At 42.0% G+C, this 288358-nt stretch overlaps 1 protein-coding gene and 2 long non-coding RNA genes across 3 annotated transcripts in view; 1 reads left to right on the top strand and 2 right to left on the bottom strand.

Annotated features, from left to right (window-relative positions):
- The window catches only part of LOC310758227, an 18301-nt gene extending 16500 nt beyond the window's left edge, over positions 1–1801 (top strand). Inside the window, exon 4 of the long non-coding RNA XR_014545654.1 lies at positions 1389–1801. This is a non-coding gene — a long non-coding RNA (uncharacterized lncRNA). The remainder of the gene's footprint in view (positions 1–1388) is intronic.
- Positions 1802–117490: 115689 nt separating this feature from the next.
- Positions 117491–288016, bottom strand: DISC1 (DISC1 scaffold protein). The gene is given in 14 exon segments (XM_083606010.1): positions 117491–121963; positions 130179–130295; positions 155264–155534; positions 169459–169519; positions 223017–223205; positions 236733–236835; positions 240637–240691; positions 246090–246325; positions 249781–249901; positions 252821–252968; positions 268383–268452; positions 269486–269713; positions 269717–270522; positions 287505–288016. Coding segments are annotated over 14 exon segments (2631 nt in total). The 5' UTR covers positions 287581–288016; the 3' UTR covers positions 117491–121813.
- On the bottom strand, positions 155696–161640 carry LOC310759208. The gene is made up of 2 exons (XR_014546269.1): positions 158624–161640; positions 155696–158552 (listed from the first exon to the last, which is right to left on the bottom strand). It is a non-coding gene; the product is annotated as an uncharacterized lncRNA (long non-coding RNA).
- Positions 288017–288358: the final 342 nt, after the last annotated feature.

The raw sequence follows: 288358 nt of genomic DNA, 5'->3' as shown, positions 1-288358 counted from the left end.
TAACATGGCACAGTGTCTGGTTGCTTAATCAGGGATGTTTCCTTTGGATTGAGTAACTGACTGAATAGACACCCAGTGGGGTGGAAAGTCAGCTACTTTGTGCAATAGGATCTTGCATTATTACTATATGAGACTCACACAGCGAAAAATTCTTGCAGGGAGTGGGTGATGTGTAGGAGAACATCATGTTAAAGAGGAATTCAAGAGCTGTTAGTATCTTTGATCCCCACGTCCACTCTCATTTTCTCAAGCATGCCAAAAAGCCTCCTCCTAACTCAGAAGGTTTACACTGTTTACTACTCAGAAGGTTTACTACTGTTCCTTTGCTGCTGTTGCATCCTCCCCATGCTACAACATGATCAACCCCAGTCATCAATGCAATAGGAAGCAGACACAATTTCATCCATACCTTGGCACACAACACAAATTCCGGTGCCAGCAGTAATGGGGCTGGTGTTACATTTAGCGCATCTGCATATCATGCATAAGACTTTAACTCTGTGCTGAATTGCTGCAGCCAGTGATTTCAATCTGCATGCATTGACAGTCATCCTGTCATAAACATGGACAGGGAGTGTGCCACCACATATGCCCAGATTACTCCCCCCCCCCTGTGTTTTAAAAAACGGGGGATCGAGGGAAGCAGACAGAGAGAGATGCAGGCAGAACAAAAAGGCTGGAATGGATCTCCAGCTTCTGCGTTATTATTTTTTTAAAAGGTCCTCATGAAAATTTATCAACATTTTCGTACAAATTTCTCCTAGTATACACTTTTGCTTAATGTACACATTTTTGCAAAGCAATGTTTCCTGATATAATGCATTTGTGTGTGTTATTTTAAATTGAACTGGATCATGTTTCTCCCCCATCTCTACCACTAAGCTACACAATTTAAACCTAAAAGCAGTGTATGGATCAGAAGGAGGAGAAGGAATCAGAAGTCACTTAGAATGCTACTACATCCTACAAAAACAATTTTCTATCCCTTTGGCCAGTGAGTTATCATAACAGTTTCTGCCACAATTAGATTATTTTGTACATATATACATTTGCAGTCACAACATGGAGTAGATCCATATGTTCCCCAATGACAGGAATGGGTTGATCCTTGATCATCAGAAATTCAGCCCAGGATTTGGCAAATTTGATAAATCTATAGACTTACGCTGAACTGTTCATAAGCTTGGGATTTGCATGATTTTGTTAAGGCCAAAATCCTTAATACAATGAATGCCTAGCTTAATCCCTCCTATCCAAACCTCAGTGGCGTACCAGCTGATTTTCTTGGTAAAAGTGCATATTTGCTTGTTTTAAAAAAGAATACTAAAGATTTAATTTTATAATGTGACCAAAAAAATTGCTACTGAATACAGCCTCTGTTCCAGTAGGAGCTCAAGCTAGTACAAGTCAATCAAAAGGACTTACTGAATGCTGTTCAAGGACAGACTGAAAATTAAGTCACGTTTCCATTATTTGAGGTGCATCAAGCTGTGAAAATTGACAGAGAAAGGAGAGATTATATGCTGAACACTGGGGAAAAAGATTTTCTTACTACAACATTGTTATCCATATGGTAATTGAGTATCCACGCGTAAGCAAATAAAAGATTTCTGAATTAAAAGTCCCTGCTGAACTTTTATGTCCATTGAAAAGGCTTAAATTCTTTGCTAAAAATGAAGGAGTTTAGAAAAGCAATTGCTGGAGGTGAAAATATGCCTGAGGGAGTAACCTTAGATAGATAAAGCTGGCTGTTTTTCTTCATACTATACTTATTTTTTATTGGAAATTTATAAAGGAAGAAGAAGAAGAAAATGGCACAGCACAAAAGGGGAAGAGAAAAAAACAAAATTAAAACTGATCTTTAAATATAAAGTGAGAATATCAAATTAAAGAAGGAGAGAGAAATGTGTATTGACTAAATACCTTAAACTAGGAGTTTAAGGAGTTCATGTTTTGTACTAGTGAACCTCCCCAGTTTCAGAAAGGAATTCTGAGCCTCCTTGAGACTGATTTGTGCTTCACCAAAGCAGCTGGTCTGATAATGTTCACTCTTGCTTTAAAGGCTGGGGAGGGGGCAGGAATGGGAAAAAGAGAGGAGAAGCAACATAGGCCCAGGGTAGGCTTTGAGGAGCCAGGGAAAAGGACACAATAACAAGAAGTCAAAAATAGAAAATAGATTGGCTAGTGCAGTGCTAGAGTTTTACATGCAGAAGATCCCAGTTTCAGTCCCCAACAGCTCCAGGTAGGACTGGAAATGTCCCCTTAACCATCATCATAGGACACACAAACTTAAGTCAAACCCAAGAGCCCTCTGACAGGTAACATCTCCAAGTGACCAGGGCTGCCAACAAGATGGGTCATTTCATTCTAGAAGAGTCTCCAAGTCCCTATTTCCAGGGACAGTCCCAGGTTTACAGAATTCATCTCGGTTTTTTATTTTATCTGCTTTTCCTTAGGATGTCCCTAATATGATTGGAGAAATATTGGAGGGGTAAGCAACTATACAGCCTTTAGAAGACATCTGAAGTCAGCCCTGCATAGAGAAATTTTTAAATGTTTAAAACGGTCTCAGCCCAGTGTACTTGAAAGAGTGTCTCCAGCCCCATTGTTCAGCCTGGACACCGAGGTCCTCCTTCAAGGATCTTCTGCTGGTTTCCTCACTGTGAGAAGTGAGGTTACAGGGAACCAGGCAGAGGGCCTTCTCAGTAGTGGCAGGTCCAATAGCCTTTTGTGGAGCACAGCATCCTCTCTGCTCTCTGTGGAAAGCTATCCCCATGTTCCAGTTCCCCATTATTGCTCCATTTTTGCTGCTGTTACATTTCCATTAGCAGCTTCTGTTGTGAGTTTGCTCCACCTTCCTCGCAACACACTATAAACTGTCTCAAAACAGGCTGGAAGGGTGCCACGAGTCAGCTGAAGACAAGACATCAAGGTGAACTGGAAACCAATGAGGAAGAGGCCTTGCATAATGACAGACAAAGTGGAGCCACCCAGCTATCAAGGCATGCAAAGTTCTACAGTGTGCAACTTTTGCCACTCATCGGTGCAGTCACTCATCAGTGCTCTTCCCATGGACTGTAAATGTTGAGTTGGTGACAGACGGCAAAAGCAGAGGAGCCACAGTTAGTCATGCGCTAAGACAGGCAAAACATGTTTGCATAGGGTGCAGATCCCCTTTGCCCAAGGAGCATGTTTGCACCTGCACTCTGAGTCATCAACACCACCACTGTCATCTGCCACAGGAGCTTGGTCAATATGCATGGGAGATTTTATTAATGCCTTTTGCTGTCATTTGGGCACCATGCAGCAATAATCAGACCAGGTTCCTACTTCATTCATTCATTCATTCATTCAAGATCTTCTTGGTTCCCAAAAAAAGTGCATTCTCTCCCCCCTCCCAAAAAATTGTAAAGTCTTTTTTACATTTGATGTGAGACATTATACAGAGTAAGGTGGGGACAGAAGGAGGAGAGAGAGAAGGGGAGAGGGGATTGCGGTGGTAATATTTAGTATGTATGTGGGGTGTAAGGCCAGTGTCAATTGTGTAGGTTCTCTATTTGTTTATTTTGCATGAATCCATTAATATTTGTAACTACTAGTGTTTGGCACCATCCCAGAGTGAAAACTTCCACTGTTGCTTTATTAATTACCGGAGAGAGAGAGAGAGAGAGAGAGAGAGAGAGAGAGCTGGCTGGCTTGGGTGGGTAGGTGAGGGAAAACTTTTGCCTTCCTTTCCTCCCTCCCGTTATACCCCTCTCCTGCATTCTTAGCCAGCTGCTTCTCTGCACACCCCTCTCGTGCTCCTTGTCCATTCTGTATTTTTCCTTCCTTCCCCACTTAAAATGTGGTTAAAAAGCATGGATCCACATGGATCCTCAGGATCTTTGCATTGGGTCACCCCAAATTCACCATCAGATCACATAGCATGTCCATGGCTACAGCCTGCCCCCCAAAAATCACACACGCACTGTTGCCTGGGGCTGCAATGGTGCAAAAATGTGGTTAAAAAGCATGGATCCACATGGATCCTCAGGATCTTTGCATTGGGTCACCCCAAATTCACCATCAGATCACATAGCATGTCCATGGCTACAGCCTGCCCCCCCCCCAAATCACGCACCCACTGTTGCCTGGGGCTGCAATGGTGCAAAAACGTGGTTACAAAACATGGATCCTCAGGATCTTTGCATTGGGTCGCCCCAAATTCACCATCAGAGCACATAGCATGTCCATGGCTACAGCCTGCCCCCCCCAAAATCACACACCCACTGTTGCCTGGGGCTGCAATGGTGCAAAAACGTGGTTACAAAGCATGGATCCACAGGGATTCTCAGGATTTTTGCATTGGGTCACCCCAAATTCACCATCAGATCACATGTCTGTGGCCACAGCATGAAGCACAAAAATGATACATCCACTGTTTCATTCAGAATGTTTTTTCCCTTGTTTTCCTCCTCTAAAAACGATGTGCGTGTTATGGTCAGGTGCGTGTTATCGAGCGAAAAATACGGTAGAAACACACAGTGCTTTTTTTCTGGGGGGACGCAGGGGTACGCATACCCCTAAGCATTTTGTGAATCTAAGCTTGGCCTCATTGAGGGGCAGTATTTCAATATGAGTGGGAAAATGAGAGGACCCCTAAACATTTGTTTTTTAGAAAAAAAGCACTGGAAACACAAAAGCTAACCAGGAACATTGACACAGAAACAACACCCTTCACAGGCAAAATGATTTCTGTTGCTGCTGATCAAAGTCATCATGAGCCAGTGAATGCACTTGGAATGAAGAGATGTAGGTTCAAATCCTTGTTCCACTGTAAACCTCTGACAGCCTAATTTACCACACAGTGTGTATAAGGGACGCGGGTGGCGCTGTGGGTTAAACCACAGAGCCTAGGACTTGCCAATCAGAAGGTCGGCGGTTCGAATCGCTGCGACGGGGTGAGCTCCCGTTGCTCAGTCCCTGCTCCTGCCAACCTAGCAGTTTGAAAGCACGTCAAAGTGCAAGTAGATAAATAGGTACCGCTCCGGCGGGAAGGTAAAAGGCGTTTCCATGCGCTGCTCTGGTTTGCCAGAAGCAGCTTAGTCATGTTGGCCACATGACCCGGAAGCTGTACGCCGGCTCCCTCGGCCAATAAAGCGAGATGAGCACCGCAACACCAGAGTTGTCCGCGACTGGACCTAATGGTCAGGGGTCCCTTTACCTTTACCTTTTTATGTATACAACACAGGAGAAAATGGGATCACCCTGCGTGTGTGTGTGTCCATGCCCTTGCCTAGCATCATATCCAATCCTGCATTATTGACCAGTTTGCTTGCAGGATCACCTTATCCTATATATATGCCCATTTTACCAATTCGTTCTGCAGAATTGGCAATGTTACAGGTGCCGCATAATACTTCCTGACAACAGGCAGGTTCACTCTTCTTATCAGCACCTCCCTTAAAAACAAACAAACCCAAAAACCTTTTGTTTGAGCAAGCCTCTCTAGAAACATAGAAGTTGATGTGTTTTAATCTCTTTTCAGCCTGCTGTGATTTTAATTATCTTTTAGATGTTTTCAATTATTTGTCTTTAACTATTTCTGTTGGTAATCTTAATACTTCTTGTAAGCAGCTTAGAGATTTTTGAGCAGTAAATACATTTTGCTAAAATATATAAACAAACAAACAAACAAACAAGTAAGTAAGTAAGTAAGTACGTCAGTTTCTGGGTGCTTCAGAGCCTCACTATGCTAGATATCTAAGAGGGCTTTGCATCCATGGCTCTACGGTTTTGCGCCGATTTTACACAGTGTGCAGCTTGCTCTCCCCAGGTCACCCTTCTTATAACAGTTGCCTTGCTGGAGTATACTAAGGTTTCACGTTCTGGAAAAGCAGGTGCCAAAAAATTGCATCCGTCATCGTACATTCTTGGAGAAACAACAGACTCCAGGTTATGGAAATAATCAGGTAGAAATATAACCCAGGAGAGCATTCGCATATACCTTCTGTTCGCTAGCACTCCTTCTTTTCTGGTCTCTGTGTTACCTGACACCCAGCATCCTTGAGCACTTCTGCATGTTCACCAGATGGTGCCAGGCACAGAGAACATTCCATCACAAAGCACGGAGGAGGCTGCTTTGTGTTGAAGTGTTAGCCGCACGCAGCCTCAGGTGACAAGGCATCCAGAAGTGCACCGAAAATGCCTGGTGTGAATTAACCTTCCGGGTTGGGGGTGGGGAGGCAGGCAATAAGCAGATTTGGCATGTGCAAATTGACTTCTAGTTTTGATACAACCCATCTGCAGATGAATCAATAAGCAGGTCAGGCAGGTGCTATTCCTCACATGTCACATCCATTCTCATAATCACAATCTGTCAGGCAAGGAACTTGACGCTCCTCTGTTTGTTTTTGAATTGCTCGAGTGCTATATTACATGCAAAGTCTGGGTGCAAATTCAGGCACGCTTTGCTCCATGGCCAGTTGTATTGCTCAACCTTATTCGCTTTTATAAAGCACGCTTTTGTGTGTGAATCTGTGTCACCATGTGGAAAGAAGGGAGACATTTGACTATTATACAGTTGTCACAGCGGGACTGGGCATTCCCCTCCTCAGCCTGCAAAATAAATTATTACTTTTTGCAGCTGAAATGCTTAGCAGGTTATTGATTCATAATATACCATGTGCCTCTAAACAGTGAGATGAAGCCTTCCTTATGTGCTCAGAACTTCAAGCACATGCAGAGAGCCGTTCTAAACAAAATGTAACAATAATGGGACACAACAGATGCCTCTGACTTTAAACTACACCACACGGCTGGAGTAAGTCCCAGCCTCCCCCAAGCTCCAGAAATAAATCCCAGCCTCTCCCAAGTGATTCTTTGAACTAAACAAATGGCCAGAAAAATCTGGCATGGTGTCAGCTTCTCTTCTGCTTTTCTCCTGGCCCACCATCGTAGTTTCTGCTGCTGAGGAGTGCTTCAGCGATGTGCAAGGCTACCCAGCTTTTGTTTCTTACCAGTGCCTTCATGCCCTGTTAAAAGGAGGAGAATTAAATGGGGTTTGTAAAGATGAGTACCGGACATGATTCACTTAACATGGAACACATGAACGACCTTTAAAGCCCAAAGCAGACTAGGACCACGATGTATTTTATGGGCCGTATCTCATATGCACCTAGACATTCACTCAGGTAATTTGGGGAAATTTACTGTATCTCACCCCCCCACACACACACAGTTGCACAGTTGTTTTCCAAAACCTGTGAACATGCCAAACAACATAAAATATTGGCATATGCTAACTAGGGAGTTCAATAGCTTTATTTATTTGCAAGATTTGATGAGTCTGGGGCTTTGGGACCATCCAGTGGCATTGTGATATGGGTCCAAATTGCCCCAAAGGACCAGGTCTTCCCAGAGAGCCTAATGCACACTAGCATGGTGGGTTGGTGTCAGGCCTCTCCAGATAGCAGTGTTGCTGCAACTTACTGGGATGGGGAGGCTGTGGAGCAGGGTAAGGGCCCACAGCTCAGTTCACTGGCTGGCCAGGTGGGACTCGCTAGCTCTGAGAGGAGGGGTGTGATTTCTCAGCTGGAGTAGGCTTGGAACAGGTGAGGGTCACATGTCTCATCAAGCCCAGCTGCTGCAATTAGCATGCAAAGTACAAAGGGGAGGCAAAGCTGAAGGGCTGCTCAACTGCCTATGTTTGCGGACCTGTGCTTGGATGTTTCTGGACTGTGTGTTGGGTTTGATTCTGGACTGTATCCTGGCTGCTGACCTGGCCTACTTGAACTGACTTTGCACTGTATTTCCTGACCTTTGGATTGACCCCTGGTCTTTGAACTTTGGACTTGAGGTACCGACTTTCCCGCAAGGTAGGCCAGGAGTTCAGGACACCCATCAGGGAGAGTGAAATGGTCAGACAAATTGGCTGATTTGGGGTGTCATGAAAATGGATCTAATAGTTACTTATTTAATTTATTGTTGTAATTTTTTTACCTCCAGAGAGGGTGGGGTGAGATCTTGTGGGTTTTTGTGACTCAAGCACCAAAAGAACTTGACTGGCCTTGGTCATTAAGAAGGGGCATCATTTGCTACTCCACCTCAGGTCACTCCATTGATTTAAAAATAACTAGTTCAGACAAAGTCAATATATTCAGGGTTATACCCTTTTCAGTTCTCTTGGTTTTGTAGTTAACCTTCCAAATGACCTCCATTTACAATCATTAGTAAAGGAAAATCAGACTCTGCCAATCAGGCTGCTTGATACGTATTTGGAAAATAGAGGCTGCCTTCCTTGACACATTGGCTGCATGTTAATTCCCATTTATTGCCATTGAAGTTACACACAGGTAGTGGTATGCAGGAATTCAGTCTTCGTGGGCAATGTATATATTATGAGAGAGGCATGAAAGCTGCATTTGCTGTGGAACTGAAGGAGTGAAATTGGATATTCTAGTGCTCTGATATCAGTAATAAACACATCCTATTCCTCACTATACAGCCTAAGCAATTACACACTCCAATGTCACCCACATATTTAAGTGTATCCAATATTGGGTGGGGGGCACATACCAGGAGAACTGATTTTTTCAGCATGTGAAATGGTTTAAATGATACGATGAAGAAGCCAGTTTTCATATTTTATTATCAAAAATTGCATGGAAATACCATTTTCCATGCATGGTACATCAGGCAGCCTGTAAGGAAATGCAAGTATTTTAAAATTATTTATCTAAAGGCAGAGTGTCAAGGATTCAGTTCAGTGAATTTGGGGATAACTGCTGGCCAGTTGAAGCAATAGAAATTCATTTATTGTAACTGATCCTTTATTATTAAGGTGAAATTGAAAAAGAATGGCTAGGGGAGAAAGACAATTAACTGTTGCGAACACCATTAAAAGTTTTGGGCTTTCTTCAGAGGACTAAAATGAAAGGATGCAAAGCTTTGTTACAAATATATTTCACTCCACAGCTAGCTTTTCATCTGGGCAATCATCACTGCTGTAGTCATTTCAGTCAGATTACACAGAAGGGGTTAGTAATTATTACAGAGAGAGTCAGTGTGGTATAATGGTTAGAGTGTTGGGCTAGAACCTGGGAGACCAGGGTTTGAATCCCCGCTTTGGTTTAGCTGTGAACAGATTTGACTTGTCTTACCTAGGTTTAACTCAACCTGACTGACTTTGACTTGACATACTTAACTAGATCTGCCTTAAACTGACCTGCCTTGTTGTAATTTACAGTAATACCTAATAGGCCTACCTGACTGGCCTCAACGTATTTCTGCTTGAGTTTCCTCTTCCCTTGTGGGTCCCAAACTGACAAAGCAGGGTAGATAGGGCCTCAGAGGCTCTAGATTAGGAAGCAAGCAACTAATCCAATATAGTTTAGCCTTGAATTAGTAGAAAAGTAATAGTAAAGGTGAGGAAAATGACTGAGTGAATGTAGGCCACTGAGTTGGGTAGTAACTAACATTTCACAACTTCTGGATATAAGATGTATATTTTGCCACATTGCTGTGCATTTCATAGGAAGCTGCCTTACCCCCGTCACACCATTGGTCCATTTAGCTCAGTAATGTCAACACTGACTGGCAGGGCTCTCCAGGATTTCAGACAGAGGACATTCCCAGTCCTATATGGACTGCTGGATATTTAACTGGGACCTTCTGTGTGAAAAGCAATTGCTCACCCACTGATCTACACCTTCCTCAACACCTGTGGGTTGACCATGCTAATTACCCAATTATTGAAAGCTAAGCATACTTTGTTGTTTTCAAAATTGCCTGTGAGGAATTCCATGAAACAAGGGATTTCGATAATAGATTGTTTGTGGGCTGCCAGCCCTGTCTTTTTAATACGACGCATCACTGCTTAAAATGCAGATCTTTTGTATTATTGTTTTGATCCAGTGTCTATTTTGATCCAACCAATTTATTGACAAATGCTTTCAGCTGTAATTATAACACAATGGATATGGGTGTCCTTAATTTCCCTATTTAATAATTTTCTGTCTGAAGAGGAATGTTCTCTGAATATAAAGCTAGCTATTGGTCTGTTGCCAGTGCTAGCATTGATCAATAGATGTTGTTAACTCTGGCTACAGAGATTCCTTTATTGGACTGAACCTCTCCTTGCCTCAGACTTAGCAAACAAATAGATGTGGTAGTGCTGAAAAGTTCTACGGAGATGCCCTGGTATACCTATGCAAAATGAATCAATCTCTGGGGTGCCCTGATGGCTTTATGACTAATAATGCTCTTCCATTTTCTTAGACTTGTTTTCTATTTACTAAGAACTTTCCATGTAGCAAAAAGAGGAAGCAGAAATGTTGAGCCTCCAGAGAACTCGGAGCAGAGGGTGGTTAGTGAGTAAAGCGTCCCTAAGCAACAAAAGAAACAAGCTCTTAATTGCTTTGTTTTTGTTTTGTTCTGGTGCTTTCATTAGGAGATCTGCACCTCAATCCTACACATGCAATCCCATGCTTGGGAGTGCTAAGTCTCACTTAGCTCAGTGGCCCTGACTCCTGGGAAAAGCAGAATGGTGTGTGGGCAGTTCAGTGTAAACCGACCACTAATGCACTATAATTGTGTCAATGATAGGTCACAGAATACACTTGGGGGGAAATCCAAGCACACATTTTAGAGGGGGCCACCTTATTGTTCAATGTTTTATTGCATTCTTGGAAATGACAATATTGGTTTATATAACCAGATGGGCACCTTATCTACTGTACTGAATATGACGTGAAATACCAACGGATACCTAGGTGGAAAACTCACAAGAAAAGAGAGCACCTATATATTATTCTGGGTTGCTTCCATTTCCACCCTTACACACACCAACAACATGTTAACCAAATACTAAAATAACTTAATAAAATCACTTTTCATGATTTCTCTAATTGTTGACATCCGTCTCGGAAGGCAATGAGTGTGCCTTTAGGGATGAAGTCAAACTGTTGGAAGGTTGCACCTGCTGTGGGTGTAGAGACAGATATTGGAGAGACATGTTTTGTTGCAGCTGGGGCAGATGAAGGCATCTGGTTGTGCTGCTGCAGATGCACCGTGGCATTTCTTCTCTCTGTGCTCCTCCTAGTGGTCATTCCTCCTCTGGTCACTGCTGTGGATACTGACCTGACTGTCTCCAGGCACTGTGGTTGTCTGCAAGGGATTCCCACAGGGCAGGGTTGATGTTTCCAGCCTTCATGTAACATTTGCAGACATCTTTGAAATAGTTGGTTTGCCAGTGGGCCTGGTGCCTGAAGCCAGCTCCCCACAGATCACATCCTTGGGGATCCTGCTATATTCCATTCTGTGGACATGGAGGCTTGCAACATCAACCCTACTGAGACAGGAATGCAAACCTGCTGGGAATGTGGGCTTGGGAGAGCACATCTTTGTTCAAAACTGTGTCCTGCCATGGGATATCCAAAATTTTCCTGACATAGCACATGTGGAAGGCTTTGAGGCATCACTCCTGGCTGTTGTAAGCTGTGCAAATTTTACTTTGGTATCTGACAATGTCTGGCGCACTTAGGTATAAAGGGAGGTGGGGTTCATGCATGTGAATCTGCCAAAGGAACTGATTATGCTTGAAGCCTCTTCTTCAGGAGTCTACAATTAAATGCTGCTATTGCTTTAAGATTTATGTTTGCATGTTGAGCTGCAAGTACAAATGCAAATACAAAATCAGTCTGGGAGGGGGAGGGACTAGCTTTTGGGGGGTGTTGTTTTCTTTTTCCTGAGAAATGATGCTCATTCACTTTGAAACCCCCACATATTCTTGTTGCTTTCCAAAATAATTGAAAACAGTTAGGCACTGGGCTTATTTTCCCTTTCCTCATTAGTAGAACTTAACAATTAAGGAGCTCTGTGGTATACTGGTAGGTAGCCTAGGGACACAAATGCTCCTCTTCATTGTGTGCATTCATAATTTCACCCGTGACTTAAAAGTTTCTGGAATTAATAAGGAATCCAGTTTGTTCCTTCATTCACACATGACATATTTTTCTACACATGAGGAGTCTTTACCCCCCCTTGGGTACATGTTTTTCTTTTGTGGCCAATAAAATGTTCCCAAGCAATGGTAACTTCTGAAGCAGTAAAAGGAAGAAAATGTTCCAAGCTGACAGGAGAAGCAGATTTAGTATTATCGTTGCTCCCCACCCCGTGTGTTTCATGACATTAAATGGCAAACATCATACTCTTACATGTCAAGCAGACACAATTTGAAAAATGACTCTGTGATGAATAGTAAGGTTTTTAATCACTGTCTCCAGCTAAGTGCTCTGCAAGATCCCAAAGCAGCTGGAAAGCTCCTTTATGTCTTTGGACAAGGAAATAGCCTGCAGTATCTAACTCTGTTATATAATTGCACTCTTGTGTCAAGCTGATATCAGGAAAGCCAAAGAACAGGATGCACCAGTCATGTATACTTTCAAAGACGGATCTGAGTGAGTTCACACAAGACAAGTCTATCACTCAGGATCTACAGTACCATGTAATAATGTGCATGTGTGAAAGTCCTTGGAGATCAAACCCCTGAGATGCACAAACTCATCCCAAGTCACCCAGTGTTGTTCTATCAACATGCATGCGTCAATCTTCTCTCATTGTGTTTGAAATAGTGTTTACTTGCAACAGATTGATCTGTTTTTATCATGAGGATTGCTCTGAATTCCAATGAGACCTTAGATGGGATTTCAGAATGATTCCCACAAGCCCCTCTGACATTTGCAGTCCTCTCTAGGCACAGCTGGCCCACCTATGAGGCAAGGTGAGGAGGCTGCCACAGGTGGCTGGGTCCACTGGGGCAGCAGATCCCAATGTACATTTTAGGCTTGTCAAAAGGTCTGCACTAAAGGCATTGGTGCTGATAATGCCACTAGAACTTGCTAATGGTGCCGTATTGAAGGAAGACAGGCCATTTCTCCATGACTTTAAGTTTCTGGGATTAATACAAAATCAGGCTTTCCCCTTCATTCACACATAACTTATTATTCTTCACATGAGCAGTCTTGACCTCATTCCACATTTGATGTTGGATGTCAAATGTTGAATAGGAAGTACTTGCAAATATATCTGGAGAATATTCATGATGAAAACTGGCAGAGGATGAGGGCAGGGAGTTTATTTCAGTTTTATTTCAAATTTGGGTTGTATTTCAGAAGTTCTTTGCATTGGTAAAAGACGGCACTTCCTACCTCTCCAGATACATGCTTGGTATTTGTTTCTCCTTCTATACAGCAACATTGGATTATTTATGACTTTTTATGCTGTCAGAAAATCATTTCAGTATTCGCTGGGGGGAAAGATACCTCCTTAAAGTCTAGGAAGCTGTTTGGTACAAAGAATACCTTTTTCTGCTGTAGTGTTTAATTTATTGATTAACTACGAGTCATGCCTTTTGTATTCATAAACACAATTTCCCCATGGAGGAGGGAATAGCTAATAAGCCACAATTCTCTTTCTCAGTGTTTTGTTTTCCATACAAGCCCCATATTCATTCATTCCTTGCTCCCCCACCCTCATAAATTTCAAAGGGCTACAGCCTCCCACATTCAATATGTGGGAGAGAAGCAGTGGCAGAGGAATATACTGATCACTGTAGCAAATTCCAACTTCCAAAGAAGTCTGCCTCTTTTATGAGTAGGAGGCAAATGTGTCTCACCAGAAGAGTTAGGTAGTCCAAGCTGGAAGCAAGGACTGTTAGACAGAGTTCAGAAGTAGCCTAATAAGAGCAAGGCAGATGGTTGACAGGTATAGTGGGGGAGGAAGGTAAAAGGTGCAGACAAAAAAGGATGGAGGGAAGCCAAAAGATGAGGTTGAAAACACTTCCTCAGATATTTAAATGCCATCATCACCATCACAGAGGTCTCTGTGGAGGGGATATATTCATTGAAAATGTTTTGTTGTTTTTTTTTTTGTTGTTGTTTTTAAAGGAACCTACCTGTTAAGTTTGGCGCCAGGGGTCATTCTCTAAATATCCCTGCCACTTTGTAGGCTTTCTTAATAAATAATAATAATAAATAATAAATTTTATTTATATCCCGCCCTCCCCAGCCGAAGCCAGGCTCAGGGCGGCTAACAACAATAAAATAGTACAACATTCTAAAATCATTTCATTATAAAATTAATTCAAATCAAATTGATGGCAATCATTAGGCTAAAGTTCTGTGAAGATTGCCAAAATACTTTTATTGATAAGCCACCATATGACTGGGTTGCCATATGACTGAGAGCCACATTTTAGACATTTAAAAAAGAGGATTTCCTAGGATTTTAACTGATTTTATGTCTGTCTTTTTTGAATTTACTGTTGCTACGATAATTGCTTTTGTTTCTGGTGTTTTTGATCTGTTTTATATTTGTTTTATGGTTCTCTTTTGTAGGATAGCTTGAAAATCTAGATTAATAAAATTATGTTTAAAAAAAGAAAAGAAAACATATGCTCACTGGTTGTATTGACAATGATGGGGCATGTGTTGGAAACTGGAGGTGTAATAAGAAAGGGCAAGGGGGAAACGTGGAGGAATAAAGCTTAGCAACACCTTTCTTCTGAAGCATCCTTGATGATCAATCAAACATCTTCTTGCTTCCCAGGCCATCAGGCCCCAGTTCATTCATAGCCAAGCACTACTGGATGAGCCAGACAGGCTAGGTCAGGATGGAAAATTTGTGCTGTCTCTTCTATAATGGATCATGCCCATTTGTTGTTGTTGTTTGTTTGTTTGTTTGTTTGTTTGTTTGTTTTTGTAAATCTAAAATTTTACAGCCAATCACCCATAGCAGGAGTCAAACATCAGCTCCAGTTTAGGGGGAGTGGGGCAGAGAGATTGTTTCTGGTTCTTACATTACTCATTTTCTGCCACTATAATTTATTTGATTTTTTTCACATTTATCAAGCAAATCATGGATGCTTCCTATCAATACCTTGTCTAATTATTTTAAACCAGTAAAGAAGCTCTCTTCAAAAGACCTAACTTGCATTTGTTTTGTCAGTTGTTTATATCAGTTTTATTCACCATTTGGTATTTTGGAGGCCATTTGTTTTAAATCACTTGGTCTGGTATTGATCCCCGTCACGGGGATTCGAACCGCCGACCTTCTGATCGGCAAGCCCAAGAGGCTCTGTGGTTTAACCCACAGCGCCACCCACGTCCCTGTCCTTAATGTAGTCCAGTGGCGTAGCGTGGGGGGTGCAGGGGGGGCGGGCCACACCGGGCGCAACATCTGGGGTTAGGGCAAATCCATGGGTTAGGGGGCGCAAATCCACGGGTTAGGGGGTGCAAATCCACGGGTTAGGGGGCGCAAATTACTTGCCTTGCCCCGGGTGCTGACAACCGACGCTACGCCACTGATGTAGTCACCCTTTTTTAGACTCTTTTGATAGACAGCATGTGTTAGCTAGCCCGTTTGAATGAGCCAGAATTCATTTTTAAACCATTCTTTTATGAGACCTATAGCACTTATTCCTTTGTTCCTCTTTTCCACCTTTAAAGTCCACAAGGTCTTTTTAATGGAGAGAGGAAATGCATAAACATGGATTTTAATACAGCTGTTGATCATATGAGAACCAAGCTTTCCTTTCTCACAGCACTCTTTTTGGCGCTGCACCTTCCAGCTGAGGTTATGGAGTTACTTCCACTAACAACTTCTGTTTCTCATCAGTCGCAACTTGAAAAAACAATTCCCACAGAGTGGAGTCTTCCATGCCTAATTTTCATGCAAAGTTAACACTTCTCTTGGAAATTTGACTGAAATAAAATTCATTCATCCATTTTTGAGCTATGTGAACATTTTTTTAAGTATTTTGTGTGGCGTACACTGATGTGTCACTGTAACTTATTAAGACAACCCCATCCAAATCTTGTAGTCAATTATTCATAGCTCTTTCTCTAGCATGGATGGGGGACATCAGGGTTGCCTCCAGTACATAAGGAAAGTATCTTGTTGGGCAACAAGCTTAACATGAGTCAGCAATGTGATGCAGCAGCAAAAAAAAGTTAATGCTATTCTAGGCTGCATCAAAAAAAAAATTTGTAGTGTCCCGATTATGGGAAGTAATTATCCCGCTCTATTCTACCTTGGTCAGACCACTCCTGGTCTACTGTTTCCAGGGGCACCACAATTTAAGAAGCATATTGACAAGCTGCAATGTGTGAAGAGGAGGGTGACCAAGAGGGTCTGAGGACCTAGCCTTATGAGGAATTGTGTATGTTTAATCAGGGAATTGTGTATGTTTAATCTAGTAAAGAGAAGACTGAGAGGAAATAAGATAGCAATCTTCAAACATCAAAAGGACAAGGGGTGCCATCTCTCCCTCAGGATTGTGGGTGCCTGCAGTTGTAATGAGGACATGCGACATCACACGCACATGTGCAGGCGTGTGCTTGTGCTGTTGGAAGGCCATGTTGTGGTGGTAGCTCTTCTTCCTCCTCTCCAGTCAGCGAGGGCCCCTTTTCCGCAGAGGAGGGGGAAAGGGTGCCACATGCGCTGGCTGTAGAGGATGAAGCTGAACTGCTTCTCTCTGAGGCCGCACCACTGCTGCCCTTCGGATTTGCTCATTGACTTTGTGGGTCCCCTGCAGTTGGCTTCTATGTGAAGGGCTGTCACATGTGTTTTGTTTTTAAATGATATTTATTCAAAGTTTCATGAATACATAAGTATGAAAAAAGTAAAAAAATAAAAGAATTCAGCAAAAAAATAAAAGAAAAAGAAAAAACCAAAAAAGAAGAAAAATACAAATCTCAAATTACATCTTTTCATTTGCTTATTTCTTGAACCTCCTCACACCTCCCTTTTTGTATTCTAATTTAATTCATTATTCCAGCAAATTCTTCCCATATTTCTCAATTTTAATTTAAATAACTTATCTTAACAATCTATCTTATTTATTAATTCAACATATCTTTTCCATCTTTTAATATATTCTGTTATTCAATTTACCTTAATTTCTTTAACCCTATCTTATCTTTAAAACCTTAAAATTTCAAAATTTAAACCATATTCATACATAACTCCTTAAATCTTTTTTACTAAAGCCAATTTAGTTCCTTTCCAACATGTTCCCTGATATTTCATTAATGTTGCACTAATTCCAAAAATAAAAAGAAATTTTTCTTGATATCTCTAATTTTTATCCAACGTCCCTTCTTCCTGGTCTCGGGTTATGTCAGTCCTTTCTGACCATTATATCCAGTCCATCAATCTGGTGATCTTATGTCCGAGGCCCTTAAGTCTCTTCTAGGCCCTTTCTGCAGATTTTCTTGTTCTTGTTTGTGCTTACGCACTTCTTTGTCTTTTGTTGGTTTCTTTCGTAGTTTCTCCCCTTTCTCCTTGGGGAGTGGGTCTCCGGAGGATTCCATCCGGTAATAATTTCCATTTTCCTTCATCAGACTAGCCCATTCCCCACAGTCCCACTCCCCGTCATCATCTTTGTAATCCCAAAAATAGTTATCCAAAAGATAGTTGTCCACCTGTTTCATAGTCCCACTAGAGTTAAGAGCTTCCTTGACTCCAAAAACTTCCAGACACTCTCCAGGTTCAATCTTCCAATGCAGTGGCTTTTGCTCCTGCAGGACTTTGGATCTCTCCATTTGTGTTGTTTGAGGTGTAATCGCAGCCTCTTTCTTCACATGGAGCAAGCTTGTTTTCTCCTGTTTGGGAGCATAGGACCCGAACCAATGGCTTCAAGTTACATGAAAGGAGATTCTGACTAGGAAGAACTTTCTGACAGTAAGAACTGTACAACAGTGGAATAGACTCCCACGAGAGGTGGTGGACTCTCTTAAATATACTCGGAGTTCTGTAGTGATTTCATGCTCTTTATTGCAGCTTGTAAGACAGTGATTGAATTGCCCCCCAAACTTCAGGCTTTTATATACATTATTTACACAATGAGTCCAGTCTGATTGGCTGATTCTGCTTCCCTCCTGGAGCCTGATTGGTCTTTTCCTGCAGGCCAATCAGTTGCATTCTACGATCCTACCAGCCTAATAGGCTGATTAACTTTCTCCTGGAACCTGATTGGTCTTTTCCTGCAAGCAAGTCAGTTGTTGCATTCTAGGATCCTACTTGCCTATTGTTCTAGAATCCAAGCTTAGTACATAACACTTTCCTTCCTTGGAGCTTTTTAAGCAGAGGTTGAACAGCCATCTGCCATGGATGTTCTAGCTGACATTCCTGCACTGCAAGGAGTTAGACTAGATTAGATGACCTTCGGGATCCTTTCCAACTCTACAGTTCAATGATTCCATGATTCTTGCAGCAAAGTCAAAAGTCACTTAAGTTAACCACTTGCACCATAATAATAATAATAATAATAATAATAATAATAATAATAATAATAGTAATAGTAATAATTTATTATTTATACCCCGCCCATCTGGCTGAGTTTCCCCAGCCACTCTGGGCGGCTCCCAATCAAGTATTAAAAACAATACAGCGTTAAATATTAAAAACTTCCCTGAACAGGGCTGCCTTCAGATGTCTTTTAAAGATAGGATAGCTACTTATTTCCTTCACATCTGAAGGGAGGGTGTTCCACAGGGTGGGCGCCACTACCAAGAAGGCCCTCTGTCTGGTTCCCTGTAACCTTAGAGAATGCATATGGAAAAAACAGGGAGGAGTCTTGGGTAGATATCCCATACATTTGCTGTATGGAACCTTAAAAAATTGCAATCTTGTTAAATGGCTACTTTCAGGCCTTCTTGTGAAAGCAGGAGCCATCAGGGGCAGGGACATTGGGCAGGGTCCGTGCACAACTCCACACTGTCCTACACCTCTTGATTTCAACACAGATAATATAACGTCTGAATGGGGATGGGAGGGAAAGAAAGCTCATACTGTGAAATATCCTGAATGGTGTTACATTTTGTTCATTTAATTATTTGATTCTACTTGTGAATCACTTCCCATAAAATATGTTGAAATGGTTTCACTGTGAAAACAATTGCGTATGTAAAGAGTTTCAAATCCTATTGACATGCAGTTCGAATTAATGTGATTAATACATTGCAACAGTGCCATGTGAGCAAATGACGAATGGTTGCTGGTTCTCTGTCAGCTCAGGAAGTTAGAGCAGTGAGGGTCTTCTCCCTTCAAAGTCAAAATGTCACCAGCTGCCACTGATCTGGTCAGTGCCAGGAGGGAAGAGTTCTTGGAAATCACATGTATACCACCTCAGGTTCCATGATGGAGGAAAGGTGGAATAGAAATGAAAGTAAACATGCTGTCATGTTCTTCTTAAACTGAGAGCTGCACTTCCTCATAATTATGCCAGAGTGATGTACTATAAGTTTATCCCAGTCACATCTTTGAGGCACATTCAGGTCAGAAGGTTGCACAAAAAACCTCGCCCAAGAGAAACTTTTTTAAAAGGCTTGATTAAAAGAAATGGGGGGGGCCTTTCACCCAAACAACCACAATCAATTTCTAGAAGTAGTTCAGTTAATACCATCTGAACTTTAGCTAGACCATTGTGAATACAGAATTGATCAAACGGCTCTTTGAAGAGCATAGAAGTCCTCAGGTAATTAAAAAAAAAAAGTGGTGTTGTTCCAAAAGAGTTTCTTTCTGGTTTCTTTTTCTAAAACCTGTTGGGTTGGCATAATTAGTGTCCCTTCGGGACTGGGTTCAAGCTACTGACAAATTCTAATAATGACCAGACCTCACACTCCTCTCCTAGCTGGGCACCAAATTGGAGCTGGAAGCAAAAACATCCTTTTCTTCAGCAGAATTGGTTGGGGGAGCATTCATCTGGTTGGCTTACATAATTTCACATGCATAAACACCAGTGATCCCTTATCTTTCACTCCGTGAACCATTAAAAAGCTTCAGTCCTTGGAATCCAATGACTATTCAAAAGAATATACTTGGAAAACACTAAAATACTGATTTTCTAACTTGGAATCAGAGTGTATTTCCTTTTATCTAAACACAGCAATGGATCTACAGCTGATAGCTTTTCTGCTAAAACTTATGGTATATTTGTTCATGATTAGAACAAGGGCTTAGGACAGCCAGATGCAAAGGAAAGGGCATCCCAAAATGTAACCTCTTTGCAGAAACAGGGCTGGTCCATTAAGGGGTAAAAACAATAATATCTGCTCAGTAGGGATGGGGAAGACATTCCCATTTTAATGCACTTTCCAAAACAAAATGTGAACCAAAACACAATTATCTTTCAAAATTCACACTTCTCCAAATTTTGTGATGCAGTTCTACAACCACATGATATTAAAAGTGTGTATCAGAGGGAAATGTACATAAAGAGGCACACATTGGTTAAAATGACATATAAAAATGCACTATATAAGGGGAAATTTCCTTTGCAAAAAATGTGGGAGAAATTTGCACTAAAATGCTGGTGAATTTTTCATGAGGTCTTTTTTTTTTTTAATGCAAACTGATGCAGAAGCATGGAGAGCTGAACCAAAGACTGGAAAAATGAGAAACTGAAGTAGGCAGATCCCTACTGCTCCAATTTCACTTGCACTAAATTTGAAGCATAGAAGCCCCCTGCCCTCTTCTGAATATGGCCACCCCATTCAGTCTTTTGGAACACTCTTCATCTTGCTGTAAGAATGACTTTGCTTGTCTCTCTGTTCATTCGCACAGTGCATGTTGGCTTTCATGCCCAGTTAAACTGGAAGGCAAGCACTTCACATGCATCTCTGTACAATGCATTTTTAATGTGGAAGAAGTCAAAAGTCGAATCACATTTGTCTTCTTGTTAAGGATGGCCGGTGATCCTGATTTCTCCTGAAATTAGCTCTGTACATGCGTTCATTTGTGTTTGTTACCATGTTCAGCGTTTGCAAGTATCTGCTATCACATATAGTGAGCGACTGGTCTCAGTGGAATGCTCTAATACATATTTCAGCACTGGGGGTGGGATGTTGGCTACCAATTCTTCTACTCCAATAGACTTTTGCATGAGTAGTGGCTTCATTGGTTTCTTGCACGCCTGTTCATTAGTTGCAAATTGAACCTGGGCTATACCTGGTTCAAAAACACATGGCTGAATTGAGTTAGCTGATGGAGCCTCAGAGACCCTTGGAACTGACCACCTGCTCAGCAGTGGAGGAAACTAATAGCTCTTAAATGAAAGCCTGTGCCATTGCCTCTTCCACTCTTAACAGTATATGCCCCTCTGGGAGAGAAGCATCAACCACTTCATCAAGACAGGCATTTTGTTCTGACCTACTGAGGAGCTAAGCCTTGCTCTCACTTCGGACACGTCCGTAGCCTAGTACCTTGACTCTTTACTGCAGATTAGGAAGTGGCTAATTAATTCTATTAACAATATATATTAAAACTGTTTTCTGTTTGGAGGAAGCATGAAAGCAAAGCTTATGCCACCGTGGTTTATATGCAGGGAGGAAATTAATAGAACAGTCCTATACAGTGGTACCTCGGGTTACATACGCTTCAGGCTACAGACTCCTCTAACCCAGAAATATTACCTCGGTTTAAGAACTTTGCTTCAGGATGAGAACAGAAATTGTGCTCCTGTGGTGCGGCGGCCGCAGGAGGCCCCATTAGCTAAAGTGGTGCTTCAGGTTAAGAACAGTTTCAGGTTAAGAACAGACCTCCAGAACAAATTAAGTTCTTAACCTGAGGTACCACTGTACATGTCTATTCAGAAGTATGTCCAGGAAACTTTCAGATTAAGATGGCACCGAATTGCAGTTTGAGCCTCATATTAATTGACTGATAAGCACTGAGCATTGCTTATCAATGCTGGAAGGTATCTAAACATCATCTTACTGGCCTAGCATTTTGTACATCCCAGCTTCTTTATACAAACCTTTCTAAATGTTCAACATGGATAGAAATGGGAAGATTTTGTCAGGAGAGATGCTCTAGGTTAAGAGAAACATTAATTTAAAGTAAGTGATCAGACATCACCCTTGTGTAAGACTATTTTGGTGAGAATTTGGAAAGCCACATCTATGGGAAACAACTTCTGCTCTTTGGGAGAGACAAAATAGGTTCTGCTTATCACAAACTCAGTCATTCTCTCTCTGGGGTCAGCTCTCTGTTTTCATTATGCAGCCTTATTTCTTTCTGCAAAGTACTGTGAAACCTCTTGTGAAACAAATGATTCTAGGGCAGTACATGATTCCTTCACATCTCGTTATTAGCAGTCACTGAACATGCCTTCATTCCTTGCCAGGCCGAACATGAGATGAGAGATTGGCCAGTTTTAACTTGGAAGGAAGAAGGTTAGGGGAGATGTGAAAAGCACACTTGGAAGACAGCAGAACAAGTGACACAGCTGAGGGAGGAGAAAATGGAACAAGGCAAGAGCTGTACAGTGTACCCAGTGTGGAAACCCACTAGCTTAAACTGAAAGCTAGGCCAAAAATTTATTCTGCCCTTCATCAATTAATGAGGAAAGAAATTGCCTTAGAAAATTTGAAGGGGGAAGGAAAAACTCTTGATGAAATTGAGTGGAGTACAGGGGTTTTGATGCGCTTCCATTACATTTGAAGTGATTGAGGGGTGTTTGTGAAGGTCCTTTTTTCGTTCCACAATTCACCACACCCCAGTGATCTGCGCTATGCTGTGCCCCCTGGCGCCTGTGTTTCATTTAAAGCAGTAGGAGAGACAACACGAGGTAACACTTCCCATGGGATTTTTCAGGGCAGTCAGGGAGGTTAGTGAGTGGTGGGGAGATGTTTACTGAAAAGAGAACACATATAACATCTTTGGATACATTGCAATGAAAAAGTAAGCGCAAAACCCTGAGCAGGCTAAAATTCAAAATAAATTCTCCAGTGCCCTAAGAATGAGGCCAAACAATGGAAGCCTCTTTTGCAGAGGAAGGAAACTTTTGAGAAAATGGAGGACACATTTCACCACAGTGCTAATTAAATTAAATCATATGTTTAAGCTGGGGGGGGGGGATAGCTCTGTGCCTTTGAGGGAGAAGTCTGCCATGGATTTTAAGTCTGCTTACAATCCCCAGAGCACTTTTCTACAGTTCAACAGCTTCCTGGTTGCGGCACACTGTACTCCAGATTACGTACATTGAGTGGTATTCAACTAAGTTTTACTCAGACCTATTGAAATCAATGGGTTGGACTTAATCATTTTCCTTAATTTCAGCGGGTCTCTTCTGAGTAAAACGTGGCTGAATTCCACCCATTAATTTGTAAAGTCTGAATAGATAATCCTGTTTATCAAGTAGACAGTGTCTTATTGTTAGCTTCTTAATTTATGACTCTGAAATTTTTGAAGAAACACCTATGCAGGTTGATATAGAAGTCAGACCTCCTGCATCCAGTGTCAATTATTTCCTAGTAAGTGGTAAGAATTTCAGCCTTGGAGAGAGAAAGAGGAGGACCTTCATACAACCACTAAATATTTTGCTCAAGCCAAACTTTAATTTGCATCAGTCAAAATAGAGTGGCTGGCTTGCAACCACTAAGATTCTTTTTGTATTGTGGGTGATGAAATAAAATATACTAGGCAAAGTGGGGTGTTGATCTTAATCAGAGCTAGTGACAATAATAATAATAATAATAATAATAATAATAATAATAATAATAATAATTAATGCCCCACCCATCTGGCTGGGTTTCCGCAGCCACTCTGGGTGGCTTCCAACAAAACATTAAAATACAATAACCTATTAAACATTAAAAGCTTCCCTAAACAGGGCTGCCTTCAGATGTCTTCTAAAAGTTTATTTTTCTCTTTGACATCTGGTATGAGGGCATTCCACAGCGCGGGTGCCACTACCGAGAAGGCCCTCTGTCTGGTTCCCTGTAACTTGGCTTCTTGCAGCGAGGGAACCGCCAGAAGGCCCTCAGCACTGGACCTCAGTGTCCAGGCAGAACGATGGAGGTGGAGATGCTCCTTCAGGTACCGAGGCTCTGTAGGGGATTTTGTGGGGTTGTGTGGCTCTGTAGGGGATTTTGCATTCCAGCAAGTCAGAGGTAACCATTTAGGGCAGGTTGTGTGTAGCGGTGGTTGCTCAGTGGTTGTGACCAGCTTTGAGAACCCAAGAATCCTCAGCCAAGAAAGGAGAGTTCTAATGTTTCCCTAGTCTTTCATGTTGGAATGCACACATATGAGCAACATTCAGAAATAATTGCTCGTAAAGACCTGCATTTGCAAGTTTCTTCAGGCTGGTGTTGAAAATCATAGTTCAAAGTAAAGGAGAGCTGTGCTTCTGGGTGTACTGTGATGGCTTTAAAAGCTTCCAACAAGGCAGTAATGACTCACAGTTGTTAGGGACAGAGCTCTACAATGGCATCCACATGCCAATGTCATAGTGTTTAAACCTCATTCTAGGGATGGATCAGAAGTGGTTAGGAGAGATGTCTAGGAATTTATAGCCCGCAAAGTGCAGGTGAGAACAATGATGTTTTTAAATGAATAAAGCAACAACAGTCTCAACTTGATTCACAGCTTGGTCATGTAATTTCAGACCTCCCCTTCCCATTAAGTAAGGATGCTTGCATTTAAGCTAATTTAGTGCCATCTACTTCAATGAGAGTCCATTAGCTTATAACCAAACACACAGGTTTGGGGGTTGAAGGTCACACTGTTCATTTACTGCAACTTCATAGGCATATACGGTTGCCAGATGACCACCAAAAATAGCTCAATCTGCACTTGGGCCTTTATCAGAGGATTGATTTTCAGGAGTCAGAAGATTAATCTTGTTGCTGCATGGAGAGAAACATTATCAGCAAATCTCTGCAGAGCAAGCAACTATTAAAAGCATGTTGCACAGGGCCCTGTAAAACCCTACAGATGAAAAAACAAAAACCAGCAGCGGGGGTCATGCAGGCTTCAGCAAAGAAAATATTTTAATAATCAGTCTTCGAGAGGAGTGATATGGAAAAGGTAAAGCACAAACAGGAAACTGTCAAAATTAAGAAAAACCTTTATTATGCTAACCAAAAATGTCACAGAATAGTTTACAAGCTTTTGAGTTCTCCTGAACTCTTCATCCAGCTAGAATACTGCAATGCGTTATACATGGGGCTGCATTTTAAGACAGTTCAGCTAGTGCAGAATTATTGACTGGGACCAGGAAGCCTGAACATACTACGTTGATTATGACCCAACTGCACTGGTTACTGGTTGGTTTCTAGGTTCCATTCATAGTGCTGGTTTTGACCTTTAAAGCGCTATGTGCCTCAGTCTGGCTCTCCCATGTGACCCAATAATAAATGTAATAAATAATAATAGACTGTAAACAAAGCAGGGGGCAGAAAGCTGGAGTCTGCATTTAGTCACAGTCCCAACATGAAATGTGGGAGGAGGAGGCAGACTCAAATGAGCCCCTGCTAGATACTATGCAGGTCCACCAAAGGCTCTTCATCCTTAGGTGAAACACACAGGTTCCTTGGTAGGCAGAAAATAAAGAAAAACTAGGCAGTTTTATATTAGCAAAGCTAAAGATTAATTTCAGAATGTGAACTAGATTTTTTTTAAGGCAGTTGAAGTCACCTTGGGTAGCTTTACTGGTCACTGTAAATGACAAGAAACCAAATGTAATTAGAAATCTGATTTCAAAAAGTGAATACTTAGTTACTATAGGTTAGACATTACGGGTCTAGTAGTAGACTGAGAAAAGGAGGAGTTTTACTTCTAAATGGTGGAAGGGGGACTGCCTACCCCATATAAATGTCTCCCTTTCTTTGACTCAACTTTTTGGCTCTGGTCTCTTCATATCTCTACTCCTGACTCACACCACTCCTTAAAAATGACACCAGACCTTTAAGTCTGTTGACCTGATAAACGGGTCACCACTGATATCAATTTTTCCATCCCACTCAATTATTTCAGGGATGAATCATTTACATCTGGCTTCATCAAAGATGGGGAAATCCACTGTTGCTTCATCCACTGCCCGTGTTTTTGGAGTAATCAGCAGCTTTCTAATCATCCTGTGGAACACAAGCACAACAACACCTGTAAAACTGTTCCCAGACTTGGACACAGTTTTGACTAGAGACACATCTGTTCTGTGCTCAGTAAATAGAAATCTGACATAGGAAATTAATCTTTCAGCAGCAGCAAGATGTTACAAAGCTGAGGGAACATTTCTGGCAATCAACCTCATTATGGCTGGGCAATGTCTACTCATCTCGAATCACTGAAACATCTACACCCATAAGCAACCTAGAATTCTGGCTATTGGGAATATTACCATTGCAAACAACCCTACTCTTCTTTGCTGTAGGCAATGATGCTTATACCTCATGTCAAATTCTCTGCTATAAAATATCAATTTTGTTCCAAGACTTTGCAATTACAAATACATAAATAAATAAATAAATAAATAACCATTACTGATTTTGTTGCACAAAGCTGCTCCTCTTCTTGGCGATCACTCGTGGCCGAGTAAGAGCTATATGGTTTGCATGACTTATCCTGAACCTAATGGTTAAACTGTTTGCAAAATTGAGGGTCAAGCTATACACAACACTAAGGCACTAGGAATTTTTGGTTATTTATTTAATGACAGGTATGGGACTGCAAAGTGTGAGGTTAGGGAGGCTTAACTCCTCTCTGTGATCTTGATGAAAATTTCCCCTGTAGCTTAGGCACCAATAGAAACTCTTCCTCCACCCTACACACCAAGCCTTACAGATGTATGCATGTGTTATTTTCATTGGCATATCACCTGGGGATGGAAGGGTTAAATCTCCCCTCCTCATACTTTGTGGTCCCAATGCAAACCATGGCATACCATGCTTTTTCTTTTAAGAAATCTGATGAAGTTCCTGATAATGCATTTAGCATCATACTTAGTTTGACAGTTGTTGTTAGTCTGACACTGTGGGAAATGGCAAGGATTCCTAAAATTACCGTATTTTTTGCTGTATAAGACTCACTTTTTCCCTCCTAAAAAGTAAGGGGAAATGTGTGTGTGTCTTATGGAGCGAATGTAGCTGCGCAGCTATCCCGGAAGCCAGAACAGCAAGAGGGATTGCTGCTTTCATTGCGCAGCGATTCCTCTTGCTGTTCTGGCTTCTGAGATTCAGAATATTTTTTTCTTGTTTTCCTCCTCCAAAAACTAGGTGCGTCTTGTGGTCTTGTGCGTCCTATAGAGCGAAAAATATGGTAAGTACCATGATCTGTTTTTTTACCACTCCCAGCCAGAATCTATGCAACCACCTTGCCTCGTATTCCTGCGTCGCTACTTACCACCCTGTCCAGATAGAATGAACACTCTTTTCCAACTCTATGCTATTCCCTTGAAGATCAGGCCACCAGAACGGCTCACAGTATTCCAAATGTGGTGGCTCCAAAGATTTATGAAGCTGGAATACTGGCTATTTCATTTAATTTAAACAGAGCCATCAGGAAATACTGTGTCAACTTTTTCACTGTGCCTACTAGATTTTAATGCCCTTATTTTAATTTACATTGTCAACCACCTTGGGGATACTAGCAGAAAGGGGTACATAAAATATATTAAACAGAAGTATAAACAAAACCAAGCAAGAGAGCTGCTCCCCTCTCCCACTCCTTCCACAGAAGGGGTTGCACAGCCAGTTCCATTAGCCACTTCTTAGGCCTGCACGTGCTTTGTAGGCCACCTCGTCCAACCTACTGCTTGATGCCAGAAACCCAGAGCTAGAGCGTCCCAGCAGATGGCTAACCAGCCTCTGCATGAGACCTCCAGAAGCGGAGAGCATATTAATAAAATGCATAGCTAAATATACTAATGGTTTTTAGCAGTGTGCTCTCCATATTATTTTTGTTCTTGCTGTTTGTGTTCCTTTTCATTCTCCTCATTTGGGGCAGGAGTAACTCTTCTTTCCTCCTTGATCTTTCCTTACTCATGTTACTGCCTTCAGAGCTGGAAATGTGGGCTATTATATTCAAAGATGATCAATATAAAGCCAAAAGACATTGAGTAGAAGGTAAATAATTGGATCAATGAGCCTTACCATTATGTTCACTGCTTTTCATAGCTACTAATACAGCATAGTTCTGGTTTTATTTTTTAATGTAAGACTTGTTCATGCTGTGCGCTGCCCAGCTGTACCTAACAATATTCCTTAAAAGGAATTTATGAGATCCTTGGCAAATGCTAGACCACAGTGCATGTTGAAAGAAAGCTTAATGAGCAATAATGGGGATATTTGATTTGGTTTTCTGACAGAGGCTACATATAGAGGCTTTGAAAAGCTGGCCGACAAGCCAGAATGCAATAGGTTCAGCTTTGCCAATCGCAGCATCTCTAAACAAGGAAATAATCTGATTTTCTGCCTGTTATTAAAGTTACCAGGCACCTTTTCATAAGACCTTTAATTCAGGGTCATGGATTCAAGCCCCATATTGAGCAAATGATTCTGTATTTCAGGGGGTTGGACTAGATGACCCTTACAGTCCCTTCCAACTCTACAAGTCTATGATTCTCTTGTCCTTTTGACAGTTTTTGGTCAATACAAAAATCTTAAGGAAACAAAGTTTCAATTAATAACTGGTTGTTGTTGTTTAGTCATTTAGTTGTGTCCGACTCTTTGTGACCCCATGGACCAGAGCACACCAGGCACTCCTGTCTTCCACTGCCTCCCGCAGTTTGGTCAAACTCATGCTGGTAGCTTCGAGAACACTGTCCAACCATCTCATCCTCTGTCGTCCCCTTCTCCTTGTTCCCTCAATCTTTATAAAAACACAACATTGTATTCATTTGTTTTTCATTCAGTTGCTGAACTTCAATACTAATTCTGCTAGGTATTTCAGTTCAGGCTTCCATAAGAAAACCTGTTATCCCAGTTTCCTATCTGGTCAAATGTCATAATAATTTATACACTTGGACATGTGCACATTGGCATCTCTGGTTCTTACTCATTACAGGATTAAAACAGATGCAAGACCACAACAAGGCCTAAGCAATCAATATATTCCAGCCCATAGGATGGTGACAGGAGGCAAGTGCATTTAGAAAGTTGTGGGGAAGATGAGTCTCTCAGAATATTATCAAATTTTTATTTCGTTTTTTAAATGTTCTGGAAAGCTGGTGGGGGGAGAGAGAGAGAGGGAGAGAGAGAGAGAGAGAGAGAGAGAGAGAGAGAGAGAGAGAGAGAGAGAAATATGTTCATTGCACATAAACAACAGTGATTGTGCATTCAACACACCTTTATGCAAATATTGCAATCCTGGGATGCTTCAGGAGGAAGGGTGAGATATGAACTGAATAAGTAAATAAATAAAATATGCACAAATGAAAACATGAACAGGAGAATTTGCACATTGCCCACTTGACATGCCTAGTCTCAAAATGGTGTTGGAGAAATGTGTAAACTCTGTAAATAAGGTAGTGTGTACATTAGTCAGCCAATGCATGTATTCCACATTTGGGGAGTAGTATATTGGCTATGCAACGTACAGCTGATATATGGAAGCTGAACATGTTAAGTGAGCAAAGTATAAAAATCTCCATATGAACACTATCAAGTTGGTATTCATTTCAGTGTGGCATCACAGCACAGCTCAGGCAGATTCACCAGTCCACTAACATTCATAGCTGTCAACTTTTCCCTTTTCTTGCGAGGAATCCTATTCGGAATAGGGGAATTTCCCTTTAAAAATGGGAAATGTTGACAGCTATGCTAACGTTAGTCTCAACAGAGTACCAGAATATAGTTTGTTGTCTCTTAAAGTGCACATTTATAAAGGAATCAGTGATATTTGCCTTCTTTTACACATATGATCATATGTATGAATATAAAATTGTAGCATTTGGCTCTTCAACTGATAAAACAACAGTGGGTAAATTAGGCCCTTGGTGGGATGTCTGCAATTCCAAAATTCCTCCAATGCATATATGGTTCTTGTTGTTGTTTTAAAGGATTCTCCTGTCTTTTAGATTTATGTAGAAGTTTGCTTAACTCTTGAATGTCTTCAGGGTAACAAGATGTGAATGAGGCCCCATAACATCCTCCTCCTCCTCCTCCTCCTCTTCTTCTTCTTCTTCTTCTTCTTCTTCTTCTTCTTCTTCTTCTTCTTCCTCTTCGTCGTCATCGCCGTCTTCAAATAGGCTAGAGTTTGGCCAATTTTCTAAATGAAAAATCTGCTTCCAAGGTTTCAGCCCGCAGCTCCAAATACTGTAAATTAATCTGGAACAGCTGTGCACAGCTTTTAAAATCCAGGTCCAGGACATTTTCATAAGAGAAATGTGGTGAAAGTTAAAAGTCCACAATCCCATTAAGAACAAAGGAGTTATTTTTGTAGGAGGAACTTCTGCCTGCAGCTTCCCATTTCACCTCAATGTTCTCAATAATCCCTGAATTTTGGGGCATTTTCGTACACCATCAATAGCAAAAAAATAATAATTATATATATCCCTGTTCTGTCAGCTGTTCGTGTCTGATTGCTATACATAGGCAGGGCAAGCAAGGATAGGTTTACTGAACTCCTCCCTTATAACAGCATCCCCATTGCCCTCCATACATTGTGAAGTTTGAAGCAGAGAGCCTCTTATACTCCTGGAGGCTTCTTGCATGATTTAGTGGCCAGCAGATTTTGAAGTGGGGAGCTTTCTGTATTTGTGGAGGCTTCCTGCGTGTTTTAGACTTGGGGTCCTAAATCATGCAAGAAGCCTCTATGAGCAGAGGAGGCTCCCTGCTTGAGAATTGCCCCCCCCCCCAAGTCATGGCAGGCACAGCAAAGGCAAGCTTAGTGTGCTTGTCCCTGCTTTCATGTAACGTTTATACATGAGAGGATGTCTGATAGGGTTTTTCCTCTATCTTTCTGTGAATACATGTGTGAGTGGGTATCAGTGGCAAGAGTGGGGGAAGAGAGAAGATGCCATATACTGCCCTTCACTTCTAAGGCTCCAGGGTGGTGTACATCAGTAATATATTTAAAAATTAAAACAATACAATAAAATACAGTCAAAATACAATAAAATGATTATATAGCTCTAAGTCATAGGAGGAAAAGGCTGCACTAACTTATTCCTCCCTTCCACACAAATCCAGCTGTGTAAGAGATCAACTAGCAATATAGTTTTTTTTGGGGGGGGGTTGCTTATTATTTTTTATTGATTTTCAAAAAAAATGACAAACTAACAACCAAGTAATTCAAATTTAAAACAAATTTAAAAGTTGACTCCCCCCCCACTTCCATTATGTTTCTTTTTTTTCTCCCTCCTTTGCTGCCCAGTGACATATAATTATAGATAGAGATAGAGAGAAACAAAAAGGTCCAGGTAAAATGGACTTAAACAGCACCTGCTCTTCAACGTGTGTATATGATAGCATGTGCATAGATAGGTATACATATAAACATGTAAGTTCCAGACCAGGCATAGGCAAACTCTGCCTTCCAGATGTTTTGGGACTACAACTCCCATCATCCCTAGCTGACAGGACCAGTGGTCAGAGATGATGGGAGTTGTAGTCCCAAAACATCTGGAGGGTCAAGTTTGCCTATTCCTGTTCCAGACAATCATTACCGTGAGATTGGAGAGGGGCATTAGACAGAGAGGGAGAGGAATATTTCTCTTCTGCTCTCTGAACTCTCAAAATTGTGATTGATACTGACTTTGTTATCTGGTGATACAATAGCCATCCTATGATGTATCACTTAGTAACTTAACTTGTCATATGCATAGTTTTTAACTTGCTGCACCATATTCACCTTCCATGAAAAGCCAAAAGCAACATAGTAACAAATGAGCTTTGACTGTTGGGATAGATCTATCCACTCGCCGCAATGATGTCATTGAGATTTCAGAGCCAAAATGATAAAGAGAAGAGCCAACTCATTATCTCAAGGTATCTTACTAAGGACAGCTATGTGCAAACTACCCCTTACTTTTTAGGAGGAAAAAGGTGTGTCTTACGGAGCGAAGAATATGGTAACTCTTATGGCTGTTCACCATGAATTAATCTTGGTGCATGAATCTTTGGGCTTCCTTGTCAAAAGGCCTATTGTTCTGTAGTAGATTTTCTTTCATCAGTGGAATCAGCCCCATTGCCTTATGCAAAATATTTCATGGGGCATTTTCACATTTCCCTATGGTTTCCACTTAACCTATGTCAACAAAGACTAGGTAAAAGATGCTAATTTCAGAAGAGTAAGCTGTTGGAGCTTCCCAGTTTTCAAAAATCCAATAAAAAGTGAAATGTTGATCCTGACTGATGAACATGTAAGAACGACGAAGGTCAATAAATCCTGATTTAATTATTTTCACTTAATTGGATCTTGTATTAACTTCTGTTCTGCATAATAATATGGAACAGTTACTGGTATCCCTTGCATTGTTTGGCCTCTGGGACTCCCATCTGTTATTATGGTTTGTATATCTACCCATTTAGATGACCACGTCATGCATCTGATGAAGCTGAATTAGTCACACAAATCCATAGGCAACTATACATTTGTTAATAATGTTGCAAGGATCATTGTGATCCATTCTTGTAAAATAGGAACGGGGAAGAAACACATTTGGTTTACATTTAAATGTGAACCTACTTAATTTGCACTTCCTGGACCAATAATATATGGACCAATATATGCAGTTCACACTTCTTTGAATTTAACAACGCAATTTTCCAACCCAACCCCTGCCGCCGCAACCCATGCACAAAATGCATAGTATTGGAAAGTATGCACAAAATGCACACTATATTGGGGACATTGCTGGCAAAAACATGTCTGTTAGGCAAAATTGCTTACAGCAATGCTTTAATATTGAGAATATTTCTAACACATATCCAATCTCAAGGCAGAGTACAATATAATGAAAACCCATCCAAATTAATCAATCACAATTTAAAAATATGTACTTAACTTGAGCCACTAAGGCAAACATGAATCAAACTTAAATCTTTAAAAATACAAGTCTTAAATTGCAGAATGGGATACAACCTCCCTAACAGCTAACTAAATCTAATATTCTGTAATATACTGGGGAAAATGTGTGTGGGTTTCTTGCTTTTAAAAAAATTAGAAAGCAATGCAGAAATGGACAAAAATGAAATAAAATCTGGAAAACTGAAATTGACAGATTCACCCACTCTTGCTGAGAAGTCTCTTTCATCACCAGTAGAAAAGTTAAACTCCAGCATAGCATATTGAAAGCTGAGTTTTGTGCTGCAGTCATTTCAACTTTTATTCTGCCAAGATGGAAAGAAGAGACTCCCAACTTCCTCTGGGTCAGTACATTATGTGAAACCGGAGACAATTATTTATGTACCAGTAGGAAATGCCAAGGACAATATACAAAGGCACTTCCTCTTTTCTTCCACAACAAGTGCACTATTGGCAAAGTCCAGATAAAATACACAAAAAGACTGGTAGGAATGGGAAGCTGTTTTTCTAACTCAGATTCTCTTTTGCCTTGATTTTTGAAAATAAATTGTACACATAATCTTAAGCAAGATTCAACAGAAAATAAAAGCAGTGCAAGACCCAGCCCAGCAGACCTTTCTGCAATCCAGGCAACAAGGAGTGGGGTGGTTAGCAGAGTTGCTGGAAAGAATCCCGATGACACCATAGCAGGTTATACAATGGAGCCATCAATGTTGCATTTTCATAACAGTCCCAATGCACTTTTGAGTCTCTAGGAACACACAGCTGCTCCCACTCCCCTTCAAGCACAACTGTTCCATTTGCAAGTGTTGTGTTGATATGATGTGTGTTTAGGATGGATGGCGGCTAACAGATTGAGGTTGAATCCTGACAAGACAGAAGTACTATTTTTGGGGGACAGGAGGCAGGCAGGTGTGGAGGATTCCCTGGTCCTGAATGGGGTAACTGTGCCCCTGAAGGACCAGGTGCGCAGCCTGGGAGTCATTTTGGACTCACAGCTGTCCATGGAGGCACAGGTCCAATCTGTGTCCAGGGCAGCTGTTTACCAGCTCCATCTGGTACGTAGGCTGAGACCCTATCTGCCCGCGGGCTGTCTCGCCAGAGTGGTGCATGCTCTGGTTATCTCCCGCTTGGACTACTGCAATGTGCTCTACGTGGGGCCAGTGGCGTAGCGTGGGTTGTCAGCACCTGGGGCACGGCAAGTAATTTGCGCCCCCTAATTTGCGCCCCCTTTAGCCTTCTGAAAAAGCATGCAAGGAAAGCAATATGCAGCATTGTTTACAGGAGAAAACACCAACCATGTCCTTAACATAGTCTCACCATTCTCCAAATGTATGTAGAACCAATCCTTGGAAAATGACCTGCCATTACTGTCTCTTGGAAACCATGCATCCTTATTCTGCAGTTCCTCTGTCCCTCGCCTGACAAGTTCAGTTTTCAAGGTTTCATCCATGGTTTCAGGCCGATAGCCAATATCAGTAGAAACTTTTTGGTCAATATTTTCTGGCAGATTTGGCTGAGTATAAACATCCTTAGATGAAACTGTCTCTGCTTCTAATGCAGGAACAGGAATGTCCACTAACACAGGATCAGGATTTTGAGTCTCCTGTGGTGCTGCAGCAGTACTCACCAAAAACCGGTGAAGGCTTCCAGCTAACTTAGCTTGTTGCTCTGTCTCTATCTTTCTCCTTTTCCTGCCTTGTGCACCAGATTCTTTTTTGTATGGCATGATATAGGTGTAGTATTCTGCTAAAATTCTAAAAAAAAGAAAAAAAAGAAAATCACTTTCTTGCCTTGCTGCACTTTTAGCACCCCTTCATTGTATAACCATTTCTTTACTCTTAACATAATGTTTATTCACCTTCATGCCTATTGCCTTACTCTTTCAGCAAAATAAATAAATAAATTAAAGGTTGCTAGACCCACTGGCTTACATCAACTTATGTTGAGCTGGAGCAGCTACATATGGATTGAAATCTGTCTCATCACTGTTGAACCAACCAAACTTCAATCCACCTGGTCAGCTCAACATGCAGAATGACCAGCGTACCAGCGTGCCCCCTTTCAATGCAGAGAGTCTTACCTGCAGCGGTGGCTTCTACTCAGTTCCCCGCGTCTCCTCAAGTCCTCCCGCCTCCTACTCGGCAGCTCAGCCAATTGCATGCATTCGCCTTTCGGCCAATGAGGAAGTGGATCCCACTACCTCATTGGCTAGGAGGAGGATCCGTGTGACAATAGCGAAATTTTTGTGAAATCTGTGACAGCGCTGAGAGAGAGTGAGTGAGCCAGGTAGGGGCAGAGAGCTGCGAGTGCGAGCGCCCCCCCCAGATGTTGCGCCCGGTGCAGCCGGCCCCCCCTGCACCCCCCACACTACGCCACTGCGTGGGGCTACCTTTGAAGGTGACCCAGAAACTACAACTAATCCAGAATGCGGCAGCTAGACTGGTGACTGGGAGCGGCCACTGAGACCATATAACACTGGTCTTGAAAGACCTACATTGGCTCCCAGTACGTTTCCGAGCACAATTCAAAGTGTTGGTGCTGACCTTTAAAGTCCTAAACGGCCTCAGTCCAGTATATCTGAAGGAGCGTCTCCACCCCCATCGTTCTACCCGGACACTGAGGTCCAGCTCCAAAGGCCTCCTGACGGTTCCCTCACTGCGAGAAGCCAAGTTACAGGGAAACAGGCAGAGGGCCTTCTTGGTAATGGCGCCCTCCCTGTGGAATGCCCTCCCACCAGATGTCAAAGCGATAAACAACTACCAGACTTTTAGAAAACATCTGAAGGCGGCCCTGTTTAGGGAGGCTTTTAATGTTTGATGTAGTACAGTATTTTAATGTTTTTTTTGGAAGCCGCCCAGAGTGGCTGGGGAAGCCCAGCCAGATGGGCGGGGTATAAATAACAAATTATTATTATTATTATTATTATTATTATTATTATTATTATTATTATTATAGGTCTAGTGGCAAATGTTGACCGTTCCAGATGATAAGCTTTAATCTGTTGCCTATCCCTTTCCATGCTTGAACCAATTTGTATGGGTATGTGGATTTTTTAAATGTGGGTCTTTTACACTTAAAAATATACCCCATAGATGTGCACACTCCATGTGGAAGCACCCAGACACTAGCAGTCAGTTTACTCGGTGCCTCTACTGACAAGTCTTGGTATTTAAATAATTTGTTGAAATGGACTAGATGGGGGAAACTTTCAGGAAACATTCAAGAATAATGGCAAACATAGCTATCCCCATGAGATTACATGCCCCCTCCACACACACATATGGTGTGGGACTGATTATCTTATTGCTGGTGCACAAAATCTTATTGCAGGTCCACACAAAACCCATGGGAGGTTTCCCCCATAATCTAAGGTCTTTAGTAAAAATCCAAAGAGGAAAAGCAGGTTTCTATTAAACCTTTTATGCCCTGTCTGTGTGCGCACATACACACACACCCTGTCTAGAAATCGTATTGTGTGAGCATATGTGTTTAGCACTGATGGCACAAATGTAATGGTATCACCACAAGAGACTCTGACATAATTATATATAACAGGTATCAAATCTACTTCCCACTGTTCTGGTTTTATTGCTTGGGTCCTGTGGGGGATGCTTTTTTCCCTTTTTTTACTAATTTCACACCTTTGCCTAGCAACCTCAAGTGCAAGCTCTCTGCTACATCTTCCAGGCTAGGCACAATTTAGCACTCTTTGAACCTTTTGTTTTTAACTTAATACCGTCTCCCCCTGCCATTTTTCTGGGTGGTTTTACCCCTAATTATCTCTACAAACAGATTTCAACTGCTGGGGGCACTCTCCTTTTGGAGACACCAACCATGATATAGATGTTATTCAGCCCAGCCCAGCCTAGCTATACGTGCTGTGTCACCATAGTCACATCTGGAGACTTGTTCTGGCCAATGCCATCAGCCTCAGCCAAAATTGGTCAACATTGGGAATCATAGTCAAGCAACCCCTGGAGGTTTGTGGGTTCCCCATTCATGGCCGAGAGGTTGCTTTGCTATGCTTTTGACACATACATGTGGATTTCTATACAGGCTCCAGCCATGTGACCAGATGAGTTAAAAATAATGGCAGAGAAGACTGATACATTGTTGGGCACCTCCCAAGTTGGTTGTTGCTTTGGTACATGTCCAACTTGCCACTCAGGCCACAGCTAGCCAAAATTTTTAGCTGCTTTGTATGAACTAGGAATTCATGTGTAATAGTTCCAACCACTTGTGAACCAAGGACAAATTGTGCTCCAAAAATGAAAAATCATATCAGGAGAAATAGGCCTCCAACATGTGTTGCAAGGAACTGTAATGTATAGCCACAGGGTTATAGAGACTATGGCCTCACCTGCACTGTGCATTTAAAATGGTATCAAACCACTGTAAATAGATCAAAATCCAAGTGGGTGGAGAATTCGTGGCTCACCCATCTTCACTGAGAACCCACATTTCCCAAAGCCACCCCACTATCTCCCACAACAATTTTTCCCCAACTGGAGGTAGCAGGTATTGAACCTGGGACCTTCAGCGGGCAAAGCATGTGCTCTGCCGCTGAGCTATGACCTTGTAACTTCTCCTTGAAACTTTCCACATTGTCACATTTACATCAGTGATCATTGCTTGGCTTGTCAACTTTTGCACCTGCTGGAAAGTGGTTGTCTAAGCTGGGATTTGATAAGCTGCCTGTAAAAATGTGAACTGAGGGACAACTCCCATGCTCAGGGTTAGCATGTGGTAGCTGCAAGCATCACATGATGGTTTGGGGGATATGAAACTGCTACCACAGGTCCACTCACAGAAGCAGCTCTCATACATGTATGAAATGTAGTGTATGCCAATGCCTGGCCTCTCAGTCTCTTGAAAACTATCATAGCAGATAGTACGAAGTGGTAGTCTTGAGCCTTAGAATTAAAATGTCAAAAACAGCAGTTCCTGTTCCTCAAGGGCTGGCTACCACTGTGGCAGGGATTCACCATATGCGTCTCTCTAGGTTAACCTTTGTGCTTGTCTACCTGATCTCACTCATATGTTTGTGTCTTCCTCTTTTTGTTTTAAATTGCCATTTCCTAGGGCACTTGGTATCATCACATCACTGTCAGGAAGCCAGGCAGCATCTATGGTGTATCAGGTTCAGCTGAAAGCCACAGGCAGTCAATTTACAGTTCCGCCAAGTAGGTGCAAAGATCTGCCATTTACAAAACTCACAAAAAAGTTTACGCAGAGAATCCTGGCATGGGCTTCCTGCCAGTGCAGCTAATTTGCTAGCTTCCTAATTGGGCTCGTGCTTTTATTGTCACAATGGTGAGCATATATCACAAGGAGTATTTTCCTGCTGTTAGGGAAACACTGTTTTATTTATTGTTGTTTATCTTGATTTAGCTTTCGTTGCATTTAACTACTCAGGACAAGTGAGGGGGGGGTAGAAGGAGAGTTGAGTGTGATGATGTCCCTCATCAGATGAGGCCCTCTTAGTGGCCTTGATGCAGAACAAAATACATGGCCTGGAGAAGGGGCTTTTCAGTGGTGGCGCCTTGCATGTGAAACTCCCAACCTATTGGTTAAGACTAGAACAACTTTTTCAGTGGGCATTTGGAGGAGAGCCCTGATCAGATTAATGGATTAATGGACTCTGTTGCAGTTTTTATGTATTCCTTTTATCTCATTTGACTCTGTTGTAAACCATCCCATGGCTTGTGCAAAAGGTGGCATATAAATCATCTAAAGGAATAAATAAATGTCTGGCCCTCAGCTGGGTGCACAGGAAACTTGGTACTTACAGATATAAACTTGCTGTTCATAACTATAGTGACCCTCTGGTCTCAACTTAAAAACATCAAGACTTACCAGCACAGTCTTATGGTAAATGGGGGAAGGGGCCACTTCATTTTTCGCAGATCTATTTTGGTCCTGAATAACAAGTAGTGTAGGAAAGACACAGAGCAGTTCTGAAACGGATTGGACTGATTCCACAGATACCAGCTGAATGTTGTGGCTTGTGCATACCCTTGCTAAAAACATCCAGCTCCTTCAACCTTTCCTCATAGGGCTTGGTCTCCAGGCCCCTCACCATCATTGCCACTGTCCTTTTGACATGCTCCAGTTTGTTGATATTCTTCTTAAACTGCAGCACCCAGAGAATCAGTGTGGTGTGGTGGTTATAGCGTTGGACTAGGACTCGAGAGACCCGGGTCCAAATCCCCACCCATCCATAAAGCTCACTGGGTGACCTTGGGTGAATCACTGCTTCTCATCCTAATCTACCTCACAGGGTTGTTGTGGGGACTAAATGAGGAGCGGGAGAACCACCCTGGAGAGAATGGCTGGGTGGAAATGAACTAAATAATAACTTGACCCAGTACTCCAGGTGAGCTCCGACCAAAGCTGAATAAAGAGGCACAATTACAGTGGTACCTCGGGTTACATACGCTTCAGGTTACAGACTCTGCTAACCCAGAAATAGTAGAATCATAGAATCATAGAATCATAGAGTTGGAAGAGACCACAAGGGCCATCGAGTCCAACCCCCTGCCAAGCAGGAAACACCATCAGAGCACTCCTGACATATGGTTGTCAAGCCTCTGCTTAAAGACCTCCAAAGAAGGAGACTCCACCACACTCCTTGGCAGCAAATTCCACTGTCGAACAGCTCTTACTGTCAGGAAGTTCTTCCTAATGTTTAGGTGGAATCTTCTTTCTTGTAGTTTGGATCCATTGCTCCGTGTCCGCTTCTCTGGAGCAGCAGAAAACAACCTTTCTCCCTCCTCTATGTGACATCCTTTTATATATTTGAACATGGCTATCATATCACCCCTTAATCTCCTCTTCTCCAGGCTAAACATGCCCAGCTCCCTTAGCCGTTCCTCATAAGGCATCGTTTCCAGGCCTTTGACCATTTTGGTTGCCCTCCTCTGGACACGTTCCAGTTTGTCAATGTCCTTCTTGAACTGTGGTGCCCAGAACTGGACACAGTACTCCAGGTGAGGTCTGACCAGAGCAGAATACAGTGGCACTATTACTTCCCTTGATCTAGATGCTATACTCCTATTGATGCAGCCCAGAATTGCATTGGCTTTTTTAGCTGCCGCGTCACACTGTTGGCTCATGTCAAGTTTGTGGTCAACCAAGACTCCTAGATCCTTTTCACATGTAGTGCTCTCAAGCCAGGTGTCACCCATCTTGTATTTGTGCCTCTCATTTTTTTTGCCCAAGTGCAATACTTTACATTTCTCCCTGTTAAAATTCATCTTGTTTGTTTTGGCCCAGTTCTCTAATCTGTCAAGGTCGTTTTGAAGTATGATCCTGTCCTCTGGGGTGTTAGCCACCCCTCCCAGTTTGGTGTCATCTGCAAATTTGATCAGGATGCCCTTGAGTCCATCATCCAAGTCGTTGATAAAGATGTTGAATAAGACCGGGCCCAAGACAGAACCCTGTGGCACTCCACTAGTCACTCTTCTCCAGGATGAAGAGGAACCATTGATGAGCACCCTTTGGGTTCGGTCAGTCAGCCAGTTACAAATCCACTGAGTGGTAGCATAGTCAAGACCGCATTTTACCAGCTTCTTTACAAGAATATCATGGGGCACCTTGTCAAATGCCTTGCTGAAATCAAGGTAGGCTACATCCACTGTGTTCCCTTCATCTACCAGGCTTGTAATTCTGTCAAAAAACGAGATCAGGTTAGTCTGACATGACTTATTTTTCAGAAATCCATGCTGACTATTGGTGATCACAGCATTCCTTTCTAGGTGCTCACAGACTGTTTGCTTAATGATCTGCTCCAGAATCTTCCCTGGTATTGATGTCAGACTGACTGGGCGGTAATTATTTGGGTCCTCTCTTTTCCCCTTTTTGAAAATAGGGACAACATTTGCCCTCCTCCAGTCTGCCGGGACTTCGCCTGTTCTCCAGGAATTCTCAAAGATGACTGCCAGTGGTTCTGAGATCACATCTGCCAGTTCTTTTAATACTCTTGGATGCAGTTCATCTGGCCCTGGAGACTTGAATACATCTAGACTAGCCAAGTATTCTTGTACTATCTCCTTAGTTATTCTGGGCTGTGTTTCCTCTGCTGAATCATTTGCTCCAAATTCTTCAGGTCGGGCATTGTTTTCTTTATCGGAGAAGACTGAGTACCTCGGGTTAAGAACTTTGCTTCAGGATGAGAACAGAAATCGTGCTCCGGTGGTGTGGCAGCAGCAGGAGGCCCCATTAGCTAAAGTGGTGCTTCAGCTTAAGAACAGTTTCAGGTTCAGAACGGACCTCCAGAACGAATTAAGTTCTTAACCCAAGGTACCACTGTCCTTCTTGCAACCAAGCCAATAATAATACTTTCAAAATGTTCTAAGTGCATCACATGCATAAACTCTATAATCACATCTGACTAGATATGAACATGGTGGCAGGCCATTTCGACAAGGGGCTGTCAGCTTCTTTCTGGAAGAAAGGCACTCGGCACGTGAACTGTTTCCCATCGCTGCATCTCTCTGTATCAGGAGAGAGAGAAAAGCTGTGACTGCTGAGAGAGTGCTTTACGTGCAGCTGTTAAAAAAGCAAAACTTGTGCCAGAAAAGCAGAGTTGGCAACCCTGTTTGGACAAGACAGCATTACAGCCTTTCCAGCACAAGGCTGATTCATCGACAGCGGTTGCCGTCCCGTCGCCTTTTAAAGAATGATGTGAAAAGCATGACTCGAGGTTTATGAGCCGAGAGTTTCAGTTCTTTGGAGAAAATTTCACAAGAGGACGCAGGCTCTGTTTGTTTATTTGTTGTCCTGTGCATTGGCTTGGTCCAAATGCCATTTGTAATAGAGGGTAAAGCCACTGACACAACACGTCTGCCTTTATCCCAGGCTCTGTTTTGTGTGTTTAATAATAACTTTCTAGCATGTGTTAAGAGCTGCAGCCTTCCTTTTAATAGCTGTAAACAGATCCTGTGCTGAATTGAAACTTACATCTGCGATGGGAGGAACTCCAAAAGGGGATGTGAAAGGGAGAAGTGGGGAGTGGGATTAGCCAAAGGCACAAACAAGCCCTTCACCCCTCCTTCTCCCACTTCTTTTTGGAACAGGTGGATGTGGTTGGAATATTTCTGAGCTTAAGTTAATGCTGACCTTAGCTGGAATAACTTGCCCTCTTGAGCCTCCTCAAATGGAGAGTCAATGGGGAGTTGTCTGGCTGTTACACATGATTGTACACATCTGTCATCTAAATCAGAGCTCCAAATGCAAGACGGAGCACGCAGGAACATCGTGTGGATTTGTGACACTCCCTGAAGGCCTCTAGGTCCATAAACCAGGGAATGGATTAAAAACGAGGCAGAAATAACAGTAAAGGATTATTATTATTATTATTATTATTATTATTATTATTAGTGGCAGATGTAATCCTGAAGCAGCACCATTTGTGTTCTTTAAAGGGGAAGCATATCCATTTTCTCCGCCACAACCACTCTGAAATTTCAGAAGATAATAAGCACTTTTCCACATGAATGACCCAGCAACGACATTTGAAAATGATCCAGAGAGGTTTTGTTTTAAACCTGGGCTAGCCATTATAAAATGAATTTTCTGGTTAACGACCATGGAAACCTATTTCTCCTTACAACGGAACGCAACCAAACTCAGTCTGAGAAGGGATCGGCCTGTATTCTTTTATTCTTTCTGCATTGTCTCAAGAGTTACCAAAGAGAAATGCACTAACTTGGTCACTGGAAACTGTCATTCTCCTTCATGATCTCTGCACAGGAAGATATGTGAGGGAAACTCGGGCTTCTGCAGGGCGTCTTCTGAACAATCCAGATCAGGGACAACCAACATGGCGCCCTTCAGCTGTTTAGATTCCAGCTCCCATCAGGCCCAGCCAGAGCGGTGACTAGTCAGAAGTGATGGGAGTTGTGCTCCACAACGCCTGGAGGGGCACCCCATTGACTGCCTCTGTTCTAAAGCCTAGAGAGTTTGGGCCTCGAGGTCCATTCCCTCAGATTCAGTGTGCACATCCAAAGAGGCAGACTCCACACCTTCCCTTCCCACACTTCACACATTTCTTGTTCAGTCACACCATGTAAAATGTTCTGTTGGTCCATGCAAGAATTGGGGCTAAGCCTCTAGCTCGGAGGCACTAGCTTCTCCAGATGATTGAGGGGGCCATATGCAACATCGCACAACCTCCTGATGTCGCATGATGTCACAAGTAGTCAGGGGGTAGAGCACAACACCCTCTGAAAATTGAGGGGGGCTGGCCCCCTCAAAAATACATTGGGGGCTGAAAGTGCCTTGGCCCCTAGGAGTCGGCACTTATGTTTTAGCTTCCCTCCACCCCAACACACCACCTTCTCTAAATCTTTATGGAAAGGAGTGAGGTGTACTGGCTATGTCAAGCACTTTGTTTTTACTGCTGCTGCCATCTTGCTGCTGCCATCTTGCTTCCAACAAAATATTAAAATACAGTAGTCCGTCAAACATTAAAAGCTTCCCTAAACATGGCTGCCATCAGATGTCTTCTAAAAATCTGGTAGTTGTTCTCTCTGACATCTGGTGGGAGGGCGTTCCACAGGGCATGTGGATTTTACTGTCAATTATACAGTTTTTGTTGTATTGTTTTTCAGTTTTATACTGTTAATTTTTGTTTCCATGTGCATTTTCTGCCCTGGGATGTTTGGGTGAAGGGTAGATTATAAATGCTTTTAATCGGGGGTGGGGAGTGGGAAGACTTTCTCAGCACAAGACCCACATTCCTTTCCAGGGGTCACATGTCAGCGGTGGGCAGGGCCCCAAATGCAAACGTCGCTTCTGTACAGGAGGTTAGTTTCTACCCACACTGTTCTCTATCCTCCATCCCCACCAGCAAGTGACATTATCAGAGTTCAAAGACGCATGGCCGCCAGTCAAAAAATAAAAACCACCCATGAGTGGTGCAAAGCAGGGCTGCTATGGGGCAGAGCCTGGGGCGGAGGTGCAATGTGAAGGGCCATTGCAGGGGGTTGGACTAGATGATCTTCAGGATCCCTTCCAGCTCTATGACTCTATGATTCTTTGATTCTATTTGGACCTTGGGCCTGATGTTCCCCACCCCTGCCTCTTAACAAGAAAAATAATTAAATAAGAAATGACTACTAATCAGTGACACGGACAGAGCAAGATGTCTTGAATCAAAGTTCCAAACAACTTACTGCAGTCCTATGTCCCTTGCTGCACATCAACCATCACAATAATGATATTGACAGAACTGGTAACTATCCAGAGACAGATAATATGTGTACTATGAGCTGAGACAGGAGTAAATACAACATTAAAAATGAAATAACAAAATCCGGTGGGCTTTTACCAAGTTGCTGGAGACAAAGGCTTGTTTTAGGTTGCTGTAGAGTGGTATGTAGAAAGGACCTAGTTAACGTGTTGAAAAGATGAAATGGAAAACTCAGGCTAAATATCAGGGAAAACATGACCTGACAGGAAGATCCATTAAAATGTAAACTAATATCTCAAGGGGGAAGAAGGGATGTTTCATTCCTTGGAGCAGTTGAAGTTCCATCAGACAGAACAACAGAAATTCCATTAAAGTGAACAATGGGGCATTGGCAGGAAGATGAACTGCATAATCGGCAAAGACTTCCCTCTTCTTTAAAAGGAAACACACACTCGCTGTAAGCATTAACACACAGCCACAACATCCCTCTTGGTTGCTATACTGGGAAATGGTTTCTGCGCAAACCAAAACCATTTCTCATGATCTTGCCTCCTTTTACCGTGGGATAATTAGACACTGTTCCTTGAAAACCATGAAGCTCAGAAGCCCTGACCCACTGCCCCTTGTGATCATGAGCCACATCATGTTGCAGCTCTCCACAGAGCCAGTTTTAGGAACACAGGAGTCAGTCCATTGGTCCATCGAGCTCAGTGTTGGCTTTATTGTCTGCTAGCAGTGGCGCTCTAGGCTTTCAGACTTATAGGTTTCTGAAAGCACTATCTGGAGATACCACAGATTGGGGGATGTCTACATGCAATGCAGTTGCTATACCACTTTGCTATGGCCCTTCCCTGCCTCTTTGAAACTTTACGCCCTTCTTGGCTCTACCACCCCAGCTATTGGATATTCCTGGACACACGACATCTAAGAGGGCCTCCTTTGGTCCTAATGACTGGCTTGTCCTGCAGCTCCTGGTTCCTGGCTCACCTCAGAATGCTGCCCTCTGTCTAGTCTGATTGCCCCCTAATTTCTGGTATGTGGTGGGTGGCTGTGACTTCTCAGAGGTGGAGCATAAGAAGCTGCCTTACACTAAGTCAGGCCCATCTAGTTCAGTAACTACATGGACTGGCAGCAACTCCCAGTGTTTCAGACAGGAGTCTCTCCCAGCCTTGCCTAGAGATAGTCAAGAACCGAGTCTAGGACCTTTCAGATTCAATGAATGTGGTGCAACTCTGAGCTATGGGAGTTTTCTGGTGATGGAAAGGCACTTCATGTATGCACTTGGGAGCAATTTTAGTGTATGTCTTTCTCATTCTCTTTTCCTGGGACTTCCAAGCTACATCTGAGGACATTTGTTCTCTCTATGAAGGCTATCTGCCATAGGCAGCAAACCTCTGAATACTGTACTCCACTGTAGATGGACGAGTGTTGCTGTGTTTAGGTCCTCATTGTGGGCTTCCCACAGGCATCTGGTTGGCCACTGTGAGAACAGAATGCTGGACAATATAGGCCTTTGTTGTGATCCAGCCAGATTCTACTGCTGTACCTGTTATGAGGATCACTTGGGTTGAAGACAATGTTTGAACATTGAATTTATGGGCCTTTGCTCTTACTTTCTTGATGCAAAAGTAACTCCCTCTGCAGAGAAATGCCATAAAACTCCAATCTCTACCTTGCAGCCAATAAGTGGTATGAAAGAAGCAGACTGTAAAGAGCAGTGATTACATTTCAATATTGAAGAAAATTTGAACACAGCTATTCTCCATCTCCCGTCTCCTGTTCAGTGACTTTTCTGCTTGCTCTCAGTTGGCGGCTGATGGAATAGGAGAATAGGGTGTGGGATCCTGCTGGGATTACAGCTGAACATCAGTCATGCACCTTGAGTCTGTCTGCTTGCTCTCCCTGCCTGCAAGCAGTGTGTGTGAAGTCACAATCTTGCTAGCACACTTGGCAAATGAAAAGTCCTAACTGTAGCCAAATAATATAATAAATATTGACATAGTGGTGATTCAACATTAGAGTGGGCGTTTAGTGAAGCAGGATTTTGCCATTATAAGACCTTGCATCAAAATCAGGATGATTTACAGGCTGCCTGTGGCATCTGCTCATGCAGCCCAGCAAAATATTTCGAAGGCTTGCTTGCAATATGAAGTTTCCCTCTTCACACCTCTAAGATAGGTTTATGGAACCAAGGAAGAAAATGGCGAAAGAATATAACATCCGGCAGGCCACCTTGTAGGATCACTTGCATTAAACAGATGAATTGTTGTGGCATTGTAAAGATTTGAATCTTCAGCTCCTGTCTTCCTACAGTTGCCATAGGGCTACTCACATATATTACCTTACCCATCTTTTACCTGATGACTCACCGGGGTTTCTACAATTCCCATCATCCCTGACCACTGACCTGCTAGCTAGGGATGATGGGAGTTGTAGTCCCTAACCAGTTGGAGACCAATGTTTGGGAAACCCTGCTCTACACCAAAAACAAAACATGTGGAGCCACTTATCACATGCAGAGCCCCAATGTTTTGAACAATTCCTTCAAAGACTACTCTCGGATTAGTTCCTGGTCCATCTCTTAGGACCTTTATATCAAACCACATTCTTTATTAACCCTCATTCTTATTGTTCTTTCACTGGCCATTGCCTCCCCTGCACAGTACCTTCAGTCTCCCTGCCTTTGGTCTTTGTGTTGTTTATCTTATCCACCTCTTTTGATTTTGGGCTCGCCCGCAAAAGGAATCAGGCCCTCAGTGTGCCATCAGAATGCTCAGAAATCCAGGGCAGGAGCATTTGAAAGAATACTGGAAGGACTCAATTCTCTCTGATGCCTCTGTCCCACCCCATCCCCATCTTCAAGGGGTGGGGATACTCACTGGGAGACAGGGCAAGGAAGCAGGTGGTAGAGGAAGTGGCTTTAAAGATGGAAGGGGCCTGCTTCCTTTCCCAAACTCTTTGTAAACGGAGCACACTGCCAAACATAGTGATGGAACTGACAGCTTATTTTCCAAGAGTCAGTCATGGGAAGAAGGAGAGGCCCAGTCTGAGGGAATTAGTTCTTTACTAACTGTAGGTTCGCAGACAGAAATTTTGGGGGGGTAGCAAAATTGAAGCAGGCAAGCAGGCAATCATGATAGCCGGTACTGTCCTCAATTCTACTTGCGAGTGTTAAATCACCTCTGCTAAAATTCTCATGACTCCCCAACTTTCCAGTTCCCTTTGGACCAACTCTGTGAAGCTTTAATCCCAGCAAAATGAACAACTTTACACTCCCTCAAAGAAGTTGGACGGCAAATTGCTTCCTTCCTTGAGAAACGGAACTTTCTCAGCCACCCCACCTGCTCAGCCAATCAGTGTCAGAGGCTTACAGCCACAAGGTCAATGCAATATGGATTCCGTTTTCCTGGTGGGTGAAATAGCAGAAACTCCAAGAGATTAAGTAACTAGAAAAGTCAAACAATTACGTATCAAAGTTTTTTAGGACCAGATTCTAGCATCGCTCACATTTGAAGTGTTCAGCACCCTAGCAATAGCTGGTATTATATTTGTGGGGAGAATACACTCAGCTCCATTTTGTCCTTTTAGCCTTCAAATACCTCACCAGCTGAAACTGTTCTGGGTAGACCCTTTAGCCTTAAACAGCTGTGCACAGTTGCCACAAATTGCTTTTCAGGATATCCTGGGGAGAGGTAGATGTGCTGCACTAAACTTCAAATCCAATCTTTTAAAGTAAGCTTTTCATACTTTTTTATTTACTAACTTTAAATTGCTTTTCTCCTCCTCCTATTGATTCTCCCCCATAGAGGCATTCAGTCAAATAGTTATGAAGGGGTGGGGGGTGGGGTGGAATATGGGGGAAAATACTTTTTTCTGCAAATCCATAACTAGCCTTTAAATTCACTCTTAACAAGATCAGCAAGGAGTCTTATGGTATCTTAAAAACAAATAAATTTATTGCAGCATACGTTTGTAGACTAGGGTTGGATATGCAATACTGGCTTAAAGTGTAGCTAGGTTATTCTTTTTCTCAATCCAGATTGATGCTAGTTTGGGGAAATACTGCATTTTGATGCCTTTATCATAAGAAACTACAGAATAGATATGTACTGCTAATATCTTGTGCTAATATCACTTCTCTATGCAGTGCATTGGGTGCAGAAAAAACTGGAGTGTGTACACGACCCTAAGCCCATTTTTTTTCAGATGTACAGAGTATTGTCCTCAGCAGATTTATTTATTTATTGCTTGCACACACACACACACACACACACACACACACACATATTTTTGGGGTTTTTTTAACATATCATTTCCAACAATCATATAACATAACTTCTTATCTTATACAATGTTTTAGACTTCCGTCAACACCTCTGATGATTTTTCGTTCTTTATCACTTATTCTGCATTTCTGAATTTCTCTATTACTCTTAACTACCATTAACGAATAACTCTCCTCACAGTCTTTCTTGCAATATTTCAAATAGCCCTCCTTACAAAACTTCTTGCAGTCCTACTAGCGCAATCTGTTCATTACAATTACTTTTCAAATAGTTCATATATTTACTCCAGTCTTCTAAGAATCTCTGGTCCCACAGGTTTCGAATCCTTCCTGTTAATTTATCCAGTTCTGCATAATCCATCCATTTCATCCGCCATTCTTCTTTTGTCGGTATATTGCTTGCATTTCTATACTACCTTTCTGCCAAGGCACTCAAGGCGTATGTGCAGGTATAGTTAAGGAGCTCAAAGTGGCATGCATAGCTCTATTCCTTTCAACATTCTCACAACAACCCTGTGAAGTAGCATTCAGCACAGTTTGGAACCAGGCTAGACTATTTGTCTAAGTATCCCAGCCTGTTCTGACTGGGTATCACCAGACAGAGTGTTTCTCCCATTATCTTCTACTTGATCTTTTAAACTAGGGATTGAACCTGGGGGCTTCCCCATGCAGTGGATGTGCTGCACCACAGATCTAAGGTCTCTTCTCACACACATTTTGAGAATAAGAGGATGTCCTGTTGTTGTTCTCCCAACAGGATCATGTTTCATGCAGTGATGAAGGAACATCCGAGTCACACTGGATCAGACAAGGCAGATCCACACCATACATTTCAAGCACATCAAACACACAGGTGAGGATGGCGATGATTTTATTGGGTTGCTCCAGCTAAAACATAGGACTTCCCCCAGAGAATCCTGGAACTGCAGTTTGTGGAGGGTACTGGGAATCGGAAATCTGTGAAGGGGGAAACTACAGTTCCCAGGATTCTTTCACGGACATCTCAGGCTTTAAATGAGTGTTCCGTTTATGGTGTGGATCTGCCCAAAGGCCTCATTAGTCCAGCATCATATTTCCCATACAGTGGTACCTCAGGTTAATTACTTAATTCGTTCCGGAGGTCCGTTCTTAACCTGAAACACCACTTTAGCAAATGGGGCCTCCTGCTGCTACCGCGCCACCGGAGCACAATTTCTGTTCTCATCCTGAAGCAAAGTTCATAACCTGAAGCACTATTTCTGGGTTAGCGGAGTCTGTAACCTGAAGCGTATGTAACCTGAAGTGTATGTAACCCTAGGTACCACTGTAGTGGCCAACCAGATGCCTATGGGAAACCAACAAGTGGGACATGAGGCACCCCAGAGTTTGTACTTCAGCTTCCGACTCTGGAGAGAGAGGTGTGGGCTTCCTGGCCGTGTTCCCATGTGAGTCACATGTGGAGAACATGGCACCCCAAAAATGGGATGTCCCAATTTAATTGGGGGTAGTTGGGGGTTGTTAGGTCAACATAGGTAAACCAAAGAATGATGTCAGCTACTTAGACAGCAAGTAGGTTAACATGAGCTGGACTCTTCATTGCTACACTAATTCGTAATTAATGTTTTGATGGAACCCTGATCTACAGCTAAAGGGCCTGTGTAATTGCTGTGATATAGAAACCACAGATGTACTGTTAACAGAACTTACAGCAGATTGGAAATAGCTTGTGGAAAACCACAAGTCTTTATCTTTAAGCACACCAGGCTTTCAGGAAGTTTGTGTGTAAGAGAGAGAGAAAAATGGGGGGATGGAGGACGTATTTGCTGAAGTCTGGGGACACTTAGGGGAAAACCACTACTATGATTATTTGATTCATGCACATTTGTATTTCCCCCACCTAATTACAGTTTTTGGACTTTTTATACAAGTGCTGAGGATACTTTAAGTGCCACCTCAACTTCAGACTGCATCTCAGTGCCAGGCAGGCTAACTTTGGTGCCTCCTATATACAGTACTACTTGTGCTAACCCACTGAGTTTAAGATGCATTCTCATTTTACAGGGGCAGAGAAAGGGGGATGATGATGATGATGATGATAATAATAATAATAAATTATTTATATCCCGCCCTCCCCAGCTGAAGCTCAGAGTGGGCTCAGAGTGGCTAACAACAGTAAAAGTAACACAGTTTACATAAAATCACAATCAATTAATAGAAATACATTCTAAAATCAATTCAGAATCAAATTAATGGCAACCATTGGGCTAGAGTTCTATGAAGATTACCAAAGGAGGGGGTCAGACTGTGCCTCGGCCAAAGGGGATGTGGTGGGTGCGGGCCACCCCGGGTGTCACCACTGAGGGGGGTGACAAAATGCCACGGGGCCTGCAGCACGCCCAAGCCACATGTCTCTCCTGGGAGAGACACGGTGGCTTGGGTGTGCACAGGCTCCGCGCTGCCCACCACTGTCATTTTATACTCCTTCTAGTCAGGGCTGAACATTTTGGAGGAAGGGTGGGATTTAAAATAAATTATGGATAGATGGATAGATAGATTTTGGACTAGCCAGGCCCTATTTACTTAAAGCAGTATCATGCCACTTTAAATAGTGGTGACTCCCCACCACCACTGCATTAATCCTGGGAAGTGTAGTTTGTTCAGGGTGCTGCAAGTTCCTAGAAGACTTCTATTTCCCTCCCAGAGCAACGGTTCCCAAAGTTCCCTGGGGAGAGGAATTGATTGTTAAAGCACTCTGGAAGAGGAATCAGTATATAAGGTGATATAGGACTCTGCTTTGGGGAGACCTATCAGATCCAGCCCAGTCCTTTGTTGCTGTTCATAAAAATGAGACTCACTCTCTTTCAGAGCTGCAGAAGCTACCTAGCTGCTAAACTAAGCTACTTTAAATTAATATTCTTCATCATAAGTACTAGTGAGAGAGCAGCTAAGTTTTATATTTTAGTTCTGTTTGGTTTGTTAACTATGAATCATCTGATTTTCTCAGATGCCCCTGAGGTCTAAGCCTTATCTTACCACGCTGAGTTGGTTTCCCTTGGCTGTAGATGTTGATATCTTTCCTGAAGCGCCAACTGCCGTGGTGTTCATCAAGATAGAGGCAATTATAGTATCATGCCACCCTCTGGAAGCAGGTTTTCAAGCCTAAAGTTGGAGAGTCTCTTACCACCTATTTCCTCCCACTAGTAGAATAAATAAACACAAAAGAGGAAGAACAAAGCAAAAAATATGGAAAGGGTGGGGTCTGTAGGAAACATAAGAGAGAATGATAACTATTGTAATAACAGTGGCAACCTTTCAGTTGGGTTAAAATAAAGGTACAATATTATTTTTTCAATGACCATGTCAAAAGGCATGGTTCCCACCCCCCTATAGGCCATACTGATAATAAATGAGTTCATAATTTTAAGGTGTCATTTTTTGCATTGTTGTTTTTTGCAGCCATAGTCTAAAGCATTCTGTTATTCTTTTTGAACTTTCAGTTATAACAAGGTCATCAACACCCAATTAGCTAATAATACTTCAAAGTAGAAAAATTATGATGATGCTGATGACAATGAAAATCATCTGTTTTCTTTGTCACTTCCGTTATATCTTCTTATGCTGACAACACCACATCTACCTCCAAATAAACTTCATCCATGTTCTCAGGTAATCCGACGTCAGTGGTGAACACAGATGTTCCCATAGTGCTCTTGACTGCCAATCACTTAGCACACTTAGTATGCTACACTACTTAACATTTCCAGGGATCACTGATAAAATTAATTGATGTACAGGATGAGTTTCACTGTTTGGTGATGCAAAGCAGCTGAAAAGTTAATTTATTGGACACCTGGAAATAACTTTGGCATGTGCAGAGTTGCTGGATTGTATGGAATTGTTACAGTCACTGTATTTGTTTCTCATTTTAGGGGATGATGCACTTCAGCACCAGTTACTCAGAGGCCCGTATATGCACAGTCATCCCTAAAAATCTACTGCTGTGACACCTAGGAAGTCTGGAACCATACATCTAAGAATCTAGGGCAAGGGTCCCATGCTGGATTATGCTGATTGGAGCTGGAGTCAAAACCATGTGGAAGGCCATACTTTCCCCATCCCTGAAGTAAGACTGGAAGAGGGAGTAGCATGGAAGCTATGTATCTGCGCTGGATATATAAGCTGTTGCTGCACAAGGAAGAATTTGCTTTCCCAATATAGAATTAAGATGGTGCTTCCTCGGAACCAGGCAAAATGGCGAAGTCTTCCATGGCCCAGAGATCACCAGTTCATCCACTCCTCTGCACTCTATGAGAAGCAATAAAGACATAAACTGCATCCTAAGAGTCTTCGGATGACTTCTTTTTCCAGAAAATTGGATGGGTGACATCAGCTTTCAGGTAGGCAAGGTTATGATATGTAGAATATGTCCTGGTAGAATATGTTGCATGTAAGCGTTTAGCCTTTTGAGTGCTCCCTCCTCCCAATTCCTGCCCTTCATTTCCTATGCAGTGACTCTCCTGGGAGCTATACAAGAATGAATAAGGATTGTTGGTGCCTCTATACATCTGCAACAATTCTTGCGGTGTGAAATGTCTAGAAGAGTTCCATAGGCAGGACAATTTATTGAGCATGCATATTTGAGCTGTGACCAACCATAATCCTCTCTTCTGTAAGCAAGCGTTTGAATGAGGCCCCATTACAGCAGCTGCTTTTGAAGTGCCATATCGTTGAGTGTTTTGGAAAACAACTAATATCAGATGATCCTGTCCCTTCATAACCGTTTTTCTTTGTGTATTTTGGACTCATCATTTGCCAACGTTTGTTTTTGATTGACTTCATGTTACATCTAACAAACATACACCAAGTGCAAAAATGCAACTGAAACCACAAGAATGTATTGTTTTAACATCAGTAAGTAGTTGCAGCAGGAAACACTAGGGAAAACTCTATTGAGCACATATTTGACTAGCAAGTGTGCACCACTAAGATAGATGCAAAACTGAGGAAGATCAGTGGAGGTACAAGGAAGGGAGCACAGTGGTGGATAGAGGTGCAAGCCCAGCAACACCCTCCAATAGTATGTTAAAACATCAATAGGAGTTATGGATTAGTCTAGTCTTATTCCAGGCCAGTTTTGAACACATAGAAAAACATAGGTTGGTCCCTTCCTATTTTTTATGGGTTTTTAAAAATAAGAACGAAAACTTCGCATTTAAATTGTATCTAATTTGTGTACACTTTGTGCACATGTTATATGTAACCTACCCTCTCTACAAAAATAAAAATAAAAATTGGATCCTTCGCATTGCGTTTCCCCCAAAACATGGGTTTTGTTTGTGCCTTCACTCATGATATTTCAATTTTTGTTTTTTAAAAGAAACTGCATCACAGCATTTGAAGAATAGCATAATCTGATTGCCTTCTGATCTGCATGCAAGTCCAGAACCATAAATTAGATTGGTTCCCTTTTAAAATGTGGACCAGATGCATCTTTCCTCCATCCTTAAGCATCAGCCCAAGTCAGTTACAACGTCAGTAGAATGCTGTATCTTTTCGGAGGCTTTTCAAGTATGATCCAATGAGCACTGCAGGAGTGTTCTCAAGCTGGTCTCTCTGTATCTGTTGAAATTATATTCACAACTTTGAACATGCATGTAGGGGCTGGTTCTGTATACTCAGCTAATACTTTGTGCACATCCAGGTTGCGATTCTCTGTGACAAAAATAGCAGATAGCTTCTTTGTGTGTCAATGGCAGGGATGAGGGAGAAATTTGGTTGGGTTTGTATTTAGATACAATATTTTGCATTTTATGAGACCATGGGATGTATCCAATGCTCTGCATGCAGAAAATGAATAGTTTAGTTTTTAAAAAGCATCAAAATGCATTGTATATGGGGAAATTGCTTGCAGAGATGTGTACATTAGGGGGAATGTGCACTAAAATAATGATGAATTGTCATGAGGATTTTTATGATAGCAACCTCACCAGTTCCAGTGGACACTGGTCATCGCTGTATGTGGCATATCAGTCTCACTCCTGCCGGAGGCACAAGCCAAAAGGCGAGACCACAGGGGCACTTGTCCTGTGGCTCAAAGCCAGGGGGCAACTTTTGCACTCACAAAGTGGGCAATTGGGACCAGTTACGTCTGCATCACTGAGAGGAAAGCCATTGGTTTGCTGCAGGGACTGAGCTCACAGTATTTACAATGCAGTATCTGAAGCAAGGCTGTTGAAAAATTGTTTTTGCAACTGTGTTATAATTGAATGGAGACATATTAGGACTCTGCCCTCATACCCCCGCCCCCCGTACAAAATGATGTGTCAGCCACCGCTGGGAAATGCACTAGACCTCTCATTACCTGTGCCTGTGTTGTTGAAACAACAGCTTAGCATCAATATGTCTCATACAGTCCCATGTCAATGTAAACTTCTATATACATTACATTCATTCCATCTATTTGTTTATAAAGACATTTTAGCTAATGCACAAACAGTTCACCAAGTGAGGCTGTAAAGTAGTCTAGGAGATGCTCTAGGGGAAGAAAATAGCTTATTTATATTATTTGCCCCCTCATTTTAAGATGATTCTATATTCCTAGATTAGCTTGTCTAGCCATCATCTTCTTCTCACCACATTAGAGTGATTTTGCTCAGATGCTAATAGCAATGGGATGAAGTGTGCCACTGAGTCATCTTGATAGCCTCTAAGTTTGCTTACGGGGGCTGAAATTCTTCATAAAGGTGATATTCAAAAAGGCAATGCAGGTTGTTCTTGGACTGCAATGCCATTAAGACCACCAATCTCTCAAAAGTCACATTAATTATGCCAATAGTTATTGCAGTTATTATATGCACAGCTTTGAGGTTACTTTATATTGTGATACATATGCGAACAAATGATGCATTTAATGGAATTTGAAGTTGCCTTAAAGGTCATCATGTCCGACCTCTTGCTGGTGCAGAATAATAATAATAATAATAATAATAATAATAATAATAATAATAATAATAATAATTTTTATTTATATCCCACCCTCCCCAGCCAAAGCCGGGCTCAGGGCGGCTAACAACAATAAAACAGTACAAAAGTACAGCACAAACAACACTCTAAAACCATTCATTATAAAATTAATTCAAATCAAGCCACTGGCAACCATTGGGCCAGAGCTCCGCGAAGATTGCCGAGGGAGGGGGTCAGGCTGTGCCCTGGCCAAAGGCCTGGTGGAACAGCTCTGTCTTGCAGGCCCTGCGGAAAGATGTCAAGTCCCGCAGGGCCCTAGTCTCTTGTGACAGAGTGTTCCACCAGATCGGAGCCACGGCCGAAAAAGCCCTGGCTCTAGTTGAGGCCAGCCTAACTTCTCTGTGGCCTGGGACCTTCAAGATGTTTTTATTTGAAGACCGTAAGTTTCTGTGTGGGACATACCAGGAGAGGCGGTCCCGTAGGTACGAGGGTCCTAGGCCGTATAGGGCTTTAAAGGTTAAAACCAGCACCTTAAACCTGATCCTGTACTCCACCGGGAGCCAGTGCAGCTGGTATAGCACCGGGTGAATGTGATCTCGCAACGAAGACCCCGTAAGGAGTCTCGCCGCAGCATTCTGCACCCGCTGGAGTTTCTGGGTCAGTCTCAAGGGGAGCCCCACGTAGAGCGAGTTACAATAATCCAGTCTGGAGGTGACCGTCGTGTGGATCACAGTGGCTTGGTCAGGGCGAGAGAGGTAAGGAGCCAACTGCTTAGCTTGGCGGAGATGGAAAAATGCCGCCTTTGTTATAGCTGCAATCTGCGCCTCCATGGAAAGGGAGGTGTCGAAGATTACACCCAAACTCTTAACGGACGGTGCTGGCACTAATTGCGCCCCCGCAAGAGATGGGAGCTGCCCCCCCAATCCCACATCGTCCCGTCCCAGCCACAGGACCTCTGTCTTTGAAGGATTTAGCTTCAACCGGCTCCCACAGCTTCCAAACATCTGGTCAGTGTGTCTGGGGCCGAGTCAGGATGGCCATCCATCAACAGATAGAGTTGGGTGTCATCGGCATACTGATGGCAACCCAGCCCAAAACTCCGGACAAGCTGGGCGAGGGGGCGCATAAAGATGTTGAAAAGCATTGGGGAGAGTATCGCACCCTGAGGTACTCCACACACCTAGGAGTGGCGTGATGACAATTCCCCCCCAAGCGCCACCCTCTGTCCCGACCAGAGAGAAACGAGCGCAGCCATTGAAGGACTGTGCCCTGGATCCCCACGTCGGCAAGGCGGTGGTCCAGGAGTTCGTGATCGACCATGTTGAAAGCTGCTGGCAGATCTAGAAGAATCAGCAGCCCCGACCCGCCTCGATCTAGCTGTCTACGAAGATCATCTGTTAGGTCAACCAGAGCCGTCTCGGTCCCATGACCAGCGCGGAAGCCGGACTGGAATGGATCCAGAGCTGATGTTTCATCCAGAAACCCACCAAGCTGTTCAGCAACCGCTCTCTCAATCACCTTACCCAGGAACAGAAGATTCGAAACCGGGCGGTAATTGGATAGATCTAAAGGATCTAATGATGTTTTCTTTAAGAGCGGGCGCACCACTGCCTCCTTCAGTTCCCCTAGGAATGTCCCCGTGCCAAGGGACAAATTGATGATATCCCCCGGGGGGGGGCGCACCTCGTCTGGATACGCTCTAATCAGCCAAGACGGGCATGGGTCGAGAGGACAGGTGGTGGGCTTTCCAGCTCGGAGGAGTCTGTCCACATCGGCTGGGGATATCCGGTCAAAGTGGTCCATTACTGGACCCGAGGACAGTCGAGGGGCCTCCAGTTCCTTTATTGTATCCAAATTGGCAGGGAGGTCATGGCGGAGCAACAAGACCTTCTCCACAAAAAAGCTCGCAAATGCCTCACAGCTGTGTGTCAAATTGTTATTTAAATTTAGCTGTCCCTCAAGGGACGTTAAAGACCTTATTATACTAAATAATTGCGCTGGGCGAGAGCTAGCGAATGCAATGAAGGCCGAGAAGTAAGACTTCTTAGCAGCCTTCACCACCATCTCGTAGGTTTTCATAAAAGCCCTATAAGATGTTCTTGAGGCTCCGTCACGGGCACCCCGCCATACTCGCTCTAGCCGTCTGAGGTCCCGCTTCATTTTCCGGAGCTCCTCGGTAAACCAGGGAGCCCGGTTTCTGCGGGGTCGCAGAGGGCGCTTAGGTGCGATCTCATCAATGGCTGCCAGGAGCAGGATATTCCAGCCCTCAACAAGCTCAGTCAAGCTCAGGGGGAGTAAGGTCCCGCAAGGCTTGGCGGAATCTATCAGGGTCCATCAGCCTCTGCAGGCGAGCCCAAATCGGCTCGCCACCTAAGCAGGGTGGGGGTGGAAAGTCAATCCTGGCTTTCAGAGCGTAGTGATCAGACCATGGCACCTTCATCGAAGGAGACATGATCACATCTATACCTACGCCAAAGATCAAATCCAGCGTGTGGCCTGCTTGATGTGTGGGGCCCGAAACAAACTGGGAGAGCCCTAGTGTTGCCATGGAAGACACCAGGTCCAGATCCTGTGAGAAGGGAGTGGCATCAGCATGGATGTTGAAGTCCCCCAATACCAATAGGTTAGGGAACTCCAAGGCGCAGCCGGCCACCGCCTCCAATAGGCCTGACAGGGTGGCTGCTGGTGCGCTAGGTGGCCGGTACAAGCTCTCCTCGGAGCCCCACACTAGACCAACACATTCAATGCCGGGGATCGATGGCGATGGTAGAGCCCTGAATTGACAATCTTCCCGGATTAATAATGCCACCCCTCCCCCCTGGCCCACAGTCCGCGACTGGTGAAGGACGGAGAAACCCGGGGGCACCATCTCTCGTAAGGTAGCTGTTGCCCCTTCGTGCACCCAGGTCTCCGTCACACAAGCCAGGTCGACCCCCTGCGAGGTAAAGAAATCTCGCAGGGTGGCGGTTTTGTTGCCTATAGACCTGGCATTGCACAGCACCAGTGACGGAGGTGAGTAATCCTTGCTCACCCTACCCTTGTCCCTCGGGATGAGGTGCAGATTGGAAGGGGTACAAGCATATCCATATCTCGATCCCCTTCGCCTATAACATCTGCCCCCACCGCCATACCTCCCTCGCCCTGCACGGTAGCAATCCCAAGCCTCATAGTAGCCTCCATTGATGGCAATTAATGTTATTCTTTCGCAGCCTAAAACAATAAAACCTTAAAACAATAAAAGCAAAAACAACCCAGAAAACAATAAAACAATACAAATAAAAACTGCAAAAATTACAAATTCATCAAAATCTAACAAATTCCCAAGCCCACCCAAACATCCATCCCACCCCCATATATAAAAAATCTAAAGGGAAAGGAAAATTTTAAAACATGTTAAAATGAACTCTGCACCCCTCTGGGTCCTCCTGGGCAGTAGCAGCATCAGTGGCAACAACCGTCCCTGTGAAGCCCCACCTGGGCCAGATAGTAAGTGGCAGGAGCAGTCCTTGTGGGGCCTGGGCCAGGTGGTAAGTGGCAGGAAGGAGCAGGGCCCTCAGACACTCACACAGGGGAGTCCTCCTGGGCAGCAGAGCAGTCCTTTTGAGGCTTCAGGCCCCGCCCTGGGCCAGGTGGTAAGTGGCAGGAAGGAGCAGGGCCCTCAGACACTCATACAGAATATCCACTATTACTGCAATTTAATTGTTTGTTGGGTTGTTTTGCCCACCTTCCTTATTGTGATACAAAGGAGGAGTGTAAGTAGGTTAAATAGGCTAAATAGATTTCAATAGATTTCTATGTGAATATAGACTGGTGTAATATGGACTCTTGTTGCTGCTTGTTTTCCATTACACGTGAGACGAAAGTTTCTGCAGCCATATCTTTAAGTGTTCTAATTTCTGCACAAACTTCTAAGCTTCACAAAGTTCTCTTTGTCCTAGAAATGAATACTGTTCTCCATTCAGTCCAATGATTTGCATTTTTTATGGTGATGGATGAGATTTAACCCACTTGGCCAAAAGAAAAGAAAAAACTGAGCATCAAAGAAGATGAATGCCTTTTCCGCAACATGCGAAATCTCTCACTTCTCTTTATTAATGTTTGCCGAAGAATATTTATTCATTATATTTGCACCTAAAAAGAAACCCAACCTTCATAAATGTGCTTGTGTCCTTGCTGTTCTAGACTAGATGTCTTAGAAACTTATGTCATCTTTAAATAACCCAAGGCAAAAACAGAACAAAACAGGCGCACACAGAAAGTCAGGCAGGAGATTGCCTCTGCATACTGCTATTGTGTTACTAATTCAATTTTGGAGACTCTTGCCCTACATAGTAACTGTTGCTAGTGAAATAGCTGTGATGCGTTCCTGAGTGGAAAGTGAATGAGCAAAGCTGTATTTGCCTTGTCTGAATTTTCTCTGCTTTTCTTTCCCTGGATCTGTAGATAAAAAGCCACACCATCGAATAGATGCTTTATCTACTCTCTAGGCCTTGTTTGTGTAATCACTGGCTATGTGAGACATACAGGTCCTTGTGTTTACATGCAACCATTTTTCATTCATTACATAATCATGGTCTCATAGCCCTAGTCAAGATTTGGCCTATGTTTGGCTATAATCCAGGAAGTCAGTAATGGAGGCTGGTTTTGGCTTAAAGGGGAAATACTTGATATGGTAAAATAAAAGAATTTGCTGGTTGCATAGATCAAGGTTTAGGACAAGTACTCTTTAGCGAAAAAGCCCCAGCAAAGATTTGAAATATAGAAATATAGGCTGTTTAAAATACCCCCTTCTAAGTTGCTTCCAAAATTCCCCACTTCCCTTAGCATAGAAAGAGGTTTTTGGTAGGTTAAAAATAGTTTACTTACAAACTCTTCAAAGGTCAGGTTCATGTGTTTTTCCATACTGCAGCAAGAAAAACAGGTAGTATAATTAACTGTTGGTAAGCGTTTCTAATTTTTTTGTATAGAAACAGAGATTGCTTGCTTAAGCCACATAGTTTAAGCTTGGAGCATCCAAATTAGAACTCCTTACTGGTAGGGTTCACATGGTGGAAAATGGGAGAGCAAAGAGTTTGGTAGCTCTTTCTCCCAAGGTGCAACCTAACAAAGCCTGTCAGGAGAACTTGTTCTAAGGTCTTAACCCCTTCATGCATTAATTAGAGTTAAACATGTTGGTTATGTGAGGCTGATGTATCCCACAGTAGGATATAAATTGTAGCCCTTCCCAGAGGACCATCAGAGAACAGCCCTTCATTTGAAGACACACTCCGTTTGAAGGACTGCTCAGCAAGTCCAGTTTAAAGATAAACAGCCCCGGGGAGGGGGAGCAAGGGCCCTGCGAGTTGCCTTTCAACAGCTAGCAGCTGGGACAGTGGACTGAGCAGGTAGCATTAGTAGAAGTGGATGAACAGAGCAGATTGACTCCAGGAAGTAAGGAACTTTGCAGACTTCCCTGAGTCGCAAACAGATCAGGTGAATAAAGCAGATTAGGCAAGACCTCTGGCAGCAACAAAGAGCACAGCTGCAACTAACACATGGGACATGCTAGCCTCTTTATATACAAGCAAACCCAGGCCAAAGGATTCTTCTTGCCGTTCTACCCAGTTGCTAAGCAACACCCTCAGAGTGACCCCAGTTTGCAGCCAGGGTTCTCTGGAAGCAACCCAAACTGTTAACTAGCTTTGCACCCGGAGTGACCCTTTTACATTACACCCACTAACTGCCCTGAAAACCCCATGTACAAATTAACCCTTCATTTGCACTCTTTGGTGTGATTCTGCTGCTATTCCAACATATGGGCCCAGTGGCGTAGCGTGGGTTGTCAGCACCCGGGGCAAGGCAAGTAATTTGCGCCCCCTAACCTGTGGATTTGCGCCCCCTAACCCGTGGATTTGCGCCCCCTAACCCATGGATTTGCCCTAACCCCAGATGTTGCGCCCGGTGCGGCCCGCCCCCCCTGCACCCCCCACGCTACGCCACTGTATGGGCCACCTGGCCACAGTTTTTCCCACTATGGGGAGATATATTCTGTTTCTCTTTGAAATTATAGTAATTATTTCTAAAATTGCATCTTTACCTATAAATGTGCATGTGTAAATTTTATGCAAATCTGTCCTCTTTTTGCCGTTCAGTTTCCTCTCTTTTTGGGTGGTGCATGAGCAGCCACCTGGGGAACCTTTCTCCCTCCTCTATGTGACATCCTTTTATATATTTGAACATGGCTATCATATCACCCCTTAACCTCCTGGAGAAGAGGAGGTTAAGGGGTGATATGATAGCCATGTTCAAATATATAAAAAGATGTCACATAGAGGAGGGATAAAGGTTGTTTTCTGCTGCTCCAGAGAAGTGGACACGGAGCAATGGATCCAAACTACAAGAAAGAAGATTCCACCTAAACATTAGGAAGAACTTCCTGACAGTAAGAGCTGTTCGACAGTGGAATTTGCTGCCAAGGAGTGTGGTGGAGTCTCCTTCTTTGGAGGTCTTTAAGCAGAGGCTTGACAACCATATGTCAGGAGTGCTCTGACGGTGTTTCCTGCTTGGCAGGGGGTTGGACTCGATGGCCCTTGTGGTCTCTTCCAACTCTATGATTCTATGATTCTATGATTCTAACCTCAGGATCTGAGACTGGAGCCGAGCTGAGCAAGAAACTACTCCTTGCCTTCGCTAAGGCCTCAGAGTTCTCTTAAGGACCAGCATCTGCCATTGGTAGGTTGTGTGAAGCCTCCACATTGACCCAACCTGACATAACTAGGAAAACTGCTTGTGCTGTGCTGTATCATGGGGCTGCCTACTTTTCTAGCCACAAGATGCCTTGTTTTTGTTGTGCGGTGAATTGTGAACTGCTTTGTCAGAAATTATTCTGCTGCTGCAGCCTTTTATGGTTTGGATAAACCTGAGCAGATATGTTGTTGTTTCAGAGTTCAGCTCAGGAGACTGCCGGAGGCAGCTCTGCAGTGTTTTGCTTTGTTTTTATCCCGGCATACCTTCACAGTCTAATCCCTTTTAGATGGATCCTTAGCACTTTGCTGTTGTCTCCCCTCCTCAAGGTTAGAAAATCATTGTGCCTTTATTCAACACCTCCATCCAAATGTGTTTAACAATAATAAATGTTCTAAAATAGCATTCACATCTAATCCATACGTAAGCACACCACAGCATTATTCTCTGCATTATCTCATCTGTATTTGGGAAAGTTGTTCGTTTGCTATGCATTTGGGCACTAATTAAGATATAGTAAACAAGTTTTGCATGTTGGCTCCTGAAATCAAGGAGGAGATTTTTTGTGTGTGTTTGGATACAGTTGGATGCCATTTTGAATCAAGATGGCAGACTGAACCTTTCCAAATGCTGGTTTTAATTACCAATTTCAAAACTGTGCTGGTTTTGTTTGTTTGTTTGTTTGTTTGTTTGTTTCTTAAATTTCCCAAGCAATTCCAGCTGAAAGGCTTCTAGTTTTAACTCTTACCGAGCTTATATGCCTTGAGTGGGAAGGGAAGTGTCTCCTTCCCTAACCTACATCCATTCAGTAGGACATTTGAACCCCTCATCGAGCCCTATAGCATCTGGAAAGGGTTGTTGTTGTTGTTGTGAATATGAGTTTCCTGTTATATTCCTACGTGGAACAACCTTGACACCCACAACTAAGGGTATTGGATGTACTCTTGAAGCATCTTAAGAATGGTCTAACAGTGTGGCTGTACAAACAGGGTTTGCAAGAAAATTATTGTGGCTTATTCTTCCACCCAAAGGAAGTGCTTTTGTTCAAGATGCCAGCCAGACATTCCTTCCAACAAGCATAGAAGCCAAATCCTAGGGGGTGAGGTCCCTTCAGCTCCCCAATAAAATATCTGAGGGGGGCGGGGGGCAAAGTCAATGGGCACTGTCATTCAAATGGGGTGTGTGCACTGCATCATGTGATTGATTATGTAGGGTGGGGCTTACCTGAGTCCCCCAATATTTTATTCAAGTTGGCACCCCTGCCAACAAGGCACTCCCCACCACAATAATCCTAATCTTCTTGTCCATCAGTCTCTCTACATTCCATCACGCCTGAGCTCAGTCATCACCAAGCTGTTTTTGGGAGTTGCCCCTCATAAGGTTTTTGTTTCATTTTTGTACTTCTGTAAACTTTGGGGTTCCCCCAAGCAAGCTGATACCTCTGTCTTGTTTCATGGTGCTCCCATTTTGGCTACAATTCTCGTGGCACTACCAACTGAGTTTGCTATTAAAAGGAGTGGTAGAGGGTCAACATGTGGTTTACAGAGTCCAAGGTCCACTTTTTGCATTTTCTTTTTCCACTCATTTTGCCAGCAGAAAATCATCGAGAACTCCAAATGAGGGACACTCATCCATCACAGATGCTAAAATGAAAGGCTAGTAATTGTAGGATGAGATGACTAGACAGGTGGTAATATATGAACAAATCTGTGATGCCCTTAATTTTAGACACTAATTTGGGTGGGATAATAATACGTTATTGGAAACTGAAAAAATAGCAGTGTATTATTTAGTGACCAAATGAACTCAGATCATCATCAGCTAGGTACAATAGCTAAAACATTTGGGGACTGGAGAGGACTTTCATTGCATCACTCCTCGCAGATCTCCCAATTGCTTAGAGTGAAACAGGAAGCTGGGCTTTGATCTCAGAGATTTTTGATACAATTGGCCATTATATCCTTCTGGATTAGCTGACAGGATTGAGAACTGGACATATTTATCTGGGTTCCTGATTTCGCAACGTGGTGTTCAGGGACTACTGCTCATCCCCTTAGCATTTATGGTAACATGGAACCACTGAATTAACGTGGGTGTGTAGATGACACTCAGTTCTATTTTGCCAGGTTGGTGGTGCTGGATCAGGCAGGGGTGTTTAGGTGACACACTCTAAAGACCCATTTTAAGTTTTTAGGGAATCTCTGAAGTTGCTGGAATTGAAAGGCATGGACTTAAAAATGTTTCCCCCCATTCCTAGTAATTTTTATAAACTCATTTTGCAAAGTATAAAAGATAGAAATGTGTCTTGATAACATATCTAAAAGAAAATGACCTATAAATAACCAGTTTCAAAGAAGTAATTGCTATTGATTGTTCATATATATGCAAGCAGTAAACAAACAATAGGTTTTCAGACAGATAACAATATTTAATGTCTCATACATTTGACGGTAAGGTTGAATGAAGGTCACCCGCATCTTTCAATCAGAAAGAATGCACTAGATTAGAATATGTTTGTCTCTAGAGTCTGGGCTTAGCACATATGTTTCATCTTGATAGATTAAAATCTGTCCTGTTTGTGTACTCAAGGTGTCTCTGTACACCATGGTATCTGAGAACCTCCATCAAATATTGTGCAGCTATAAATAACATTCTAGCACTTATTTTCCAGCCTGCAAAAAATATCACTAAGGGAGAAAAATCCAGTGAACTGTTAAAGTCTGTTTAACTGTGAATGTACTTGAGAGAGTGGGAATAAGGTGGTGGGTTTTATTGTCTCCTGATATTCTTTTAGTTAGGGTGGGGATTATGGGCTAGGTCCAGTCTCATTTCTGTGAAACACCCATCTGTTGCTTCCTGCACCATTACAGCCTTGACCATGCAGAAAGTTCCCTTATGCCAATTTGTTTGCATGTGTCCTGCATTCAACCATTCCCCAGAACATTTTTCACAACTGCGGAGACTCCTTGCAATAGTTTGAAGTGTTGTTGGGGCTAGTTTACTGGAGAATGTATGAAAACAGACTCCTAATAGACTCTGCTCAGAAAGGTAGCTGTGGTGACAAGGAGTCCATGGTGGCAGCCCCCACAGCCTTTTCCAGTGTGAAAGCAGATGTTCTCAGTGTCCATCACTATCCTAGTCTTCTCTCCAGTGTTAGTATCTTAGATGGGTAGGTAGTCTAAGGCAGAATGAGTACCATTATCCTATGGAGAGAGCACAGTGCCAGATGGTGCTCAGGCTGGGCAAGGAGCTAATCAGGTTGTCACCTCCCCTATAAGGGCCATTAAGGCCCATTGAACTTAATGAGTAAACATGTGTAGAATTGGCATTATTAGTTTGTATAACTGGTAGAGTCATCAACTGTGAATTAATCTGAAGAGGCTGATTTTAATCAGTAGGTCTGATGGCACAGGGCACATTTGTTTATTATTTTGTAGTGACCTTGGTTCTTACATATTACTGAAAATGAATATATTAAATGACCTTTCCTTCTAACAATGGGTCAAAGCCTTTGTTATATTGTAGGTTGAAACTAGGGCAATGTGTAAGTTTTTTAAATTCAACTGACTGGTCACACACTTGGTTACAAAGCAACACTGAGGCTGCCATCCGTCATGTACACATATCTGAGAGAAAGCCCCACTGACCACAATGAGACTTACTTCTGAATAGACATGTATGGCATTGCATTGTAAATGAGTAAAGATTCTTAAATCGGTCACAGCCTTCTCACTATAAATGTATTAAAATATGAATGTATAGTGATCATACCTCCACACATGGGGATCACACTGTCTAACAATGCCATTGTGGAGGGTCCCCCCCTTCCCCTTCAGTATAAAAGTAAAACCATTTTCCCCTTCCTTAAATCGGAACAATTAATTCTTCCATTGTTCACTGAAGCCTACAGAAAGGGTGAGGGCTTATTCAGGGGAAAGAAACTTTTCATTGATATAGAAATGCAGCAAAGTTGTAATGTGCATTGTTTGTACAGAACCCAAATCCCCAGCTGATTTGAAGGAAGCATCTGTAGAGAATGTATGAATATATGTGAATATGAAATCAAAGAACTCATCAAGGACAGCTTTGTGGTTTATTCCTTTTAGAAAGAGATCCTCATTGTTCTGTGAGATTTCACATCAAGCTCTCTGAAATTGAATTAAGACTTTGAAAGTAATGTTTAGCCTCTTCTCGCTGAGCAGCTGAACGTGTGAGGTCACATATGAAAAGAAGTTATACTGTGTGTTAGTAAGCCAGATTAGATTTTCATATTTTACTATTCATGGTTACCTTGGCTATGTATAAGACGACAGCCAGGTGAGATCCCATCAGGGTTTAACTTCTCAAAAAGAAATAGGTTGGAAGAATGCAACCAAACTCCTGATGCCTAAAATATCCCAACAAAGAATGCCCATGCTAAAACAACACAACTCTGCATGACCTTGGGCTAATTGCTTGACCTTGGGATTCTCTGCTGTGGTTAAAGTAATTCTTCCTGACTTTGAAGGGTGCTCCTGTGCCTTTGGCAGAGATATATTCTGCAAGGATATTTTCCCAACCAGAAAAGGGGGAAAGGTATATCTGCTGAATGTGGATAAGTAGACACCAGTGTTTATCATCCTAAAATAGGGGAATTGAAACTGTGGCCCTCCAGATGTTGTTCGGCTACAGCTTCCATCAGACATGACCAGCTTGGCCAGTGGCCAGGAATGATGGGAGAAGACCGATAACATTGGGATACCACATTTCTGGCCTAACTGTTTCTAAGAATTTTTTATCTTAGTTCTAGAGATCTATGAAGGCATACCTTTAGAATAGGGATAGGGAATCCTTCAGTTGTTGTTGAACTGCAACTCAGATTCCCCAACCATTGGCTATGCTGACAGGGACTGGTGGCAGCTGGATTCCAACAACATCTGGAGGGCCACAGCTTCTCCATCTCTTCTCTTCTTCTCAGTATCCAGGAACTGAATCATGCCCGTCCGCTTTATTTCTCTGAAATGCTCTGTGTGAATGGGAAATCCTTCCTTTGCCTCTGATTGCCCAGAGGTTACAAAGATAGAAAGTTACTCCATTCTCTCATAATACTTGAATCCAGGATCAATGAATATATTTATTTGCACAGTGTATATAGTTCAGCCTTTCTCAACCTAGGGTTCCTAGTTAAATGCCATGTCCAAGATCCACTCATTAATGGCATATGAGCCAACTTTGGACAAAACTGATGCTAAGGCTACAATGGTTGAAATAACAGGTGTGAGGTAGAAAGGCATCCATGCCAAATATGAGATTGACCATCAGCGGACTCGAAAAAGAGGCCTTTGCTCTCTTTTTTTCATTGTCATTGGTTACAGATGATGCTGAGGTGCCACCAAACTGACAAAACTAGTTTGGGGCATTTAGAAGAAACTCTGTCTTCAGAATCTTATGGTTGTATCCATTAAAGGTGCAGAGCAGGAAATTGTGAAACAGTCATTTCTGAACCACTTATAAATGACCTCACTAGGGTATTATCAATACCAGCTGTGCATTGGTAACTATTAACAGCCTTGACAAGACTGCTAAGAATATATCAGTTGACAAAAACTCTTCAGTCCCTAATCGAGCTAGAAATGTTGAAAGTCTTAGGTTAAACCCTTCTCTCATCAGCCTTATCTGAAAAATTCAAAATTGCTTGTTTTATCTAGTCATATTTCTTTTCTGTGTGAGGACTGTGAGCCCACCCCCACCCCCGCCTGCTGCTGCTGCACTATGTTTCAGAGAGCACAGATTGTATCAATGCTATTCATTTTTATGCCTCCCTGCTCTCTTGGGCCTGTTCTGCTTTTATGAAAGTCTGCTGATGTTTTGATATTTGTGTTAGCCATGGGGGGGGGGGGAGCCCTAGGGGTCTTGTTTTGTTCTGTTCCTTTCATTTGTCTGTGAGGTCCTTGAGGTGTTATCTTCATTGGTCTCTCTCCCTGATTCCTTGCTCTGAGCCAGCTTCAGTAGCGCCTCTCCTGCCCACTTCCCCCCCCACCCCCAATATGCCTAAACAATTCATAAACCATATGTCTGGACATATGTGGTGTCAGTAAGCACTCTGTGAGTGCAGTGTGATTAATAAAGGCTAAGAATTCTCAGCATATGCATGTTCCTCTGGCAAAAAGCTGTATCTTGTTTTCATTAGGATGTGAAAGAATAACTTCAGCGGCATGATGGACTAATCTCAAGCAGAAGAGTATCACATCACAAAATCCACACAACACTTTGCTAAAGAGCAGATTATTTTGCACCTGCATTTTTAAAAAATAGATAGAAAAGGAGGAGGCACCAGTCTAGGGAGAAGGTTTGTCAGTAGAGCATACAATGCAGGTGTGGGAATTGGGCCATCCAAATGCGGTTGGACTCCAACTCCCAGCAGCCCCAGCTAGGGTAGCCATTGGCAGGAAGGATGGGCACTGTAGTCCGAGAATAGCTGGAAGCCTACAAGTTCCCCATGCAAAAACAGACAGCAGTAGATCCATTACACTCAAAGTATAGTACTATATTTAAGAAGCTGCATTGTTCTGGGACACTGGTCCATATAGTCTTCACTAACTGGCAGCAGCTTTCTGGGATGAATCTTTATTAACCCTACCTGGAAATCATAGGAATTGAACCTGGGGCCTGAGCAAAGAATAGGCCCTATCAAAAATTCCTTCTTCCAGGGTGAAGCATACTATTTTTTTCTGTGAACTGGGGCCTTTAGAAATAATTAGGACTTTTAAAAAGTCAACCATGATGCCATATTAATAATTCTAGTCCGTTGCTGTTGTTATTGTTGTACCAGTTGCTTTAAAAAAAATTTAACTCAAAGTGACTTACAAAATCAAAGATTAAAAACTGATATAAAACAAACTAAAAGACTAAATTCACCACATTAAACAAATGCAGAGAATTAAACTTCCAAGGCCTGGGTGGTTTGGTTTGGTTTGGTTTTTAACCTGGTTCCTTATAAGCACCAGAGCATTTTCCCCACCTGTGGTTTCCAACAACTGGTACTCAGGAGCATTGCTGCCTCCAACAGTGGAGGCAAAGCATAGCCATCATGACTAGTACCTGTAGCCATTGATCTCGAGGTGAATTAGCCTGCAGTTAGTAGACGACCCTGTGGTTTTTTATAGGATCCACAATAATTACTGCATGCAGATATATGGCTTTCCTTTACTTTGGGTTGAGTGCAGTCTACCTCCAAATGCCTCATCATGATCCTGAACACACCCTTTCATATATATGTTGGGTCTGCATATTCTGTGATCAACTTTCATTTAGTACAAGCTGCACAGGAACATAGGAAGCTACCTTATACTAAAGCAGACCACTGGCCCATCTAGCGCAGTACTATTGGCAGCAGTTCTCCAAGATCCCATGTAGTCAGCCTGGGACTCTATGTGTGCAGTACACATGCTCTGATGCTGAGCTATAGACTTTCAATTAATAAGCCTTCTCCTGTTTTTGCTATCTGCTTGTAACTTCAAAAATAATGGGGTTGTCAAACATTTGCCAACCCAGGATGACCACATATGACTGGTTGACTGAGTTTAGCTTGTGGGTAATGAGTTATGCAGGCCTGCTCTATCCTGTCTGCATATTCACCCAGTCTAGTCACTAGAATGTGACTTGTCTTCCTGAGTCTTTTCCTTCCCCTTTGTAAGAGTCATATTTTTTTCATACTAGTGAGGGATGGGAGACAAATTCAATTCAGTTTGCATATACAGGTGAAACTTATCCAGTGCTTTTTCTCTAGAACTCACCGTGAACACCTCCCATGTTCTCTTATAAAAGCAATGCCCACCTGAGAGGTGCAGAAACTGAGTTCCATTGAGATCTGGCTGGGGGGAAAAGCCCTGGGTTTATCTAATTTGCACTTCCTGAAACAAGATATGAACTGGAACATACCCGTCCTTCCAAATTTGTACTCTAAATGTTGCAATGCAGTTATTCAGGCAAGTAATGTGTGCACGAAGGGGTAAAGTATGCATATGAAAGTATATAATGGTGAAAATTGCATTAAAATGCATTAAACTGGGGGATTGTTTTGCAAAAATGTATATATTAAGCAAAATTCATACAGAAATAGTTACAGTAGGAGAAATTCCCACTAAAATTCTGATGAATTTTCATGATGACTTTATAAAACACCATAAACTAATCTGGAAATGTGGAGAACTGGCCTTAAGCCTGGAAAAATGATAAACTGAAATTGGCATATTCTCCCATCGCTCCATATTAGTCAATTTTGGCGGGGGGATCTTGAGTGATGGTTGTAGTAATAATTTTTGGCCCTTTTTGGTCTTTAAATTGGGTCCAAGAGGGACATGTAACTGGGTGGTACTTGAAGTTGGAACTGGTGTGAATTGATCAGGATGCCACTTCTATAAAGGCAAAAGGGTACGGCAGTTTTGAAGAGGTTTAGCTGGTTACCCAGACATTGTGCTAACAGAGCCAGTGCTTCTGGAGGTATAGCCTTTCTAATGAGCTGTAAAACTGAGATTGTCAATTTTATTGCTTGGAGATGTTAAATGTCCCATGCCATTCATTACAAAGAAATGTGCAAGCGCTGGCACCAGTGTCCTGGCTCATCTCCAACTGGGTCATCATCTCCTGCATATTATTTAATATTTCCTCATAGATTAATTGAATCAGATAATCTACATTAAACAGCTGGGGACGGTTGATGATCTCACTCCAGAGGTGACTAGATTAGACGAGAGTGATGGCTCAGCTGCTTCGTATGAATTACACTTAATGGCCCAAGTTAAGCGTTTTACTAAGAAATGCACTAAAGCACATCTGGGTGGTAAGCAGGAAACTGCCATAGGCAATATTATGGTCTCTTGAAACAAGGGAAAACTTTATATTCTCTTATTTTCACTCATTCATAAGGTTGGCCAATAAAAGAAAATTGTGGTTCTTGCTATGGACCTTTCTATGATCTGAAGCTGGAATACACTGGTACCTCTGGTTACGAACTTAATTCATTCTGGAGGTCTGTTCTTAATCTGAAACTGTTCTTAGCCTGAGGTACCACTTTAGCTAATGGGGCCTCCCACCACCACCACCACCACCACCACCGCGCAATTTTTGTTCTCATCCGGGGAAAGTTCTTAACCCGAGGTACTACTTTCAGGTTAGCGGAGTCTGTAACCCAAAGTGTTTGTAACTCGAGGTGTTTGTAACCCGAGGTACCACTGTATATAAGAATTCAGATTGTTCCTAGTGAGGTTTTCACTACACACTGGAGAGAAAGGATAGTAAGCACAGAGTGTGCAGGTGGAAGAATGGGGATGATGACACAACATAATCTTATTTTATAAATAAACAAATGCCTGGTTGTCAGACCTTGCATAGCAGCCCATAAGACCTGACCATCAGGAGGTCATCAAGAGCTTTGCAAGAGTTTCAGGTTTGTACTGGGACTGTTGTGAAATAGCCCCTGTGCCAGCCTAAAACCAGCAGTGGGAAAACTCCAGGAGTGTTGCTCTTAAATTTGGAGTGTGTTTCTCACAGAGGAAACAGAGATTTTTTTCCAGCACTTCTCTTGTTATTTAAGGTCCATCTGGAATTGAGCTGAAGGAAAATCTAAGCTGCAGCTGTCGGCACTGTTGCTGAGTCTTTTTGGGATAATGATGGAAATGGTACTTCTAATAGGATCACTGCTATTCCCATCATAATAAAAGTTGGCTTCTGGTAAATTGATTTGACTTTTGGCAAGTTGGTGGGTTAGTGCCATTGTTAAAAGAACTGCAGGAGGGACATTTCAATGGAAATCCACTGGCTGATGCATTTCTGAACCCTATGCTCCATGGGGCAGTAATTCAGAATTCCCTGACATCAGACTCTGTCATCACCTATTGACTAGTCCATATATGTTAAGCAAATGGGAGGAAATATAGTGTATGTTTTCGTGCAGGACAGAGGGTTGTGGAAAAGGTTATTTGCTGATCAGCCAGGTGTGGAAAAGAAGATTTGGGGATCTAAGTTCTACCCAGTTACTGAAGTCCACCAAGGCTCATATGGATTGAGATTATAACTGAGTCTATAACAGGCATCCCCAACCTTCGACCCTCCAGATGTTTTGGACTACAATTCCCATCATCCCTGACCATTGGTCCTGTTAGCTAGGGATCATGGGAGTTGTAGGCCAAAACATCTGGAGGGCCATGGGTTGGGGATGCCTGGTCTATAACAAAACCACCACATCTTTGTGTGTGTGCCACAATGGTTAAGTCCTCATGTAACTGTAAGCCAGAGTTGTGCAAACCGTGGTTTACTAGGAACAAGCAAGTGTGCTGGGCGTGCTGCTCAAATAGCATCAACCCCCTTTGCAGTACTGAAAGGAAACAAATCAGAGTTTGTTTGCTTCGCATTACACATGAACTCGTGCTCATGCTTCATTTATCTCAAGCAAACCTCAAGACAAAATCACACAAATGATGAGCCAGAGCTCTGGCTTATTTTCTCCTAGAAGGGCAAAAGGAGGGACCTGGGTGTGATTTGAGCAGGTTGCACCAGCATGCTTGCTCATTCTTGGTAAGGCATGGTTTTCTTATCTCTGCCTTATGGTTATGTGAAAACCAGGCCAATGAGATCTGCTAATTTAGGCAAGTCCCTGAACCATTTTTGTACACATGATGTGTCATTTCTCACTATACACTACAGTGGTACCTCAGGTTACAGACGCTTCAGGTTACAGACTCCGCTAACCCAAAAATAGTACCTCAGGTTAAGAACTTTAGTTCAGGATGAGAACAGAAATTGCGTAGTAGTGGTGTGGCGACAGTGGGAGGCCCCATTAGCTAAAGTGGTACCTCAGGTTAACAACAGTTTTAGGTTAAGAACGGACCTCCAGAATGAATTAAGTTCTTAACCCAAGGTACCACTGTATAAGCTAGTTTCCAAGATCTACTTCTAGCTGAGATAATAAACTCAAGTTGGGTATGAACCATTCCAGACTGCTACTACTCTTGTATAGAAACAACATTCCCTCTGGTCACAGAGAAGTGGATGTCAAAGAAAAGGGTTCTTGCCCATCTCCCAGAAATGCTAGTTTTCTCTGTGCAGAAATTTATTTTGATGGAAAAGGGGAAAGGGACAGCAAGAAACCACCAAATGCAAATAAAGATGTGGGGAGAGCTACAGATGCATAGAAGCATGTCTCACAGAGCCCAGTGCCTTTCAAATCTGTACCCTTCTTCAGGGGCAGAAACCCTTTGGGATACAGCTGGTGGAGCAAAGTTCTAAACACAGAGTATATTCCCTCAAACAGCCACTGGGGCCTGTTAGCAGTTGAAGAAAATGCCTCACTGTACCATTTCTGTGCCTTTAAACCTCACCTTTGTAACATAATCTGGTTGGGATTCCTGCTGATCATTGGGTCATATCAGAACTTGATTCTATTATTGTTCCAGGGGAAAATGTCCTTGGCCTTTTCCCTTCAGAACATGTAATGATTCATTGTCCTCTCCCTATAAAGCCTTCACCTTTTCTGGGTCATAAATTTTCTAACCTGACAGCAGTAGTATTGAAAAGAACAAATCTCTGTGCATGTTATCTCCAACTCACCGGGGGCCAGGCAAAAGCAGGCATGCAGCTGAATGGCAAAGGAAATGATACCACACTCAGAGGAGATTGTTATTTAGCCACTCAGGTAGAACATAGGCAGCGAAAATATTTAAAGTCTTAAAACACCAGTTGCTTGAGCTTATGTGAAAGGGGGGTCAACCTAGTTTTACTCAGAGTAGATCCATTGAAATGAATGAACATAACTAAGGTAGGTCCATTAGCTGGTTTACGCTGATTAAAACTTATTTGAATAATACCCGTAGTATAGAGTTATCACATACATTCCAACTGTTCAGCATCTGAAGTCCAACCGTTTCTCTGAGGGAAGAGAGAACTGTCAGTTTGGCAGGAAATAAAAGTAGTGGCTGGGTCTGAGCAAAATATTAAGCCCAGCAATTTTTAGAAGTTTCAGAGAGGTAGGGTGTAAATGCCCCTTCCCACAATTGGAGTTATCTTTGTGGGCCAGTGAAATATACTCAGAGTCCTGCAGTGATTTCATGCTCTTTATTGGAGCTTGTAAAACAGTGATTGAATTGCCCCCCAAACCTCAGGCTTTTATATACATTATTTACACAATAAGTCTCATCTGATTGGCTGATTCTGCTTCCCTCCTGGAGCCTGATTGGTCTTCTCCTGCAAGCCAATCAGTTGTTGCATTCTAGGATCCTACCTGCCTGTTGTTCTAGGATCCAAGCTTAGTACATAACAGGCAGCAAACTAAGACTTTTCAGAGTAATTGTTTTATCTTTAATAGGCGGGGTGCCTGTTTCTTCCCCTCTATCACAGCAAGAAACGGGTTTCCTGCTGCTTCATGTGGCCAGCTGCATTCCTGGGACAAAGTGCTCTATAATAGTGACACTGTCACAACACAGAATCTTTTGGGGAGGTGACCATCTTCTTTCCCTGAGAATGATGGCATTCTCTTCCAGGAATGCAGCTGGATTGCTGAGGGTGGCCAAGCTGCCACTTGAAGCCATTGTAAATTTTTATGGTGAATTTAAAGGTAAGCACCACCAACCTGAAAATTACTGGAATTCCTACACACTTCATATATTCCCTCCTGAACACTTGTGGGAAATGAATGGTCCCACAAAAGGCAGGGGGAGGGTGACATTTGACCCAGTTTTATTAAAACCTTGGGTGGATTTACACACAGGAAAGAAACTCTATAATAAGTCAGAAATTAAATTGTTATAAGAAAAGGAACAAACCCTATGGAAATTTACATAGAAAAGCTTTCTGCTCTCTGGTGCCATCTGGTGTTGTATGCTTATAACTCATTCAAATCGTTGTTTCTTTACTAATGTAGCTGAGTCCCTAGTGTAAACCCAAGGGTCAGTAATAGCTTTGTGGGGAAGACGGGGCTTGGGAAGAAGTTTCAGGGTGTGTGGAAGCTTGGGAAAAATTGCTTAGTTGGAGCATGACTGAAGGAATGATGCAAATATGAAATCTGAGGGAAACACCCAGCCTCAGAAAGCCTGGAAGGAGCTGTAGCTAAACATAATGAACTAGACCTAGGATGAATGTAGTTTTGAAGGCCCCTGATTTCACAACCTTGCTAATGCTAAGAAGACTTGTGGTTGCCCAGTGCTTGGATGGGAGACCTGTGGGGTAGGGAGGGGATTCTTATGCGTGCCACTTTGAGTTCCATCATGGAAAAAGGGCAATATATAAATGTAATATTTGAAATCATAAATGAAATCTATATGAAACTGAGAGCACAGTAATGGCTGTCTCTTCTCTATTAATCCAATGGCCTACCTTTTAATGGGGGAAATCTTAGATGGCTGTGTACTTTTCGCCAAATTCTGGAACATGAAGTTAAGAAACAGATGTGTTGCTTCAAGTTTAAGGCCAACGTAATGGGTCATTCTCATCTTCTATTTCATGCTCTGTCTCTTTTCCCCGACTGATCTAATAATAACCAAGGTTTCCACTCCAAAAAGCCTCTCCATTTATCATTTTCTCTGTCACAATCTCCGGACAATTATTGTCAGCCAGAGACTTGGAAATTGCTTTAAAAGTAAATCTAATATAATGCCAAAGTGCCAAAGCTTTAAAGAAAACGGGTAGCTGGACCACCATGGATGTTCCAGTGCAACAGAGAGTACACCCTGGGATAGCGCTGAACAAGATAGGTTCTCAAAGAAACAATTAACGTAATCAATTTCACTTTGCATTTTCCCTTGTCTCCAAATTGAGTCATTAATCTTTAGGGCTGCTCTGTTGTCATCCATGGAATTCAATTAAGAGAGTTCATTGTAATAAATAAATAGATGTTTAGTGAGCATTCAAAAATGCAGAACAAACAACGACAAAGGAATCTGGCTCCCCCCGCAATAAACTAGTAGAAACCTGAAAAGAACAAGGGGGCAAGAAGGCTTCCAGATGTTTGCTTCATTGTCTGCTTTTTTATCTTTGGGCATAATCTGGGGCCCTGAAATTGCACATGGAGTTTTACAGCTGTTTGTAGAAAGGAGCCAGGTCTGTAGGCTTTTCTTGGTACCTCCATAGCTCCAGGGTTGTGAAATTTATCACATTTCTTAATCCCAGAAATTTTTTATCTCGTTCATGCTGCCAAAACCGAAGTATTGTAGTGGTGTGGTGGCTGGAATTCTGGGCATGGAGTAGCATGAACTAGAACAGGCAAAGGCTGCTTGAACTGTGCTCCTATCTCAGCCTCTGCATCACGAACCCCTTCTTCTCTGCCAAGGCAAAACAGCAAGTGCCCTGGAGACACCCAGGGTCAAGCCAATGGCACCAGCTGGACTTGACTGTCAACAGGCATTCGGTACTGAACTGTGTTTGTGTCACATGGAGTTACCACAGTGCTGATTGCAGTGCTGACTCCCTAGTCAGTCCACACAGTGATTCCCAAAGCTGAGGAGGAGGCAGAAGACAGCAGAGAAATATAGGAGGTGGAGGAAGTGGCGAACAAGTGGGTTAAGCAAGGAAGGGGGCATCAGGAGGGAGGGGGTGAATGGACAAGTGACAGGTTGGGTGGGATGGGGTGCCTCTTCCAAAATATTGGAGGTAAGAGAGTATCTGACCAGATTAGCATATTTCTCTCAAATCCTTTTAATGAGCCTTACTCCATTGTTGCACATGCTGGCTTGCCCCACCCCCTGGTGTCCACATGGATGTATGAACACTTCTGTGCTGCCTTGCCCCCACAATTGAGGGGGTCTAGGCTGCACAACATCAGCATGCCCCTCCGGTGTGCCAAGTGATGTCAGCACGCTGCAGGGCATGTGGGCATGGCCACCACAGAACTTTGAGGGGGCCCAGCTCCTTCATTGAAAATATTTTTGGGGGAGGACTGGCCTCCCGGGCCCCCTTACTTGGTGTGCCTGTGAGCTTCAGATGCTCACACTGTACACAGAGATGTCGGGGGCAAGCTACCATTTGTCATGTTGAAGGCCGGGATAATCAGCCCAGCCCTGCTCCCATGTTGATTCAGTGTGTGAGTAATTCATATGGAAAGGGCATGTGGGAAATAGCTAACCAGTGTCTCATTATTTACAAGCAAGGTTATGAATACCAATGATCTGTATAAGAATCCAAATCATCTCATTTATTAAATGGGCAAGAATTTGCTTTGCTAGTTTGTCCATGACAAGCCACACACTATATTTGTCTCTTCTGGTATACTGATTTTAGCACCGGCCTGCTCTTGTTAGTCTTTCAGCTGCCTTAGGTTTAAGATTTTGAAAAGGAGCATTCGTCTGGCAAACCAGCAACACTTATTTAGGGGGCCCTCCTACTTGCTGTGTGCAACTTCTGCTCTGGTTCTGGGAAATTTTACAAAGGGACTGGAAAAGCCAGCAAAACTATCTGCAGACTTTATAATCATTTTCAGTCTCCTCATTCCCCACATGGCTGTGGTAATTTCATTAGAATTTACAGTTATTTTTGCTGTTAATGGCAGCGGCCTTTGGGAAATAGTCTGCTGTGGTTTTATTGTTACTATTTTAAACTTTGTGAATATACCAGCCCATGCACATAAATTAACAGTTAGGCCCCAAACACCCTTAATTTTTCTTTCAAAGGAGCTTCCATATGCCTCTTGTAGCTGCTAAGAACACGCTCACCTGCCTAGTGAAGCAAGCATGTCTGCTTTCCCAAGTGCCCATGCAAAGTAATGTATGACGAGGAGCTATTTATAGTCTTTTTCAGATGTTAAGACACAGGGAACTTTGAAGTGGGAGGGGGCTCCTTGACTCAGCCAGGCTCCCTGCTCCATTGAGAACCCTGAAAAATTGGCGTTCTCAATCCTGTGGGGAGCCTCCATGAGGAGGAGAAGTTTCCTGCTTCAGGCTTCCCTCTCCAATTCGTGGAGGACATTAAGGATAGCAGGGATGGAAAATTAAACTTAGGGTGCTCATCCCTGCATGCCCTACCCACGTACAAGGTGTCATACATGAGCAGCATATCCAAGTAGGACTGTAATGACTGCTATTTACAGTTCCTAAGGTAAAGGTAAAGGGACCCCTGACCATTAGGTCCAGTCATGGCCGACTCTGGGGTTGGGGTGCTCATCTCGCTTTATTGGCCGAGAGAGCCGGCGTACAGCTTCCGGGTCATGTGGCCAGCAAGCCGCTTCTGGCAAACCAGAGCAGTGCACGGAAACGCCATTTACCTTCCCGCCGGAGCGGTACCTATTTATCTACTTGCACTTTGACGTGCTTTCGAACTGCTAGGTGGGCAGGAACAGGGACCGAGCAACGGGAGCTCACCCCGTCACGGGGATTCGAACCTTCGACCTTCTGATCGGCAAGTCCTAGGCTCTGTGGTTTAACCCACAGCGCCACCCGCGTCCCATGTTACAGTTCCTAGAGGAGGGTAAATGGCTATCCACATGTCCTAGTGTTATGCTTGCCCTCTTCAAATCTCTAAAGGGCTGTCACATGGAAGATGGGGCAAGCTTGTTATCTCCTGCTCTGGAGTGTAGGACCCAAACCAATGGCTTCAAGTTACAAGAAAGGAGATTCCAACTAAACATCAGGAAGAACTTTCTGGTGGTCAGAGCTGTTCAGCAGTGGAACAGACTCCCTCAAAAGGTGGTGGACTGGAGGTTTTTAAGCAGAGACTGGATAGCCATCTGCCATGGATGATCTAGTTGAGATTCCTGCATTGCAGGGGATTGGGTGATGAACCTCAGGATCCCTTCCAGCTCCACAATTCTATGAGCTTATGATTTATCAGTTCTTATGATATAACTATAGGGTTCAATTCATTTTAAATGAATTTTCTTCCAGTTGAAATCAGTAGGAGTTCAGTGATGGATAACTAGCCCTATTGATTTCAACAAGAATTCCAATCAATCACTTGGGGCATCAGTGGCATTTGGGGTATCAGGGATGCAACATTGCCAGTTCTGCCATAATTGGCAATGTTGTGGATCACACAGTTTTGCCATGTGAGACTACAAAATGTTTAGGTTTGCCTAGGTCTGAACCGTTTCTTAAAATGGCCAAGTACTCTATTACAGAGACTGAAATTTGACTTTCTTAATGTCCTTCAGAACCAGATTTAGAATCCACTTGTGGGGGGGGTGGAATTCCTTTGAAGAAAGGGAAAAAATGTAAAATAGACTGAACATGTTTCCTTGACAACTGCTTGGTAAACAAGGTCAACAAGAGTTGAAAGACCACTGCCGGACCATAACAATTTGCCCTGGGTGCTTTGGTTACATCTTGGAATTTTGTGGGGGTGGTGGTTAAAATGACAAATTGGCATAAATAAAACAAATTGTTGTGTAGTAGAAAGAATGGCTTATTATAAAGTTGTTTTCTGGGTGCAGATAATCACACATCCAGGAACACCCAAGTTTTGTACGAGAATAGGTTTATTTCTTAGTGTCTAACTAGAACACAAGCTATTGTAACTGGACTTTCATTGTCATATCTAACTTCTGTTCCAAGCCTGAGGGTTTCACAAAAACAACCGGGGAGATTGTTCCAGCATCAGTTTGTTTTATGTTTGAATCGTCTCAAATTCTAGCTTTCCAGATAATGGGAGAACAAGGAAACCACTGAGCCAAATGTTTTTAAAAAAAGCCTCGATCCCTTCCAGACTGGTGGAAAAATAACTCTCATTGCATTCTGCAAAGAAACAACACTGTTATAATAATTAGATACTGCTTTTGGGTCTGTGATTGAAAATAACAGGTTCTAAAGAAAACTAGGTGGGGGTTGTATATGTTAGGGATGAGAACCTTGTTATTGTAATTAAGGCTCTGTTTCTTCATAGGAAATGTGTGACTAATAAGGGCTGCATGCCAGGAGTCCCCCCCACCCACCAACAATAGAAAATTGTGTACAGAGCCTTTAAATAGGACCATGCAGCACACCAGTGATGCCATCTCTTGTTTACTGCCTGGTAAAGTAGATTAGGCTTTGCAGCTACAAAGCGTTGCAGTGACAAAATGTTGCACTGGGCTACTGGTTTAACTTAAAAACTTCAGTTTAGGAACAGCGAATTGTGTCAAGATTCTGGCAAAACACACACACACACACACAGAGAGAGAGAGAGAGAGAGAGAGAGAGAGAGAGAGAGAGAGAGAGAGAGAGAGTGTACTAATGTCACAGGGCAGACTTTGGAGATGGGGGTTAATTGGGAGAGGGGAGGGGAGTATGGCAAAACTGCCACTGCACCCAAGAGTATCTATGCTGTAATTAGCTGGAATGGAGGTCTGGCAACCCTATCCACTTGGAACCTATGAATTTAAAGGATAAATGGGCAGGAGGAGGGGGGAGCTTTTGGCATCTGTATCAGTGAAGTGTAGGTGCATGGCTGCAATTCTGGGTACAACAGAAACTGGGAAACCAACCATTGTATAGAACTAAGAGCACTGTGCCTGGAAACATCCTAAGTGTGTAGGTGGGAATTAGTAGTAGTAAAAATTCTAAACCACCCTTGACTTGAGGATCACAGGGCAGTTAACACAATATAAAAACATAAATACTCATAACATTAACAAACAAAAACAATAAATCCCCCCATAGTATTTATATGTTTTTTCTATGAAATGCTTATAGGTCCCGCAATATCACATGTTGAACGTAATGCAAAAATTTCCCTGCTGAAATCTTGGTGGAAAGAGCATATGTACAGGCAAGTAATAAATAAATCTGGCAAAGAAAAAAATTAGAAGTGCATTGCACGTCGTATTTAGCTCGTATCTTCACTTTTAAAGAATGTTGTCTCTATTTTTCTGCTTTCTTTTTGCCCCCTTGCTTTTGCCCTCTCCTCTTCCCTGATCTCTTCCCACGAGAGTCCAGCTGTATGAACTCAGAGATTTCTCAAGGTTCATTGATTCTGCTTTGCAGTGCTTGGCTCCTCCACATAAAACAAAGATTGCCAGAAGAGTGCAGAGGCTTACAGGGGGGGGCGGGATGTTAAAGTGACCATGTTGTTATTGTAGACTGTACTGCGATGTTTACAATTTTGCCAGAGATGAATGAAAGGTCTCAGTTGCTCCCAACAGAGGCTTTTGAAAGCATTTCCCATCTCTTACATTCTATAGCATTGACCTGAAACACCTGCCTAAAGAAAAGGGTGCTTCTCTCCACAGAGTGTCACAGCCTCTGTCCTGAATATGGCTAATGATCCGATCTTTAAAAAAACCCCAGTATAATTTACATTATGGGATATATCTGTTGGTATTTGTGTGGTTTAAGATGGATTTGTCCTTCATCTCTCATTAGCTGTTCCTGGCTCCTGCATTACTCTGGCCAGACAAAATAGCATTGCAGGAAAGGTAGTATAACTTTAATGAGCCACAGCTGGCATTTCCAGTACCAAACCCAAAAATGTTGCCCGCGTCATTTAGGGGCAAGATCAGCTGTGTGCTGCAGCAGCTATTCTTCATATTCTCCAAGGCATAGCCTGAAAAACCATTCCCTGTAACTCAAGGTTTGCAGAAAAGGGGAGCGTTTTCACTGGCACACATTCAAAAGCCCAGCAGTTATATCTTTTTAACAGGCCACATTCCATGCTTCAGGTTCTTGAATCTCCCAAGATGGCGTCCAACAAATAAAATCACCTCACTGTTAGAATAATGATTCCAGTAAATGTTCAGTCAGAACCTAATGAAAATATAAAGACCTGGTTCAGACATAAGGTGGGATTCACCTACCCAGCTCCTTCAGTGGAAACCCTGTGGAAGGACTTCTGTGTGCACAATGGGGCTTTTTCCTCCATTGACCACCACCCCCAATTGGCTTGGGGGGCGCATCAGAACTGCCAAAACAGTGCGCAGTGGAAAGAGGGAAAGATGCAAGACTGCATCCATAACAATCTTCATCTTACAAACCATGGTTTTTCAGAGTGAGGGTGAACCTCGTGCCTCCATGCTTCCTCCTCCCCTTCTAACGTACACCATAAATTAAGCACCCTGTTCTCTGCATGTCAGTCTCCTGCGACACCAGCTTACAAGGTTTGCAGCAGCAAATATCATACCTCTGGCTTCATCCGGAGCAAAGCTAGTAAGCCAAGCCATGTTTAATGCACCATTGCAAATATTGGTATAGGGAAATGTGGGTTGTGGTTTTCCTCATTGCGGCGAAGCCCTCCCACAACCCCTTTTGCAGGAGTGGCTTGGGAATGATTTGAACTTGTGGCAGGGCCAGTGGCAAAACATCTCACCTCAAGAATCGGGGGAGCTGAGAAATGGAGCAGTCAGGAGATCAATCGGGCGCATGGCCAGCGGTAAGAGCCCCTGGATTTGCTGGGCATCCAGCTGTAAATTAGTCCTCTGCCTTCCGTTCTTGTAAGTTAGCACACTTTAGGAGAGCCCCGTCCACATCTCGTCTCCAGCTGGTGTGAAATTAGTATTGTGTCCCAATTCCTTTTTCTTTCTGAATGGGAGATTGCCAGCAGAGATGCTTGTCGCTGAACCCTGAAGCTGTTTTTAATAAATTCAATCTGGGCCAGCCTAATCCTTTTGCCTTTGTAGTTCATTTAGATTGCAATGTGGTTTCAGTCAAGATCAAACCGTTTCCCAGCATTAATACCTTTTTAAAAGCTTCTCTTGTGTCTCATTTGAACTTGAGAGAAGCTTGTTTTCTCCCTGCTACTTGCCATGATTTAAATGTTGCCTTTGTGGCGACTGCTGTGGCTGCTGCTTTACTGTTCATTTTTGAAGTTGGCTGCTTCAGGGAAACGAGGGGCCTTCATCTCCATGCACTGATACTGATGTCATGGAAGAAGTATATGAAAATATGGCATGCTGCAAACCAAAACATTGCAGCCATCTGTTTAAAACTGCATCTAATGTAATTATATAATGCTGTGGTTAATAGGTGGCTGGCTTCTCCAAATATTTAGGGTTACGCTCTATGGGAGGAAGGTGACACCTAACCATGTTTCCTGCCTCATTAATTATTGGATCGTTTTTGTGGGATTTATTTCTCAAGTAGACTATAAGGAAACTTATCTCCACCATGCTATTATTTTACTGCAAATCAACTTATCCAGCTGTCTCTTGATCTGTGTATCCCATCCTGAAAGGGCTCACTAGTTGCTGTTTTATCCTGCTAAGGCACATTCACACATGCAGTGCCCCTCACTCAATGGCAGCCAACATTCCCTGATAACTTTTGTGTGTGAATGAAACATGACAGATCAAACTATTACCAGAGCTTTAATGTCTCCTCCAACAAAATGCTTTTAATGGAAATAGGTCACATGATTTGTTGTGAGTTATTGAGTGATGATTTATAGTGGGAAACAAGATTTCGATACTGCTCAACAAAAACAACCTCTAAGTGCTTTACACAGAATCTTAGAATTAAGACATCTATGACAAATGGCTGTTCAACATCTGCTTAAAAACATCTGAGGGAGTCAAACAGCTCTGACCACCAGAAGGTTCTTCTTGATCTTTAGTCAGAATCTCCTTTTTTATAACTTAAAGCCATTGGTTTGGGTCCTACCCTCTGGAGCAGAAAAAAAAGCTTGATCCATCCTCCATGTGACAGACCTTTAGATATTTGAAGATGACTATCATACCTCCATGGAGTTTTCTTGGCAGGGATACTGGAGTGGCTTGCCGGTTCCTGCTCCAGGTGGATCACGTTTGGTCAAAACTCTCCACTATGACCTGTTCATCTTGGGTGCCCTGCACGGCATAGTTCATAGCTTCTCTGAGTTATTCAAGCCCCTTCGCCACGGCAAGGCAGTGATCCATGAAAAGACCCTGATGTTGGGAAAGATGGAGGGCACAAGGAGAAGGGGACGACAGAGGCCGAGATGGCTGGACAGTGTTCTCGAAGCTACCAGCATGAGTTTGGTCAAACTGCTGGAGGCAGTGGAAGACAGGAGTGCCTGGGGTGCTCTGGTCCATGGGGTCACGAAGAGTCGGACACGACTAAATGACTAAACAACAATATCATACCTCCTCGCAGTCTCCTCTAATCCAGGGTAACATACCCAACTCCTTCAACCGCTACTCATAAGGCTTGGTTTCCATACCCTTGATAATTTCTCCTCTGCACACATTCCAGCTTGTCAATGTCCTTCTTAAATTGTGGTGCCCAGAACTGGTGGTAAATAGCAGACAATCAATGATAACATTACATTCATAAAACGAGTACAGAATACAGCACAATGCTCACTAAGACAATACCCCTAGTTTTTCTCCAGAATCCAGCACCTTTACTGATATCTTTGTGAAGCACCATTGATGATGACCCAGCCACTCAGCTGCCTACGTCTTGCCCCTGAAATGTTTAGCTGTTATGTGTGAAGGAAGAACTGACTGTGGGAGAGGAAAGGAAGAATAACTGTTGCATCTATTTGATATATGCTAGAAGAAATAGGTCATCCTTTGAAAAAGAATTCTACTGTCCCAGGAAGTCAAAGGATGCTCAACAGGTGTGTCATATTCATCAGGTGGGACTTGAAGTCTACCTCTGTGAGATAGGAGCTTTCCTGAGGTGATAGGCCTTAAGTGCTCCTGCTCCACGCTGGATCGTGACCTCCTGTGCTTCTCAGATTGATGAACTGGAGGCTTGGCGCTTAGATGAGTATAAATCTGCGTCTTGGTGAGTCAGGCGAGGGCTTGTATTTCTTCATTTGTCTGGTCATGTCTGCCAGGCTTTGCTGAATGATCTCCCGGAAGTTTGAAAGGAAAGGAAGCTTTAATCATGTCGAGGTGAACGAAGAGCAGATGCAATTATAGCTTATTAAAGAAGGTTGGGAGATGTCAGCTGATTGAAGTTGTTTTTGTTTAAATTAACTGTCTCTTTTAACTGATTAGCTAATAGCTGGCTAATTAAATGATCCTTGTGGATATTATAGCATCTCTAGTCAAGTGCTGCTTTTTGGTGGCTGCTGGGAGAGGCGGAACATTTCAGAAAGGATGATCGTGTACGGCATGCCTGTTATACAAAAATGCCTATAGGATGGCCTCTCCTTCTGCCCCAACTCTGGCTGGCCTCTTGTACCTTTAACAACTGCACAGCAGGGCTACACCCAGCAAGTGAAGCTGTTCCCGTGATTGCACATCCTTTTTAGGAACAGTCACACCTGTTGAATGTCTGGCCTTTAAAAGCAGAGGAACCCTGACAGGAGGAAAGAAAAATGCGATCAGCATTGTATACTTTTTCCAGTGGGGACAATTTGCATTAGGATCCTGTAACAATACCCATATTATATATGAGTATTAAATACCCAAAACGTTTGTATGTGTGTGTATCCTCCACTTTGCTGGTAACTCAGTCAAATTAGACAAGACTTTAAGGCATCTGTTTATGGTGTTCTTAAGTGTCTCTTCATTCCAATTTTCTTCCTACCAAGATGAAGACAGACCTGAGCAACCTCTGAATTCTATATTCCCAATAATGGGGAAACAGTGATGTTCCTTTCCCCCAGGAATATTTGGCCCCAACTGAAACCTGCCTAGTACGTGATAGAGCCTAACTAGAATGTCTCCTGCCTCCTGAATCCCATCTGAATGCTGTGATTCACCACTAGCCAACCTGTTTCCTCTCTCTCCTTACTCTTGCTTTGTTTACTGTCAAGAAGAATTGTGAGGGACCTGTAAACTTGCACACTATTTTGTGACATTTTGGACTGAATTCCCATGACTGTGAATTTCCCTAACTGCTAATTTCCATACTGTATTTGAGCTTTCACACAGTGTAAAAACCACTTCTGGAAATCAAGGGGAATATAGTAGGAGTGTAGCACTCAATTCCATGTTAATTGGTTCTAGAAACAATCCATTTGAAACCCCATCACCCCAGAAAATTGCCAGTGTAAGGTGACAAAATCTCGGGCAGTATACTGGTGTACATTGTTTTTCTTTCTGTTTTCACAGATAAATCATGGGGAAACAGAAGCATGCATGTGCGAAAAGGGTGGGAGAATGGTGACAAGGTCCAGTGGTGCTTTGTTGTACCATGCCCCATGGTGTGAATTAAATTTAGCATGACATGCTGGTATACAAACCTAGACAGCATCTTAAAAAGCAGAGACATCACCTTGCCAACAAAGGTCCATATAGTTAAAGCTATGGTTTTCCCAGTAGTGATGTATGGAAGTGAGAGCTGGACCATAAAGAAGGCTGGTCGCCGAAGAATTGATGCTTTTGAATTATGGTGCTGGAGGAGACTCTTGAGAGTCCCATGGACTGCAAGAAGATCAAACCTATCCATTCTTAAGGAAATCAGCCCTGAGTGCTCACTGGAAGGGCAGATCCTGAAGCTAAGGCTCCAATACTTTGGCCACCTCATGAGAAGAGAAGACTCCCTGGAAAAGACCCTGATGTTGGGAAAGATGGAGGGCACAAGGAGAAGGGGACGACAGAGGACGAGATGGTTGGACAGCTACCAGCATGAGCTTGACCAAACTGTGGGAGGCAGTGGAAGACAGGAGTGCCTGGCATGCTCTGGTCCATGAGTTCACGAAGAGTCGGACACAACTAAATGACTAAACAACAACAACACTGGTATACCAAGAAAAAAGCCACAGTTCCGTAATGCAACAGTGTGAAAGCGATGTTAGAAAATGGGATAGAAGCATGAGCATTATAATCAGGGAAACTAACACAATATTCCCCACATCTGAATGTGCCCTAAATTGACCTAATAAAGGTATTGCCCTAATATAGACTTTGGAGTTTTTCTTGTGGCTCAGCAGTTATCTATATACATTTTATATCTTTTGATGACTCCTTCAGAGCAAGGACATTTCCCTGCTTTTGTCATCAAGGCAGGTGAGCCTCAGAGGCAGTTTTAGGCTGGTGCAACTGGTGCAGCTGCACGGGGCACCAGATTTCAGGAGGTAGCATTGCACTGGGTGCCACTGAAATTTGAGAGCCCAAAGTCTGCCACTGTGAGCCTGTGAAGATTCATTGTTTCTGCAGCTATTTGGCTGCTTCCAGGCAGGGGCCTAATTTGCAAATGGTTTGTTGGACCATTGTTGTTGTTACTTATCAGATTTTCCATGGAAGGGGTAAATAGGGATTAAATTGGAGGGAGGGTGTTATGGGCTGGCATTTTGATGGCAGCAACACTGTATGGACACTGCAAAAAGTTTGCATGCATGAGGTTCATCTATCCCACAATAAACACCCATCAGAAAGTACTCTTTGTCCACATGACCATTGCATAGTTGAAGAACATTTGTGATGCAAAGGCATCAAAAGGGAGAAATGAAAGGTGTGAGCACAATCCAAGGAAGAAATAAAAGGCTGGTGTTTGGTCAGGCTCCATGATGCTAAGTGGGGCTTAAATTTAATTCACTTCTCCAGTCACTGGATTTATTGCATTTTCCATTGATGAATGTTGCCTGCAGCTCAGCATCAACACTGTTTCCTCCCATGTCCATGTTGGCTTCATTCGCATCCTGCAGCTTCTGCTGTCAGCAATTCAATATACTGCCAACTTTTGTTGCTGGCTTTAATGAAGCCACAGTATTGGCATAAAACAATAAACCTGGGGAAGGAGGGGGGCAAAGGAGGTGCAGTTTAGTTGCTTACAGAGATTATTACAAGTGACAAAGAGGTGTGCATGGGAAGAATTGTTAGAGAAAACAGGAAGATCAAGAGGAATCAACCTTAAACTCTATTAAACAAACAAGAAACCTATGACTGGAGATGCAATCAGGAAGATAGGAATTTAGAAAAAGGCTGCAAATCAGTCAGTCACGTCACATCCATACCAAACCCTTAAAGCACAGAGAAAGGGAGAGGGAGCTTGTTAGAGGGGAAGCTGCAGTTTGTGAGGGGTGCAATTTTCCCTCCTGTAACATTTTTGTATGTTATTTTTTATGAATATATTCATTCTTAGGCTCACTTTCCCCTAGTATGTGCATTTTTGTAAACAATGGTTGGAGAAGTGCTTCATAAAATTTGGTTAAGTGTAAATTTTGAAGGATGGCTGTGTTTCATTTCTCACATTGTTTCACAAAGCGCCAATTAGATTCGGCTTTGAATGAAAATGGAATCCAATTTCTCCACTTCAGGCGCAACATTTATCAGTGCAGGAAGGCTCTTCATTGAATTGCAGGCCATCCAGTTATATCAAGACAAATATGTTTGAATTGGTCCTCATGAGTGCCATCACAGGAAGACCAGCTTGCCTTAACATTATCATGGCCTGTAACTTAGTAATGGGATAAAAGGGAATTGCAGTTGTGGGTCTGTATAACAATCTATAGGTTAAATTAATTTTAGATGAATGGATATCAGTGTAAACGCATTTCAGGACTGGTACTCATCTAGACAGGATAGCCAAAGGGTAGGAAGCCCTCAGGCCCACATGCAGCCTTCTGGGGTTTTACAAATTGTCCCAGATCGCCCTGACCAGATCATGCCCCTCTCTCTTCTGACCACACTCTTCTCTGCGCACACTGCTCTGCACACCCACCCACCCCAAGTGCTTTTGCCTGGCTGGAATGTATTCTTGAACTATGGTCATTCTTCTTGCCAACCTGGATGGAGAGTTAGGGGTGTGAGTGTGCAGAAACCTCTGGCATTTATGTGACTGGAGAATAGCTGACTGTACAAATGTAAGAATTGTATCAGTTGTCCCGCCCACCCATCCCTTGGTCCACTCACGTTTCCCTCTGGTCCTGCTCTCCACTGGCTTGTGGTCCCCCAACAGGTTTCCTCCAGGGGAATGCAGGCCATGAGCAGAAAAAGATTGTCTACTCCTGATACAGCTAATAATCCATTGGGTTTGGAGCACTGTTTGTGAGGATGATTATATATAGATGGCCATTGTAGTACACCAGGCATTTTATCACCTGCCTGCACTTCCTAGTTAGTATAACTCCTCTTGAGAGGGTTGCCTTTGTCTTGGGTTACCTGACACAGAAGTGGAAACTCTGCTGGGGGAAGGGTGAAATATTCAGAAAATTTCCACACTCAGTCTTTGTGTGTGTGTGTCGTGATAATTAAATGTTTCTCAGCATTGGAGGAAGAGAAAACCCTTCCCCAGTGTGCAATGTTAGTTGCTATGACTTCAGATTTGCAAAATTAACACCCAGGAATAAATGTGCTTTTGTAGTTTTGGAGAAACTATTGCCTACATATCAAGAAAATAATACAAGTATTTACATTAGAGCCGTAACCACATAATCTGTTCTAATGTGCTGTTGAGGTCATGATCTTCTTGGGCTTAAGAATGACCTGAACATTCGGACATTTGAGTAATTTATTTTTTTAAAGCACAGTCTCGGTGATAAGAAGCAGGTGCTGTCGAGTTTGCACACATTTCAGTGAATTGATATGAGAGCGATGAAGCAATAGCTGCTCGTTCTCTTGCTCTGACAGATGTGGTTAATAGTAAGTATAAGGAATCTGATTTTGGCAGGGACATGTATTTTTTCCATGGTTTCTATTGAAAAGCTTATAGGGAACTCTCTCTTGTACAACAGTGACCTTTCCAAGGTCTTATTGCACCAGACAGAAAGGGCTGACGCATACATTCAAAAGGCACAGCATCATTGGTCCCTGTGGCAGTTACATGTGGAAACCACTGCCAGTTTATATGTGATGGCTTGCTCTGTGTGTTCAAAAATTTTAGCCACAGCCACTGGAGGGAGAGGTTGCTATGGAGAAAATCCCCTCAAACACAGAAATGGTTCTTGTGCACAGAGAAAGGTGCCACAAAAAGGCAATTTAGAGATGCTCCATATGGGGGCTGTTTTGTGCACCAAGTAAGCATTCTACTTATTACTAAGCGATAGGCATGTACTTTCTTCACACGAAATGTCCTTCATATTGATGCAGCACCATTGCAGGCATTTTCTAAAAGGAAGCTTTGTCAACGTGCAAGAAAAGGGAAAAGGCATTTGCAAAAGATACTATTGTTTGAGATTTGGCTTCAGGAATGTGAGCTTTTCAGTTCTTTCAATGCTTGCACCTCTGTGCACCAAGATAAATAAAAATGTATCACAGAGTGCCCTTGTGCTAAGTTTAAAAGTATCAGGGGCTGAAATGAGCCCAACAGATAAAATATTTGCTCAGAAATATCTCCCATTTGATGAAATGGAACCGGTTCCCTGCAGTTGCAGCTGTCTCCCATTGTTGGTTTGGAGGCCCATCACAACATAAGGGGTTTGAGGAAGCCTCCTAAATTACCTCCAGACTCAGTATTTTGCGGGAGGGATTCAAGTGCATACTGCAAATTTTAGCTTGTGCAATTAAAATGAGTTAAAGTGCTCTGCTGCCCCTGGTGCACCCCCCCTTTTTTTAGTAAACAGACTTCTTGCAGTTATGAAAGTATGCGTAACAGGGAAATTGAGAGAAACTGAAATTATAAGATTTGCCCATCCCTAGATTCAGGTGTTCATTAACTTTTTTCTACAACTAAAAATTTGACCACCTGTATCCACAAGGTGTTTGCTGTTCCATCTGTGTTCCATTTAATCAAGCTGAAGATTGATATACATCAATTTATGGGTTGGATATGTGTTTATCAGGCATGCAGCCTGACATGTGTTGAGGCCAGAACATCAACTCCAGACACCTTCCAACCCTTTTGGTTATTTGTGTAGCCCACTGAGCACAAGCAAGCAGGTGCAGTCTAGCCCTTCCATCCAACAGACTCTGGACCAGAAGCTGCATCTCCAACCCCCTCCAGTGATCTTGTTGTCCAGAGTAGACCCTTTCCATGCATTTTCCACACAGGAAAAGTATTGCTCTAATTCAAATAGTCAGTTTTATTTATGCTGACTTTGAGTTGCTCGTTTCCCACAGGCTGAGAATTTATGGATGTCAACATTTAACTTGGGGAGGTGTTGTATGTCTCTTCTCAAGCAACAATAATTCAAAAATATCTGGGGTCAAATACCAAGTTGCTTATTCAAGCAAAAGATTTCCTTAAAGTCCATGGGAGTCTCTCCTGAATAAGGAAAAGATCAGAACTGCATAATAGTCAAGGGCTGGCCTTTCAGGTTATGGCATGCCCAATTTTGCTGAAAGAAACGTGACACATGGCTTCTGGGACTTTGCAGAGAAAGTCATGCAATAGTTTCCTCCCCCCCAAAAAAATTGGAAGAGGAGGAATCTATGATTCAGCCTCATTCTTTCCTGCATGTCAATATCAATGTAAAGAGGATAGTCAATGTAGACTGCTCCAGTCATTGGGTAACAAACAGGATTTCTTCCTATTTCCTGATACTTTTGATGGATTCCCAAATCCCTTTTGTGGTTCAGAAGCATGATGAATGGGCCCTGGGTTGCAAATGTGTCAAGGAGTTCCACCCATCAGAGATTTACCATGAGAAATCACCCTTTGTTACTGAATGTGGGAGTCTTCCTTTCATATTCACATGCACACACACAAACAAAACACCCAACACCAATTTGTAAGTACCATTGTATTTCAGACACCACGCTAAGTAGATTACGGTAATTACTAATGGGCACACCTCTTTCCATATTCACTTACATGCCTCTACTTGCTCTTAGGAATTCTTACTCCAATTTTAGCTGGGGTTCGTGCTGTCCTGAAGCACCTTACAAGACCTCTGTTGTCTAGAATTTATTGTCCCAGCTGAAAGTTCACACCTTGGACAAAATGCCTTTGACTTCTTTTGAAACTGCAAGGGGCCAGGAAATGGCTGAAGCCATGGCATACTAAGATGTGGCCTCGTGATGAGAAAAATAGCACCTAAGTGCCTTCTGACATAATTATACTTCACTCTTCCCTGGTGGAACCAGGGACCAGGGACCCAAATGGCAGCCACTCAGCCTGACATTGATTGTGTATCATGGGTGTGAACTGCATATGGGGTCTTTAGGGCCACATGGCTACTCAGTTTGCCAGCATCAGTGGCTTGGTAGTTCTACTACCATTATGATATATCTGTGTTACCCTCAGATGATTCTGTCTAACAAACTCTACCAGAAGAAGCAGTCACAGAGAAATGACAGTTCTATGGCTTTAACAGCATAGGAAACGAGCTTGAGATTACACATTTCCAGCCCAACAAAGGTCCATGAGACCATCCTTTCTCACTGAAAAATTAATAGAGATCAATGAAACTAACACCTATCGGTTCCTTCAGATGGAGGATGAATGACACTTTACTAAGAAACCAAGATATCGCAAGGAAGGCCCAAAAGACTCTGAAAGACTATTTCGAAATTAATATGAGAACTACGGTTGAAAAAAGAACAGTTTGGGACGCAAGTAAAGCGGTCATGAGAGGGTTCCTGATTCAACAGAATGCAATAAAAAAGAGATCTCAAAATGAGAAGAAAGCGAAAATTCTGGAAAAAATAAAACAAGGGGAGAAGAAGTTAAGAGTTAAACCAAACTCAAAAGAGATTTTAAGAGAGATTAAGCTATATCAGGTGCAATATATGAAATTGATTAATGAAGAAATAGAGTGGAAAATTAAACAAATGAGACAAAAGACTTTTGAGTCAGCTAATAAATGCGGGAAATTATTGGCGTGGCAATTGAAAAAAAGACAGAAGTTAAATACGATTACAAATCTTGAGATCGATGGAAAAAGCATACAGAACCCGGAGGAGATTAGAAGGTGCTTTCAGAGATATTTTACACAACTTTATACGCAAGGGCCGCAGAAAGAAACCGAGATAGACCAATTTTTAAGAACCAATGGATTACAAAAAATATCTTCAGAAAATAAATTAGTACTGAATCAGCAAATCACAGAACAAGAAATTGAAGGTGCCATTCAGAATATGCAACTGGGCAAATCTCCAGGACCGGATGGACTAACCTCCAAATACTACAGAACTTTGAAAGATTTCTTAATTCAACCATTAAAGGAGGTGTGCAATGAGATTTTGGAAGGGAAAAAGGCGCCTGAATCGTGGAAAGAAGCATACATCACATTGATACCCAAGACAGAAGCTGAAAAGACACAACTAAAGAACTACCGTCCCATCTCCCTTTTGAATGTGGATTACAAAATCTTCGCAGACATTTTAGCTAGCAGACTTAAAAAAGTATTAATGGAAGTAATACATAAGGACCAGGCAGGCTTTCTCCCAGGCAGACATTTATCTGATAATACAAGGAATATAATTGATATTCTGGAGTTGTTGCAAAGGAATATTAACACGAAAGCTGTTTTAGTTTTTATTGATGCGGAGAAAGCCTTTGATAACATCTCTTGGAGTTTTATGAAGAAAAATTTGAAAGGGATGGGAGTGGGTCAGGGGTTCGAAAATGGTATAGGAGCAATATATTCAGAACAAAAAGCGAAATTGATTGTAAACAATGTGGTGACTGAAGATTTCAGGATAGAAAAAGGAACACGTCAGGGCTGCCCTATCTCTCCATTATTATTTATCTCGGTCCTGGAGGTGCTGCTAAACATGATAAGAGGGGACCGGTTTGTAAAAGGCATTCAGGTCGGAGCCAAACAATACAAATTGAAAGCTTTCGCAGATGACCTGGTTCTAACTTTACAGGAGCCGGAATCCAGTATGAAAAGAGCTTTGGAATTGATTAAAGAATTTGGTCATGTGGCGGGATTTAGATTAAACAGGGTAAAAACTAAAGTATTAGAGAAGAATTTAACTCCAATGGAAAAGGATAGGTTTCAGAATGAAACAGGTTTAACGGTGGTCAAGAAAGTGAAATACCTAGGGATTAATATGACGGCGAAAAATTTGAACTTATTTAAAGAGAACTATGAGAAATGTTGGGCAGAAGTTAAAAAAGATTTAGAAATCTGGTCTAACTTGAAGCTTTCCTTGTTGGGTCGAATTGCAGCTATAAAAATGAATGTATTGCCAAAAATGTTATTTTTGTTTCAATCCCTGCAAATTTTGGACAAGATGGATTGTTTCAAGAAGTGGCAGAGAGACATCTCTAGATTTGTCTGGCAGGGCAAGAAACCTAGAATTAAGTTTAAAATTTTAACTGATGTAAAAGAAAGAGGTGGATTTGCCCTGCCAGACCTTAAATTGTATTATGAATCAGCAGCATTCTGCTGGCTGAAAGACTGGCTGCTTCTTGAGAATACAGACATTTTGGATTTAGAAGGTTTCAATAATGTTTTTGGGTGGCATGCATATCTTTGGTACGACAAGGTTAAAGCTCATAAGGCATTTAAAAACCATATTGTCAGAAAATCTTTGTTCAATGTCTGGATAAGATATAAAGACCTGCTGGAAAGTAAAACCCCAAGGTGGTTGTCACCTATGGAAGCTAAGGCTCAGAAAAAGCTCAATATGGAGGCTAAATGGCCAAAATATTGGGAAATTTTGGAACAAGAAGGTGACAGAATGAAACTGCAGAGTTTTGAAAAATTAAAAGACAAAGTGCGAGATTGGCTTCATTATTATCAAATAAGAGAGGCCTATAACTTGGATAGGAAAATTGGCTTCCAGGTGGATAAATCGAAATTGGAAACAGAACTGTTAGAACCAAAAACTAAGATTTTGTCAAAGATGTATAACTTGCTGTTGAAATGGAACACGCAGGATGAAACGGTCAAATCAGCAATGATTAAATGGGCGCAGGATTTAGGTCATAATATTATGTTTGCTGATTGGGAGCAGTTGTGGACCACCGGTATGAAATTTACGGCATGTATTGCCTTAAAGGAGAACATTATGAAAATGATTTATAGGTGGTACATGACCCCAGTCAAGCTTGCAAAAATTTACCACCTGCCTGACAATAAATGTTGGAAATGTAAAGAAGCTGAGGGAACATTCTTTCACCTTTGGTGGACATGCCCAAGAGTTAAGGCTTACTGGGAAATGATATATAATGAACTCAAGAAAGTATTTAAAAGTACCTTTCCTAAGAAACCAGAGGCCTTTCTCTTGGGCATAGTTGGCCAATGGGTGCCAAAGAAAGATAGAACATTCTTTATGTATGCAACAACAGCAGCAAGAATACTTTTAGCCAAATATTGGAAGACACAAGATCTACCCACCGTGGAGGAATGGCAGACGCAAGTGATAGACTACATGGAGATGGCTGAAATGACTGGCAGAATCCGTGACCAGGGAGAAGAATCGATGGAACAGGACTGGAAAAAGTTTAAGGACTATTTACAAAAATACTGTAAAATCTTTGAGTGTTAATAGGATGTGGGAAGTAAAGGCAACAGGGTTTGTGTGACTTTGGTCAAAGGTGTGTGAAAAGAAGAATCTAAAAAAAGGATAAGGGGTTATGAACAGAACATTATTATGTCATATTTTATAAGATGAGGTACGGACTAAAATAATGGAAAATGGGGACATAATAATTAGAATATAAAATTAAGTATGGTGTAAACAAGGTTTTGAACTTGCTGAATTTGATTGGAATAAAGTGGAACACAAAAAAGGGGGATGTGAGGTCAAGAAAGAGGGGCATGGAACTTTATAAATCTAAGAAAGTGTGTATTTCTTTTTTCTTTTTTTTCTATTTTCTCTTTTTTTCTGTCATATACTTTTGTTTTGTTTTTTTTTGAGCTTTATGTATGGAAATGATAAAATTTGAAATGATGAATTCTTTGTTTTGTAAAACTTTAATAAATATGTATTTAAAAAAAAAAGAAAAATTAATAGAGATCACTTGTCTTTTTTGCCCCTTTTTCTCATATTTGTATCACATCCTTCCTCCAAGAAGCTCAGTGAGCTTCATATATAAACAGAGATTTTAATCTTGAAAAGTCTGCTGCTCTATCACCCTGCACTATGTTGCCCCTTGCACCATTGTATGCCACACACAATCCTCTACACCATACTGGTGATGGAATGACTACACCAGACACCCAATGTCTGAGATTATTATATTTTGGTAATGTTATTTAAATGAAATTGGCATCCCCAGTGAATGCTGGAGACAATTTATGGAGAATGACAGGATCACTGAGTGGACTCAGCAAAAGTTGCAAAACAACTTTTAAGATTGGGGTGTGCATGGAGAAATAGGAAGATAGCATCCACTGTGGAGTTAGTGGGGGAACTAGCTGGGTATCTGTCTGTAGATATGTCAAAACTTTCTTAATACAGTGTTGTAAGTTGTCAGCAGGAATTACGGTAGTGCAAATGCTTGTCAAGAATACATAAGCAAATGCTATGCACACCATGCTTCCTTTAAAAATGCTATTCTTAGGGAGGTTTTTGGTGCAAAAAAAGTGAAGCCAATCAAAAGGGTGACCCTGATGAATCTAATCTTCCCAATCAAGTCTTTTTTGTTCCAGAAATGATGCACATTAAATAAGTGAAAGGCAATGGGGAATTTTCTGAAGAAGCAATATTGAATTAAAAGGTGTGAGGTCAAAGAGTAATGGACAAAAGAACTATGTTACTGATGAATTAATTCCCCTGCCCCATGTTATATTTATTCCTCCAAGCTGCTTCACTGGCAGGAACAGACATTTTTACCAGAGTAGACGTTTACCAGATCCAATGATTTCAGATAATTTTAGGTCTTGAGCCTTTGAGCATGCAGGAAGACTTCTGTAGTGTAGCACATAACATGATGACATTACATTGTGTTGGAGCAGTGACTTGCTGTACAGGTGACTGTCAAATTACACAGGGGTTATGTACCGGGAATAGCGTGTAAAGCCAAAATCATGTATAGTCAAAATGCATTATGTTCAATGGTGGGTGGGATTACCTTAGTCTTTTTTCCTGGATGTCCACCCCCTTTTTTAATCCCCCCCCCCCAGTGCATGAAGGCAAATATGCACAAGTTAAATGTTTGTAAGTTGCGAGTTACCTATGTGGGATGTAATCCATTGGAGCAGTCGAATACAACATTCCTTGTTTCCCTAGAGTGGACACAGGCAGAGGGATGTTACGCCAGCCAGTATAACTTCCTGTTCCACTAGTCTGGAGTGTCCTCCCCCTGCATGTGACCAGGCGGATAGGCGTGACTGGCTGACTCCATAAAAGAGCCGAGTCAGGCAGCCATCTTTCTCTTGATGCCATGCTGCTCTCCTGCAGCCATTTTGCTCTCTTGATGCTGTTCTCTGAATTTGTATTTGCTGTCTGCTGGCTCTCAGCCAGCAGCACATGGGCTCAATCCCAATATGGGATAAACTCACACATTGTTATGTAATTACAAGCTAAAGCTTGCCTTCAGTGATTATACTGTGAACTGAATGTGAGTAAACCTTTTGTTACCTTTAAGGAAAGACTCTTGTGTCTTTGTTCTTTTAGGAAGGATAAAAGGGGACACCAGGAATAATCCATCTGGGCAAGCCAGATTGGATTGCTTAACTAAAGAGATTCAAACGAATCTGCAAACTAGCTTCCTGCTGTGTTGAGGGGGATATGCTCCGGTACATAACTCACTAGCGTGAGTGAAGGAAGGATAATATTTAATCAGTATATCTTCTCCTACTATCCTTAACATCCCCACAACCTATACAAGCAAAGCAAGTCCTAGGACAGCCTTGGGATGGGGGGCTTTGGCATGGCACTGAGTGGTGTCGTGTAGGGTTTTGATTGGACTGGAGGCCAGTGTTGATCTGGATCCATCAAGCATATCTGCAGTTGAACTGGCCTGCTCCACCTATTCCTAGGAGTCTCGAGAATGGACTGTTTTAAATCAAGGCCATTCCATTTTAAATTCCAAGAAACAATTTAAATAATGAGTTTAAATCAAGCTTTCCGCTTTCTAATCTACATAGATCCTGAACAGCATGTACTCATTAGTTGTTATAACAACTGAAATATATGTTTGCAATTAAACAGAGCCATTGTACTATGTAGGAGTATAAATCCAAGCCCACCAACAAGGCCTCGTCCCTGGTTATGTATCCAACACCCTTTTTGTACTGTGGATGCTTTATTTTCTTAGAGGAACAATTGTGAACTGAAGCATTTCTGTTTGGCTCTTGTGAGCGTAAGATCAGTAAGCAAAATGGCTTGCAGCTCAGTCCAAACCTGAGATCTGCCAGGATGAGCAGGTTTGGAAGAGGTGGGCCTTGGGCTGTGCCAGCAGAGTTGGGGCTTAGCCAGAGCTACACTAGCATAACTCCCACACCTCAGCTCCACCGGTGATACACCAGCCCGGTTTCTCAACCCCGCTGAGCTGAGGCTATGCTGGAACTTAAGCTGGCAGAACTTCCACTGCTGTAAGTTCCCCTAAGGCAGTGTTCCAGGGGCATTTGAGGAGAGACACCAAATATATTTCAGCTCAGTCACTTGACCTGCCAGCCTGGTGGAACTAACACTGGCTAAAAAGGTGGTGTGAATCAAATACTCTATTAAAGGCTTCTTTCCCCTCTGCCTGGCTCAGCTGGCAATAGCCCCACTCCCAGACTTTCTGGGATCAAATCAGAAGCCAGGATGGCTGTTGTAATTCTGGGACTGTCCCTGGAAAATTGGGTCATTTGGAGGGTATGCTGTATGTGTCAATTCAAAGGTAAATCCCACTGAGTTCAGTAATGCTTACTCCCAGGAAAGTGGGTACAGGATTGAAGCTGAAGTGCCTGGAATTTGTTAGAATCAAGAACATAACAGTGTTTCTCTTTGACATGGAATGTTAAAAAAGCACTGTTTGTCCAAAAGAGTAGAACTATTACAAACTTGCACACAACGATAAATGAAACACATGGGCTATTGTGTGTGTGTTGTTTCTAATGCTTGACCTCAGCAGTGACGTTTTTGATCCCGATTCATTTTTCTACATTAAAAAAAGCAGGATTTGCCTCAATACATTTGAAAGGAGGTTGTGGATTTGGTCACAGAATTTGATATGTTTATTTATATTACATTCAGGTATTTCAAACCAAGTCATTGTAAAGGGTCCTTAAGTGTAAGCTGGTTTTTTAAAACATGTTTATCCACCCTGAATGTCTTCTGACATATTCAGATGTGTTCCATTCTGAAACTTTATTTGGCTACTTCTTTCTTGTCCTTTGTGTGGAAGATCTTTCAGTTTCAAATGCATACATTTTGATGAGCAAACTCTGGGTCCTTGTTTCCCTGTGCTGCCTTTTGGCATCCCACCATGGATCCAGTGACAAAGGAGAATTAGCTGAGAAGTCCAAACAAAGGCGAGATGACATATTGGTGTACATACAGTGCTTTCAAAGGTGGAATTTTTGAAGATTTAAAGCCTTGCTTGACTTCCCCCTACCTTGTGTCAGTTTGGGACTGATTTGTATTTGTAGTTTATTTTTTCTTGTTTACGTGAGATTGATTTGAGCCATTCACTTTGTAGTTGAAAGGGACTTCACAGGCTGACATCTGCTCTGAAGTTTGGACTTAAAAGCTATTTTTATAGTAGCTTAACATCATGGTGTGCTCCAATGGATTATCTGCCTCCAACTGTGGGCTAACATTTCTAGCAGGCATGTAGTGACGAAAGGTTTACAGGGAGTCCATCTTAATCCAACTTTTTGTGGTTTTCTCATAAGCAAAAGCACACACACAGGAAGAAAAAAGGAACCCCAACCACCAAATACTGTCAATTTCTAAAGCCTTTGTGACTTAGTTATACATGCTGTTTTTCTAAAACAAAGAACACTTGGCATTGAATGTGCTTTGCTTATTAAAAGAGAAGGTTGGTTTAAATATAAGCAATTCGGCTAATAATTGCTTTGAAAATGGGACTTCCTGTAAATTATGTTGCACTTTTAAAAATTTATTTTTAGTCACTTCATGCCCACTTTGATAATTAGAGGCAGGCCCCTACATCTTGTCTGTGTTTTCACAGCACACTAAACCACAATATAGTGTGATGTGAACAAGTAGGAACAAGCTGCAGCAAGTCCTCCCACCCAGCTGGAAGGAAGAGTTTGGAAACTCTTGCTCCCACTCTTGTCTGACCACAACTTTCCAGGCTGTCCAGTGCTAGAACTGTGGTTAATTTTAACAATGCTTAGTTTGACAAGCCAGTTTCAGTAACCATGGTCTGAAGTTGACATGATAGGAACTAAACATAGATAATGTGAAGCAGATTTTCTTAGTCCTTACAACACAATAAACTGGGGCTAAGCAAGAGTGGAAGCTTCCAAAGTCTTCCCAATCATGTCAGAAGAGCATTGTAAAGCCTGCTATCTTACCTTGTGGCTGGTACTCAGGAAAAACTCATGTCAAATGCAGGAAAAAGCTTGTTTGGTTAGGTATTAGCAAGTCCTAACAATGATTCTCTTCATGGGTGTGCATTAGGAATGATTCCTGAAAGAATACACATTTGAAATGTTATACCATAGTCGTGTCTTGCTTGTGAAAGCTCATGCTGCCCTACATTTTGTTAGTCTTCAAGGTGCCACAGGAATCCTTTGCGTTGCAAAAGGAAATCCATGTGGATTTTTTGAAATACCTACCAGTAATCAATAGTCCTGAATCCATACAGCAGCAGAGGCCTCCAAGGATCTCATATGGGTTTGAATGCCAACATTCTACAAAGCTGCAAAAGCAGCTTTTCATATACCTGCCCTAAAAGGAAAATGTCAAATAACACCTCTGATTTATGAAGTATTGTGTGAGTTGTTGTTTTTAAGTGGAGATTCAAGCTGGATTCCGGCAACTAAAAATGGAGTCCATGTGCTGGCTGACTTATCGTGCTGTGACTGGTGAGCTAAATAACCCCACTGTACAAGGGAGAGTGTTTGTAGGCCTACAGCCAGAATGTGGCATTGAGGTATCTGCACTTCTGGAACTTCCAGATATAAGGGTGACTCCTTAGGGCAAAACTGAGATTCCATGGCCTTCATAACAATTATCAGTCTCCCCCAGTTAATAACTGACCCCAATGCAGTAACTGGAGAAGGGCTGCAACACAGTGATAGAGCATCCATTGGGCAGAGGGTACCAGCTTCAATTCCTGGCATCTCCAGGTAAGGCTGGGAGAAACTCCTGCCTGAAACTGTGGAGAACTGCTGCCAGTCAGTGTAGGTAATATACTGTTGCTCTGACTCAGTATAAGGCAGCTTCTTATGCAACACACCATGAATCACTTTCTGCCAGTTTTACATACCTACACAGATGTGTTTGGGAGAATGAGGGCATGAGAATGACCTCTTGGAAGGAGGGCTGATGTCCATCCCACTTGACTGAAGTCTGTCAGGGAAATCTGAATGTACTTTTGGTCAGTTACCAGTTTTGGAGAGGACAGACTTTCAACTTCAAATATGTGGCCATCTGGATCCTGCTTTTTAAAATATATAATTTTCATATTTATCCCCAGGTAGTTGCAACCCCCATTTCACATTTTTACTATATTGCATTCCTTCTGAAATCAGCGAGAGCCTGATATACTCAAAGCTTTTGGAAAAATAATCTGTTTTACCAATTGGGGTCCCTGACCTTAGGCTTGAAACTGATGCCTGGTGCTTTCAGCTGCTGGTCTTAGAAGCACTGTAATGCTACAAAAAGCAGCAGAAAACATTACAGTGCCAGTTCTGCTATCAAATGGAAAGGAAAGAAAACTTCCTTTCTATTCTCTGGGATAAAAGATGAAATTGGCCTTTGCTTAGCTTTTAACCATTTGGTCATGCTGCTATTCTGGCACTTGATGTGGAAAAGACCATCTGTTGGAAGGAGCTGCAAAACACTTTGCCTCTGTCAGAGTGACTTGGAGTGCTGTTGTTGCAGCATTGTTTATACTTGAACAAAGAAAGGTCTCTAGCACTGACAATTTTAGCTTCTGCAATCAGAAGCCTGGGAAAGGATGAGGCCATCAGCTGTTGTTGTTTTTTCTCTGTTTCTTTTCAGGAGATTGAGGACCAAACCAGGAGTAATGCTGAGCACTCTGGGCTCCTTTGGGAGAAAGGATGGTGTAGATATTTAGTGACCATTTTTTTAAATGGAAGTAGCAGCCACAGGAGAGGCAGAGCAGCTTCAAAACTACAGGAAATGGGGAGATAGAATTCAACCATTCCCCCCTCCCTCCACCATGGTCCCCACATTACTTGCCTCTCAGAAAGTGCTGTTTGCATTTCAACGAAAGTGCCCGTTGGCACCAAAGAATGCTTCCTGATGCAAATAGCAGCTCTGGGGAGAGGAGTTATCCTGCCCAACCTGCCACACAGGCGGAGAGAGACAGAGTGGGGGAGAAAGATGAAACACTACCTCCTCACCTGCAGTCCCAGTGTTGTTCTTTCTCCCTTGGAGCTGCTACTTACATTTGGCTCCAAGGATTAGGGTTCACCTATGTAACATTTATGGGACGCAGGTGGTGCTGTGGGTTAAACCACAGAGCCTAGGGCTTGCCGATCAGAAGGTCGGCGGTTCGAATCCCCGCGACAGGGTGAGCTCCCGTTGCTCGGTCCCTGCTCCTGCCAACCTAGCAGTTCGAAAGCACATCAAAGTGCAAGTAGATAAATAGGTACCACTCCAGTGGGAAGGTAAATGGCGTTTCTGTGCGCTGCTCTGGTTCGCCAGAAGCAGCTTAGTCATGCTGGCCACATGACCCGGAAGCTGTACGCCGGCTCCCTCGGCCAATAAAGCGAGATGAGCGCCGCAACCCCAGAGTCGGTCACAACTGGACGTAATGGTCAGGGGTCCCTTTATCTGTTATGTAACATTTACCAAGTGGAGCATCGGGAGATAATGAACCATCCAACACAAACCCAATGGCACACGTACTTGAGCATTGCCACAAATGCAACAGGTTATTTATTTATTTGTATTTCACAACATTTAGATACCCCTTGATTGTAATAAAACCTCAAAGCGGTTTGCAAAGGGCGGCAGGGACTTTGTCACAGAAAACACAAGCTGAGTGGGCTCACAACTGCAGAGCTTTTGTAAAGCATCTGCCTGCTAAGGAGGGGTGGGCCACCTCCATCTGGAATGAGATTCTACGTGGGTCCCCTCTGCCATTGTGCAAGGCAGCGATTCCATTCCCCATGGGCCTAGTAGGCCTGGAGACAGAAGGCCATTCATAATACAAATGGGCTGCTTCCTGTTACTGACTGAAGATAGGAGAAACTGATGTGAATGTGTCATTCACACAGTATAGAATGTAGCTGTTCTTTGGACCCGCAACCACTGGAATTTGTCTTAAACAGCCATTTGATGTATATGGGTACACATTTTCAATGAAATTTATGTATTTATGTATCCTGCCATGAATAAGCATAGAATAAGTTCTGTGTAACAGGCATATGGATATATGAGTGGAATGCAAGCATGCCCTTAAATGCATAATACCTGGAGGAAGGGGGATCTATCCTAGGGGCAGCAGAGACATTTGTCATGTCCACTTTTCACAGTGCACTGATCCAGTGCAACATTCCTGAACTTCCTTGAAGTCTGAAACTTCCCCAGATTTTCCAGTGTAGTCTCAATCCCCAAATCTGTGAGCTCAAATGCATTTCACTTTAAAGATGACAGGGTGGGAGCGGCTAAATGTGTTATAAAATGAGTCAGTTCCACAGGCTGAGTTTGGCTATATCCACACTTGGCCACTCCTATCTATGCCTTGTAAGAAACATGTGAAATAGGCACAGGCAAGAGAGATTCAGAGTGGTACAGTACATAGCCAGACGACTGCTCTCTATGCACTTGCTTTCATCTGCTCTGAATATTCTCCGTTACCCTTTCCCAGCTGTCTCCCTATGGGAACTAAGGGAAAGCAGTGCGCTGACCTTCAAATTCACACCATCAATGAGCTAGAATCAGCTTGAGCCTAAATCCTCTCAGATAAAAAGCATCAAATTTTGTTCTCAGCAAAGCCCCCAGTGATATATTCTCTGCAAAGATCAGAATAATGGGATTAGAAGCGTGATCATACTACTGTGTGGAGCTAATGTGCAGAGATTTCAGGGAACCATAAAGATGTATAATTACATTTATACGGATTAGTATAATCCATGAACTTGTGACCCCCCTGGGACCAGGTCTAACAGGGGAAGGAAACACAGAGCTTCTCCTTCTCTATTTTTTTCTGAAGCATCTAAGGGTTATTTGGAGTCCTGTGGTGAACACTGAAGTATGGCTCCCCAGTTAACTGCTGTGCTTCTCTTCTATAATCAAGCAATTAGTTTCTTTCCTTTGGGGAATATCATTGTAAGTCCTATTCAGACATTTTTCTGATTGCTCCACACATGAGTGAAACTTAAGAGTCTTACTTCAATGGAAAAGATGCTACTGGGACACCATTTATGGTGTCAGAAAATAGCCGTCCTCTGCTTGTGGTTATTCCTCAGGAGCACCCTGATCTCAGCCCGCTTCACTGGTTTTTCACCCTGAGGCAACATCTGTGACATTACTCACCTTGACTGGCATAATGTGGCGGTTGTCTTTTAACAAATAGGCATGAGTAGGCAGAAGCCAGATCTCAGAAATGGTGCTTTGAAATGTTAATTTAAAAAAAAAACAACACAACTTTCATCTGTATCTTCTGGACTTGCCAGTGTTGCTGAAGTGAAGCTAAACTGCATCCCTGCTGAGGAATCAGTGGCCCTCCAGATATTGTTTGACTCCAGCTTCCATCAGCCTTGACCATTGTCCTTGCTGGTCAAGGCTGATGGAAGTTGGAGTCCAACAACATAGGGAGGCCACAGGTTCCCAATTGCTACTCTGGCCATTTCCCCCTCAGTAATCAGCACAAGACTGCCTCTTCACAAACCCCTAACATTTCCTCAAAAATTGCCAAAGGATTTTATTCCTTCCCCAGCGTGAGATGTGCAGGAGGTGTATAACCTCTCCTCTCAGAGAGATACTATTTTGCATAGTGGTTTAACTATCAATCCCTCTTCAGAACTCTGGGAATTGTTGCTCTGTGAGGCCAATAGGGGTTGCCTAACAACTCTCAGCAGCCTTAACTGAAATGATCAAAAGGTAAAATTTGCTTAAATAAATAAATGGTTCCATCCCGTCCAAGGCATGAAGAATAAGCTACAGAGAAGTGGGCAGCAGCGACTGTGAATGTGCTATTATACATTTGGTCCTTTTGATGTTATTTTACAAAGGTACTTTGTTACATATTCTGGGTTTCATACCTGCCCTCTAAAATCTATGATTGACACTATACTTTTAATCTGATTTGCTGTGTCTGGCGAAGTAAACTGTGTTCCACAAAAATGTATGCTATAATAAAAATGTAAGGGGGCGCAATAACTTTGGATTTTCTGCTATAATCTAACAGAGTGGTTCACAAACTTTTCTTCTCACAGACCACTTGAAAATCACTTCTGGTCTTAACGATGGAAACTTAAGGTCTTAATAATAGGGAAAACCTATCAATGTCTCTGTACTTCCTCCAGAATCAGAGACACTATGCCTCTGAATTACTTGTTGCTAGGGAACAGCAATGGGAGAAGGCTATTGGCCTCCTAGCCTGCTTGTGGGCTTTCTAGAGACATCTGATTGGCCACTGAGGGAATCAGAATCCTGGGCTAGATACTAGGCTTTGGGGTCCAATCCAGCAGGGCTCTTCTTTCATTCTGAACTTAAAACGTTTACAACCATCCCCTCCCTCCAACTTCCATCAATTTTTTAAGAACCCCCTTATTAATTCCAAACATGTTTAAGTGAAATAGTTATGTCCTCAATTTCTTGTTCCTTCCCTCTAAAATGTTCCATACACACACCCTTTCTTATTGGGTTCTCCTGTTTTGTGTGAGAAACCCTGTTGGTGAGATTGTTGCTTATGCGGAAGATGTCTCAGTTATTGACTCCACTGAGGGAAGAGTCAGTACCAGTGAGATCTCTGAGAGTGTTCTGCTCTTCCATGCAAAATAGTGGACTAGGCAACAAAGGGCAACAGAAGGCAGCTGGCAGATGGGAGATACAGCAGGGAGTCAACCGCAGGCAATCAGCAAGTGGTCAAGAGAAAAGGGAGGGGGAGCCACCTGCCAAACGACTAATGGATACAAGTTGTACCTGGCGGAATGCTGCACACTTTTTGGATCTGAGTCATGGAAGGTACCCCCTTAGCACTTATGAAATCAAACGTACTGTCTAAAGTGGACAGAAAAAGAAATGCACACAAATATTATCTGCAGCTTGGAGATTTCAGATTCTATATCTCTGTGTTACCACCATGTGATCTAGTAGTAGCATGCTGTTTAGTTTATTCATTTATTTGTAAAACATATATGTTGCTTAACATTTTTTGGCAAAGATCCCTAAGCAGTTTGCAGGAACATCTGTGTGTGTGTGTGTGTGTGTGTGTGTGTGTGTGTGTGTGTGTGTGTGTGTGGCACTCAAAGACTAAGCATCACCTCAGTAGTGGCATGACCATGGCAATGGGGAAATATGATCCACCCCACCCCTGCAGATGATGTGAACTTGAACTTTCTTCTATACATGGATTAGGTGGAGGCAGCTCCCATGATGCCCCTGTGAATGGTGTTGCTGTTGGCATCCGTCTGTCTTGAGAGACAATGGAGAGTGCCTCTGGGGGTGAAGTCAAATGGTTGTATTAGCAGCACTGAAGTGGCCTCCCTGGGGCGCAAGCCTGGACAGTGTGTATGGAGGTCCTGGGCTGCCCTCCCAGCTCGCTGATGTGGTCCAAAGGAAAGCAGAGCAATACTTTTGGCACCAGCTTGGCTGTAGGAGTTTCCAGAAGAATGCATACAAGGCACCATTCAACCTCCACTCTGGATTTATGTAAGGTTTACTCCTTAGCCTTTTCTTCTCCTGAGCAGAGGTTTAGGATCAGAGTTTTCCTTCTCCTAGATGAGCTACCTGCCCCATCTGCCCCTCACTTCCCTCTACAGCATGTGCAGAAACTGCCTTCTAGACTGTTGGACCCACTATTGGTTTTTTCCGCCCAATCTGCCAGAGCCTGTCTTTGCATGTGGGGGATGTCGCTAACTCACTGAGGGTTTGAGACCCGTCAGCTACCCTCACCTGGTTTAGCCGACCACTTTCCCAGCTTCTAGGAGCTGCTGGGTGAAGGGTGAGGACCAAAGGTGGACAAACTACCCCAGAATAGTGTGATGTCCCCCCTACCAGAGGCACTACCCCTGTCCTAACACCCCATACCCCACAATAGTGTAGCACTCAACATGAACTTGGAGGAACATGACAAGCTGCAGAATCCATGTTTATTATTTCAGACAGGAGCCTTTCCCAGTCCTACCTGAAGAGACCAGTAAGTGAACCTGGGAGCTTCATCATGCCTATAGCAGAGTCTGAATACAAGTCACTATTGTTATTTTTCTTTACGCTACTTAGAGATTTTTGTGACTAAGCGGTATACAAATTCTATTAGTTAATTGACTGATGGATTAAATATCATTTTCTGTCACCCTATGTGGCATTCTTGGGGCTTTTCGTTTGCTACATTTCATACTGTTTTCTTTTTTTAAGAGTATGTCATCACTCCGTTTTTCCCACACAGAAAAAGCATAGTGCTTTATGTTTCAGGACACCTGCCTTGGACTATTTTTATGCTTTTAAACTGTGTGTATATTTGAAAAGAGGCCACTGAACTCAGTGGGACTTGCTCTCGAATACAAGTGTGCAGCGTTGTCGTCTCATTGGCCGGAGGCCGCTCTCTCAGTCTGTTTCACAGTATTTTGTAGCCAGAGAGAGATGTGTTCCGGGAAGCCATAAATCTCAGGCATTAGAGTCAGTGAGTGTGCTTCCCAAGCAGGGCTGCTCTGGTAGCTTAAAACACAGTGTGAACGCTCCCATTTCATGTGTGCCACCCACTGTCAATAAACAGTGGCCGAAGGAAGCAAGCCGCTCAGCAAATGTTCTTGCCATTTCCCTAATGGAAGTGGTTGCTGTGTGGGCTGGCCCTGAGGCAGGCGACTTATTTGTTAACCAGCTGCTGGACATATGGCTGAAGGAAGCTGTCCTGCAACTAGTGTGTGTGTGTGTGTTTAGTAAGACCGTGTATTGCAGGAATAAAAATATTAATGATGATATTGGCATTGTGAAAACAGTGCTGCTTCCAAGTCTCAAGGGAGCTTTCAACTCCAGACAAGGTTAAAAGATGTTCCATGTTTCAGTGAATGTTCCATATTTCTTCAAAGCACAAGGCTAGTTGAGATCATTGGCTGTCCCGTGCTCAGGGTTCTGCACATTTTGGCTGGCCCTGGAAGTCAGCCAAAAAGCTATGCTAACAGCCTTTATTTCCATGCTTTACTTTGATGCATATATTGTGATTTTAAATCTCTGCTGGGGTTTCTCACCAAAGAGTACTTGCTCCAAACTTGGATCTTGGCATCTAGGAACTCTCCTTTTATACCTATATTGTTTCCTTGCAACCAGCACACATAGCCTGAGACAAAGGAGGAAGCTGAAAATAGTGCAAGTAAGGAGACATCAGATATTGGCAGAGCTATGCCTAGGTGGTGGCTTAAACATTACCCAGTTGGTATCCCCCGCCACAGATGGCTTTTGTTGTACACTTGCAGAAACCAGTTCCCCCACCATGCTCAACCCTGGAAAAAGAGGGGGGTGAATGGGGGGGAGATTTCCAAACTGCCTTCACACTGTTCTACAAATGTTACTTTAACTCATCCTGTATTAGCAATGGCGGGGTCTAGGTGAGCATTAGTGTCTCACCTCAATATATCTTCTACAGCTTGTTCAAACCCCTGGCTGCCTTGTGCATTAAAACTGCTATCAGAGCAAGGGCTAATTAGAAGTAGTGATTAATCCATCATCCAGCAGGCAATATCAGTCTTCCATTCCTTCCACTACATAAATTCAATTTTATATTTAATGGGGTTATTAAACACTGACATCCGAGCAGAGCCAATCAATATTGCAGTGAAGCTCATGAGAAACAGTCCCAGGCGGCAGCAGCAGCAGCAGCAAGATTCCTTGGTCATGCAATCTTTCCACAGCTTGGCAAAATTGCAATAGTGCTCCTCCCTACTCCCTGTTTTTTTAGGCTTTGCCCTGGGAACACCAGAGATAAATTCCCAAGTAGTGCAATAGATTCAGCACAACTATGAGTCAAACTAGACAATACCTTAGTGCCATATCCGTGCCCTTAAATCCATATATAAATTGCACCATGCCACTGTTTCAAAAGAGGATCCCAACTTTATACTGGCCAGCATGATGGGAAGTCATTAATGTTTCTCAGCATTCCGTCATGGTCTTTGAGCAAATGTTTGCTTATTTGTTTTTCTTCCCTGCAAGTCCCAGCATGGCTCCCCCACCGTAACTCGCTTTTTAAATTTCGCTTTGCCCTTTCATGCCTTGCCTCCCTTCCCTTCTTGTGTTTGTAGCAGTATCTTGCCTAAGTAGCATGTGCTTTCTAGAACGGATCAAATCCAGTCCCACACGAGTTGCTTCTTATCACTTGCACCTCACAGCATGTTGAATAAACAGAAGGCACACTCAGAAGAGCACCTACGTATATCCTTAATTGTGTGTTATGTGTACCAAGACATGGGATGTTTAGGCATTTATAGCAGATTTCTAAAAGAGATGGTTTGGGACTGACTAGCTTGCAAATGGGGGGAAGCATACTTCTAATCCTTTATCTTTTATTCCATATATATCTCCCCTCTTCCTTGACAGTTTAGGGGTTTTGAAATCCCCATCACTCTGCATACATTTTCAGAGCTTCTTTCATCAAATGCTAATCTCCGAGACTAAAAATCTTCAGGTCCCACTCTCACTTTTAATAGGATAGTAAACTAAGAGGATACGCAGGGATTATTCTAATCTTACCCGGTAGCTCCCTCCAAGAACTGTCGTTATGCTTTAGGTAACCATTCTATAGTGGCCTTTTCCATCCTCTCCAGAAAAAGGCATTCTTATCTTGATTTAACAAGCTATTATAGGGAAGCAAAATACTGAATTGCCAAGTCCCAGCAAAACGGGATTAGCTAATTGATTGAGAATAAAAAATATTAGGATGGATCACAAGCATCCTCAGGCAGGTTTATCCTCTCTACCCAAAGCAAACAATTTATTCGGAGTGTTTATAATCTGTTTGATAGGATCCCTTCCCTCCAAGGCTGTTTTGCTTTTCTTTGGAAATGGCAGTTAAAGTGATTAAGAATTTATAATGCAAATCTTTTTGCAATCCCAGCTCTCATACCCTTGAAGACCTGTAGGACTGAGGTGGCAGGCTGAGGAAGGCAGGTGAAGGAGAAGGCAGGCTGGATTTCTCTTCAGCTTCTAGTGGATACCTGGAGTCTGTTTTTCAGGTCAGAGATCTTGCCTGCACTGGAGTTTACGGTGTGTTTGCAACACTTTAATTTACGTAATTCATTACCCACAAACAACATCAATCTTGATATTCCAAGCAGCTCCGCTTGGGGCTGTAGACCATTTGTTTCAGTGGGGGGGGGGAGTGTATCCAGGGCTGACCCACCCATGAGGCAAGTTGAGGCAACTGCCTCAGGCAGGAGGGGCCGCAGGGGCAGCAGATCTGACCTCCAAGGAACACTCATTGGAGGCAAGAACTGCTGCCACCTTGGGGCTCCCATACCACTTCCACCATGACCTCTTGGCGAATAGGAAGCACTGCTGGTCTCCTCCCACCCCTAGGAAGGAAATGGTGGGGGCTTCCCTCTGAAGTCTCCTGGGCTTTGCACCCACCCAGCATGATTCAGGGTGAGCTCCTTTTCCCCTGCAAAGGCCTTTGATTAACAGTTCAACCATTGGATAAGGTTCCCTCCCTTGTTCCTGATGTTGATCTGGTGGATTGGCAGTATTTAATGGAATAAACCCATTAGAAGGCAAGGACAAATGCAAAAGGGAACATGAACTGGTATGAATGGGAAAGACTGAATTTGTGCTCCTCACAAATTCATATCCATGCAAATGTGGACTCTGGTGTAATTGGAATGCATTAAAAGTGGACTAATGGGCTACATCATGCTCAAATGTGGACAAACCACCACAAGAGTAACAGATTTATTATGACATAAACCTTCCTAGACTACAGTCAGTTTCACCAGATGCATCTTCTGCTGGTAGGTCCTTGTATCCATACGAGTATAAATGGTTCAGAGAAATGACTGTGAAATGCAAAAGGTACAGTCTGTGATAATTCCATGGAAAAACCGAAGTACATTTTTTGCTTTTCACAGCCATTTCACCCCACGGTTTACAATTATTTTTTGTATACCTGGTTAATCTGTAGCACTCCAAAGACACACAACCTGTAACACCTGGCAGGTGATACTCAGTTAATATAACTGGCATTAGCCAGTTTCTCTGTCTTCTTATTGTTAATTATTTATCTGAAGAGAACTATTTTTACTTTTTTCTGTTTACTGTGTATTGTCTTTTTATATGACCTTAGTTGTGTAAACTGCCCCGAGGTGTTTTCAGTGAAGGGTGCTGTAGAAATGAATTGCTCAAAGAGTTATTGGCTCAACTCACCTCCTAGGGCCAGACAAGACATTCTACATGTTGTTGTACTTAAAAATATAAATAGCAGCTGTGAGGGAGGAGGGGAACTGAGCAGCAGCAGCAGCAAGGAGTGATCCTCCCCAGAAGCTGCCATTTGCATTGGAAAGGAAGCCACCCTTGGTGTCCCGATGCAAATAGCAACTGAGGGTCGAATATTTTTGCTGGGACCACAGAAGGGAAGGAGAGGATTGAATCCCCCTCCCCGTGGTTTCATTGCTGCTCCCCCCCCTTTAGCTATTTACATATTTATAAATGTGCACATTAATTGCATCCATTAGGCCAATAGAAACAGTTCCACAGGGCATACTTTTCCTGAATAACAAACATCTGATGTAAGGCAAGCAATGTTTTGAAATGGGAGGAGGGTGTACCTCTTCATTCCTCTACCAGGGGTGGGCTGACTTCAGGCTTGTCAGATCTGATTTGCTGTTTTTGCCAGAACCCCAAGATAGACCAGCCAGAACCAGCTGCTGAAGACATGCACTCAGAATTGAACAACGGGTTGCCTCTGAGCACAGCCTAGGAATTTGTTTTCAGTATAACTCCTTCCACACAAAAGGACCTCTTAGATTTCTTCATTTCAGCAACCTAATTCAGGTGGGAAAGGTCATTTTGTTGTTGCTCTTGATAAACAATTGGAAATCAGAAAAGCCTTTGCTGATGTGTTGCAAACCATGACCCACCTTTTGCCTGTCCTTGATCTAAACCAGCACCTATCTTTCCCTGAAAATACTTGCTGATTGGTTTTTCACATCATAATACATAATTATGGAAAGGATTATATCACTGTTTTAACTTAAAACAGCAGTTTTATCTTTAGCAAAGTATAGGGTCTGCAGAGTACAGTATAAGAAAAACAACTGAAAGCGATTTTTGTTGGAAAATATTTTTATTATAAGAGAACTGCTTCAGCTGCTAATGCCTTGTGGTAAAGAGGAAGGCAAAAGGAATGATAAAGAGATGTCAACTGCATAAATTATTAACTTGGGAAAAGATAGCATTAAATAGGAATAATGCATCAACTGATATTGGCTTTACCTTCTATAAATCAGACTAGTGATTTAATACATTTCACATGGAAATAATACATAGGAATGCAAACCCCCCCCCATGAGTTTATCCTAGCCATCTGCCTGATCACTGGCTCTTAGCATCCCTGAGTTCAGGATGCTTACAATATGAGAGGAGCTGCTTGGAAAGAACTCCTTGCACTGTTCTTAGGGGCACATACATTTTTTCAAAAGCTGCTTCAGTGGCCATCCATATGGCATCGTCCTGTGGTCTCTCTGTGGAGAGTGAGCTTGTAGGGACTCCAGCAGAATGTGGCCATTGGTAACCAAAGGGTAGGGCTTGAACCAATGGATTCAAGTTACAAGAAAAGAGATTCCAACTAAACATCAGAAAGAATTTTCCGATGCTAAAAGGTGTTCGACAGTGGAACAGACTGCCTTGGGAGGTGGTGGACTCTCTTTCATAGGAGGTTTTTAAGCAGAGGTCGGATGCCATGGATGCTTCAGTTGAGGTTATTGCACTGCAGGAGGTTGGACTAGATGTCCCTCAAGGTCCCTTCCAACTCTACAATTATTCTCTCTATAATCGTAGCTGTAGAGGCCTGGCCCTGCACTCTCATTACACACTCATATTGTGTATGTTTTCCCTCCATGACTAACAGCAGCACCAGAGGAACAATTTGGACTAAGGCTGTTGCTCCTGTGGCTATGTTTCACTACCTTGAAGGCCAAGTACTAGGAGATTCATTCATGTGCCTCCTGCATCACATTTAGTTTGGTACTTGGCCTTCAAGGTAGTGGGCTGACATTCACTCACTCTTGACCCCAAAAAGAGCCCTGATGGACCAGACTGAAGGCTCCCTATTCTAGCAAGACATGAGTACACTAGTATTCTCCCACTTGTGATCCCCAGCCATTGATATTCAGGGACATGCCATCTCTGATATTGAAGGTAGTAAACAGCCATCATTTAGATAGATAGATAGATAGATAGATTCTTTATTGTCATTACACACGTGCAACATTGCACAAGTGCAACGAAATTGGATGCCATCCCTTAAAAACACAAAAGCAAAACAACAACAACAACCCACAAACCACATTCCAGCCACACCCACACCCACACCCATCAATCTCCCAAGTCACACTATCGAGTTACAGCATTCAAAAGGGCCACAGCTCTCGGGTAGAAACTGTTTTTCAGTCTATTTGTCCTTGACTTGATGTTTCTATATCTCCTGCCAGACGGCAGTAGTGCAAACAGACTGTATCCCGGGTGAGATGAATCCTGCAGGATGTTGTTTGCTTTCCTAAGACAACGGGAACCGTACAATTCTTCCAAGGATGGGAGAGGTTGACCAATAATCCTTTGTGCTGTGGTTATGACCTTCTGGAGCACCTTCCTCTCCCTAGCTGTACAACTGGAGAACCAAGCACAAATACAGTATGTAAGAATGCTCTCTATGGAGCCTCGGTAGAAGGACACCAGCAGTCTCTCACTCAGATTGTTCTTCTTTAAAAGTCTGAGGAAATAAATTCTCTGCTGGGCCTTCTTCACCAGAGCAGTGGTATTTGCGCTCCAAGTCATGCCCTGATCGATAGTTACTCCCAAAAACCTGAATTCCGCCACCCTCTCCACCCGTTCCCCATTGATATGCAAGGGCTGAATGTCCGCCTTTTTTTTCCTGTAATCCACCACTAATTCCTTGGTCTTAGCCGTATTAAGAGCCAGATTGTTCTCTCCACACCAAACACAGAGCCGCTCCACCTCGTCCCGATAGGCGGACTCATCCCCTCCTGAAATGAGCCCTACCACCGTAGTGTCATCAGCAAACTTGATGATTTTGTTGCTGGAATAGATGGCTGTACAGTCATACGTATAGAGAGCATAGAGCAGGGGACTCAACACACAACCCTGTGGTGAGCCGGTGTTAAGGCTAAGGGCTGTGGACATATGTGACCCTACTCTAACCCTCTGAGAACGTTCTGACAAAAAATCCAAAACCCAGAGACAGGTGGAGTTGGAGAGTCCAATCGCCTCTAGCTTGGACACCAGTCTATGGGGGAGAATAGTGTTAAAAGCTGAGCTAAAATCCACAAACAGCAGCCTCACATAACTCCCCGGCTGCTCCAGATGGGACAGAGCAGCATGGAGAGTGGTGGTGATAGCGTCCTCTGTGGATCTATTTGCCCTGTATGCAAACTGGTAGTTGTCAAAAGTTGATGGAAGACAGGAAATAATATGACGGCGCACCAGTTTCTCAAAACACTTCATGATGATTGGAGTCAGTGCAACTGGTCTGTAGTCGTTCAAACTACTGATTGTGGATTTTTTGGGCAGAGGGACAATAGTTGACGACTTCAGGCAGGGTGGGACAATAGACTGGTGTAAGGACTTGTTGAAGATCTTAGTAAAGACCCTCGCCAGCTGATCCGCACAGCCCTTCAACACCTTTCCAGTGATGCCATCAGGTCCAGCCGCCTTCCTCGGATTCACCATCCTCAATACCTTTCTCACCTCATGCTCCTCTACCGTGAATGAGGGGCCCCTAAGGGCTGGTGGCTGTAATACCGGCGTCTCAGGTGGCTCCCTCTCGAAGCGAGCAAAGAAGAGGTTAAGCTCCTCCGCCAGCAAAGGGTCACCGTCGACAGCACCAAGGTTAGGTTTGTAGTTGGTAATGTGCTGAATCCCCTGCCACATCTGTCTTGTGTTGTTGCTCCTTAAATTATCCTCAATCCTCAGCCTATAATCCCGTTTTGCCTGTCGAATACCCCTCTTCAAGTTTGCTCTTGCCACACTGTAAAGCTGCACCTCGCCTGACCTGAAAGCCCTGTTCCTTTCCCGCAACAGGCCCTGGACCTCTCTATTCATCCAGGGTTTCTGATTGGGATAAAACCGGATGGATTTGTTTACTGTGACAGTGTCTGTGCAGTGATTGATATAGCACAGAACTGCCGCCGTGTGCTCCTCCAGGTCTGAACGATCGAAAATATCCCAATTAGTTCTCTCAAAACAGTCCTGCAGCTGGTGAATAGCACCTTCAGGCCAGATTTTAACAGATTTTAATATTGTGGGAGCCCGTTTCCTGAGTGGGATATATGCTGGTACCAGGAACAAAGACATATGGTCGGACTGGCCCAAGTGTGGCAGCTGTAAAGCCCTATAGCCGTGATTTACATTCGAATAAACTTTATCTAGTGTCTTGTCCCCTCTTGTGGGACATTTCACATGCTGATAGAGCGTTGGGAGCACTGTTTTAAGTTCTACATGGTTGAAGTCTCCCGCAATGATGTGCACAGCTTCAGGATACTTGTCTTGCTGGCTGCTGATAAGGCTCTGCAGGCGTCCCAAAGCCAAGTTGGCATTGGCATCTGGTGGCACGTACACACCAGTTAACATAACAGCTGTAAACTCCCTAGGGAGATAGGCTGGTCTACATTTAACAGCCACATATTCCAAATCCGGTGAACAGTGACTGCCCACAGTCTTAGAATTATTGGACCAGCATTTGTTCACATATACGCACAGCCCCCCTCCTCTAGTTTTTCCGAAGTCCATGCCTCGGTCATGACGATGTACCACCCAGCCTTCCAACTGAATAGCTGTGTCTGGTATGGACGGTTGAAGCCATGTCTCAATGACAAATAAAACGCAGCAATCTTTTACAAGGCTGTTCTTTGCTGCCTGCAACCTCAATTCATCCATCTTGTTGGCAAGAGATCTCACATTGGCAAGAAATATGCTGGGGAGTGGTGGTTTAGATGGACTCCTCTGTAATCTTACCAGGACGCCAGCCCGACAACCCCGCCTTTGCCTCCTGTCTCTACGCCGCCTTCGCCTCCTCCCTGGAGGCATAGTAATCCATGGAGAGCCCGGCGGCCTGGCTACTCCCACCGGAACGTTATCTAGGCGAAAATAATCAGCTCTTACAGCTTGTTCACACTGTAATCCGACCTTCAGAAGTTCCTGCCTGCTGTAAATCTTTCTTGCCCGGTCAGACATACTCGGACCAAGTAAAAATAATAAAACAAAACAAAACGCTAAGGGAGAGCACTAAGCCGCAGCGTCTATGCGCGCCGCCATTTGATGGCCTTTTCCTCCATTACTTTTGTCTTGTCCTCTTTAAAGCTATCCAAGTTGGTAGCCATCACATCTTGTGATAGCAAATTCCAAAGTTCAACTCCATGCTGTGTGAAGAAATGCTTCGTTTTGTCTGTCCTGAATCTTTCACCATTCAGCTTCACACACACACAGAGAGAGAGAGAGAGAGAGAGAGAGAGAGAGAGAGAGAGGAGAGAGAGCGCTTTTCTGTGGATTGGACTTTACCCAATGCACAGGCAGAAAAAGAAAGATTAGGATTGCAATCCTATCGAAAATAAATTCTGTTGAACTCAGAATAACTCTCTTCTAAGTATGTGCGTGTAGGAACTGGTTGTACCCTAGTTTGGCTATGGGTTGTAATCATAAATAATGAACTCAACAGTGGGTTTAAAAAAATAAAACAGGACAATCCAGCCTGTGCAATGTAAGACCCTCCTAGCATGTGCAATCTACCTTTGTGAATGTGGCTCAGTGTTACAACATATTAAAGCCAGATTTAGTCCACAACAATGGGGAAAGTGGAATATAAAGTAGAAAGGTTGTCTGTCAATGTGCTAACAGTGCTCTGAGGATAAGGATGCTGAATGTCTGGGCAACTGCATCCTAGTTTAAGCAGAATTTACTCAGCAGATGTTCATCACAGCACTGGCTGCACTTTAGGGTGGTGTTGTTGAATGTTACCAAAGACATCTTACTAATAGAGACTTCATTTTCTTGTCGGTTGCTGCACTGACTTCAGTCCATACAGGATCAGTTGGGTCAGAACCACCTGGTTTTGTATCTGGATGCCTCATGCTCAGAATATATTGTGGAGCGATAGACTGAGGTTAAATCTGCTGTAATCATAGCTAAGGTTGCAATCCTAAACCAACTTAACTAGGAGTAAATGCTGTTGAATTCAATGGGACCTACTTCTGAGTAGAAAAGGTTAGGATTGTGCTGTAAATCTGGATCCAACCCAATGGAAGCAGGATAAGGGAACTGAAATGTGGAGAGTAATGAAAGAGAAAGGGAAGAAAGCAGCAGCATAAAGAGGCTTTAGAAGGAACACTTGCTAGAAGCTTAGGAGTGAGAAGTAAAGAGGATAGACGGCTAGAGACAGAGCCCATATGAGGCTCCAAGCCAAGATTTTCGGCCGTAACATATATTTGGCAGAGATAAAAGCCAGTCACGTTTGCCTTACAGGGCTTTAATTCCACCCAGAGGAACAGATGACTACATAAACCACTTGAGCTTTACCCTTATGATTTGACATCCCTGGGTAGAAAAGTAACTCTCCGACAACACAGCTTCCTGGCATCAATTCCCAATCGATGCTTTTGAGGTAGAAAATTCAGTGCCAGATTTAAGCTACAGATAAAGAGAGGTGACAGCAACAAACCTTTGTCACCTCTGTGACTTGCAGCACAGCAGTTAATGCTGCAGGAACATGTGTCTCATATTTGTGAAGCTAGTAAAAGACTGTGTCATAAATATAAGTGATCCCCCCACAATGAATAAAATAAAATAACACAATGCGAAGGAGTAGCGATTTAAAATAAATTATACATTACCACTATAAATAATGTTTCAGCTAATGATTTAAAGACTGGCTGAGCAGATTTTAAAACTCTTTCAATTTTTGGAAGTTTTCCACATGCATTAAAATCCAGAGATTAATTGTGATCTCATTAGGCGTGGCATATACATGTAGGAATGTTTCCAACTAACAGTCCATTTTTCAAACTACACCACCACTGAAAGTACATCTAAAAGATCTGATTGTGGAAAAGAATTCCAAGGCTCAGGAGGATGATCCGCCTAGCACTGGTTTTATACAATCTCCATTCAGTGGAAATAGGCTCCACTTCTGGGTGGGGCCAGGTTGCGGTCAGGCCAACTAGCCTCCCACCTCAGCGTGGGGGCAGGACAGTGTCCCGCATCCCACTGGGGGAGACCCTAGACACGTCAGGTTGCCAGGTGGCCAATCAGGTTGCTTTGGGGCGTGGCCAAGGCCAATTTAAGCCGTGGTGCAACTCAGAGGCTTCCCTTCAGCCTTGTGCCCCGGATCTCCCGCCCTCCCACCCTTTTTTCAGGTTGCATCATTGGCCTTGCTATGGACTTTGGTCACCGCTGAGGGGCCTGGTAGGAATTTTCCCACTTGGCAAATTGGCACCAGCCACTTGGTTTTTGCCTACCTCATAGCAATTGTCCCAACTTTGTAAGGTTAGGCGGTTAGGCATTGGAATAGTGATGTGGAGGGGAGGGGAGGTGCAGCCATCACCTGCCCCTCCGTGCTCAAGGGTATTTCATTAAAGGAATCTGGGGGTGTGAATCTCGTCTGAAGCCCAGGAAGGGGCTAGGGCCATGCCACGACCCCATTGGGAACCCAGGGGTGCTCGAGTTGATCCGCATCAATCTGCTCCCCCTACTGGTGGTTTACCCTTACCAGACTTTCTGCAAGGCGGGCAGAAGTCAGATATAGTCTGTTGATGCCAATGCCTAAGCCAATACCACTCACATTCTGTAACCAATAAAGTTGTGGCCTAAATTTTGCCCATTAACGTTAACCTAAATTCTGTGTCCTTGTGTCTTTATTCTCCTGGGTGGCTTGGGGGCCTTGACACACAACTGGGCTTGCATGGGATTCCTGCGCAAGCTTCTTTGGATCTGGTGGATTGCTGCCAGAGTTTAAATTTACCATCATAAACCTTGCCTTTCCATACACCATGTGGTTTGGCTCCCCCCGCTCTAAATTCCAGAGCTCCACCCCACAAGCACTTCAATCTGATGTTCCAGGGCTGTGCCTGGATTGTATAGGTTGATCTAAGAGGGGCTTGTGAGTGAACTATCCTGCTTTACAGCAGAGGTATACAATAAAAATTTATAATTATTTTAAAATATAAAGCCCAATTTTCGGTCCTTTAGGGCACAATACGCCAGTGCATATAAGCATGATAACCAAATATCTGTAAGATGTTCATTTAAGAAATAATTTAGAATCTAGGAGCTGAAACTAGCATTGTGATGATTTTTGGTAATCTTCAAGTTGCCTTGAGTGGGATGGTTGTGTGGATAGATCCTTAAAAAACACACCACCTCACCTTTCATGCTTTTGTACTTTTTTCACACCTATGTGCACCCATTGCTTACCTGAACTGTTGCGCTCTCTCTCTCTCTCTCTCTCTCTCTCATTTGAAGGGATCTTTAACATATGACCACAGCCAATCAGAGATCACATAGTGCAGCCAAGCAAATGAGACTACATTATGACATAGATGAAGACAAACAATGTCCTTCCATTATGGGGAGAAGCTGTCCACTCAACTTGACCAGGCAAATGAGTTGACCTAATGAAACCATTCACACACACCAAAGGAACATGATGCAAGTCAATATTGTTGCAGTAGCATTGATACCCAAAGTAAATTGCCATTTGTAGATTTCAGCTCTCTGGAAGTCACATAGGAGAGAAAGTGCTCCCTGAAATATCCCGAACTCTGTTTATATAGGAGGAAGGAAAAACAGAAGCTTGAACTTTGCCAGCAACAGACAACTGCTGGAGTTTTGTGGTATTGGTGTAATATGGTTCCCTGAGGCTGGAACCAGAGAAGCCATGCTGCCACATAGTGATATCTTATCTACATGCTGACACTGAAATTTCAGAACTGTCTTTGCAGGTGCCACCCTGTAGAGTGATTGACAATGACACAGGAGATGACCAAGGCTTGCCAGCCTATGGCAAATACTTCCTTACCCTTCAAGAAAGGGAATCTGTCTTTAAAGAGCTAGACAGCATTTTAGACACTTCCTGCTCATTGTTCCTATGGTTCTGTTTTTAATACCACTTTGATCCCACTTTCCTTTTATCCTGAAATAAACCAGAGTTTGCAGGTAAGTACATTCTGAGTTGTGGTTAGAAATACACCCAGTTCAACATACAATTTGCAGAAACCTTCAGAAGAATTTTTTTAAAGTCTTTATATAAAAACAGTGAAGCATCTATCTAGATTTTAATTACACTAAGAACCATCAGTTTGCTTTAAAAAAAACAACAAGAAACCATTGGTTATTGCTTTAAATAATTTTCCTCTTTAGAATTAACAAGAATTTCTTCTCACTTTGCAACACTAAATGAATATAGTTGGAAAAGCTATTATGACATCCTTTGATTTCAATTATCACTATTATATGGAATGCCAATGGGTATATGCAGCCCTCATTTCATTTAGCAAAATTTTGCTATTAGTTTAAACTCCAGCTTAGTGCCCCCTCTCAAATGTAATTTGGGAGAGGAGGGATGTTTTTTTACAAATTGCATGGAACAAAGTACACCAGCTCTTCAGGGCTGTTCCAGATAATGCTGTAAGGGCCACGTCATACATTTAAAGCACTATTATGCCACTTTTGAGAGTCAAAAGATTCCTGGGAACTGTAGTTTGCTAAGGGTGCGGAGAGCTACAATTCCAGGAGCTCCCTAGAAGGATAACATTGTGGTAGAATATCACTTGAAATGCATGGTGTGGATGTGGCTCTTGTGTGGTAGAAACATTAATGTCCTGCTACATAGCAAATCCATTCATGTGCAATCACATTTGGACTGCATCCCAGCAGCTGCAGTGTTGTATTGCTTGGAAAATGTAATAATACCCATCACTCTCCTTTAAACTACTATGGTAATAAGTGGTCCCTGGTTGAGTGGTTGTGCAAGTGTCTCAGACACCAAATTGGATGCATGTGTGGCAAAAGCCATCCCTTTGTGCACATCGTTTTGAGGAGTCCTGACATTTAGGGTATCTGGCATTCTTTGTTTGGTATTCCTGCTTTCACATACTGGAGTGCACACCACACCCCCAATGCAACCCTGTCCCTAAACTGGGGGCGGGGCAGGAACCTTCAGTCCTCCAGATGTTGTCGAACCTCACTCACGCTATCTGGGATCACTGGCCATGCTGCCTAGGGCTGATGGGAATCAGAGTCCAACAGCCAGCAATAGCTTCCCCACCTCTGAACAAAAAGGCCATCACTGAACAGCAACATGTTGTATCACTGGCAACGCAATTAAGACTGGCCACTTGCAACAGCCGCTGCTCTTTAGAACAGGCACTTGTGACTTCTGAACGCGCAGATCTCCACATTACATTGTCAGGTATGGGCAAAACTGGAAAGGAGTGCACAAGCAGATTGCTACAGCTTTGTTGCATAAGTCTCACCCTTGGTGCATCTGTTCAGACACATCAGTTTGGAACTGTCACATCAAAGAGTGCATGGGACACAGGGCTTCAAAAACTGTTTCCAGATCTGACCCAGTGAACATGCAAGTTACAATACTTGTTAGGCAAGTCTTTCAGGGTCTCCCCCTCCCCATATCCAATAATTGATTTAGTTGTTATTAGTTACACAGAGATGGGAAGAATCCTTGAGGCCTCCTAAGACAGTATTCAGCTCTTGAAAGCAACCCTTTTGAATGAAGCTCTCTCCCCCTGCCCGCCCCGCCGAGTCTTCCTGCTCATTATTCCTCTAAGCCTTCCTTTCCCGGACACCAGCTGCCACCAAGGAAGTCGACAGCAGCATCTTCCTCTGCCTTCTTAGCTGGCTGGAGCTGCACCAACATGGCCTGGAGAGTTTCCTTCACCATCTGGATCTCTCTCTGTAGAGACTGTATATGCTTTATTAAGGAATAAATTGAAAGGTAATTGGCAGCTCCTTTCCTCTCTCTGAGTTATTTAATAAGTTGTTGTTGTGCTGTGCACAACAGATGGGCATTGCTAGCTAATTGCAGCGTCAAGTTCATCCAAATTGCTTGGATTAAATATTAATACATATTTCACACTTGCTTATGCCCCCCCTCCTCATCCCCGTCTTTTTGGGCCTGTGGGCAACAAACAGCATTTTTTGCTTGAGGGGTATGAAGTGAGCAGCAATTTGTGTGCGCACGCACATATGTAAGCGTGAGTGGCTGTTGTAAATCCCCATGTGTTACACAAAGAGAATACCACAGTCACTATTCAGAGGGAATAATCTTAGATCTCAGCTTGAGAGGAATATAAATGAACATAGAGAGCGCTTTTTTTTTGTCTCTGTGCCAAACCTTCAGGTCATTGATGGCAATTCTCACTAACATGAGAACAGATTCCCTCCCCGAGTTCACATTCACACTGCCCTCACATCTATCAGAGTCTGAAATGCATCCTCTCCCTCTCCCTTCCTCTCTCATACACAGCATCCTCCATAAAGTGAAAAGCCACCCCATGACCGAGGAATAAAAAGCAGAACACAAGTTTCCGCTCTGGTCCTAGATGACTTTACTTGAAAGTAAACTACTCTCAACAGAGCTTAAGGGAGCTGAGCCTTGCAGCCTTACCCGTAAAGCCAGGCCTGGAATTACTTTCTCTACAGCCCCAACTCTGCAGTTGGGTCAGTCTTGCACAAAATGCACAAAATGACTCCTATTAATGCCACAGACTTTCATTCTGGAATACAATGGAAACAGGACCTAAAAACTAACCTAATTAGTTCAGCAAGGGAACGATCAAGTAAGAGCTATTTTACATTTCAAACATGGAAGATAATGATAATATATTATGAAACCACACTTCAGAGAACATTAAAGTGTCTTGGTTCAGAGCCAAATGTTTAAAAACTCCCTACACAGGGAGAGGGCAAAGTACAAGCTGACACTGATGTGCTTCCTCGCTTTTTATGTTTTTGGGGGCTCATGATCTATTAGGAAATGCTGCCATACCCAAGAACAATGTCAAGATGAAAATACATCCTTAGGTTATGAAGTGGATAAATAAAAAATCGTTTTTCTTTGGGGGTGAGGGGAGTAACTAAAGGGGATCATGGGAAAGTTATGCAAATACCTTCAATGCCAGACTGTCACACATACCAATTTGAAAAGCCTTTTAGCAGCTTCTGATTCTTTCAAAGCTTCCTCAAGATTTCATCTTTTTCTGTAATTTACATACATTCACTGTGATGTTTGACTCTCTCTCTTTTTTTTCTTACTTTATGGGGAACTAATGTTAGTGTAAAAGGATAAGATCAATTTCTGCTCACATTTTTAGGCCGTCTTTTTCAGTCTAAAGGCAAGACACAGAGAAGATGCTGAACAAATACCTTTTGTGCTAAAACCATGTACCAAGGATAAGTAAACAGACCCCTCATTTAAGGGTGGACCGCTGTTAAAAGTTGCCAATGCTCTTTTCCACCTGGCTCACCCTCCCTTCATTACACCTCAGAGATACCAGAGGCATAGTTGGGGGGGTGCTGTGGGTGCCATGGCCCTGGGTGCAATTTTGAGATGGGGTGCAAACAGGCACCCCCACAGCAGGTTCCTTCATTGGAGCCTGGCTCTGTGTCAGGAGTTGCACCTTGGCTGCAGTGCTTGTGCCTGGCGCAGCTCTACGCCCAGGGTCAGGCCTGACCCAGGGGAGGAGAGCAGGCGAGTGGGTGCCAGTGCTGCCACCCACCCTCCTCGGCTGCAACACACCTTGCGCCTGGCGGCAGCAGCTGTAAACATGGGGCTACCTCCTTAAGTTTAGTTATAGTGGAGTGGGAGAGCCGAAAACAACGCCAATATATTTCACATCTGACAACCCATGTGCTGCTTTGGTTTCACGAGTCTAAAAAGCCCAGATCACAAATTTTCACAGTCCTCTATGGAGGTTCATTTCCCAGAAGTAATGTATTTTGCATTAACTCTGGAAATTTACACTCGATTCTGACCAAACTAAGCTCCTTAGAGCAAAATACACACCAGGATTACCTCCTCCCCCCCAAAAAAAAATCATAAAACCATAGAATCATAAAATTGTGGAGTTGGAAGGGATCCCCAAAGGCCATCTAGTCCAACCCCTGCAAATATGACCATAAAACCTTCATATCCCCTCTATTTGATTTAACTGCATCAGACATGAAAGAAAAGAAAATACTCAGAGTGTAGTTCATGTTTCAGAAGAGAGAAACACCCCTCCCACTGTATATAGGTCTCATGATTCACACTGTCACTAAAGAAAAAAATTATAGATAAACTGTCTCATCTGGGCCAGAGTGTTACATATAATCAAGTGCAAGAAATATCAGCCACAGTAACAAATGTACTGTTTTATGAAATACTCCTTTTCACACCCTGCAAAAACTGGCACCAGAGTCAGGGGTCATCAGTTAGTACCTCCTGACTCCTTCCAGTTGGTGTGGAAGAAATCCCTGGGAGAGTAAGGGAGGTTTGTACCATGAGATGTCTGGCTGGTTTGATTATGTCTCCACTGGCATTTCAAACTGACTATTAAAACCATTAACACAAACTTATTTTTGCAGGGTGTGAAAAAGTGTATTTTATGCAGACAGAATTCAAATAGCCAACCCACTTTCTTGCAGCAAAAATAGCATTATATCTCAAACTATTACATGCCCTCAAATTGTCTGTCAAGCCATAACTGCTAATTAAGACCCCAAATGACTGTGAAATTGCAATATAAAAATCCATTTAATTTTACTGGGAATGCTAAGTCTTTCCTGTTAGTAAAGTAACACCTCTCATCAAGTCCTCAGACACCAGCAATGCGTCACCTCTTGCCTTTGGTTCTTCCAATTAACAATTCAGATTGTTTTCATTTGCTTGCCACTGATTAACAGCCATTGGCTCTTTTGTGGGTTTGCTTCACTATGGTATTTCTTGTTCAACAAATCCATCAGATGCAGAGATACACACAAGTTTTACTTTTACAGACCAATCTTATACCTGTCTCTTAGATGCAAGTCCCTTAGAGTTCAATACTCCCAGGGAAGTGGATATAGGAGTGAGCTTTAATTTGTCTGCTTGTGCTCCCATTCATCCGTCAAATGCAAAACCTCCTGCTTAATATTTGCTTTGAGAAGTTACAATATTAAATAAAAATCCTTTGTGGGTCTGTGTAAATATTCAGTGCTAAGCATTAGTGCTGGTTTCTGACTTCATTTGTGTGGTGTGTGCTATTTATGCCCTACTAGCAGGCTGGTTGGTTCCAGTATTCTGTGCCATAAAAATGTATAATGAAAAACAATGGCATCTGGGATTTATTTCTTCTAATAGAAGTTTAATTATTAATCAAAGCCGCAATGTGTGTTTAAATATTGGCAGAACCGCCTTCTTGACAGCACCAGGAAGTTAGATCTCCCAGAAGCAGCCTTCTCTCTCTCTCTTTCTCTCTTTTCATTAGAAGCATACCAGCTGCAATTTTCAACCCAAAGTACCTATCCTTGCAGGTTTTTGGAAGATCATGCTCCTGGGCACCCATTTAGCCCTTGGTTAAAGGTTTGTCTACTTTAATGGTCAATTTAGAAATTAAAATATCTGGGAATTAGTTTAGGTGACACTAGAACTATTGCTAAGAGCCATTTCAGGCATGATTTTTGCTGTTCATTTTACACATGTAACTGCTTGTGCAAGTGATCAGTTTAATACTGGCAGATGGCACTCTCAGAACTCTGCAGATCAACTTCCAAGGCCAGGTTGCATTCTGAAACAGGAAACTCCTGCTCATGGAAATGGATCCGCTGAACTCTAAGTCCCCTCCTCTTGTGTTAGGAAAGGACATAACATGACAATACCCTTCGGTCCCATTTGGAACGTTTTAACTTCTTTTACAATTGACATTGCTTTACTTGTTTTTATAACGACATATTCTATTGTTGTTATGACCCGTTCTGGGAACTTATGGTGAAGGGCAGGTACAAAATCTAATAAATAAACATGCAAACCACTTGGAAACCTTTGCATAATACAAATAAGCATGAGGAAGCTTTGTCATCAGCCATCCTGACTGCCCTACACAAGTCGCCTCCTGTCTTTTCCGGCATCTGTTTGAATGGGGTTTTTGCTGCTCCTACTGTAGCAAATCCAATCCATTTGGCCAAGGAATAGACTGAGGGAAGATGATGCCATTATGTTATTATGGTGCCTAAATCGGAGACTGCCTGGGGGCCTAGCATAAGCTGCTCCGAGTTTCTCAAAGGAAGAGCAGGATGTATCAGTGTAATAAATAAACTGTGCAGCATGGGCTCAAAACAGTTGTGTAAACTGGGATTTAATTCTGTTGGATCTGGCTGGAGTTTTTACCATGGTATTTTAGGATCCACTAGATACTACAAGAGAGACAGAGTTATTGCTGCTCCCTGTGTCTTTTTCTCTCCAGGGTAGCATGTGGTTTTACAACCAACCATTTGGAAGCAGGGGGTGGGTAAATGCACAGCACAATGTTGTTGCATCCCATGTTGGGTAAAACAAGACATTACTGGAGAGAAAAAAGGATAGAGGCACAGAGAAGTGGCAAGTAAACCTTTGGTAGGGTTGTTTGCAGGTTCCTTATTTTTTTGAATATTGCAGTCTGTCATGAACCTTTCAAACTGGCTTTGACTACAAAGCAGGCCATCTTTTCCTGCTCACTTTCCTGATGATACTTTTTCCGCCTCCTCCTCTTGCTTTGTTTATTCAACCCCATATTTCTGTCTGCCTCCAGTTTAAGCAGCATATGCATTTGTGGACATCATGCAGAAGAATTGTGGGAGAAAAAGGCAGAAGTGATTTTTAACTTTGTGCCTTTCCATTTATGTAGACATGACAGATTCAGCAAGCTTAAACCAGATGCCAGTTGGCATAAGCAGCCTTTTAAACAATTTATGTTTCCTCATTCAAGGGATTTCATCTGGAAGACAACCAAATGCCCATCTTGCTAGGGTTATTTGTACTATACACAGTTAAAACTGCAGGGCAATGTGCCATGGTAAGTACTCACTGGATATTTTAAAGGGAAAATGTGTTTGTTTCCAAGATATGCATCTCCTGTTTTGGCTGTAGATGATAATTCACTAAAATTGGTTTAGCAGATTACTTTTGTAAGTGGAGATCGCTGGGTTTTTCACACATCTGTTGGAGCAAGTGGAGGGAAGACTGGGATCACAGGTGCCAATTCCATTCACGGAATATGGACATATAACTGTAGGCATGTATGGTTCTTACCATGTGATCAGGAACCATCACAAAGTGGTAGAGCATCTGCTTTGCATCCAGAAGGTCCCACGTTCAAACCTGGGTAGCTCCAGGTAGGGCTTGAAAAGATCCCTGCTTGAAACCCTGGGCAGCCACTGCTGGTCAGTGTCAAAAATAATGAGCTAAATGGACCTATGGCCTGACTCACTATAAGGCAGCTTCCTATGTTTCCATGTTCCTAAAAGCAGTGGGCCATCAAAAGACCCCAAAATGTAAAATATCTGTGCATGCAGTGCCAAATTAAATCCTGTAGAGGCAGTCGAAATCTGGGGGGGACAGGTGACACCCACCTCTCATTGAAGTAAAAAAGGTTGCTTGTAATTTTCTTTCAAGATCAAATCAATATTATTTTGATCTGTTGTCACAGGGCCCCTAAAAGGCCTGGGGCCCATAGGCCAGTGTCTACTCTGCCTATTTGGTAATCTGGCACTGTGTACTTGCCTGGCTGAACTCATGGAGGTTAGTCACAGCAGCAGCATTGCTCTTCCATATGTTCAGCTGAATATGTGGCAAACAATTACCATATGTCCCCCCAGAAGTCTTCTGTGGTGGTATTCCAGTACTTCCCCCCAGGAGGTACTCAAGGGTACGCAGTACCAGAACCTCTTTTCTTTTTTTAATGTGGCACTTACAGCTCATGGTGAGTACCAGACCTATTTTTCCACAAAAAAAACACTGGGTATTACAAACATTACAAGACAGATTGTTTTAATATATGCCATAGGTTTGGAGGAAGGCTCTGTCTGGATGATAACTGTGAGTCCCTTCAAAACCTATGATCATATTCTTGTGAGGTTAAAATCCATGAGGAAACTTGTTGAATCGGTCAGGCAAGTCTTTTTGTAAGGTGATGGCCTTAGCTGGTCAACAGCATCTAATAGAGTGAGCTCGGATGCTATAGTGACAACTAAATGATGATGTTCTCTAGGAAGGGGCGTAGGCATTTCCTCCACCTCCCTCACCTGACTGGATGCCACATCATTCTAGGATGGAGAATAATAGGCCAAGGGGGGCATGTGTGAGTTTGGCTGGTGCTGGAAGTTAGAGACAGAGACATGTCTCAGTCTGAGCTGGACCCAAAGCTGAGTTTGGGGTTTTCCTGGAAACGTGATGAGGAGGCAAGATCTGCTCGAGGTGTTAATGCTGTGAGTGCCTCCATCGATGCTGTGTGTGTGTGTGTGTGTGTGTGTGTGTGTGTGTGTGTTTAGAACCATATGTCCTAAATATACCACAGTCTCCACTGACCTTCATTCCATGAAAGCCAAATCCTGGGAGACACCCTGGAGACTCTTGCTGCTTGGAGATTGGAGTATATGCAACAATAGTTTGAGGGTGCTTATATCAGTACTTAAATCACTCCAAATTGAAATTAAACTTTACACCACTAAGAATGTACATTCGGTTTCTAGTCTGCTTTTTCTTTCTATTAACCATTGGCACAAATTGCACTGAAGAGGCTCAGATGCACTTTTATTGGTATGTACAGGGGGAAAGTCTCAAAACAACATCTGTTCAGTCTGACCTAATTTTAGATCAAGCCAATGACAAGACTCCTCTCAGTTTCAGCGAGTGCTAGATAAATGGTCCTGTCACTATTCTCTGAGGGCGCATCTGCACTGGACTGTTCCCTAATATGCAGTTGGCAATTTAACACTGAAGCGGATGCTTGGAAAGATACACATTTTTTTTAAAAAAATGGGGGGGATATAGAATGCTTGGTGCAGCTGGCACTTGCCCCACTATTACCCCCAAATATAGGACAGATAGGAAGAGAATACTAGTATATACACAACATAAGGTGCACCAAACTGTGTCAAGAGCAGGGGTGGCTGTGGAGCTTCAAAGTCCTCAAGTGTAGAGCTTTCCTCCCTTTGTGAGGCTGGTGAGAGAAGAGCAGAGGAGCTGTCCTTGAGATGAGCCAAGAAGCCAGGTGGCGAAGCAGCTGGCCTCTCCCCACAGAACGAACCCTGCGGGAGGCATGAAGCATCTGCACCCTACCTAGCCAGGCTTGTAACTTCCCACAACAAAGGAAGGCCAATACGAGACCCTATTCTGATAAAGCAGGCACCTAACATGTGTACCCTCCTCCCTGCTTTTTGTTTGTTGCTACTGACTCTTGAGGACCAGTGAATGGGAACTGGCTATCTTTGTAGCCCCTCCCTGGTGTGAATTAAGGGACCTCTCCCTGCAGATGCTACACTCTGTCCAAGGATTGACTGAAAGTCTAACATCATGCCCTGCAGCTGCGGCTCTGAAGAATCCAGTTCCAAAGAACTTTCCAAATTTTGCTCTTTATGAATTTCCTCTCTAGGCTCTGGGACGTACTACCTGGCTACAAGTACAGGTGATGCAAATGGTAGTCCAACACCACCTGAAAGGCCACAGGTTCCCGTGTTTCTGGTATAGTGGATGAAACTTAAAGCTGACAGAAGATATTGATATGGAGCAAGATTTGCTGGGATTCATTGCTCTGCATGAGCTAATCTCATTTCCTCAAAAAGACTTTCATAGGTGCACTTTCAGTGGACAAACCTGCGGCACCTGTTTGTGTTCAAGCTCCATTATCTAGTCTCATAGCCTGACCTGGAACTCATCCTCCCTTAGTCCAAAGTGGAAGGAGATTGGTGGATATCCCACAAGGTTCTCAATAAATCACCCGTCAGTCCAAGTCATCATGGTTGAATTACTGATTATTATTTCCTAGTTCAGGTTTCCAGAGAACAAAGTTCTATTATAACCTAGTTCTCTTAAGTAGGATTCACACAATGCTAATTTCAGGACTGTGCTGATAAAAGCTAATTCTTTAGCTGGAGCATCAAAGGCAGACTATCAAAAAAAGGATATGAACAAGGTCTTCATCACAGCCGCAGAGCGCTGTTTGAAGTTGATCTTCCAGGTGCATCAGCTTCTCACTTATTTTTTCACATTTGTCGTCAAGTTCTGCTGTAAGTATATGAAATTCCTACAAGAAGGAGAAAAAATATTACAAGAAAGTGTTTGCATTTTTGGCTGCACATTAGCATCCTTGAAGATCATATTAAATCGGGGTACAATATTTTGTTACGCTGGAACAAACTCAGCAACTGACCTTTCACTTTAAATTCATGTCCGCCATAACCATGTATAAAGTAGGGTGGGGCCTATTCTAAGGACAAAAGTAATCCTTCTCTTTAATTTCTGTTACTGTTCATTTTTTCAGTAAACAGCTTGACTACTGATAATGCACAGTTAAGAATCAGCATGGGTGGGATGGGAAGCAACATGTGTCCATCAGGATACCAATTTAGACTACTGTGATGCGCAGTATGTGGGCTTTAGGGCTGGACTGCAACAAATGGAACCTGGTTAGTCTCATCACAACCTGATGATTATCAATTTGTGATGAGGTGAGGATGGGATTTTTCACTGGTGGCACCAGCATCGTGGAATATACCGTATTTTTCGCACGATTGGACGCACCGGACCATAGGACGCACGTAGTTTTCAGGGGGGGAAATCAAGGAAAAAATATGATTCCCCCCCCCCAGCTCTGGGAGCAGTGGACAGGCTGCACGCAGCCTGTGCGCTACTCCAAGACCTTCTCCCTGCTTTTGCGGGAGGTGGCAGAATTCCCCCACCTCCCGCAAAAGCCCACAGTAGCCCCGCGTGACTCCTGCGGGCTTTTCGACCAGGAGGGAGAAGGGACTGAAACGGCCCGTCAGTCCCTTCTCCCTCCTTGGGGAAAAGCCCCCAAGAACCGCTCGCTCTTTAAAGGCTGCGCGGCTCCTGCGGGCTTTTCTAGGAGGTGGGGGTATTCCTAGAAAAGCCAGCAAAGCCGTGCAGCCCCTTTAAAGAGCGCACGGCTTTTGCCTGCTTTTGCGGGAGGTGGGGGAATTCCCCCACCTCCCGCAAAAGCCCGCAGGAGGGAGAAGGGACTGACTCGGCCTGTCAGTCCCTTCTCCCTCCTTGGGGAAAAGCCCCCAAGAGCCGCTCGCTCTTTAAAGGGTGCGCGGCTCCTGCGGGCTTTTCTAGGAGGTGGGGGAATTCCCCCACCTCCTAGAAAAGCCAGCAGAAGCCACGGAGCCCCTTTAAAGAGTGCCCGGCTTCTGCCTGCTTTTGCGGGAGGTGGGGGAATTCCCCCATCTCCCCCAAAAACCCACAGGAGGGTTGGAGAGTAGCGGGAAGGCGTTGCGCGCCTTCCTGCTGCCCCCCATCCTCTGGGGCTGGCGATGGGGGAAGCACTTTTTTCCCCACCGCCAGCCTCAAACCCGGGTTGGAGAGTAGCGGGAAGGCATCGCTGCCTTCCCGCTGCCCCCCAATCTCTGGGGCTGGCGGTGGGGAAAGCAGCGCTTTCCCCGCCAGCCTCAAAGAGCAGACTCTCCTGGCTTCAGCAGAAGCAACGCAAAGCCTCCGGAGCGCAGGCTTCGGAGGCTTTGCCTTGCTATCGCTGAAGCCAGGGAGCCTGCATTCGCTCCACAGGACGCACACACATTTCCCCTTCATTTTTGGAGGGGGGAAAGTGCGTCCTATAGAGCGAAAAATACGGTACTCCTTACTGAAATATGAGTGGTCCCAATTTGTATTGGCATTCCAATGGCTTTTGAAGAGTGCCTGTTTACACAGACATTCTCTTCACCTGAGTCTTGAGGAGAACCTGAGCTGGTTCAGCTAGCTCAGGTTCTCCTCACACACCCTGGGTTGAACCCCCTTTTTGCGGAAGAAACTTTGCAGTGCAGACCCGGTGAACTCCCCACCGCGATCGCTCTGAAAGCTTTTGCACCCGTGTGGAAAACTGCAGTTCCACAAGTCTCCCATTTCAATTGCTGTGCTGTTTTAATTGGATTGTTTTGCTGCACATTTTAATCATGGTGCTTTATATTTGAATGGGATTGTTTTGTTGTGTATTTTACTTATTGTGTATTTTACTTATTTAGTTTTACTTATAGTTTACTTATAGTTTACCAATGATGTGCAATTAGTTTTAATGCTTTGTAAGCCACTCAGAAGTGGCCTAGGCATTAAGCAGTCTATGAATTAAACATTCTTCATTATAGATAGATAGATAGATGATAGATAGAAGGAAGAGATAGGTATCTTCATATTCTGCTGAAAGTTTCAATTGACACAAGCAAGATTTTCAGCAGTCTAATTCCCACAAATGGATTCTGTACAACTTTACAATAATCCCATTTGTCCAAATGCTTCGTTGCAAAACTTTACAGAAAATAATAAGTTTACACCAGGGATCAATATGCCATAAGCTTTTAAAACCACAGGCAGCCATACTAACCGATGCCATATATTGGCTATAAATGTCCTTGTGGCTGTATGGATGAAGAACAAGTCATCCATCAAGCTGTTAGATTGTTATTCAATACCCAGCAGGATCCTGCATATCTTAGGGAGAGAAAAAACACCTGAGCAATTTACAAGATTGGAAAGCTATTAGAAAATACCTTAGTGACCCGCATACAAGAAGACAGGGCAGCAACATTTTAAAAAATCACTTTTATTTACTATTTGGCAGGCTTGCAGGGAGATCAGTCACGAAATCATTTATTTTCTTGCACTGAAGATTCCTTAAAGTCCTGATTACCAACTGGCGCATCTATCTGAAGAAAACAATTTTATTCTAGATGCTCACTATTCTTTTTTTCTTTTTCTTTTTTGAAGTTAAAGATTTGGATGGGGTCATCTTCTTAACTGGGAGTGAGTTTTGATCCACAGTATGAAATAAGGAGAGTGATTATCCAAACGGTCACATATTTATGACAGGCTGTATCCAAATTTATTACAATGGTACCTCAGGTTACAGACACTTCAGGTTACAGACACTTCAGGTTACAGACACTTCAGGTTACAGACTCCGCTAACCCAGATATAGTACCTCGGGTTAAGAACTTTGCTTCAGGATGAGAATAGAAATCGCGCGGCGGCAGCAGGAGGCCCCATTAGCTAAAGTGGTCCTCAGGCTAAGAACAGTTTCAGGTTAAGAACGGACCTCCAGAGCGAATTAAGTTCTTAACCCGAGGTACCACTGTATTTATTTATTGCATTTATATCCCATCATTCCTCCAAGGAGCTCAATGTGGCACACGTGATTCTTCTTCCTCACTATTTTATCCTCACAACAACCCTGTGAGGTAGGTTAACCTGAGAGACTGACTGACCCAAGGTCACCCATGAAGTTTCATGGCTAAGAAGGGATTTCAATGCTGGTTTCCCAGGTCCTAGTCCAACACTGAACCACTACATCACACTGGCTCTCTTTGAACTAACTAACTGATTTTGGTTGGGGAAACTTCCAGTTATAGCACATAAACTCATAAATGCACATCCAAATTCATGAATGAGTGATGAAAAACATCTTCCCTAAAACTAACCTGCCTATTGAGATTAAGCAGGTTGGTTTTGGGCAACATTCTTGTTTAGATAAGCCTACCCAGATGCTTGGAAAGTTGTGGTAGTTTTAATCTGTATTATTATTTTAATTTTTGTGAGTTTTAAAGTATGGCTGTAAATTTTGCTTGGTTTTATTGTCTTATCTTTCTGTAAACTGGTTTGAGGTTTGTTTGCATAAATCTCATGAAATAAATAATAATAACCACTCGGCAAACTTCGTCCAAGTAGAACAATCACAGTTCAAATAACGAGCTGATGCCACAATAAACATGTGAGTCTTTAAGGTGCAACGTGGACTCTGTTGTTTTTGCTACAACAGGGTAACGCTCAGGCAATTCAAAACACGTAAGGGGAGGTGTGTTTTCTATAAGAAGATGAAAAAAGTTGTAACTTCAAAGTGCTGGTTTATTGAGTAGCTTAGCTGAATCTGATTAAAGTGCCCTGCCATTAATATATTAGGCTATAGGTCAGATTCCTGCTGTGACCATGCAAGAGACTTCACAAGGCTGATTTGAAAACAGGTGGTGTGGAAATTAAGTGATTTTTAAATCCTCTGCCATCCTCAGCAATAAAGCTGAGGCAAAATGCATGCCCACCAAAACAAAACAAAAAATATCAGTATTTGAGAATAGTCCCTAAACTTGAGACTAATATAAGGATATCTACCACTCTAAAAGATTAATTCAAGTACTGTGGTTCTGCTACTTTGCTTTTCCTGCTCCTCCTGTATCCTACTGGCTTTCTGCTTTCGTACTAAGCAGTGTGAGTATCACAACCATGGGGCTGTTCTAACGTTGCATTTTGATAAGTGTATTGTGAAAACAGCCCAAGATGCAAATCTTTGTAATGTGGGTGGGGGCTGTTGGTTATCAGTCTAAGAAGTGCAAAGGGCTGAGAATCTCCTAAGAATTCTTTTCTATAGCTGCATATAAGGCAGGGGTAGGCAACCTAAGGCCCTGGGCCAGATAATAATAATAAAAAAAATTATTTATATCCCGCCCTCCCCAGCCGAAGCCGGGCTCAGGGCGGCTAACAACAATCAAATAATCCAACATTCTAAAAACATCTCATTCTAAAAATTAATTAAAATCAAATTGATGGCAACCGTTAAGCAAAATTCTGTGCAGATTGCCAGAGGAGGGAGTCAGCCTGCCCTCTGACCAAAGGCCTGGTGGAACAGCTCTGTCTTTCAGGCCCTGCGGAAAGATGTCAGGTCCCGCAGGGCCCTAGTCTCTTGTGACAGAGCGTTCCACCAGATTGGAGCCGCAGCCGAGAAAGCCCTGGCTCTAGTTGAGGCCAGCCTAACCTCTCTGAGGCCTGGGACCTTCAAGATGTTTTTATTTGCAGACCGTAAGTTCCTCTGTGGGACATACCAGGAGAGGTGGTCCCGTAGGTACGAGGGTCCTAGGCCATATAGGGCTTTAAAAGTTAAAACCAGCACCTTAAACCTGATCCTGTACTCCACCGGGAGCCAGTGCAGCTGGTATAGCACCGGATGAATGTGATCTCGCAGCGAAGACCCCGTAAGGAGTCTCGCCGCAGCATTCTGCACCCGCTGGAGTTTCTGGGTCAGTCTCAAGGGGAGCCCCACGTAGAGCGAGTTAAAATAATCCAGTCTGGAGGTGACCGTCGCGTGGATCACAGTGGCTAGGTCAGGGCAAGAGAGATAAGGAGCCAACTGCTTAGCTTGGTGGAGATGAAAAAATACCGCCTTTGTTATAGCTGTAATCTGCGCCTCCATAGAGAGGGAGGTATCGAAGATTACACCCAAACTCTTAACGGACGGTGCTGGCACCAATTGCACCCTGCAAGAGATGGGAGTTGCCCCCTCAATCCCATATCGTCCTGTCCCAGCCAAAGGACCTCTGTCTTCGAAGGATTTAACTTCAACCGGCTCCCACGTAACCATCTAGCCACAGCTTCCAGACATCTGGTCAGTGTGTCTGGGGCCAAGTCAGGATGGCCATCCATCAACAGATAGAGTTGGGTGTCATCGGCATACTGATGGCAACCCAACCCAAAACTCCGGACAAGCTGGGCGAGGGGGCGCATAAAGATGTTAAAAAGCATCGGGGAGAGAATCGCACCCTGAGGCACTCCACACACCAAGGAGTGGCGTGATGACAATTCCCCCCCAAGCGCCACCCTCTGTCCCCGACCAGAGAGAAATGAGCGCAGGCATTGAAGGACTGTGCCCTGGATCCCCACGTCGGCAAGGCAGTGGTCCAGGAGTTCGTGATCGACCATGTCGAAGGCTGCTGACAGGTCTAGAAGAATCAGCAGCCCCGACCCGCCTCGATCCAGCTGCCTGCGGAGATCATCTGTTAGGGCGACCAGAGCCGTCTCGGTCCCATGACCAGCGCGGAAGCCGGACTGGAATGGATCCAGAGCCGATGTTTCATCCAGAAACCTGCCAAGCTGTTCAGCAACCGCTCTCTCAATCACCTTACCCAGGAATGGAAGATTCGAAACCAGGCGGTAATTAGATAGATCTAAGGGATCTAATGATGTTTTCTTTAAGAGCGGACGCCCCACTGCCTCCTTCAGTTCCCCTGGGAATATCCCGGTGCCAAGGGACAAATTGATGATATCCCCCAGGGGGGCCCGCACCTCATCTGGACACGCTCTAATCAGCCAAGACGGGCACGGGTCGAGAGGACAGGTGGTGGGCTTTCCAGCTCGGAGGAGTCTGTCCACATCAGCTGGGGATATCCGGTCAAAGTGGTCCATTAGTGGACCCGAGGACAGTCGAGGGGCCTCCAGTTCCTTTATTGTATCCAAATTGGCAGGGAGGTCATGGCGGAGCAACAGGACCTTCTCCGCAAAAAAGCTCGCAAATGCCTCACAGCTGTGTGTCAAATTGTTATTTAAATTTGGCTGTCCTTCAAGGGACGTTAAAGACCTAATTATACTAAATAATTGTGCCGGGCAAGAGCTAGCAGATGCAATGGAGCCCGAGAAGTAAGACTTCTTAGCGGCCTTCACTGCCATCTCATAGGTTTTCATAAAAGCCCTATAAGATGTTCTTGAGGCTCCGTCAAGGGCACCCCGCCATACTCGCTCTAGCCGTCTGAGGTCCTGATTCATTTTCCGAAGCTCCTCGGTAAACCAGGGAGCCCGGTTTCTGCGGGGTCGCAGAGGGCACTTAGGTGCGATCTCATCGATGGCTGCCAGGAGCTGGATATTCCAGCCCTCAACAAGCTCAGTCAATGAGTCGCCAGGGGGAGCAAGGTCCCGCAAGGCTTGATGGAATCTATCAGGGTCCATCAGCCTCTGCGGGCGAGCCCAAATCAGCTCGCCACCTAAGCAGGGTGGGGGTGGAAAGTCAGTCCTGGCTTTCAGAGCGTAGTGATCAGACCATGGCACCTTCATCGAAGGAGACATGATCACATCTATACCGACACCAAAGATCAAATCCAGCGTGTGGCCTGCTTGATGTGTGGGGCCCGAAACAAACTGGGAGAGCCCTAGTGTTGATGCAGCCCAATCGGCTTTTCAATCCGGCCTGTGGACAGTCCGGGAATCAGTGTGTTTTTACATGAGTAGAATGTGTGCTTTTATTTAAAATGCATCTCTGGGTTATTTGTGGGGCATAGGAAGTCGTTCATTTCCCCACCCCCCTATATATTCCGGCCCACCACATGGTCTGAGAGACAGTGGACCGGCCCACAGCTGACCTCTGATCTAAGGCTTGTGCCTGTGGCTATTTATCCAAATGCAACCAATACCTGATAAGAAAAACCATTATGGTGCAGGGCTTAGGAAATCAGTGTCATGCATTTATATCAACTGTGGCAGTCATACACTGTCTGCATTTTCCTAATCTGGCAAGCTCACAGATAAGGTCAGAGTACAAAATGTACACAGGTACCATTTGGTTGGCATAAAAAAAACTCAAAATAAACCTCCTCCGTTGATGATAGCCACCCTATATGGACATGCCTTTAGAAGGGGAAATGCATATTCATGTCTTGATGAGCAAATCTATGGAATCAAGCTTTCTTCTACTATTGTTGGCATTCAGAGGTAGGGAAAAGACTCCTTTCTACAGCCAGCCAAACATTGTGAAGCATCTTAAGGACACTTCCTGCCCTTGCTTGCTGCTCATCTTGCTTCTTGCTGGCGAGAAGACATTCTCCAAATAATTACAATTTTGATTAATTTCTGTTACCAGATTTGAGATCCTGACATGAATTGTAAGAATCTGCAAGCCTGGTAGGTTCCAGAATGTCATTCAGTAGAACTGAATTTCACTGCACACAAGCACAGGTACTAGGTTCTGGAAGAGCCATGCTGGAACCTAGAAACTAGAGTTCTTTGCTGAGGAAAACCTACATTCAAATCCCTATGCCATTACATTTTCTGGATGGTCTAGAGCAAGTCAATACCTCACAGCCTAACTTACTGCACACAGAAATGACTGAGGAAAAATATGAATCTGAGTACACTAGTGGAACCCTGTGATATAAAAGTAGCACCGTTTGTTTTGTCTCTCTTTTGAGTTTTGGGGCTTACATGTTGTTGTTTTCTGATCAGGATTAGTGCAGAACAAGGAATTGTGCAAGATTCCTGCTCTTGCTTGGTTTGTTCTCTTTCCCTCTTTTTACCTTAAAAGTCAATTTTTAGTTCCTTTTTAGATGATGATGTTGATGATGATGACATCTTGTATTGCTGGTTTGCTGTGGGTTTTAAACTTGCTGGGTTGATGGTCTTGTTCCCTGCACTTAGTTAAACTACAGAACTTGCTCTCACAGGAAGCAATGGTGGCTACCATCATCAACTGAGATGGCTTTAGAATAGCATTAGACAAATTTCTGAAGGATAATGCTATCAGTGGCTGCTAGCCATGATGGCTATGGTCTGCCTCTACAGGTGGAGGCCGTAAGCTTCAGAATACCAGTTGTCAGAAACCACAGTGTACTGTTGCACTTAGATCCTGCTTGCAGGTTTCCCACAGGCACCTGTTCGGCCACTGTGAGAACAGGATGCTGGACTAGATGGGCCATGGCCTGATCCAGCAGGCTGTTCATAAATAAGAAATTGCCATGGTATAGGAATAGCAGATTTTTTAAAAATGTAATTTTGAAATAGAACTGTTACATAAACTGCAGGTGGGATGTGCTATCTTAGAAAATGCAAGTGCCCCATCTTTCTTATGTAGAAGATGGTGCTTTCTATGAAACATACATGCATCATTTAAAACCAAAACCCAGACAATGTTTTTCCCCCATCCAGAATGACTGTTTACAGCCATTGCTGCTGGCTGGTGCTGATGGGTGTTGTAGTCCAGAACATCTGGAAGGGATCAGCAACAGCTGGCTTTAGTAATTTACACAGATGTAATCAAAAGTTGTACAATTAACTGGGTAACACCTCTAATAAAAAGGTGGTTGTTTCACATGATTTCAGAATCTTACAATTTTCTCTAAATTAAAAAAAAGTGATAGTAAAAGGATAGTGGCTCATTTTAACTTTTAAAAAATGGAAAGAAATGCCTCTCAGCATCTTCCTTGCCTATTAATGTCACTGCTAATATTTTTATCTGACACATATATGGAAGCAGGCAAAACACTGCCAGTGACACAGAAACTATTTTAAACACTTCCTGGTTGGAATGCTGCTTGGCGGCCACTGAGAAGCATGGAGTATGTATCTGGTAAGAAAAAAGAGAATGACCCCTTGCCTCCAAGCTCAATGCATTAACCAGACTGCAATGCTGGAGCTGGCAGGTTGGCCCACTGCTGCAAGCAACTATCTGTCGCTCTGGAAGCAGTTCCAATCTTGTTCAGTTCATTAAAAAAATATTTCTGTGCTGACAGCATTTTGGGAGAGCTGGAAGCTGCTTGCTAGGGGGGAGTCTGGCTTGCCACGAGAAAGTTGAGAATTTGATTTTAGGGGAAGTCTAGCTTCCAGTGGTCTGGGTTTGACAAAGTATTCTCCTTTCTACTATAAACTGCAGGCAACCACTGGGAGATTTTTGCTGGTGACAACAGCAAGATGCTCTCTGCTTCCCACTGTGAAGTGGGCATTCCCATTTTTTTCTTTTTCATGTGCAGCATATGCTGCCTCTGATGAGAAACAATCTCAATGATCTCCACTGTATTTTCCTAAAATGACTATTTGTAATTCTGCCACCAGCATAATATATATTGGGACACTCACGCAGCTTACATGCCTATTCAAAGCAGCTTCTCAGTTGCAAAGGCCTACCCCTATTTTTTATTTTTCCTTGAATTCTTTCTTCTGCACCTTTTTGTGCTCAAACTAGATGCAGGTAATCAAACACCCTGCTCCAAAGTACTAAAAATTTGGTGCAAATGTCAAGTTTCCAAAATACTTGGTTTCCTGGCAAGAGTGGTGGGAAGAAGGAACAAGGGTTCAGGCAGGGAAGGGCAAGGGAACAAGTTTATGTGTGGACTGTTATGCCACACATTTCTTCTTGGATGAATCACAACTGAGGTTTAAGGAACTTCTGCTTTAAATACGAGGCTCAAATAAGTTTTAACTGGAAGCATTTCCACCTTTTCCCCTTTCCAGACTTCATCATGTTTTGTTTTAAGGAAAGTTATAGCTTGATTTATCAAAGAAGCACAGTTTGCCGTACAGAAAACTCTGTAAACTCCCCCGTTTTTTCACTCGTATATCTATGCCCAATGTAAAAATGTTAACTAAAGCACAAAAGCATTTCTGTCACAACGTTGTGTATTTGGATCTTCAAAAAGTTTGTTGATGTCACCAGTTTATTCAACTATTCTGTCCATATACCATTTATAATGAGCAGGACAATTTTGTGAATAGGAGAATTTTTTTAGTGCTTCATTCAAGAAATTTCCATTCAGATCCTGTCTTTATCTGTGGCCAGTAACAATAATACATTGTGGACTAGCCAGCATAATAATTCGTCAACCTATATTGTGGTTCAGATTTAACCTTAAGAAGTTCTGCTTTGTTATGAGAAGTGCTTTAGATAGATGAGGACGTTTCTACAAGTTCATAATATCAGTGGTGACCTTCTCTTTGACTCTGCTGAAACATCCTTGTGACTCTTAGTTCAGCGCTGCATGTACCGCTGTTTGACAGTCTGATTTGTTTTGTGGTATAGTGACATGATAGGTCCCTTTAGGCTCCTGAGCTGTCCTGCTGTTTTCTGTGAGCACCACAGATGGGTACCAGTTTTGCTGGGCAGGTTTGATTTTTTTTTTGTCTCGGAGACCATATGTTACCTCCCCTGTTACCTTACGCCACCCTGCTCCCTTGGCAACTGCCAGTGGCAGATAGCTGGACACCATCCACAAACTGTTGTTATCATTCTTTTCCAATAACAGGTGTTTCTATTATCTTGCTGCTTATGGGACTGTGGCGACAACTCCCTTGAGCTTCAGCAGGCTTCATGAGCACGTTTATGTCATCGTGGAAGCAAGGTACACTGTTTCTCTTCTATTCACTTTCTGACACAATTGAAAAACCCTTACCTTAAAAGTGTTTCTGTCCTATTATATTTTTCCACGTTGTACGTGAATGAGCCACTGTTCACATGGGTAGGCGATCAGACTGGGTAATGGGGAAGTTGTGAATTTATATTCTGCCAGTCAACTAAAATTTGTATTGCTCAATGAAAGAGATATTTCATATTGACACTCCTGTGTCTCCCAAGAACCAGTGAAATTAATATTATCCTGATGGGCAAACTACTAACTCGGTATGGGGTTTTTTAGCATTTGTGAATTTAGGTAACAAGGTCCATGTTCATTCACACTGAAGTCAAGGGGATTTAAGCAACCTGTACACAAAATTTATTTTTTGTTTTCACCTGCCCCTCCATGACTCAAGGTGGCTTTATGGCACATTCAAATGTACAAAAATAAAAGCAATTTAGCAAAACCAATAAAGAGACATACTGGCAAACATCACTAATTTCAACAACCGCTGCAGATAGGGTGGATATTTTGATCTAGCATGAGAAATGCATGCTACTGTGGAAGTAAAATATTGTGTGTGTGTGTGCGCACACACACACACACACACACACACACACACACACACACACACACACTGATCTCCAGATCAACCTTAATCATCCTACATCTGGTGAATCTCAATATGCAAAAAAAATGCCATTGCATTGTATGATTCTTACGTTTATCATCTAACAATCCAATGCATACAACAGAATATGCCTCACTTATTTTTCTCAGTCTACTTCCTTCTTTCAGACCTATTTGAGGTCTAAGCTAATCTTTTCAAGCCACTTACTCCAAATTAATCTCAACGTCAATGGGACAATGCAGGAATAAGAGAGAGCTATGGCTGAAGTCTGTAAAATATAATCTCTTTGTTTATGAAAACATCTTGTTGAAAGCAATGTATGTCACCCTGTTCCAAAGGGGTATCACACGCATAACCAAAATGGGGACACAACAAAACCAATTAAGAAATACCAGCTTGCACCATTCATCCAGTATTACTGTCACTGGGACAAAGAAGGCACTCGAAGAAAAAAATCATATTAAAATCTGATTCCCATCTGAAGTTTCTAGATGTCACTTCCGGCAGCAACACTGGCACCAAGATGGAAGTGATGGTGGTGGGCAAGAAGGGTACCTTCAAAGAAGTAACTAGTTTAGGTGTTCAAAGCTGTTGCTGCCGGTTTGGCTCAATAACTGTGGTGATGCCTCTGTGGATCCTGCTAATCCCCCAGGACAGCAGTTCTCAAAGGGTGTGGCAGGAGAGAATGCCAGGTGTGGCCGGAAGATTCAAGGACAATCAAAGAAACATTTAAACATTTCAGTGTAGTATAGTATAGTATCAAAATAAGATATATTTTTATTTGCAGAATATATCTTTTCAAAATCAAGCTCTACTGGGAGTTGTTTCTTTCTGTTTTCCAATGTATTTCATATCAATTAAAAATTGAGTGTGGTGTGAGCAAATTTTTATTCTAAAAGTATGGCCCAGAGAAAAGAGTTTGAGAACCAGGCCAACGAGGATCAACATCACGGTTTGGCAGCAGTGATGTAGTTAGCAATTTATCCCTTTAAGTAAAGTTAATGTCACAATCCTGCACTGGCTCTAGGGAAGTCGAAAGAGACGCAGCTGAGGAGATGAGGTAAAGAGTACAAAACAAGCAGGGATAGGAGGATAGGCATCAGTTCTGGGGGTGGGCAGTTGGACTATCTTACTTCATAGAATTGTATAGTTGGGAGGGACCCATCCACCTTGGCACTATGGTAATATCCTCAACCCATCATATCACATGGGATTTTCCCCAGGATTTTTAACCCTCTTTTCTACCTCTGTAAAATTATATTTAAATTCCCAGGTGCATCTGCACAGAGCCACTACTGCCACCACCCTGTCCCCCAATTTCAAGGCACAGAATATTTTAAATATGTTAGCAAGGACTATCTTTCAACACCTGCTGCTAGTTTGTTCTATCAAGGAAAAAGGCACTCCTAGATACAAAATCCCCAATCAGGCCTTTTTAAAAACTAGGATATCTTGGGCAGGCCCCTTCATAAATTAAGGATGAATAACTAATAACCTGTTTAGAAATAACTCTTCTGAAAAAGAAGTGGTTTATTATAGGAGCAGTCAAAATAGGGTAAAAATAGCAAAATGTTGTATTATTTAGGCAGACACCTTACTTCATTTTCCTGATTTGAAAATAGTACTAAGGAGGACTTAAGATTTATATATGGGTTCTAAAAATTATTTGTTAAAAGCTGTTTCAAAAGATGATATCCAACATCAGTCATGCTCACAAGGAGGTGCACTGATTTCAATGAGTTTGCTTGGAGTATGATTAAGGAATGTCACCAGAATCCCCTAGACGTCTTTGAATATAAGGCTTCTCAGCTCTCCAACCTAGCCAAATGTTGACCAACAAATGTAAGAACAGAAGAGTAAGATTCCCAAACACTCCTCTTTTTAAGAACCTATGGCTTTCAGTATTGGACAAGCAATATCCATCCATCCCCTCGCCTTGTCTTCAGAGGAATTTGGCCACTCTCCAGGTGCCCGGCTTGATTCCATGTTGACCCCCCCGTCAATGACTCCCGGCAAGACAAGGCGAGGTCTTTATCGGCCGATCCTTCTTCAAACGTGAAAGAAGAACACAGCCACTCCTCCTCCCTCACTCCCTGCCATCCCCAGGGAGGGGAAAGAGACAGACAGAAATGTATTTACATGCCTTTATTTCTGTCTTTCCTCAGTGCAGAGAAAACATGTCTGTACCCTCTGATACCCAGCTGCAGAGAGAGAATAACTCCACCCATGTACTTCCAGTACAGGGTCATGTGACACTCTGAGCTAACATCCGGTGCTCAGAGCACATAATAGACTGTCCCTTCTTCCCACGGTACAGTCCCCAAACATCAACATCCTGTTTGGCTTTCCAGCCATCTGGAGCACTCAGCAGCATTGCTCCTTTTTCGTAACAACCTCCCCCAAAAGAATCAATGCGTGTTGCGGCAAGCAAAGCGTGATCCAGAGAAGAAAACAAACAGTTGTTATACACATAACACTCCCCTGTTGTTTCAGTTCCACCCTTGGAACTACCCGCCACTGGTTTCCCCAGTGTACCTCTCTGGTTGTCTGGTTTCCAAGGAATGAGTGCATCTGCATTACCTTGGCTAGCAACTTTCTGTTGTGTCTTTGTCTCTGACTTAGACACAGCTCCAACCTGTCCTCGGTTGTTTACAACAGCAACACATGCAACAGCTAAATTAGCATACTCTTCTGAGTACCTTTTGGGTGGTTCACCCTTTGTGACTCTCTCAGACCTACGTATGAGGTGCTGATCCTCTCTGCTCACTGGTTCAGCCTCAGGACTCTTAGGAGAACCAGTTCCAACAGTAAACAGTGGTTCATCCTTCACCTGTGAAGGTCTATCCATTGTGTGAGATTTCCTCTCAATGACTGTGACAACAGAGCTCTCTGAGCTATCACTGTCACTCTCAGTACCACTGTAATCTGTGAAATCATCATCATCATCTGAATCGTCCTCTGTGGGAAATGTGTGTACTATCACTCTCTCCTTTTCAGGAGCACTCTCTAGAAATTTTGTGAGAATCACCTGACCAGATTCAGACAAAATTACTCTGTAGAGACCCTTTTCATATCCCACAAAAATGCCTCTGGCATTCTTTACTCCACCTGGAGCTTCTGTCCTCACATGAGACCCAAAAACCTTGAAATGGGCAACAGAAGGTTTTCTCTGGAACAGTTTCTCAAAAGGAGAACTTCCCAACTCTTTCGAAACCTTTCTCACCCATGCATGACAAAACGACATGAGTGACTCCGCCCAGAACTCATGTGGCAGATGTGAACTAAGCAATTGCGCATTCATCCCCTTTTGCAATTCTTTGTTCACTTTTACACAGACACCCCTGTTCCACGCTTCCGCTGAAACAGCAATCTTGTGTCTGATCCCCTTCTTCTGCAGGAACCTCTGGAAATCCTGTAAAAGAAAAATCTGCTTCTCATCTGTCAAAAGACAATCAATGTTAGCATCATGCATGTCTTTAACCGTGTCACAAAACTCCTGAAACCTTTCTAAGGCTTCCTGTGGTTTCTTTAACACATAAACCCAGACAAAGTTAGAGAAATGATCCACACACACAAGATAAAATCTTGCATTGCCTCTAGATGGTTCTAGAGGACCAATCACATCAGCATACACCCGCTGAAACACTCTGTCGACCCTGGCCACCTTCTTGGCGCTCGTTTTGGTCACACCTGCAAGAGAAATCATGTTAGACTCAGAATTACATTCCATGTAATCACTTTGCTCAAAGTCCAACAAATACAGTCCACCTTTCTGTCTGGCAGAAAGATATAACTCTCCATCTTTGAAGATCTTGCAGCTCTTATCATCATAGGACAGTTTCAGTCCTTTCTTTGCAATCTGCGAAACACTCAGCAGATTGAACTTCAATTCAGGAACCAAGTAAACATTGTGTATTGTCAAGTTCAGACTCTTAAGATACACAGATCCAACCCCAGTCGCCTCCAGCTTCTGACCGTTGGCTTGTTCCACAGCGAAGCTTTGCTTCTTAAACGTCGAAAAGAGTCCTCTGTGCGGGGACATATGAAAATTACATCCAGTGTCAATTACAAACGAGTTCCCAACATCTGGCGTGGTTCCTTTCGCCATCAGGGCCTTTGCAGGTTTCACCGAAGACTTGGTATGACCTTTGCCTGACGCCTCAGGCTTTGCGGAGCGGCCCTTCGCTCCTTTCGGCTGGCGTGGCTTCTTGCAGTTCCGCTGAAGATGCCCAGCCTGTCCGCAGTTGTAGCATCGGACAACGTTCAAAGCTACAGCATCCTCTCCAGTAGCAACATCAGTGGGGGAATTAGAACTCCGTTCTTCCCTCCCCCTGTCCTTCACCTCCAGTGCAGCAAGCCTGTCGTGTTCATTCAAAACAACGGCACACACCCTTTCCGCGGTCAAATCGTTCGCGGGGAGGGAACCCAGCTGACTGGCAACGGTTTTGTAAGTCCGATTTAAGCTGTTAATCATCATGAAGCAAAACACTTCCTCCTGCAGACGGAAATTGCGTTCCACCATCTGTTGGCGCAGATATTTCATTTCCGTCAGGTGCGCTTGAACATCTCCATCAGGCGCAAGCCTCAGATTGGTCAGCTTCTCAAAATACAACAACGCTGAAGAGCCAGCATCTCTCTGGTGTGTTCTACGCAGCGTTTCCCAAATCTCACGCGCATATTCCAAATCCTGAATATGCACAAGTTGATCATCCGAGACACACAGAATTATAGCCGTCCTGGCCTTCACATTCTGTGATTCCCAACCTCTGGTTGGTGCTAGAGGGATGGGGTTCTCAATCACCCCAAAAATCCTCTGATTCTGCAGCAGGGCCTTCATCTTTACAGACCAAGATGAATAATTGTCATTAGTCAGGGGAGGCGGGTAAGGCAAGGCTCCCCCCTTCTTGGGATCCATTTTGAATCCAAGTCTCAGCTCTTCACCCTCGAGCTAGTTAAAATCCAAAAGCTCCTTTTTGAGCTGTTTTTCTGCCTCTCACTCAGGCAGGCAGGCAATCTCCACAGTCTCACAGTCAAAACAACTTTCGCTTTCCCAGCTCTGACTGAGCCAGCCCCAGGTGTCAGTAGTTTTCCACTGCCGACTGTCGTTGCTTAGCAACCTTCCCCGGGACGGGAATCCTTATCTACCACAGGAATTTCTGGTATGTAAGCCTTTCTTTTAGAGCTTGTTTTTCCAAACGCAGCTCTCTCGTGAACCAGAGAATAAATCATTCTGCATTCACACTTTTAGCCCGATATTCAGCATACCTTTTTGGGGCTCTGTTGCTTGGAAAACACCCCCTCTTGGTGCCAGCCGTCTGTTCAGCTTCTGGCTGCAATTGCAGACGTTATCTTCTTTCCTTGGTGCAGAGGATGGCACACGATCCATCAACCTCTCACCTCTCATGCTGATTCCCATGGATCAGATAACCAGCAGCGTCTGCTACCATATGTTGGAATCAAGCCTTGTCTTCAGAGGAATTTGGCCACTCTCCAGGTGCCCGGCTTGATTCCATGTTGACCCCCCCGTCAATGACTCCCGGCAAGACAAGGCGAGGTCTTTATCGGCCGATCCTTCTTCAAACGTGAAAGAAGAACACAGCCACTCCTCCTCCCTCACTCCCTGCCATCCCCAGGGAGGGGAAAGAGACAGACAGAAATGTATTTACATGCCTTTATTTCTGTCTTTCCTCAGTGCAGAGAAAACATGTCTGTACCCTCTGATACCCAGCTGCAGAGAGAGAATAACTCCACCCATGTACTTCCAGTACAGGGTCATGTGACACTCTGAGCTAACATCCGGTGCTCAGAGCACATAATAGACTGTCCCTTCTTCCCACGGTACAGTCCCCAAACATCAACATCCTGTTTGGCTTTCCAGCCATCTGGAGCACTCAGCAGCATTGCTCCTTTTTCGTAACAGGGTTTGTGAAAAGCCAATCAGGGAACTCCACTTTCTTAACAGAGTAATGCTTCAACCTCCAGATTCCTGGGCCAATTTGAGCTAGACAAGGTCGGAATAATGTCATGCACTTAAGCTGTGAAAACTGATTTAACATGTGAAATGGAATTTCAGAAGGGGAGACAGAGAGACAGACAACACACAAACCCTCATTCCAATTCTGATAGACTGGGTTACAGCCTTTGCCAATTCCTAAAATGGAATTTGGGCTATATAAGACAGCAGAGCTATTCCAAATGAATGCAGGGCCACAACAGGCTGCATTTTGTCTGTTTGGTTGGTTTCCTAATGCTTGTCTGGGGATGTCTTGAAAGAAAACTTTCCTGCATTTCTAGCAGTGTTTCATGGACCTCATAACTGTATGCTAAAAACACTGAGAAGATGGGAATGCAATGAAAATGGGCCAGAAGACCTCCATGAACCACAAGTTTGTTTAAGGGTTAATCCTACTGATTCCTTCCATCATGTGGAGATATACTGCTGCTCGTGAAAGCAGGGGACCTTGCTTTTACAAATATGAGGCCCAGAATTTAGAATACGATTCCTAGGCATTTCACCTAGACTAAATTAGAAAAAAGAAACCTAGACCAGTGCAAAACACCAGCTTATAAGTAACAGAAATGGTTATATTCCAGACAGCTCAAAGTACTGAAAGTTTCCAATCCCCTTTTCCTTTCCTGTGTTTATTTTTAGCACACATGGCAGAAGTAAATCAAGAAAAGAGAAATTAAATGCATCCCAATGATAAAGTCAAAAAGGTACAGTTGTGATGGTGGTGCCTGACATCCAGCAGGCTCTCAGTGTAGTGAGAAAAAGTGGTAATAATAGCAGTCTATCTGTGATGTAACTTTGAGAGCAGTCTAGTTTTCCAGTGGTTCTCGGTGTACTGCAATGCAAGTCAAGTGCCTTCTTACCAAATCCCTCTACAATACAGGATTACGGGTATTGAAATCATATTTAGATACTGACCTTCACTAATGCTCAGTGTTGACATTTAAGCAAGCAATAAATGTAGCGCCAATTATTTGGTGTTCTATAAATATGAAATTTAATTAAAGTAAAAATAAAAGTGCAGGGATTTTTTAAATGCTTTGCCCTTTATACCCTGTGTATCAAGTCCCTGGACTAAGGGCTATTTTAATCTACAGGAATGTGCCATAGTCTGCTGACAAAAGCACTACAACTAGCTAATAGCCACTAAGCACTGCAATATGCAATGCAGTTTTCTTTGAAGAAGGAATGGCAGTCATGTCAAAGCCTTTAAGAGACGCCAGGCCTGCTTGAGCCCATGTTTCAGGAACTGAAAATGCATTTCCACCATTCTGTCCTAAAAAAGCCAGCTATGGAAGTGCTGATTCTTCTGTGGCATGTGGCTTACTTCATTCAGTTGTTAGAATCATTTTAATAAAATGTGTGTTAGACTGTAAGAAATGTGAACTTTTTTTTTAGTACAGTAACATGAAAATTAAAAAGACAATCTGACAGGGCAGCAAAAAACCCAAAAAAACTCCACTAAGCAGGTGGAAACGTCACTCAGATACTGTGGACAGACTTTTTGGCACCAGATGGACTGCTGTTGTGTAAATTGCTTAAATTATAAGGAGTAGATTACAATTAAGAAGCAGTTTTCCAAGTAGGTTAAGACACAGAGATATTGGAATAAAGGTGGTGCAGTATGCAGTATGCAGTAACATGCCACATTGTGAAATCCAAAATTTACAATGGGAAAACCCCACATAGTAACAGAGTGCTATGAAAATATTGACAAACTGAAAGTAAAATCTCATAGAACATCTATAAATGTAAGAATATCCTATACACAAAGAAATATGTTTGGTTTAAGGGGAGAGCTGAGGCTCTTACAAATTCACACATGCAACAAAAACAATGTAATTGCAAGTTAAGGCTCCTGTCTTAACTTCCGAGTTATGCAAGCAGCAAAACTATTGGGACAATTTCACATACTCCATTTCCTAAGAACTTGGAAGTACTTTCAAGCAGCATGGAGAGGTAAAGTTTAGCTAAGCGCCTGGATCAGCAAATCCCCCCTCCCCACTTCATGTTTTACAGCACTGGGGAAGCACCAGAGGAGAAAGGGTCATCCTTCTTATTTATCATTCATTATGATTTGTGCTCACGATGGTATCAGGGTGGCCAGACTGCTTTGTTTGCAATACGTACATGTCCCATGGTTTCCTGCTAAGATCCTGTGACCTTTCATAACACAAATGTGGGGGGTGGGGGGTTTGCTATTGATGTTGAATAGTGTGAGAGTGCCTTTCCTGATGGAAAAAATGTAACACAAGAGAAGCATCACAGAACAACTAATAAAGTGAAATGGTGTGCGGATGCTTCATAACGATTCCACTACTGGTGTCGCAGAATACACCTGCAACAAAAGAAAATGGACTTCTTCCTCCCAGTGCTAAAACACACTGATATTTGGAATTGGATGCTCAGTAAGTTGTACATCCAGCCCAAGGTTTTTGCCATAATACAGGGCTGGAGTTAAACTGGGAAGAGGAATGTCTCAGGCAAATTACGACGTCACACCTATTGGCACACATTTCTCCAGTTTTGTCCATTTTATCCCACCAGACTCAAGCAAAGTGGCAACAGTAGGGGAATGGGGCAGCCACTGCATAACACTCTTCGACAACAAACCTTGGCTACAGGTCATGGTTTAGGAGAAGAGAGGTTGAGCACAGCCTCACATTTGGATGACATGCTAAGCTTGGCTTAGCTGCCATGTCAATGCTGAGCTAGAAGGACCTGGGAATAGCAAAGCGGTTGTGATTGCATCCCTGGTTTGGCTTAGCATTATGTGTGAATGATACACCTAATATTCCTTCTTTGCCTTTTCTCTAGGTTTTCTATCCAGGGACAGATGTATTCTAAGGATTTCCTCTGTTCCACTGCAGGTTCCATGGAAAGTGCCTTTTAAAAATATTTACGTGCAAAATAACAGCAGGAGGTCAACTTTACATTGTCGTGGTTTATGCATTCATTTCCTCATAATCCGTTGCACATGCCCTTTATGGCTATCAAAATGGGCACATTCCTCCTCATTTCTCAGGTATTTCATGTACTGCATTACTGCATTGCTAGAGGCAGGGTGAGGATGGTAAGGAGTCAAAACATTTCTCACCAGGCTGTAAAATATTTAGACAAAACATGAATATTTTATGGCCACGAAATCACAAAGTTCTTGTGCAGATTCCTGGAAACATCTGCTTATAGCACTGCACTGAAAAGAACCAAGCAGAATATCAAGGGTTTTTACAACAGGGATAGTTAATTATACTGAATATATTTAGGATATTAATCATGGACTCAGGAAAATGTTAACAGCAACTAAATGTCATCTATACAAGACATTTTGTACTCAGAATCAGATTCCTTAGTACAAAATATAATACTGAATTAGTTATGGAAGGTTCCCTCGGATATAAACTGTGGGTTTTCCTTTCAAAATGCATGCAGTCTGGAAAAGGTGGGATGGTGGTTGCTGGTGTTTATTTTAAAAGGGATTTTATTTATTTATTTATTTATCTATCTATCTTCATAACAAATATGATAGTGTGTTGTGTGTTTTTTGTACATTAGCAAGAAGCAAGAATTTAATGGTCAAAACCATAATCAAAGCAAGGAAATCATCGTGGGAACAACAATGCCACAAATAAATAATATATAAATATACTGCCATAAAGGCATTTTGATTGTATAATTATGAAATCAGTAAAGGACATATAAGGAGAAAATAAAAGGAATAGTCCTAGTATTGGATTAATGTGCATGTAGAATCGGGTTGTTCCACAGGCCTGCCTTAAAATTATTCTCACAAAGTGTGGAGGCATTAAGATGATACTACTACATAGAGTTGGAAAGTAAGTTCATTATTATTCCTAGTATCACAAGCGAGGATTACTAGCTGAGTATTTGATTTTATACAGGAGAGCTGGCGATGGAGGCATGTAATTGTTGCCACTGTCATCACCACCACCAATGGGCAGTTTGTGGGGTTTATTGCTGGTTGCTTTTTGTTTTTCATTCTCTGTGTATTTCTTTTTTACAGGCTGCATTACGTATAATGTAATTATGTTTTAGATAAGCTAGAGGAAAATGGAATAGAAATATAAGTAATACTGAACATTCAATACAAGTGAAACTAAAAGGATTATGGTCTATGCAAGTAAATAGACTGATATGGGACAAATGCTACACAATAAATTTATACATTCCCATAGAAAGTTAAAGCAACTGGGTGAATAGGCAACTAAACCATGCTCACAGTGGACCCATTGAAATCCAAGGATTTAGGTATATGCATTCATCTTAATCTATCTACTCTGAGTATGACTAATGTTGGATATCACCCATTAGTACAGCACCCACAATAGAAAGTTACAAGCTTTCCAAGTAGGCATAAAATATATTCTAGGTGGCATATAAAGACAATAAATTAATATAAATGTAACAGCCAATATCCTAAAAGAACTAGGAACAATAGGAATTGGCTTGTACAATATATTAGATCCATTATCAAATTATATATAAAGTAGAACATGTTTCTTTTCGTGATCAATCTTCTCTGAGAAAGGAAGATTAAATTTTAATCAAAGCTAGAAGGAGAACTAATTTTACATGAGAAAACCTCAATTAAAACTGTCTTCCCTGAAAATAGGTTCCAGTTTACAATGTTTGGTCCAGGTAATGAAGTAAACATCTGGAAACTGAAAGGATATTAAGTAGTCATTGGAAGTATCATTAAAGTACTAAATTAAAGAACAGCGAACTTCTATCACTTGATGTAATGTTAATCAGTTCCCAATATCTTCCTTAACAAATTTTTGCATTCTACTGCCGGAGCACAGAAGGCTGGAAGGGGAAGAAAGAAAGCAAAACTGCCGATGTGCATCATTGGATATCAGCCTAATAAACCCTATAGGCTCAAAACAGAGGAAGTTTCCTTTTCGCTCCTACCCATTCTTATCAATATACAAAGACACTGCAGAATCCTCACAGAATCAAATCAGATAGATAAGATTGTGATCATCGGTTTCCACAGTGATTTGTAAATCTGATTCTAAATACTTGCCTCTCAGAATGCCATTAATGATAATGCATCATACACGGGTGCATGTTTTTTGCCCGTGGAGCTAACAGCTACTGCAAAGGCAGGCAGAATCTAGAATGCTGAAATCAGTTTCCCTGACTCCACCACATACTTCCACAGATAAATAGGCAATTTCAACTGTCCTGGGTTATCATTCCCTCTCTGTTTGATACTAACAAACCACAAAGGACTGTGGAACAAAACAGTATTAAACTAGTACCTGGAACATGTTTCAGGCCTCCCTGAGCTTTTAGTGTCATTCAAGGAACTGTTGCTGGGCAGTAAGTTGAGGTCCACCTTACTAGGAGATGAAGCATAATACAGATTCAGACTATAGCTTGAAGGAAGTGGTACTTCTTAGAGGACTCATACTATCAGGGCACACAAATGTTCCCCAGTAGAATACAGGTTATGTATGGCCTCTAGCTTCATGAGACACCATAAAATGAAATGCTGCAGCTCCACAGAATCCATCTTTGGAAGGAGAGTGTGGCTGCAAAGAAATATTAAGTGGTGTATGACCAAATACAAAGAAAGCATGTTCCCCACAGCCAGGGATGATGGACTGCTTTGGAACTTCCATTTCATGGAGTGGAAAGATTAATGAGAAAGATGTACTTCGTGAGAATTATTCTATTCAGCACTGAGAAAGTGGTCACAATCTTCTGTGCTTGGCACTGGAATCAGGTATATTAGCTTTCTTCCCTCGCCTGCTTTTTTGAAGGTTAGGAACTATAGGCAATGAGAACCTCATGCTCCTTGATCCTCTTGCTGTAGCCACCGTTGCTTATTTTGTGCTGTCTTTCACACTGACAATGTTTTCTGCCTTTGGTTATTTGGGGGTTGTGGTGTCACAGAAGGCTTGCTAGATGAAGGACTTTCTGAGCTCTGTTTTGTGCACTGGTTTTAGACATTTTAGCTCTGCCTTTCACGATTCTCTCCCATCACAGAACTGCAAGGTCAGATCCCCCCCCCCCGCAGCCGCCGCAGCCTGCATGACTGAGGACTAATGTTTAGGCCTCAGGTGGCGTGCCTTGCCAAAGGAGATTGAAGTAGTTCTCATGATAAAGAACCAGCAACCCTGGCTCAAATTAAGTCTTACGCATGCATCAGAGTGTCAAGGGCACATAAACAGATTCATTTATGACCATTATGATTTTCTGCATTTTCTCCATTTACTAGATGTGGGGTTTAATATATTCACACAAACACAGGCAAGAAGGTGGAGAAAAGGGAAAGTGCTGATACTAATATAGGATAAAGGAGGTACATTCTAGGTCAGGCTTCCTCAACCTCGGCACTCCAAATGTTTTTTGTCTACAACTCCCATCATCCCTAGCTAGCAGGATCAGTAGTCAGGGATGATGGGAATTGTAGTCCCAAAACATCTGGAGGGCTGAAGTTGAGGAAGCCTGTTCTAGGTGAACCTGCCTAATTTGTACTTTTCAAAATAATATGAGAACTGAAGCCTAGCCTTCCACACTTCTCCAAGTTTTGAAATGAATTTCTCTAGTCAAGCAAGGTGAACAAATACTACTGGAGAGTAGTATTCATAAAATGTGCAGATTATTAAAAATCACAAACAAACTTGTTTTAGGCTAAATTGCATTGCAAAATTGTTTATATTAGGAGAAATATGCATTGAAATGCTGATGGATTTTCATGATGACTTTTAAAAAAAAAATCACAAATTAATGCAGAAGTATGGAGAACTAAACTTAAGATTGGAAAAATGAGAATGTGAGAAACTGAAACAGACAGTTTTGCCCATCCTACTTTCTTTTTGTACTTCTATTTTTCTTACAGAAATAGGCACTGTGTTTTGGGGGGTGAAATCCAGATATGGTTAAGAGATAGGGAGGCTTTATCGCCTCTTCTGTTGCAGTCCCTGAATGGACCTCCAACACCCACAGTTTTCATGGGGCAAAAATGACTTGCATTCACTTCACTAAGTTTCCTCCCCATGCAAAGTGCAGGGGCAGGGTCTCCAATTGGGAATCAGGACTGCAGTGGAGGCAAAGCGCTCAAGCCTCCATATTTCCCACCCCAGGATTCCAGCTTAGGGGTGGTGTGGGGGACTCTGCTGGCTATTTCTACATTCATTCAAGGAAAAATTATCATTGTCATGTGTAGTTTGGGCCCTAAGGACCACTTCTTAACTGAAGCTGCTTCCTATCTTTGGTAAATCTCAACACATGGAACTGGTTACTGGTTAGTAGAATTGTCCCATGCACTGTGATCTTCTATGCAGGAGACTGGTAATGTGCGACACAGTCCCTTTGGGCTTCATCATCAGACTCCAAGCATACATTTCTCTTTACCAGAGCTGCTAACATTTAAGCCCAAGTGAAACTCCTGTCAAAAATGAAAAGAATGACATCAGTGGAAAACAAACTGAAAAGCAAACAGCAAAAAACCAACATGATACCTCTTTCAGTTCCCAGTGTGTACTCTGGTGTTTGCTTTGGATAACAGGGCACTGGAGAGTACTCCACTTGGAATCTTGAGTTGGAAAGTGTTTTGATTGTTCCCGGTTGGTGCTCAAAGAGGCATCGGCAGTATCCTCCACTTCATCTGTTTGGCTCTCTTCTCCCTCGGAAACACAACAACCACCTTCTTTCAGCTGAAACCCTCGGATCAACAGTTGACAGGCCTCTAAGTCAACTTCCCACACTCTTTCAAGAAGCTGGCTCCCACAGCTGAAATAAAAGCCAGAAAGAAAATAAGAACTTTGTTCGGAGACAAGAGTTCATCTCTTATGTAATGCTTTGGGAATTTCTTGTTTTGTTTTATATTTTTACCAAGATAAAATAAAATAATAGTTCTCAAAAACCAGTTTGGCAAATTTCTTTTCCCCCCCTTCAAAATAGTAACTGATAGATGTCAAGGGGGACCCTGCAATAGGATGATGTTCTCTGGTGCTTGTTAGGTTGTGGAGGTTCTGACTTGTCCTCCAGAATCTATAGCTGTCTTGAGAATTCTGTGTCTCATTCATTCACAGTAGCCAACCAAGCTGCACAGTAGTCTAAAATGGCCCAATTCAATTTCTTCCTGCCCACTCAATGGAGGTGGTCCAGTGATACACTGAAGCAGGGGCTTTCACTTCAGTCTTGGGGTATGTATGCAAAGCATGGGCCAGTCCCTGCTTGTATAGAGCTCTATGTGCACTCTGGAGTCCCTCTGTGCACACTGTATCTGCAGGATTAGGCAGTTTTGTGCACAGTTGCGTCTGTTAAAGTACCATAGATTTCTGGCTCCATGGAGTCATTGGACAGCAGACTCAGGAATTAGGGAAGCTTAGAAGTACATGAGATTGCAGCCCAAACTTGCTATTTATAGCATAATTTAATTTCCTCACATTGAACCTGTGATGAACACAAAGTGCTTTAAAACCAAGGAACACAATTATATGTTTCAATCCAACACTTTGTTTAAGCTTTATTTTCTTTTGGGATATGCTGATTATATGGCTTAGTAATTCTCAATTCTTTAGTACAATTCTTTTTCTGATATGAAGCAGATATAAATAAACATATGTCCCCAAGAAGAATTCAGATGATACTATTTTGGATTTGCCTGTGTTGAGTAACTATGGTGTAGAAAAAGAACCACTGCATTGCTACTGTGAGTCTGTAAGGCCCTTCATTTAAAGTTGGTAGGCAGCTTGAGATCTCCAAATCGCTGACTTAATCCCAGTGGGATCACAGAAATGAGGACATTATTGAGCAGAGTCCCTTATTAGTTGTCTATATTGTAGCTGATCAATACTTAAATATTTAACTCTGACCCCTTTCTGAAATCCTGGAAGGCTACAGCCAGTCAGCAAAAATAACACTGAGCTAGATAGACCCATGGTCTGATTCAATTCAAGGAAGCTTTTTAGGCTTCTGTGTGAAGGTTTTTGTATAAACTTCCCTTGTAAAATGGCGCATAGTTGCTTAGTTATTTTGACTGATCGGCTAATAACTAAAAGGGGATTCAACTTTTCGAATAGTGAAATGTTATTTGCATCAAACTTTGCTCACTATTATTTGACACGCTGATCCCACTGGTTGATGAAAGTTAATTCACAAGAGCAGGTGTGTGAGAGGTGCATACATGCGGCAAATAGGGATGCAAGGTATGCACAGAAAATCCTGTTTTTATGCATGATGTTGGTGCTGTCTAATCTATTGTACAGGTTTCTTCCATTGTATGATTTACTTTTAGCAAAATTATTCCCAGAGCATCTATTTGTCCTGCAATATTCCTTATAGTTTAAATATTTCAAATTTAAAAAATTGAAGTTATATTAAAATGAAAAGCAGTGCATCAAAACACATTTTATTGTGCTTCATAATTGGCTTTGATGATTAAATCTAAATTATACAGCATGCATTCGTCTTAAAAATGGTTTACTTGTCAGAACTTTTAATTGGATTCTTTTATCATCTTGTAAAAAGCTTTGTGATATAAATGTATATGTATATGTGGTATGAAAGTATACAGCAGTGGGGGGAAACAGATTAACCCAGCATATTCTTTAGTATAATGAGATTAATTTTGGATGTCAAAAAACCCTGCACAATACTATTGTTATAGATGTATTTCATAACGGCTGTACAATTAAATATTGATTTTTGAAGGTATGCCTCAGCATTTCTGGGACAAATTAGTTGATAAAATTGTATGTAACTGGTAAACAAAATGTAACTCTTGCTGTGTGTTACTAGTTTTATGGTTACTATAATCTGCTTTAGTCTGTGGGTCAGTAAAGGCCAGAGATTACACTAAAAGTGTAATAACTGGAACTTAAAGTAAGTTCAACATTTAACTCCTACTTTCTTTGAGAATTTAACACTAGCATGCTCATGTTACAGTAGCCATCTTCTGACACTTAGAAATTTTTCAAAGAGGAAATTTTATGGACCTTGCTTTTACATAATCTAACTTTTTAAAAATTTAGCTTTCATTTCTCTACTGCATAATTGATTTCCATGTTGCCTATCCCAAATGTCTACAGTCATTAATATCATACAAGTAGATAAGTATCCAGCCCTATGCATGCTTACGCTTTTTTCTATCATAGAAGTCAATTGGCTGTGAGTCCTGGAAGAGCTGCTCCCAGCATTGCTGGACTATTCCACCTTGCCTGGGAGAGCAGGGCCTTGACCGACTCCAGCTACAGACTCTTGGGTTGGAGTATTGTTTGGGGTACTGTTGGGGGGGTTGGGGGCTGTTATTTTATATCATTGTTTTTAGATCTTATGATTTGTGTGAAAATCGTTCAGTTATGGTTGTGTACTTTTTGATGTGATTTATTTATTATTTTTGACTACTTTTGTTATATTAATAATAATCTTTATTGCGGTCCAACAACCCATAACATGGATTCAGAATTAAATACAGATTCATACAGACAACCTCCCAGGGAAGGAAGACCGAAGCGTTATTTGTTTAGTCATGGGTATGTTAATCTTTGATTCGTATGACTACTGAAAGAAACTTTGCCACGGCCAATGTGATATCATTGGACTTGTCATCCAGAAGATATTTGATATAGTAGGCTTCAGACTGACCCGGCCAATTTGCCAATACAGTGGTACCTCGGGTTAAGTACTTAATTCGTTCCAGAGGTCTGTACTTAACCTGAAACTGTTCTTAACCTGAAGCACCACTTTAGCTAATGGGGCCTCCTGCTGCTGCCACACCGCCGGAGCACGATTTCTGTTCTCATCCTGAAGCAAACTTCTTAACCCGAGGTATTATTTCTGGGCTAGCAGAGTCTGTAACCTGAAGCGTATGTAACCCGAGGTACCACTGTAGTGGTTTAATCAATAGTTCCCTAGCTTGATCATAAGATATGCAGGTGTCTGAAACTCGAACCCAGAGTGAATTCCTACTGCTAATGGGCCACAGATAACATGAGATTGAGATCGGAGATCACTATGTGATATGTCCCAGAGCCTTTGCCTCAGAGATTCAAGGGTGGTATCACAGCCCAGATGGTAAATATAAAGTAAATATTTGCATGTTCTAAATTGCCTTGAGTATGGTTTTAATTATGGAAAGGCTACATACAAATTAAATGATGATGATGGTGGTGGTGATGAAGCAATAGGAAGTGAGAAATTAAATGGGCTACAATCAGAAACACTCTTGAGAAGGAACACACACACACACAAACACACACACACACACACACACACACACACACACACACACTACCCAAGGACAGATTTAGGGCTGTGCAAGTGGTGCCCACACTGAGTCAACTCCATTGAAATTAACAAGTATTGCTTCTGCAGAATAACACACTTTAGAACCAATTCACAAGCAGACATTCTCAAATGTACACATCATTTCTTCTTCTTCTAGAACAAGAAGGAAAGCTTTTGTGCCAAGGAGTGCTTGGCTGATGCATCAGAACAGTTGTTTCATTCAGTCATCATATTGCAGTCCCTTTCTGTGCCTCCATGGCTTATGTGGAGGTTCTCCACTCACTCCATATACACTTCAGTGGAGGGAACAACAAAAGGAAGCTTGACCAGAGCTGCCATTTCCATTAAAGTGAATGGAACCACTAGTGGAGAAACACTTTGCGCAGATGGGGGCAACACACTTAGGATCAGTATGAGCCATTTCAACATGTCAACAAAATCTGTTGCTCTCACATGCATGTAAGTAGCAGAATCCGCACACGGATTCAACAAAGCTATTTGAAAACAATGCTTTATTGTAAAAGAAACTGTTTACGTATATTGCTTTGAAAATGTATATTGGTTGTCTGACCATGCCTTCTTCCTTTACTAAATCTTACATATCAACAATTAGTATCTTCAGTTTCACAGCCTAGAATAAACAATTACATCTGCACCCACAGAATACAATGCCTAATTGCTGAAAGTTACACTGAACTCTAAAAATAGCATGACAAAATTATTCCTTTCTCTTTCCCTAAAAGAAGGGGGACACACACCCTGACATCAATATCTTGCTTGAGGGCAGAGCAAACTCCTTGTATTTTATGTGAGAGTACAAATTATGTAACCACTCTTTATACTCTGTAAGGCCGTTTGAGAAAATATAGGGGAAAGAACAATTTTTCTATTGCTGAAAACCAATAATGGATGTTTGATTATGGTTATTAAAAACAACATACCACATAATACTAGGCAATAACAGTCATAAAAAAGCATTTGAGCAAGAGTCAGGGATGGGAATTAGGTTGGGGTTTTATGTATTCTTTTCATCTGCCAGACATTCATTTCATCTAGGACAAAACTTTAATCATGGCCTGTCATTTTCCTATCAATGTTCAATGTCACTGTGTTATAGTTAAATTATCTCCATGGGAAACACAAAATGACAGACTGCTGTAGCTGATTGTTTTTCCTTTGATTTCTTTCTAAGGTGATGAAGATAAGCTTGCAGAGCTGACTTGTCAAAGGAAAGAAATTAACTAATTGACAAGGAAAGCAGCAAGGAGCCTTGTAAGAGCTTACTTTCTAATTGGTTTATTTTAAACACTGTATCTTTTTAAAGGGATATTATCTGGTGTATAATATACAGAATTTGTTGCACAGAGAGCTATTCTAATGCTCCCATATCTAGTAAAAGAAGTACAAGTAAGACCTGCAACAAAATGTTGCAGAATGGAATGTTCCTGTCCAGAGTTCTGGCCACCCAGTGCATCATGCCCTTTTCCAGGATATTCCATGCAACTCTCCCACCCCATTTTCTGCTCCCTCACAGATAGTTACTGTTCTGTGGCTGCTAAGCATTGCTGTGCTTCTGAAACTTTGGAACTCTCTCAAATCTGCTGATTTCTCCCTCTTGCATGTGGACCGTACAGTTTTGGCTACATAAGAATAGTCACTGTGAGAAAGAGTTTTCCATTAGCATAAAGCACGGTGAGATGATCTCTAGCCTGTGGGCCTAACTAGGCAGGGCGTGGGTCCCAATTTAGCTCTTGGGACTGTTTCCCCCCACACCACACCCATGTGCCTCACACCTGACATCAGGACACAGTCACAAAGACACTGATGGGAGCTTAAAGTGAGCTCCCAGTTGTTCTTTGGATCACTGATGGCACCAATCAGCTGAAAGTGAACCACACTAGGATCAGCTGCACTGGGGAGTTCCCCGTTGGTGTGCCTTCTAAGAGGCTTTCTGCATTCACCAATTAGCTGACTGAAGATTACAGTAAGTCCCTTTGAAGTCCCTTTGCAGGTGTAGTTTGCATTCAAACCATACCTGCAAGTGGAGATTTTTTGTTTCCAGAAAACTTGCTGATTTGCAAAGGAAAAATGTAGGCATGGTTTGAATCCAAAGTACATCTTCAAAGGGACTTGGTGTAACCACCAATCAACAGTTAGAGCAAACCCCTCTGAAGCTATTGCCTGATATAATAATGTCAGGGAGCCCTGCCCACCTCTCTAAATTGACACATGAAGAGTGACACATGCAAAATAATTTTGCAACAGGGTTGTAAGAGATGGGATTTTTTGTAACATAAGGTTAGCACGAGATTATTTTCACAGCTTTGCTTTGCTATACAGTCATACCTTGGCTCTCAAAGGTAGTCCATTCCGGAAGTCTATTCAACTTCCAAAAATGTTCGAAAACCAAAGCGTGGCTTCCAATTGGCTGCAGGAGCTTCCTGCGCTCAAGCGGAAGCTGCGTTTGACATTCGGCTTCCAAAGAATGTTCGAAAACCGGAACACTTACTTCTGGGTTTTGGGAGCCAAAGCATATGAGTACCAAGGCATTCTAGAAGCAAGGCACGACTGTAGTTCCTCTGACAAGCTCAAAAAGTTCAAGTATGTAAAAGGCGAAAGATTTATACGATCTGAAGAGAAACCAGAGTATGTTGGTCAGAAGTTAAGAAAGATTTAGAAGTATGGTCAAATTTGAGACTTTCCTTGTTAGGCCGAATCGCTGTTATTAAGATGAATGTCTTGCCGAGAATGTTGTTTTTGTTTCAAACATTGCAGATTTTGGATAAAATGGATTGTTTCAAGAGGTGGCAAAAAGATATATCTAGAGTTGTCTGGCAGGGCAAAAAGCCCAGAATAAAATTTAAGATACTAACTGATGCAAAAGAAAGAGGGGGGTTTGCCCTGCCGGACTTAAAGTTGTATTATGAATCAGCGGCTTTCTGCTGGCTGAAAAGTTGGCTGCTTCTTGAAAACACAGACATTTTGGATTTGGAAGGGTTCAATAACAGATTTGGCTGGCATGCATATATATGGTATGACAAGGTTAAAATTCATCAAGGCTTCAAAAACCATATTGTTAGGAAAGCATTATATAATGTTTGGATTCGGTACAAAGATTTGTTGGAAAACAAAACCCCCAGGTGGTTGTCACCAATGGAAGCTAAGGAAGTGAAAAAACTTAATATGGAACCCAAATGGCCAAAATATTGGGAAATTATAGAACATGAGGAGGGAAAAGTGAAATTGCAGAGCTATGAGAAATTGAAGTCAAAAGTAAGAGACTGGCTTCATTACTATCAGATAAATGAAGTTTTTAAATTGGACAGGAAAATTGGCTTCCAGGTGGAGAGGTCGAAATTAGAAACAGAGCTTTTGGAACCCAGTACTAAGAATTTGTCAAGAATGTATAACTTGCTGTTGAAATGGAATACACAGGATGAGACGGTTAAATCAGCTATGATTAAATGGGCACAAGACATTGGACATGATATTATGTTTGCTGACTGGGAACAGTTATGGATAAAGTTCACGGCATGTAATGCCTTAAGAGAGAACATTATGAAAATGATATATAGGTGGTACATGACCCCAGTCAAGCTGGCAAAAATTTACCATACGCCCAATAACAAATGTTGGAAATGTAAGGAAACTGGAGGTACCTTTTACCACCTTTGGTGTACGTGCCCTAGGATTAAGGTCTTCTGGGAAATGATTTATAATGAAATGAAAAAGGTGCTTAAATGCACTTTCGTGAAGAAACCAGAAGCTTTCCTCCTGGGCATGGTAGGTCAATTGGTGTCAAGGAAAGATAGGACGTTTTTTATGTATGCTACAACAGCAGCAAGAGTACTTTTAGCAAAGTATTGGAAGACACAAGAACTACCCACACTGGAAGAATGGCAGACCAAGGTGATCGACTACATGGGACTGGCGGAGATGACTGGCAGAATCCGTGACCAAGGGAAAGAGACGGTGGAAGAAGATTGGAAGAAATTTAAAGTTTATCTTAAGAATTGTTGTAAAATTAATGAATGTTAAAATGTCTTGGGTAATGCAAAATAGAATTGCAGTAACAAACAATTGGATATGAGAAAAAAGATTTAAAGAAAGTGCTATAAGAAATTGAAATTAGGGGTTGCTGGAATGATTTAAAACAGGGATGCAGAAAGGGGAGGTATGGGGAAGTCGCTGAAAGAAGGTTTTAGGAAAGAAAGGTCAAGAAATTATACGTGTTTATATGTTTGTTTGTTTATGTATTGTGTTGTATTGTTTTTTAATATGTGTTGAAAAACCAATAAAAAATTTATAAAAAAAAAAAAAAGTTCAAGTATGTATCATTTAATTCCTGGGATGAAGGTGTGCAGAATACCATCAATGCATAGTGTTGCAGTGTGCTGTGTTGATGCGCCCTGGCTTTTCATACTCTGCAAAGCCCAGCTACGCCTGGAGTCCAGAAGCTATCTGCCCAGCAGCCATATTATTTGGTAAAGTTAATGCAGTGATAGCTGAAACAGTTCCAACAGCCCTTAGCTTGGAACCAAGCCCGGGCACCCTACAATTCCTTGACTGGATGCAGCTGGATACAGTTGGCCCTTCAACTTTGTGCAAATTATCCTTCAGCATTTTGCAGCAGCAGCATGCCTCACTCATGCATCCTGTGTATTGCTGGATACTGCTGCATTCCCTAAAAATGTGCCCTTTCACCCAGAACCATGTGTTACGAATTTGGTATATCTCATGCAAGAAGGGGAAATGTCAGGTGCCACTCTGCAGCACTTTGAATCTTCGCAATGACATAAGGGAGAAAAAACATACAGTGGTACCTCGGTTTACGAACTTAATCTGTTCTGGAAGTCCGTTCTTAAACCGAAACCGTTCTTAAACCGAGGCACGCTTTCCCTAATGAGGCCTCCCATCACCGGTGCCCTTCCATCATTCAGATTCCAATATTAGACCGAGGTCAAGTTCTCAAACTGGGACACTACTTCCAGTTTTGCAGAGTTCATAAACCGAATCATTCGTAAACAGGACTGTTCTTAAACCAAGGTACCACTGTACTTGGGTTTCACAAATGAGAATAAATTCACATCCCAAAGCACTATGTCTTAAGCAATCAGTATTTCTTGGGAGATCAAAAACCAAAGATAAAAGAGAACAAAGCTCAACTCAGTAGCCTGAATAAAGCTAACCTTGGGCCAATTTTAAATAATACAAAGTTAAACAAAAACTGGGGTGTTGTGCATTGCTACTTCATAAATTTCAAAGGGCACTGTCAAGGACAATGAGTCCAAAAAACTGACTTCTTATATTGATTTTAAAAAACCTGTATCATTGCCAAGAATGTATAAGCTGTATAGATTTTCTAGCTCTGATATGCTTTCCCGTGCTCTTTCTTTATTTTTCAAAGAATCAATGATGCCAGCGTAGTAGTCATGAATTTCTAACACTGGCAGAACTAAATTCATTAATAAACAAAACAAGAGGCTTGCAGTCTTTTGCTCCACCCTGCAAAGTCTTCTGGGTTGGGCAGTAACTATAGGAGTTAGAGAGAGGTGGCCCCATCCGCCTACCATTCTAAGAGGCAAGAGCAGAGTGTCAAAAGGTTGTTGTAGATCTCACAATGTCTGGAAGACTCTCAAGTTCAGTCTAGCCTGTCCTTCAATTAACCTGTGTACCTGAAACTCTGCACAAAGGTCAGGGACCCCCAGTAGCCTCGGAATGAAAGGTTAAGGTCACACCTGACCTCCCAAATGAAAACTAAGTACCTAAAAATATTGAAAGACTGCATCAGCCAGGCTGAAGCTACCCCATTGTTGGTACAAGTTTCCAAAAGCATGGAGGTTATTGGCAAAGGTAGTCCTTGATGTTGAAGCCAAAGGTAATTAGATGGCCCTATCCACTTCTATCCGCTAAGGTTCTGTCAGCTCCTGATGCACCCAAGACTAGATCTCTGCAGGCCAGTGGGGGCCCCAGGTTTGAGGAAACCAGAGCAAGATGCCCTCAGGGAGCCTCACGTCACATTCAGGATGGTAGAATTAGGAGGATCCCTTTTTCTTTCTTTCCCTGCACCCCAAACAAAATAAATTGTTCCCTGTTGGTAACAGACCCTTTACTTTCTCATGCATGTTGTCAGTGTACTACCTCCAGTTTGCTTATTGTCTTCTAAAAAAGGTTTTGAAGAAAGGTTAGAAAAAGGATGGGCCTCTTCTCCACCATCTGCTCAGTCAATCCCTTCCTCCTTATCAGGTAGTGGCAGCCCCCACAACATCTGAAGAGTCCACTCCTTTGGTTCTCAGAGCACTTCTGGGCCCATGTCAGGTTGGAGCCACTCTGGGGAATGAAAGATGGTGGACACAAAGGGAGTTGGAGGTGAGGACCCCAGAACTGCACCTGGCAGTCTGGCCCTAGTAGTCCCACTTCTGCTGCCTCGTTCACCAGCAGCAGCATGTTTTTCCAGGAATATGATATCCAGGCTTGCCATGATAGAGTTTTATACTCATTCCATTACTTGAACTGACTGGGATGATTAACCATATGTACTATGTGTGACGTAAGTGGCATACCCAAACAGCAACCTCTTGCAAAAATCACTTCTATAGATGTCAAGAACAGATAAAGCTGGTTGGGGGCCTGGATACAGTTCCCAAAACAGGGTGCTCTTCCCCAGAACAGGAATGCATGAAAAAGAACTATTCGTGTAAGACCAAAATTGGGAACAAAATTGGGCTTTACTAGTGAATAAGGCGCACTGCAGTCTTTGCTGGTAACGTTCCATGTAGTTCAAATGAGACAAAGAGTTGCAGAAACTGCTTGCAAAAAAGGAGGGTAGCCAAACTGGGTCTCCTGGGTTAATCAGATTTATTTCAAACTAATTAAATTAACTGTGGCTCCTTAAAGAATCCAAGTAATACAAAGAACCACCATATGCTGGCTATTTCAATGGCCCACTACTGTCAACTCTAACAGAGTTCTCTTGGGGCTAAGGCAGATGTCTCTTCTGATTCCACTACCTAGGAACCATTAACAAGGGGTGTCGGACTGTCAAATGTGACATCTCGTAAGTTTCAACTGCTCAACCATTTAGCCATGGCCCTTTTAATCATTTAGAGAAATACAAGATTAAGTAAAAGATACCATGTAACCAAAATGAGTGCTCATTTCATAAATCTGAATGTAAGCTCTCTTGAAAAAAATTACACCCCTTATGCCTTACACACACCATCTTGTTTCAAAATTCAGCACTGTTGCCACATGCTCATGAACTGACAAGTGCACTTGTTAAATTAAACAAAGATGAAGTTGAATAGAAATAATGAAGACAAATAGTGAGGAATCAGTTAAAGGGGGGGTGGGGGTGGTATTCATTTTCAAAGCTCCAGGGTACTGTATCACTGTCAGTCTTTAGCAGCAATGGAAATGTATATCACAGCGTTGGAGCGTATTAAACCCCGTATTCATTTATACTCCTACTTTCCAAATTCTAAAACAGAATAAACAAGTAAGGCTCCTTTGTGCGTTGTCAATAGTTATCATCCTTCAAAGAATGGCATCCCCCTAAATAATTGTAAGATTTCTATCTGGGAATTAAGAAGAGCGACTAAATGTGCCCCGCTCCCTCCTCTGCCTGCTTTCTCTCTTTGAGATTTGGAGTACAGCGTAATCACATTAAATTCTTCAGCTCAAAAAAAGAAGTGATATTTATGGTGACTGACACAAATAAAAAAGTAGTTTGGAGCCTGAGGCAACTGTGATAAGGGATTTTGGACGAATCACCATGTGGCCTGTGAGATATAATAGAATGCTATTACAGAATATAGAGTGGATACTGATCTCTCTGTGGTATGTAATATTCTTGTTCCTGTCTTCAAGTTAGGAATGGCTTGGACGCAACTATTATTAATTATCATCATCATCATCATCTTTGAATTTACACCTCCCTGTCCTAGATGTTATTGAGGGTAGCATTTAATTCGTCTTGCAACAATTAAAATGGAGTGGTGTAAGGGACTGGGAAGACACTGACGGGTACTGGAGTTTGACTCGGGAAAGGGGCCCAGTGATTTGTGGGGACCTGTACAACCAGAAAGCAAGAGTCAGAAGCAGGGAAGGCTTAAGAACTGGAGAATAGAGCATAGGACGGCTTGACAGAAGAGGCCGGTCAGGCAAGTGAAGGGCCAGGTGCTTCCCCACCCTCTCCTGCACCACTGTCTCCCAAAAGCAGGAGGAAATTGAAGAGGAAAGAGGTTGAATAGTCATCTCTCATGTATGATCTAGTTGAGATTCCTCCATTTCTAGAGGTTGGACTAGATGACCCTCAGTGTGATTTAGATGACAGGACACCATGCTACTAAACATAGATCAATATTAGGGAACTTGCTGCCTTCCAAATGTTGCTGGCTTACAACTCCCATCATCCCTGACCACCGCTTTGCTGGATGAGGGTGAGGGGAGGGTCAGGACTTGCATGGTGACTTTCCTATAAAGACACATGTTTCATTACAGAGTCTAGGCCCTTCGAAACTATATACTGTAGCATCTGAAGAACTTTTTAGAAATCATAAATACTTAGATTATCCTGTTATAAGAGTAACACAACACCAAGCGATAAGCCTTTTAAGAGGCAACCAAAGCCTTGAGGGAAACACCAGAGCTCTTCAAAGCTGGAAGATTAAACATTAATCTCAGCAACGGCTCAGGAGGGGGGAATAAGCAAATGTTCTGAATAAGGATTAACATAACAATGACATTGTTTTCTTGCTTTCTATTTTTGGATCTGGAATAAAAAGACGAGAATTCTTCATGATCTCCAAAGTTCTTCATAATCAAACAGGGAATTACTTAATGATATGATACAACCAATGAGCCATGGCTAAGTTTATCTGAAATATGCCATGTGCAAGATCAATAGGAGGATTTTCTGCCACTGGATGTTATGTGGATACTCATTCACAAGGAATAGAGCAGGCATTTTTCAACCTTCTGCTAGTGTGACATTGGAAGGAGAGCCCTTCCACATCAAGCCTGACGCTGTCTTAAAAGGAAAAACAGGCAGCATCAGACGGCATGCCCAGCCCCACCCGCCTGCCGCAGGCCTTATCAACGTAGATGGACAGGCAAATGCACTATTTAAAGGCACAGGCTGCATCAGTGCCAGAAGAGTGAAATACACATGTATGTAGACTGGTGCTGTGAACCAAAAGTGTTCCCCCATGCCTATTCCTTTTCTTAACCAGCATAATGTCACTCAAGCTGACAAGGATGTTTTGGTGTGGTCTCAAATGGAGATTCAATAACTCCAGAAGCTTGCTGTCTCTGCTTCCTGGATGCTATGAATCAGAACAATTTCCACACAGTTCCCCGCCCCCCTCTCATTTCACCTCAACACTGAAGCAATCTACATTTGTTTCTCTGGTCATGTGTGTGAAATGCCTTGCAGCCTTGAAGTCCCATTCTACCTGTGACATAGTCCACATTTCTGAATAATTAAAACAATCCTCAAGCCTCCCTGATGTAAATTAATGTACAGTGAAAACTGAAGAAAAGCAGACAAAAGGGAAAAGTAGAAGAGTAGAGAGCAAGACCAGCTGGTTGGCTTGCAGTACTCTAAGCTTCTGATAGGAAGGGCAAGCTCACAAGTCCAGACTCATTTCACAAGGCTACCATTTTAGGTGCATAGTACACAATCTTTACTTCACAGAGAAAGGGTTTGTTGTTTCCATATAAGCCAGCCAAAATATATGATTTTAATTCATTATATCTGCAATACTGTCGTAAACCTCTCTGATTTTTTTTTAATGAACAGCAGTATAAAAATATTTTTAGAAATATATAAATAAATCCCTCCACTGAAGAAGAAGAAGAAGAAGAGGAGGAGGAGGAGTTTGGATTTGATATCCCGCCTTTTACTCCCTTTAAGGAGTCTCAAAGCGGCTAACAATCTCCTTCCTGCCAGACAACAAACACTCTGTGAGGTGAGTGAGGCTGAGAGACTTCAAAGAAGTGTGACTGGCCCAAGGTCACCCAGCAGTTGCATGTGGAGGAGCGGAGACGTGAACCCGGTTCCCCAGATTACGAGTCCACTGCTCTTAACCACTACACCACACTGGCTCTCACTGAGACTGGCCTCACATTTTTTAGAACACTACACTGAAATATCTTGAAACTTTTGACCTTTCAACCCGTTTTTTGAAAACAAAGTTTCATATTTCTCATATTTTAAAAAGAGACCATTAACTAAACAAAGTTACAATAATTAGACATGTTATCCCAAAAAGCCTTCTAAAGTCCAAACCAGTCCTTTGAATTATAGTGGTGGGGCTAGGGGAGTAGACAGAATAGTCATCAGAGATATTGTACAGCATAAAGTAACAAATTAAAAATGATATATTTTCTACATATTTTAAAGATCCCATCCTTCCTTTACCTTTGCAGTTTTTCCTCCAGCACTTCCATGTACCTGAGAATATCTTCCTTCAACTTCTTCTCTATAAGACAAAATCAAAGTTTGTGTCATTGGGGGGGGGCAGTATCTTATAGCAATTATTTTGAAGAGAGAATTTTGCTTATTTTTGCATTGGGGTTTCTTCCTTTCGTTTTTCAGACTCCATGAATCTAAAATTAAACAATCTATTTTACTTAATAAAGCTCATATACACACACACACACACACACACACACACACACACACATATATATATATATATATATATATATATATATATATATATATATAAAAATAGCCAGCTGCTGAACACTATGGGTGAAACAGAAGCGAAAGGGAAAGGTACTGTTCACAGAGAGAAGTACTCAAGCATTTTTAAAGTGAAGAAACATCTTGGCTTATCTACTAGGATGGCCCATCTACTGAGTATTATCTTTCAAATGGGATGAAACCCACTTCAGTAGCCCAGGCTATCACAATCTTTATTAGAACTAAAACACTCCAGAGATTTTATTTATCTGTATAACATCCCTTAGCATCTGAGAACTTGTTATATAAACTAGAGAAGTAGCCATGTTCATCTTTTGCAGCAAAAATAACACAAGTATTGTGGCACTTTAAAGATGAAGAAATTTATTGTTATAGATTGGGGGGGGGTCCCCTAAACCCTAGGAATGAATAAATACACGGATTTTTATTAATCAGGATATGGATTAAAACACAAACTGCAGAACTGTGCCAGACAGGGAATTCCTGGACTGGCTTATGCAAACCACCCTGGCTGGGTGACCAGCAAACCAGTTCACATGACAAAAGGTATTGATGGGCCATTGGGAAGTGAGATGTTACCAATGTGATGGGGTGTATGTTTGAGGGGACAGGAAAAGGGGTTTCTGGGAAGAATAAGTTAGAAGAAGGGGAGAGATCCATCTTGCAAGAGGCTGGCTGCAGGTAGCTTACAGTGCTGCCTCTTGGAATGCCTATGTAATAAGATCTGGACTCCCTACAGACCAAAGGTGTAAACAGGTGAATAAACCCTATTTCTTAAAACACGACAGTCTCCACTAGGTCTTCCATTCTCCAAAGGGACACAGACCGTGTGTGTGTGTGTGTGTGTGTGTGTGTGTGTGTGTGTGTGTGTGCCTGGGACCCCACGGGCTCTTGCCACTGCTCAGCAGAGAGGGGGACAGTCACCCGGCTGTTGTAACATTATTATGGGGCTACAGCCCACTTCATCAGATGCTTGTTACCTTAGTTGCAGGTATGCATACACGTGGCTGTGGGGGGAATTGTTATAGAAGGAAGTGGGAGGGAGATGAAAAGTAAAGATTGTGATAATTACACAGTAGCAAAAGGGGAGGCTGGTGCTCCAGAAAGAGTGAACCATGCTGACCTCCTCATCCACTCAACCCTTCCCGTCTCACACCCAGTAACCCACCCACTGGGAGGCTGGTGTTATGGCCCCATCCTACTAGGTAAGTCTCTTCTGCATCTCAAGTTCAAATTTAGCAGTAAAAGAAGAAATTCAACTACCCCTATGAGATAGAAGAACTAAAAATACATTGGCAGAAGAGTTGTATTTGTTCACATTTAAAAATTGGTCTCCATCTCTCTTGCTCTGAAGATCAGTGTGCTTTTTAAAGTCAATTTTAATTAAAAAGTAATACGCAGAGGAAATAAACCAGTTCTACAATGCATACGGTACCACCTCCTCATGTGAAGAGAGAGAGCCAAAATTTCACCCTAGCTGTCCAAGTTACAATTCTCACATTCCCTCCACTAGACCTCAAATACCTCCTGGTATTAGAATTTCTGAAACAGGACTGTAGACCGATTCACACACAGGCCAAGAGTGGGGCATGTACACACCCTTCTCATTCACACATTAATATGAGCTGGCGTTTACACACAGACATTCCTACAGAAGCAGGCCACTTCTGCTTGCTCTCTCTGCCTAAGGAAGTTGGACTTCCCTTATGATGTACCTCCACCCACTTTTCATGGCATTTACACAACCGACCCTAGTTAACATTCAAGATTCTCTACAAGGTGTGGAAGGGGCATAACCCCAAGACTTGGTCCCACAGCCAACTTGTGTACTGCCTTTACACCTGAGGCAGGCATTTCCCTTAATTCTTCTAATCCTCTACAGCTCAGCACCGGGCTATGAATCTACAGAGAGATGGCAAGAATATAATCACATCCTTGAATCACAGCGCATTCTAGAACAAAAGTAAAAACCAATTTGCCAATCTCTAGTGATGTGTCAGTTGCAAACACTTTCACTTAAACATGTGATAAGTTCTTCCTAATAGAAAGCTTTGATGCTCCCACTTTTAGTGCTCTTCAACCTGTTCCCATCTTTACATGGCCTTGGAAAATGACGCATTCCGACTCAGGTTTTCTCTCTTCCCCCCTGATATAAAACGTCAATAGAGATTAATAATTGGAGGGGAAGGTGGGGAATCTGTTTCACACTTACTTTGTTTCCAACTAATACTGCAATGTATTATGTTACATGAATGATAAACCCTAGGTCCAATTTTTCCTGCTGTGCTAGCTAGATTTTAATTGGATATTATCTGATACAGTAATTCTCACTTTTCACAGTTGTGTCCTATTCCCTACATACAATTTTACAATGCCCTTGAAGATATAGCTTAATAAATCAGCAATGCTCAATGACAAAAAAAAAAGTAACGGATAAGCAACTGCCACTAGTTAAAAGTAGGTCAGCTATAAACTCCCTGGGAAACACTGTTAGGACATACACACATCTCCATCAAACATTTTAACTAGTTTAAAAGGATTAAGAACATCATACAATTCTCTCTGCTTGTGGGGAATATGTGCTCCTCCCTTGATTTCCAGTATATATAGCTGGGCACTTTCATTTAAAGGCCCTTCAAAATCCCAATAGTTCTACTTTCCTGCCAACAAATTGAAGGGAGAGAAAAACGCCATGAAAAGTATCTGGATTTTTCTCACCTTTGGACTATAGTCAAGCTATTGATCTGAAGGTTTAATTTAATGCAAATCAATAGCTGTAGCAGAGGGAAAAGAAAGTACTAGAGTGCAAACTTCCTTAATCTAGCCAAAAAAAGAATGATATAAAGCTGGAAGGAGTTAGCTTAGGGGAAACTATGTGACTGCATTCTGTAAACATGTCAAAGGTTTTTTGTTTTTTTCAAATACAAGCAATGTCAATTTCTTTTTGTCTCTCTCTCTCTCTCTCTCTCTCTCTCTCTCTCTCTGTGGGTTTGTGTGTTCAGCTCTTATTGTTACTGAAGGGAGTAGCCCATATAAATACTATAAATATTGATGGAAGAGGAAAACAAAAGCATTTGATGAAATAAAAAGTAGGGTTTTCCCATGGAATCATAAATTGGGGCAGGGGTAGTGAAGAATATGTACATTTGCTTTTGTTATTTCTTCCATCACATTTATTTGTGTTGCCATAATAGGGAAAGTCCTTAGCATCCAGGGATACCATGGAAGAATATTGCAAGACAAAAGGTCACGGATAATTTGCATACTTTCATTGTGCATAAATATAAATGTATGCATGATGTGCCTTTAGCAGTGACTTTTATAGTATTCATTTTTCTGGAAGCAACTCTGCAATATTGAGAGCAGCTTCAGATGTGTGGAAAGAAAGACAGCCTGCTGGGTGCAAACAGTATTCAGGTGGTGGCACTTGATCGTCTTGTCCACTAGGGAAATTATCCTTTAAATGAGATGGATAAGTACTACTAGCTTGATCTGGAAGAAGCCACAAATAGGGCTGGCCAAACTTATTTATCTATCGAGTTCATGTTTACAATCTGAACTAGCTGGGATGATCAAACTCCCCACCCCCAGATCTTTAAAGGTGTGGCACAGCTGTAATGGTCCAGGCTGGATTTCAGCCCCATTCAGTTGTGCACTGAAGTCCTGTCATGCACTTTAAAACACGCTAGCCAAAAATCTCAATATCATCTGTGGAAAAAATTCTTGATTAAGCTTCAAGAATTATTTTTTCCCCAGTCTGATGTCAAAAGACCACAAAATGCAGGTAGCCTGTATACTAGCAAAAACAAACAAGGTAAGTATCAGAGCTGTACTGAATCCACATGAATAGTCATCACCAAAGCAGTGTTAGTTTGATTAATACAACTCATCTGCACTGTGGTTTACTCCACATGCTATGGAATTAGCAGATTCATATGCATCCACTATGTGCCTTATGACATCCCACACAAGCAGAAGAACATCAAAAGCTGCTGGATCAAACCAGAAGTCTGTTCTGACCAGGATGGGGAAGACTCCATTTGGTTGACCAAATCCTCAGTTCCCCCACTCCCATGGCCACTTTGACAAATGACTCAAAAGGTCAAAAAAATATCCCGGTCATAACTGCCATGTTATCTTGGGTTATCCCAGTCTTGATGATGCTAGTACTTTGTTTCTAGAGTCAACTGATATGGATAAGCTCTCCTGTTCAAAAAAGCACCTGAGTCATTCCCAAGTTCCCTACATTTCCCTCCATGCAATTCAGTCCATGGCATACCTAAAACAGGTAGCTCAAGTCAACGCAGATGTTACTGATCAGGGATGTCCAACCTATGGCCCTTCAGGTGTTATTGGACTGTGGTTTCCATCAGTCCCATCCAGCATGGTCAATAGTCTGGGATGATGGGCGTTGCAACCCATTTGGAGGGCCACAGGTTAGCGACACTCTTTTTGTAATCAACTGTTCTGTAATAGTATTAAATAGCATTAAGAACATAATGTAGCTTATGGGGGTAGGCCAAGGGTTTGAGAATGGTATAGGTGCAATATACTCTGAACAGAAAGCGAAACTTATTGTAAATAATGTGGTTACAGAAGAGTTCAAGATTCAAAAAGGGACACGTCAGGGGTGCCCTATCTCCCCACTACTTTTTATATCGGTCCTGGAGGTTTTGCTTAATATGATTAGGAGGGACCAGTTGGTTAAAGGGATTCAGGTCGGAGCTAAACAATATAAACTGAGAGCATTTGCAGATGATTTAGTACTTACATTGCAAGAGCCAGAAGCTAGCACGAAAAGAGTTTTGGAAATAATTCAAGAGTTTGGTCAAATGGCAGGATTTAAATTGAATAAGTCTAAGACAAAGGTTTTGGAGAAAAATTTGACACAGATAGAAAAAGAAAGGTTTCAGAACGAGACAGGGTTGACTGTGGTTAAAAAAGTGAAATATTTGGGTATAAATATGACAGCTAAAAATGTGAATTTGTTTAAAGATAATTATGAAAAAACTTGGAGAGAAGTGAAAAAAGATTTGGAGATTTGGTCTAACTTAAAGCTTTCCTTGTTAGGCCGTATTGCAGTTATAAAAAATGAATGTATTGCCAAGAATGTTGTTTTTGTTCCAAGCATTGCAAATAATTGATAAAATGGACTGTTTCAAGAAGTGGCAAAAAGACATATCTAAATTTGTCTGGCAGGGCAAAAAGCCCAGAATTAAATTTAAGATATTAACGGATTCAAAGGAAAGAGGGGGGTTTGCCCTGCCAGACTTTAAATTGTACTATGAAGCGGCAGCTTTCTGCTGGCTGAAAGAATGGCTGCTTCTTGAAAACACAGACATTTTGGATTTGGAAGGTTTTAACAATATTTTTGGGTGGCATGCATATTTGTGGTATGACAAGGTTAAAGCACATAAAAGTTTTAAAAATCATATTGTCAGAAAAGCACTATTAAATGTCTGGGTTAGATATAAAGATTTGCTGGAAAATAAAACTCCAAGGTGGCTGTCGCCAATGGAAGCTAAGGCAGTTAAAAAGTTAAATATGGAGTCCAAGTGGCCAAGATACTGGGAAATTTTGGAAAAGGAAGGGGACAAACTGAGATTGCAGAGCTTTGAGAAATTAAAAGGGAAGGTGAGAGATTGGCTGCACTATCATCAAATAAATGAAGCGTTTAAACTGGACAGTAAAATTGGCTTCCAGGTGGAAAAATCAAAATTGGAGACAGAACTGTTAGAACCCAGTACTAAGAATTTGTCAAAAATGTACAATTTGCTGCTGAAATGGAATACACAAGATGAAACGGTTAAATCAGCTATGATTAAGTGGGCTCAGGACATTGGTTATAATATTTTGTTTGCTGATTGGGAAAAGTTGTGGACCACCGGGATGAAATTTACGGCATGTAATGCCTTAAGAGAAAATATTATGAAAATGATATATAGGTGGTACATAACCCCAGTCAAGCTTGCAAAGATTTACCATTTGCCTGACAATAAATGTTGGAAATGTAAAGAAACTGAAGGTACATTTTTTCATCTCTGGTGGACTTGCCCGAAGATTAAGGCATTCTGGGAAATGATCTATAATGAACTTAAAAAGGTATTTAAATATACTTTCCCCAAGAAACCAGAGGCCTTTCTCTTGGGTATTGTCGGCCAAGGGGTGTTAAAGACGGATATAACTTTTTTTATGTATGCTACAACAGCAGCTAGAATACTCATCGCGAAGTACTGGAAGACGCAAGAGCTACCCACACTGGAAGAATGGCAGATGAAGGTGATAGACTACATGGGCTTGGCAGAAATGACGAGCAGAATCCGAAACCAGGGAAGAGAAGCAGTGCAAGAAGAATGGAAAAAATTCAAGGACTATTTAAAGAAATACTACAAAATTAATGAAAGTTAGAATGATGTTGGACTGGAAAGCAAATGGTTACTATTAGCAATGGTTAAGACAAGGAGAATAAGGAAGATTAGTTTAAATTTAAATTAAAATAAGGGAAGATTTGCTGAGTAATTGATAAGAAATCGGAATACAGAAATGGGAGGCATGAGGAAGTCGGGGAAGAAAGGTATAAGAAATTAGGATATGAAATGGTACATGTTCTTTTTTTGTTTTGTTTTTGTCTTTGTATGTTTATGTATGTTATGTCTATTTGGAAAAAAATAAAAATATTATAAAAAAAAAAAAGAACATAATGTAGCTTGGATCAGGTGAATGGTCCATCTGCTCCAGCATCCTGTTCTCACAGTGGTCAATCAGATGCCTACGGGAAGTGCAAAACCAGGACCTGAGTGCAACAGCGCTCTTCCCACATGTGTCTCCCAGCAACTGGCACTCAACATGGTTATCATGGAGAGCATCAATTCAAACAAAAGAAGGTAATTAGGTGTATGAATGAGAAGTGCATGCTCAGACACATCGTTCTTTGGTGTTTCTTCTGCAATTGCTGCCACTACCAAAGACACATCCTGCTTTTCTTCTTAAAGAGTGATTTGCCTCTTCAGCTACCACAGCTGAAATGGTATCTGAAGAAGTGTGCATGCACACGAAAGCTTAAACCCAGAACAAACTTAGTTGGTCTCGAAGGTGCTACTGGACAATTTTTATTTATTTGAAATGCTCATTAGTTAACCAATGACAGATTTTTCATGCAATACCTGAAAGCCTATTTTGCATGTGTTTTCAAGGCACCCGTTGCTGCACCAGCTGTGTCTGCAGAACAAGTGTGGCACCTCAGTACCATTTTGCCTTAAATCTTGAATTATACCATTAGACATGAATGACTGAACAACAATCTTTCTGTTAAATACAAACCACAGTATAATATCCCCTCCAGAAATTCATTCTAATGAGAAAGTCAAGTGGCAGAGTCCCATGCCAAATTCTTCTTCCCTCTTGAAATTTGTAATACTGTTCATTGGGCTGGCTACTCTTGTTTATGCATTTGGGGAGATCCCAGGAGCCCAAAGACGTCTATTCATCCAATAAAACAACATGCAATTTTGTGCAGCAATTCATCCAGAAGATCTTAATTCATTACAAAGGCATGTCAGGAATGCCAATGCTTTGTGAAACAAACCAATCTCTCCCTGATTTTCAGATCCTAGCTTCTCAAGCAGATATTGAAGGTGACTTGTGTAAATACGACATGTATCTTAATATGCGATTGTATTATTTATATCTGGTTTTATTTATATTTTGAAATGTTTAGGTCAGCTTGTTTTTTAACATCAGATTTTACCAGTATTTTAATGTGTGTTTTATGTAAACATCTTAGAAGCTTTGATGATTAAGCAATATACAACGCCTGTTAAATAAATAATAAATAGAACAGGGGTAATATTGTCACTTTCAAGAAACTGATAATGGCAAGATCGTCACTGTCAACTGGCAGATGAAACTGACACATACTTGTCCTTGCCCAAGAACAACAAATGGTGACAAAAACACTGTCCCTTGGGCTTCTTTAAAACAAGGAACGAGGCCAAAGTCTCTGAAACAGATAGGTTTGCATGCTAAAGACTAAAAATAACATGAATCACAAAATAGAGCATATCTAAAAAGAAGTAAAGAAAAGGCCATTACTACTAATTATTGGAATGGGGTAGGAAATCCTTGAGGTAACATCAAACATCAAACAAGTACTGAAGTTATGGGCAGTCCAGGAGAGCAATTACCGGTAACTTTTGTGATGACCACCTTAGCTACCATTTTGAGAAGGCTACAGGGGACCCATGAATTGGCTAAAACTGGGCAAAGTTAAGGGAAGGTGCTATCTGTGGGTGTCATTAAAAGCACTCTACTTTCCCCCCAGAAATCTCAGTACTTCATCTACCACAGCACAGATGTTCATGGTCCTCAACTATAATGAGTTATTTAATTATTTATTCTTTAAAATGCTTATATCCTGGCTTCCAGCCTAAAATGTCCCCAAGGCGGCTGAGAACACAAAATGAAAGCATAAAAGGACTATGAAAACGGTGCAACAACTACCAACCAAAGCTGGATAAAGGCATTCAAAATAGCACGTGTAAAAACTTCATTTAGCTATTACAAAAGGATCCAACAAACAAAATAGCATTATTATTTTATGCTTGTTATTTACACCATTTTTATACTGCTTAACATATTTAAAAATACATCTAAGTGGTGTACAGAAAACTGAAGCAACAACAGACAACTTAATATTACAAAAATATAAATCAGTATAAATATAAATCAATATAAATGCATTTTTCCTTCTGACACACCCTCCCTCTCAGTCTGCAGGTTCTCACCCAGGGTCTATGCAAACTGTCAGCTCACCTGCAAAAGCTTCACAACAAGAAGAGTTCCTGGAAGCGGTGGACATTACCCTAGTCTCTCACTCAAGACTTGCTTTTTACAGGCCCAAAGGGGAGGCCCACAGCTGTGTCCCATTCAGCTGCACTTTCCACACTCAGTTCCAGATACAGCAGGTGTGTTGAATTTCCCAATGGGTTCAAAGGATGGAGAAGGCCCTCCCCTCCACTCACAGCTGTTTTTTCACCCTCCTCTTCCTCCAGCTGTTTTTTTTAACTCACAGTAAAATAAATCTGCAGTGCAATCAGCATCTACCCACCAACCAGTATTGTGGGTGATTTAAAATGCAAACTACTAATTTTCAAGTGGCATTTTGCAAAAGAGCTTTTGCAAAGTTGCTACCTCTGTATAAGCACACAAAGAGTGTGTCACTGGCCACTTTGTGCTATTAACGTCACCAGTTTTATTTCCTATACAAGCAACGACTTCTGCTGGGTGAGATTTAAATGAACATGAATTGCCTTGTATTTCTTAAACCACATCTGAATATAGAAATAATTGGCTACATAGCAATATGTGAAATGCAGTAGTAATGATCCCATCTTTGGAAGTTTGGAAATGCAAGTGCAGAGCTTTCCATGCCACATGTATGTTAGCCCTGAAATGAACCAGGGGGCAAGTTATGCAAACAGTTTTGTGCTCTTCAAAATGCAATTCTTGGAAAGCACTTGAAAAGTATGCTTAAAAAATGCAGGTAATATTTTTGTTTTAAATCCAGACAAAGGCTTTTTAAAATGGCAGGTAGTAGTGCACATTAACAGGAAAATTCAATTTTCCAAGCGTTGTTTTTAAAGTTAAGGGGGTTTTTTAGCACCAGCACAACAACAAGGTGGTTTAAAAGGAGCCTACAACGGAACAGTGCAGTCAGTGTCCTTTCACATGAAAACAAAATGGCAGCAGCTGAAGAAATAATGACTGCTAAGAAACATGAAAAAAGTTTGTTTTTAAAAGGGACCTTCAAAATGGCAGTTTTCACATAAATAACAAACAGCATGACATTGCAGCACAGCACTAATGTATATACATAATCAGTTTAGCCTAAAGATTGAGAGAGTGGCTTGATAGAAGTCAGAAGATATCTACGCTGACTTCTATGCTGTAACATTACCTGAGATAAGATGGCTAATGTTGCAACACTGAAATGCTGATATTTTTCATGTCCTAGACAACCCTTGTCTCACGGGGGTTTTTCCTAGACGTGGTAAATTCTAATTTTTACTAATTGTGTGGTTGGGGGCTCTCACAATCATATACTTTTGACATTTTGCCATGTGGTTGTTTAAATGAAAAACCCGCCCAAGGCAAAGAAACATGGTTGTGTAAATCAGCACTTATGGCAGCAAATGATCTGTTGCTCAGGGTTAAGTAAGAAATGTTGACAAAAATATAAAAACAGCCTCCGCTGTTTTCTCTGCTCCCGATGGTGTGACTGTGGCTGTTGATGGCTCACTCTCTTATTTCCTCATATGGTGCTGACTCAAAATGTGACAGACTGACTTGCATGCCTTGCATTTCATGGCCTTTCAGCCCCACTAAACAAATTTGTTTTCTTAAATATAGCATTTCCTGCCAACTGGGGACAACCCTTTATGCATCTGAAGCAGGATCTAGTTCAAACATAAACCACAATAAATGGGTTACTCTCTTCAACATGACCCCAAACTCCTTGTTTTTTCTAGGATTCTAATGCAGCTACACTTCTGAAAGAAGTGATAATGAGAGTTAAAACCTGCTAATTATATGCATACTTCCCAAACACATATGTAACGAGTTTTTATAGGACCAGGGTTCACAAATGTAGTCAAGCAAAAGCTGCTTTTCAAACTCGTCCACAAACATACAATAAGCAGCTGATTTTTTTTAATACAATATTCTAAGCATAAGAATTCTGAATACAGCTTTAACAGGTGCCCTATTATCCAAATAACGTGGTAGTCCCTATAGACTGAAGTTGCTTAAATATGAAAAGTTGAAAGTGGACCCAATTTATAGTATAAGGAATTTTTTAAATAAGATTGTGAAGTGTACACAAAGGAGACCCAGATACCACAATCTATCTGTACAACAAAGCAAATTAATTAATATGGAAGACAGAACTGGTTACACTTCTGATTGTATACAAATTCAACCTAGATTGTTCCATGAGTGAATGTGTGTCATTGCTTCTTGACACACTTCTCTGTCACCACTGCCAGAGATAGGTTTACAGTTTCCCCTTATCATGAGGGATAAAATGCTTGAGCTGCTAGGTAACCTTTCTGACAGAAAGAGGAAGTTAATAGTATTTTGGTTTAAAGAGATAATGAAAGAAGCAATCCTATTACATGTTTTTAAAAAAGGAAAATCTCCCTCAAGATTGTAATGGACAGTTTTAGGGCCAGCAGAAAATCATTTATTTGAATTATGGTATATTCAACAGAAGCACTCTTACAGTATATTCCAGGAGCTGAACAAACCTAGGAAAGAAAAGAAATTGAGAATGGAAAATGAAACCCTGCCCTCAACATTTTGTCAAGGACAGCCCATGAATGCAGGAGATAAAAGCCACTTGTTATAGGAAGCTTCTACACACATTAGTAATACTCTTCTGCTTCTTTTGCACAACAGATACACACCTGCAGCACCCCCCTCCCCACAAACTATTGGCAAGATCTGCTGCTTATGTTCATATATTAATTTAGCCTAGCATACATCACAAGGCATTCATTCATTCAATTACCGATCCTTCACCAATAACTTCTGAAGAATCACAAATTTAGTCTGAAAAAAATCATTTATATACATCATATGTTAATTACAAATTAACCCCTTAATTTGCTCAGAATATGCTACAGAAGATTTGAGGGTTACTTTGATCCCTGAACAGTTCCATTTTTCCCTTTTCCTATTTTAGTAGAATGAAAATACTGTATTTTCCCAAGATATATCATTTAATTGTGTGCTGAATATTGTATTCTTCACTGAATTGAATGCTTAGAAATATTAAGGAATCCACATCCATCCCAAGAGCAAGGCACCATTGGACAGATCTGAATGAAATTGCAATATATTTTGATGTCCTTGTAGGTATAAAGGAGGATGAGAGAGGAATTGCAAAGCACTTCATACAGTGAAAATGTGTGTGTGTGTGTAAATATTTGACATTTACTCCTAGACACGTAGATGTTAATGTGTTTTAACCTCTTGTACTGTTTTGATTATCTTTAAATGTTTTTAATTGTTTTCACTGGTAATTTTAATATTTCTTGTAAGGTTTTATTACTATCAACCAATATACACATTTTGTTAAAGAACAATAATCTGTGCAAGTGAAAATTGGCTTTAAAAAACTGTTTCACAGAAGTACTGTGATCTTCACAAAGTCCTCATGAACCAAACGATTCACCATGAAAAATTATCCTTATTAAGCAAGGCCCAAGGTGTTCAAAGGAGCTTACTCCCAAGTATGTGTGCACAGGATTGCATCCTTGAGATTCCCTGAATAAATTTCTCTAGAATAAAGTTCCATTGCTTTCAACGGGACTTTCTTTTAAATCAGTCTGTTTAGACTATAGATGTGTACCTTGAACTTTTGTAAAGAATTGAGAGTTATAAACATTTCCAACAACTGACTGGCTGCTTTAATGAAAAAAGAAGTGTACATGCACACGAAAGCTCATACCAAGAACTAACTTAGTTGGTCTTTAAGGTGCTACTGGAAGGAAAAAAATTTTTTTGTTTTGACTATGGCAGACCAACACGGCTACCTATCTGTAACTGGAACTATGGAAGGCACCACATTGAGCCGCATGAAATGGAAGTCCATCAACTCGTATCTGAAGAAGTGTGCATGCACACGAAAGCTCATACCAAGAACTAACTTAGTTGGTCTTTAAGGTGCTACTGGAAGGAAAAAAAAATTTTTGTTTTGACTATGGCAGACCAACACGGCTACCTATCTGTAACTGCTTTAATGAAGTTAGTTAAAATTGCTGATGGCCATCTGGGTTTGTTCCAGTTAGCCTTTGTAAAGTGAGTGAAATATGAAAGCCAGTCACAAAACTCTGATGGGAAACTGTAGTCAGACTTTCAATTCTGCTGTTATCTTCCCACACATTTTCCAATCACAATTAGGAAATGCTTACAGATGAAAGATGTTTACTTGAAGACCAAGGCCAAGCTCCAAAGAATCATTTAATTAGCTATCTGAAATGGCAGCTCTCACCTGCTTAATAGTGAATTGCTTTTGAAATTCTGGAGCAATTTAAAAAATACGTTGCTATATATGTCATGAAGGTCCACTGTTCAAAGGGGTGAAAACCCAAAACTTCCACTATATTGGCACAAACCCCTTGGCATGAGCGTAGCAGTTTAAATGCTGATAACTTTCCAAAAAGCAAGACCTGATTATTGCTGGCAGAACATTACTTCATGATTAAATGGAAAAAACATACCCATACCGTTCTGATGAAAAGCTGCTGCAGGGGGTTACATGACCCTCCAGAACAGAGAGAGATCAAGGGTGGCTGCAGAGGAAAGGGGTAATTAAAAGAAATAAACTGCCCCCTTCAACAGGAGCTTCTACTGGACTGGAGTCCCTTCCACAAATGGAAGGTGCCCTTCCGTTTCTGGAAAATAAAATCTGCATCCAGTTCTCAGAACAAGCTTTAATTCAGTGGTTAATATGGCTAAATCTCCAAGAAGCCATTCAGAAATGTAACTTATATTTAAGAAAGAATTGCAAAGCACTTCATACAGCTTTAATACAGGAACATTTTTTAACCATTTTCTTCTAACATTACAGAAGAATAGTTATGCAAAAATTACTTGCTTGGTAGCAATTTGTACCCAATTAAATTGGCAGCTATAACTTGTCTGTACATATATCTACACACACTCTGTCCCAAAGGATCATATATATTAAACACAAGTTAAGCCTGCTAGGATTTAATCTGTGTTGATTTGATGCTCCTTATGGGGCTTACTCTGCTATTTTGCTTAATTATTTTTCTCCTCTGCTCATCTGCAATATTGAATGGCAGTAATAATGAACTCAAATCATTGTACAAACCCCAATAGTAACCATTCATTGTTTGCTAATAGGACATTATATTTGCATTAGAATGTTCTGTTCAAAGCACAGTGTGTAAATTAGTTCAAAGGGTTACAGCCACAAATCTGAAACTAGAACATCAGGTCAATTAGCAGCTAAGCCAAAAGAGTTGAAAAGAAGAGACTGTATAGTGATTAAAATTCAAATGGAGTGTTCTCAGAGCCAAACTAGACTTACAGGCAATAGATGTGTATGTTAAAACATGGATCTGCCACAGTCTCATAGAAAGAGGGCAGGTAGAGATATATATTTTAATAGCTGGGTTTGTAAGTTAGGAGTACAGAACTCTTCCCTCAATCAACAGCTTAGCTGTGTGCCAGTTGATGTCTTGGTTAGAGTGCTGGAATACCAAAACAAGGCAATAATTTTGCACTTCAATTGCCTTCCCTTGGTTTGAGGGAAAGAAAAATAGGGCTGGGTATCATTGACACGCTGAAGACACCATGATCTAAATTTCCAGGTTACTTCCCTCGGTGGTTTTATCTAGATGTTAAACAGCATGAGGGATAACACAGAATCCTGCAGGAGTTGAGCGAAGGTCCCCCAATAGCATCTTCTAGAAATGACTGTCCGGCTACAGGCAGAACCACTTGAAAAGTGGTGCCACTGCTGTCCACCTCAGCCTCTCTAGGTGCATATTATGGTCAATGACACTGAAAACCATTGAGTGACCCAGGAGAATCAACAAGGTGAGACCCCTCCTTTCTATTCTAGCAAAGGATAAGTTTCAGTACGAAGCCATTGTTAAGCTCCAATGGACATAGAAAACAAGAAATTTAAGAGGTGTAGCTGTCTATATAGAACTAGGGAAAATTCCAAAGCTTCAGGGAGGAACTGCTATAACCTATTACATTTTCTTTTTTCTTTCATACCTCCTTTTCCTCCCCTGCCTCTTTCCCCCTCCCCCCAACCTCCACTATTACCTTTCTCTCCTGTCTTCTCCATACCTTATTATACAGGATAGAACATAGAAAATGAAATCCTGCAATAATTACTTTTAAAGGAAATCACTATTATATGCAACCAATGTGTCCTAAAATGATAGTGAGAACAGTGTTGCACTCCCCTGGGCCTCTATAATGTGTTGTTCACCTTACTTCATATCCTGTCTTTACACTCTGCCCTTCCCTATCCCTGAAATGTCAGTGGCTACTTCCACTGGTGGTTTTCAGTAGCAGCTCTGCATACCTAGTAATATGTAGCCTAGCCCTTATTAGAATTTTATGAAGCAGGTTTTCGCCTGCTGCTTGATTTTTATGTTGAACCAATTGCACTAATCCTCTTGAGAGAAAAGCATTACAGTAATACATATTACGTACTTTGGTTTTAACCTGACTCATGTATACAGCTATTTTCTGTGTTTGTTCTAATGACGGAGGAAAAGTAATGGTACAATTATTTTCAAGTACAAGTTACATTAGCATCTGAGTAGTAAAAAATTAAGTCAAAGACAGGCAGAGAGAGAAAGACAGACAGATAGACAGACAGACAACCTGGCTGAATTGAGGAAAGCTCTGTTGTACCTTTCAAGTTAATGAATAAAGACCTAACAGTGTTTCACTGTGAACTAATAGCATAAATGTGTTTTATGTAGCTTACATTGATAGCTTTTACACATGAGTCAGGAGCAAAATCAGCCTTGGCTAATGTCTTGATGACTTTTCTAAATCAGCTGTGATTGTTCTAACAGGAACACCGAAAGAACAAAAATCTACAAATTGTTATTAAACATACTTTCCTGTACTGTAATTTGAAAATTAAATCGGAATAATTTGCTGCTGCTGTTTTTAAAACAGTTTGAATCAAACATATGCATTAATGCACCCACACTTCAAACATTTCAAATAATTTATACAAAAAGCAGCTCAAGAAAAACCGCAGTGCAGACAACTACAAAGGAAACAGAGGTGTTAAATGATCACCTCAGATCAAGAGGACATTGCAGTTCTCTCAGTTCTTCCAGCTTTTCGGGAAAGATGTGCAAAAGGAACATTTAGGACCTTCCCTTTATGCTTTCCAAGGGGAGGCTTCAATTAGTGTAAATGGACAGATAGCTGGTCCTATTGAACACATAATAGACGGGATGTATAATCCCCAATTAAAGGCACTGGGAGTCATGCCCTTTCGTCTTCAGGTCTCCATGTTTCTCACTTCCAGTCAGGCTGGGAAAAGTAACACAGAAATTCTCTTCATTCTTTTTGTGGCTCTACTAATCATGCTGTCCATGTTGTTATGCAAGCTAATCTTGTTACATGGAATAAGGCAGAAAAAATTGCAGCATCACAAGTAATTTGCCATTCACCTGGATCCCAGAAGCAGCAGCAAATGCCTTCCAAGGAAAGCAGCAAAATATGCTTGCACCTGCTTTTAACAACACTCTGCCAGTTGCTGAAGATGGTGCCCTAACTCCATGTTTCAACAACTCTTAAACAATCGAGGGCAGTGAGACAGGATTTTTTTTTTACACATCATGATAATTCTTCATCAGAAGTCTTATTCTTCTGTATCAGCCTTCCCCAACCTGCTACCATCCAAATGTTTTAAACTACAACTCCCATCAGTCAAGACAGAATGGCCAATGGTCGAAGTCCAAAACATCTGGAAGGCACCAGGGTGAGAAAAGCTGTTCTCTTTGTTTAAATGTTGCAGCTTTAATCGTGCTTGCAATTTACATAGGACAGGCATTCGACTAATGGGACTGTAACTCCTGGCCTATCCTTGAGCCCTTTTTAAAAACCAGTGTTATGTTAATTACCTTGCATCCTGCAGGTGCAAATCTCTTCTAGATTTGTATAATTTTGCCACAACAAATGTCATTATGACATCAGTTTAAAGGACTGCTGTTATTCCCAATGACCTGAAGTAAAATTACATAAATAATCCCAGAGCCAGTTCACAAAGAGGAACAGTATGTATTGCATAAACACGCCATGGATTGATTCTTGCAGTAATTGCCATGATCACAGCTGCATGTTTTGGAGCCATTGGAAGAAGAGCATATCACTGAAATGAACAAAATAAAGCAGGCTGGAGAGGGGTTGAATTGAGAACAATAGACTGGCCTTATCATCAAGTGAGAGTGGAAAGGGCGGAAAGGACATAAGAGGAACTGGAATACAGTGGTACCTCTGGTTGCAAACAGGATCCATTCTGGAGGCCCGTTCGCAACATGAAAAGAGTGCAACCAGCAGCAGTGCATCTGCACACGCGCGGGTTGCGATTTGCCGCTTCTGCGCATGCGTGTGACATCATTTTGCGCTTCTGCGCATGCACGAGCGGTGAAACCTGGAAGTAACCCTTTCTGGTACTTCCGGGTCGCCGCAGGACGTAACCTGAAAGAACATAACATGAAGCAGACATAACATGAGGTATGAGTGTACTTATTCATGGATAACAACCAAAGTTAAGAAAAATCGCCATCCGAGACATCTCATTTCTGCAACATTCACTTACCAACCACTAAAGTTAGTTACCATATAACTGCTCCATATCAGTTTACCTTTGAATGATCATATGGTGCCACCCTTGAATACTTAGAATCATAGAGTTGGAAGGGACTCTGAACGTCATCTAGTCCAACCCCCCTGCAATGCAGGAATATGCAGCTGCCTCATATGGTGTTCATATTAAGTTCTTCAGCACTCAGATCAGAAAGAATGGGAAATGAAAAGAAGCACACTTTGGGTACTTCAGATTAGTATCACTGCCAATTAACATAATTAAATAAAAATGGAAATTCATGTTAAAAGGAGCTAGATGTGCATGTAAGCACAGGACTGTCTCATTTAGAGCACTATATTCAAAGTTAGTGTCATAATAAATAATGTTTTGCTGTGCATACCATCGTTATATAGCCCTTAAGGAATTGAATCTTTATTGGAGTAATCCTCAGGTAATTTAACTGGTGCTTGAAATATTAGGGGGGAAATCAAATAAAATATCCATTGTACATTGCTCAAACTACAGAAGGAAGACACAAATGAAAACAGAATAATGATAATAGCATAAAGAGGAAGGTTTGAATTCCTTTTCAAAATGCAATTTTGTCATTTTATAGTACACATTTATCGTTTATTGACAGTAACAGTAAAAACACTTTTTCCATCAGATACTGCTGATAAAATGAGCCATCATTTTTACACTTATCTTCAATACCTAAACAAAGCAAGGAGTTCTAAGGCAGTGTTATGGAAATATTACATAATAGCTACACATCAGGAGTCAAGAACTAACAGACTGGCAGCAAATCCAATCCTCTTCCACAACTTCCAATCAACAGATAAAAGGCAGGAATAGATTGGTGATGTCTGTGACAGGACTTTGTAACTTTTTGTTTTGGGGTTTAGGGTTTCTTGCTTCACATTCAGTACACCAAACTTGTGGAGCTTAAATCCATGCATTAGCTACAGACTCCTAACTTTGCCATCACAGGAAAAGTGAGACACATCCCCGGAAAAGTGCAGTCAATACAGGTGCTGAAGAGAGGTTTCTAGAAGCACAAGCATGGCCCTCCATTGTTTGTTTGTTTGTTTGTTTGTTTGTTTGTTTGTTTGTTTGTTTGTGTCAGGACAAGTCTTTGTGACCAAGGTCACCTGATGGCTTTGCCTTTCCTATGCTTTCTTGACAAGTGACTCAGAACTCTCCAGGAAGGCAAAGGACACAATTCACTGGAAAATCATCCAGTACACATTCCAATGAAATTAGGAGTGGATAATCACATCAAGGAGAAAAGCAATGACAAACCTAGACAGCATCTTAAAAAGCAGAGACATCACCTTGCCATCAAAGGTCCATATAGTTAAAGCTATGGTTTTCCCAGTAGTGATGAGTTTTCCCAGAAGTGAGAGCTGGACCATAAAGAAGGCTGATCGCCGAAGAATTGATGCTTTTGAATTATGGTGTTGGAGAAGACTCTTGAGAATCCCATGGACTGCAAGAAGATCAAACCTCTCCATTCTTAAGGAAATCAGCCCTGAATGCTCACTGGAAGGACAGATCGTGAAGCTGAGGCTCCAACACTTTGGCCACCTCATGAGAAGAGAAGACTCCCTGGAAAAGACCCTGATGTTGGGAAAGATGGAGGGCACAAGGAGAAGGGGACGACAGAGGATGAGATGGTTGGACAGTGTTCTCAAAGCTACAAACATGAGTCTGACCAAACTGCGGGAGGCAGTGGAAGACAGGAGGGCCTGGCGTGCTCTGGTCCATGGGGTCACGAAGAGTCGGACACAACTAAACGACTAAACAACAACAACAATCTCATCAAGATTCTACATTTAAATGAGGCTCACTCAGTAAAATATAGCAAAAGCAATATACATATTTTTGTTGTAGGTGTCTGCATAAATAAAGAAAGCCACTAGAACGCTTCTACTCATAAGTCAGATACATTTTCTGTTGAAGAAAGGAGAGACTTCAATAAGCAGGAGGAGGAATTTTGAAAGAGGGGTGGTTTCACAACTTGCATTATAGCTCTCTGTTGAATTTCTGGGTGGTTTGAAGCTCATGTGAAGTTCTAATCCCCACAATGGGAATAATTAAAATATCTGCTTCTTTTCTTGTTCCAGTTGACTGAAGATAACATCACAAATATATATACAAGAACTAAGACAATTTAAAACAACAAATTAAAAGTGACCATAAAAGATTAAACATGGTGGGTGTAGAATGCTGAAACTTCTGCAAAAAGTAAAAGAAATTTTATTGCAGGGATTTTAATTTTCTTTCAGAATATGAACATGTCAACGATTGGGAGGAAAGTCTGTAAAGGACTGGGAAGATATGCTAACATAATGACCAGAAATCATTATTACATATTAATTTATATTAAATATTAATTGTACCCCCAGTCCTGCATCTTGTTGCATGAACAGGGAGGGAAACGTGTTTTCTTCCTGATAACAACCCTTTTCTACTTCTCCATATGTTAATAAAGGGAACTTGCTGCTATTGGGAAAAATCAAAGAGGGAGAGAACTGTATTTCCCCTTCAAGTGTTTTCCTGGTTAGAATCTCTTACTTGCCCTGCTATTGGGCTGGGCCAGCCTTGATCATATCATGGTAACTTCTGTCAACAGAGAGCATAACCTCTTTCACATAGGTCACATAGGAAGCTGCTATATTTTGAGTCAGACCATTAGTCTTCCTGGCTCAGTACTTTTTGCAGTGGTTCTCCAAGATTTCAGACAGAGTTCCCTTCTGACATTATTTGGAGACGCCAGCGACTGAACCTGGGACCTTTTGCATGCAAAGTCTATCTTCTCCAACTGAGCACACTGCCCTTCCCCTATCAGTGGGAGCAATTGCTTTGCCTTGTGAACAAACAGAAAGTGATGAGCTTCATAATGAAACATAGCTTTCATTCTGTATATGACAACAAATACATCAAATTGGATACTGTGGAGGCAGACCTGTCTCTAAACAGAATATTTTTTTAAAAAAATAATCCATGCTTTACCAAGGAGGAAGGGAGACAGGGACACTGAAATTGCCCGTGCAGCACATAAGCTTAACCGGATGAATCATTGAGCAACAAAGAAAAATTGCTAAGAGAACTGCAGTGGAGACATAGAAATGCTGAGCACAGCATCCACAGGAGATAGTATAATCCATATGAGAGAGAAGGACAGGGGAAGAGCAGCTCACTGGAAAGTCACCAAAAGTCAGAGGTGAGCTGATACGGTGTGCATTCAAACAAGTCATTTTATTCTACAAAAAGGCTTTGAATAGTATATTTTCCACTTCTTATTTTTTTGGCACAATCATGATTTTTCTTCCTGCTTATACTTTTATCTCCCGTAATCTCAGATCTAATGGTTTGTAAGTCTTTTGCTACCCCTATGATACAAATAACACCTTTGTGGGAATGAAATTCAATCCTGGTGTTCTCATATTCAAGCTGTGTTGCATTCGGAATAACCAGACAAGAATTCATTCTAAGTCACCAACATATAAAATGGCTTTGCAAAATGTGCTGAATATAATATTACCTGTTCGTCTTCCAAGGGTCGCCATCCATCAAACTTAGTCCTGTGGTAGAGGCTGACTGAACAAAGCTTTTTTAAAAAACCATCATCATCAAATCTAAATGAAAGCAACAGAGTCCTGTAGAACCTTGAAGACTAACAAATTTAATCTTCTATCAACTAGGGTGCACTTCATCAGACACATGATGTGTTAGTTTGATTTACAGGTATATATTATACACTTGGCTTCAGTATACAAAGCATTCTACAGTTCACCTTTACAACTTTCCTGTGAGATAGGCAAGGCAGAATTATAATAGCTTGTCCAAGCCAAACAGCAGCTCAGTAGAGATTTCAACCTGGGTTTCCTCTGTCCAGAACAAAACGCTACTGACCAAGTAAACTATTGTATTGTTTACTTGCTATATTATGTGCACTTCCTAGATCTCAGGGGAGTATATGACTGAAATAAACAAAAAAAATCCAAATTTAAAACTTACAGAACATTCATAAATTTAAGAGGAAAGTAGTACAAACCAATATTTGGTAATGATGTTCTAGACATTTGCATGTCAGTCTGCATGCCCCATCAAGCTTTTTTTTATGCCCCTACCAAGGGAGATTTGTAATAAACATAAGAGGAAGGTAATACTTCCTTTGAAGAACCTGGGCAAAAGTCCCCCCAAAACCTCTTCTCCTAGGAACTATCAAAAGCTTTATCACTGATTTCTTCTGCTTGAGGGATGGATCATCAGTGCCTCTGTGAACACAATTACTACTGGAGAAGGACCATCACAAAATGGTTGAGTACATGGTCATTACTAGTCACAAGGAAGCTCCCTGGTCTGTTTGGAATGTGCTTGATTCACACTAGTTAACTTTGGGCTCAATTTGATTTGGGCCACATAAACTTGATTTAGGCTCAACCAGAGAGCTCCCCTTTGCTGTAGCTCTTAGCTTCTTTCCTCAAACTTACTCTGGCATGGGGCAGGGGGGATAACAAGGCCTCAAGACTAACAAGCTGTATATCTCCATGAGTGCTTCCCTCCAGCAACAGGAACACCCAGGCCTGGACCTAAGGCTACTACAGCTGCAAGGCTTCCCACTTTTTTCACATAAGTTTCAGAAGAGGGTTTAGAGGCAGGGAGATCTGGTGTTGAGGAGCTTTATACGATATAGCATTGAGCTCAGTGCAGACTGAGCCTGAAGCTAAGCAGGGTTTGACCCTGATTTCTAGTTTACCCTGGAAGCCAAATCACACCCCCTGCTGCATTACAAAATATTACACCAATCTCCATGTTTTCTGCATGCCTACCAACTGTAATGTTCGTTGTTTGGGCCTAATCTCCCAAACTAGTTATGGAAGAACCCTTAAAGGTATAGTCTCATTTCCGCTTACGTCAACCACCATACTTCACACTAAGCAAGTAAGCCAACAATCTGGAATCATTGCAGGTGTGGTGAAGAGCTCTAAAGATCCTGCCTGTCAAGATCAGTAGGAGGAGTCAACCCGATTAAGGAATATCCTCATCCTTTTTGGGCGAAGATGCTTGTGAATCATGACCAGACCAGAGGCCCTAAAACTGCGTCACAATTTTCTCCATATATTGTTTCTTGTGTTCTCTTCCCGCATTCTCGTCAAACAGTAATGGAAGTGTGACACAGACTAATCTATGCATCCAGGAATATCAAGACTTCTAAGAAAAATGAGTTTAATTCTGTAGTAGACTGTTTGCTGTAATTTCTTTCCATTAAAGGAATGCAGTACAGTACTTTGTCCAACGGCTTGGGGATATTATCCAAGCTGATTCTAATTGCATCTCTTTGTGGGGGTGCAGACATGTTCCAGATAACTGGACTGTGGATAATGGAATTCTACTACATCAGCACTGACTGGATACTCAAAATACTTGGCCTGATAGGCCATCTGTCTGCCTTATTAAAGCTATTTCTGTATTCTTATCTATAGACTTTCATGGTTATAAACAGGGTCATGAGCTAAAACAGTTCAGGTATCGTTTCTGTGAATACACTTCAGTTTATATTCAGTTTATACTCCACACTGTGCCTGTCATACTTCCAAGTCATTTGGCCATTTAACATACTGTTGCTTGCTGAGCCCAACATTATTATTACTCCCAAATATATGTAGAATTATCTTCACAAGCATTTGTGTGAATTCATATTTGCATTGAAACCTATGTAGCATGTCAACTTAAAACAGCCACAGAAATATTTGAGACTTTTCTTACAGATTTATTCATGAAAAGCAAAAATATGAGATGCATGGATGCAAATGGTAATCTAGCTTTTTTGACTCAATTTTTTTTACTAGGTTTTAGTTTTTGTTGCAGCCCACATTCTATATCAATGGTTCTCACAACATAACAATGGCTTTTCATCCACTTCAACTTTCATGCACATCCAAATAGAATCTCTATCTGTGTGTGTGTGTATGACTGAATCACCTGGCATATTTTGTTGGTTTCTGTTTCCCTCACTGAGCAGCTGCTGGTAGTCACAGGACTATGTTTTCATTCCACAGTCCAGATACTGTTGGATTCCCACGGGAAAGGGAGACGGGATGTGACGTTTACTGGTTTCCTGTTTCCTTTGTACTGTCATTTCTTTGTTGGAGTTGCTCTCTGCTTCTCACAGAGACAAGATGTATATTTGTATGCTCTCAGCATAGCTTAGAAATAAAGCGTAGCAATGTAGCCATACCTGCCTCATCCTTTCGTTGCGGACTCTGGGTTATACTCTGCTGGGCTCAAGCCAAGATGAGCCGTTTCAGCTCGAAGGACCGTAGCTGAATTTAACTAACATATTTTTCTTGTCCTTAAAGCAGGCATGGGAGGAGTCAATTTAGATTGGGGTTGTAGAATATAAAAAATATCCCTATACTGATTACCCTTTATCCCTATACTGATTACCCAATCAAATAGTCTTCTTCTAGAGTGGCTTTTAGTTACAGAGGGGAAACATATAGACACAATGTGAATAATCATTAATCATTAAAATTAAAATTAAGTAATAAGTATCCAAAGAAATGGGGGTGCATTACTACTTTTAAGTAAATTGGTTTTAAAACTAAATTGGGAAATCCAATCATAGATGTCTTGCAGAATATGCAGTTTAGATGAAGATCAAGATAAAGATGCTTAAGACACCACACTAATTTTTTACTTGCTAGCTATCTGAATTTTAGGAACTGATTAAAAATACTGCTCCTCAAAACAGAAAAGGAGATGGCGAAAACCATCCAGAAAACACCACTAGCCTAACCCATATCCAAGAGACTCAGTATTCAGTTGGATGGTGATTCTAATTTATTTATGCATCTTCCAAATTTAGAAAAGGGGCTATTGCTCAAGTGTCAAAAGGGCACAGCACCCTCCCTGTGTCATTGTTAACTGTTTGACAGCCAATGAATAACTGTTGCACTTTCACAGAGTATTAACTACATATATTCAATTCTGTGTGCAAAATTCAATTCTTTGTGTGTGTCAACAAACAGTCTAAGTCAATTAGGCAGAAGCTTTTTGTGGCAGGCTGTTTCACCTTTTCTATCTGCAAACAAGATTGAACACAAAATAACTCAATTTAAAACGCATACACATTGTAAACTCTAATTGCTTACCATTTTAGCAACCAAATCAAGAATATGTATACTGGAGTAATCATTTGCCACAAACAGCAATGCCTCCAGTTACTGCTGTCTCACTCCTTTCTTGCATAAAAAAGTGAACTTGTACCAGTCTGAAATACAAGAGGGATTCCACCTTATCAAAAACTGGGAGTGGTTTTTTAAATAACCACCTTGTTAAATTCCTTCTCATCTTTATTTTATAAGCTCTTCTTACTGTTCATATAAATACTTAAAAGGTACCATATAATGAGGGATGAGCAACGCTTTAATGGTGGACAACTTGCTTTGCACATGTAAGCCTTGCCCTACGGGATCAGTCCACCAGCTCTCTTTTGTTTTTAAAAGGATCTCCAGCGGTACAGCTGTGAAAGGCCTCTGCCAAACACCCTGTAAAGTCAATCAGAATATACAGTACAAGATTGGATGGATCAGTGGCCCAACAAAATATTATCCTAATAACCAGGAATCCTTGAGCTAAAAGTGTGGAAGAGGGCACATAACAGTTCCTGGGATGAGAAAATGTGAATTCTGCCATTGGAATGAGTCATGCATATTTGCTTAATTTACAAGCTCTGTTTTCCTAGTATTTCTAGTAATATTTGTCAAACTGCATCAGAACCAATGACACCAGCTATAACCTAATTAATACAGAGTGTAATGTAGCAAGATTCATTTTCTAACGGAACTTACAAATTAAAATATTGTGCCTTTTTCAAAATCATTCTAGAGGTTCAGAGATATATTTTTTAATATGTGTATGACTTTAAACCTTGGTGCTCTGAATAATAAGCTAAATTCAATTCAAACGGCTTCATTTTCAGGACTTAAATCTGGGCACTCCTTAAACTTCTTGCAATAAATATATGTCATGAACTCTTTCAAGAGGAGAAAGTTAATTATATTTGAAATTCCAGAGGTCTCTGCAAATAGTTTCAAGGCTTTAATCTCATCTTTATTTGACAGGAAAGCAATAACAACATAGACTTTCTCCTAAGCACCTGAAAGCAGAAAGGAACAACCAGTAAAGGACACATGACAGCACTAAGAAAAGTCTTTGTATCTTTTCCATTAACTTTGCTGAGCTTTCCTAAATGACTAAAATGGTTTTGTAAAAGAAAACTCAAGAAAATCTGCTTTTTAGGGGTGCAGGGAGAAGCCAGACACAGAAGCAGAGATTATCAGCTAGAAAAGAAAGAGTACCTATTCAGCTCTGCATAATATGATTACTGTTGGTGGATGAACAAAGAAGAAAACTCCTTTGCACAGACAGGTGTTTTAAGAATGTGTCCATACTTCCCAAGTTTTTTTTTACCTCATGATGGTCTTCACTTTTTCCAGCTCTACCAACCATCCAAATTCTCCCTTGCAGTCCACTAGATCTATAACTTGCTTCCCAAAAGTTCCCAACATTGCCTCTCCCCTCCCTTCTCTACATTCTCTCCACAAAATCCACCTTTTCGGTGAAGACACATGGGTTGCCTTAAACCCATTAGTTCTCACCACCAAGCCAAACAAAACCTGTTCGCAAACTTGCATTTGATTATTGTAGAAAAGGCATTCCTTGTTTTACTTGCAAGCTCTGTCTGATCTGCATGCTCCTTCTGTGGGCTCAAATAGGCAGACAATTGTAACAGATGAGTTGTCCCTAAATCATAATCTTCTTCTATTAGGGAAGTCTTTTCTGCATCTTTTGAAAGCTAGCTATGAATAATATATTACTATATATCTTTGGTTGACAGATACGCCCGTTAGTTCCAGAGACTGGTCTTAAAGAGATTTTGAACTATTAAGCAATGAAATCTTAAGAATTGCTATTCTGCAACAGATCAAAGGGTCCATTTAGCCAGAAAAAAATGTCAGATTGCATCAGAAAGCTCAGAAACCGGGTTTGAGTGTGATAGCCATTTATTCTTACTTGCCCTCAGCATGTGGCAATCAAAAGTGCACTGCGTATCGATCTATAATGAATTCATCTAACCTCTTTTTTATTAAAAAGCCATTGAGCCTGGTGCCTATCACTGTAGCTTGTGAACATGAAGCCAAAAAGCCAATTATGTAGTACAGAAAAAATACTCCCTTTTGAGGGGGACTAGAATCCAACTGCCCAGTTATTTCAATGTGATGAATCCAAATTTCTCTCCCTTTTTCTCTCTCCATATAGTTTATAAACCTTTTTCAGAGAAACATTTGGAAACAGTGCTGTAGTCTGTGCTAAAGGCTTGAATGTGAAGGCTGCCGCCACTCACCGCTAAAAACACCTTAAAATAACCTTCGATTGCAGACTTACAACTGGGATGGAGGCGGCGCTTTATTATTCATTTTAACAACACATTCCTGCACTCCATTCCGTATCGGCTGCAAAAATAGCTCATGAGTCAAAGTCGACAAAGAATAAGATAAGAATCAGAGTGACCTTGGCTTGAAAGAAGGTACTATAATACATAACACTGGATCAATGACTGGCATTTGCAGAGCTCTGATACAGGTAAATCGATACGGTGAATTTGGAAATATATGAAAGAATAACCATACAACAATGACTAATATGACACTTTTTTCATTACTAACAAACAAAATGAGAGTCATACTATGGGGACAAATGGGTGCATAATTCAATACATTGCACCAAATAAGTGCTGAAACAAATTGTTGTCCCAGAGAACTGTATTGATTCTTACAGAAAATAATATTTCACACAACAAATATTTCATGCCATCATTCCACAGATCAGGAGAGAGCTTGACTCAGTTTGTGGAGGTTTTCAGCTACACATGCATGCTGTACAGCTGTCTCAAGTCCAGAAAACAAACAACTAGCATCGGTCAAGTAAAACGAATCTAGATTAATCCCAAGAGCATTTGTTTCCTTTCATACTAATGCCTGGAACTGTTTGAATAAATTTTATATTAATTTCACCTGTACTGAGAGGACAAAGTTTCCAAGATGTACTTATGCAGAATTCTGGATGACTGCAATCATTTCAATGCTTTCATTCTTCTCTATTTTATGTTCAGTCCTAATGCTATGAAGCAGCTTTGTAGAGTAAACATAACATAAATGCATCAATAGTTTCTGATCACAGTTTGAGTTTTTTGAGTTAGCATCCATCTATTTTGGGAGACAACGGAGAAGTGAACCTTTGGGGATGAGGTCGATCTGTTGGACAGTTGCAGCTCCTGCTGTGGTTGCAGAGATCAATGTGGGGGAGACATGTTTTGTTGCAGCTGGGACAGATGAAGGCATACGGTTGTGCTGCTGCCGATGAACCATGGCGTTTCTTCTCTCTGTGCTCTTTCCAGTGGTCATTTCTCCTCTGGTCACTGCTTTGGATACACAACCTGACTGCCTGTATATCACATATACAGTGGTACCTCGGGTTACATACGCTTCAGGTTACAGACTCCGCTAACCCAGAAATAGTACCTTGGGTTAAGAACTTTGCTTCAAGATCAGAACAGAAATCGCCTCCGGCGGAGGCCCCATTAGCTAAAGTGGTGCTTCAGGTTAAGAACAGTTTCAGGTTAAGAACGGACCTCCGGAACGAATTAAGTTCTTAACCTGAGGTACCACTAAAACCCGAGGTATTAACATATGCCCAGTATAAAAAGAAAAAATGAACCTTCGAGTCTTCTGAATGTGGACAAAAGCTGTAGAAGTGCAAAGTGCAACTTGAAGTAGATAAAATATGATGCTGATCACAGTTACTTTCAAGATACAGGTGAGGCCTTCATGACTGTCTCTCCAGAAATCTTGGAATGACCACTGAGTTGTTGTTCAGCTTAACTTGTAAACACCACAAGCAAATGATTACCCACATGAACAAATGAAGCGACCGTATACTCAGGCAGATCACTGGCAATTCTAGCCCAGAACTGAGCGACAGCAACTCTTAAGGGTCTCGGGCAGAAGTTTTTCCCAGCCTGGCCACCTGAGATCCTTTTAACCAGAGCTGTTGCCGTTTTGCATTCAAAACATGAGCTGTGTCCCTTCTCTGGAGTGCCTATGTAAACCACATCACCACTGAGTGAATAGTAATGTGTGCACAAACGCTAGAACTCCATCTCTGCATGTTGCCTGAGCAGCAGCAACACAAGCACAACAGATGACAGGGTAAGTGCTAAGGGTAACACTTTTCCAGGAGCCATTACCAGCTGTTGCTTCCTGATGGGAAACAGCTGCCTAGGGTCTTTTCCTCAACTGCCAGTAAAGTGCTAATTGTATTTAAGAGTAAAAGAAAAGGCAGAGTCAGGTGTTTTAAAAATAATATATATATAGATAATTATCGGGGAAAGGAATGGTTGATAAACATAATGCTCCTAATCCACAAATAATCAAGACAGAGAACAACAGTCTCCCGCTACCAACTCTCTCAAAATTCCTCCTCCACCACCAGGCTCATCAGAAACTTTGCCCTCGCCCTTGGAAATGAGAATAAATTGGTCTTGCCTCTAGCAACCCCCTTGGCCACGCCATCAGGCCCAGTAGTTTCCAGTCACCTCTGGCTGCCCTTCATCTCAAAAAAGTCGAGGGAAGTTAATAGCCATAATAAAAAAACAGCTCTTCAAAACACTCTTAAAATCACAATTAAACCCAAAAAATCAACAGCTACAACAGAGAGCAGAAAGCTGGGCAGATTACCCAGGTAACATCATGGTCATGTTTGTTCTGAAGGGGCCTACAGGAACAAACAAGCGTTTAGCTAATGCCTGAGCATGGACAGGTAGCAAGTAAGTTCCATACCTGGGGTGCCACCAGGCTAAGAATTGGTCTTCCTGTAAAAAGTTGCACTCCTGAGCTTAACAGGCCCAAGCAGGCAGGAAAGGAAAAGGGAAGAGGATGCTGGATATTATTGGAGGCTGGAATTAAAAAGGAACTCATCCACATAAATTGCACTCCAATTGCCCCAGTTGAAGGGGCCTCTGTGCTGCAGGGCGTGCAAGTAGAAGGGGGCTCCTTCAGTGCTGAAAGTGGTATCATATCCATTCTGAGTCAGTGCTGCAATTTGGTCGTCATATAAATATCCATAGCAGATTCAAAATCAAAACATTGTTTGTTTTGATAATGCGGCCAGATAACCCTGAAGTGGTCCATTCATTGAGGAGTAGTCATTAGCCATTCACCAGCTGATCCAAGCCCAAGATGTTCAAAGGTGCTTTGACACAAATGTTATTCTAGTGCTCTCTCACGTCAATTGGCATTAGGAAATGCATTCTTGCTTAGAGGACCCAGAGTGCACTCACTTTGTGCCTCCCTCCACGTCGCCAAGGGCAGTGATGTCTCCACAATAAACTCGCTTAACCAGTACTGTGATTGCAATACGGTCATTTTACGACTTGGGTTTTTTTATTTTTGATACAAAGCCATTTCTTTTGCGCTGCATGGTAGAGTAGAAATGTAATATTTTAAGGGACTGCTCGAGAAGCTTCTTTTAAAATTACTTCAGCGTTCAACAAGAGTAATTTAAGTGAGAAATGAGTTCTGCTGCCTAATTATAAATCAAAGTTGCTCATGAAAAAAGGGGGTGTTATACTAGATATATAGTGTTGCCTATAGCAATTAGAGATGTGGCACAAGGTTAAAGCTGGGTCAACCTGCCCCCACCAAAATAAATAAATAAAACACACATACAGTGGTACCTTGGGTTAAGTACTTAACTCGTTCCGGAGGTCCGTACTTAACTTGAAACTGTTCTTAACCTGAAGCACCACTTTAGCTAATGGGGCCTCCTGCTGCTGCCGCGCCGCTGGAGCCTGATTTCTGTTCTTATCCTGAAGCAAAGTTCTTAACCTGAAGCACTATTTCTGGGTTAGCAGAGTCTGTAACCTGAAGCGTATGTAACCCGAGGTACCACTGTACTGAAGTAGGGTGACTAAATGCAACAAAAAGAACACAATACTAGGACCACTGAGACAGGCACGCACACACCCTGCTAAATTGGGCTGTGACCCACTTCTGGTTCTCAATCCCACCAGTTGAAGACCATCACGGCTATGTATCCCTCTGTATCCAGTTGCAAATTGTTAACGTAAGACAGGAAATGTTTTAAATCAAATAAACAGAGGCTTCTTTCCAACACCATCTCAGATTTTTCTACACTGCAATCGTTTCCAAAAAGTCACCCAATAGGGTAACCTGATTTCAAACTAGTCATTTCCTTCCCTGAAATTGTGTGAGCCTGATCACAAAGAACTGCAAATAGATAGCGTATGAATAACCAGTAAAATATTAAAGATTTAAAAGGCAACACCCCCCATTACCCATTCTCATCTATTATTGCTAAGATGACAGTGTTATTGCAAGGTGGATATTAAGGCAGAATCAACACCAAAATATACTGTAATTTGAAACAAAAGATCATTGTTCTGAAAAACGGGCCTTCAAAAGACAGAAGCAGCCCAGTATCAAAGAGGAGTGTAATTGTGAAGATGTATCTGTTATTTCTCTTGGTCTCCTCTCCCCCCCCCCCCCATTCTGCAGGAATCAAAGCTAGCTATTTGAACTTAATAAATGAGCTCCCACTTTGAAGTTTCATGTGAAAAGTGCACCAGTAATCTGCAAATAATCTTGGGTTGCTTCTATAGCGTTACAACACTGCCCCCTGGTGGAAGAAGGGTGGCAATGGCACTGTTATCTTCTACTTTGAAAACCTATTACTTTAATTACAGATTCATTACTACCTTCCAGCAAGGTCAGGGAGGTATTTCTAGGGACTATAAAGGTTATGATGAGATGAAAGCTGTACAGTTCAAAACTGTCTAAACTTTTAAAAATGCTAATCTCAAACGTTTTTAGTTCTGCTGAAGAAAAAATCCAATGTGCGTACAATTCCATAGTATGTTGTACTGAAAACTGATCTGTGAATGATCCGTTAGCATTGTTCACTGTCACACTGCTGTTAAGGAATTACTTCCAGAGGGTTTATGTATCTGGGAATTTTTTGCCACCAGTGGCAAGCATACAGGGGCTTTGTAGGACAGTATCACATTCCCAACTTACTCTGATTTGCCTAAATATAAATGTCATCATCACCACCATAATCCATAACCTCATTCTCTCTTTTTTCAACAATCATTTTCATAACGCTCCTTGATATACAAATGCAAACAATATGCATAGACTCCTATCCACCAACTTGGAGCAGATATAGGATCTTTAGTGTATATAACAGAGTTAGCACATGCATAGGTGCTTGCTCTCCTCGTTTCATGACAAAAGCAATATAGCAGAACATGAGCCAGAGCTCTGCAAAGCTCTGTGCATATATGCCCACCTACTCATATAAAGCATGCAAAAAAGGGGGAGGGGGGAAATCTCAGAAATCCAACTTTTAGCTTCTAGCAAAAGTCATGCTAAAATGTATACTGTTTATTCTAAATGAAATGGCCAATAAAATAACATAACTAGCCCATGCTGTTTTAAAATACATATTTCCAAACGATACAGTAAAATAACAAGTTTACCCTTATGCAACACAGCCAAAGGAAAGAAATTCTAAAAACAGACACATAACGTTGCTACTATTGATATCTCCATTAGCCAAAGTGGCATTATATCAGCATTAATAGTAATCCCATCTGGGCTAGTAAATTTTGACAAGCAAACGGTTGCATCCAATTTTCCTCAGTGAAATCTCACATTGCCAAAGCTATTCTTTGAAAGGCACCATGTTATTTTGCCCTACTTCATATATGTGTTTACCCTTTTACAACTCTTGTTGTAATCCCAGATTATTTATCTGCAGAATTGTAGGGGGAAACTGGACTTCTTCTGAAAACGTATTTTCTTATGGAACTAAACCTAACATGATTCCCTTAAATATTTCCTCGGAATAAAAGCTCCTTCCAACAACTGTGCTTTTATGAAGATGCTCTAAAGGAAAACCAAAATTAAACATAAAGAATGAGGCTATTATTTATTATGACTCATGATTTTGATGTAGATCCCAGTTGTGGCATCCAAGACAATTTAGAATAGTATCGGCACGGTACTGGTTCTAGTCCTGTCCTGAGTACGGTTCTATTCAGCTTCTGCTAAGGGAACAGGGCAGGCAATTTTCATCTGGTCAGCAACTGTGAGAACAGAACGCTGGACTAGACAGCCTCATCCAGCCTCATCAATTGTTATATCAGGAGATATACCTGTTCATCCTTTGATTGTGTTATCACAACTCAAACATGCCCTGTTGCGGTTCACATTTTGTTAAAACTTTTATGATCTCGGCACAATCTGGTGGTTTGCAAAAATAATGTTATTGGTTTCAATTCTCCTGACAGTGTTGCGAGCATAACTCACTTAATTTACAGTACTGCTACTGTTATTCATTACCCATCATCAAGTAGCCATTTGCATGCCCCCAGGGGTATTGTAATTTGCCTGTCTTGAAATGTCGCATTAATTTTGACACCTTCCTTTCTTCTTTCTATATTTTCTAGGAATCTAATGAGGCTTCTGCATGCAGCTGAAGAAAGTACTTTGTTTTAAAATTTGCTATTTTTAAAGTCAATGATCCTCAATTGTGTTGTTGGCTATCACCAGGGGTTTTTTTAGGGGGGGTAACACTGGGAAGGTGTCAAGACATTTGTCCGTATAGTTTAATTTAACCCTTGCAGTGCTGTGCTCTCTTCTGCAGACTTTACAGTTACATAGTGTGACCCAATCCAAAACTGAGAATGCAAGAGCCCCCACCCAGCATAGTAATTTATGGTATAAGTAATAATTTTGCTTCCATCCACCATCCTCCTCTCATCCTCAGTCTCCTCATGATAGTTCCTGCCTTAGGGCACAGACTTCTAAGCAACACTGATCCTGCAGATTAGTGAGCCATTTCAATACTAGGATTACCTCAAGTACCTCTGAGAGAAGTTCAGAGATTCATGTAAGGTCTGTACAGGTAGGGAGACTACCATGATCACCTCAAACAAAGCAGTTCAAGGGATTACACATTTCAGCACATCAGATCAGGCAGTACCTCCAAAATAATGACAACAAACAGAATACCATTAGCATAATGGTCTGGATTCAGAAAAAAGTGTTTTTATTTATTTCATAAAATTTATACACCGTCTGATTGTAAAAAAAGAAAAGAAAACCACAAAGTGGTTTACGAAATTATTATTAAGTTTGTGGGGTTTTTTAAATGATACCAATAAGTATTGCTCACACTTGCATGGAACTCAATTGGCTAATAGTTGTCGAACAAGGGAATACCACACAGCTCGCGTTAAAGTTTGCTTACTGCAAAATTCTCCATGGTCCCTAATCCTAACACCCACCAGCAGAACCTCACTTCTGGAACAGCCTCTCTCTCATTGTCCCTCTGTCTCTCATGCCACTTCCTGTACCCCACTGCAAGCTTTGCCTAAGCACCCATTGACTCTCAAGGCCAGAGTGGAATGTGGTGAGGTGGTCAGCCGTTAGAAAGGGGAGGCAGGAGAAATTGTGGACACACACCCTTGTGTGACAAGGAATGAGCAGAAGCTGTTTTAGGAACTCTTCCAAGACAAGTGATGGTATTTAGAGATAAAAATCTCTACTATATTGACTATGATATTTGTGTTGGAAACTCACTGCACACAAAGTTCAGCCTACCTTAAGGTTACCAGAAGAAGAAGAGTTTGGATTTGATATCCCGCCTTTCACTCCCTTTAAGGAGTCTCAAAGTGGCTAACATTCTCCTTTCCCTTCCTCCCCCACAACAAACACTCTGTGAGGTGAATGGGGCTGAGAGACTTCAAAGAAGTGTGACTGGCCCAAGGTCACCCAGCAGCTGCATGTGGAGGAGCGGAGACGCAAACCCGGTTCCCCAGATTACGAGACTACCGCTCTTAACCACTACACCACACCAGACGTCCCCATTTCCCAGGGACAATCCCCAGATTTACAAAGTCTCCCCAGATTCATTGGGGGAAAATCTGGTAACCTTAGCCTACCTACCCCGGCACACAAACTCTGCCCAGGACAGAGTTCCAACAGATCTCTTACATTCCTGCCTGGAATGAAGCAGAAGCGCCGCAAAAAGAAGTCAATATTCAGCAGAGCGTACGCCTCACAGGGAAACCTGAAATGAGACCAGCGTGAGTCACTGGTGCAGACTCCACTTATTTCCACGACACATAATAATCTACATCTGTGGGGCAAGATTAAAGTTAGATATGTAGATGTTGGGGATCAGGTGCACATCAGCTTAAATCCAATACCTACAGTATATGAACTTCTGAATTTGGTGCAGACGTAATGCAAGAGAATAGTAAGTCAACATATAAAAGGAAGTACATCATTTGTTTCTCTCTCTCTCTCTCTCTCTCTCTCTCCCTCTCTCTCTCTCTCTCTCTCACACACACACACACACACGGACACAGACTAAAAAAAATACTACACAGGAGTGTTTAAGTGAAAGATGCTCAGAACAACATTAACAATAATGATAACAGTATCAGTTATAATGCAACTGTATCTAAACTGCCCATGATTTCAGATGCCCTATATGTTGGACAGTGTGAGGGTACCACAGCTACCCTGAGTCCTTGGCTGTGATGGAGAAGGGAGGTCCAGTCCCCACCTGTTCACCCACCTTTCCAAGAAACTAACTTCCTGCCACCAGGTGTAAAAAAAAATCCTACAAGGCTGCTTTACACCATTCAGTCCAAATTTATAGTCGTCAAGAGCTCTTAAGTATCGGCAGAGGAGAAGGTTGCAGCCAGGAGGTCTCAACCTATAACATTCCAGCTGAGCTTATCAGAGAGCCTCCATATCTTGCACATTCTTGGGATACTCCCCTTGCTCTCCTTGCCAGAAAGAAAAGAAAACGGAGAGGGCGTAAGCAGAAGAGGGGTTGCAGGGCTGGACTACGAGTGAGGTTAGGTAAAAATCCCCACAAGCCTGCATTGCCAAGTCTCCTTGTATCAAATGTGAGATCCTTACCTAACAAGGTAGAGGAGTTGGAGCTTATTACCTCTCGGCAGAAAAGTATCCGGGACTGCTGTGTTATGGTCCTTTTAGAGACGTGGCTGGATCCCTCCTTTCCACAGGGACTTCTGCAGCTAGAAGGACGCTCAGTAATTAGAGCGGATAGAACCGCTGAATCCGGGAAGAGCAGAGGAGGAGGAATTTGCGTTTATATAAATAACAACTGGAGCTCGGACATCAAACAAATGGACACGCATTGCTCTCCTGACTTGGAGTACCTAGTGGTGAAGTGCCGCCCTTTTTATTTGCCACGTGAGTTTAATGTTGTTATAATAACAGCGGTGTATATACCTCCCGATGCAAACACTACTACAGCTATGGGCCACCTGCTAACTGCTATTAGCAAACAGCAGCGGGCCCACCCGGATGGAGCATTTGTGGTTGCTGGTGATTTTAACCGAGCCGATTTAAGGACTGTGCTTCCTAAGTTCCACCAGTATGTTGATTGTCCCACTAGGGGGGGAAATACCCTGGACCGAGTATATAGTAACATCATGCATGGATATAAGACCAAGCCCTTGCCCAATTTGGGGCAGTCAGACCACATATCTTTACTTATGATACCATCATATAGACCTCTCGTATGCAGAATTAGACCATCAACTAGAGAGATACGAGTGTGGCCAGTAGGTGCATCTGAGCAACTTCAAGACTGCTTTCGGAGCACCGAGTGGTCGCTTTTTGTGGAGAATAATGTGGACACATACGCTTCGACAGTACTGTTCTACGTTAAAAGCTGCATTGATGTTGTCACTACCACCAAACAAATACGGGTGTTCCCTAACAACAAGCCCTGGCTAAACAGGGATGTGTATCTTCTGTTAAAGGCAAGAAATGCTGCTTTTCATTCTGGTGATGCGCAACAGTATAGAGAAGCCAGAGCCAAATTGAAAAAGGGCATTAGGAATGCCAAAGCTATGTACTGCCGGAGGATTGAAAAACATTTTGAGAGCTCCGACCCTCGTCGAGTATGGCAAGGCCTGCGACAAATCACAGGGCAAAATATTAAAAACGAACTGGCCAGTAGCAGTGCGCACCTGGCTGATCAACTGAATCAATTTTTTAGTCGCTTTGAGGTGGGAACTGGAACTACCGTCACTACAGCATTGGCTACCAGCACATCATCAGAAACTACTACTGATAGACAACCATTTTTATTACAGACCTCTGACGTACAACGTGCCTTTCGGAGCATTAACATTAGGAAGGCAGCTGGACCGGATGGAATTATGGGACGGGTTATTAGGGACTGCGCTGCAGAATTAGCTGGGGTATTTACGGACATTTTTAACCTATCCCTGTTGCAGGGTTCTGTCCCTACCTGCCTGAAGACATCGATTATAGTGCCAGTCCCCAAGCAGTCAGTGGTGGTATCTCTCAATGACTATAGACCAATAGCTCTAACATCTGTTGTTATGAAATGTTTTGAGAGATTGGTGCTAGATCATATTAAGGCTGGTCTTCCATCCACTCTAGACCCGTTCCAGTTTGCATACAGAAGAAATAGATCTACTGATGATGCTATTTCCATCGCTGTCCATACTGTACTGAGTCATCTAGAACGACAGGGAACCTACGCAAGGCTGTTGTTCGTGGACTACAGTTCTGCCTTCAATACAATTCTGCCAGACAGGTTATTTCTTAAAATGACCAATTTGGGTATACATCAGAAGATCTGTCTGTGGGTAAGGAATTTCTTGACTGATAGGCCGCAGACAGTGAGAATGGGACCTTACTATTCTTCTACTCTAGTATTAAGCACAGGAGCCCCTCAGGGATGTGTGCTAAGTCCCTTTCTCTATTCCCTGTACACATTTGATTGCACCCCACTGTATAAGTCCAACACAATCATCAAATTTGCGGATGATACAACAGTGGTGGGGCTCATTAGTGAGAACAATGAGACTGCTTATAGGAAAGAAGTACAGGGGTTAATTCAATGGTGTAAAGAAAACAATCTTATGCTTAACACCAAAAAAACCAAAGAACTCATAATTGACTTTAGGAGAAAGAAAAGTGTATTTTTACCATTGTACATAAATGGCGAGGAGGTGGAGAGGGTTGGTAGTTTTAAATACCTGGGCATTTATATCTCTGAGGACCTCTCATGGACTGCAAATATTAATATGGTTGTGAGGAAGGTGCAGGGGAGGTTGTATTTCCTGAGAATGCTCAGGGGACTGAATCTATCTCAGCACCTACTTCTGTCCTATTATCACAGTACCATCGAGAGTGTCTTAACCTATAGTGTATTATCGTGGTATGGGAGCAGCTCCGAAACGGATAAAAAAGCTTTACAGAGAATAATTAAAATTGCCCAGAATGTTATTGGGCTCCAACTACCAACCCTGGATGAGATCTTCACGTCTCGCACTTTGAAGAAGTCACACAATATCCTGAGAGATCCCACCCATCCTGCTCACAACTTCTTTGAACTGTTGCCTTCGGGCAGAAGATATAGGACAATGAAAACACGAACCACACGCCTTCTGAATAGTTTCTATCCAAGAGCTCTGATTGCACTAAATAATGATCTCAGGGCCAGTTGCAAGAAATAGCAAGCAGGGAGTAGGAAGGAATGAGATAGGTTTTAGGTTATGTTATGCCTTTAAATAGGTTATGTTATATTCTGGATTATGTTATGTTTTATAGATTATGTCTGAATAGGATGAGAGTGTTGGAGATACGTGTAAATGTGTATGTGAACCCGGTCTTTGGGGGGGTGTTTGATTTTCGTTGTTGTGTATACTGTGTATATACGGACAATGACAATAAATTTATCTAATTTATCTAATCTAAAAAAAAATAAAGGCATTGTATCCCCCCCAAGAGCTTTCCAGGTAGCATGTGATTCGGCTTCAAACAGAGACCACAAGGGTTTTAATGAAGCAAAGATAAAATTTTACTAAAAGGCAAACAAAAGGTTCCTAGAAAGAAAAGGCTTAACAAGAAAAGGTTATAGCAACTTTTAATGAAAAAAAGAATATTCTCAAAGGGCCTAAAATAAAATCTAATTTTCAAAGTATATAAACTGAACTGTAATGGAATAGGGACTCTGGGTTCTTAAGGAGAATTCTTAAAAACAACTTTCAAAACCACAGTGAAGTTTTCTACTTCAGAGCATAAACTGATGACTGGTATCGTGAGTAGAAAAAGAAGTTGCTAATAAAATGCATCCAAATGGCCTTAGGCTGCCATCCAGCACCTAGATACATATATTTAATTCCATTGACTTCAAAGGGATCAGGAATACATCACTGGCTGAAGAACTGCACGCCCAGAATGCTATTCGCATAAAGTTAAGTACACTTAAGTCCCCCCACAACCATTAAAAAGAAAAATCTGCCAGCACTGCAGGTAGATAGAACAATGCAAAATTTCAAATCACGTTAATATTAATGAAGATTCAAAAGCAACAGTCTCTTTAAAAGAGAAAGTTGGCAGGACCAAGAAGTAGAAACACTGCACCTTGTCTCAGAAAAGATGTGAAGGAATGTTCTGCATGGCTACACACAACTTTCTATGCTTTTTCAGCAGAGGTTATGTTCACCTATAATGTGTCTTCCATCTTAATGTGTGAAAAGAGCTGAATTATGTACAAAGAAAGTGGGGAAAAGCACGGCGGTAATGAAAATTAAGTTTGCGAGTCAAAATGGAAGGTGCATGAAAGAATAAGAGAGCAAACCTTTTTGAAACTTCAGGACCTTGTTTAAAAAAAAAGTGGAAGCAGTGGGAAACAAAGAGGAAATCCATGGGTGCTTCCACATAGCAGCTTCTCTAGCCATCGTAACACCAACAAAGAAATCTGAACAGAAAGGGACTCATTTCACAGGGTGGAGGTTTACTGCTATAGTAGTTGAGATTTGGTGCTGCTGCTGCCCGAGCTGAGACTCCAAGCCCTTTTAGAGTGGAAGTATGTGATTCAGGCAATTGGTTCATCTAGCTTGGAAATTTCTTCAAGGACTGGCAGAAGCAAGAGACTTGCCTAGCCCTACTAGGAAATCCCTGGGATTGAACCAAAGTTATTTTGCATGCAGAGCATAGCTGGTCTACCACTCAGCTGGATCTCTTCCCTGTGTGACTTTCAGGTATCAGGTGTGGTTCACATGCTGTGCTAAGCCAAACCAGGTGAATGAGCAAACATGCAGGATCCTGGAGAGGAGATTGTGACCATTTTGCTCCTTCCCAGACATTTTGCTGCTGCACTGTACTACGTCAGAGTTAGAACAAGTCCTGGCTGCATCATGGTTAATGAGAAAAGCTTAGACAACGCACTAAGTCAAACCTTCACTTAACTCAGCATGGTAGTAAAAAGGACTAGAGAGGATCAAAATGACTTCAGGCTCCTATCTTAGAGCCTCCACATTCATGTGGTCTCAAGGGTTGCACAAACCAGGCCAGTTGAGAATAATTGAGAAACACCATGCAGAACTTTGGACCTACGTATGAATACCTGAACTATTTAAACCTAGTCAGCTTTCATATTATTAAAACCTCTGTGGTTTAAGAAACATGTGTGAAAGGCATTCTACAAACTTGAAGCAAGGCCCAGCTCCTTGCTGGGAAGCAGTCAGCGGGAATGAAACCCAATACCATTTTTTTCATAAAATGGACATCTTGTATTATACTTATAACATAAGGAAGTATCCCATGGGTTTCTTTTGGCCTTGACTTTCATGCCTCTAGCTGATGTTTCATAATCTTTCCAGTCAGCGTAAAGATGAAATTTCATATCCCAGAAAACTATCACATTTTCATTCAGGCAAAAATGCAATTTCCCTGTCAGGCTAAAATGTGCACAGTTCTGTTAACCTTGACACAGAACTCGTTGGGTCAGGTGTGAATTTTTCTTAGGTTTATATCTTGGGGAGAGCCAATGGCATTTATAATGTGAGCATATTAAAATTACTAAAGGGGTTGTTTCTTGCCACCACCTACCAATTTTAAAAAACATGTTCCTATTAACTATAATTTAGTTTTGTAATTTGTTCCAGAGATTTTAAATCCACAGTCAGTACCAGGCATCATATATGCAACAGCTGGGACTAGAGTTATGTATTAGTATGGGGTCATTATTATTCTCATTATAGTAAATTATATTCTTGCAAGAATTAAAAAATACTGATTCAGAAACATACTATCATTAGAATTAAAAGCAAGCTGCGAGCTAATTTGAACAAAACTATAGTAAAGGATGCAATGTTAATTTATGGAATTTGGTTTTATCTTCTTCTTTTTCCAACCTCCCCTCTGGTGGTTGTGATCACTTCATCACATCCTGTGTCTAAGTTTCTAGTTTACCATACCACTGTTAAAAAAAAAGGAAGAAATTTGTGCAAAAGGGGGGGGGGATAAATAAGTTAATCAAATGATCACTATTAAGAATGCTGCTAAAAAACCATTTTCCTTTATGGTTTTTTACAATAGTCCAAGCAAATTAAAATATAGCTCATTTAAGCACAAAGGGACAAATGGGGATTTCACCTAGAACAAGAAGGCACATCATCCTGTTCTCATGAAAAGGGGTTTTGGCCTCACAGTATCTAACAGCAGATAATGGAGGGCAGGGCAGGGTGATAGAGTGTTAACAGTAGGTCTGCTACATGCCTGGACAATCCTATACAGAAATTAAGGGATATTGATTACTTTAATGTGTCTCTGCTGCATGATGTTGAAGGCAGGAAGCATGTGATGTCAAGCTGGCAGAAGAAGTGGAGGGTCTTAATATATTCCTAGTCATACTTCAGATGTATATGTAGTGGGGCCAGGATGGGGAAAATGTCTCTACAAAATGCAATATTCTGAATCACATGGCACAGGAAAGCCAATGTGCCCTCCAGCTATTCTTGGGACTACAACTCCCATCATCTCTGGCCATTACTGACTGGGACAAATGGGAGCTGGCATCCAACACTGTTTCTAGATAAGTTTTTTTGGCATTAAAAGTGTTGTAAAGTCAGGCAATAAGAGGAGAGAGAGTCTTCTATGGTTAAGTACCTGATTAAGGAGCAGGAAGCTAACAGCAGGAATGGACAGTTCTCCCAATGGAAGTAGCCTATAGAAAGCAAAGTTCCCCAAAGGTCAGTGTTGGGACCTGTGCTTTTTAACATGTGCGTTAATAATCTGAAACTAGGTGTGAGCAGTGAGGTAGCGTAGTTTGCAGATGATACCATTTTGCCCTATTGTGGTTAAATAAAAAGTGACCTCTCTCAACTGGATGAATGGGAAGCAAAGAGGTAAATGCAATTACCGTATTTTTTGCTCTATAGGATGCACCGGACCATAGGACGCACCTTTTTTTACAGGGGGAGAACAAGAAAAAAAAAATCCCCCTTTCTGCTCAGCGCCCCTTCAGCGAAGCGGCAGGAGAAACGGAGCCCGTTTCTTGGCTGAAGGGGCGCTGCGCAGCTCTCCCTCTCTGCTGAAGCCTGGAGAGTCTTGCTTTCCTGGCTTCAGCTAACGGAACCTGAAGCCTGCGGAGCGCAGCGGGAACTCGCGCTGCGCTCCGCAGACTTCAGGTGGCTATCCCTGAAGCCTGCACACCGACCCCTCTCGCTCTCCAGGCTTCAGCAAAAGCAAAGCGAAGCCTCCAGTGCACGGAGAGAGCACTCCCTCTGCACTTCAGAGGCTTCGCGTTGCTATCACTGAAGCCAAGGAGCCTGCATTCGCTCCATAGGATGCACACACATTTCCCCTTAATTTTTGGAGGGGGGAAAGTGGGTCCTATAGAGCGAAAAATACGGTAAATGTAAGCAACAATAAAGTGATAAACATTAGTGCAATAAAGTACTTCACATAAAAGGTAAAGGTAAAAGGTAAAGGACCCCTAGACGGTTAAGTCCAGTCAAAGGCGACTACGGGGTTGTGGTGCTCATCTCGCTTTCAGGCCGAGGGAACCGGTGTTTGTTCACAGACAGTTTTCCGGATCATGTGCCCAGCATGACTAAACTGCTTCTGGTGCACAGAACACTGAGACAGAAGCCATAGGCTGAGCACACAGAAACACCGTTTACCTTCTTGCCGCAGCGGTACCTATTTATCTACTTGCACTTCGAACTGGTAGGTTGGCAAGGAGCTGGGACAGAGCACCCCATCGCGGGGATTCGAACTGCCGACCTTCTGATCAGCAAGCCCAAGAGGCTCAGTGGCTTCACATAGCACACAGCTACACAACAGAATTCACTCTCACGAGATGTAATGGTGATGGCTGCCAATTTGGATGGCTTTAAAAGAGGATTAGACCAATTTATGGTGGATATGTGATTGTATTTTTAGTAAAAAATACAAATTAATATGACATTTTGAACACGACAACAGGAGGCTATGGCAAATGTCATTATGGTAAAATATACCAAGAATTAATGTCAGGATAAGAGTAGGCCATTGGTTTCAGTTGTATGAACACACGAAGCTGTCTTATACTGAGTCAGACCATGCATTCATCTAGCTCAGTACTGTCTACACTGAATGGCAGTGGCTCTCCAATGCCACAAGCAAGTGTCACTCCCGGCACTACCTGGAATTTGGAACCTTCTGCAGGCAAGAAAGATTCTCTATCACTGAGCTCTGAAACCCTCTGCAGTGCTAAAAAAACTCCATTGCAGGAGGGGGGAACAATACTAATCATCACATAAATGTATTCATTTATGTGCATCTTCTGGTTCATAATAAAATTTCCATAATGATAGAGGACTAAAATAAGAAATCTATTCAGCTAGATTTCTAATCCTGGTTAAACTCCTAGTGAATCTGCAGTTCTATCTGCTGCTTTGCCTTCACAAAATCTGCTTCATCTGGGACAACTTCAGATGAAAGCTACAAAGCACCCCTCCTTGAGCAATCAAAACAACTTTTCAGATGGTTTCTTCTGCATGCGTCCCCTGCAGGGGAGATGCAAGGGAATGTTGACAGCCCCTCTCATATTAGAAGTGGTCAAAAGAATGTTACTAAAGGCTGCTGCCTTCAGATGGGAACCCATCTGCTATGCGTCCTATGCAATTTAGTCTTAATGATTTATTTAGGCAGATGGAATCAGAATTATAATCTTTCCACTTTAGCATGAGGTAACCCATATCAAGCATAAAATAAAATCTAGGAAATGATGGGATACTGTTGACCATGTGTAGATTCAGGAACACACACAAGGACACACAGAATTTCTAAGCCATTGAAAATCTGCATTTATACAATAGAGCCACTCTGCAGCATGCTACACCAATTTTAAAAATGAATATGTAATAATAGATTGCTCTGTTAAATCATTTTAAATAATTTTAATACACTGTGTGTACTGAAAAGAAAGAAAAGTTTCCCAGTATGGGGTAGAAATACACCTCTTGACAATATGTACCACTCAGACATTTGACAACATCAGCACTCAAGCCCACAGTGGGTCCTCAAACTGGTGAACTGAAAAATGCTAGGAGGAGATTCATTGCCAATCCAGACAAAAGTGGGCAAAGGAAATAACAGCAGAAATCAACTCCATCAGATACAGATGCTTCCTTACACTTTTTTGGTAGGATTCACCTAATGAGCTCCAATTCCTCTTATGGAGCTTGTGCAGAAGAAATGCCTACTTGTTTGTCCCAACGGGATATGTGTCCTTAGCTGCATGGGCTGGTTGTGTCCTGAATATTTAAATCATGAGCTGATTCCATGTTTATTCAAAAGGAAGTAAAACATTTTTCTAAAAATTACAGATTCTGTCCCACAAGGCATATACTGATCAAAGGATAAACATTTTTGCAAAGCCACATCTCTGCATTACTTCTGCAACCTTTTATACATGGCAGCTGGCATCAAGAGAGAAAACTCATTAACATGCTAATGATGCGTCCCATTTAAAATTCTAGCCCTGATTATTATGTGATTAAATCTCTTCCCTTGACTTCTGCTTCCTTCTATCTAAGTAACAGTAAGTAAGGCATCAACAATAGAAAAGCAGAAAGACCTGTCTGTCAGTCTCACTCATACATTTATTTGCAACCATTTTAAATAGTGAGAGGCAGCTCTCCTCTTAAGAAACACAAATTTGAAGGAAGTCTTCTGGACACCTGCAATTAATCTTGTTATTTTAACAGATCCATTTACCTTTCCCTGTTTATAAAGTTGGGTTACAGTGGTACTGGAAACTACAGGAAATATGGAAACTCATTGAGTATGCATGGCAAAATTTTGAGATGCTGAATATCATACAGAATTACTCTTAAAACCTCAGTGGTCAGCGGGTTATCCATTTTATGAACCCTACTAATGTAGGTCATGCTTAGAGATGGTGACAGGCTCAAGACTGCTAATTGACCTTTATAAAGTTGACTGGGGATTTGAACCAAGGTCTCCCCAATCCAAGTTCAACAAATCCATGGTTCTACAATCTTTAGCACATCTTTTCTACACCCAAACTTGCTTCAAAAAAATAAACCTGCTATGTTGCTTATTTTCAGGCTGTGAAAGACTCGTTAAAATGACATTTTTTTAAAAAAACCATTTTTTCCAACAATTAGAACACATTAAATAATATATCTAATGTGTTCTTTGGTCTCTTTCACATGGATGTTCTAAATTAGATTTCCGAAGTATGTCTATCTGAAGCTTTTATCATTTAACACTGGTAGTTTTTAAATAGTGCTTTTTGCTGTTTCAGTTTCATACAATAATCCACCAATCCACCCAGTGTGAGATTTACCGGTATTTAAAAGAATGGGGAATCACCCTGCAATAGTGTTTAGTGGAGAGCGGGCCCCAGGGTGAAATATATGAGGGCTTATACCCACAACCATTTTCCTAAAAAACAAACATATTTTGGCAGCTACTTTATGGCAGAGATGTGGCACTTGCTCTCAGGAACAGATTCATCAGGTGAATATTTGGTATGTGATATACAGGCAAATAGATATGTGATAAATGTACAGTGGTACCTTGGTTCTCAAACGCCTTCGTTTTCAAATGCCAAAAACCCGGAAGTAAGTGTTCAGGTTTTCAAACATTTTTCAGAAGCCAAACGTTTGATGTGGCTGTTGGCTATTGTTTCTGTGGCACCAGCACCAATCAGAAGCTGTGCTTTGGTTTTTGAACATTTTGGAAGTCAAACGGACTTCTGGAATGGATTAAGTTTGGCACTTTTGTTTTTGCTATTTATTTTGTGTTTTTGAGGCTTTTTCGGTTAATTTGTTTTGTGACTGTGTGGAACCCAGTTCAGCTACTGATTGATTAATTGTGTGACTACGGGAATGGATAAAAGCCCCCCATCCAAACAATGACTATCATCTGAGCAGGTAAGAATTTTTTTTAAAAAAATATATTATCATTTACAATACTGTCTTATTTATTTTATAGTGCAGTACATTGATTATTGCTTTCATTTTATGGATTAATGGTCTCATTAGATAGTAAAATTCATGTTAAATTGCTGTTTTAGGGGTTGTTTTTTAAAAGTCTGGAACGGATTAATCCATTTTGCATTACTTTCTATGGGAAAGCATGCCCTGGTTTTGGAATGCTTTGGTTTTGGAACCGACTTCCAGAACAGATTAAGTTTGAGAACCAACCACTGTATTTACAACACACCATTTAACACATAACTCTACCTGTGCCAAGAAATGGCAGCCAAAACTCATGTGTGTCAGGCGGGAATAGTGATATGCATCCCCCTTCCTCCAGCCTGGTGATCTAAGCAGAGCCAGTTGTCACCCCTTGCTATTTCTGGTGGTTGTTTAAATTTTCAGTATTATCTAATTCCCACTTTTCTTGGCCTCATGGCCTAGTTTTGACATTCAAAACTTTTAAAATCTCTACTCCTCCTAGTATATTTGTGATGCTAATATTCATGGTAATTTATCCCATCCTTTAATTTATTTCAGTACATGTTCCTCAATATTGCTTATAATTATTCCAAAAAAAGACACACAGGCACAAAAGACTCTGGAGAGTGCCAGGATCATAATGTAGCCTTTCTATCAATATACAAAGATTGAACTTGCACGCTAGTTCCTTACATAATAATAGATTCAAAAGCTACCTTTTCCACTCTGCAGATAGGTGTGCACTCAATAGCCCGTCCTGTGTATGAACATATTTTATTTTTTGTTCAAACTGGTGAAAGATCATCTTTGGTTTTCATGCTACAAACCAATTTTATTCATTAATCTTGATAGTTAGATCCTGCCAACAGTTTTGGCAGCAAGTTTGTGAATAATTATTCCTTTGATTATTCATTCAGATCAAGTTGAGTTCATTTCAGGTAGAAAGGGCTCTGATCCAGGGCCTGCTTTTGGCATAGTAACCAGATGAGAGAAAGCATTTGATCCAATTCACTGAAATTTTCTATATAGTGCCTCAGTGAATTTTAGCTTTCCAAATTGGTTGGTGTGAAGACGATGAAAAATATGACATCTAGTGGTTGTGTAAATGGAACCCTCACAGATTTTCTTTTGGAAAGAGGGTACCAGGGTAGGTCTGACTTATCTTACACCCGGTGTTTGATCTGGTAACAGAACCTTTAGCTTGCATAAGCAGACAGTAAGGAAATAATGGTTTGGCTTAGTGTTACATGCAAACCAGGTCACTGAGACCACCACTATTTGGGGACATGAACACATGGTGATACTGGACACAGATGATGCTCTTTTTCCCACAGTGGTGTGCTTGATTAAAACAAATTAGAAGTTTCCATTATTTGGGGAGTTCTCTGGCTTCAGAGTCAACTGGGGCAAAATTCATACCCTGATAAGGAAAACTAAGAAGGGCGTCAGACAACTGCCAGTTATATGGGTCTCTTATCATATTTGAAATAGCATCTTTGAAATATTCATTTGTTGATATATACAACTAAACAAACTAGATTAAACTAAACATATTAAATTACAGTTTCCATTAACTGGGAGTGATTTGCATTTCTAGAGTTATACATTTATCCCAATATTTTTAATTGTAAAGGATACCAGTTTGGGTTGGACTTAGCACAATTGCCTTGATTAAATGGATAGGCAGCCTCAAGTCCATTACATTTTCTGATACATTTCTCAGCTTGCCAAATATTAACAGTTACGAAAGCTTAGCCACTCTTCCCTGTTCTACTCATGCTTATATCAGTGTTTGAAAATATGCAGAGATCCCACAGGCAAATCTTTTAGAATAATTTTGTTAGAGGGTGTATACAGATGCTATCACATCCATTTGGCACTCATAGTAAGTTTTATTCTTTGAATTGCAGAGATTTTATCAACTGCCTGAGTCTGCAAAAAGGCAATGTATTTGAATGTGTTACAATTTGTTTAAAAAATCTGGTCCCAAAATAATCAGTGCTTAACGATCTACAAAACTTTGGAACCGAACCCACAGTATTTACGACGTATGCCTATACATTTGATTAAAACTTTCAGACAAGAAGAATAATTAAGCTATTACATACTGCCATTCCCTACCAATACTTCACTGGTTAAGCTGCAAGCCATCACCAATTTACTAGAATGTGCTCAAACTTCTTAATAAATGTTTCCATTTTCATGACACAAACTTAAGAACCTTTAAAAAATTAAACAGAAGTGTTTTTGGCACCCATCAAATGTTTAACATAATAGTATTAACTAATACTGCATCTAAACTTCAGTTAATTTGACACTGGTCTTGATTTAATGTGATTGTGTTTTATATAATTCTTGGTCTTCTGGAAAGGTACTGGATCAATCTTGTAAATAAAATAAAATATCCAGTGCAATCTGATGCATGTTTATTAAGCAGTAAGTTCAAGTGCCTTCAGCAGGGCTTACAACTAGGAAAGTATCATAGGGTTGCCATATCTAGAAAAGCAAAAAAGAGGACAGCCTGAGCCACTGGTAGCCCAAGCCAGGGAAAGAGGCATGCAGGAGAGGGCATGTGTGAGGCCACTGCGGCGTGCAGAATAGCCAAAGCCTGAGCCATTGCCAGCCCGAGCGAAGGCAGGACCCCAGCTCCAACCTGATCTTCCATGCAATGGCCTCACTCCGCCGCGGCACTTCTGCTTCCCAGGCACAGCACCCTCCTAAGTATGCATGTCTTAACCCCAAAAAAGAACCACCACCCCCCCCCAAAAAAAAAACCCCAACCCAGACATTGCCTTTAAAATATAAAAATCTGCCCGGATGGGCATGTTGGCCCCCCCAAAAGAGAACATGTCCAGGTTTTCCTTGAGGTAAAGGTAAAGGGACCCCTAGCCATTAGGTCCAGTCGTGACCGACTCTGGGGTTGCGGCACTCATCTCGCTTTATTGGCCGAGGGAGCCAGCGTACATGCCACTTCTGACTAACCAGAGAGAACCAGAGCAGTGCACAGAAACACCGTTTACCTTCCCGCCAGAGCGGTACCTATTTATCTACTTGCACTTTGACGTGCTTTCAAACTGCTAGGTTGGCAGGAATTGGGACCGAGCAACGGGAGCTCACCCCATCGCGGGGATTCGAACTGTCAACCTTCTGATCGGCAAGCCCTAGGCTCTGTGGTTTAACCCACAGCGCCACCCGCGTCCCTTCCTGGAGGTACAGCAACCCTAATATACAAGTATATCCACAATCCTATAAACAACCACACAAAAGTAACTCCCATTAAGCTCAATGGGGATTAGTCTCAGGAAACCAAGTATATGATTGCAGCCTATGTATATGTTACCACAGACCTTAGATAATAGTGATCCATATATTGCTCCAAAGATCAAAACTACTCATGCATTTTCAGTCACAGCATTCCAATATCCTACTTTCATATATAGCAAGAATGGGAAATTTGTGATGCACAAGATGTTGTTAGATTACCATTCAGCATAGTGGCTGGGAGTGTTGGGAGTTGAAGTCTAATAACATCTGGAGGGCCACAGATTCCCCATGGCTATTATTATTATTATTAATTACTTCTACTCTCCGATAAGGTCCGAGGACAGATTACAGTAATATAAAAATATAATGTTAAAATCAGTTACAGCTATTTGCAATCAGCAGAGAAGGATGGGTCCTAACAACTGTAAACCTGGCATATGGCTAATATCACTAGGCAACAATAGGTGAATAACGAGCTCTCAGTCAACCCAAATATAATCCTTGCAAATGGGGTAACGCTGACCCTCTATATGGTTGCTGTATGTATTATACAGACCATGTAAATGAAGCACACTGAACGCTTCTATAAATGTAAAATATTACCCATATCATATACTGGTCAATTAAGAAAATATTTCAAGAAATATTGCCAACAACTAGATCTTCCAGCTAAATATGTAGGGATGTTTTTCAATAATAATAATAATAATACACCCTTTATAAAGTATTTTTGTTTTAAAAAGCAAATGAGGGGATCAACAACATTAATATATATAACAATATTGCAAATAGCTTCATTTTTAAAAAAAAAATCCTTAAAAGGCACCATAGGTTTGTTTTCAACAAAATTTGTTACACCCATCATATGCTTAATTTAATCAGAGCTAAACAAATTACCATAGCCTAAAGAGAGACATGCAGTAGATAACATAGTAAAATGGGGATCACTCATTTTAATTATTTATATTTGCTTGGAGGAATTTGTGCTCCACTGGGCTTTATTATCCAGGAGAACATATTCTCTGTAGTCACTGCTTGAGAATTACAAGAAATGTAAGGTTCATCTTAAGAGGGAGGGGGAAGCAACACCTATTGTTGTGTGTTTTCTAATGCGGTTACACCCTAAACAAAGGATGACGACACTTTGATACAAGCAAACAATGATACAAGCCAGCATGCATGCTGTCATCCAAAATTTGCTAAGTTTTCTCCTTTTGGAAGGTGAATCCCTCAAAACAGTTTTATAAATTCCCCAGAGTTCAAACCCAAGTTTGGGAATGTAGCACTACAGTCTTTACAGGGAAAACTGAGCTGGTGTGTGTGGTTTCTTCCTGGAGGGGTTGAGGCAGGTGGGGATTCCAGCATCAAATCCCCAGACTGTTTTAAATTTAGGGCAGTTTTAAAAAGCAGTTTGGAAGTTCAGCTGGAGGTAAAATTTCAGAAAAAGGAGAACAGATCTGAGGACAGCACCCTTAGCAAAATGTTACAGAACGTTATTCTTTTCTTTTACAGAGACTACCTAGCAACAAGAATAGATCTATCAGTGATCAGACACTCACTTGAAAACCAAACTAATCTCCATGCTATATTCTGAAAGATGGTTATTGTAACAATGGATCAACTTTTCAGTATCTTTACCTTTTTAAAATTATGTTTCTGTGCCGGGAACAGAAAGCAGTTCTTTACACTTGTTTTTCCATTCATATTTCACCTCATGTACTGGAAGGAAAATTATGTGTGCCTGCCTGCACATGTATTATTTATATGAAATGGAGCAGGAGGGTAAGAGGAAGAAGAGAAGAGAAGAGAAGACTGGCTGTGCACATGCATGCACAAGCCGAGAGGAAAGTCAGTTAGCAAATTCTGTGTGTATGTGTGTCTGAAACAGAGCTAGACAGCCAAAGGATGAAGAGGAGGAGACTGGCTATACACACACACACACATGTAACCAAGAGGGCAATCACTTTAAATAGCATGCTGTTTTCTCAGGGCAACCTGTCCTGACCCCTGCCTTTAGGACCTTGGGAAACCACCAATGAAAACAGCACAATGACACTCCTGCATTTTTATTATATGTAAGATTTAATAACTCACTGGCCACCATAGGTGCCAGCTCCAAAAGGCCAAGGCACTTTTTGGGGGGGCAATGTTTTTTGAGGGAACCAGGCCATCTCAATGATCAGAGAGTGCTCAGCTCTGCCCCCTGCCTCCTCGCAATGTTGTGTTGGAGCCACTCAATCATCTTGAGAATATGGTGCCTCTGCTGACCACTCTCACAAGTACACTGTTGTGATGACGAAAGGTTTTTGTGACAGCCACCCCAAGATCCCCTAAAATAGTTTCTTCTAAACTTTTTTTTTTTTTTGCTTCACCCACTTTTATGTTTCAGCGCCCGGAGAGCTGACCATGCGTTAATGCAGCCCTTAGGATGGTGCACTGCTGCACTGGGCATTGAGCCTAAGGGCCGCCACAGGGCGTCACAACTGTGACATAGTGAATTGAGCAGAACGGGAGGGGAGAAGCAGGGTGGAGGGCAAATTTTGGCCTCACACAGGGCACTGCTGAAATTTGAAGGGCCATAGTCCACCCCTAACATAAAACAAAGTGATGTCAGACCAATAAATGCTTAGCTAACTAAGCCGTAACTTTTACACATCTATGGGGCAAACTACACACAGCAATTATCATCAGCTTGTGTGCAAGTTGTTATCTTCAAAGATTTCCAGAGCAGGGTTCCAATCTGGGTTGCAACTTGGATGTGGGTGGGGTTAACTCTTTGCTCCCCAAAGCCACTCCAATTGGATCTTTTTCCCCCACTGCAAATTGCAGGTGTGGGCAGGGAAGGAAATCAGTATCAAAAGTTGGGAGGGGAGGCAAAAGGATTAAAGACCAGCACCAGCACAGGTGAAAGAAAAGCCTGAACACAAACAAACTATATGATAAACATCCAGTACAGTTTAGCCCAATGGCTAGCTCTTTCCTCTTTGGTACTGGCAACATCAGGGTCTTTTCCAGGCAGTCTTCTCTTCTCATGAGGTGGCCAAAGTATTGGAGCCTCAGCTTCAGGATCTGTCCTTCCTGTGAGCACTCAGGGCTGAATAGGCTGAGGTAGCCTATTCACTGGAAGCAGAGATCCTGAAGCTGGGGCTCCAATACTTTGGCCACCTCATGAGAAGAGAAGACTCCCTGGAAAAGACCCTGATGTTGGGAAAGACGGAGGGCACAAAGAGAAGGGGATGACAGAGGAAAAGATGGTAGGACAGTTCTCGAAGCTACCAGCATGAGTTTGAGCAAACTGCAGGAGGCAGTGGAAGACAGGAGTGCCTGGCGTGCTCTGGCCCATGGGGTCACAAAGAGTCGGACACGACTAAACAACTAAACAACAACAACCTCAGCCTATCTCTGGTTGGTTTAGATGTGCCTACATAGGTGTCAGCCACCTTAGCCACATTGCTTGCCTCTCAGTTACTTGCTCTGGTGTGGGAGTCCTGTCAAAGCCAAGCCTGTGGTTTAAAATAAGCTCCGCTGACCAATGTCAACACATGAAAAATATTTCCTAGTTTCAATGTGATTAATAATCTCAACCATGTTTACCTTTTCAGGACAGTTCTAGTCACTAAACTCGCAAAATCCACCTTAATCTTTCAGGTAAATAAAGACTTATTGCTTTCAAAACATTACACATGCTGTGGATTACATCCTTACACAACATGCTTAGAGAACAAAAACCCAGTGATGCTAGGCAGCTTTCTTCCTGGGCTTGCGGGATCTTATATTTCCTATGGATTAAAACTGAAGCATGCACAATTCTATGTGCAGAGCACTATTAAATTATGCAGGAGCTATGAATGCAGAGACATTCTCACTGTCAGTTAGCAGGCTTTTCACCACAGGAGGCTATGCAAAAAATAAGCAAGAGGAAATCAACTCAAAGCCTGCTACATCATCAGCATACACAAAGCCAGGGGGAAAAATACCCCTCAAGAATGACAAACTCCGAGGCTGACAGCACATTCAACCTAATATATATCAAATGGTCTGCCAGAATTGCCCATCAAAATAACTATTCTTATGTCATATAAATTAGATGGCTGCTCATCAGTTCAGGCAGGATACTGAATGACACACAGCCCAGGAAATGCCAGGCTTCTGTCAGCCCAACAGCTGGTCAACTGCTCCACTTACCAAAAGCAGACTCCCCTTGCGCCATTTCTTCCTTCAGTCTCTTGTAACCTTCTTTCATTCTCTCTAATTTTTGGACATTTTTGGCACTCAGCGTGAACCATTCGTTGAGAAGTCCCTCCAGTCGCTCTCTTTCAGCTGTTAACGACTTAATTTCTTCTACAAGGTCTCTAGCCATACAGAAATTACCTCCTGTGGATTCATTGGAGGGACATTAGAGAGACAGAGGAAGACAGAGAAGAAACAAATAATAGACACCCTCAAGGAGTTTACTAAAAGAAATTAATAGCTAATCGTTCATACAGGAGCTAAAACCTGAGCAGTGAAAATGAAATAAATTTGTAGTAAACACATTTTCCCTATGTCCACTGATTTCCATTTCCTCGTACCTATACTGCTCATATAAACAGTGGTAACCTAATTTGATTATTATTTTTTCATTCAGGTTACCAAACTGCTACTTAGGTTTTTTTAAAAGGTGATGGAATGCAGGGTAATGATCTGGTCAGTATGTAATTTTTTTTTAGATTAACAAATAATTGCATGCTGACTGGATCATTACCCAGCAATCCATCACATCATTAGGTTACAGCTAGCTATTTATATGGATATCTTCAAAAAACTGAAATGAAATCTCCCTTGCACATCATGTGGAGCATATATCATACGCAAATAAATAAATCCTTAAGATTAGAGAGAGTCAATACATGCACATAGCTTCTACCACCCCCATCCCCAAATGAGCTGGCCTCCCTCTGTTTTCATTAGAGATGCATGGCAGACTAGCCTGGTCAAAGGAATCCTTTCCAGTAGCTATCTTTTTCCTTTGCTATAGAAAACGCCACATGGTGTTTCTTTTAGTTACAGACTGGTTTCTCCAGAGCCAGCTGTTATACATGTCACAAAGAACCTGTGTGTGCATGTTTTTCACATGCAAACTTTAAATATGTTTTTCTGAGAAGTAGATCTCTTACATGGGTTGAGTGGTCACCGCCCTGAGAATATGTCTAAAGAGTTCAGAACCTAGGAATTCACACCCAAAACAAAAAACTCAGTTTAAATGGTATTTATTACAGTGGGGTGGGGAAAGGAATTTAATTACAAACTAATTAATACACTACAGCATATAAGCATGAATTCACAGGTGCGTTTAACCCTAATACATTAACAACGCTAAAGAGTAAAATGCATTCTTTAACGAGGAAAGATTGTGCTACTCTAAAAAAGGTGGAAGCATGACCATTTGACATGAAAACCTAAGAGGACAGAACAGAGATTCAAAGTTACCTTGCAGCTGTTAATTGATAGCATTGTTGTACTGAATGTAGGTGTGTTGGAGCCACAACCAGAAGAGAGGATCAGGAATTCTAACTGCAGCTCATTATACAGAGGGCTGCCTCTGAAGACGGTTTGGAAATTTCAGCTGGTGCAGAATTTGGTGGACAGGTAGTTGACCAGAACAAGATTGCTTGAACGTATTACACCAATCCTGGCCCACCTGCCTGGTTGCCAGTTAGTTTCTGGGCCCAATTCAAAGTGCTGTTTTTGACCTATAAAGCCTTAAACAGCTCAGGACCACAGTAACTCAAGGACCACCTCACCCCATATAAACCAACCCAGATTCTGCAATCATCATCTTAAACCCTTTTTCGTGTGCCTCCTCCATTTCTGCAGCGGCTCCGTTTGTGGAACGCTCTCCTCAGGGAGGCTAGTCTGCACCTTCATCATAAATCTTAAGCGTAAAACAAAAATGTTCCTCTTCAACTAGGCCTTTGGCTGGTGTCTAGATCTTTTTAAATGTATTTGTGAGAAGGGAGGTTATTGGTTTGTTTTCTTGTTCTTATTATGTACTTTGGGTTTTATTCTCAATTTTTATGCTGTGAATTGCCCAGAGATCTTTGGATGATGAAGAAAAAGAGTTTGGATTTGTTACCCCGCTTTATCACTACCCTAAGGAGTCTCAAAGCGGCTAACAATCTCCTTTCCCCGACAACAAACACTCTGTGAGGTGAGTGAGGCTGAGAGACTTCGGAGAAGTCTGACTAGCCCAAGGTCACCCAGCAGCTGCATGTGGAGGAGCAGAGACCCAAACCCGGTTCACCAGATTACGCGTCTGCCGCTCTAACCACTACACCACACTGGCTGAAGCGCTGATATATATTAGTGCAGCCGAGGTGGGGCAAATATTGAATCAATAAAATTCAATAAAAATATATAGCAAACTAAGGTTCTGCCCTCTCCCAACAAAAGGCCTGCCCCCCCCTAACAAAAATCATAGCTACGCCCATGCTGGAATACAAATTTAATAAATAAGTAAATAAATAACATTATTTGTGGTTCTAAGCTCTTATGACTCACAAGCTCTGCTGTGCAGTTGCTTTGAGTTAGGATCTGAAAGAGGATATAGAGTAATGTACATAGACTAGAGTCTTCTTTGTCTGGTGCACTGTGCTATGTCCTTCCTGTGTGCAGAGTCCAACAGACAGGAGAAAGGGGCTTGTTGATGAAAGAGAGGGGTCAAAAAAACTCCCTGTCTGGCAAGTCTGGAGCTAGCACCTGTGTGCTTCCCTCTACTGCTGGAGCTATTCTGCCATGGGGCCATTCAAAAATTTAAGGCTTCTTAATTAGAAGTCACAGCCTAATCATTCTTCGTCTTTAAAAAAAAAAAGTTAAGAAGAAGACACTACCTTGCCTATTAAAATTTCATATATACTGAATCATTATTAATTCCCAGAGGGAAGGTTAATATCAAAACCTGAAGCAATGATGGAATAAACATAGTATCCCTGTTAATAATTTACAAGCATTTTTGCCTCTAATATATGCCCACGAGGCAAAACTGCCCTATGCAGCTTTTTCCCTGACAGAGGGAATAGGCCTTCAGATATCAAGAACTCATCAAGAGATCAGCACACCACTCGTTTAAAGTGCCAGTGCTGAACTCCTGACCTCAATCACAGTAACTGCAATGGGCACTTTCTAAATCCTACAAGAGAACTCGTTTTTTAAAAACATAAATATAAATCTGTTTCACTGTTAAAAATCACAAAATAATAAAGCTGTTCTGGATTTTTTTTAAAAAATAGACGAAGGTAATTTTTTGGTGGCTGGAAATATATTCATCAGGGAAACATCTAGTTAATACTGTTTAATTACTACAATTTTTCATTTCCATGACAGATTTATGTTTTATGTAAACTGCATGTTATAATTTATTCAGTATGCCTTTCTGTTTCAACATTTCCATACTGCACTGTCTCAGATAGTACTTGTCAGATCTTGCTAAGCAAGCCTTTCCCAATAATTTGAAAGAAAGCATCTTCCAAAAAGCAGAGAAAGATGATCAAATGATGGTCAATATTTTAAAAATAGCAGTTGCATTATATATTTATATATACACACACACATATACCGGTATACACACACACACACACACACACACACACACACACACACACACACGTTGCAGCTTCCTTTATTGCTTTGACATTTGTAGCACAACATATAGCAACTACTAGCTTCCTGCACCAATTTTCTATTAATATATCTATTTAAAATGAAAACAAATAAACACAAAAGAATATTAGCAGAAGTCCATGCTTGTGTTTCCAAGTGTAAAGCTATATGGAGGTATTTCTTTCACTGCCAATTTTTCTATATCATCCTTTATAATGTATAAAAGATGAAACAATTACAACACTTTACTGGTGCACAGACTTTGGAATACTTTCCCCAGAGGTGTCTGCCTGGCCCTTTTTCTCCTCTGTTTTAGGCAGCAAATGAAAGCAATTTTATTTGTATGTCCTTGGAAAAGGGAAGGAAATAAATGTCTTTATGCTGAGGATTTTTTTTCAGGTCTGAATTTTAACTGCTATTTTGTTGCTTCTTGCAATTTTATATGTTTTTATTTTTTGGAATTGTTTTGGGTATATTTCAGTGGAAAGGCAGAAACAAATAATTGCAAACAAAATAAATAATGAATAAATGAAATAGGCAGCCTGAAGATTTGGGGGTTAAAGCAACAAGCCTGGAGTCAAAATCTTTTTCAAGGCCCACCCAGGGACAGGCAAGTCACCTTCAATTAGCTGTCAATCAATCTGGACTCAATCTGAGCCATTCGAAGCAAGATACTAGGGTGGGGTACAAACTGGGTAGGATACAAACTCTGTGATGAAGACCTACATAATGCTGCTGAAATAAACTGTACATATAGTTCAGCCATGCAATTTGCCACTTGGCAGGTTGCCCAGAATAGATAGCAGCTGCCCCAGGCAAATAACTGAATGGTAAACTGCTTGCTGTCTGCCTCGACCCCTTACTGCCCACCCACGACTGAGAATGAAAATAATTTTGCTTCTATAGCACACCAAACAGCTGTGCACAAGACACTTATAAACAATAAAATATATACATTGCCAACATGAAACAAAATCATGTAAAATATTTTAAACTGAAAATTATACAAAAGAGAAATGAGAAGTTATTCCCTAAAAGAGTGCTGAAAATAAAAGGCATTCAGATGCTTTTAACATATGGAATGGAAGCTAGACAGCCGTGCAGGAATAAGCCCCAGATACAGGCATCGTTAATGCAGTTCAGAACCACATAAACACAAAAGTGCCATGTTAACCTTATCCACTATTTCAGGGGTAGACAGTGTAGTGTCCTCCAGATGTTATGCACTACAACTCATAGAATCGCAGAGCTGTACAGCTGGAAGGGGCCTAAAGGGTCATCAGGTCCAACCCTCTGCAATACATGAGTCAAGTCATCCCTGACCATTGGTCATGCAAGCTGAGACTGATAATTGCAGCCCCAAGCTTCTAGACAGCACTGCTCTATAGGCAGCCAATACTGCAAAAAAAAAAAAAACACTTCCAAGTGGCCAAGAAATTAGATCTGTAATTAGCCGAGATCTGTAATTAGCCACACTGCCACAAACTGATGAAGCTGCAAGTCCATATAAGAAGAGATTCTGAAAGTCAGGCCATGTGGTAGTCTTAAGGAAACAAATGTGTAGCTTATGCAAATTAGTCCGTGAACCACCTACGATACTGACATTTCAGGGGGAAACAGGGTCAGTGATGAACCTATGACTCTCAGTCTCAGGCCCCATTTGCAATGTGGACATAATAGTACATTTGTTTTACAGAACTATTACGCTGAAGGAGGAAAAAAAATTTCCTTTATTTCCCCCCAAAAAAACTAGGTGCGTCCTATGGGACGGAGCGTCCTATGGGACGAAAAATACGGTATCTTCTTTATTCCCTCAGCAAACAGCAGCTTGCAGAGGGCTTTTTTTCCCAGGAACCGTGGGAAAGGTTAAGTTCAAACCACATGCACTATGCTCCCAAATCCATACTTTTTCTCCCCCCCCCCATTGCTATTGAACAATACATCAAATATTATTGAAACTGAAACTACAGAGCGCTAGTAGAAAAGCATTGTGAATCATATAAAAGTTCTAAGTTCTTACACACCAAGTAATTTATATAGGATTCATTTAATTTCACTCAACATTAATCCCCTCTGAGAGATGCAAGAGCATCTCTCCAGAGCAGAGACAAAACTCACTGGAAGCCTAAGAAAAGTATTAATTGCCCAATAAGAGAAGCCAGCTGTGGAAAGAGGCCAGATGGGCAGCATGGTGAAAGGTAGGAGAGAAGAATGTGAGGAGCTGAAGTGGTCAGATCATATGTGTACAGCCCTTCTAAGAATATTTCAAGAGCTGATGGTACAACTCCTCACTTTATTTCAAAGTGCTATTACACAACACTATATGTGCTGGCGAGTGCAAAAATCATAAGCTATATGCATCCTCTTGGCATGCAGAAAACACATCACAACAGTGTTCTTTGATGGGAGACCTTCTTGAACCATATACCCATTCATTGGGCTGGCTCGTTGCCTAATGGAGAGATTTTCTGCTTGTCAACTCGGCAAATTGTAAACACGACTGTGCATAATTTGTTCTCTCTCACCACTACTGGGGAAAAAAAGGCAAGGGACTACAGTAATCCAAAGTTCATGGCATAAAAAGCTGTTATGGGGGGGATCATAACAACTTAATATGTTGTGAAGTTCAGATTCACATATCATTGTTGTCAGCGCTGCCCAAGGTCCCAGCTCACACAAGACCAACGCTGCTCCTTGCCCAAGTTTAAAAGTCTTTATTGAAGTTCAGTCTCATTTCTAGACGCGCAGCGTGCAACGCTACATCTGTCCGTCAGACCGTAGAACTCCCATCTGAATCTCCTCCCCCCTGACACCAGCTTACGATTCTAGCCTTACTCCACCTTTTCCTCTGTTCCTTCTTTCTCTGGGTCCTTCTGCTAGTCGGAGTCTCAGCCCTCCGAGATTCTTCTGACGCTGATTCTCCCGACTCCTCCCCCCCCCTCTTTCGGGCTTTAGGACCTGGCTCCCAATCCGGGTTTTCTGCTGTCCCGCGCTCCTCCACATTTGAACTTGGCGCGCGCGCGCAGCCTCCCACTTTCCTTCTTACCGTTACACTTGTGTCACTGCTCCCCCTTTCGGGGAGGCTAGCTGGACCTGGCCTTCCCTCCGTCTCCCCACTCCCCGATGGAGGAGAAGCTGGTCCTGACTCACGTGACTCTTCCCCCCCACTGTGCTCTGGTGGGGGAACTGGCCCTACAGCTCCGCTACTCCCTTGGGACTCCCCTCTGGTTCCTTGTTTATGGATCGTCCCCTCTGGGATTCGCCTCGCCCTTACCATAGGCGCCCCCTCCTGGGAATCTTCAGATTCGCTGGAGAAGCTCATGGAATCTCTCGGTCCACTGTCATATTCCCCTACGCTCCCCTCTGATTCCTCTCCTCCGCTCTCTATTTGCTCTCTCCCCTGCTCTTCTGCTCCTGAGCCTCTGACATCCATCCCCCCCTCGAAGCCCCCCCTTCCCCCCTCCCCCTCTTCGGGTGTGGGTTCCAGGTGCTCCAGCGCTGGGGGTGTGAGTGCTGGCTTCCGTTCTCTCCCCCTGGTGTGCAACCGGCCAGCGGGATCAGGCCCCCCCACGATGGGTTCGTCGACGTCGACTTCCTCTGCTTCCATTTCTCTGCTGTCGTGCTCAAAACCAAGATCCTCCCCCCACACGTCCATGTCCTCCTCTCCACCCGGTCCCTCGGGTGAGGCTGTGTGCAAGGGCTCCCTCAGCAGTTCCCTGCTCCACCCCACTTCTGGTTGAGTGTCCCACCAATAGGAGCGGTCCGTGGCAAACCCCGAGAGCGACCCCTCCGGGGAGCTCTTCCCCGGCGTCGGCTCCTCATCTGAGGAGAAACCCTGGAACGTGCTGGCTGACAGTGTGGGTGTGAAAAGCCAGTCGTCGAAATACTCCTCCGGCATGGGTCTGTGTGGGATGATCGAATGGAACTCGTCTTTGAGGTAGTGCTCCTCCACGGCGTAACACGGCACCCACTCGTTGGCGCTGGCCGGAGTACCCTCCCTGGCGAGGAGATATTCAACTCCCTCTTCCCCCCATCTGGAGTCCAAAATCTGTGTGACCTCGTTGAGTGGGGTCGCCCTCTGTGGTCCCTCCCCTGTTGGCGATGGGCTACGTGGAGCTGGTGCGGTCCCTGGCGCCTGAAACCTGTGGGGCGCCTTGTAAGGCGTGAGCACTGACCTGTGAAAGACTGGGTGCATTCTGGAGCCCTCCGGGAGTGTCAACCGGTAGGCCACTGGATTGATTTGTGCCGCGACCTGGTAAGGTCCCAGCTGCTTGTGTCCTAGCTTCCTCTTAGCTAGCGTTCTGGCCGGCACTGCCTGAGCTGCTAACCAGACCCAGTCCCCTACCTGTATGTCTTCCCCAACCCTCCTGTGCCTGTCTGCCTGCATCTTGTAGGCGTGTTTCGCGAGTTCCAAGTGCCTTCGGAGTTGCTCATGGACCTCCTGTAACTCTGCGGCTAAGTGCTCTGCCCCCCGTGGCTCCCCCTCTGCCTCGGTCTCCAACCCCGGGAAGGTTCTGGGGTGGCGCCCATTGTTGGCGAAGAACGGTGTCACTCCTGTAGACCCGTGCTTCGTGTTGTTGTAGGCAAACTCGGCTAGCGGTAGGTAGTCCACCCAGGTCGAGGGCTGTTGATTGGCGTAGCATCGCAGGTACTGCTGCATGATGGCGTTGACCCTCTCCGCTTGTCCGTTGGTCTGCGGGTGTCGTGCCGACGCTAAGTTGATCTTGACGTTCAGGATGCCCAGCAGCTTCTGCCAGAAGTTCGAGATGAATTGGCGGCCCCGGTCGGACAGGATGGACCGCGGCAGGCCGTGAGCTTTGAACACGTGGTCTATGAACAACTTGGCGGTCTGTTCCGCTGTGGCCACCTTCGCGCACGGAATGAAATGCGCCATCTTGGTGAAGAGGTCTACGACCACGAGTACCGCTGTTTTGCCGCGCGAACTGGGCAGATCTGTAACAAAGTCCAGGGCCACTTTCTCCCATGGTTCGAGCGGCGTCTGCAGCGGTTCCAGCAGACCTGCCGGCTTCCTGTGTACTGGCTTGGCCCTTTGGCAGGTGTCACACCTGGAAACGTAATCCGCAACTTCTCCCCGCACCTTGGGCCACCAAAAGTCCCTGGTTACTAATTCCGCCGTCTTGTCCTTGCCGAAGTGCCCAGCGCTGGGCGCGTCGTGCAGCTGCTGCAAAACTCTCGCGCGAAGGTCGTCTCCCGGTACGTAGAGAGCCCCTTTGTGGAGGAGTAGTCCGTCGCGTATCTGGAACTCGTCGTCCCTCGCTGTGCCGTTTCGCACCTCCTCCATCTTGGATTGCGCAAACGAATCCGCCTGTAGCGCGCGACGGACTGCGTCCAGGTCCACTGCGGCTGAAGCGCACGCCCACACCTCTGGTGCGAAAATGTGTTTGGCCGCTGCCGGTGCCGCTTCCTCGAGATACTGCGGCTTCCTGGATAGCGCATCCGCCATGACGTTGTTGTCTCCCGGGATGTATTCTATCCGGAAATCGAAATCTGCAAAGAACTCCGCCCAGCGGATGTGTCTCTGGTTCAGGAACTTCGCCGTGCGCCAGTACTCCAGGTTCTTGTGGTCCGTGCGGACCTGCACTGTGTGTCTGGCTCCGACGAGGAAGTACCGCCACGCCTTGAAGGCTGCATGAATGGCCAGCAACTCCCTGTCCCAGATGGTGTAGTTCTGCTCCGACGTGCTGAGCTTCCTGGAGTAGAATGCGCACGGTCTCCAGTCCCCTTGCGGATCTTGCTGCAACAGGACCGCCCCCACCGCTCTGTCCGAGGCGTCCGTTTCAACCCTCATCGGTTTGCTGGGGTTTACGTGTAGCAGCTGTTCTTCGGACGCGAAGAGACGCTTGAGCCTCCGAAAGGACTGCTCCGCCTGGTCCGTCCAGGTGAACTTCTTCTTCTTGGAGCTGAGGGTGTCCGTGATGGCCGCCGTCTCTTTCGCGAACCCCTTGATGAACTTGCGATAAAAGTTGGCGAAACCGACGAACTTCTGGACCTCCTTCCGGTTGCGCGGGCTCTTCCAGTCCAACACTGAGCGGACCTTGGCGCTGTCCATGGCAAGTCCCTTGTCGGACAGCTTGTAGCCCAGGAAATCCACCTCTGTCGTGTCGAACTGGCACTTCTCCAGTTTGGCATAAAGTCTGTGCTCCCGTAGTCTCTGCAGGACCTCCTTGACGTCCTCCTCGTGCGCCTCCTGCGAGTCCGAAAAGATCAGGATATCATCTAAAAAGCAGACGCACTTCTTGTAGAGGAGTCCCGCTAGCACGTGGTGCATGAAAGCTTGGAAACAATGGGAGCCATTCTGGAGACCAAACGGCATGACTCTGTATTCATAGCTTCCTAAAGGCGTAAACATGGCTGTCTTCCACTCGTCGCCCTCCCGCATGCGTATAAGGTTGTAGGCCCCTCGTAGATCCAACTTGGTGAAGATCCGTCCCTTCCTCACCGTCGCGAGCAGGTCGTCGATCTTGGGCATGGGGAATGCTGCGGGCTTTGTTTTGGAATTTATGAGCCTATAATCAACTATAAGCCGGCGTTCGGGCGTGTCTCTCTTCTTCACGAAAAACACGGGACTGCCCCCCACTGCTTTGGATTCCCGGATGAATCCCCGCTTCAAATTGCGATCTATGAACTCCCTGAGTTCTTGCATTTCGTCTTCAGACATGGAGTACAGTCTCCCAGTCGGCAGCGTCGCCCCTGGCAGGAGGTCAATCTTGCAGTCGTAGGGTCTGTGGGGAGGCAGCTTGTCTGCTTCCTTCTCGCAGAAGACTTCCAAAAAGGCCTTGTACTTGTTGGGCACCGCTTGCACCATGCCTAGGTGTAGCTGCGGTGCATCCTCTTGCCCCTCTTCTTCCTGGCAGGTCTGGATGCAGTGCGCTGCGCAGTAGGAAGAGCAGAAGGTCAATTGCCGCTGGTACCACGCTAGTGCTGGGCTGTGCCTATCCAGCCAACTCATGCCCAACACTATGGGCGTGTCCGACAGGTGGGTGACGTTGAAACTGATGACTTCGCGGTGGTTCCCAATTTGCATCACCAGAGGCGGTGTCTGCTGTACCACCTCTCCTCCCAGTATCTTCCTGCCATCTACCGTGACAACATTTAGGGGCGTCGTGGCTGGCAGGAGTGCTATGCGATGCTGCTTGACGAAGTCCAACCCTACAAAGTCTGCGTTGCTACCAGAGTCAATGGTAATAGGGACCTCCAGGGTGAGCCCATCGGGCAGCTGGAGCGATGCAGTGAGTTGCACCACTGGTTTGGGTGGGAGGGGGTCTGTGGGCTGCAATATCTCTGGGGACTGCTTCACTGACTCGCCTGGTTGAGCCCCAGAGCCTCCATCTCCAACCAGGCGTCGCCTTTTCCCTGCTGCTCTACTCCCTGCTGAATTCCTCCTTTAACAGTTGCTGAGGCTGCAGTGTGCTTCTGGAGCCTCTGGGGACACTCTTTCGCCATGTGCTGTGCACTGTCGCAGATGTAACACTTCCTGCTCCCTCTAGGAGCCTTCGCCTTGACTGCTCCTGGTGTTTGGGCTCTGCTTGCTGTCTGAGCCCTTGCACCTCCGATTTCCATTGGCTCCTCTCCACTCCTCAGAGGAGGCGTGGACTGAGCGCGCTCTGTCTCTCTGGGTAGGAAGGGAGTCGTTCTAGCTGACGTGTTTGCTCTTCGCCCCTCCTCCCTGCTCCACGGGCGTTCTTCCAGGCGCACCCCAATTGCGAGCGCCCTTTGGACTACTTCTGCTGTATTTTGGGGTCTCTCTCCCCTGGCCAGCTCATCTTTCACGGCTCCATTCAGCCCCTCCCAGAACAGATCCCTGACGGCAGCTGAGTCCTTCTGCCAGCCCAGCACATTTACTAACCCAAAAAAGCGGGAATGATACTGGCGCACCGTCGCTCTTCCTTGTCGCAATCCATGCATTTCCCTTCTAGCGACATCCACATCCACCGTTGATTTAAAGCAAGCATCCATGGCTCCAATAAAAGCGCTTGAATCTTTGAGGGCGGGGTCATTTTCGCGTAGCAAGGTTCGCAGCCACGACTTAGCTTCCCCATGCAGATGAGTGATTATGAAACCCACTTTCTCCTCCTCATCTCTAAAATCTTTCCGAAGCAAATTGAGCGCGAAGACTACTTCTGCTCTGAAGTTAGGGTACTGCTGCAGGTTCCCGTCAAAATGGGTCACAAGGCTCGCCCCCCTTTTCCCGAGGCTAACTCCCTCCGGCTTGGCTCCCAGCTGCCCCTCCTTTCCCCATTTGTCCCACCTGGCTTGCAGATCCTGGCAGAGCGCAGCTGTGTCTTCTTCTTTTTTCTTAGACGCAGCCAATTCTGCGTAGAGCGTTGACACCGCTTCCTGCAATTGCTTGACTTTTTCCTCAGTCGTCATCTTTGCCTATCTCCGTGAGCTTGCAGAGTTTAGTCAGATGGGAGTTACTGTCAGCGCTGCCCAAGGTCCCAGCTCACACAAGACCAACGCTGCTCCTTGCCCAAGTTTAAAAGTCTTTATTGAAGTTCAGTCTCATTTCTAGACGCGCAGCGTGCAACGCTACATCTGTCCGTCAGACCGTAGAACTCCCATCTGAATCTCCTCCCCCCTGACACCAGCTTACGATTCTAGCCTTACTCCACCTTTTCCTCTGTTCCTTCTTTCTCTGGGTCCTTCTGCTAGTCGGAGTCTCAGCCCTCCGAGATTCTTCTGACGCTGATTCTCCCGACTCCTCCCCCCCCCCTCTTTCGGGCTTTAGGACCTGGCTCCCAATCCGGGTTTTCTGCTGTCCCGCGCTCCTCCACATTTGAACTTGGCGCGCGCGCGCAGCCTCCCACTTTCCTTCTTACCGTTACACTTGTGTCACTGCTCCCCCTTTCGGGGAGGCTAGCTGGACCTGGCCTTCCCTCCGTCTCCCCACTCCCCGATGGAGGAGAAGCTGGTCCTGACTCACGTGACTCTTCCCCCCCACTGTGCTCTGGTGGGGGAACTGGCCCTACAGCTCCGCTACTCCCTTGGGACTCCCCTCTGGTTCCTTGTTTATGGATCGTCCCCTCTGGGATTCGCCTCGCCCTTACCATAGGCGCCCCCTCCTGGGAATCTTCAGATTCGCTGGAGAAGCTCATGGAATCTCTCGGTCCACTGTCATATTCCCCTACGCTCCCCTCTGATTCCTCTCCTCCGCTCTCTATTTGCTCTCTCCCCTGCTCTTCTGCTCCTGAGCCTCTGACAATTGTTTTGCTCATGAATAATATTCACATGCACTCTGAAGACAAACAGCTCTTCCACTGCCAGCATTAGCTGCTTATCGATCTGAATAAGAAGCTGCCAATTCCTGTATTCCATTGTGGAACATCATTTAAATCAGATGCATCTTAATTCTCAAACCTCTTTGTGTTCATGTGTTTATGAAACAAAACTACTGTTACCTAGAAGAACTCTCTCCTGCTTTCTTTACACATGCAGGTCATGATGAAGAATTCACCATTAGAGACTAGGAAGATTCAATAACCTTTCATCAAAAATTACCTGGAATGCTGGGAAAGCTAAATCAGACAAATAAGGACTTACCTGCTAGAGGGGATGCAATATAAAGTGGCATTTTTAACTGCATGTGGTAGGACTGCCCAGTGGCTAATACATCCTGGAAAATTCAAGGAAATTCCAAGAGATCCCATTCAAAGTCCAACAATTAATCTTGATGAATCTGGGTATTGGTTTATTGCCAATTAACCCTGAGGCTATAGGCAGTTATGCATAAGGATTTAACAGCCTTGCTGCTGGTTGCAAAGGTATCCAAATACTGGTGGTACAAAACTTCATTTTTGCTGCAAGGATGGTGGACAAAGGTCTAAAATAGTGGCTCCAAATTAACTAAGTACTGCAGACCCCCCATATGTGAATGGTGCCACAGACCACCAAATAAGAACCACTGGTCTAGAACATAACACTGGCTGGAAAACTTATGAAGCCAAACTGAGTACATAGGGAAACCAAACATAAAGATTCATTTGGTATGATTAATTTCTGAAATATTTATGGTCATAACCTTATTTCAAATAAACACTGGACAATGCCATAACACCTAGTGCACACCCTTTTCCTGAGTAAGTTTGAGCTTCCTATGGATAGTTGATGGTGTTTTGTTGTTGTTGTTTTGGTCTTATTATAGTGATTCTTTACAATGCCTTGCAACTCTGTCTGCATCTATGCAAGCTGTATGAATACTTCTTCAAAACTTAAAAAAAAAAGTTAATGGTTAAAAAAAATCACCTGAAACAGCAAGCATTTTGGCTTCAAGAAGAGTGGGTAGTTGAGTCTCAATATCATTCACTTTCCTCCTTAAAGTGCTGCACAGCTTCTGACTGGTACACACCTAGATTGAGGCAGACAGCCATGATATATAATTCATTCATGTAAAAATATAAGGGAATAAAAAAGGCATTTCAAATTGTCTTGGTTTACAGACATGACATATCATTACACAGCATGACAACAAAGGTTAATAAAAAATGATGTGTGATATTGCTGCAAGACATTCATCCTGCCATTCAAGGGCTTTGCCACAGAATCCCCAGAAATAGTAACTCTCTTAACAGTTGCCCAAATAGGGAAAAATGATGATCACAAACAAAGCAGACAAGCAGATACTGCAAGACTATATTTCAGGCAAGAAGCCAAAGCTGGAAAATTATTGCAGATGTTTGATCTTTCTGTAAATATCTTGCTGACAGTCATAATGGCTGAAGATCAAAGTAAACAAATACTTGGTTCAGATTAACAATCCGGCCCTACTCTCTACTCTTGCTGTCCTTATGGAACAGCTAAAACAGCATTCTACCACAAGACATACAGGGCAGAGTCACGCAGGCTGGACCAATGTTCCTAGAAACTGAGCCCAATTCTCTTGCTGGAGTGAACAGCTAGCACAAATATCTGTTGGGAAGAGGAATGCAGTATAAGGTGCTAGCAGAGCGCCAAATAACTATTCAAAGAATCAAAGCAGAAATAATACATTACAAGTCACCTCCCTGGTGAATGTCAGACGTTTGACAAAGACCTTTCCATTTCAGCAGACAAGAAGGAAGTTTTATGCTTTTATGATTAAGTTTTAATTGATTTTATTCACTCTTGAGTTTTTTTGTAATTTTACATACACTACTTATAAACTTCAGAGATTAAGCAGTATATAAACAGGTGAAATAGATAAATTAAATTTGCAAAAGAGACTGTCTTCAATCCCTTCCCATCTAAAAACAAGCATCATTTCCTCCAATGCCAAACACAGGTGGCTCAGTGCCTATCAGAGAAATACAACCGCCCAAAAATAAATATTATTTGTTCTTACTTGGGACTAACTAAGTATGTATATTGGTTTATACATGAAAAGAAAGAAACCTTGAAAGCAACAACAAGAATAAAATGGCCAAAGATTTAAGCTCAGTTAGCATCAGCTAGCTCTGTACTGATTCCACCGACTGTCTCAGTACTGCTGTTGTGGCTCTGCCTTGCCAACTGCCCTCCTTCAGTGAACTGCCACCATTTTGGCATTTAAATAAGCCACTCCGAGTAGCACTATAGTGTTCTAAGCCCAGAGAGCCAGGCTCCGTACAATACCTCACTCCTATATGAAGCTAATCAATAGTGGCAGGAATGGAGGATGCAGCAGTGTGTGTTAGAATACTAAAATTAACTCACTCTTTCAAAATGTCATGCTATCTTCAGTATTTGCTGTAACAATCACTTAGAAAAATCAAAGAGATGGAAGCAGTGCTGAGTTATTGATGCCAAAGGCAGCACCTCTGTCAGAGTTTCATATCCAAGTGAGGCATCGCCACTTTGCATCAAACCAGGCCTGGCTTTATTCTGAAGGGGACAAAGTGACTAAGGCTAACTGCTCAGTTCAGTATCACAAAGTCTTGCTCAATAGTCACTTGAAATGCTACGTATCTTCATAAATAGCACATATTTCCTATGACCATGCAGTAGGGGGAGGGAACAATCAGTTACTTATTATTGTGGGAAGAGTGAGAGACACTACATGCTATTTAATTCTGGGCTTTCAAGATTTTTAGGTAAGCCTGCAATTTTAAGTACCCGTAGAAATTAGTGAACCCACTGTGTTTATATTACTTTTCCAAGATGAAACTGCATAATCTATGAGGCAGTTGCACAGTTCTAATTCAGCAATGTTGATTTCAGAATATTCTGTGGACAGTTTTCACACCAAATAACTTTTCAATGGCCTCCGCTGAATCCAAAATGGATACCGAAACATTTATAAACAATTCTACCATCATAATCCTCCCTGCTATTGTGAAGAGGTTGCTTAGCACAGAATTGGGCCGAGACTCTCAAGACTAATAGAAGAGCATGTTGTGCTTCAGACAGTACAAGAAAGCCTGCCTACTCCATGAACTGAGGTAGGAGCAAATATTGGAACTCCTGCTCCAACATTCTGAGAAAGCCCTAACATGAAAAAGTAATGCATTTTCTGTGGAAGATGGTGGACCACTTCCTTTCCTCTTGCAATCTGTCATAAAGACTGCAGCAGCAGTTCGGTTCCTAATATCAAAGCACTTTTGTACCTCTTAGAATCGTAGGAATGAGCCTTCTTGTTAAATTTATTAGCATGATTTGGCTTAGCATGTTGTCCAAACCCTGGCTTGTGGTTTAGTTCTCCATGAACTGTAAATCACAGGACAAATCTTGGTTAGCCTGAAGAAAGTTAAATCACAAGCCCGGTTTCAAACAACACACTAAGATTATCCATGCCTTAGCTCAGCACTGTAGTTGAACGACTGAGGAGTGAAGCATCTTACCAGACGTCCCAGTTTCCCGGGGACAGTCCCCGGATTTGCGAATCTTTCCCCGGACAAATTCCATCCCTGGAATGTCCCCGGATTTCATCTAATGTCCCCGGGAAATGTGGCAGCGGCAGCCTCACCAGCCCGGAGCCAGCCCGGCAGCGCAGATGGCTCTGGCTGGCTTCAAGAGCTGCTCGCTGCTGTGGCGCCCACCATTTTGTCTCGCCGGAAGTCCCCATATGATGGCGGTGCAGGGGCTCTAAGATGCATCGTCCGGGCTGCCTCCACCTTCCCTGACCCCAGCAACTAAGCTGTGAAGGGAGGCTTCATGCTGCCGATTGGAGCAGCCCTGATCCCAACTCCTACTTGCATACTCTCGGCCCTCCTTCTCCGCCTTCAATGCCTGACCTAATGTGCACCGCTTCCCCACCACTGCCAAAGAACCAACAACTCAGGGGCTGGCCAGACTCATGGAGAAAGGAGATAGAAGCCCTGGAGGAAGGGGAAATGTGGTGGTTGAGGTAAAGACGGTGGCTGCCCCTCTGCCACCGCCATCACTGCAGCATCAACGTCCCGAATGTGTAGTATGTATACATGAATGTGTGTATCTAAAGTGTCCCCGGATTCATTGAAAAAAATCTGGTAACGTTAATTTGCAATCTCCTCTCCATGTGCCTGCATGTTTGGCTTTGTGTGACATGTAAACCAGGCCATTAACTACTGCAATGATGGCTAAAAACAGGGATATGAGCAATCAGAGGGAGAGAAGGGAATGTAGCACTCACTCTTATCAACTCTACTGAAAGAGCAGCATCATTCAACTCTGTATCACTGAACTGTTTCTGTTCAGGTCTGTCATTACAAGCACCATTAAGAAATTATGCCTGAGCCTGCTTGTTTTCCTCCTGTCTCTGAATCCCCACTTTCTTTTGTGTTGTGTCCTTTAGATTGCAAGCTGATGGGTAAAGACTGTCTTGTTTGTTATTGTTCTTATTAATCCTATTCTAAGCCACTCCAACAGTCTTTGCAAATGGAGATTGGTGGGGGGATGTTTTAAATAATATTCAAAACCCTCATAAACCTGTTATTTTTTTCCAATTGGCGGCTCACTGATTATCTCTCCTTTGCATGAGCTAAGAAATAAAATATTTAATGCACCATTCCACCCACTATCCAGCTGTCACATTTTCACTTTTTATACACTGACCAAATTAGCATAATGTCAGCATTCCAATAATCACTTAATATTACATTAAAAACAAGATCTTTAGAAAGCTGTTCACAGACTGCTTCCTTACACTTATGTAATTAATTGCCTCATTAATGCCTTACATTTACAGAAACAAATATAGCAGTTAAAGTGCACTTACTCTGGCAGCTGTATGTTTAATGGACATATTGAGCGATTGCTCTTTTTCTTGAAGCCTAGAAAAATTAAATGAATATTAAAAGATTCCCATTATTGGATAATCAACATCTCAGAAACAAAAACAAATATTCCAGTTTGTTTATCCCATAACAACTCTCTCAGATAGTTGAAACTATTGTCTGTTACACCAAAACACCCATTCGTTTCTTTACAGCCCAACTCATCCAAAGCTAAGCACTTTTAAATGTATGTATTTATTTCTAAAAGTATTTGTATGTTACTTTTTGGCTCTAAAGAAGAGGTCACACAAAATCACATTAATTTATGAAGAACATATGTTTAATCCCTACCCCACCCTGGGCTGGACATAAAAAGTACTTAAGATTCACTTGACCATGCCCACTAAATTTTATATTTTAAGGCCTGTTTCTAGCATGAGGCCATCAGAAACTGTAGCATCCCATTACCAAATAAAGCTGGCGGGGGGTAGGAAAAGAAAGCTAACTCACTGTGGGATAACACCAATAATCCACACTCACATCTGAAAAGACAACTAGAAGATGTTGGTGAGCAGGTGTGGGTGCCTAAGGAGGCGATCATATTTTATTTGCTGAAGAGACTCCAAAACAGCAGTACACACTGGTTCTACCACAGACTTTTGAAATTTTTCCACAAATGGCATTTTGAAAGCCACGACCTTCAAAATAGATCTAATCCAAGTCCTTTGAAAGAAGGCAAACACTGTACTCCAGGGGCTTCTATCTGCTGAAGCTTGCCTCAGTGGAAGATATATAGCAAAATTCTATTAAAAGTTTGAAATGGAATGATTTCTTTGCCCTTCAGCAAAGTCTGCACAATATGAATCAATCAAGGAATCAATAACTCCTTGGCATGATTACAGCTCTTATCTGTGAACCTCTCCATGTGCAATTTTGCACATCTTTTATCAAGCAACTGCTCATTACAATTAAAGTTGTTTTTTAAAAAAAATTATTTACCATTGGATAAACTTGTTTTAATATCATGAATTATACCAAAAAAAGAATGCTTCTTGGACCAATTGTGCATTGTGAAAACAATAAAAACGAAGTAGACTCATACTGGATTCTCTGCAGGCGCTTTCACTTTACCCTACCAATCGTTACATCTTTTGAAAAGTTACTGCTTAATCCAAATAGCATAACGTGATTGTTAACCCATAAAGTGAGACTATCAATATTTCAAGTGAAGAAGAAGAAGAAGAGGAGGAGGAGTTTGGATTTGATGTCCCGTTTTATCATTACCCGAAGGAGTCTCAAAGTGGCTTACAATCTCCTTTCCCCTCCTCCCCCAGAACAAACGCTCTGTGAGGTGAGTGGGGCTGAGAGACTTTAAAGAAGTGTGACTAACCCAAGGTCACCCAGCAGCTGCATGTGGAGGAGCAGGAAAGTGAACCCAGTTCACCAGATTACAAGTCTACTGTTCTTAGCCACTACACCATGCTGGCTAAACAGCTTTTGGGCTCTGATACTTTAACAAGACACAGTTAGGCAATTAACAAAAAGTTCTAAGGTTAAGGACTACTTGCAATATCAAAAAGGGAAATAGGTGCTAGTGCGATGGTTCTTAGAATTTCAGAGATGAACAGAATTCTCATAAAAGTGAAAGGAAGTGTAAGAATGGTGTAATAATGCTTATTTTATTTATTTTTATCCATTTTTTTTATATACGACCCTTCAGATCTCAGGGCAGTTCACATGATAAAAATACAAGATAAAAGCACAAATAAATAGTTTAAACGAAAACAACAAAACAATAAAGCCCCCTCCCACAAACACATTTAAAAGGCTATAGAATATTAATCAGCCAAAGACCTGGTTGAAGAGGAACATTTTTGCCTAGTGCCTAAAGATATATAATGAATGCATCAGGCGAACCTCCTTGGGGAGAGCATTCCACATCTGCCACAAATAATGCAGAAAAATACATAAACTAATGTAAGGTTGAAAGGTTTGGTCTGTATATCCAGTGGTTTATTTGCTTACATGCAGAATTCATAAATGCAGACCTTTTCAGACCGCAGCATACAAATTTATCATCTTCCATGAGTAGGATAAATCACACGTGCAAGTCATGCATCAAAATAGCCATAGATGCATTTAAAAAGGTAATCAAAAGCTGAACAACTGAAACTGGGGAAGAGATGTGGCTCACCAAGGAGCCATTTGGCTCTGAATGAAGAGTAAAAGTAAGCTAAAATGAGGTAGAATACTCAACTTTACTGTGCTTCACCAGCAGCTAGGGAAGACAGCAGCAAACCCTAAAGGCAGGTTAGGAGGGGAGGTTGCAGCAGAAGCCCTACAAAGTCAAGTACAGAAGTGAAGGCAAGCCATTGGGGGAAACGACTGTCAGTAAGGAATTCCAGACAGGGAAGACCACACTGGCACTCCATATAGCTCAGTGGTAGAGCAACTGCTTGGCATCTAGGAGGTCTCAGGTTGAATCCCCAGCATCTCCAGGAAGGGCTGGGAAATAGTCTTTGTCCTTGGAGAGCTGCTGCCCATCGATGTAGAACAATACTTAACTAGATGGACAGATGGTCTTTGGTCTAAGACACCTCCTTATGTCCCTATGCATATTCCAAATAATTTACCATTTGGAATGGAAAAGTCAGGAGGGAGGTGACATTTCTAAGACTTTCTCCTTCTTGTTCTTCTTGTTGCTTTGCCTGTGGCTACTGACAAACCTGAAAGTAAAGGCGCACAAAACTAAAGACTCCCTTGAGTTCTATAATGCTTGGGCAAATCCTTAGATACCCATATTATCCACACACCAGGTATAAAAAAGAAAGTACAAAATGGGATATTAAACATTGGCTAGCAAATCCCAAAAATAGCTGAATTCTGTTTCCAGGGATATCTGCTAGTGTATGGATCTGAATATTTTCCACCAGCACTGCAAAATATTATCATTTTATCTGGCTGGTAATTGGAATTATGCTACTAGCAGAATAATTTTACATTTCATGCAAATTTAGGTGGCTTGTTATGACCTATGGTAATAGTAGTTTTTGCAGGATTTTTTATTCTATTGCTTTTCTTATGAAGGGATAGGATTTGGTTTGCAACTTGCCCCAGATCCTTGAGATGAGCCAAACATGAGATGATCAAAACATAAACATAAATACCTAGCACAGATGAGTGAGTCACCTTACAGCATGGGTAGGCAAATTAAGGCCAGGGGGCCGGATCCAGCCCAATTGCCTTCTAAATCCGACCCGTGGAAGGTCAGGGAATCAGCATGTTTTTACATGGGTAGAATGCGGCCTTTTATTTCAAATGCATCTCTGGGTTATTTGTGGGTCCTGCCTGGTGTTTTTACCTGAGTAGAATGTGTGCTTTTGTTTAAAATGCATCTCTGGGTTATTTGTGGGGCATAGGAATTTGCTCTTTTTTTCCTCCAAAATATAGTCTGGTCCCCCACAAGGTCTGAGGGACAGTGGACCGGCCCCCTGCTGAAAAGGTTTGCTGACCCCTGCCTTACAGCTTACATAGCTCTCTACAGATTTGTGGCCAAATCTGAATGAAACCAAGATTTATGTATATTTTATGCTACAATAAGTTCTATGGTGACAAACCCTCCTACTGTCAATAGATATTTCTTCAGGGCACCACTTTTCATAGTGCTTAATGAACATATTGAACAATCATAGTACTCTCTTCACGCTAATTTCCTCAAGCAGCGCTCTCTCTCTCTCTCTCTCTCTCTCTCACACACACACACACACACAGAGAGAGAGAGAGAGAGAGAGAGAGAGAGAGAGAGTAATTGGCACAAGCTGGCCTTGTCTTCAACCAGAATTACTATGTGGCTGAACAATATTCAAATTAATAAGCCTTTCAGGCCCCAAGCATTTAAGATTATCTTTGAATTAACCTCTTTCAGACAAACCTTTAAGGGCTCTTGTAGCTGAATGGAGTGGTTACCAGAAACATCAAGAGAAAATCCTACTGCCAATGGCCATGACAATATTAATCCAGATTATTTAAAACATCCATAAAACAGGTTTTGCATTCTGGACGCATTTCAACCAGCAACAGCTAAACAGGGGGTGAATGTGGGAATGAAAACAGAGCGTTCAAGTTTTTTAAAAAAAAATATTGGACACTATCCAGCCCTCAAGGCACCGTTTTAGAACTGGCATCCAGATTCCCACTCCCTTCCCTAATCCAAAATCAGTATTTTGGCATTACCCTTGAGTATAATACAAGGGAGCCAAGAATGAGCAACAGGAAAGCAGATGAGAAGATTAAATTTAAAAAATATGAAAGCTAAGCAAGATACATACAGATAAGTGGTTTCTGTGATAATTAATTTCAGTTTTGTAGATGTGACCTCCATTGATCTTTTTCATCAAAGCATGCAATAAAAAAAATGTCCTTCTCAATGTATCTACTTGTATCAATAACAAAGCAGGATAGCAACTGACTAATCCAAAAGCTGTCACTTTAACTCCCGCATTTGATTTTCCAACTGAAATTGACAAATAGCAGCAAAAATTATTTAAAATCAATGTAATATGCAACTGATTTCTTTGACCCTAAAGTCTTTTCTTTCTTTTTTTACAGAATTCTATAACCAACTAATGGAAATAAGACAGGACAGACATTTTCACCCCATCAGCCATTATGCTAAGTTAAAGACACCCACCCCTTTCAGCATGATGTGAAGTGAATGACATTTGCTTTGTAATGTGGGGAGGGGGTGTCACCTCTCTTCTGTAATAATGAGGGTCTTCAGCTGCAATATGATAAAAGGTTTTGAGATCAGAGGTCAATAAATGGGTGTGGGGACCTATTTTGCCACTTCTCTGCCTAGTGGGCAGGACAAATCACTGTATCAAAATGAAAGACCTGCACTATAATAAACTGCCTGAGTCTTTATTTAACAGTTTAAATAATCTCCTCCCATGACACGTGGGAAAGACACCAGTAAGCATGGAAATGGCACAAAAGATTGATAATGCTGCTTCTTACTCAGCACAGGGGATGAAATGATTGCCTTTTGGCCATCTCTGCACTAATGAAATCCTCATTTAGAAATAAGATGCAAGCTTCTTGGGAGGAAAACAACCACATGGAAGGTGCTCCATGTGGGAAGGTGTTCAAGAGAAGTAGATCCTTTCAAGGCTGGGAAGTTTTCACCATGCCATCACAAATGTATGTTATCAATGAATGGCTTATGTGACTATTGTTATAGCTATAGTAAACCCAATTCCTGGTAAAATATTATGTAGCACCAAAATCATTCCAATGCCCCAAAGCAGCTTTCCTGAACATCAGGCTCTAAAGCTAAAAACAGAAATTTTCATGTATTTTCCGATGAGGTAAGATGCCCTATAAGAGAGAAATAAGAAGAAAACAATACATCAAAGTTTTTATACAGGATTTCAAAGTATCATACAATAATACATACCTTTTAAGGGACTCTGGTAAATCCAAAGTGCACGGAATATTCTGTGATGCCTTTGAAGTTTCAGTCAAGGCTTCGCCTATTTCTTGCAGCTCTCCAAGCGATACCCAGCTAAGCAAGGTAGACAACTCACAGTCCTGCATCTGAATGAACTGATCTTGGTCTTGAATTTCTCTCCTTAGCTGTTGATCTTTAGCTTCTAGAACAGCCAGCCTTGCTCTAAGGATTTCAATTTCTTTCTGCATGAAGTAGAGAGAGAATTGTGCATTCGTGTTTAAAAAAGGAGTGCGATGAATTATACCAAATGGTGCAAGCACACACAAACACATGCAAGAGCCAATTCTCCAGCCAATTCTCCACATGGCTATAATGCATTTATGAATATCATGGATACCAGGCTCATCTTTCCCACCCAATGAACCTCACCCACATGGTTACAATATGTGCAGCCATGTCACAGCCACATGGGAAAGAACCATAGAAAAGAATCTCTCACGCGGCTCAATATGTCTGAAAAGAGCTGAAGTTCTACCTTATCCTCTTGAACCCAATGAAACTCAAGTTGAATGTTATTATTTTTTTAAAAAAGATATTTATTAAAGTTTTACGAAAAGAAAAAAGTTACAGAGTAAAAAAAGAAAAAGAAAGAGTACAAAAAGTACAAAAATACATGGGGGGGAAGGGAAAAAAATGCAAAATACAGAAAAAATAAATAGAAAATAGTTAAAAACAAATCAATCTTTTCATATCTTAGATTTCATTTACTTATTTCTCCGACCTCCTCACACCTCCCTTTTTTGTATTCCCGTTCACATGTTTAATTCAGCAAATCCTTACCCTCTTTATTTTATCTTAATTCTATATCTCAACATCTTATAACTTTATATTTTCATCCGTTATCAATCCATTTTTACATATTCTTATTAACCTTGTTGCTAAGGCCGCTTCATTTCAATCCAACATCATTTTAACATTCATTAATTTTACAATGTTTCTGCAAATAGTCTTTAAATTTCTTCCAATCTTCTTCCACCGACTCTTCTCCCTGGTTCAAGTTGAATGTTATTAATGTAAGTCCTACTGATTTAAAGAAAGCTTATCTGTGAGTTATGTTCTCAGGATTAGGATCAATATGTTTCAACAAATACAAGCTAACAGCATGAATCAAAGCAACAACAGTCAGTCACTTTGTAAAGGCAGATTTCTGAAGATATGCCAACCCTTGAAAGCTAATTCAGCTTTGCAGTTGTACTAATTAGCACAGGAAGAAGAGCTTTTCATTCTGAACTGAAATAGTCAGTCCAATAAATTCAATTTGCACTTGTGTTGCCTGAAACGTATGTTATTTGCTGTACAGCTTCTTTTGCAGCAGGAAAACAGACAAAAGTAGTGCTTCAGCACACACAAGTGTTTCTCAAGGTCATCAGGCCTGTTACTTTGTGTATAAAATCAGGTTTGTAGCACAAACAATTCATTCTCTGTATTACTGATTTGATAATAGAGCCAAAAACCCAATGGTCTTCAGTTAACAAAACTACATCTCCAAACTCAACCGTACTAATTTCCATTAGCTGGTAAAGTTGGAGAAAGAAATAAAGAGGGAAATGGTGTTATATAACTTCTGTATTGTTAAATATTTGACAACATTTGTAGGGGGGATACAGGACTAAAATCCAAAATTACAGCTATGTGACACAACATAAAAAGTACACTCTAACAATGTTGTTATTATTTCAGGTGCACAAAGATCAACAGGCTGGGCCCAGCTTTGTATGCCACTCCCACATGAATCTTCCCATCCAGTAAAAAAGCAGTTTCTAAATCTAGCTTCAAATCCTATAAAAATGTGGAGTTGGAATGGACCCTGAGGATCATCTAGTCCAACCCCCTGCAATGCAGGAATCTCAACTAAAGCATCCATGACAGATGGCCATCCAACTTCTGCTTAAAAACCTTTGTAATCCACCACTGTCAAACAGCTCTTACCATCAGAAAGTTCTTCCTGATGTTTCATTTGAATCTTCTTTCTTGTAACTTGAAGCCATTGGGTTTGGGTCTTAACAGTGAAATCTGGTTAGTGCTAAGTGTGGTTAATGTTTATTTAAATCAGGGTGCGGAACCATTTTGGTGCTGCATACCAGATCCTTATCAGATACTAGCCTTGAGAGCTGAATTTGACAGATGGGCAGGGCTGATGACATCTGTCACATGAAGTCATAATGATTGATTGATTAGGCAATCTGACGTTCCAAAATCAAGACTTCAAAACACTCAGCAGGGCTTGCAGGGCTTGTGGTGCTTAAAAGCTAAGGCTTTGGCTTTCCACAGGCATCAGCTGCACAAGTGAGTTCCCTGTGGAGAACTTGCTTGTGCAGAAAATCCAGTCTGATTTCCTTGCCAATGTGCAATCACTTTAAGATTTAAGATTGCGCATTGGCAGTTGTATCCCAACCTGTCACACACCTAACATCTCACAGGCTAAATCTGAATCCCTGGTAGGTCAAGTTTGGCCTGTGAGCCGGAAGTTCCAAATTCCTGGTTTAAACCATTTAATAATGCTTAGAGAAGGATAGCTGGAATTCATTCTAGAACAGGGGAGGCAGCATACAACTCCGGGTGCCATGTAGGGCTTAGAGAACAGGCCAGTCAAAAAACTGAACAGGAACTTTATTTTTTCTTTCAACCAAGAACAGAACAGCAGCAAGCAGCTCTTCATTCTACTCAAATACAATTAGGTCTAATGTCACCTAATGACCAAACCACAGAATGATGCTATACTCCATGGTTCACTCCCAATCCCTTAACCTTTGTGGAGGGCAAGAATACACTATGTTAGAATAATGTGACTATAACACTACTTTAGGGGATAGGCCCAGGGAGGAGGCTCAGCTACAGGCAGAAGGAGAAAGTAGCCAGGGAAGGAAGACCTATTGTACATAGTTCTTTAATAAAACTATTTCTTCTTCAACTCCTCTGACCTGCTCATCATTGAAACAGAGAACATTACACACTACATCTGCATTGGTTCATGAACAGGTAGTCCTGCTGGTTTTAACAACCCAGCCTTTTTTCTTCAGCAAAGAACTTGTACCTATTTTTGAAAACCAATTACAACAAAAGCTACATCATAAGTCAACATTTACAAGTTTACATTTATTAGTTATGATTGTGAATATTTCCTATTTTAATAGAAGAAGAAAATGAAGATTTCTAAACCATATAAGAAATAGTTAGGCAAGAACATTTTTATAATAATCATTGCATGTCAAACTTCTAAGTTACTTTTTCAAGAACCTAAATCATGAAGTTCATAGATCAGACACTGATAGAATAAACGAAACAAAAAATAAATGAAATTTTCTTTGAAAGTTTTATTTCCCTCCCGCTCAACTAATTTCCAATAGCCAATTAAATTTAAGAAAGTAAATTACACAGGTGAGCATAAAGAGCATATTTTTAAAATACTCGGAAAAGTAAAAACATGTTCATGAACAACTAAATCTTCAATACCCTCCAACCTTGCAAGAAGTTTGCACTACTCCTGTGGCCAAAATTGTTCTTTTTTTTTTTTTGACTGCCAAATGGACTAAGATTCTAATTACTGCACAACAATAAATCTACTTGACCATACTTCCCATTTGCTTTCCTATATATAAATATTGATGCATATACTGGGACATCATGTCCTTCTTACCTGTATCAATGCCTTTTCTTCAAGCAGCTGATCTCGTTTTGTGGCTGAAATTAGTAGTCTTCCATGGTGAGGAAAATTTAAAATCTTCTGTTCACACCTCTGCAACAGCTGTTTTTCTTCTCTATTAAGCATTTCAAAAATAATCATTACAAACGCTGACATGTGTTGCATTAGCAAATTGGCAGTCATCTCCTAAACATTCAGAAAAACACACACTATCTTCCAGGTCACGGTGATCCATTCTCTAAAAACATAGTTGTGCCAAGCTTGAGAATTTATTTAAATTTTAAAGCAGTTTAGTGGTTTGATGTTGTGTGGGGCCTTGAGAGTTTAGCAGAGGCCATAAGGTGGGATCACTAATTAAAATATGATGCCCTAAGGGTCTTTTTTCTCTGTGTACACCATACAATGTTGTTTCCCTAAAATGCATCCATGAGTGTCTTAAATGAGTGGCTAGAGGCAAATGCATAAATGCAATTTTTTATCCCCACCGTGACAAATTTCTTTATCAATTAGCTCTCCAGTCCTCAGTATTTGTGCTGATATCTGCCTGGAATGTAAAAATACTACCACCTTAAAAGATGGCAGAAAGCCATGCTGAGAGGCTGTGCTGATGGCTTGTGGGAACCAGCATAAGAAGTCTCCCTACAAGAACAAGATTTCCCTGCTCTCCTCCCTACCCCCATGCACCCTCAATTGGCTCTGGAGTGTCTGGAGAACCTCAAGAATAGCACATGGTGGGAGAGAGCAGATCATAAAATGCTTGCACTAATGGAATGACTGGAAGAGTGCAAATTTGAATTCCCCCCTATATAATTTGTTAAATTGAGCATTTAGTGGCCAGGATGATACATGCAAATACAAGGAAAGTGCATAGATGAACCACATCCCTTTTTATGCTGAATTGCACTTTTCTAGAATTCAGTAAACTGCAATTAAATATTGTCATAATTTTAGTTAAAACTCCATCTCATTTCCAATACTACTGTAAGGGAGTAAAAACACTTTCCTCACCAGCAGGTGGTGTATATATGGGAAGTCCCACAATCACTGGTATGCAGCTTTTTAAAAATAGTGCCAAGCCTTTTAATATGTGTGTGCTTAATGTAAAACAATAATGAATCATTCTTTCACTACCATCCAAGAAGTGCCCAGATTTCCCCAAAGCTCTCATTTGCTTTGAATTTTAGAAAGTAAAATAAAAACACCTTCTGAAATGATAAATTAGGCTGCACTCTTAGGCACATTGGGACGCAGGTGGCGCCGTGGGTAAAACCTCAGTGCCTAGGACTTGCCAATCGCATGGTTGGCGGTTTGAATCCCCGCGGCGGGGTGAGCTCCCGTCTTTCGGTCCCAGCTCCTGCCCACCTAGCAGTTCAAAAGCACCCCTAAGTGCAAGTAGATAAATAGGTACCGCTTTATAGTGGGAAGGTAAACGGCGTTTCCGTGTGCTGCGCTGGTGCTGGCTCGCCAGAGCAGCTTCGTCACGCTGACCACGTGACCCGGAAGTGTCTTCGGACAGCGCTGGCTCCTGGCCTCTTAAGTGAGATGAGCGCACAACCCTAGAGTCGGACACGACTGGCCCATACGGGCAGGGGTACCTTTACCTTTACCTTTTAGTTAGGCACATTTACCAAAGATTGACTTCCAAGCAGATATGCATAGGATTGCACTTTTAGATGACTGGTCCTACCTGAAGATAGCATACCTCAAAATAACATTTTCCTACTCTTGTTAGGAAAATCATCCAATAGGAAATTAGATTTTTAAGGTGAGCATGTTGCTGGATTCTACCTTACAGAAACTATGCTGCACAGTTCCCAGTTTAAAAAGTGTCCAAGCACATTCCCTTGGGTCGGCTTGCAAGCAGGATTTTTATTGGGGGAGGGGCTTCTTTTTCCTTATTAGCGTATAAAAATAGAAGATTCTGCTGGGCTGTGCAAGGCTGAACACATAAATCCTTTAATTCACGTGATACATCCTTTGCAACTATGTGTTCTGTAATTTCTCTTATAACACAACAATCATTCATTCCCCAGTTACAGTTTCAAAGTTCAGTCAAATGCCTTCTGAAGTCACTTATGAAAGTCACATGGGATTTGATTAGTTCGGAAACACCTGACCTGCTAAGAGGGCATGAGAGAACAACATGGGAAATCAATTAAGAGTGTGGACAAAACCACTCGCCTTTCCCACTGAAAATATGAACCTTGACAAATGCTTGTGGAAAGACAGTAACAATCATAAAGAACTGATTATAAGAGACTTGAACAAGGAAAGAATAATCTAGACAAATCTGAGGTTTTCTTTCCATGAAGTGGGAGATTGAGGGAGAGGCTCAGCAAAGAAAAGAAAATGTCAGGACCTCTGCTATGGTGAGTAATAATCTGAAACACCCTTCCCCAATCTGAGACCCTCCAGATGTTATGGGCTACACTTCCTGTCTGCCCCAGCCAGCATCTGAAGGGCAGGAGTTTGGGGAAGGCTGATCTACAATCCACTGAGATGTTCTCCTGTGCAAGTCACTCTTAAATATATCAGACCCTTAGTAAGGCTTGCAGAGAAATACTTCTTGTTAGACTGTGCCCCCAAACAGTCATCATCATTAGATACATATATTATCAACCAACAATAGGTCAGTGCAGTATCACTATCCCAAAATGTGCAGATGGAGGAGCCAAGTCTGAGAGTTAGCTATCTTAAGGCCACCCAGTTAGTTTATGGCAGAGACAATATTCAAATGAAGGGCTTCCTGGTTCACAGCTCAGCATCCTAACTCTGCATAAGCTCTCTGGACTTCTTTTGGTAAGAAGTGTGCAAGTCAGCAAATAGTGGCATGTGCTTTTAAGTCGGCCATGGGTGCCTTGGCAGAAAGGGAGGTATATAAATGCACTCGCTCACTCACTCAATAAATAAATAAATGACAAAGGACCATTTATTTCAATTGAGTGCTGGCTTTCACCCTACGTTCACAAATTTCAGTGCAGTTTTTAAGGAAACTGAAAACATTATCCTATACCACTAGGGCCAGCAAACTTACCTTGGAACTTCCCCATACAATGCCACTTGAACCTGTGCTTTAAATCTCTCCAAAAAGCTGCTAATTGAAGGATGTTGTGAAGGAAGCTGAAATTTTAGTGCACTTTTCTCTTTCTCCAGCTCTTCAAGTTTTCTTCTAAATTTATCAGCTGGGAAAACAAGGAGGAAAACACATTATAATTAAATGATTCAGGGCTATATTTTGTTCGAAAGAAAGTCTGGTATAGTGATAAACAAAAGGGACATATCATAGAGAGAAAGCTTTGGTTATGTGAAATATTTTAAATGATAGCGACATTATTAAAAATGCAGCCAAAGAGTCACACTGGTTGCCAAGCTACTTAACCTATATATATATGTAAAGAACCAACCCTTGACATTATTGCATACACTGTTGAAAATGGTAACACACATTATGAAACTTGCAGTACTGACATCAAATGCTTACAGCAAAATTAGACGTGACATTAATCATAGGCTTGTTTTTTTCCTCCACCAAAGAACAGGTGGAGGGGGAGGCAATTTGAATCAGGACTAAAGCAAAAAGACTGTGGGGATTTAACCCTTTGCCTCTGTTAGTGTCCCAAAATGGATCAGGGCCCACACAACTACTATTTGACCCCATCTTTATGTGCCATCTCATTTTGGGTAAGTCAACTCTATATTCCCTATTCAAAAACTTATTTCTTAAGAACTTATGTCTTGGGTTGAAATAACATTGATGAAACTTTGAGAACTTGGATAAAAGGCATACTTGAAAACAATATTAACATCTTATTTTATAAAGAAGCTGCCTATCTTCTGTTAGTAATTGACACTTTAAAAAGTTAGCATCCTTTTGTTTCTTTATAGAGGCTTTTAAATTCCACAGAGTATATTTAAATATACTCATTTCAAACAAACGTAAAAAAAAAAATTATTCTTTGAGAAACAAAAGATCCACCAAGTCTTCCACCATTTCCAACCACCTTCACTCAGTTTTCATTATCAGAACTATTATTTCACTCTTAAGTAGAAAATTCAGCTAGGTGCTTTGAGGGAAATGAAAATACATCTAAATGAGGGCTAAACTGAAGCAAATGGGGGCAGGTTTTGTTAAGATTTTCAAAAACTGGAGGGGTTCCCAATTTTGAGAAGGCCATCACAGAAGTGACCACCTAAATTAGATGTGAGAGAAGCGTGAGCATTCTCCCAAGCATTCTCCCTGGAATACATCAGGAAGAACTTTCTGACAGTAGGAGCTGTTCAACCGTGGAACAGACTCCTTGGGACTATCCCTCCTTGGGGGTTTTTAAGCGGAAGTTGGATCTGTTATGGATTCTCTGATTCTAAGTTTGGTTATAAACTACAATGCAGCTTTCAGCACCTGCAAATGACTGCATCAGTGGTGGGGAAAGGTATCAATAACCCTTTGCCCCAAAGTCATTTTCCCAATCAATGCCCCATCCCTACCCTTTGTCCAGTATCTTTTGTCAATAAACAGAAAAACAGTCCACAGACAGGGTTATGGGTACCTTTCCCACCCACTGCCCTAGCAGCTATACTTTATTTTTTGTTGATTTTAAAGTTCACCTATCTCCTGTATTTCAGCTTAGTCCAGAGAAGTGGCGTGGAAGCTGCTTCTCTGCAGCATGACTCCCCTTCCCCCCTCTCTGGTCCATTCCAGTCTAGACCATTTAGCATCTTGAACTGAACCTACAAACCTACTGGGAGCCTGTGAATTTGCCACAAAATCAAAGTAATTTGCTCCAAGCAGCACCCCCTTCTCCCCATTAATAGTCTGAATAGAAAAAGACACTGTCAAACATATTCTAGGAAACAATTACTGAGGTCCAATTTAAAAAGAGAAAGACACACACAGAGAGAGGCAGTGATAACATACTAAATGGAATAAGATGTCCAACAGTGATAACATCTAGCAGCCATTTCTGTGCCATCAGTCCCCTAGGAATGACTGGTACATGGAAAGCTTGCCATGCTATAGCTACAGGGTTCACATTTCAACACACATATCCTTCCAAACAATACGCTTCTGTCAGGTTAGCATTCCATCAAATCTGTCAATTGCATCATGTTTTTGCGCTACAGGACAAGATGACACATTGTGTAAAGGTCAAGTGGAAAAATGTCCCTTCCACTACATCATCAACTACAGCTGGTAAAGGTCATTCCGCCCAATAGTTGCTCCTACAGAAAACAAATCTACATGAGGAAACGATCCAATACCTGAGGAAGAAGTGATCCAATACCTTTTGTCTCATCCAAATGTTTCTTCAGAACCAAGTCAACTTGCCTATTTCTTTTTCACAGGGTTAATTACAGAAATCTAGGCTGCACAGAATGGATTGCATATAGGCTGGACATAAATTTCAACAAGTACATTTTATAAGATGTCAAAGGTTTCCCATTATCCCATATATGATTTGCCATTAGAGCCAATAAATGTGAAGCGCTTTCAGTACTTAGAAAAAGAGCTCTTTGGGTTGTATGCACTCTTATGACAATCCCTCTATAAACTCTAAGTTCCAGTTACTTTAACTAATGTACTGAACTCAATAAAATTCCAAGTATGAGGTGTATTTTCTTCTAAAAACAGTACCAAATGAAATGGATCCAAGTCTGTTTTGTCTGAAAGCCTGTTGCTTGATTTCTACATGTAGACACTTCAAATAAAGTAGTAAGAACTGGCCATGGTCAAAATCCATGGCATGTGCCACTGTTGATTTCAACATAAAGAAGTGGTAAAAGTCTCAAGAAACCTTATACTTAAATTGCCTATAAGTATGCTGCATGGTTGCCAACACAAAAAGATTCACAAAACATTCCTGAAACTATAAAGTTTTAGTAGGAGTCATCTTTTGGTTATTAAAGCTGCAATTATCTGTACAGTGTACTCACTTAACTGCCAGCAAACCCCATTGAACTCAAGAGGACTTACTTTGCAATAAGGATGTCAGAGAATTCCAACAAAAACTGAAACAGAGTGGAAATTACCAATGTTCATTTGTTCATCCCATGTCCAGAATGAAATCAATCAACTGTTGTTCCTTTCAATCTGCAAATGTTACATAATTGATTATGTTGATTCCCATTTGCATTGTGTTTCCTTTGCACTGAGATGAATGGGGTAGAATAGCATAATGGCAATGTAATTACACAATTTACATAATTAATTACATAAAATATGTAATTTCACTACAGCGGACAGCGAGACAAATATAGTCATATTGGGCAGAAAATGAACTGCAGTGCAATCAATACATGAAGTACAGGGGTTGGCATCCTGTTCATATTTCCAGATCTCTCAAGAGTGCTTGATGAAATTATAGAACTACTCCAAACCTCATACCTTTTTACATAGAAAAGCATGAACCCTTTATCTAAAAACAAATGCTAGGAGACAAGTATAGAATTTTCCGATCAGTCAAACTCTGCTGCGATTAGACAATTATTATTGCAGGAGGTTTGCTCCTCTGACATCTGTTTATCATTATGGCCAGTTAATTAAGTGTTCAGAGATTCTCATTCATGACAATACCAATGTGCTGTCAAACTAGAAGCTGCCATTTTTTATCCTCACTGACAGTCTTGTGGATTGGTTCGCTTGATTAGGCAGCAGAATAGCATGCATGCAGGTCCAGCATCTGCAAGATTAAACCTCTTTTTCTTCCTTCCTCCAATTTAGCAAGGCAGGACAGCAAATGGAATTTTCATGAGAAACTCTCAGATTTTTAGGATCTCATATAATTGCATTTGCAAAATTTCCCTAGAGGTTTAGTAGTACGAGAGGAGCCGTTATAAGCAGCAGTATTGCCTCTAAAGAAAGCCATTATTCCTTATTCTGGCTACATAATCAAAATTTACTTGAGAACATAATTAAAGAAAATACCTTTTCAAATAAAGAAAATTTCCCATGGGGCAACATTTTCAAATTTAGATACGTACTCGAAGGTGGCCGCTATCATACCTAATTATACATTTCACTTTAACATTTAATACTTTGTAAGCACATACAAGATTTCCAGTGAATTCAAAGGCAGTTCATGTTCTCAGCACCTACTGACATTCAGAAACTTGAACATTGATATAGGCAATTGTTCACACTATTTTTAAAGGAGCACAACAAGAACTTTGTTGATAGAAAAATGAATGGTGGTTTTGTATAAGAGCACAGTTGTGTGCATCACAATCACTTCAGTGGGGTTTAAGCAATCAATGCTCATGGTATTTCTTTTGTGCCATTTAAGTCAAAATGCTGTGTTACTATAAAATAGAGCAAGATTAATTCAAGAGCCACAACCTTTTCCATCTGTAAGCACAGTTCCATTTTATGAGAAGGAGTGGGGAACCTGTGGTCATGCTGGCTGGGGCTGATGGGAATTGTAATCCAAAAATATCTTCAGAGTCACAAATTGTTGACCTCTACATTAGGATGTATATAAGAAATTACACAAAGACAGAATCAATTTGTCCTACTTTTAAAATGAGAGGAGATGCCATTACATTCCAAATCAAATTATAAGTCACTCTACTTTAATAACCTGCCTAAACAAGTGGTAAGGATGAAACGCCCACCATTTCCAAATCAAAGCGTAGCAAACAACATCAACTATTAAACTAAGCTGTTTGTGTGGTATTTTCAATGGCACAAGTGGTAAGAATTCCATTCTAAACCATCTGAGGCAGTTAGCTAACCTATGTGTTTTAAATATCAAAAGTCATAAAACTGACTGAAGAATTCGAGCAATCTGCAAGAGAGTTAATAACATATGCAAGCCAAAACAATTAACTTTCTAAAGCAATGTGGTCCAAAGCATAACTAAGATAATAAATCATCTTCAGATACTGCTGTTGCCTGGTACCATTCTCAAGGGTAAAGCATTATAGCCAAAAGAGTCTTTTCCTCAAAAGCCAATAGATTCTTTTCCTTAAGCTTGACTCTTGAAAACTTGCTTGCTGTCTGCATTCAGTTACGAAGGTAAATTTAATGTTTGCCTAACAGCATAATCCTGTAAATGTTTACCTAAGAAAGCAAAGATGTGTAATATTTTGTCAGGAATACAACATTAGCAGATAGGATCATCCATTAGAAAGTTATATGGATAACCCATTCAGATCAAACATTTTTCATGTGTATGGTCTAAATTGCTAAATATTACCATCACAACTAGTCCTAAACATTATGTTCAAGATCCCATCATAGCAAAATATGGTTTTGGCTTTGTATATTCCTTCAACAGCGGTTTTTTGAAACTTTGCTTGATTGATTAAAGTGCATGCTAGCAAACACTTATTTAAATAAGCACATTTTTCCAAAATACAGTACTTAGCAAACTCTTATATCCCTCATATGTAATCTGTGGAACAGAACTTCACCACAGAAGTATAACTAATATCCAACAAGAGTGTAGAGCAGTGATGGGACACCTGTGGTCCTCCAGATATTGTTGAACTCCAGCTCCCATTTAAAGGACCATCCCACCTGAGGTTCCTTATCCCTGGTCTTCATCTACAATGGTGCTCATTTCTCAGGTTATCCCTTCTAAACAGCTATCATGTATTGAGCAATAATTTATGCCTTATTTGAAGAACCCAAGAAATTTGTTATGTTTATACTCATCTTTTTTATTTGATGCAAGGGAATTGTTTTGTAGGTGGGTAGGTAGGTAGGAAAAATATGCTATGTAATAAAAAAGCGCTATCTTAGAACACACCATCTCAAAAGTCCTATATACCCCTACACACACAGTCTGGTGAAAGACTCAGCCAAGAAGCACTATACCAAGCAGATTGTGGCTAACAGATCACTGTTCCCACTCAAATACTAAAGTGGGAAATTTTGGCAGCACATACTAGTTTATGCAGCCCAAGCAGCATCACTGGAGTCCAAAGGAAAAAGTATCTGAAGGGAAACATAGGGTGGTGTCCAATCATGTCCAACCATGGAAGATAGATCAAGAACAAAGGAGCCTTTAGAGCTGGTGAGGCAACATTGAATCCCAGCTATTTATAAATTAAAAACTGATTGTCCATATCGCTCGACAAGAAATAGCATTCCTCTGATACAAAGATATTCTTTCGGAGTATTCAGTGAAGATATGTGTATGTGAACTCTTTGATTTTCTGAACTGCATTCAATTAATGTTGTGGGACTTGAACGTGCAACAGTTATAACATACAACCAGTGTGCAGAGCCTAAACTGAACCCCTTTCACATGTGCATATTGCCAGGGCCCACACTGAAAAGAAAATAATCTGAAAACATTTCTGCCCTCCAAACATCCTATACAAACATTCAAGTTGGTACCAAAATAAGCAAGCTACCCATTCCATCTACCTCCCACAGATATTTTACTTAAAAAATAAAATAAAATCTTGGCAGCAAGTTTAACCTTGGAGCTGTCAAGTTCTGTCATGAATAATGACCCGTAACAACATTCCAACATCCTTGGACAACAGAAACATTTCTCCTCTGTGCTATGCCAGGCAAAATGACTTCCCCCTACCATCCTACCTGTGAGAGTACGTATGGTAATGTGGCCATCAAGAGGAGATTGCAAGTAAATACAAATGAGCCATTTCATTATGTTTCATCATACAGACTGAAAATTGGGTAATAAATAAACTGTGTAATAAATAAAATAATGTGTAAAACAAAAACATGTTACATTTAAAATTAAAACAAGGAACAGAACAATACATTTGCCCTAATAGTCACTCAACAGGGCATCTGCATATGATAGCATATCTACACTCAAAATAAGCAAAATCTGGTAAAAAGATTTCAGGCTTCTCTCTCTACATATATAATAGTAATAATGAGTTCTTAGCATCATCCAGAAGGATAATGTGCAATATCCTATTCAATTAGGCTTTCCAATATGAAAGTTGTGACTGTGCTCTGTGTTTATTCAATATAGATAGAAATAAAACATCAAACAGCACTTTCACACAACCACACACTGGATCTCTTTTAGGAGTTAGTTAATCACTACAGTATTATATATGTTACTATGATTAACAAAATTGAGTTTTCATTTATGTGGCAAAATGTTTCACCTTCCACCTTAATCAGCTGTTCTGATATATAGATTTACTTATTTTTTAAAGAGAGAATTACTGTTTCCTAATCAGCCAAGCCAACTATCAAAATAATCCAACTTTGATGGCGATGTAACGCCTCCTACTCAGTATTTCATTGAGGTCATGTCAATGTAACATCTCCTCGAGTCAGTAAAGGGCAAGGAGATTCCCACCACAAAACGACTGGCAATATATTCCATGTATGGTAATCTGTGGTCAGTGGTAGCCAAGAGAGCGAGATACATGATAACTGAAATCCAAATGAATGCATTATTCATATTACCAGCACCAGGCATCCCATTTAATTGGTGTTTAAATCATATTGTGCACAGCGTACCAAACATTAATAAAGTCCTAGGAAAGGATTGTGGTTAAAGAAGCAAGTATGAAGCAGGAATTCTCACCCTTCTGAAGTTCCTGATAACATACATTTTCCATAAAATCCAATTAACTTGTGATTGTTTACTAGAGATGCAATCCATCACTTCAGTGAGGCTTGCAAGGCTGTGGATTACATCCTAAATTAGCTGTTCAGCTCATTATTTTAAACAAACCAGGGGGCTGCCTTTAAGCTACTATTTTTCTTTCTATGGTCTCACCATCTCAATTTCACACTAAATATGTCAACAAAAACAGCACACGGACCTGACACAGTCCATACCTAGTCCTCCCACTCAACGATGGGCCCCAGTTAGTGCTACAACCATTGATCTGGTCTTGCACTAGAAAAAGAAAAATAAGCACTTAAAAGATATATATATATATCCATGATTAGGATGGGTAATCCCTCACAATATCTTTCTTCCCAGCCACTGCCCTGCCCTTTCCCCTTCATTCCTAAAACCTTTCCCACCCTCGAAACCAAGCTTTTCTGGATTTCTGTTTTTAACTGTTTTTACTGATATCTCTGTTTCCTTCTTTTTGTGAGCCACTTTGTGGGTTGTTGATGTTTTTTTAAACAGTTTATGCCCCATATAAATTTGATGAAATAGAGAAAATAAAAAGATTCCGAATTTGTTTATTTAACAAAATGCATATGCTGCCTGACTGTAAACAAAACAACAAGAACCAAGTTTGACCTTTCCCTATATCTGAAAGTCTGATGCAGGCAGCAGGAGCTTTGCTTCTTTGTTTTCAATTTCCCTTGCTGGAGCACAGTAACAGAGAAGTAATCCCATAATGAGAAACCTCTCCCTGGATGCAACTCAGGTCTAGGACAAAGCCACTTCCGGCCTGTCCAGGAGGTGGGGTTGCGGGCTTCACGTCCACCCCCACGTGAGCAGGGGCTGGTTTCAGCCCCCGCGAGAGCAGGGGAATCCCAGCCGCGTCTTCCCCCCCCCAGCCAGCCAATCGGCTGGCTGGGGGGCATGGCCTGCCCTATTTAGGTAGCCCCCACGTTTTCCCACCCTCCCTCCCTGTAGGTAGGCTTTAGGTAGGTCTCTGACTTTGCTATGGACTTCGGTCTGTCGCCGCAAGGGGCATGGTAGGAATGTTTCCCAATTGGCAATTTACAGCCATTTGGTTTTTCGCCTACCTCGTAGCAACTCGTCACAACTTCTCGGCATTGGCGGTTAGGCATTGGTAAGAAGGGGTTAAGAGGATGGGGGGGGAGGAACGCCATCACCTCCCCCCAGTGAACGAAGGGTGGTCCAATAAAGGACTCCGGGGGGCGTGGCCCTGTCCGAAGCCTATGGAGGTGTGGGCCAAAGGCACGCCCCCAAGCGGTGACCCGGGGGAGCTCCTAGTTGACGTGCCTCAGCAGGAGACTCCCCCACTATGGTGTTAACCCTTCCCGTGTCTCCAGCAAATGGGCTGGAGCTGGATAGTCGTTAGGACCAATGCCTAAGGCCAATGCCTCTCATTCCTGAATTCAATAAAGTTGTGGCCTAATTCGCCCATTTAACCTTAAATTATGGTGTCTTGTGTCTTTATTTATCCTGGTGGGGGGCGGGAACTCGCCACGAGAACTCAGGTCTAGGACAACAGATGTGGGAGGGAGGAGCTTGAGGACAGGCACACCCTGCACCTGAGTGTCAGATTCACTTAGGAAAGTGGTTTAGGATTATTGTTTACCTTTCCCTCGTGGGAATGCTCCTTTGCTTTGTGCTCTAAGGAGAGATTAAACAAAAAAATAAACAAAACCCAAACAACCTGTCTTGCATCTTGCATTGTCAGATATTGATGAGTGGGTGACGGGTACAGATATGTTTGTCTGCTAGCAATTGACTAGAATTTGCAGAGGAAATCCGGAAAAAGCGGATAACTTGACACTTTCACTGGAATTCTCTCAATTAGCTACCAAAGCAAGGGAGAATTTACATCCATTTTCATACAATTAGTAGTACTGTGTGTGTACTTCAATATAAAAAAAATCCTTCCAGTAGCACCTTTAAGACCAACTAAGTTTGTTATTGGTATGAGCTTTCGTGTGCATGCGCACTTCTTTAGTAAGTTCGCACACACTTTTAAAAAAGCAGCTCGTCCTTCCTTAGAATTTGGTGCCCATTTTGAAAGCTATGCTAGAAACCAGACCACACACACACCCTACAGCCTGAGATCTAGGCAAAGGAAGTTTTTCTGCCCAGTGAAGGAGCTTGTTTCTGTAAGAGCAGAACTGCACACCAAAGAGAAAGGGGTTTGTTGGGGTGGGGGACACCACTTCTCTGCTAAACCCAAGTGGGGGCAGCAAGGTGGCTGTGAAATGAATTTCCAGAGGTCATTCCAGATCCTGTGAGCCGCTCCAGAGTTTGGACAGGGCAGAAACAACATTACCCCAAGGGCGAGTCACCATATGGCAGCAGTTTAGGTTGTACAGAATGGTGGGAAAGCCTTCATGGGCTGAATATGGCACAAAGGCCTAATGCTGTCTACACAGCTAACCCTTCACAGATCAAGCAACTGGGCCAAACTAGAAATGTGCATAAATACATAGCAGGTGTCTGCACATCTTGTTTTTCCTTAACTAGCTACAAGGGTGGCATGTCTGATTCTTACTGGGAAGGGAAGGTGGGGCAGGGGCTTATATCGCCACTCTCCCACCAATATCAGAATGGAGATCACACTCACATATAGAGCTAAGAGCCTTAAAGAGAGAAAATTCCCTAGATGCCAACAAATCAAATTAGGCCTGTATTGCCGCATGGGGCTGTTACCACCAGTACATTTCCTGGGGAACTACTATTACATCAGCTGCAATGAATTAATCATTTATTACCAGAGGATCTTGTTACCAATACATTAGTAATAACAAATGGGTTATTCCTGACCAGAACACAAATCTCAATTAAAAGTCACCAAGAGACCTAAAGAAAGGAAAGGAGAAGGAAGAAGATAAAGGTAAATTTGTGCCTTTCTGTTACAGAAGAAATACCCTAGGTATGATATCACAGTTCCCAGAATAAATATAACCTTGCGCAGAGGGAAATATCACCCAAAATCCACAATAATGAAACAATACTTTTAATGCCCAGGGAAAAACTTGTCAAAACATACAGTACCAAGGAGATTCTTGCCTGCTAATTAGAAATATCAGCACAATTTCATCAGAATGTATTACTCCTTTGTTGTTAAGAGACAGATTCTCTAAGCAAATGGTATTAACTACTTCCCAAATGTATTATCCCAGGAAAGCCTCTTCAATAAATGTTAATGATTAATCGGTGCCTTCATTGTGAAATGTAAATTCTATTAATGAAGTGGGAACAATGAATGGGTTTCTCCCCAATGTCCGCCAGGTAAAAACAATTTTAATTCATCTCTCTTCATTACTCAAGAAAACTATGCTAAGATATATGACCAGATACCTTTGGGAAACAATGTTTGTGTTCATCTGGATTAGAGAGAGATCCAGCTACAGGAAGGCCCAATATTCAATATCGCAAAGACTATCTGGGGAACTGAGAGGAGATAATGAAAGCAACCCACATATTACAGAGAGAGATTATCAGATGTATATCCATTATAGGGAATAAATACCTATTTCCAGGCAATAATTATTCTCCAAGATTTCACTAACACAATGCAACAGAGGGCATAAACCTGGTGTGACTTGGAAGTCGATAGGCAACCAAGTCTACCAGGCAGATACTAGTGGACCCCTCATCACAGGCAGCTGGTTTCTCTAGAATACCTATATTTTCCTAGATAACACATTGGGATAGAGATATTTCACTCCACTAGTTTTGGCTACAGTCCAACAGGCAAGGCTGGTTTAGGGAAAGGTCTCTCAGAAAGGTGTGCCCTTTGGAAGGTCAGAGGTGAAATTATTCCCCAAAGTCGGAGGAAGCCTACATATGGACCAGCAGAGAGATCATACCTCTCTCTGCCCTCTCCGTGGAATTAATTCTGGTTTTCCTGGAGCCCCAGGGTCAACCCAACCACAGCATTCCAAGCTACACCTTGTTTAATCAGGCATGGCTGATCATGCTACAACGTTAGGCCAAGCTGAGCTGTGAATCATTTCAGACATAGTAATAAAATAGCTTTTCATGAGAAGGTGAGAAAAGCACAGAAACATCATCTCCATAAAACAAGTTACATACTTCCAGTTCCTCATCACCCACTTATGCTCTCTAACCAATTCACGGTATGGAAGAAATCCTGTGCCCAAAATGCTAGTCTTAAAAGACCTCCAGCAGATTCACCATTCCATTCATAGCTATATAGGGAAAGGAGTCTGAAGAGACCAAGTCTAGGACTTCCGGGGTGGCGCCACCGGCAATGGCGGACTCCCTCTGAACTGAAGGGAATAGCTCCGCGGGAAACGGGTCTTCTCCGCTACGGCGAAGCGCGGACCCTTTCAAAAATCACAGGCGGATGAAGCCTGTGACCATGGGACTCGGCGGGCACCTTTAGCGCCCCCCCAGCTCGCTAAGGAACCCACTAACGGGCTCCGAAGTGAAGAGGGGGAAGTGGTGCGGTGCTGAGAGTCAACGGCTATTTCCGTGGAGCGAAGCCGCACAGCTGTTGCTGGAGAGCGCTGCCTCTTTCCTGGGACAATTTGGACTTCAAAACAAGCACCCGTGAGTACTTAGATTTTGAACAATTGGACATCAAATAAGGACTAGCGAGCAGAAAAGAATTGGATCTTAAATACCTATTTTAATTTGGTACGGAACGGGAAGGTCTAAACAGGAAGTCAGTCTTCCGTTCTTTTGTAAACAGAATAAAGCAAAGACAACATAAACTAGAGCTAAGAAAATCGTGTGTTTTGACAGAACAGGCCCAACAGGAATATGAGTTTTCGGACTTGACAAATGAACTTGGAAAAAGCCAGATTTGGAAATAAAAAGTTTGGTTTGGCTTGGAAATGGGGGGCTGGATTGACCCCCCTATGCTGAGATGTCTGGACTTTTCAAATATGGCAATGGGCCGTGAGATGTTTGGGATTGTGGGGGCTCTTAATCTTGGAGGGTTTTTGAAACATGCTGTTAAATACTATATGTTGAATATGGAAAAGGGGCTGATCTGTCGAGAAGGGCTAAAAATATTGTCAAGCTGGAGCTATCACGAGCAGGAGACAAGGGAAAATACAGCTACAAATATGAAGAAGAGCTGCAGAAGGGACATGGAAGAGACTTGAGGGCCTCGGATACAAGGTTGCCAGGTTAATGAGCTAGATCGACGTGATAATAAGGACTGACAAAACCCGGAACCAGGAGGAAGGGACGTTGGATGAAGATTGGACTTGTTTGTATTTCTTTTCTCTACCATTAGAACTGTTTTATAAAATTGATGAACATTAGAAAAATGTTGGAATGAAATTACTTGGCTTTAGCAAAAATGTTTAAAGAATTATGAAAGAATGTTATGGTTATGAGAAGCTGGTAAGGACAAGATTTAAGTTTTAAGCTTTAAGATTTATCTTATTATAGAAAGATAAGACTAAAACAGTTTAGGGTAATGTAATGACAGAATATTATGAAATATGGAAAGGATTTGCTGGGATAATTAACAACTAGGATACAAAGAAAGGGAGGAGGAGGAGGTCTAAGAAAGAAGGTAATGACAGTTGAGGATTTGGAAATAATGAATTTGTTTTTAAATGTTTTTAAGTGTTTGTGATGTATTTTTGTATTTTTTTTTATTTTTTTATTTTTTGTTTGAATCTGTATCTATATGGTGGGAGGGGTTTGTCTTTTTTCCTTTTTAATTTGTTAATTATTTTTATTTTGCATTTTTCTTTGTCTCTTTTATTTTGTAACATTTTGAAAATTCCAATAAATATCATTTAAAAAAAAAAAGAGACCAAGTCTAGTTCAGTGACTGCCCAGAAAGCATAGGGTGGGAGATATTATACAACAGGACCACAATGCATCATTGTGAGAAACATTTTCATGTATAGTGAAGCCCTACAATAAAATGTCTTAGATCAGGCACGTCCAACAGGTAGATCGTAGATCACTGGATGTTTGTGGTAGATCACTGGTAGATCACTGGCTTCCCCCCAAAGAAGCTCAACAACTTTGGCTGCCCTTTAAAAAAAAGCTCATTTTTTTTGCCCTGCACCCCCTAAAAACGGGCTTTGCTTCTTCCTAAAAAAAAGCTCAACAACTTTGACCTGAACCCACTGCCATTTTTGCAAATATAATTACTAAGGATCAAATAGGATGTTCTTAATGTAGTCTGCCCCACCTTGTTTCATAATGATGGTGATTTATTTCATCCTGTTCCCCGTAATATACTCTGTTTATCATATGGGGCCTGCAAGTTCCCCTAATCCACTTCCTTCCTGCCCTAGCATACAACCTATTATTCACATCACATGAGGAATTATAAATAATCAGCTCAGGTGTCTTGCAAAAAGAGACTGGTAACAAGTAGTCTTTCCATACTTTAGTGAGTTTTAAAACCTAACTTTTCACCAGGTGTGACTTTGCTACATTCCCCAAACTACAAAGTAATTTCTGCAAACAGAGCTGAAACCGACATGACAGCAAAGGGAATGGAAGGTCAAGATTTTAATTCTTCTTCCTGCTCTCAGCGTTCAAGATCAGAAGCTTTCCCTTGAGAGAAGCAATGTGGATTTCACAAAAGATCTTGAGAAGTCTGGTCATATGACACAAAATAATAAAAAGCAGTGCCAGAAACTTGGCTGAGAACAGCGTCAGCAGAAAGGAAAAAGAAAGAAATAGGTCAAGAAGTAAAAAGTTAGGAAAAACTAATATTGTTGTTCTTGCAGCTTTAAGTTTGCCTCCTTATGTGCATTTTGACAAGATGATCTATGGAAATGTAATGTCATAATGATAACATACTTGTTACTTATAAAAATGCAACTAATGCAAAGCTCCAAAGGTAGTTCTGGAATTTACACTAAGTTCCCTTGAGTCATGTACATTAGATAGAATCAACCTTATTTTTTCATGGATCTTTAGTCACTCCTGAGTGCAAACCACTGCATTACAAACATCTGCCTTTCAAAAATAACACAAGAAGTGCTTTTTAGAACATGGTGGTCCCATGATGGAATACAAATAGCCATGGGCCCAGTTCTGGGGGAAGTAGAAATTCTGAGGATCTGACACAAAATGAAAGAAAGCCATGCATGTCAAAGCACACAGTGTGAAAGAACAGAACAGACAGATGACTCCGCAAGTGAAGACACTGGAAGAAGTGCAACACAAGGGTGGTTGCATCTCAACACCATCATACCCTTGGACTCTGCATTTATTTATTTTAGATGCTGATCACATTCTTTTTGCATGGTTAACATTGATTAGAATCCCAACTTCACCTACAGCTAGGCATAGAAAAGGGTAGTGGAGAGAGAGGGTAATCTATCCTCCAACCATATGGACCATGAGTGGCCCTCCTTTAGTGACTAAGCACAGAGCAGGGAAGAAATAATGTCTTTCTCCCCATTACTTTATCTCATTTCTTTTTAGTAGAAGTTGACTATTCCCATATCAATTTTTCTAATTTTGAGTTAACACTCAGCAGCTAACTATATGTCACATGCAAATATATACATATAATAGAGCCCCCAAACCTTGAAAAACAACAGAACCACCACTTTAGGAGGCAGAAAATTGGGGCAGAAAAGTGATGAGCAGGAAAAGGGTTACGTTCCCCATCTCCACTACTATTTCTCAGCTCCAGTTTTCTCCCTTCCAAATCTGATTTTCTTTTCTAGAGTACTAAGACTCTGTTACAAACGTTTGAATTAAACATACAATTAGCTCTATGCAATAATACATAACATTGCTTTTTTCACATGCTATTAATCATTTTATTTTTCCTAATGGGGATGTGGAAGACTCAGATTCAAATCTCTACCCCATCATTAAGGTTAGCTGGTTGGCCTTGGCAAGTCATTCACTCTCTATAACCTCCTTCATTAGGATTTTTCTGAGGATAGGAGAGTACTGAAATCCACCCTGAACCCTTGAATGAAGGGGAATGACCTCGTCATCCCAAAAAACTATCACAGAAAACTATTGTAAAACAAAATAGAAGTCCAGCAATAGGAGGAAAAAACTCACCCCTCTCATAATCATCCTCAGCTACCGCCTTCGCTTGAAGTCTTTGAAGCTTTCTTATTAAGGATTTTATCTGCATTAATTAAGAGACAATTAACAATATTTCTATGAATCTTTATTTGCTATTGAATTCAAATCTATATAACTGCATATATGATCATAACATTTCAAGTGTATCAATTTTGGCACACTTAACTAGAAAATTTCTAAGGATACTTATGTCTTATAGATTTCAAAAGCTGGACAGAGCAGGCATCGAGATATTAGAAGAGCATTTCACAAGCTGTCAAATGAGACAGGTTTCATGTTTGATAATATCCATTCACATGCAAATCTGAAAGCACAAATACAGAACAAACTCTGAATTCCGTCTCCTGCCTTTCATGCTTCAGCCAAGAAATATGACGTCAAATAGTAATAATTCTACCTAATTTTAAAATAAGCCTGAAACCATTAAGACTAAGCAGTGAGCTAAGAATCAATAACCCAAGGGGAAAGACCTCTGTGAAAGAGGATGGAAGTGGCATGGAGGGAGCTATGGGGAGCATAACCAGGAAAAAACCTAATGGCAAATGACACTGTGTTGGTTGGCTGTTTATGTATTGCCAAAAAAGGGAGCGGGGAGGAAATGCACTACCAAAAGAGAGGACATCACATTGAATAATATTTATATGTATAGAGGAAAATAATATGATAGAAATGGAAATACACCTCACCACAGCAGGAAAGACTGTGGCCTGGATCTGTGTGTCTGCCCAGTCTGCTTTCCCAGCTGCTACCTGCTGGTGGCAACTTCAAGGCCCCTTTTAAACTGGAGTTGGGCAGAAAGGGAGTAGGTAAGGTAGGAATTTTTGGAAGAGAGGAGAATGCGCACTAAGGAACTAAAGGACCAATATGATGGAGGATACACTACAGGGCATGATGGGGCTGAATTTTGCATGTTGATTAGAACTAGCCACAACAGTTCCATACCATAACCATATTTTCCAAGCTACACTACAAATGCCACCAATAAGTGCAACAACTGCTTCCTGTCTTGCACAACAAGCTGTGGATTTTATTTCAAATTCCTATAACACAAAACAGGAATGAGGGAAAACGCTAACCTTTAATATACTTTGGTTGCCCAGCAAGCAGTCCTGTAGCACTGGATCATATTTCTTCATCAGGGAATCCCAGCTGTGATCGCTAACAGTGTTACTACTTTCATAGCCTGAGGTCACAGAAGAACCAGCAGATGCTGCTTCCAAAGACTCAGTTGAACAGGAAAATGCAGCATTCGAATGTGAAAGTGAGTGTGATTCACAATCCTGCACTTTATCATCTTCTGCAGTCTACCTTGGGCACTTGTGGTCTTTGCTACACAGAGAGATGGATGAAGCCCACAGTTCTTTCCCTGAAGTTCTTTGTCCCTCCCAAGGAACATGCAAAGTAACATTTTCTGCTCTTCCTGTTTTGCATGTTTGCCAAGCTTCTTTAGGCTCTCTACAATCTACTGGGCCTCCAATGCCATTTGTTTCACAAGCTGAATTTAGCGAGAGCTGTATGAAGCTAAAACTTGAATTAAAGTGATCCTGAGGACTGAAAGAGCTACAAGGCATGTCCTTGCTTTCAGATTCCTGGTTGTTGTTCTCTTCCTTCTGATCCAAAGCATGCATTCTTTCCTTCTTCTGTGTTCCACCAGGAAAAGCAGTCTCCTTCACAGAGTCAAGCAAATTAGTCTGCTGTGAGGATGAGCTGGATGCAGGCAACAGATCTCTTTTATAGATGGCAACCACAGGACAAACAGGTTGAATTAGATCTTCTGATTGCTGCACTCTGAAATCAGCCAGGGGTCTGAGACTGTCTGCTTTATTTCCAGCAGTAGGCGATCCAGTTGCCACATCTGGGGAAACCGAGGGATTGTTTACACAAGCATTACAATGTAATGTATCATTTTTGCATCGCCTCTTCAGAAAGCAATTTTTAAATTCTCTGTAGTGTTTTCTGCCATTATGCTCAAGCCCTTTGGGGCCGAAGGGTTCACAGTCAGAAAGAGGCTGAAATCCTATCTGCTGCAGCACTTCTGTTCTCATGTATCCTGGCCTCTTCACCACCCTCTTTTTGTGAAAAGAGCCCGCAGGCAGTGAGCCATCCTGGACCTCTAAAATAAAGAAAATGACAAAAGGGTCACAACAATATTTTGCCTTGTAAGAGAGCAGCTTCTGGAGAAAATTACTTCCCTGAAATATATACATAGGCTTAGCTTTTAGCAACATAATGCTGCTGAGAAGTAGAAACTAAGGGGCTGGCATCTGGTATAACACAAATTTCAATAGCCCATGTATTATTCCATCCATTCAAGTGGTTTGTGCCCACATTTCTCAACACATTCTCCTACTTTTCCCAGGTTTGTAATTTCACCACTTTTGTCAATCTATTTAAATGTGTGCACATTTGAAGTTGCACATTTGAAGTTGCTCACTATTTAAGCAATGAACCTGGATTTTAGAGAGAACAATGCAGATAGAAGGCAAAGAACCAGCCAGACTGGTTTAAAGCTGGCTAGGTAGCACTCTTATTCAGATGACACCTATCAACCTAGAATCTAGAGATAACAAAAGTTATTATGCGGAATATATATGTGAAATGTTTTATATAAAAAGATAGACTTAAGAGACTGCTATCATTCACTCTAACCATTTGGCTGACATATTTGGCTTATAAATCTTGGGATTATGCACATTATCTATTATGTGTATAGATCTGTATCTGAATAGACAGGCACAGCCCTTGCATATGAGATCACGGATTTTGGATTTCATTCCATCCCTAGATACAGGGACAAGATGTACGTACACATGTCTAAGTGTACATTATGTCAGCCATTCAAAGTGATTGGCACATGGACAGCTAACTGATTGACCCATTCATGGTTTTCAACAGCATTTAACTAGGGCATTGAGTTTTAATTTCCCCAAATTTTATAATGTTTTAAATTGTTTAAATTATTTTATTGTTTTAATGTATTGCGAATTGCATTGGGGGCCCAAAAATTGCCTAGTAATGTACATATAAATAAACCCTTGCAGAGTACCCTTCTCCCCACCATGATCAGTGGAATGTCTGACAATGTCTGCTGGTTATTCTAACCCTGCACACATTACTGTATTAACTCCTTGTACTCCATTGACAAAGGCATAGGCACACATCCCTGGTGTGACGTTGTGATGGATAACCCTCTTCCCCCACTCCTCCCACCCCTTTTTGTTCATGCCTTTTGAAGGCTGAATGACGGTTGTTTTCTCTCCACCTGTGCTGTCCCTCACATTGAAAGTTTAGCAATAAGATTCAGACTGTCTGCTGTTAATGTGAAGAATAATAGCAGCTGGACCATTTTCCTATTGCCTATTTCCAATTGTAAGCTCCTTGGGGTAGGGACCTGTCATATCAGTTCCTTGCAAAGCACCATGGACATAGATGGCACCATATCACAGAGTGCTTCTGTTCCATTTACAATCACAGAAATTCTTCTGTGTGCCATAATCCAGCTGCATTTCACATTCAATTCCAATTTTCAACTTTAGCTTCAGACCTGTTTTCATGGCCTGTTTTTATTTTCAAACATTAAACTTTTATGGTCTACATAAGTGCTTCCACACATTTTGAGCCTAGTATGGCTTTACGAATAAGTATATAGCTGTACTCCAACACATAAGGAATATATAAACCAGTTTCTATCAAAGACCTTGCCACCATTTTTAGGGCCAATACTTTCCCAAACCCTCTGAATATATGAAAAACAAAACTGTTGTGTTCTGAGAGAACCACTGGTTCAATTACCCCAGTGTTGTGCATTCCAACTAGCAGTATCTCTCCAGGGTCCAAATCAATGCCTTTTGCAAAAAGCTTTCTCCATCTGAGATATTTCTGACATGTTTTGCCCCTTTGAGGTCTTTCCAACTGGCCAATGACTTCGCCTTGGTCCCCAAGTCACTGCCAAATACCTCAAACCCCAGTGAGAATCACTCAGACATAGGAGCCAACTCCTAGGGGCTGAGGTCTCTTTGTACACACACCCCATTGAGGGTATTGAGGTGGCCAGCCCCCACCCAAATTTGATTGCCATTCAAATAGTGTGTGCGTGCGCCACACCTTTGGATCAATTATGTGGAGTGGGGCTAACCTGCTCCCCCAATATTTTATTCAGGTTGGCACCCCTACACTCAGATAGCTCCAAGCTAGCACACACTCATGCCCAACCAGCCCCAATGCTCCCTAATTCCAGATCTACTGTCACACCAACTCACTCCCCTTCTCCCTGAAGCCCCCATTCCAATAAAATCTGAGTCCCTCCGCAATTCCTCCCTTTAACTGCTGCAATTACCACCACAGAACCCAGCCTTATGTTTACCTTGTCAGTCTGGAACCAACAACTAGGATGCCCCTATTTTCATCAGAGAAGTGTTGGAGGGTATGCAACTATAAGAAACAGCGAGTGAGAGAATACAAAAGAAAATACATGCTTTCTCCCATCTTTCTCCTCCCTCATAGCAGAACTATGGCAGGAAAGGACAGCCCATTTGAATATGTGTTTGTTGCTTTTAAAGAGAATACACCTATCAATTTCGCAGTTTTGCAAAGCCTTCAAATATACCTTCATAAGCCTTCAAGGATGGCACCACCCAGTGAAGCAAGGAGGCACTAAACTACAGCAAGTCAAGTCATAAAATGAACTGATTAATATTTGTTTGTTTGTTTTTCAAATCTGCATCACCTTGCTGCACAAAGCAAGGTTACAAAGGCTGAAATACCACCTGTTCATTTAAAAACACCCACATACACAGAGTGCAAAATTTAAAAGCAATATATACCATTGCTGTGATATATCATTAAATGATAGCTTCTTGTAAGACTGAAAAATCCTTTGCTGCTTTCAGTCTCCTTGAACATGTCTTTAAATGGCACACTACAGTAGAGAAGTGCATATTGAGAAAGCAGCGACACTGCACACTTTTGGAAACAGGAGGAACACCAGCTGGCAAGTTGCTTCCTGTTATTCACATTACTCTTAACTAGAGGAAAGATCCTTCTTGTAAGTTTCCTATTCCCAGAAGATACCATCTGCTGCAAGTAGTCATGGTTTAACTTTAAGCAAGCCACTTAAACTGTTTGGGTTAAAGAACAACATTTTACCTTGCTGATCAAGGTAATCTAGTAGGAAACAACACTAGGAGTAGGTTTGCATCATTTCAGATGCAAACTCTCTCCCCACCTCCATGGGCTTCCAAAACTGTGGTCCATGGACCACCAGTGATCTGTAAGCTTCATTCAGGTGGTCCACAATATACCTGTAAAAATGCAATTAAAAATCATAACAGCAAATAGCACAGCACATTACAATTGCTACCACAGGCAGAAAAAAAATCACTAAGTGGCATACCAAGACCCTCAGCAATTTTCAAGCAGACTGAAGAAATTTTGGGGGGAACCACTGATCTACCCTGTAGGATTTTTTTATCCAGTTCAGCTTCCAATGCTTCCACAGGGGGATACAGCAAAAATGTACACCTAGTCTTCTGGAAGAAAGTACCAGAGAAGGCATAAACCGACACAGAACTAAAGGTTTTTTAAAAAGAAAAAAAATGCTTTATTGGTTTTAAAAACAAAACAAGTACAAAACAAAACAATATGCAACGATCAACAAAAGACAATCCAAAATCAACACGCATTACAAAAAAATAAAAGATTGAATTGACATGTCACGAATTCTGACATGACTTCCAATCCCCACATTGTGGTTCCTGAATTACATTACAACTGTGCACTTAACATTCTCTCTCATAGGTTGTTCAATTGTGTAAATTTTGTAAAATTCTCTTATTTTATGCAGAAGTCAATCCAGGCCTGCCAAAGAATTTAGATTATTACAATGTTCTTTTAGATATTCTCTGTAAATATTCCACTCTTTATTAAATATTTGATCTGTATGGTCTTGGAATCTTGGAATCTGTTAATCTTGCTAGCTCTGCATATTCTAACATTTTATTCTGCCAGTCTAATTTTGAGGGAGTAGAATCTCCTTTCCATACCTTAGCAATCAGAATTCTTGTTGCTGCTACTGCATACATAATTTTTTTTCTTACCCATTTTGGAATTTCATTGCTCATTATACCTAATAGGAAGGCTTCAGGCTTCTTAGGGAAGGAACATTTAAACATTTTTTTAAGTTCATTATATATTTTTTCCCAAAATTCCCTGGGTTTTTTTGCAGTTCCACTACATGTGGAGCATAGTGCCTTCTGCTTCCCTGCATCTCCAGCAGATGTTTAACCTAGATTTCTTTTAAACTATTTTTTTTTCTTAAAACTGAGAATGCTTCTGTCGGTGAAATCCACCATGGCATTTTTGGTGTTAGTAAGTCCTTATATTTAGCCCACACCATATATAACGGTTTCCTAATCACATGGTTCAGAAAGCCTTTGTGGACTTTAATCTTCTAGTATCCCAAATAGGCATGCCAACCATATCTATTATTGAATCCTTCTAGATTCAGCAAGTCGGTATTTTTCAACATCAGCCATTCCTGAATCCAAGAGAAACAAGCTGCCTAATGATACAGTTTTAATTAAGGTTCTGGATGTCCACATCAATAATTTGAACCTTACTATTAATCATTAAAATATGTAGTAAAAAAAATTCAGCTTTTATACTGCAAGGAGCAACCTGGTCAAGGACTGGAAACACTCAATACTATGAGCAACTGGCTGACCTGTATAGGGAGCCACCAGAACTGCAGTCTGGGTCATCTCCCTGGACAGTAAAGTGATTGTAGATTCTGGCCAGGCCGATCCAGGCTAATCATTGGGCTCCCATAGGACAGACAAACTATAAAAGGCTTCCTGTTTAGGCTGAGGTTTCCATGGGCAATAGCTGTCTTCCTGGCTCTCACCTGACATGGCTTTGCTCCTCACTCGGACCCCTGCAGTGACTCCTGACTCTCAGTGCTAACTTAACAGCTGCTTATAAAATAATTTACTGTAGTTCAATTTTCTACTTCACACATGTCCCTCACATTAAGAAGACCAACCCTGTATGTGCATTTTTTTACATCACTTTGTACTGTATTTACTGCACAGATGTACTGTACGTCCAATAAAAACAGCTGGAAAAAGATTCCAGTCCTGTGCTCAATGATTTGGCCTGATTCACTGACAATCCTAAGCAGAAGATAGTTTGAAAATTTAGGTCTCTAATTTACTTCAAGGTAAGCTCTGTTAGGTTAAGTCAAACTTGTTGGAGTTAGGCTACTTGTATACAAAATGGTTTTTGTTGAAACTCAATATAGGGTTTCAACAATATTTTAACGGGTAGCATTACCTGGTAGAATGTGATGTCTTATATGACTGTCGCCTTTGAGGAACTATTTAATAAGTCACTCATGTCTCAAGTATTGGCTGAAAGACAAATCTTTGGCCTCAACGCCACTCGCTTCTGTCAAAACACCTGGTGAGTGCTTCAGTATAAGACTCATCAGGCAGATAAAAGGCAGCACGACAACATGCCAACAGAGGCCAATTTAAGAAGCAAGCACAGTTTGAGTGTTCCAGCTGAACTATTTGAATTTTTAATTTCACCAAGGGAATATATTGCAAATTAAGTGTCTGACACACAGTCCATTTGGAATGAGAATTGAGTTTACTGAAATAGAAAGCAATCTTCTCCTAGCAACTCAGTAGTGATTGCCCATAATGAGAATAAGACAACAAACACTGAAGCTGCCATTTCAAGTCAATAAGTCAGAAATGTCCAAAATTTGGCCATTCAATTTAATAAAAATCTGGATTGTGATTGATCTCTAGCTATCCCAATTATACTACTTTGGCTGTTCCAATATATTTACTGCATGTTCAAAACTACAATATAATGTAATGCACAGGATCACATAAGATCACATAGCAGGATCAGGACATGTTATCCAGATACTTAAAGAATGGAAGGAAGGCAGAGGAAGGAGCACATGCATTTGCAAAACCACTTAAGGTGCACTAATTACTCTTTAAGATGCTTTTCCCCCCCCACATGGCATAATTCACAGAAGGAATTTCCTACTGATTGGGCTCACAATAATGATACTAAAATAGTACTATACTGTAAGATATTACAAGGGTTTGTTCTCTCCCTATTCCCTTCCCACCAAAGCTCAAAACATACATACCCATCTTAAGCATATTTAAAATGAAATTATTCCGCTGTTAACTACTTGTGAGAGCTGGTTAGGGAAATTGATTTCAGGTTAAAGACAGAGACCAGCATAAATAAAGTTGATGGAAAACAGATCCTAAAACACCCAGATACAGTTTTTAAAAATACATTAAATTATTTTGAACACATTCTCAAATCTGGAATGAGTAATCTTTTGGAAACTGTAAGAACTTGATAACATCACCTTTCAATATGTTATGTAGCAAATTTTAAAAGTTCTATTTTTCTGCTGGATTTTATTGAAAGCCAGTATTCTAATATTAATTTATACTGAAGGACATAATATAAATTCACAATATAAATAAATAACGAGAAAAATCAATGAGATATTTTAAAGTTGCTAACAGCCAATTGATTCCTAAGGCTGAAATCCTATACAGGAGGGGTGAGGCCCCATCCAACCCACTTACATATGAAAACAAAGTTCACCACAGCCAATCACAAACAAACAACCACACCCTAGGCCAACCCCAACCTCTCTCACCACCAAAGAAACACAAGCGAATAGTGAAGAGAACCCGCACAAGCAACGCTGACACAAAACCCCACACATACATTAAGTAAAATAGAAACATCGCCACCCGACTCCACCTCCACTCACCATAGCCCCCTCCACCTCTTTCCCCCTTTTCTTCCTAATGTAACACTAGTGCAGGCACAGGCAAGCTCGGCCCTCCAGACGTTTTGGGACTACAACTCCCATCATCCCTAGCTAACAGGACCAGTGGTCAGGGATGGTGGGAATTGTAGTCCCAAAACACCTGGAGGACCGAGTTTGCCTATGCCTGCACTAATGTCTCAACAAATGAAACTGATCTGTAGAAAATGTAACTTGAGAAAAGAGACATTGCACATACTTTTGTAAACCAAGAAATCTTTAATAAAAAATGTATTTTTTAAAAAAACCATGATGGGTGAGACACTTTTCTCATGTGGTGCCATCGGGGGCTGGGCTGAGAAAGTACTCAGAGGCAGCTGTGCTGCTTTCAATGCCACCACCCATCCCTTCTGCCCATCCCTATCTGTTCTCTGCTAGACTTTGGAAGGGACCACTGGAAGGCTGCTTGCTCGAGACCCTTTCAAACCAAAATGTTTTTTTAATCAGATCATTTTTATTCTTCTGTTTCAGCTACATTCATACACCTCTTGAAAAGTAACCTGGTTTAAAATTTAACATGAATTTAAATACAGAGTAAACACACTTCTCTCGAAACTGTCTATATGACCCTGAGTTAATGCTTGTGTTTTTCCCCATGTAAATGAATTAACCAAATGGAAAATTGCTTGACCTTTCAGATCAAGCATTATTAATATGACACAGTAGGTCATTATCTTATTTATTATTGTGCAAAAAATGAATTGACCCTGTCAACCAAACAGCATGGACATTCACTTTCCAAGTCACTGAAAAACATTGTTCTTTCTAGTTACTATCAGTGCTCTGAGCACCCTGCTAGAGAGTTTGGGCTTGTGACAGAGGCTTCTGGTATCCCAGTGGAGTTTTAGATATTTCCATTTGAACAAACAGAAACACAAAAAACCTCTTCTGAACTCAAGGGGAGCTTCAAAAGCAGCTAATCATGCAGCATGGTTGCCAGCTTTTTGAGGAAGTACAACCCTAAAAATCCCCTTGGACTCACAGAACTAGAGCATGATAATATTCTCTTGATCTTCACTTCACCAAGAACTGCTCCATCTCTGACATCTCAGCTGTAGATGTCCAATTGTGATAGTATGTTCTTTAACATTACAAATATTGTAACCCTTCCTCTGTCCTCTCGGAAAAAATACTGTTGCACACCCTAGCCATCTTTCACCTTGACTGCTGCAGTCTTCTGTCTAGCCTTCCACTGCCCTATCACCTCTATCTACCACCCTGCTGCCAAAATTATTTGCCTCTACTGTCACTCTAACTATGCAATGTCCCTTTATAAATCCCTGCACTGTTTCCCTGTCTGCTAACAGATCTTGTACAACCATTTCATCGTTGCCTTCAAAATTCTTCAAGGTTCTCCACCATCCAGCTGCCCTTAATTTCTTAAACAAAAAAATGGTGATGGCTCCCTAAGTTGAGCAGCTTGAACAATAACTATCAGGAGCATGTGTTGTCGCTGCTGCTATTGTAGGGAGTGTGTGGGTTGTTTTGTGTATTTTTTTATATTAGTTGTTTGTGTTTTTCTGTGAACATGTTTGCAGTATAATGTATATTTAAAGGGTAAAGGTACCCCTGCCCGTACGGGCCAGTCGTGACCGACTCTAGGGTTGCGCGCTCATCTCGCTCAAGAGGCTGGGATCCGGCGCCATCCGAAGACACTTCCGGGTCACGTGGCCAGCGTGACGAAGCTGCAACTGGCGAGTCAGCACCAGCGCAGCACACGGAAACGCCGTTTACCTTCCCGCTATAAAGCGGTACCTATTTATCTACTTGCACTTAGGGGTGCTTTCGAACTGCTAGGTGGGCAGGAGCTGGGACCGAACGACGGGAGCTCACCCCGCCGCAGGGATTCGAACCGCCGACCTTACGATCAGCAAGTCCTAGGCACTGAGGTTTTACCCACAGCGCCACCCGCGTCCCTAATGTATATTTATATATGTTTAAAATATATTGTAAGCATCTGGAGACCTTTTATGCGACAAGTGACTGACATATTTAATAACAAACAAACAAGTATACAGCCTTCAAAAATATCTAAAATTGTGGACTAGCTACCAGCTGCCACAAGAAGACGCCATTTGTATCTAAATATTGAATACAAGGTAAAGGGACCCCTGACCATTAGGTCTAGTTGTGACCGACTCTGGGGTTGCAGAGCTCATCTCGCTTTATTGGCTGAGGGAGCCGGCGTACAGCTTGCGGGTCATGTGGCCAGCATGACTAAGCTGCTTCTGGTGAACCAGAGCAGCGCACAGAAACTCCGTTTACCTTCCCGCCAGAGCAGTACCTATTTATCTACTTGCACTTTGACGTGCTTTCGAACTGCTAGGTGGGCAGGAACAGGGACCGAGCAATGGGAGCTCATCCCATCACAGGGATTCGAACCACCAACCTTCTGATCGGCAAGTCCTAGGCTCTGTGGTTTAACCCACAGTGCCACCCGCATCCCTATTGAATATAAAGGCTATGTCAAAAGGATTTGGTGCTTTTAGACGTATCTAGAAGTTAAATTAAAAATGAAGGCATTGAGGATTAAAGAGCATCTATCATGCAAAAATATTGTATTTATCACAAGCATTCAGCCCGACAATCTTTCTAAGAAGGAAGCCATTTTGCCTGAAGCAGAAGTTATATACAGTACCATGTACATGCCACCCATTGTCACTAGCTAGAATCATAGAATTGTACAGTTGGAAGGGACTCCGAGGGTCATCTAGTCTAACTTCCAGCAATGCAATGCTGGAATATCAACTAAAGCATCCATGACAGACAGCCATCCAACCTCTGCTTAAAATCCTCCTAGGAAGGATAATCCACCACCTTCTGAGGGAGTCTGTTCCACTGTCAAACAACTCTACACCAGAAAGCTCTTCCTGATCTATTTTCTTCTAACTTGAGGAGAAAGCAAGCTTGCTCCATCTTCCACATGACAGCCCTTTAGCTTTTTGAATATGGTTACATTATATCTCCCCTCAGTCTCCTCTTATCTAGGCTTACCATACCCAACTCCCTCAACTGTTCCTCATAAGGCTTCGTTTCCAGACCCTTGATCATCTTGGTCGCCCTCCTCTGCACACATTCCAGTTTGTCAATATCCTTCTTAAAATGCGGCACCCAGAACTGAACAAAGTACTCCAGGTGTGGTCTGACCGAGGCAGAATAGTGGTACTATTACTTTCCTATACTTCTGATGATGCAGCCTATAATAACATTAGCATTTTTTGTTGCTGCATCACACTGTTGACTCATTTTCTTCTCAGATCCTTTCTCAGATCCCTTTCCCATTTTTCTCAGATCCCTTTCACATGTACTAGTGGTAAGCCAGGTATCCCCCATCTTATATTAGTGCAGCTGGTTATTCCTGCTTAAGTGTAGAACCTTACATTTGTCCCTATTAAAATTGTTTTTGTTAGTTTGGGTCCAGTTCTTCAATCCATTAAGGTCACGGGCGGGGAAGACGGGATACAAATAAAAAATTATTATTATTATTATTATTATTATTATTATTATTATTATTATTATATTGAATCCCAATTCTGTCTTCTGCAGCATTAGCTGCCCCTTCCAGTTTGATATCATCTGTAAATTTGATTAGCATCCCCTCAACTCCTTCGTCTAAGACATTTATAAAGATGTTGAACAACAACAGGCCCAGGACAGAACCTCATGGCACCCTATTTGACACTCTTTTCCAGGATGCTGAGGAACCATTAGTGAGCACTCTTTGGGTTAAGCCAGCCAACCAGCTATAAATCCTCCTAACAACAACCTCATCCAGCCCACATTTTACCAACTTGACACCGGAATAACAACTTACCAGTAAAAAAAATTAAATCCCTATACAAGAGTATGGAACTTCAAGAATCATTAAAGAGCAAAAGGAATCAATCAACCTCAAGAACGACAGACCCAACACTTTTGCTTCCATTCCATGCAAGTTATTTGTTTACATCTGTATGATGCACAAAAAAAGGGAAGCAGAAGTATTGCTGCATGCAATGTCATCAAAACAGAGGCAGGTTTCTCCAAATTTGCAAAAGCAGTGGAGGGCATGAGCCAAATACAGCAACAAGCTGACAAAGCTAATAGAATTTGGCTGGATAAGCTATGACAAAAGCAAAGATATTCAACTTGGATACCTACAATTCAATGTTATTAATCTTCCCTTGGAATCACTTTACACACTGAGGCTGCAATCCTAAAATCCCACTTACATGGCAGTAAGTCCCATCAAGCCCAATAGAGCATACTTATGCCTTGGATTGGGCTGCAAGTTTATAAACATATTGAAGTTTATAAAAGCTGTCCCCATATATTAAAACTACTCAAATTTCACTTGATCCGCAAAGTGCACTCAACATCTGGCCATACAAGTTTTGGGGATTTTCCTTCTGTTTGGTAAACACACAATGGCAATTTCTTTTTCTTCGTTAGTAAGTATTTATTCAGGATAGAATAGTATCTGCATTTATTTAAAAGTAAGCTCCCACTGAATTCAGTTGGACTTACTTCTAAGTAAGCATGCAGAGGATCAGACTGTTAATCACTCATATAAATAAAATTCTTCAGCCAAGCAATATTTGGCTATGGAAGTGTCCAAAAAAACAAAGCATAATGTCATTTACTGAATCAGACATCTGATCGGGTGATGGCTACTTAATAAAGTATCTGTCCGACTTAAGGACTTCCTGGGCTTCTTCAGCTGAAGAGACAAAGAAGTCTATTGATAGAGATCTTTTCTAAAAAAAATTCCAGTGAAACAGTGTAGGCATTATATTGGAACTGAAAGCCTTTTGACTCTCTGGGGGACTATGACTAAAACTGAAAAGGGAACACCCAAAGGAGGCTTTAAAATGGGTTCCAAAGACTTCACTATTTAAAGAATTCTTCTCTTGGCAAAGACGGTTCACATGACTACACAAAAACAAACAGGAAGATGTGTAAAAGCTCCTACAGTTTCTTGATGTTTTGAGAAGATATGAGTAAAGATTTGCTGCGACTGCACTGCATCAAAGTCTTCATGAATATTTGCACTGTTTTTATTTTACTATTTACTTTTTTAAAAATTCATTATGTTTTTCCATAATAGGTATAACATGTGATCACGTTTCCCTTCTACACTCAAAATCCAAATAAATATGCAAGATATTTAAAACAGAAAATATGATCCAGACACATATCCACTCAGAATAATTGTAAGGTTAGAATGCCCTCTGTAGGATTAAAACAGATGGTGAATTTCTTCAGATAAACTAGTTACCTCATACAGTGCAACAAGAAATAAAGGGAAAGTGCAGGTTGTTATATGCACATGCAGTTTGAAATACACAGCAATGTGTACAGTATTCTATGCAAGTTATTAAATATTTTGTTCACATAGTAGAATGTCCACATCATCAGCCATCAGGCTAAATGTGCTAGGGGTGGGATTAATGGAGGACCCTCTTTAATGTGAATGTGATAAGCAATTGATGCGGTAAAAAGGTTTTCAAACCATTTGAACAGATTTCTAAATAATTCCCAAGAAATATCCATTCTTGCTACCACATTTTTCGCTCTATAAGACACACCAGACCACCTAGTTTTTGGATGAGGAAAACAAGAAAAAAAATATTCTGAATCCCAGAAGCCAGAACAGCAAGAGGGATCACTGCACAGCGATCCCTCTTGCTGTCCTGGCTTACGGGATAGACGCACACAGCCCGGGCAGTGGGAGGAAGGATCCCTCAAGAGCCGCACTCCCTTTAAAGAGCGCACGGAGCGTGTGTGCGGCTCTTGGGGGCTTTTCCCCGAGGAGGGAGAAGTGCAGCCCTTGTTGTTGTTGTTGTTGTTGTTGTTGTTGTTGTTGTAAAAGCTGTTCAACAGTGGAAAGGACTACCTTGGAAGGTAGTAGACTCTCCTTTGCTGGGGATTTCTTAAACAGAGGTTGAATGGCCATCTGCCAGGGATTCTTTAGTTTCCTGCTTTGCAGGGGACTGGACTAGATGACCCTTGGGGCACCTTCCAATTCTATGATTCTATGATTGTGGAAGAGGGCTGTATTTTTAAAGGCACTCTTTACATAGAAAATGTAAGTGGTCTAAGTATCACATAATCCACCAGCAAAAAAGCAGAAGAGAAAATAAAATGCACTTCTCTAATTAATGTGAAGAAGTTTGAGAAGAGAACAAATATGAAGGAAATTATTTTAGTGTGGGCATTGGGGTATCACTGTACTACATGACCACAAAAAAACACAGAGGCTGGCTAAAGCTGACTAGTTTCAATGCACTTAAACATCCTTCACTCTGTGCTGGAGAGCAGCCCTTGTCTTGTTTGAGAAAATAAGTAAAGGTAAAGGGACCCCCTGAACATTAGATCCAGTCGTGACCGACTCTGGGGTTGCAGCGCTCATCTCGCTTTATTGGCCGAGGGAGCCGGCGTACAGCTTCCGGGTCATGTGGCCAGCACGAACCAGAGCAGCGCACAGAAACGCCGTTTACCTTCCCGCCGGAGCGGTACCTATTTATCTACTTGCACTTTGGTGTGCTTTCGAACTGCTAGTTTGGCAGGAGCAGGGACCGAGCAGCAGGAGCTCACCCCGTCGCGGGGATTCGAACCGCCAACCTTCTGATTGGCAAGTCCTAGGCTCTGTGGTTTAACCCACAGTGCCACCCGCATCCCTTTTGAGAAAATACTTTGCAACTGTTTCAATACAGAAATGATTGTACAACTTTTATGTGTGAGAAAACACATGCAGTGACATTTCCATGCAATTAGCAATCTATGGATTAACATACAGAGGTACAAATTATTGTGTGAAAAGGACATATACAAAACTTCAGAAAAGTCCACTAGGTATTACAGCTATCAAAAATGGGCAACTTGTAATTCAGAGAAACAACAGAAGCATTTAAGGAGCAGGAACACCAGAACGTATCTGTCCACAAAAGCCTATGCTGTAATAAATTTGTTATATCTTTAAATTGCCACAGGAGTCTGGAAATCACTGCATATGCCAGAAATCATTTTCAGAAAAATATCACTGAATTTGGTGGAAAGTATATTATCTCTTGGTTGATATGCATATTATTTGAATGTACTGACCTCTTCCAGTCTGACACAAGAGGATATACAATGAGCTAACAATCTAGATTTTAATCAAGAGTCAGAGCTAGCTACATGAAAAATGCAAGCATAAGCTGTTCTGCCTTGCTTAGTGATCTCACAAGAAATATGATAGGGACAGCTGAGTAGGCCTCTAAGATATCTGGAAAGATCACTTCCACAAAATTTCTCTTCTAAACTTTCCAAAGCACTATTCATACTAAAAGAAGTGCCAACTTGATCCCGCGACTGTGGGTGCCCGGGGCCGTGGGTGCCATGCAGCATACATGGCCCTGGTTCTGAAATTTGTGGGTAACTGACCCTTCACGGGGATTTTCGTGGGTGCTTGAGCTCCCAGGGCCCCAAGGAGTTGGCACCTATGCATACTAGTATTGTGCAATTTGAAGGTTCTAAGTCAGATATCTTTCCAGCTAAAAGTAGAGTCAAACAAAGCAATAACTGTGTGTCAATTCTTGTGGGTATTTCTACGCCCCCCCCACTGTGTTCCAGAGCTACACTTTGGGTGACACAGCAAGAATCAATTTGAACCCCAAGTCATATGGCAAAGGCGTACAAACCTGCTCACCTGAACCACAATGATGAGGCACAATGATTCCACAATTGCTGGCTGCAAATGATGCCACACTCTTCATCCCAAAGTGTGTCTGAGCAGTATGCGCACATTTTCTTCTGGAGTGCAAAGATGGAATGCTTCAGAAGGATGCAACTGAGATTGGGAAACTAGTACAGGGGGTGAAGGGTTAAATATACTTTCCCCAGAACTGCAGCTCCAATCTAAATCAGTCTCATGATTCCTTTTAACTTTCCCCCCCAAAAAATATATATATTGGAGATTGGATCATGGTTGGCCACGCTTGGTTTGCCACCTTAATTAATTTAGTTTGATCCTCAGGGACAGACAATCCATGACCCAGATCTCCCACTTTTTTGTATTTGAAGATCAGTGAAGTGGCTTTGAAGAGAAATGTTTAACTGTTTCCTCCTCCCCCCCCCCCGCTCCCCCCCCCCAAAAAGCTGCTCCACCTCTGTAACTCTCAGCCCTTGCAAAGCTGAAGTTGGATTTACAAGGTGGAACAGACAGTAGTTACAAGATGCTTTTCTACATACTGTGTTTTTAGTACTCTGAGGAACAGCACCCCTCTTGGTTGTCAAAAGAAGAAATTTAACGACTTTCATCAGTACAATTTATGTTGCAACACTTGTGCTTTGGAACTCCATGCCTGTTGACATTAAACAGGTGCCATCACTATACTCTCTTACACACCTGCTGAAAAGTGTTCTGTTTCATGTCTGCCCAGGCACATGTTTTCGCTATATCAGTTTTTAAAATTGTTTTACATGTTTTATTGTGTTTAACTGTTTTTTTATGTTTTTAAATATATATTTTTATCTTTAATTATTTTTTAAATCACAAGTGTTTACTGCTCTGGGCACCTTTGGGAGGAAGTGTGGGCCATTAAATAAACAAATCCTTATCTATTTTTTGTTAGTTTGTTTTCTTGGTTGGAGATGGGATTGGGGAAGTTGCAAGATACAGTTATCAAAGCAGACAGATAAATATTGCCCACCAATCTAGCTTCTTCAGTCTTCTGAGAGTTGGCTGCACTTGCTTCATAAAGGCTTATCTAGATGATTATTTGTTACAATAACTAAAAGAGCAAATTCCAGCATTGTGACCGGTAAATTCCTTATGTGGCAACAGGTCCAATAAGGGCAAGTTAGAAGAATGTCTTCAAACTTTAGACTTTCAGCTGATTGCTACCATTTTTGGTAGTAACAACAAAAAAATGCCATAGAAACAGCAACAGATGAAAAGATATATATGTATATATATAAATAACCAGGACTGTAATCATTCCACAATTAATGAATAAATATTGAACTGGTACTTTTACAAGTGCCACAAAATTTCACACTTGTAAGGGATTGATATTTTAGACTGACAACTCCTGCATTCTGGAACTTCCTACTAGCTGACATTAGGCAGAATGCCCTATCTATACACTTTTTGATGCCTGCACAAAAAGTTTATAAAAACTTTGTCAATATGCGTTTTCATCTGTAACTTTCGCTTATAATGACCTCGTTTTTAACTTGGGACTTCTACGAATAATTTTAATGCCTTCCTTGGAAACTGCTGAGTGGTCCTATTTAAAGTTAAGCAAGATAAACAAATCCTGTTAAATCGACAAATACAGGTCACCTTGATATTCTGGAAACGACAACAGTCTTTACTCAGACTTTTGTTGTTTTAACCCATGTGCAACAAGTGGACTCATTCTAGGTGCCTGTTTTATAGTTTTGTTTTCCATCTTGTTGCTGTTAATACTTCTGCTTTATACACGCTGTAAAATGAAATAAAAGAAACTTTACAAAAGAAGAAGAAGAGCACAGATCATAATAACACGTCCTGTCACAATATATGGCAGAGATGGGGGAACTGTGGGCTCCAGATGTTGCTAGACTCCCAGCTTCCCTAACCACTGGCCTTGCTGGCTGGGGCTGATGGGGGCTGTAGTCCAAGAGCCCCTGGAGAGCCCCAGGGCCCCTAGCCCCGGTATAGGGTGCAGTACCATAACTTTTACCTTGGTTTTTGTTTTTTACAATAACTTCCCTTCGTCGGATTCCCCCCCCCCCTTTTTTTTTTCTCTGCAGGGCTCCTATGCCTTTAACCATTGGAAGTCAACAAGTGAGGGACCTTCCCAACTTCTGCCTCTCTAGCCGAGGCGGCGACTGTTGGAGGCCCAGGAGCCCTGGCGAGGGAGGACGCGGACCGGCAGCCCCGCTTTAGTCTTCTTCCTGGCCTGCTGCTGCCGGCCTGCCCGAGTGCCGCCTCTAGGGGCAGCGGAGACAGGGAGGGGAAAGCAGCACTGAAACTTCTCCCGAGGGAGCAAAGCCTTCCCCCTTGCTTCCCGCCGCCTGCCGCTCCCAAGGCTCCAGGGGGGTGAGGGGGAAGAGGCGGCGCTTTCCCGCTCTCCCCCGTTAGAAAAGCGGCTCCGCCTGAGGAGAAGAATCCCGCTTCTTTTCTTCCCGCGCCCGCCGCCGGGCGTGGAGCTGAGGCGAGGAGGAACTCCGGCGTCCCCGCCGCCCCCTCAGCCCGAGAAGCGCCCAATCCTCACCGGCCTTTGGCTCCGAGCTCTCAGGGGTCCGACGCCTTAGGTCTCCTGAGGGGCCGCCGCCGCTGCCGCTCCACATCCTCCTCTTCCGAGGCTGCCGTTCGTGGGCCGCCTCGGTCGCAGCCCCTTCCCCGCCCCTTCGGCGGCGGCGGCGGCGGCGGCGACTCGCATCCGCTGGAGCAGGCGGGAGCCAGGGGCTGACTGAGGCCGCCCCCTGGGCCGCTCCGGCCGGGTGGGGGAGAGAGAACGCTCCCGGGACTTCTCGGATCTGCCATGCTCGGACCCCCCGCTCTTCCTCTTCCCGGGCTTTTGTGTGCCTTTTATCCAACGCAGGACGGCAAGGAAATTTTTTCCTCTGCCCTGCGTCGTTTTGCTAGAGGCGGCTTCACCTGTTGAGCCTCTGCCTGTCGCGCAGCTGTCAAAAGCACAGAAGCCCTAATGGTCGAAATCTCGCTCTGTTTCCCTTTGCATGCCTCAGCCAGTGCCGCTTTATGTATACGCTAAACAAGCTGTAGCTTAGGGCTCCACTCTCTTGGGGGCACCAAAAAAATTTAAAGAAAAGAAAACCTGGATGTACATTTCCAAAATATAAGATAAAAAACAAATAAAATAAAATTTACATGCAGCAACAGTGTTTTGTGTTGTGTAGGCTCCTATGCTGTAAGTAATGGGCCCTGCCTGCTCCCTAAAATATCACTGGTTTGCTCATTTCTATATATAGGGTGCCTACATTCTGCATGGACTGATCGCATGGCAACGATGTGCAAATGGCTTTAGATACCTATTAGGTGCGTAGATTACCATATAGCATATATTCAACACAAAAACAGGAGAATTTGTTGTTGACAAAGAACAGC

Source organism: Podarcis filfolensis, assembly GCF_964270895.1.
Source record: "Podarcis filfolensis genome assembly, chromosome: 3".
Classification (NCBI taxonomy): Eukaryota; Metazoa; Chordata; class Lepidosauria; order Squamata; family Lacertidae; genus Podarcis; species Podarcis filfolensis.
This window is presented reverse-complemented; position numbering and strand designations above follow the sequence as displayed.